Raw genomic sequence first — 212,951 nt, 5'->3', positions numbered from 1 at the left:
TATTTTCATAGATTCCCCCAAGTGGGAAGAGTTTTACTTACTTCGTTCTGAGTGTGGGAAATATAAAAAAAAAACGACACGGGGTCCCCCCTCCCAGACCTCTTTAACCCCTTGTCCCCCATGCAGACTGGGATAGCCAGAATGCGGAGCACCGGCCGCGTGGGGCTCCGCACCCTGACTATACCAGCCCGCATGGTCCATGGATTGGGGGGTCTCGGAAGGGGAGGGGCAGCCAAGCTTTCCCCTCCCCCTCCGAGCCCTTGTCCAATCCAAGGACAAGGGGCTCTTCTCCACCTCCGATGGGCGGTGGAGGTGGAGGCCGCGATTTCCTGGGGGGGGGTTCATGGTGGCATCTGGGAGTCCCCTTTAAAAAGGGGTCCCCCAGATGCCCACCCCCCCTCCCAGGAGAAATGAGTATAGAGGTACTTGTACCCCCTACCCATTTCCTTTAAGAGTTAAAAGTAAATAAACACACAAACACATAGAAAAAGTATTTTAATTGAACAAAAAACATAACCACGAAAAAAGTCCTTTAATATTCTTAATTAACCATTAATACTTACCTGTCCCTTTAAAAGCCAGTTCCCACGCAATATCCTCGGAAATATACTAATCAGTTACAATGTAACAAAGTTATTACAATGTAACAACTTTGTTACTTTGTAACACCACCGCACCCGACGTCACTCGCCGCTCACCCGCCGGCCGCCGCATACACGCTAAGTCTCAGCCGGCTCCCGCCGTCCACTCCGCCCACACCTGTCACCCATATACATGCTGGCACCTATGGGTGCCAGCATGTATATAGGTGACATGTGGGAGAGGCGGGGAGTGCAGCGGAGCCGGCGGGGACTTAGCGTCCCTTCACCCGACAGAGCTCTGAGCTATATAGCTCAGAGCTCTCGAAAGCATCTTTGTATTTGGGCTCCAAGGAGCCCCATTGGTCCTTAGCAGACCAATGGGGTTCCTTCTGATTTGAAGGAACCCCATTGGTCTGCTAAGGACCAATGGGGCTCCTTGGAGCCCAAATACAAAGATGCTTTAGAGAGCTCTGAGCTATATAGCGGCGGCAGGCGAATGAGCGGCGAGTGACGTCGGGTGCGGTGGTGTTACAAAGTAACAAAGTTGTTACATTGTAATAACTTTGTTATCCTGGGAGGGGGGGGGGTGGGCATCTGGGGGACCCCTTTTTAAAGGGGACTCCCAGATGCCACCATGAACCCCCCCCCCCAGGAAATCGCGGCCTCCACCTCCACCGCCCATCGGAGGTGGAGAAGAGCCCCTTGTCCTTGGATTGGACAAGGGCTCGAAGGGGGAGGGGAAAGCTTGGCTGCCCCTCCCCTTCCGAGACCCCCCAATCCATGGACCATGCGGGCTGGTATAGTCAGGGTGCGGAGCCCCACGCGGCTGGTGCTCCGCATTCTGGCTATCCCAGTCTGCATGGGGGACAAGGGGTTAAAGAGGTCTGGGAGGGGGGACCCCACGTCGTTTTTTTTTTATATTTCCCACACTCAGAACGAAGTAAGTAAAACTCTTCCCACTTGGGGGAATCTATGAAAATAAAACACTATTGTTACCTGTGCAAAAAAACCTGACATTTTCCGCATTTAAAAGACATTTTTGCCCTTGAAACTTAAAAATCGATTTTCTCAAAAACTATAAGGTCTTTTTGAAAAAAAAATGTTTCCTCTTATTCCCACCGATCCCCTTAATATACCCTGTGAATTTGGTGTTCCTAAATTTTAAGCAGGCTTTGCTATTAACCGTTAAAGTCGGCGGGTTTTTAAATGTATATATTTTTCCTTTGAAACTTTAACATCGATTTTCTCAAAAACTATAAGGTCTTTTTGAAAAAAAAATGTTTCCTCTTATTCCTTCTGATCTCCTTAATATATTCTCCAAATTTGAGGCTCTTAGCACTTAAGGGGGCTTTGCTATTAACCCTTAAAGTCGGCAGCTTTTTTATATTATACGGGAGCGTAATATTACGCGATTACGGCAGACTGTGTAATTTCAATGGGAGTTTACTGTCTTACGCGTAATTTGTTACGCGTAAAACGTAACCCACGGTCTACGCGTAATTAATTACGTTTAATACCGTAACCTTACACGTAACGCTTACGGTGCATTTGTAGTGAATTACGATGCGTAATTACGCTAATGCGTAATTTCGGCCCAGCACTGAGGGAGACGCGCCGCCGTATGAGGCAACACACAGAGCCTGGTCGCCAGGCAACAACCCCAGCAGCCAGCAAATACTGTGCGTGCCTCCGGACTGACAACGTAAGTAGGCACGGCCACCCCGCAGCACTATCGCACATTTACACACACATCCATAACTATATATTGATAGCCTTAATAGAAAGGCAAACAAAACAAAAATAGAAATTAGAAAAGAACTTGCAGATATAACTAATCAAAACAGAAATTGTAAACACTTACAGGCTGCCACAGGAAGAAAAATCTGTATAATGCAGCCACTCAGTCCAAGCTGATCAGGGCTTAAAATTATATATAAACTTTCATAAAGTCTCTCAGTGGCACCAGGGGAACACAAAACGGCGAGAGCCCAGGATACCCAGGCGAGACTAGAGACAGCACACCAGACCCAGGGGACAGGGACACTCGCCAAGGGAAATGGGAAAAGGAGGGGGGGGGAAAGGGGGGAGGAAAAAAGGGGGGGGGAAAGGGGGGAGGAAAAAAGGGGGGGGGAAGGGGGGAGAGGAACGGGGCTAATGGTTGAGTTAAACTTCAAATATGATTAAACTTTTCTGCTATTACATTTACATAAAGAATATTTAGCTAATCAAACTTTTGTTGAAAGTGTAGTTTTCACTATCTTCTAGCATGACATCCAATCCCTTTCCCTTCTTATCTCAGTCAAGCAGATTTGAAAGGTCGAATATTTGTAGCCCAAACGTAAAAGGTTTAATTTATCCCAGTGGACTGACTGAACACAGAATTAAGCATCATCTACATAAACACTAATTATGTGTACTCTGATGTTTAGTCTCTGTACCCAGACATTTTAAATGGTGCTGTAACTGAAAGAACACCACACAATATCCATGTTAATGACTACATTAGGCAAAGCATAAGGCGACTGTGGATTTTGGGGCTTTTGCTGAATCCCACAATTAATACAGCGCAGAGGGCATCAGAGCAAGACAATAATGTGAATATGTTCAGAAAGAAAGTAATTGTCAGTGGGCCATGGTAGTGCCAGCTGGTATTCAGGGATTGTGAGCACTTGTAATTGCAGGACTAGGATTGGTGGTAACATCTGATTCGTTCAGAGAATAAAAGCAACAACTGGCCATATTGTATACATCAGAACGGGATAAGATGGCTCAGTACCTTAAAAAGGAAGCACAGAGACAACAGGAGCACAAATAGCACCAAATACAACTGAATGGGAGAGGAATGAGTAAAGGGATTGGTACTCAGAAGACTGGGTTGGGACAAGGTAAACCAACCAAACAGTCACCTGAAGATTCGCAAACCCATTTTCACTCAGGTGTTTCCAACCGTCCGGGTGCGTTCACTCTGTATAAAAAAGTCAGGTACCAGCAGCAGCTAAACCACAGGGGACCAGGGTCCCTCAAATAAGGATGATAAGATACACAAAGTCAAGACACAGAACATTTATATCATGCTTTTCTCCTGGCAGACTCAAAGTGCCAGAGTTGCAGCCACTAGGGTGCGCTCTATAGATAGTAGCAGTGTTAGGGAGTCTAGCCCAATGACTCCTCACTGAATAGGTGCTGGCTTACTGAACAGGAAGAGCCAACATTCGAACCTTGATCTCCTGTGTCAGAGGCAGAGCCCTTAACCAGTGCACAATCCAGCCACTGCAAGAGGCACCCAATTCAATATAAAACTGTGTCAAAAAATGATAAAAAATGAATTAAAGTCGTGGCTTACCTCAATGATGACACTAGAGTAATATAAAAAAGTGTTATTATGTACTGGCAACACGTTTTGTGGGTCTCTGCCAAATTCCTCAGGCCAATAACTGTGCCAACTATAATCAACTATAATAAGAGCCAACTCTGAGCGCCCCTCCAGGACATTCAATTTTACATTGCTCTGATAGTGACTTACGCAAATATCATACGCATTATATGCACCCAATGAATACCAATGAATATGTTGCTCAGTAACAGTACTCAGTTTATGTTACTGTTTGGTAAATGTTCAAGTGCTATCAGCGTAATGTAAACATTGAGGGAACCATGGCAGTTTCAGTTTCTCGTTTTTAATATTACTGTTATGCTTTACTCTGGGTCTTAAGATTTTATTGTGGGAAAGAGCTGTATATGTTTGTTAATACACCGACTATATGGTATTGATTTCTACCAAACCATGTTTTTTGAATTAATTACTATACACGGTCAGTGTTTTTTTTAATTAATCTTTATTTACATTTTTACAACACTATGGCCTCAATTGCATACATTTGAAATCGGCGCCGGGAGACTTGGGTGCAGGATACAGCAGGTATATGGATTATCCTGCTGCTGCACAAGTCCCGGCCGTGTTAAATACTATTCCCCCTCCAGGCCGCCATGGATAGTGGGGGAATGATATAATTCGGCTTCCAGCCAGGGGAGGACTGGCCAGGGGGGAAGGGGGGAGTTTTCCCCCCAGGCCTCCTCTCGTTTAATGATTTAGGGCTGGTGCAGGGCCTGCTGCATTTGGGTTTTTGTATAGGGCAATGTGAAACACTGTGCTGGCTGAGGGAAATAAACACATGATTGCAGAGCAATTAGAGGATGGGCAAGTTGGTAAACATACACAGCATGATGTAGAGCAGAGGCCTGCCTGGAGTGTCCATAGAAAAAAAAACTGTCTTCTCTCTCACCATCATAGCTACCAACTGTCCCTTTTGAAGGGAGTCCTTCTTTCGACATAAGTGTGTGTGTGGGGGGGAGCCTTGGGGAAATAGGGTGGCCATACATTTGTTGACTCGGCAATCAATCTACTGTTTTGATAATAACTATCGAATTGGATGAAAATCGGTGCTACCACAAGGCGCCTCAAATGACTACCGGGCCGGCATATAATATGTGGGGCACGTATGCGATGTCATTTAGGCTGAGGCTGCCATGAACAGCATGAAACTGGGCTTCTAGTTTGTGTTTTCCCCCCAGACCGAAAGGTCCCAGTCCTCCCCTGCTTCCAGCTATTGCTGGAGGCCAAATGATTGTGTTTTAAAAGCACTGAGCGCCGCTACAGCTGTAATTCCTATTACAGTCTATGGTGGTGCCGCCGGCTCCCAAATCTTCCTGCGCTGAAAAGCACTGCTCCGCCTCAATTCACTAAGCTTATCTCCTGTCTTTAATAAAGTTTCTAGAGTTATCACCATGGTGATAAGGTATGTAGTTTTCAGGAAACATTTTACCAAAGTTAACTCTTTTGTCTTCAACTACTTAAGGACCGCATGAATTGTGTATGCGCTGTGCTGGGTGGGCTCTTCAGCCCCCAGCACAGATCGTGTGGCAGGCAGGGCGATCAGACTTCCCCCCTTTTTTCCCCACTAGGGGGATGTCCTGCTGCGGGGTCTGATCGCCGCCGCTCACTTTCACCTAGTGGGAAGGGGGGCTCCGCAAAGCCCCCCTCCGTACCGTTCTTCCCCTCTCCCTCTCCTTCCCTCCTTCTCCTTCTAAAGATAGGCGGTACAGGACAGCGATCCGTCTTGTACCGCCTCTGATAGGCTTCAGCCTATCAGATGCCGGCGATCCCCGGCCAATCAGAGAACCGATCTCCTTTATTTCACACCCGGGGATTTCTTCCCCGGGTGTTTACATTTCACCTGTGAGCCGTGATTGGAGGCTCGCAGGCTGTTCATGGAGACTCCCTTCGTGAACTGACATGGAACGGCCGCTCGAACGAGCGGCCGTTTCCATGGAAACACCACTGTGACCAGCCGCCGCCTATCGGCGTAGGCTGGTGGTTAAGTGGTTAACCACTTGAGGACCGCAGTGTTAAACCCCCCTAAAGACCAGGCCATTTTTTTATTATATTGGCCACTGTAGCTTTAAAGAGGAGCTGTTAGGTATAGGGTCTCAGGGGAAAAAAAACACATATATCAGTAGCTAAATATTGGCTGTACTTACATTACATATGCATTTCCCTGTCCACTTTTGAATTTCACAGAATTTGTATATAGTATTTGCAGAGATTGATGCTCCTGACAGCTCATGGCAGGTTCCATGTTTGACTGTCTTGTATGAAGCCAATTGTGATGTAATATCCTCCCTTACTCTGCTTCCTGATGATTCGACTCACAAAAAAGATCAGGATCAAAGATCCTAATGGTTCATGATCCGGACAACACTACTGTGCAATGAATATTAATTAGCCATGTGGCTAGGAACAGTAGCTGACTCATGCAGTATACTTTAACAGAACATGTGCCCTGTGAACAGCACATTGATTTTTCAGTGCTGTGAGTTGGGCTGCATTAGAAGCTGCTGTAACATGAGCCTGTAACTTGCCACTGTGAAAGCAGCCTTAGGGCGGGATAGGGAAATGAAGGGGAGGACCAAGGGAGTGCAGTGGGGAGAAGAAGCAGCCCCAGCATGCTTTGCAGTATCTGTTATGCGGCCCGCCGGCCTCCCTAGGAGCTTGGGAATAAAGAGGCTTGCTGTTCAGCAAACATAAAAGTAAGAGAGATTTTTAACTTCAGTATTGCCTTTTTGGCTTCCTTCTAAACTGTTTAACACAGGAGAATAGAGGTTTAAATTAGCTTTTGCAGCCTGACTGTTACTCTTTAAGGCCAAGCTGCAGGGCCACACGACACAGCACACAAGTGATTCCCCCCCCCCCTTTTCTCCCCACCAACAGAGCTCTCTGTTGGTGGGGTCTGATTGCCCCCCAGATGTTTGTTCATTTATTTTTGTTTATTTGTATATATTTTTTTTTTAAATAAAAAAGTGCTTTTTTTACTATTGTCACACAGCTGTCCCCAGTACAGCGCTGCTGCAGATCGCAGCGCTATACCGGTAATTAGCTCGGAGACTGAAGGCGGAGCTCTGCTCTGCCCACCAAGCAGGAGATGCGCGCGCAGCTTGCGCGCACGATCTCCTGCAAAACAGAGCCCCAGGACTTTACGACAATCAGTGTTAGGCGGTCATGGGGCTGCCGCCACGGCCACGCCCATCGGCGTGATGTGGTCGGCTAGTAGTTAATTAACTGCATGTGCAAATAACTACAGAGGAGGTAACTTAACTACAGAGGAGGTAACTTAAGGACTGAAGAGATAAGATAGCTCTCTCACTGTGAAAACTTATCTCTACACCTTAATAAGGCAAGATCGGTGTGTGCAGGTAAGTTTTCTCTTGCCTTATTATCTCCAGCATGATCTTAGTGAATTGAGGCCAAAGTATTTGGGGGATGTGTGAAACTAGGTGAGGAATCATGTGAGGAATCATCCCTCCCTTTGAAGAGCATAAACAGTGATGTAAGCCTGTTATCTAGGTGATGTTTGCAGTGGGAAGGACAGGAATCTGTAATAAGATGAAAATTAACACTGAGCTGAGAAAAAAACGTTCCAATTTGTCACTTTTGGCATCACAAAGAAACAGTAAAAATGGAAACCAGCAGACATATTATTTTCTCTTTACATTTCACATTTCTCTTAAATCTGACATTGAACACTAAAAACGACAGGATAGGTAAGCTAAATAATTTCTGATTGGATAATTTCTTCAATTACAGGAAGTGAGACAGACTCTCCCTAATCAGATTAAAGTGATACTGAAGCAAAAAAAGAAGAAACAAGAAAATGATTGCTGTTTATGTGCTGCAACCATACATTGCATCCGTCGTACTATGAAGTACTGAATATATTCCTGTAGGCTTAATGGCACGCAGTGTAAGCTGTCTAAGAACACAGATAGGAAAGCAGGCAGCATTATGGTAATGTGAAGATCGGATCAGTAGATCCTGAACAGCGGCCAAAATTTCAGAAATGTTTCCTGGGATATAGTCATCAGGGTGGAGGGAGGTTGGTGCGTCACTCAGGCTCATAAGTTGTGCATGACACGCAGCTGGAGCAGCACAAGCAAATCACATCTACTGCGGCAATTAAAACGTATGGAAGAACCCACAACGTTGTGTCACATAATGACTCCTATGCTGAGGATTCCTGCTCTTTCCACAATCTATGGCTGGCTAGACATAGGTTATCTACATCTGAAACCTGCACTCCTGCAGAAAAGTCATCATCCACTATTATCTGTGCTAATATCTTCACAATTATACTCATGGGAAAGGAGATTTTTCCTCTGAGTATTGATAGGAAATGATCTCAGGAACAGTTTCTTCATTGTGCTGTGCCAGTCAGTGCATGAGACTGGAGCAAACATTTTACAGATGAATCATACAGTGTGAATAAAAAGAGCAACAAACATACTGTAAGTGCTTTTATTGTTATAGCTCTTCTGACTGGTGATTTTCTGTAACCTAGGCTATTACCTCAGCGTAAGCTATCTGTTCCTTACAATGATCTATTGCAAACTACTACGCAGTAGGCAAAGTTCCAGTATAATCTAGGGCTCATTCACACAGGATCAGGCTGTTGACAGTGGTGGATCCACTGCCTACAGGCGGCTTCCAGCCTTTGGCATTGAAGGGGGAGTGATACTTAACTTGGCACAAACATCTAAATGGGTTAAGGTGCGTACACATGCACTACTAAATGCAACGACGGGTCCGCCGGAGTAGTGCGTGTGTACGCACCTTAACACATCCAGTGTTAAAGAGGAACTGTAACCAAGGATTAAACTTCATTCCAATCAGTAGCTGATATCCCCTTCCCAGCGGAAATGTTTACCTTTTCTGCAATAGCCCAGCAGGGGTTCTGTATGGCTGAAATTGTGGTGAAACCCCTCCCACAGTGTGATGTCAGGACATGCCAAGCAACCAGTATCTTCCTCTGTGCATATGAGCATCTATAAAACATTTTTTTTAGCCTATCTCATTGTATCGATGATTAAGTGCAGGCTCATTGTGGATCAAACAACATGAACGGATTACATGGCGAATATCCAGGCCTGTTTCTAGGGCCGTGCGGCCCGTGCGGCTTCCCTGAACGCTGAGGGAGGGGCGCTGTAATGTATATTGCCATGGAGATGCACCAGGAAAGGAAAATTACCGGTAGGTAAGTATAGAATTTTCAGTTTTTATACTCATATGCACAGAGGAAGATACTGGTTGCTTGGCAGTTGGAAAAAGGTGTTATTTCCCACAATGCAACGAGGTTCGTAGACAGGAAACTGTCAGTACCTAAGTCCTGACATCACACTGTGGGAGGGGTTTCACCACAATTTCAGCCATTCAGACCCCCTGCTGACCTATTGGAGAAAAGGTAAACATTTCCCCTGGGAAGGGGATATCAGCTACTGATTGGAATGAAGTTTAATCCTTGGTTACAGTTCCTATGCTGGGCATACACGGTTAGTTTATGCGCCGGTATCAAGCCAGCGGCTCGATGCCGCCGCGTCACCGCTCGTCCGCGCGGATCGATTCCCGCTCGTCCCTGCGGGCATGCCTTATCAGCCACTCGATTCCCCGCTATTGTCCGCCCGCAGGGATTGAGCGGGGAATCTATCCGGCGGGTCATCCGACCTGTCGGATATTATCAATCGAGCTATCAGCTGCTCGATTGATAAGGAAACAATCTAACTGTAACGATTGGTGTCAGCGACAGCTATTCTGATTACTGGTGATCTGCAGTATCACCATTAATACAGATGCTATATCTGATCATATGGTGATCTGCAGAATCACCAATAATGCTGATATAGCGCCAGCGAGATACTTGATAAGTGTAGGGTGTTTGGTGCAACAGTAATGTCAAGAGCACAGGCAATAGACCAGGATCTCCTGAGGAGCAGGAGAGTCTGACTGCATCAAAGTAATTCACAAATAATGATTCAGATACTATTGCAGCCGAAGATTGTTACTGAATACAATCTTGGCTGGAAAATAGTTACAGAAACACTGACGTGACTAGGGTGCTATTGCAGCAGTACGGGAAGGCTGAAACACAGTGAAACTGTAGTGATTCAGACCTTACTGCAGAAAAGTATTCCCGAGGAGCGGGAACACCAAGAACCCCTCAGCCTAGGCTAGACCTAGTGCTGAGGGTAGAATAGTCAGACAGGCAGATTCGGCAACACACGGACAGAGGCAGTACAGAAGCAAGAGACAAGATCAGAGTGGTGTCACAGGCAGAGTTCGGCAACAAGATCAGATAGGCAACGGCACAGAATCAGAAGACAGGAGAGTAGTCAGGCAAGCAAGAGGTCATAACAAATAATACAGTTCAATTAGTACTTTAAGCTATCAAAGAATCTGGCTCAGGTCTGAGAGCTAACACATATAGCATTCGCAACAGCAGACAAGGAGCAACTGACAGGTGAGTCCTGAAATACTGTGGAGCAGCCCATATCTCCGCCCGGAAGCCCAGCCAATCGGGGAGCAGGCTGGTGTCAGCTGACCATCCAGGTCAGCTGACACACTTCCTCAAACCATAAGTGCGGCGGCGGACCGCGCGCACGCGAGCCCGATGCTCGCCTACGTCACCCATTTGACCGGACCTCCCAGATGCCGATGGGAGGCCTGAAGACACCACGGCGGGAGACGCCGTGCTACCTGCTGCGGAAGCGGCGGCTGCGCCGCTATCCGCAATAACCTGCGGCATGACACTAACCCCGTAAAATGTTTGCTCCAGTCTCATGCACTGACTGGCACAGCACAATGAAGAAGTTGTTCCTGAGATCATTTCCTATCAATACTCAGAGGAAATATCTCCTTTTCCATGAGTATAATTGTGAAGATGTTCAGGGTCCCTTTAACTTATTAACTTATTATTATTATTCAGTATTTATATAGCGCCAACATCTTCTGCAGCACTGTACAGAGTATATTGTCTTGTCACTAACTGTCCCCCAGAGTGGCTCACAATCTAATCCCTACCATAGTCCTATGTCTATGTATGTATTGTGTAGTGTATGTATCGTAGTCTAAGTCTAGGGCCAATTTAGGGGGAAGCAAATTAACCTATCTGTATGTTTTGGAGATGTGGGTGGAAACTTTAGTGCCCGGAGGAAACCCACGCAGACACTGGGAGAACATACAAACTCCTTGCAGATGTTGCCCTGGCTGGGATTTTAACCGGGAATGCTGTGCTGCATGGCGACAGCGATAACCATACGCCCCCAGGCTGCCCCTTCTCACTTTGCAGTGTATTGATTCTTTTTTTTTTTACCTTTTCGCTGACGTTCCTTTTTAAATACTGATACATGTGTGGTTACAAATGCCTTGAAGTGCAGTCTGTCCCCATGCCATGTGACTGCACTCCTGCCACTCCTGCCTTCCCAGAAGTGATGGAATAGAGCACCAAGAACAAGTAAGAACATCAAGTGTGTTACTTAAGCCTGGCCATATTAACAACATGGTTCTTTCAGGTGTGTGATTCAGACACTACTGTAACCAAAGAGATCAGCTCAACTGCCAGGCAACTGCTATTGCTTCAAAATATGATAACTAAATGGTAGTCTTTACAAACATTCAGGCCTGGAACCCACTAGAGCGTTTTGTTCTGAGTGTTTAGGGATCGCTTTCAATCGCTAGCACTTTCCCTATACGCTCTGCCAATGTAAATGGCTGGGGCAGATTCCACTAGAGCGATTGCAATTAAGGAAATCGCAATCACAGGACATTTTTGGAGCGTTTCCATTCCAATGAATTGTATAGAAGCAGGGAAAGCACTCCCAAAATCATTTGCAAAATGCTATCACAAATCGCTAGCGATTGCGATAGCGATAGCGTTTTGCACTTTATAGTGGGATCCAGGCCTAAATTATGAAATATGCTTGAAAGACAAGAAAAAGAACCGAGAGCCAAATCTGGTGTAGTATGTTCAGCCAATATGGGAAAAAAATGTAAATGAGAATATACTCACAAATGTGGGTCACCACGTAGGCGACCACTGTAACAGCAGGTGGGGAGAATTATGACCTGACCCCACTCAGGTATAAAAAGTCGCTCTCTATAGAAGGAAAATGGGGATACACCCCTCCACCTAGGGTGGACAAGATATGAGTAAATTTGGTAAATAGAGGCGCCAAAATAGGATAAGATAGGTTAAAAACCGTTTAAAAGGAGGGGGTTGGTGGAACCACTACCCTCACTAAAAATGACCAGGCTAAATTCAAGCCGTAGATGATACAAAAATATTTATTAGTCTCCAAATACAGTGCAACGCGTTTCACGGGCACACATCCCGCTTCATCAGGCAATTGTGGTAGGAGAAACACTAGAAGGGGGAAGAAAAAACAAAGGAAAAACAATGCTAGGAGGTACTCAAACATTTTCGCAACAATTTATCATATTCCTCTTATAGGGTTCATAACAAATTCTGTTTGGTAACGTGATATATGGGTAAACTGTTCCAGTATCAATGGAAGTGCCCCTGTAGAATTGTAAATGAATATAATCCTTATCTATTGCAATATGCCATGCTCATCAAACCCTATGATGGATCATGTTTGTATAGATCTATAGCAGATGTAAATAAGGTACAGTATTGCTCATGCACAGCGGCATGTAAAAATAAAAATAAAACAACCAGTGACACTTACCAGATATTGGTCATATGTGAGCTAGAGCGCCTCTGTAGAACGAGTCCGCTCTTCTCCAGTTGCTTATATTGAATGAATAGCTGCTGAATCTACCGCCGAGCGGATCAAGGGACCGGAAGCGGACATGACGCATGGGTCGCACCACGCGTCATGTATAACCCCGGCCATAACAAAAGATAGGGCTGCAAAATGTGTCAGTTGCGTCACATGTAACAGACGCATTACGCATAGGGTGCATGCGTCATGACACTGGTGTCTGAATAGAGGGAAATGTCAGAGGGTGGCGGCGTATGCGTGTATGCGGGAGGAAGCGCCGTCACCACCATATTCGATGAGGGCAAGTTGCCCTATTTGTTAAAAGGCATGATGAACAAATAAATAGACACAGTGTCTCTGTTGAAAGCCCCGTTCTGAACGGAAAACTGTTACTTACTAACTGGGGCTGGGTCAACAATCATGTACTGTTGACATATAAAGTCTATATCACTGTGGAGGGACTGTGTGGTTATATAAATGTATTCTACTGCCACCCGGTGATTCGGGACAACCTATCTTTGAACAATATTTAAGTGTGGAGTACAATGCTTACTTTGGGTAAATTTATAGGGTAATTTTTGTCCACCAATCTTATCTGTAAAAATATACATCGGCTTTATAATAACCATTGATATAATCTATACGGGTCAGATGTTAAAAAGTTGATGGGGTAAACATTTGTTGATCTTCATATGTGCCACATTTGGTGCAGTCATGATGCCTGTATAATGTATATAAGGAGAGATATACTCGAATAAGATACATTAAAACCTAGAATAAAAGGACAAACCATGAAATAAAAATAATAAAAACAAAGGTATGAATAAAAGATGTGAATAAAAGAGAGGACTAAAATAAAAACGTCTGTGCAAAATTGCTTAATATAATTTTTCCAGCACTTCATTGAGCCCTTCTGGGACGAGGGTTCTTAGTGTCTGGATCCAGTACATTTCTTTTGTCCGTATCGCCTCAGAAATATTCGTGGTTTGTATAAGCTCTATGAGCGTGACCCTGAGGAATTTGGGATCTGCATTGTGATGGGTGCTGAAGTGTTTGGACACACTATGTGATTGGTATTTTTTGAGGATGTTCCTTTTGTGTTGTCCGATCCTATCCCTGACCAATTGTGTAGTACGTCCCACGTACTGTAATCTGCAAGGGCAAGATATGAGGTATATGACGTTTTTTGAAATACAAGTCAAGTTGTGTTTGATGTGAAAGGATGTATTTGTAGTGGTGGAACCAAAACTTTCCGTAGTGTCCACAAACTGACAAGCTGTACAACGTGGATGATTGCATGGAGAGGAACCTGGGGTAGCGGAGTCTATGTGGGGTGTGTTGTGGGTGGAAGCGGATCTAAGTTTACTGGGGGCCAAAAGTCCGCGTAAGTTCGGGGCCCTCCTGAACGTCAGCAGGGGATCTTTAGGTAATGTGGATCTCAGGTGTGGGTCTTGTAAAAGTATTTCCCATCTGTTTTTTAGGATGGAACGAATTTGTGTGTGTTGAGTACTATAACCTGTAATGAATCGTGGGAAGACCGGGTTATTCTGAGGTTTACGGGTGGACCCATCGGTAACTGGTGTGGCCCTGGCTTTATGTTTGGCGTCTTGGATGAGTTGCGAAAATGTTTGAGTACCTCCTAGCATTGTTTTTCCTTTGTTTTTTCTTCCCCCTTCTAGTGTTTCTCCTACCACAATTGCCTGATGAAGCGGGATGTGTGCCCGTGAAACGCGTTGCACTGTATTTGGAGACTAATAAATATTTTTGTATCATCTACGGCTTGAATTTAGCCTGGTCATTTTTAGTGAGGGTAGTGGTTCCACCAACCCCCTCCTTTTAAACGGTTTTTAACCTATCTTATCCTATTTTGGCGCCTCTATTTACCAAATTTACTCTTAAATTATGAAATAACTTTTGTTGCATTCATATGCGTATATCATTTTTAAAGCAAATGGAGTCTTAAGTTCTACCGTATGTTTCTGCCCCAGATTTTTTTTATTATTATTATTATTATTATTATTATTATAATAGTATTAGTATTATTATTGAAATTAAGTGATGCAACAAAACCACTACAGGATCCTGTCTGTATTGGAATTTAGATTCCAAAGGCTGCATGAGTTGGGCCTCAATTTACTGTAAGTAGAGGGCTGCTTCTACCACCCACTTCTGACTCACAAATGCTGGATGTACTCTGTAACTGTACATTGCTATAGCTTATTTCCCTTCAGTCTTTGTCAGAAATTCTCTTGCCTAGGATCTACTCCCTGAAATCTCCTGGTTATTTCTACCTGAGCTTTCCCACAACAGACTTGTGATGTATTAGGGCCCAATCATAGATCTTTAGTTCATTCCTAGATCTTTACAGGTGGAATGTCATTCAACAGGTTCCCATTAGCTGTAAATGGAATGTCCAGGCTAAAAAAAAAAAAAAAGATCTACTTACCCGGGGCTTCCTCCAGCCCCTGGAGGCCACTATGTCCCTCGCCGCAGCTCTGCTCTCAGACGTTGGCTCCTTTTTTTTTTTAATTTAGCCTGGACATTCCCTTTAAGCCAGACTTAGTACCAACCATACCAGTGTGTCATGGAGTGTGTGTGTGTATATGTATGTATACACCTCCACTGGCATCCATAGTTCACTTCAAATTGTGGTTTTGAGGTCAGCATTTCACATTAAAAATAAATAAATGTTGTTTCTCTCTATACATAGCCTCTTCCAACAATTCTACAAGCACGGTAAATGGCTGCATAATCGAATGGAAAAAAGATATTGGATTTGTGATGCACATGTGATGTGATGTGATGAACTCTATGCTTTTGTTTGAACACTGGGGCTATGCTTTTGGGGAGGACTGCTGCAGGAGCCAGACAGGATATACTCTTTTTTATCTTGGCTCCTGGCGATCCACGAGGGTAAGTGCTATTATATGTGTTATATGGGAATATGTGACAATAGGTATTCTGCTAACACTGTTTTCCCATGGCCATCATAGCCCTGAGGCTGCCAGGCAGCAGTCATACTGAAACAATGTTCTTCAACAAGCTCTCTGGACGCTGCAGCTATATAGACAGGTAGCATGTAATGAAGATGTCAAAAAGGAATACCTCAGTTAATGTAGTTAACGTGGTAGCATACTGTTTTGCTTCACTAGCAGGTGTAGTTTGCTAGTCTATAATGAAAAACTAAGGGTTATTTATAACTCCTCCACTCCTTCTCCACAGCTGATTAGGTCTTAACCGGGATTAAAGCTCAACTTCCAAGTTACAGTAAAGCATTCAGTACAATGTTATGTGTCAATTAGCACAATTTAGTGGAAAAAATACACAAAGGGTCAGATTTATTCAACCCGTGTTAAGTGGTGATATCGGGAAACAATCCTCATTGTGGGTTTAAAGTGGCCCTATGGTGAAAAACTATAAGACTTAAAATACAAATGTATACATAGACATAACATGTACATTTGCACATACTGAACACACTGTAAAGGGTTTACTTCCTATGTAGCTGTCACTTACAGCAGGTATGAGAATCTGACACCTCTGAGCCTCTTACTGACAGGTTTTGGATAAATTCATCTCCTTATGGGGGATTCTCAACATCTCTTTGAACAATTTCAAAAAGGACTTTTCTGACAGTTGGACTGAGCCACTTTGATGGAATGCAATACAAAATAAAAGAAATCCTGAAAATCCCTCATGAATAGATGGGCTAGTCCAAATGCTACTGTAAAAAAAAATACAGTCCATTTACCCTGAAACAAATGTACATCTTGAATATATGTGTAGATAAGTGACATTTTACAGTTTTTTGCCATGTGCCCGTTTAAAGGGGAACTGAAGTAAGAGGTATACGTAGACTGCCATATTTATTTCCTTTTAATCAATACCAGTTGCCTGACAGCCCTGCTGGTCTATTTCTCTGCAGTAGTATCTGAATAACACCACAAACAAGCATGCAGCTATTCTTGTCAGATTAGACTTTAAAGTCTGAAACACCTGATCTGCGGCATGCTTGTTCAGGGCCCATGGCTAATAGTATTAGAGGCAGAGGATCAGCAGGGCTGCCAGGCAACTGGTATTGCTTAAAAGGAAATAAACATGGCAGCCTCCACATACCTCTCTCTTCAGCTCCCCTTTAAGAAAAAAGAATGGTGCCACATGTGTATTAGCTATGGTGGGTATCCATGGGGTTCTAGCAGCCACCTGTAGTGATTGCCAGCAAGGCTGCAGTGATTCCCAGCATATAGCTGGTGATGCTGCCTCTCAGGCCCGGATCACATTAGCGTTGAATGTAACGGAAGCGGAACGTATACTGTACAAATGGTCCGGTATGCGAACGGATTCTATGTTAACCCATGGATTGGTTTATATCCATCCACTTGTATGGATCCGTTGTCCGTTCCTCTCAACGGACAAAAGACTGCTGCAGGACCTATTTTTCCGGACCGTTGTGCCCAGCGGAACAGAAACGGAAGGTTTTGCAGCTGCATAGGAACAAATAGAAAACTGACAGTTTACAGCACACTGGCTGTAAAAACTGACAGTTTTTACCTGATCCTGATGGCCGAATCTGTACGTCCGGCTCCGCAAAAAAACACTAATGTGAACAGGGCCTTAAACATGGATTTTTGTCAGGGACAATGCTTATGCTTCTCTACATCTACAAAGTTAATGGGGATGTTGGAAGGCCAACTTGTAAGGCAAACTAAAAAAACCTTCTCCCTAGCAGACACCTGCAGACACCTGCATCTTTGCCACCAACTGACTGGCAGTCCCAGCATGGGCATATTTGCAATTCAAACTTTGCTCCAGGAATAATTTGAATTTGCCACTGCCACCAAGAGTTCCCATTGGTCAGTGGCATAACTAAGAAGCTGTGGGCCCCGGTGCTAGTTTTACATTGGGGCCCGCCAAGCACTCTGTACAACTGATACAACCTGCCAAGGACAAGCACAGTGTCAGAGGAGCAAGGAGGGGATGGGAAACAGTTTGTTAATGATTACTACTATTCAAAGCATCTACAGAAGTGAATATTATCAGCACAGGACCAATACAGAGCAAATACTGTGGTTTAAGGTGGGTCCCTCTGGGCCCCTTTGGTCCAAGGGCCCTGATGCAGCTGCAACCTCTACAACCTCGACACCCCTCTATTGCTACTCCACTACCATTCATCTGGCCCAACTGAAATTTAAATATGCTCATGCAAGAATCAGAGGCGAGGAGAGAACAGACAGCAAGTTAGTGGTTTTTCAATAAAGCAAGAAGAAGAACGCAAAGGAAGAGCAGAAGAAAAGAATCTTGGAAAATAGACATAGCATATAATGCTGAATTTAATAGAATACTTTTAAAAGGAAGTATTTGTGTTTTATTTCAGTAACACATTCTTCATGGCGTGACCCCTTTTACCTATTTATCTGGGCAGAGACAGCTATTTGTTTGCCACCATCTTATTAATCACCTGTCATATTGCCTCCACTGTCTGATACCGAATGCGGTATTTTCTCTCCCAGATTTTTTTTACCGCAAAGCCTTTTATGAATTGAGGCCATTGAGTCTCTTGTTCCTCAACATGGGGACGAGGGGGCTTTTACGGGTGGAGAGATTTTACCCCTCTTCCCCACCACCACCTGCCTTAAAAGGTACCTAATATTTCAAGTTGTGCAAGTTGGTCAGATTGTGCTGCTCCAACCTTTCAGCCACTCCTCCTGCATGGTTGGTTAAGGGATTATGGAAGCTTTGTTGGGACTATGCTGTTTTTTTTCCACCATCATTCCACTTGTGACACGTTGTAATATAAGTGCATTTAAAAAAACCATCATGGCTCAGTAAGGTGTGTTCACTTATCTCCTGACTGACAATTAGAGCTGCAGTGGTGTACTAAGCAATCTTTCAGCTCTTTCACTGTAAGAAAAGAAGATGTAAATTATAAGGGCTCATTCACACAATGGCCTCAATTCTGGTAGCTATGTGAGGTATTCTCATGGATATTAGGGGGCATGTTAGCACATAATTTCCCGATCAGTTTAGGACCTGGCTGTACCTGGAGGTAAAGTCAATTTGTATGAATTTTGCAGTTTATAGTGGAGTTCCTATTGCTGTTTTAGTGTCATTCCTATTCAGGCTGTGTAATAGAAAAGAATAGTAGAAATAAAACTCCAAATATTTACTGGATTTTTTTTTTATAAGGGCTGCCTATAAATATACTTTTCATAGGTTGCTACATAATCAAATACACCTTCCCCCCCTCAAAAAAAAAAACATCTTCCAAATACTATTCTATCTTATGGAAGACAATTAAAGACTACTATTATTTATTACTGCATGCTTAATGCTGAAATACCTCATCTTCTACCTCATTTTATGCATTTACCTCATGTTTTACCTCATGTTCGGAAATGGAGAAAAATCTTTCAGAATTGCTAAAAAAGAGGAAAATAGCTCATGAGGTATTTTAGCTACAAAAAAATATTTACCTCACATAGCTACCAGAGTTGAGGCCATTGACACTAGTAAATGCATTACAAATGCATAAAAAAATGCATGCATTTGTCGCGTGTTTTTGTGCATTTCATCATACATTTCCACGCCTTTTACTGCTTTGTCAAACCACTGTGGTTTCTTGTTGTTCCAGGGGAAGTGATGTAGAGGAAAAGGAAACCAGCTGATTCATAGGATTATCTGCATGACCCATGCGCTAAACTCACGAAGCATGCATTACTATGAGCTGCCCATAAACTATTATTAATGTGCTCAGCGCATGCATAGTGCATTTAATCACTCCCCTCACGTTAATATGCAATGGTCAGCAACGCACTTCTGTACAGTGAGTGTTAAAATGAAAGCCTATGGACTTTCATGGCACCATATTTAATGCACACTATGTGCAACATGTCATAACTGACTGCAACTCTGCACCCCAAGGCATATGCTTCTAATTTAAACCAACATAGACTTTTTCTTTAAATTGCCAATTTTTTTAACAATTAATGCACACTTGATTTTAATCATTTTATAGTACTTCTCTGCCATAGAAGATGCTGTTGAGGATAGTTCACTGTAAGTGTGGTACTAACTGCTTATGGTACTGACTAGCCTTTTCATCTCCATAGGAGTCAATAACTAATGCCTAACAGCACAGGGGAATGGGGCTCAACAAGGTGCTAGTTATTCCAGATTGAGTGCAAGTTTAATGCAAAGTATATGCAGCTTAAAACTGGGCCCATCCAAACTGAAAGGAAATGCATCTGATTGGCCTAATTCCATGATGCATACAATTTGCAATACATCTGCATGCAAGTTGGAATCATTAGTATCTTAACAACCATCTCTAATCAGTACCTGTTATACTCACCAGTCCCAGGGTCCACTGCTTGTTGAGCCTAGGGCACTAAATAGTTTAGAAAAAGCCCCAGTTAAATCAGCAATGTATTCCAAATGGTTTTGCTGAAAAGCACTGCAATACAATGGTGAGTATGTCAAATTCCTTAGAGTGATACACAGCTGGATCTAGTAATACCAGCTGCAGTATGCGGACAGCTGTCTCTAATGTTTATGGTGAGAAAAAAAACGTCAAGAAACTCAGTATAGAATAAGACAATTAAAATGAAGAAAATTGCATCAATACTGTACTTTCATAAAGGAGGGAACTTCAAAGATGATGTTAAGAAAGCCTCAGGAATGCAGTGTCTGAGTGAAGAAAGCAGTGCACTCTCACAGTGTTTACCTCTAACTGCCAATCATCCTCTTCCTTTCCTGTTGCAACCTGTACTATGGGCAATGAAGGGGAGCAGCTGACTCATGGCTAGAAGAAAAACAAAAAAGATTGTTTGCTCAGGTTGAGGGTGAGCACAAGGTATGACTAACCAATATCAAGCAGCTGGCTGATGATAAATAATGTAATTGTATTTACTGTACTTCTATAAATGTACAAAAACAAACACTCCACTTCAGTTATCCTAAGATGTTTTAAAGTGAGCTGATCTTTACAGTTATCAAAGCAAATAGCTACTATATATACAGTATGTGCCTCATGACTGTTGCATCTCCGCAGCTGAGAAAATGCCGCTTATAGATTTATTCAAATTCCTTTTTTGCAAGAATAAATGTTCCTGACCACAGCCTCTTCTAGGCCTTGTGACGGGTCTATGATGGCATAAATATAAAAGTGCCGCATGTAGAAATGGGCGTGAAATAATTTTACTAGAATAGAATATTGGTAATTATACTGATATTCTATTATCCACTATAGTAGAATAGCTGTAATTTTACCAATATTTTACTATGTCCTAACCTAACCCTATTCTCACACAGAACCCTCCCTCTTGATGCCTTAGGCTGGTTTCACACCAGGACGTTGCGTTAGAGGGGACTTTAAGGTCGCATAACGTGCCCCTAACGCAACGCCTGGTGGTGTTGGAGCAGGACGCTACCAAGAGCCGCGTCACAAGCAGCTCTTGGTGCGCCTGCTCTGTCGGAGGCACTGCGGAGACCACGTGAGCGGAGCTCTCCGCATCACGCGGTCCCGCCAGCCAATCAGCGGCCGCTCCAAGAAGAAAACACTGCAAGTGCAGTGAATATTAAGTAGCCATGTGCCTGGCTACGTAGCAGCCTCTTCCCGCCTCCTCTCCACCCCCAAAATAAAAAAACCCACCCGTACTGAGCATGTGCAAACAGTCTACTGCATGCAGTACGTTATCTGGACGTGCTGCGTTACAATGTAACGCAACGTGGGCACTGTGAACAGCCCATTGATTTTACATTACTGTACGTTGGGGTGCGTTACAGGCTGCTCTAGCGTGCGCCTGTAACATCCCACTGTGAAACCAGTCTAACACTAAGCGATACTCCTAGGGGGTGCCTAAAACTAAAACTCCCCTGGTGGTTGGCTAACCTTAACCATCCCCTAACGCCCAGCTCCTAAGACTTCCCCTATGCCAAACCCTTAACCTCCTTCATGCCTAGCCCGCAAACCCCCCGGGTACCACCATGGATGCCCATTAAAGGATCGTGTAAATTTGGGCATAATTTGTAGTGCGGGTGACCCCAGGTGCCCCGATACTTTATTGGGCGAATCCCACTCCCAAATTAACACTGACAGACGATCTATTAATGGGCACATATGCTGGCTCCCAAATGTGCCGGCGCGCATTGCGCACAAATGTACATGATTCCTATGATGGATCTTAATACAGTGATGCAGGAGCAGAGTTATACTTACCTGGGGCTTCTACCAGCCTCCTGCAGCTGCCCTGCGCTTGCGGAGTCCATCAACGATCCTCTGGTTCCCTGTCCCGGTTGAGTTTAGTTTTCCCCGACTTGCCAGTTGATGTCCACTGTGCCGCGCACATGCTCGTTCACTCTCCTTTCGCCGGGAGCGTCCTGCACAGGCGCAGTAGGAGATTTCCTCCTACTGTTCAGGTAGGACGCACGCAGCCGGGGACGCGCAGGCGCAGCGGACATCGACTGGCCAGACTAGGGAAAACGAAACTTTGCCGTGGCGGTGGACCGGAGGATCATTGATGGACTTTGCGTGCACAGGGCGGATTGTGGGGCTGGTAGAAGCTCCAGGTAAGTGAAACTCCTTTTTCCCCCTTTGGTTTAGGGTCACATTAAATCTGATGCTGAAGTTGAGGAAGTGATTACATTATGTTGTTTGTTTTCTTATCAGCCACTATTAGTAAACATAGCTAGCAGTGTTTAAGCTGAACAAAATAAAAGGGTACACAGAAGATACATTCTCACTGGAAACATTATAATATACAGTATAAATACAGCAGCTATGCAATAAATTACATTGGCAACTTTAAGAGCAGATAAACTGCACTTTGGGAACTTGTAATTTGTAAGTGGACAATAATACTTGTGCACAAAAGATAACTGTATTGGTAAAAAAAAAAAAAAAATAGGGAAACATGTTTTATTGAATGTTATGTCAGAGTTTAATCAAGCTTTAAATAGCACACTATTAAATCACCTAAAGTAGTAAAGTTCAAGCTGTGTCCTGCATGATGGAAAACAGGGCAGCAGCCCAAGCTGCTGTTAATTCATTTGACCAGTCGCTTGTACAGGATTTAAAAAAAAAAGTGTTTTGTGTCAGATTTTTCTTTCAGAAAATTTGCATTGATTTGGCAACTAATGGTAGTGAATGGGGCTGTTTCCATTCAATGCGAATTTGCGTATGAGTTTGTACGAAATCATTTTTTCGGGCATCACGTACGATTCGCGTACAATGCTTTGTATAGACCAGGGGTGCCCACACTTTTTCGGCTCGCGAGCTACTTTTAAATTTGCCGAGGCCAGGAGATTTACCAACATCTCAAATGCTAAGCACCCCCGCCTGCCCCGCGTAGCTTTGCCAGGTATATGTGCCTGCAGCATAGGTTACGTGCCCTCAGTATAGGTTGGCCAGGTATATGGGCCCTCAGTGCAGATTAGCCAGGTATATGGGCCCTCAGTGCAGGTTAGCCAGGTATATGGGCCCTCAGTGCAGGTTAGCCAGGTATATGGGCCCTCAGTGTAGGTTAGCCAGGTATATGGGCCCTCAGTGTAGTTAGCCAGGTATATGGGCCCTCAGTGTAGGTTAGCCAGGTATATGGGCCATCAGTGTAGGTTAGCCAGGCATATGGGCCCTCAGTGTAGGTTAGCCAGGTATATGGGCCCTCAGTGTAGGTTAGCCAGGTATATGGGCCCTCTGTGTAGGTTAGCCAGGTATATGGGCCCTCAGTGTAGGTTAGCCAGGCATATGGGCCCTCAGTGTAGGTTAGCCAGGCATATGGGCCCTCAGTGTAGGTTAGCCAGGCATATGGGCCCTCAGTGTAGGTTAGCCAGGTATATGGGCCCTCAGTGTAGGTTAGCCAGGTATATGGGCCCTCAGTGTAGGTTAGCCAGGTATATGGGCCCTCAGTGTAGGTTAGCCAGGCATATGGGCCCTCAGTGTAGGTTAGCCAGGTATATGGGCCCTCAGTGTAGGTTAGCCAGGTATATGTACCTGCAGCGTAGGTTAGCCAGGTCCTCTGGACTCCTGGAACTGGCAGGCAGTCCGCTGGCCAATAAGGATGCAGGGGAGAAGAGGCAGCGAAGAGAGAGGGGGCGCGGCCGCTACATCATAGCTGGGGGCGGCGCCAGGCACGTCACAAGCACGCACGTTGCAGGCTGCCCGCCGCCACCCCCAGCCATGATGTAGCGGCCGCGCCGGCTCTCTCCTCCCTCTCTCCTTGCCGCCTCTCCTCCCTTGCATCCTTATTGGCCAGCGGCCGGCAGCTAAACATAATGAGCTGCTGGTCGCAACATTTAACGAGATGCGGCTAAGAGGCCGCGATCTACCGAAAAGGCGGTCGCGATCTACCGGTAGATCACGATTGACCTATTGGGCAGCCCTGGTATAGACAATGCACAGCAATGCAAATTCTGCATTATTTGCGCGAAAATTCGCATTAGATCCATGGTTACAGGAAGTTGTCAGTAGTAAGGACTAAGCTGTTACTAGGCAGATTATGTTATATTTAACTAATTTTCGCGTACGGAAAAACGATTTTTTGCAGGCGAAAAAGTCATGCTACAGTGGAAATGTAGCCTCACTCTTCCCCAAGTGCTGGTATTTCCTGATCATGTAATTATCTGTGACTGGCACTAGGGGAAGTGTGAGGGAGAAGAGAAGCTGCTAATAGCCACAGGCGCCCTTGGATCAGGTGAGACATGCCTGAAATCATTTGAATCATCGATTGGGCATGTTTGTTGTGTCACCAATCTTCATCTGATTCAATAATTTTAATCTGATTTTCGATCGGGCTCTAAATCGATCAAGCAAGCTGGAAAATCTCATGATGTGTGCTATCCGGAGGAGCAACGAACGTCATGGAACCCTCAACCGCTGTCCTCCCAAATATTACTGCCCCCCGGTGTCCGTGCATTAAAATCTATCACCTGTCTGGCTGCTGCAAGTGTCCAGCTGCTCCAGCTTCCTACATTTACGCCCCATGTGGCTGCAACGTATGGCACTGGTGCACATGTGACGTCACACACCGCCACGTGCTATTTGCGGCAGCCATGTGGCTTGCAAATGGGGAAGAAGGAGGAGTCGAACACTCACTCCGGCCAGGCAGGTAAGAGATTTTAATGCACAGGCACCAGGGGGAACCACATTTACACTTGGGCGTCACAAGGCTGATCACAAGGGACTTAAATAGAACCCGTACTGAGTAAAAATATTTAAAATAAACACATGAGGTAACTTTAAATGAACATTACATAGTTACCTTGCCATCAGTTCCTCTCAGAAGCTCACCATTTTCTTCTGACAATGATCTGACAATATTTTGTCAGATCTGAAATATATCAGTTGCTGTCAGTAAAATATCAGTTGCTGTCAGTTATAGCTGAGAGGAAAACTGATGTACCAGGTAATGTCCATGTTTCCCCATGGCTCAAGTGGGCGATGTTACAGTTTAACTGTGTGCTGACCAGAAAGCTGTTATGGGTAATGGCCATTTTCAAAATGGGGGACGGAAAACTCCCTTGATCACAGTGAACAAACAGGACGCGGGACAGGAGAAAGACACTGAGGAGTAGACTACATGGAAGGTAAGTATGACTTGTGTATGTGTAATGATCTGCGCTGCTGTCTGCACTGGCAGACAGCTGTTTTGACCATTTTTTAGGTCTGAGTGCTGCAGGTCTCTGGAAAAGAGACCTGTCTTCACTCTGCAAGTTTCAGAGCTGCTGTTCTGGGGAGGAATTTGCATACACTTGTCATGCAAATTGCTTAGCTGCTTCCTTTGATGGAGTGTCAGCCTTTGCACATCGTTGGCTAAGATTATCTTAGAGTAATTCCTTGGGAGTGCACTAGGCATTCTTTCCAGCGTAGTCAGATTGTATTATCTGTTTTGCTTTGTACTGTCTATCTGTTGCGATTGTCTTGTCGCCAGCGGCGGTCGACAGGAAATCGTACTGTCTGTTGGGATCGCATTCTCCCTAGCGGTAGTGGCGGTGGTTCCTTCTGTCTGGGAGTGTAGGCCAGGGCTGCGGTTGCTACTGGCTACTCCTTCTGTCTGTCTTGTCTGGAGCGAACGCTTGCTGTAGGCTCGGTGAGGCAACCATTTAGCAAGCGTTCACGTTCTCTTTTCGTTTTTGTGTTACATCGGTTAGTTAGGGTTGGCGTGCTTCGTCTCTGTTTCGCTTTTCGTGCGGAGACCGCGCAATTAGCGTGCTTTGCCGCTGTTACGCTTTTCGCGCGGCTACCACACTTAGCAAGTGCGTTTGTTATTTTCCTTGGCGTTCTGATCATTGTTATTTGCTGTGTCTTTCCTGCTACATTTGTGCTCTGTCTTACTCGGTCTTGTGTCACTATTGGCAATCGCCACTCTTGCGATTGCATTCCCACTGCGTTTCCGCTGTTGTGTGTTCGCCGTCGCCGGGTGGCGACTAAATTGGTGGACACACATACATTCTGTCTCTGTGCTCACTTTCTCTCTACAGGTGCATAGCACCAAAGCTGGGTTTTGTCGTTTTATACGCTTGTGGAGGACTTCCGCAGTGTCAGCGCACATCTTGTGCGCTGACCACGGAGATAATTCCGCAATCGTTACAGTATGCTTATTTTGACTTTTAATTTTCAGTTCAGGTTTTCTTTAAGCTGAAATCGTTCAGAAATCAGCCTGTGGTGTATGGGAAGCCAAAAGATCTCTCTCTTATCACTTTCAATCAGAGAGATCTGTCTTTTGGTCAATCGGCCCATTCATCGCTAGATGTATGGGAACCTTTATTCCAGGTCACATAGTAGTGATATTGCACAAAGAATAGAGAATCCAGGAGCACTCGTCATAAAACTAACACTTTTTAATGATTTTTCATTTAAAGTGCTTGTAGCAATCAAACAGTGATAAAAAGGTACACAACACTTATTGTACACAGGCAGCAGTATGGAGGTGCGGAGGATGGTCGACAATCGTTTCACCTAGCAGGATTTCTCAAGACCGTGCATCAACCCCAGCTACCTGCCCACTTTTATACCTGATTGGGAACACTCCCATCCTATCACCACTCATAGATCTAGCTAGAACACGGAAGTGCCATTTTTGAGTGGAGTGCGTTCCAGCACAGCTTTTTCCAATTTGTTTTTTTTATGAGTGGGGGCCATTCCTGCGCCCTCCCACCCAGACACCTGGGGGACACCCCCTATACTCCACTAGGTGAGTTATGTATGGTTAAGGTTGAAAGTATATCCATTGGAACTTGGTCCTGCTGTTAATTGATCGATGAGTGATGACAGGATGGGAGTGTCCCCAGTCAGGTATAAAAGTGGACAGGTAGCTGGGATTGATGCACGGTCTTGAGAAAGCCCGCAGAGTGAAACGATTGTCTACCATCCTCCGTACCTCCATACTGCTGCCTGTGTCTGATAAGCAGGGGTGAGCCTGGGGTGCCTGGCACCTGGGTGCAAGATTTTCTCTGGCGCCTATGGGAGTGGTTAAATTAACCACGCCCAACCACATAACCACACCCATGTCCTGCCTAATCACACCCACACCTTCCACCTCTTTACGCATGCATGTGATACCCCATTTCTACCCCTCTTCCATGCATAGCAATGACTCAAACGGAGATATTTAGGACGTTTTACGTGGCTGCACAATTTAATGGGAAGCAGGCTCCTACTGCGCATGCTGGGCTGCACAATGTGCGGGGCTGCAATAGCTGACATTATGCAATCTTAACGGCAGCCAGATTTCCCCACACAAATGCAATCTTAACGGCAGCCAGATTTCCCCACACAAATGCAATCTTTCCGGCAGCGAGATTTCCCTACACATATGCAATCTTTCCGGCAGCCAGATTTCCCCACAAATGCAAGCTTTCCGGCAGCCAGATTTCCCCACAAATGCAATCTTTCCGGCAGCCAGATTTCCCCACAAATGCAATCTTTCCGGCAGCCAGATTTCCCCACAAATGCAATCTTGACGGCAGCCAGATGTCCCCACAAATGCAATCTTGACGGCAGCCAGATGTCCCCACAAATGCTATCTTGACGGCAGCCAGATGTCCCCACAAATGCAATCTTGACGGCAGCCAGATGTCCCCACAAATGCAATCTTGACGGCAGCCAGATGTCCCCACAAATGCAATCTTGACGACAGCCAGATTTCCCCACACAAATGCAATCTTAACGGCAGCGAGATTTCCCCACACAAATGCAATCTTTCCGGCAGCCAGATTTCCCCACAAATGCAAGCTTTCCGGCAGCCAGATTTCCCCACAAATGCAATCTTTCCGGCAGCCAGATTTCCCCACAAATGCAATCTTTCCGGCAGCCAGATTTCCCCACAAATGCAATCTTGACGGCAGCCAGATGTCCCCACAAATGCTATCTTGACGGCAGCCAGATGTCCCCACAAATGCTATCTTGACGGCAGCCAGATGTCCCCACAAATGCAATCTTGACGGCAGCCAGATTTCCCCACACAAATGCAATCTTAACGGCAGCCAGATTTCCCCACACAAATGCAATCTTAACGGCAGCCAGATTACCCCACACAAATGCAATCTTAATGGCAGCCAGATTTCCCCACACAAATGCAATCTTAACGGCAGCCAGATTTCCCCACACAAATGCAATCTTTCCGGCAGCCAGATTTCCCCACAAATGCAAGCTTTCCGGCAGCCAGATTTCCCCACAAATGCAATCTTAACCGCAGCCAGATTTAACCACACAAATGCAATCTTAATCGCAGCATATTTCCCCACACAAATGCAATCTTAATGGCAGCCAGATTTCATTTCCCCCACCACAAATGCAATCTTATTGGCAGCAATTCACTCACCTCTGGCTGAGTCTGGGTGGAGGAGCATATAGGCAGGCAGACAGGCAGTGGCTCTGCGGGCGGCTGCAGCTGACTGTGACCACGGACGGACGGACGGTGGCACTAGGAGGCGCAGGCCGGGCTGCGGGCAGTCATTGCGTGATTTGTGTCTGTGCTGGCGACTGTGACCACGGCGGACAGTGGCGGGCGGCACTTGGAGGCGCAGGCCGGGCTGCGGGGCGGGCAGTCACTGCGTCTGTGCTGGCGGCCTGGCGTCGCTGCTAGCCTAGTAGCTCTCTGGAGCGCTCTCCCCACGCAGGCTGCACGCACCACGGGTCGGGTCGGGCGGGAAGTCTCACACAGACAGCGGTGACTGTGACCACGGACGGTGGCGGGCGCCGGGCGGGCGGCACTAGGAGGCGCAGGCCGGGCAGTTACTGCGTCTGTGCTGTGCTGGCTGGCGCCGCTGCTAGTAGCTCTCTGGACTGGAGCGCTCTCCCCACGCAGGCTGCACCTGCACGCACGTCGGGTCGGGAAGTCTCACACAGTGGAGACTGCTGTGACTACGGACGGTGGCGCGGCGGGTGGCGGGCGCCGGGGCGGGCGGCACTAGGAGGCGCAGGCCGGGCTGCGGAGCGGGCAGTTACTGCGTCTGTGCTGTGCTGGCTGGCGCCGCTGCTAGCAGCTCTCTGGCGCGCTCTCAGTCTCCACGCAGGCTGCACGGGTCGGGTCGGGCGGGAAGCCGAGGCAGTCTCACTCGTTGAGGCTCCTCCCCCCGTCAAGCGCGACATTAGGTCAGGTGGGTGGGCTGGTGGTATGCCTGCCTCCTGTTTCCCCATTGGGCTGCGCCGACGTCTACATGTGACGTCAGGCGCAGCCGCCCGCACAGTGTGTTCAGCGAGCTCAGCTGGGAGATGGTATATAGGAGGAGGACGACCTGCCGCCGCCGGCGCCTGTCACAGGCCGGCGCCTGGGTGCAATGCACCCGCCGCACCCGCCCAGGCGCGGCCCTGCTGATAAGTATTGTGTACATTTTTATCACTGTTTGATTACTACAAGCATTTTAAATGAAGGATCATTAAAAAGTGTTGGAGTTTTACGATGAGTGCTCCTGGATTCTCTATTCTTCATGCAATATTATACTAAGCTAAGCTTATTTTTCATCTGGAAGTTGCACTGTCTGATGTTTAAAGGGACTCAGAGTTGAAAGATGAAAAAGATTTTATACATACCTGGGGCTTCCTCCAACCTCATCCGCCTGGATCGCTCTCGCAAACACAGGACATGCAGCATTTTGTTAGCGTTTGTGCTTCAATGTAAAGTATATAATCGCTGGAGTAATCGCTCATCAAAACCTGCACAGATCGCTTTTGCTAGCATTTTGAAGTTACTGCACACTGTAACAAAATTAAAATTAATTGAAAGGACCAGTCAGGCTTTAAACCGCTAAACGCTACACAACCGCTGGCAAATTGATACACTTTTTAAAATCGCTCCCTAAAACGCTCAGGAAATCGCTTACAAACTGCTCATACAAAACGCTAGCGATTGAGATTATCTATACCGTTTTATAGTGGGTTCCAGGCCTCAGCCATATACTGAAGAAAATAACAAACAACTTTTGTTATCAAGGCCTTCAGAACAAAAGCTTAGTCTCCTAACAAACAAAAAAGAGTACCAATTGCTCTACCTGAATCCAGTAAACTGCAATCAATGGGAACATTCAACTCATTCAACTTGGCGGCCCAACTTACATGAATGAAAGTGATAGTGCACCTGCATGCAGCTCTGCAGTGGAATGCAAAACATACTTAATCACGGGCAGCACGGTGGCGTAGTGGTTAGCTCTCTTGCCTTGCAGCGCTGGGTCCCTGGTTCGAATCCCAGCCAGGGCACTATCTGCAAAGAGTTTGTATGTTCTCTCCGTGTCTGCGTGGGTTTCCTCCGGGCACTCCGGTTTCCTCCCACATTCCAAAAACATACAGATAAGTTAATTGGCTCCCTCTAAAAAAAATTGGCCCTAGACTACAGTGCTTACACTACATAATATAGACATATGGCAATGGTAGGGATTAGATTGTGAGCCCCTCTGAGGGACAGTTAGTGACAAGATATATATATATATATACACTGTACAGCGCTGCGTAATATGTCGACGCTATATAAACAATAATAATAATAATTATTAAAGTATTCTGTGGGGAATGTATGGCCAGCCTGCAATGTGACATTCTGCTTGCAAATTGATCTTGATATTCAAGCTTTTTCATACTGATCAGGACCCCTTTACCTGCATTGTTAGGCACCTTTTACATACTGTACTACAAACCTGCTCGGTTCATGTACCATATGATCTTGCTGCAGGCTGACCAGCCCAACACCTTTATCCTAAGTTTCTTTAGTAAAGCAGTGGTCATCTTGGAGGTGTGTATGGGTTTGTCATCATGTTGGAATATTGCCCTGCGGCACAGTTTCGTTCCAGGGAAGGGATCATGCTCTGCTTCAGGATATCACAGTAAATGTTGACATTCATTGATCCCTCAATGAACTGTAGCTCCTCAGTGCTGGCAGTACTCATGCAGCCCCACACCATGACACCCCCGCCACCATGCTTGACTATAGGTAAGTACACTTGGCTTTGTACTGCACCTGGTTGCCACCATACACATAATTGAACCAAATAAGTTCTTGGTCTCATCATCATTCCAGTATTCCATGTCCTTAGTGCTTGTGTTCAGCAAACTGTTTGTGAGTTTTCTTGTGCATCATCTTTAGAAGAGGCTTCCTTCTGGGATGACATCCATGCAGACCAATTAGATACAGTGTGCGACATATGGTCTGAGTACTGACAGACTGACCCCCTCACCCCTTCGACCTCTACAGCAATGCTGCCAGCACTCATACACCTATCGGCTCTATTTGCAAAAGACAACCCCTCGATAGGAGCATCTGCACTCAACTTCCTTGGTCAACCATGGCGAGGCCTGCCCTGTTAAACTGCTGTATGGTCTTGGCTACTGTGCTGCAGCTTAGTTTCAAGGTGTTGGCAATATTCTTATAGCCTAAGCCATCTTTATGTAAAGCAACATTTATTTTTTTAACATACTCAGCAAGTTCTCTGCCATGAATACCATGTTGAACTTCCAGTGACCAGTATGAGAGAGTGTACCAACACACCTGCTGCAAACCCATTCACATCCAAGACTTTGTTACAGTAATAAGTAATATGAGCCTGGGGAAAGAACATTTCAAATTGGGCATTTTGACATACTTCATTTAGGTGTGTATTCACTTTTGTTGCCAACAGTTTAAACATGGCTGTGCTTTGATGGGACAGCAAATTTACATGAGTTATACAAGCTTTACACTGACTACTTTACACTGTATCAAAGTGTCATAGTTGTCTCATGTGAACATATACTAAAATATTTACAAAAATGTGAGAGGTGAACTTCCTTGTGAGATAGTTTAGTCACATACTACACAAGCAGTAAGGGTTTGTGCATCGGGACATATGTATACTGTATATCTGAATAGACAAAAACCTGAAAGTGAATCTACCTGAGGTTAGCACTGGGTCACTGGGCCAGAACCCCTAAACTTTTCAGTATGCCGATAATAGCAGAGGGGAATCCTGTAGTGTTATTGCATATACCAAGTCAAACAGAAAGTGGTGGCTCACTCATCAAGCTAATAACCAACCTGTCGGGAGAGCATAGGGCAGAGCAACCACACAGCAAAATATAAAGAGAAGCTTGGCTGACGGTACATACAATTTGGCTGTATTTAGTGTAAAAAGAACATCACATATAGATAGTCCCTACTTACAAGCACTTCAGATGCAAGCATCTCATATGTACATGCAAAGCTGTCCTCATGTACAAAATGTCCTGTACTGTTTTAGTTATTACATATTTTTGTTATCATGTGAAACAGTATTGTATAAACTGTTGTAAGTTGTCTAAAGTACATTAAAGGGAAGGTGAGACGAGAAGCATCTTAGGTTCCATATTTACCTGCATTACTGCTGGACTTGCGGAAGTAAACACCACCGTGAAAAAAATAGTGCTCCAATCGTGTACCACACACAGTGCAATTTATCCACACGATCCCATTTAAGATTAAAGGCTCACCAGATGCAATCCACCTCAGTTTTCAGGTGGGTCTCTCATGTAAATCAATCAGTCATAGATCTAGCAGCATTACGTTTCCAACGATTTTAATCCAAAGTATCACTGGACAGTTGACTTCATCGCTCTCATCCTCACAGGTTGGCCACCCATCACACTGCCAATTCAAGGGAATGCACTGGATGGCACCGCTGTGGCAAGCAAACTGCACAGGAGTACAGCGCAGTTCTGATTGCAGTCTTGCGAGAACTACTTGGGGACCTGGCCGCAGCGGCTCGGTCAGGGTCAACACCAGGTGTTGACCCTGACCGAGCCGCTGCGGCCAGGTCCCCGAGTAGTTCTCGCAAGACTGCAATCAGAACTGCGCTGTACTCCTGTGCAGTTTGCTTGCCACAGCGGTGCCATCCAGTGCATTCCCTTGAATTGGCAGTGTGATGGGTGGCCAACCTGTGAGGATGAGAGCGATGAAGTCAACTGTCCAGTGATACTTTGGATTAAAATCGTTGGAAACGTAATGCTGCTAGATCTATGACTGATTGATTTACATGAGAGACCCACCTGAAAACTGAGGTGGATTGCATCTGGTGAGCCTTTAATCTTAAATGGGATCGTGTGGATAAATTGCACTGTGTGTGGTACACGATTGGAGCACTATTTTTTTCACGGTGGTGTTTACTTCCGCAAGTCCAGCAGTAATGCACTATGTTGAGATTTGTCTGATTTTACAGGCTGTATTCTAAAGAAGAGGAGCGCTGTCTTCATATTGATAACAAGACACCATTGTGGATTAACTGATAGCGAACACTCTGAACTCTGGGTTTTGGTTTTTGATTTATATGTTTTCTACTGGGCTGGTGGGCGCATTCTGTACTAGTAAAAAAAAATCCATATTTACCTGGGGCATCCTTAAGCCCCCTTAGGGCCGCTTGTTCCTCACATTCTCTGCGGGTGGCTCCGGTAATTCAGCCTGAAAGCCTGGCTGAGTCAAGCTTAGTTGCGCATGCATGGCCTGGCCAAGCACGTGCCCATGTCCCGCTCCCATCCCTGGGAGTATTCTGCGCTTGCCCAGTACTACTGCTCAGGTGCAGATTGCTTCCAGGGATGAAAGCGTGATGTGGGAGCACGCCTGGCCGGGCTGCGCATGCGCGATGATGCGCAACTCTGCCAGGCTTTCGGGCTGAACCAGAGCCACTCGGGGAAACAACGAGGGACGAGCGGCCCTAAAGGGCTTAAGGAAGCCCCAGGTAAGTATGGTACTTCAGATGCTTCTCGGTCTCAGGTACACTTTAAAAAGCATTTAAAACAAGCTGAAAAATATAGGAGTTGATTCACTATAAAAAATAGCGTGCCTTATCAAAGTTAACATGTCTTATCAGAGTTAGAGATAGCCCGATCCTCCGATTTTAGGTTCGCAAACCAGGTGCACTGTGAACAACAGGTAGGTAGGTATATGTAGTGATGGGTATTACAATGTGCACCTGTCACACACACAGGTAGTAGTCACTGAATGTGCTGGGCCTGGCAGTGGCACAGTAGGAATTACCAAGGCTGTCTATGCAACATAAGTGTCAGTGGGACACACACACACACAAACACACACACACACAAATAGATCACAAGAACAAGATTAGCTCTCAAAAGAGCTGTTGAGGGGTGTTTTTTTAGCAATAAGAATAAGCAAGGAGCAAGCTAAGAAGCCTACAAGAGCCAAACGAATCTGTCCCTATGAGAGTCTGCAGCAGCTTTCCCTTCTCTAATTACTGCAGGCACACGAGTGAGTCCAATGCCTGACGCTGCCTGCCTTTTATAAGGGGAAGAGGGCCTCCAGGAGGGAGTGTAGCCTGATTGGCTACAATGTGCCAGCTGAATGTGATGTAGAGGGTCAAAGTTGACCCTCATGATGCACTATGGGGGCGAATCGAACTTCCGGTAAAGTTCGCTGTTCTCCGCGATCGCGAACCCCTGAAGTTCGCCGGGGACCGTTCGCCGGCGCACCGTTCGGGCCATCTCTAATCAGAGTTAGTGTGCCTTATCAGAGTAGCATAGCGAGCGCTACAAACTTATGCTTGCTAATTGGCAATGACGAGAGCTCCACTCATCCTGTCTTGAGCCCCTGAGGGCCCAATCACTTTAAAGGACATTATCCCCGCACTTTGATTGGCCCAATAGGCTGTCTGTCACTTCACAGGAAACTTGACAGGCAGCCTATTGGGCCAATGAGAAACACTTGAATTGTTTCATGTTTATTTTAGGCTGTATAGGCTCTTTAACGTATACTGTACCTGACCCATGGCAAAGCTATCTAAGATGTGCTGGATCCACACACTTCTGTGCGTTGCCCGTTCCTCTCCTCATTCCACTGGTCCCCATAATCACTCCTTGAATTTGACTTCTGGGTAATTTTCAGACAGGAAGAGGCAAGCTTGCCACAATGTTCCATCCTATTGCCCTCCCATTCAACCACCCCCATTGCTTACACTTTATGTTTAGATTGTACTATCAATCTGATAATTAATCAAACTTTTCCTGTTTAAATTGAGCTGGACATTGGGTGCTCTTATGCTGGGAATACACAGGTTGATTCTGGCGCTCGATTCTGTGCCCAATCGTTTTGCCCGCTCGATTCTCTTATCTTTAGCTCGTTTTTCTTATCTTTTTTCATTTCACTTCAATGACAAATCGATCGGCAAATCGATTGAACGATGATCGGACATGTCGGAAATTATCCATCTAACCATCGAATTAGCTCAGAATCGAGCTGTGTATTCCCAGCATTACACATTGGTGACATCCATAAGCTGAGACCTTCACAGAGGTTGTGTGTGTGTGTGTGTGTGTGTGTGTGTGTGTGTGTGTGTGTGTGTGTGTGTGTGTGTGTGTGTGTGTGTGTGTGTGTGTATATGTGTGTGTGTGTGTGTGTGTGTGTGTGTGTGTGTGTGTGTGTGTGTGTGTGTGTATATGTGTGTGTAGTGGAGTGAAGTCAGGGCTGACACATTATAGAATGCATGAGGCCACAGCCTATCAGTAGCATACTGTGGTACCTCAGCTGTGCCATGGTGGAGCATAGACTGATAGCCATTTCACCACTGGAGCGTCTACTGAGCCAGTCATGGCAATGTATATTTCAGCACTGGCAGTTGGAGAGCATTTGGTGAGTGGAAGCACTGCTGACCGAATGCCACTTAAAGAGAAACTCCGACCAAGAATTGAACTTTATCCCAATCAGTAGCTGATACCCACTTTTACATGAAAAATATAATGATTTTCACAAACAGACCATCAGGGGGCGCTGTATGACTGATTTTGTGCTGAAACCCCTCCCACAAGAGGCTCTGGTACCGTACGGTACTCTGGGCAAACTGCCACAATGTAACAATGACACACACAGGAAATGGCTGTTTGTAGCTGACTGTTAAAGCCAGAACAGCTACATAATCTGCCCACAGTAACAATGTCACCATGTAATACATGTCAGAATGTGAATCTGGGAGAGGAAAGATTTTACAATGAGCAAACTCTGACTAAATCATGTATACATAATTATTGTAAAAATTAAGCACCTTTTTATATTAAATTATTTTCACTGGAGTTCCTCTTTAATCTTAAACTGTCCATTTAAATGAGCCCTTACCAGGGGTGTAGCAAAAGCCATAGCAGCCATAGCAGCCATAGCAGCTGCTATGAGGCCCTGGAGCAGAGGGGGCTCAATGGTAATTGATGTATTCACTACTAACTTTCTTGTTTTCATTTACCCTCTGACTTTGTCTCAGTGCCCATGGACTATATGCAGTGTAGATGGCATAAGAATGTTGATTACCCAATTAACTTAAATCCATAGGGTAGGGGCGCCGCTCAAGAGTGCCTACATCTGATGGCCCCACGAAAGTTTTGCTATGGGGCCCCATAAACTTTAGCTACACCACTGCCCTAAATCACATCAGACAGCAGCACCTATAAAAGAGTCATCAGTGAAATAAAAGCTAGCCCGAGTATAAGAGTTCTTCAAGAGCTGAAAGCTGATCTGTGATTATTTGAAGTTAATCACTAGATTGCCTTTTGAACTGCTATTAAAGAAGCCCTTCATCTCTGTTGTTGAAGGAGCAGTGACACACTGATAAGAATGCACACGTTTAATAACCCACAATCATAATTTTAGGGAGAGCATGTAAGGCCAGATTCAGGTGCACTATAAGTTACTTATCAGTTATACAGAAAAGCAGAAGAGACTAGAGGTATGCCAGGAAGTTAATAATGCTGCTGATGTAGTGTTATTAGTCCTACCACCACCCACTCCCCCTTTTCCTTGGATAACATCCACATGCTCCTTGCTGTGCGGGGTGTAAAGTTCTCCCCCCTCCCACTGAACTTTGCCTGCTCTGTCTGGGCACTCTACCCCACCTCCTCATCTGAGATAAATCACCCCCCTCCATAACTTCCAGTCTAGAGGAGTGAGTAGAGCGTGCACATAGTTTCCGAATTCCGATCACAGGTGCTATTGCAGTGCAGCACCTGCAGTGTCTGGGAAGACTACATCCTCCAGCTCTCAAAAGGTTTGTCATGCTGTGTTGGACAGGGGGATTCATAGTCTAGTGTGAGGGAAATTGTGTTCAAATAAGGATGAGTATGTAATGACAGAGATAGATTGTATGTGTTTGTATAATAGAGTACAACAGCGCAGCACATGTGTATCAGGGTAATATGATAGAACACTAGTCTCTGGCTATGGTAACAGCTGCAGGAACATGTTAACTTCAGAAACAATGAAGGAAAACAGCAAGTTAGCTGTAATGGGCTGAGAGGACTCCAGAAACAGATACATGTGATCGAATCTAGCCTGAAGAAAACTAGTTTGTGTCATTTAAGTAAAATGTATCACCAGAACATATAATTCTATAGAATGTTTCAACTATATACAAATGTGTATTCTTGAATAATAGAAAGGAAATGTTTTATAATTGTTAAAATCTTTATATGCGTCTGTGTATCATAAAAAACGAATGGATGTCATGTTACGCATTGGGCTTATCACTAAAACTGGCCACACAATACAATTTAACTGTGTAATCTTCCCATTTTCATGAAGGATCCTTATATTTATATGGATGTGGCAACTGGCAAGATTGAACAATCAGGATTGTATGTTGGTGGCCAATTTTACTAGGTACACACCATTCAATTTCTTATCAGATCAATGCGTCGAACCATTCATTGCTGACATGTCTGATATTCTGCTCCCAATTGATAACGGGATCAATTTTGTGCAGTAGTAATCTGAAAGTCAATCCTTTTCTGTCAGGAGTAGATTGGACATGATAGAAATTTGCTGGACTGCTGATTTTGTAGGATGTGGCTAGAAGAACTTTCCCAGGTTTGCTACATTTTTGCACTGTGTGCATGTGATTGCAGGTGATAATCTTATGACTATGTAACATGATTAGAAATAACCATCTACACCATAGTCTGCTTATTGTTCTCCAAACACACATGACCTGGTTATGCAAGTTGGGATTAGTTCAGTACTAAATAAAATATTTTTTTCAGTGATTTTATTGTGGGATAAACCTCTTCCTGTTGTCATTTTTTTTAGCTTTATAACTGTACCATTGCAGTGAGTTACAGATAAATGTCAACATCCCCTATTAAATAATATTTGACTTCTGGCACCATTGCATCAAGCTTTAATATATATATTTTTCAATATACTGTATAATATTGCTCACCCTGATTATAGTTTAAAAATGTTAAAAAGAAAAAACAGTGAAAGTAATAAATATGCACCATTATATAAATAGTGAATTGTTTTTTAAACAAATTCGTTTTTTCAATAGAAGTTTTATTTTCTATTCACTAACATTTTACAACTGCTTTGAAAATACCGTATTTTTCAGACTATAAGACGCTCCTAAACATAAGAGGCACCTAGGTTTAGAGGACAAAACCAGGGGAAAATTATACTAAAGCTGGTGCATTCATGTGGATTATGCCACGTTGTACCTCTTTTGTCTCCGTGTGTCCTCTGTCCCCCTTGTGTCCTCCTGTGTCCCCCTCTGTCTTTCTTGTGTCCTTTTCTATGCCTCTTTGTGTCCCCTTGTGTCCTCCTCTATTCCCCTTTGTGTTCCCCGTGTCCTCCTTTGCCTAGGCACAGTACAATGAGTCCCCAGCATTGCGGCAGGTTGGAGGTTCATATTGACAGGCGTCCACAAGTCAGGAACTCCCTGCATTTGGACTATAAGACGCAGTGACTTTTTTCCCCACTTTTGGGGGAGAAAAAGTGAGTCTTATAGTCCAAAAAAATACAGTACATGACAGTTTATAGCTCCAGCCCATTGCTGTAATGGTCCATGTGAACGTACGTATTCAATTCTCACTAGTGTCAGCTTGAATTTAATAAATCTGCCATTATCAGCAGGAAAGGTTATATAATTAAAATTTGATATACTGTCTGTCAGTCAGGTGCTGACTTCTTGCAGCTATCTTCTCCTCTGCACATTGTTGGTCCAGAGTACAATAAAACATTAACACAATGGAGAGTACCTGCACTGTTTTATTGTGCTGGTATCCCATCAGTGGAAGAAAGTATTACTTGGTACCTTCTTCTGTTATATACTACTGCTTGTTCATCCTTTCTTCATTTACAAGATAGGCTAACACAGACCCACAGGCCTCTAATCAATTAAGTTTTCCTCCTGAATTTTCTCCTAGGTGGTATTTTCACACATTGTCAATAAAATGCCTTTTAAGTCCCAGGCAAGCAAAAATTACTCAAAATAATTTTGATATTACCATTTCACCTACTTATTGGCAAGTTTTCAGCTCAAGTCCTGAAAAGTTATTTTAGAGAGAAAACTTATGACAAAAAGTTAATCAAATATGGGCCACCTAATCAATTTAGTTTGGGGTTAATTCAATAACACTGCAGATGCTGGGCAAATATTAGTGGAGGGTAGAAGAGCTTACTGGTGTGATGAACACTATATGAGATTTATCTAATGTGTAAGTCGCTGCAACATGAATTAGTACCAGTGTATTACCTGCTGCTACCTCTAAGTCTTCTGGGCTTTGGTATTGCTGTACAGGAAGCTTCCAAGGTGATAGACATGGTCATGTCTGACAAAGCAGGTAAGAAACAGTATGAGGGTTTTCTCTTGAAGCTATACTGGCAACATCTCCCTGCTATGGGAGCTAGCGGTCCACCTCTTTCTTACCAGCTCTTATGGCCCTGGGGATGTGGTGCTTTGAAAAAGGATGAAAATAATTCCTTTCATGTACAAAACACTGATTTAGGTTGGGGCTTATTTGAATTCTCCACACTGACATAGCTGCTTCACCCTATCTCTTTGCCTGAAGCTATAAATACAGGTGGGGGTGGCTACAGTAGTAGTCAGTAGAAGAGCTTGAAGAGGACAGGTCTAGGGATAGTTGCCCTGTGTTCAAAAAGAGGTCTGCAAGTAAGCAACCACTTTGTAATTTAATTACAATAGTTTGATGGCAAATTGGCAATTTACATAGAAAGAAAAGTATTGCTACTATGAAAAACACAATTAACAAGTTAAGATTAACTGTAATAGTTTTGTAGTCATTTTATAGACTGGGGGAGCATGGAAATATAGTTGAAAAAAAATTACACTTTTGTACCATTATTGTTTAACGGCTGGACCTCATATTGTGTGAAAAGCATAGCTTGCAGCAAGTTTGTCAGACTCCAATGAAAACTGATAGAGCCTCTGTATGACTCATGAGGGCTGACAACATGTTCAGCAGAGGGGTGATGCTGAGCTGCTGTCAATGACAAATACTGAAGGTCTAATTTGTGATGCTGATCTCAACAGTGCAAGGAATCAAAGGTATCAAAGGTGTAACTACAAATCATTGATAGAGATGGCCTGAACGCTTTGCTGGCGAGCACTATTAGACAAAGATCGGGTATTCGTGCTTGCAGCGAGCAGCGAGCACATGGAGATATTCGACTCTCCCCCATACATCATCATTGGGCTAAACTTTGACCCCTTACATCACAGTCAGCAGGCACATAGTAGCCAATCAACCTGCACTCCCTCACAGACCCCCTCCTCCCTATAAAAACGCACTTGCACCCACCATGTGAGAGGGAAATTCAAACTGACATATTTATTTTTCTGTTAACCTTTTAAGTACCAGCAGTCTCTGACCCCTTAAGGACCAGAGACCGCTGGTACCATAAACAGTGAAATACCGGTGAATCGCGCACATACCCGTCGTCCACGCCGCATGCCGGGAACCTCAAGCCACCCACTCTGTTGTCTCTATGATGGCAGAGTTCCTATGAGCTGGTCAGGAGCCACTATCAATGTAAGCCAATGGGAGTTGAAATTGGCTCCTGACCTGCTCACAGGGCTCTGCCATCATAGAGATGGCAGGGCGAGTGAGCTACGGTGGGCAGAGAGCATCACGATTGGCATGAGCCACAAGAGCAGCGCGGTGGCGGTGAGCTGAAATCTACGAGCTGGCAGTCACAACAGCATCAAAACAGGGCGTAGATTTCAACTAGCGTCACCCTTAACTGGTTAAACAATGCAAATTGCCATGCTGTCCTGCTGATCCTCTGCATGCAGATCAGGTAAAGCACCTGAAACAATCACCTGAAACAATCATGCAGCTAATCCAATCATGCAGCTAATCCAGTCAGACTTCAGTCAAAGCGACTGAAGCCTGACTGGATTAGCTGCATGATTGTTTCAGGTGTGTGATTCAGACATTACTGCAGCCAAAGAGATCACAGGTCTGCCAGGCAATTGGTATTGTTTAAAAGGAAGTGAATATGGCAGAATCCAAATACTTCTATCCTCAAGTTCTCTTTAAAGGACATCCGAGGTGAAAATTAACTGATGAGAAAATCAATTGTATCTATCCTCAGTCTCCTAAAAATGACTTTATTTTAGATGTCTCACAGTTTTATTTTATATTTAAATCTAGTTTTTTTAAGTTTTTACTGTTTCATTGTCTCTGCTCAATGACACCTTCATTGAAGTATGCTAGAGCTCAAATCTATGAATTATTGAACCTTTTTATCTCTTTACTGCTCTCAGAAGCCATTTACTGACAGGAAAGTGGCTGTAATTACTTATCAGTGAGGGCTATGCTATAGTCTGACCCAGTCCAACCCGGTCCTGACCCGGGCAGAAACTGTCACTTGCATACCTCATGTTTAACTTTTTCAGGCAGAGAAAGAACAAATAGGAACACAGCCTTGTTATTTGTGTGCTAGGCACTGTACATACACATGTCTATCTCATCATGTCACATGTCACCTCAGTTGTCCTTTAACCCCCTTGCCGTTCCAATTACTGCGGCAAGGGGGCAGCGCAGCACTTTTTTTTAATTTTTTTTTTTAAGATCATGTAGCTAGCCTAGCGCTAGCTACATGAAAGCCGCTGACAAGCGGCATCCCCCTATCTACTTTGATCGCCTCCGGCGATCTGCGCAAGCAGGAAATCCCGTTGAGAACGAGATTTCCTGCAGGGCTTCCCCCGTCGCCATGGCGACGGGGCGGGATGACGTCACCGATGTCATGGACGTCGGGACGTCACAGGGAATCCCGATCCACCCCTCAGCGCTGCCTGGCACTGATTGGCCAGGCTGCGCAAGGGGTCTGGGGGGGGGGGGCGGCGCGGTGCGACGGGTAGCGGCGAATCGGCGGCAAGCGGCAGCGATCGACTTATGCACGCAGCTAGCAAAGTGCTAGCTGCGTGTAATAAAGAAAAAATTGTGAAAATCGGCCCAGCGGGGCCTGAGCAATCCTCCTGTGCAGGTTACCCCGAGCTCAGCTCGGGATAACTGGCGAGGAGGTTAAATGGAGTATACATTGCTTTGGTTAAAGGAGAACTGTAGTGAGAGGTATATGGAGGCTGCTATATTTATTTCCTTTTAAGCAATACCAGTTGCCTGGCTATTCAGCTAATCCTCTGCCTCTAATACTTTCAGCCATAGGCCCTGAACAAGCATGCAGCAGATCAGGTGTTTCTGACAAATTTAGACAGATATGACAAGATTAGCTGCATGCTTGTTTCTGGTGTGATTCAGACACTTCTTTAGGCAAATAGACCATCAGGGCTGCCAGGCAACTGGTATTGCTTAAAAGGAAATAAATATGGCAGCCTCCATATCCCTCTCACTACAGTTCTCCTTTAACTTGTCTTATGCAAAATTGTAAACTAAGTTTCTCAATTTTGTATCTCAATATTTTTATTAAACATTTTCATAAATATAAACAATATAACGGGAAACCACATATAGCAAGGCAGGATTACTACTTTTTGCAATAGTACAAAGCATTTCTTGTACAAGGCATTTCTTGTACATTAGACTAACAGATTCCAGTGTACTAGCTTCTCATACCATAGGAGGTGATATAACCTTGCAATGTAAGCAAACACACATAAACATAAGGTACAATGAGCCAGAGGGAAATACGCCCCTAGTGGTGTTGACTAATGATCTGCGTGTATAAATAGTGGAATAAAATTCCAGGCAGAAGAGGGATAAGGGAATTATTGCTTCCCTATCTTTCCAACCACTCCAGATGCCAAGAATGAGAGAGAGAAAGAGAGAATCCGAGAAGAAGAATAAGTTAGAAGAGAAAGGAGATGAGAGGAGAAAAGATCCAGGGGGACTGGATGATATACTAGCACGTAGAGTACGTGTCGCTATCCAGGCCAGGTAAAAGCTGTATCCAGGGTCACCATACTCTTAAAAAATTTTAATGGGTGTCTTTTAGGACGCTTGTTAATTCTCATTGACCATAAAATCTGTCATCCTAGCCTTGACCTCAAAGTTTGAGGGGTCTTTCCAATGTTTTGAAATAGTCATTTTAAGAGACAAAAAAAGAAAGGAGGCCAGACTATGTTGGTCCTCCATGAGGCAATCTATGTTACCATGAAAGAGAAATATCCATGGGTCCTTGTGGATGACCACATGAAAGAAGGACTGCAGAAGGACAAATTCTCTACTTCAAATCCTAATGGGATGGGGACATGCCCACCAGATATGGTGCATTGTGCCCTTAGTTTCACAGCCTCTGAAACATCTAGAATCTACCGAAGGTATTGATTTAGATAACTGAGCTGAGACTAGGTACCATCTGGTCATCAATTTATAAGCCAATTATAATGCATAGAGTTAGGAGAAGCTCCTGGATATTCTCACCCAACTCTCAATACAGTTGTCCCTGTCTTTATGAAATCCCATCGCGGTCTCCCAATTTTGAATGCAGGTATGTTAAAAAGAAGAGGCAGCCTGCAAGAGATGAGCATAAAAACTACGTTTCTCAATTTTAAACATTAGCAGACCTTTTATTGCTGTCTGAAAAAGCTGTTCTGTGTATGATCTCAAGTTCAGAAGGTTAATAATTAGAAGATGCTATTTGACTGAGCCATGCTGTTTTAGCACCTCTCCTAATCCAGCCTATTTCAGTATATGAAGAGTAAGTATATGTCTTTTTTTGTTTGTTCTATTTTATTGGTATTTGGTGGTTTCAAAATGTAATCAGTTTAAAGAACGAGGACAGCTTTGCATGTACATATGAAATGTTTGCAACTGAAGTGTTTGTAAGTAGGGAACTATCTATATTTGATGTTCTTTTTACAGTACATACAGCCAAAGTGTATGTACTGTCAGCCAAGCTTCTCTTTATATTTTGCTGTGTGGTTGCTCTGCCCTATGTTCTCCTGACAGGTTGGTTATTAGCTCGTTGAGTGAGCCATCACTTTCTGTTTGACTGTGGTGTATGCAGTAACACCACAGGATTCCCCTCTGCTATTATCTGCATACTGAAAAGTTTAGGGCTTCCTGCCCAGTGAATTGGTGCCAACCTCAGGTAGATCCACTTTCAAGTTTTTGTCCATTCAAATATTTTTGTCCCAATACATGTGCTCTGTGCATGTATAATATGTGACTATGTGTAGGGACCCAAGAATGAGATTCGCCTTGTCAATGGTTGTGAAGATATCCTCATAATGACAGATAAGTGGAATCAGCTACCTGTACTTTATTGGAGATGTCATGTGTGCAGGGCCAGCGCTTGCATGGAGGCCTCCAGGTCTCCCCCTGAAGTAAATAGTGAACCCTGCGAGCCCCTGCAGAGTGTTTGCGATGGAGCAAACTCACCTGTCCAGCTGGTACACTCCTACTGTTGTCTGCATGCTTCCATCGTCATACTCCCAGAGGCACCTCTGCTCCCTCAGTGACCTGGTGACATGTTAAATGAGTATGTACATAACTCCAGGTCACGGAGGGAAAAGAGTTGCCTCCAAGGATGAAGACTGAAACACACAGACTAAAGGAGAAGCGTGTAGGGCGCACAGTTGAGTTTGCTCCACTGCAAACACTCTGCAGTGGCCCCAGTACCATTATTCAGTTAGGGGAGGAGACCTGGTCATCAGCCAGCTCTGGACAGATGTCTACCTATACTGGGTTGGGGAGAGGGGGCGGGGGAAAGAACATATGACTACCTATACTGGGCTGATAGGGTGGGGAGGACATCTGACTATCTATACTTAGCTGGGGGGAGGTACATATGACTACCTATACTGGGCTGGGGGGTGAGGACATCTGACTATCTATAATGGGCTGGGGGGGAGTGTAGGACATATGACTACCTATACTGGAAAAGATCCACCCACATCGTGTCTTGGCCATGCCTACTTTTGGGGGGCACAAATTATGTGGGCCACAAAAACCTTAGCAGCACCCCTGAACAAGTTGTACAGGTAATACAACCAAAGTGTACAGTGTACTGTGACAGCAATAAAAAAGTGAAGTGTAATGTTACAGTTGTTCTGTGTCGAATTTTACAAGTGTTAGTTTTAGCCACTGTATTTTGCAGATTGTACTTCCTAGTTAAACTGCTGTGATGCCACAGATAAGTGAAACAACAGTGAGAAAACAGGTTAAAGCGGATCCGAGATGAAAAAATAACTATAACAAGTAACTTGTCGATATATCTTATCTAAAGTTTAGATGGTTTACACAGCAAATCTAGCTGCAACCAGTTTTAATAGAATATGATTATTTATTCATGTGATACAATGACAGCAGCCATGTTGTTTGCAAACATTACACAAAGGCAGGCTTATCTGTATCTTGAGCCATCAGCCTAATCCCCTCTCCTCCTCCCTCCTCCCCTCTGCCTCTGAAATCAATGGCTAGTAACACCTCCCTCTCCTCCTGCCCAGACTGAGCTCCTATGAGCCCTTGCTACTGCCAAGGCTCTCTGAAAACCTGTGGGCGTGGCTTTTTAGTTTATAGGGAATTTGGATTAAGGAATGCCCTATAAACAATAGGAAAGGAACACAATTATGCAATGTGTAAAAGTTCACCTCGGATCCACTTTAACAAGACACACTGAAAGTGGTCACACAAGTGAGGTACATACAAGAAGGCCGTCAGGAACTTTGGGCTCTACGTTTTATCAACAGTAGAATAACAGTAATATTACCAATGTTCTTCCTATAGTAAAATATTAGTAATGTTATCAATATTCTACTATCGCCTTCTCTAACCTGCCTCTCATGCTATCCCTCTGCTATGTACATCTAACAATATCACCCCCACCTACTCCTAATACGAACCCTGCTGATATAGGGCTCAGCTTCGTAATAGCTAAACCCCAGATTGCCAATTATTACCCCCAGTGCTGCCTCCACTGAACCTTACTAGCCAAACTCCGGTGCCTCCAGTGCCCAAATTGTGCAGTTTGCGCCACGATAGCCGTAATTTACATTGTGGCCTATGGCGACGCCCAAGTTTCCAGGTGTGCTGTGCGCTCATCATATTGCCTTCTTCCATACAAGGGAATCTAAAGGTAGCCTCACACTAGAAGACTGCCATTGGATTTGGCAAAAAGACAGATCCTTTTCTGATTGAAACTTGATTAGAGAGGTTTCTATTCCACACTGCACACATATTTTGTGTAGGTTTCAGCATGAAATCTATTGAAAATAAAGCAAACCATAGCACTGCTCGATGCAGTGTGACGCTATAGTCTGTTGATATATCCCGCCACTGCCTTCCCACCCTCGATCAATCAAAATTGCTAGTCAGGTTGATAATTTTGATCGATTACTGCTGAAAACCAAAAATACGTTTTGGTGGGCATGTTGGGGATAGGTTTCTAGCAGATGCAAACAAAGTGATTGAATCTACCAGGAAAATCTACAAGTGTGTGGTTACCTTAACTGTTCGTTTACATAGGATTAGACACTTAGCACACCTCCTAATGCTGGATACACACCATGCGTTTTCCCGCTCGATCTGGGGGTCGATCGGGATTAATTCGACTATTTCTGATGTGCTCGATTCGAGCTTCGTCGTTCCTGCCGTCGATTTGCATGTTAAGTATGCAAACTCGACAGCAGGAACGATCAAAGCCCGAATCGAGCACGTCGGAAATAGTCAAATTGATCCTGATCGACCCGCGGATCGAGCGGGAAACCGCATGGTTTGTACCCAGCATCAGAGCCAAAGGTGGAAAAGGATGTACGTTTTTGCTTCCCTAACACCAAAGAACAGCAAACAAGCCATAAAAGTTCTCTGATATCAGGACACAAAGACCTGTTATTGAGACTATTTGTACTTTAGATAAGCTAATAGCCCTATATTTGCTTAAAAGTTGTGCATACTGATACACTGATACAATCTCTCCCCCTCTGTGTGTGTGCATGCAATATATATATATATATATATATATATATATATATATATATATATATATATATATATATATATATATATATACACACACACACAGTGGTTTGCAAAAGTATTTGGCCCCCTTGAAGTTTTCCACATTTTGTCATATTACTGCCACAAGCGTGAATCAATTGTATTGGTGTTAAGCTTGGAGGTGTAATCTCCACAGTCAGCATACAACACATAAGCTGACGTGAAGGAGGTACACACACCAGCACAAGGGATCAGGATATCCCCAGTTTAGTGGAGGAGAGGACTGACTCCAATAGGAGATTGTGGTGCACAGAGCCGGTGCAGATCCGAACAGCCACAAACAACACTTTCGTAATAACGTCTCAGCGCAAAGTAGCGCTGAGCGCATAAACCAGGACTGAGGAGATCAGAACAAGTAGACAGAATGAACGCTTGCTAGCTAGCGGCTACTTAGCGACAGCAAGCGTCCAAAACCAGACAGACTGGAATGAGGCAGCCAATGCGTTGCGGCGATGGCGTGCCTCACAAAGACAGGACAGGATAGTCAGAAAATAGCAGGATCAAGATAGATGAACGTAACACAGATAAATATACAATAAGTATGATTTCCTAGCGTATTACAATTACAGCTATCAATGAAACTATTCGTAACGTCTGACTAACATATGTATATATCGGCAATGAACCGATATATGACATAAGCAGGAACTCTGACTAAGACTGGAGTAATACAGGGAACAGGACTCAGAAGGATTCGCTATCTCTTCGCAGAGATGAACGCAATCCACAAACAGGACCAGGAACAGGATAACTAGCTCAGCGTGCTGGAACGCTGACTAACGGAACACAGAATATAAACAGTTCGTGTACGTATATATCAGCGACACTGATGTATCAACGTAACACGAATACAAGGAAAATAACAAAATGCGCAAGTATGCGTATATATTGGCGATGAACCAATATATGACACAAGACAAGCAAGTAACAACTTCTAGAACAAGAGCAGAACTAGGAGGACTCGCTGACCCCTTCGCAGGAGTCAGCGCAGTCCACACGGACCAGGAACGAGGTGGGGCACGAGCAGAGTAACAGATAGAATCTGAGACTATGGTAGCCCATGAGACATTGCAGGAAGCAGTTCTTTATACAGAGGTCATCCAATGGGAGCAGACCTGCAGATTCCCACACAAGTGAATGGTAATTAATCACAGGCTGATAGCAGGAAAAGGCAGACAATGATATGCAGCCTGCAGGAAAGGGACTGCCCCTCCACTGCAGCAGACAATGTTTGTTTACACAAGAGCATGTTAAACTGTCATTAATTTCAGAGTGACTGCAGATGGAATCAGCAACTAGTTTAAGTGCAAACCAAACTATGCAAGAAAATGCATGAAATGACATCAGAACTGCTTGGGTTACAATACCACTGCAGCCAGCAGTAAACGCTGCAGACATGATCATAACATTACCCCCCCCCCCCCCCCCCTTAAAAGCGGATACCAGACGCTTTTCGAAACTGAAATTCCCAACAAAACAATCTGACTGATAATTCATGATGACCGGGACAGCCCGGCAAGACCAAATTCCAGAATCAGTCCCCACAAGACTGGACCCATCAGAACCAGAACCTACAGAACCATGCCCGTCAGCACCACAAGCCTCAGTGTGATACCCATCAGAACCACGACTTCCAGAGAAAAGCCCCCAGAAACTCTCTGAGCGATACCCACCGCCTTCCCGGGACTGTCCAAAAACGCCAAAGCCTTTGCAATGCCCACCGGAACTGTCCCCACCAACACAAAACCCACCGTTGAACCAGTCCAAGGTACCAGGACAAGTTTCCTCAGAGATCTCCCAGAACACTTGGAAGCTCCAAAGAGATCCCCACAGGTCAGAACGCCCCTTAGGCTCACATGGAGAACCATCAAGAACCTCTATGGAACCCAGGGCAACTCTAGAGTCAGGGTCACAAGGACAAACATCAAGATCAGGGTTTTTAGGGACCAGAACCATCTCCGGGCATGCAGGCCAACCGGCAACATCAGAACATGTCTCCACTAGGGAAGCGTGTGAGCACGCCAACACAGACACACTTGGGCACTCTGGCATACGAAGCACATCTGGGCACACCGGCACAAGAGAGACTTCTGGGCATGTCAAGGAACTGCAAACCTCAAAGTCAGTCAAGGTAGGACCGAAACCAGGACTGGGCAAAAAAAAATCATCATGACTAGACCTCACAGTTACTGGATTCTCACTAAAAAATGCAGGATCAGACTTAGATGTCTCTGATTCCAGCAAAGTTATTAACAAATCATGTTCAGGGGCATTTACAAGACAGGACAAATCTTCTGATGTATGCACCGAACTAGACAGGGTTCCCATAACTTCTTCTGGACTAGACAGAGACTCATCAAATACACTGGATTGGAGCTCATGAAGGGCTGCAAAACAAGTCAGTAGTGCAGCAATCCCCACTGAACTAGGCAACACTAAGTAACTCACTGGACAGGAAGGGGACTCAGGAACTTCTGCCACACCGGCCAGAGAACCAGAATTTTCCAGGATACAGGGCTGGGTTTCAGAAACACTCATTAACCCGGACTGAAATTCTGAGATTTCTATTATTTTTTCCAGCGAGTCAGAATTATCCATGTTACAGGGCAAGACTTTTGAAACATTCAGAGGACAGGGCTGGAGTTCCTCGGCTGTTACAACACTGGAGAGGGACTCAACAACATTGGTTAAATCAGACTGTGTACAGGGCAAGGTATCTAACACACTTGCTGACGAGGACAATATTTCAATGGCTTCTGCTTCGCTGGGCAGAAATTCATCAAGTTTTATTAGAGCAGACTGTAATTCCAAAACAGCTGCTAGACAAGTGAATATTACTGCAACACCAACTGAGGTAAGCAGTGCCTCAGACTGTTCTGCTAGAGGGTTTGAAGTATCCAACGTACTGGGTGAAGCATAAGACTCTGTGACCACAGCTTCACTGGACAGGATCACCGAACAGTCCACACTGCAGGGCAAAACCATGGAAGCACCTGCTGGACAGCATAATGATTCTGTGACCTGAGTTTCATTGGAGAGATCTACTGCACAATTCATGGTACAGGGCAAGTTCACTGGAACATTTTCTGAACACGGTAATAATTCTGCGATTTCGGACTCACATAGCAGACGCTCTGAGTTATTCATAAAACTAGAGTGAGGTGTAGAAACAGGGAGATCAAAACACAATGTTTGCGCATCTAAATCACCATTCAATTGTGAAATTGGAAAATTCAGATGCTGGGGTTCTGAGATTTCTGGACAGGATTGCTGGGACTCAGAAACTGATGTAGTGCATCTATTGGCATCTGCTGGATCAGACAGGAGTTGAACTTTATTAACACAGGTAATTTCTGCAGAAGTGTTTGCAGAGACAGGCAAGATTTTTCTGGTGTCTGTTTCACTGAACAAAGACTCATGAGTACTGGCTAGGCTGGACTCAGAAGTCAGCAGGACCTCTGGGTCCTCTGCTGAGAAATTTGTGCAGGGCAAGATTAAGGAAGTATTAGTAATTTCTGTCTTACTGGGAAGTAACACTGAGTTATCCATGGTACAGGGTGGAATTACAGGAACTTCAATTTCACACAAAAGGAGCTCTGAATCACTCGCTGAATCAGCCAAAGGTGCTGAAGCAGGCGAGTCCTCAGGAACTGAGGAAGTGGAACAATCTCCACTTGACAGTGTGTCTTCCCTGGTATCAACTGATTGAATCGCATAAAAATCGTCCAGAATCATTCTCCACACATCGATCAATGGAGCCACAAAGTCATACCCACACACACCAGTTTTTATTAGGTTATAGGCAGACTTAATGCATGCATTCAATACTAATTCACTTTTTGCACTGTAAAACTGACAAAATGAACTTGCATCTTTCTTCCATTCATAGACCAGGGCTTCCATCTCTCCTTTCTCAAATGGAGGATCCCATGCATATTTAACAGCTGAGCATTCCGGCTGATCATAGTTTGCAAATGTGTTAGTGGCAGAAACATACATTGGGTTATTTAGCAGGTGATTGGCCGATTTCTTATTCCTAAGGATCTCCAATACCTGTAGCAAGTGTTGAACTGTAGTGTATGCAAATTTCCCTTGCTGCACGAATAAATTGATCTGTTCAATACTCTGTAATATATCTTCATAATCATATTCAGATAATTCATTTAAACAAGAACTTTTATTTTCCCTGGCTAGCAATGAAAGTTCATTAGTAGTTTCATAGGTCCATTTGACTCCCCTGAATGGTGACTGAATTTCATTATCTGCTACTGGCGGAGTCTCATTACAGATCTGATGCGCAGTCGCCAAGGGCAACGACTCCGCTGATTGTAACGCTTTTCTTTTGGAGCGTTTACGTTTGGCTTTAGACCCTGCTGCCTTAGCAGAAGAAAAGTTATCAGAACAATTATCTGCTTGCTGATTATTTTTGTAGGCAGTAGAAGGAGCAGCTGATTGACAAGCTGCCAGGAGCTTATCAAAAGGGCTAGGCAAATCGGTTTTGCGCAGCCAGTTATGGATCACAAACGCTAGAAATTCCAGTGGTCTCTCTTTTAAATTGGTATGATCCAAGACATCGTAGGCCCACTGAAACAATCTTCCCTTAAATAAAACATAAACTAGCTGGGGGGCCCACGTTGAAACAGGAGTAGCCTGGAGCTCGGGATTGGCCAGGAACCTGGTACATTCAGAAAAAAACTCATTTTCTGTTTCAGAATTGAGCTTCTCAAATTTCTTAAAGGAACAGGAACCATAACAAACAGTGTCATTTTTGCTGGGAACCCCCCCCACAATGGGGATTGGTAATGGGGCTACCATAATGTTAAGCTTGGAGGTGTAATCTCCACAGTCAGCATACAACACATAAGCTGACGTGAAGGAGGTACACACACCAGCACAAGGGATCAGGATATCCCCAGTTTAGTGGAGGAGAGGACTGACTCCAATAGAAGATTGTGGTGCACAGAGCCGGTGCAGATCCGAACAGCCACAAACAACACTTTCGTAATAACGTCTCAGCGCAAAGTAGCGCTGAGCGCATAAACCAGGACTGAGGAGATCAGAACAAGTAGACAGAATGAACGCTTGCTAGCTAGCGGCTACTTAGCGACAGCAAGCGTCCAAAACCAGACAGACTGGAATGAGGCAGCCAATGCGTTGCGGCGATGGCGTGCCTCACAAAGACAGGACAGGATAGTCAGAAAATAGCAGGATCAAGATAGATGAACGTAACACAGATAAATATACAATAAGTATGATTTCCTAGCGTATTACAATTACAGCTATCAATGAAACTATTCGTAACGTCTGACTAACATATGTATATATCGGCAATGAACCGATATATGACATAAGCAGGAACTCTGACTAAGACTGGAGTAATACAGGGAACAGGACTCAGAAGGATTCGCTATCTCTTCGCAGAGATGAACGCAATCCACAAACAGGACCAGGAACAGGATAACTAGCTCAGCGTGCTGGAACGCTGACTAACGGAACACAGGATATAAACAGTTCGTGTACGTATATATCAGTGACACTGATGTATCAACGTAACACGAATACAAGGAAAATAACAAAATGCGCAAGTATGCGTATATATTGGCGATGAACCAATATATGACACAAGACAAGCAAGTAACAACTTCTAGAACAAGAGCAGAACTAGGAGGACTCGCTGACCCCTTCGCAGGAGTCAGCGCAGTCCACACGGACCAGGAACGAGGTGGGGCACGAGCAGAGTAACAGATAGAATCTGAGACTATGGTAGCCCATGAGACATTGCAGGAAGCAGTTCTTTATACAGAGGTCATTCAATGGGAGCAGACCTGCAGATTCCCACACAAGTGAATGGTAATTAATCACAGGCTGATAGCAGGAAAAGGCAGACAATGATATGCAGCCTGCAGGAAAGGGACTGCCCCTCCACTGCAGCAGACAATGTTTGTTTACACAAGAGCATGTTAAACTGTCATTAATTTCAGAGTGACTGCAGATGGAATCAGCAACTAGTTTAAGTGCAAACCAAACTATGCAAGAAAATGCATGAAATGACATCAGAACTGCTTGGGTTACAATACCACTGCAGCCAGCAGTAAACGCTGCAGACTGATCATAACAATTGAAATTCCACGTGAAAGACTATTACAAAGTGGTGTACACGTGAGAAGTGGAATGAAAATCATACATGATTCCAAACATTAAAAAAAAAAAAATAACAACTGCAAAGTGGGGTGTGCGTAATTATTCAGCCTCCTGAGTCAATACTTTGTAGTTGTAGAACCACCTTTTGCTGCAATTACAGCTGCCAGTCTTTTAGGGTATGTCTCTACCAGCTTTGCACATCTAGAGACTGAAATCCTTGCCCATTCTTCTTTGTAAAAACGCTTCAGTTCAGTCAGATTAGATGGACAGCTTTTGTGAACAGCAGTTTTTAGATCTTGCCACAGATTCTTACATAGTTACATAGTTATTTTGGTTGAAAAAAGACATACGTCCATCGAGTTCAACCAGAGAACAAAGTACAACACCAGCCTACTCCCTCACATATCCCTGTTGATCCAGAGGAAGGCGAAAAAACCCTTACAAGGCATGGTCCATTTAGCCCCAAAAGGGAAAAAAATTCCTTCCCGACTCCAGATGGCAATCAGATAAAATCCATGGATCAACATCATTACGCATTACCTAGTAATTGTAGCCATGGATGTCTTTCAACGCAAGGAACGCATCTAAGCCCCCTTTAAATGCAGGTATAGAGTTTGCCATAATGACTTCCTGTGGTAATGCATTCCACATCTTAATCACTCTTACTGTAAAGAACCCTTTCCTAAATAAATGGCTAAAATGTTTTTCCTCCATGCGCAGATCATGTCCTTTAGTCCTTTGAGAAGGCCTAGGGACAAAAAGATTCTTGATTGGATTTAGATCTGGACTTTCACTGGGCCATTCTAACACATGGATATGTTTTGTTTTAAACCATTCCATTGTTGCCCTGGCTTTATGTTTAGGGTCGTTGTCCTGTTGGAAGGTGAACCTCCGCCCCAGTCTCAAGTCTTTTGCAGACTCCAAGAGGTTTTCTTCCGAGATTGCCCTGTATTTGGCTCCATCCATCTTCCCATCAACTTTGACCAGCTTCCCTGTCCCTGCTGAATTGAAGCACCCCCAAAGCATGATGCTGCCACCACCAAATTTGACAGTGGGGATGGTGTGTTCAGAATGATGTTGTTAAGCTTGGGGGTGTAATCTCCACAGTCAGCATACAACACATAAGCTGACGTGAAGGAGGTACACACACCAGCACAAGGGATCAGGATATCCCCAGTTTAGTGGAGGAGAGGACTGACTCCAATAGGAGATTGTGGTGCACAGAGCCGGTGCAGATCTGAACAGCCACAAACACTTTCGTAATAACGTCTCAGCGCAAAGTAGCGCTGAGCGCATAAACCAGGACTGAGGAGATCAGGACAGGTAGACAGAATGAACGCTTGCTAGCTAGCGATTACTTAGCGACAGCAAGCGTCCAAAACCAGACAGACTGGAATGAGGCAGCCAATGCGTTGCGGCGATGGCGTGCCTCACAAAGACAGGACAGGAGAGACAGGAAATAGCAGGATCGAGATAGATGAACGTAACACAGATAAATATACAATAAGTATGTTTTCCTAGCGTATTACAATTACAGCTATCAATGAAACTATTCGTAACGTCTGACTAACATATGTATATATTGGCAATGAACCGATATATGACATAAGCAGGAACTCTGACTAAGACTGAAGTAATACAGGGAACAGGACTCAGAAGGATTCGCTATCTCTTCGCAGAGATGAACGCAATCCACAAACAGGACCAGGAACAGGATTCAGAAGGATTCGTTATCTCTTCGCAGAGATGAACGCAATCCACAAACAGGACCAGGAACAGGATAACTAGCTCAGCACGGGTGTTCACGATACGCGCAAACTACCAAAACGTGCTGGAAAACTGACTAACTGAACACAGGAAATAAACAGTTCGTGTACGTATATATCAGCGACACTGATATATTAACGTAACACGAATACAAGGAAAATAACAAAATGCGCAAGTATGCGTATATATTGGCGATGAACCAATATATGACACAAGACAAGCAAGTAGCAACTTCTAGAACAAGAGCAGAACTAGGAGGACTCGCTGACCCCTTCGCAGGAGTCAGCGCAGTCCACACGGACCAGGAACGAGGTGGGGCACGAGCAGAGTAACAGATAGAGTCTGAAACTATGATAGCCCATGAGACATTGCAGGAAGCAGTTCTTTATACTGAGGTCATCCAATGGGAGCAGACCTGCAGATTCCCACACAAGTGAATGGTAATTAATCACAGGCTGATAGCAGGAAAAGGCAGACAATGATATGCAGCCTGCAGGAAAGGGACCGCCCCTCCACTGCAGCAGACAATGTTTGTTTACACAAAAGCATATTAAACTGTCATTAACTTCAGAGCGACTGCAGATGGAATCAGCAACTAGTTTAAGTGCAAACCAAACTATGCAAGCAAATGCATGTAATGACATGTTTGGTTTGCAATACCACTGCAGTCAGCAGTAAACGCTGCAGAAGCGATCATAACAGTACCCCCTCCCTTAAACGCGGCCTCTGGACGCCTATGAAAACTGACATATTTCTCCTGAACCACCCAAACCAAAAAATCAGAAGTGGGAAATCCAGCAAACTGATCTGACTGAAAATTCATGAAGGTCGGATCCGTCCGACAAAACCAAATTCCCAAATCAGTCTCACCAAAACTAGACCAATTGGAACCAGAACCTACCGAACCATGCCCGTCAGCACTACAAGCCTCAGTGTGACACCCATCAGAACCACGACTTCCAGAGAAAAGCCCCCAGAAACTCTCTGAGCGATACCCACCGCCTTCCCGGGACTGTCCAAAAACGCCAAAGCCTTTGCAATGCCCACCGGAACTGTCCCCACCAACACAAAACCCACCGTTGAACCAGTCCAAGGTACCAGGACAAGTTTCCTCAGAGATCTCCCAGAACACTTGGAAGCTCCAAAGAGATCCCCACAGGTCAGAACGCCCCTTAGGCTCACATGGAGAACCATCAAGAACCCCCATGGAACCCAGGGCAACTCTAGAGTCAGGGTCACAAGGACAAACATCAAGATCAGGGTTTTTAGGGACCAGAACCATCTCCGGGCATGCAGGCCAACCGGCAACATCAGAACATGTCTCCACTAGGGAAGCGTGTGAGCACGCCAACACAGACACACTTGGGCATTCTGGCATACGAAGCACATCTGGGCACACTGGCACAAGAGAGACTTCTGGGCATGTCAAGGAACTGCAAACCTCAAAGTCAGTCAAGGTAGGACCGAAACCAGGACTGGGCAAAAAAAATCATCATGACTAGACTTCACAGTTACTGGATTGTCACTAAAAAATGCAGGATTAGACTTAGATGTCTCTGATTCCAGCAAAGTTATTAACAAATCATGTTCAGGGGCATTTACAAGACAGGACAAATCTTCTGATGTATGCACCGAACTAGACAGGGTTCCCATAACTTCTTCTGGACTAGACAGAGACTCATCAAATACACTGGATTGGAGCTCATGAAGGGCTGCAAAACAAGTCAGTAGTGCAGCAATCCCCACTGAACTAGGCAAAACTGAGTAACTCACTGGACAGGAAGGGGACTCAGGAATTTCTGCCACACCGGCCAGAGAACCAGAATTTTCCAGGATACAGGGCTGGGTTTCAGAAACACTCATTAACCCGGACTGAAATTCTGAGATTTCTATTATTTTTTTCCAGCGAGTCAGAATTATCCATGTTACAGGGCAAGACTTTTGAAACATTCAGAGGACAGGGCTGGAGTTCCTCGGCTGTTACAACACTGGAGAGGGACTCAACAACATTGGTTAAATCAGACTGTGTACAGGGCAAGGTATCTGACACACTTGCTGACGAGGACAATATTTCAATGGCTTCTGCTTCGCTGGGCAGAAATTCATCAAGTTTTATTAGAGCAGACTGTAATTCCAAAACAGCTGCTAGACAAGTGAATATTACTGTAACACCAACTGAGGTAAGCAGTGCCTCAGACTGTTCTGCTAGAGGGTTTGAAGTATCCCAAGTACTGGGTGAAGCATAAGACTCTGTGACCACAGCTTCACTGGACAGGATCACCGAACAGTCCACATTGCAGGGCAAAACCATGGAAGCACCTGCTGGACAGCATAATGATTCTGTGACCTGAGTTTCATTGGAGAGATCTACTGCACAATTCATGGTACAGGGCAAGTTCACTGGAACATTTTCTGAACACGGTAATAATTCTGCGATTTCGGACTCACATAGCAGACGCTGTGAGTTATTCATGAGACTAGAGTGAGGTGTAGAAACAGGAAGATCAAAACACAATGTTTGCGCATCTAAATCACCATTCAATTGTGAAATTGGAAAATTCAGATGTTGGGGTTCTGAGATTTCTGGACAGGATTGCTGGGACTCAGAAACTGATGTAGTGCATCTATTGGCATCTGCTGGATCAGACAGGAGTTGAACTTTATTAACACAGGTAATTTCTGCAGAAGTATTTGCAGAGACAGGCAAGATTTTTCTGGTGTCTGTTTCACTGAACAAAGACTCATGAGTACTGGCTAAGCTGGACTCAGAAGTCAGCAGGACCTCTGGGTCCTCTGCTGAGAAATTTGTGCATGGCAAGATTAAGGAAGTATTAGTAATTTCTGTCTTACTGGGAAGTAACACTGAGTTATCCATGGTACAGGGTGGAATTACAGGAACTTCAATTTCACCCAAAAGGAGCTCTGAATCACTCGCTGAATCAGCCAAAGGTGCTGAAGCAGGCGAGTCCTCAGGAACTGAGGAAGTGGAACAATCTCCACTAGACAGTGTGTCTTCCCTGGTATCAACTGATTGAATCGCATAAAAATCGTCCAGAATCATTCTCCACACATCGATCAATGGAGCCACAAAGTCATACCCACACACACCGGTTTTTATTAGGTTATAGGCAGACTTAATGCATGCATTCAATACTAATTCACTCTTTGCACTGTAAAACTGACAAAATGAACTTGCATCTTTCTTCCATTCATAGACCAGGGCTTCCATCTCTCCTTTCTCAAATGGAGGATCCCATGCATATTTAACAGCTGAGCATTCCGGCTGATCATAGTTTGCAAATGTGTTAGTGGCAGAAACATACATTGGGTTATTTAGCAGGTAATTGGCCGATTTCTTATTCCTAAGGATTTCCAATACCTGTAGCAAGTGTTGAACTGTAGTGTATGCAAATTTCCCTTGCTGCACGAATAAATTGATCTGTTCAATACTCTGTAATATATCTTCATAATCATATTCAGATAATTCATTTAAACAAGAACTTTTATTTTCCCTGGCTAGCAATGAAAGTTCATTAGTAGTTTCATAGGTCCATTTGACTCCCCTGAATGGTGACTGAATTTCATTATCTGCTACTGGCGGAGTCTCATTACAGATCTGATGCGCAGTCGCCAAGGGCAACGACTCCGCTGATTGTAACGCTTTTCTTTTGGAGCGTTTACGTTTGGCTTTAGACCCTGCTGCCTTAGCAGAAAAAAAGTTATCAGAACAATTATCTGCTTGCTGATTATTTTTGTAGGCAGTAGAAGGAGCAGCTGATTGACAAGCTGCCAGGAGCTTATCAAAAGGGCTAGGCAAATCGGTTTTGCGCAGCCAGTTATGGATCACAAACGCTAGAAATTCCAGTGGTCTTTCTTTTAAATTGGTATGATCCAAGACATCGTAGGCCCACTGAAACAATCTTCCCTTAAATAAAACATAAACTAGCTGGGGGGCCCACGTTGAAACAGGAGTAGCCTGGAGCTCAGGATTGGCCAGGAACCTGGCACATTCAGAAAAAAACTCATTTTCTGTTTCAGAATTGAGCTTCTCAAATTTCTTAAAGGAACAGGAACCATAACAAACAGTGTCATTTTTGCTGGGAACCCCCCCCACAATGGGGATTGGTAATGGGGCTATCATAATGTTAAGCTTGGGGGTGTAATCTCCACAGTCAGCATACAACACATAAGCTGACGTGAAGGAGGTACACACACCAGCACAAGGGATCAGGATATCCCCAGTTTAGTGGAGGAGAGGACTGACTCCAATAGGAGATTGTGGTGCACAGAGCCGGTGCAGATCTGAACAGCCACAAACACTTTCGTAATAACGTCTCAGCGCAAAGTAGCGCTGAGCGCATAAACCAGGACTGAGGAGATCAGGACAGGTAGACAGAATGAACGCTTGCTAGCTAGCGATTACTTAGCGACAGCAAGCGTCCAAAACCAGACAGACTGGAATGAGGCAGCCAATGCGTTGCGGCGATGGCGTGCCTCACAAAGACAGGACAGGAGAGACAGGAAATAGCAGGATCGAGATAGATGAACGTAACACAGATAAATATACAATAAGTATGTTTTCCTAGCGTATTACAATTACAGCTATCAATGAAACTATTCGTAACGTCTGACTAACATATGTATATATTGGCAATGAACCGATATATGACATAAGCAGGAACTCTGACTAAGACTGAAGTAATACAGGGAACAGGACTCAGAAGGATTCGCTATCTCTTCGCAGAGATGAACGCAATCCACAAACAGGACCAGGAACAGGATTCAGAAGGATTCGTTATCTCTTCGCAGAGATGAACGCAATCCACAAACAGGACCAGGAACAGGATAACTAGCTCAGCACGGGTGTTCACGATACGCGCAAACTACCAAAACGTGCTGGAAAACTGACTAACTGAACACAGGAAATAAACAGTTCGTGTACGTATATATCAGCGACACTGATATATTAACGTAACACGAATACAAGGAAAATAACAAAATGCGCAAGTATGCGTATATATTGGCGATGAACCAATATATGACACAAGACAAGCAAGTAGCAACTTCTAGAACAAGAGCAGAACTAGGAGGACTCGCTGACCCCTTCGCAGGAGTCAGCGCAGTCCACACGGACCAGGAACGAGGTGGGGCACGAGCAGAGTAACAGATAGAGTCTGAAACTATGATAGCCCATGAGACATTGCAGGAAGCAGTTCTTTATACTGAGGTCATCCAATGGGAGCAGACCTGCAGATTCCCACACAAGTGAATGGTAATTAATCACAGGCTGATAGCAGGAAAAGGCAGACAATGATATGCAGCCTGCAGGAAAGGGACCGCCCCTCCACTGCAGCAGACAATGTTTGTTTACACAAAAGCATATTAATAAACTGTCATTAACTTCAGAGCGACTGCAGATGGAATCAGCAACTAGTTTAAGTGCAAACCAAACTATGCAAGCAAATGCATGTAATGACATTAGAACTGTTTGGTTTGCAATACCACTGCAGTCAGCAGTAAACGCTGCAGAAGCGATCATAACAGATGTGCAGTGTTAGTTTTCTGCCACACATAGCGTTTTGCATTTTGGCCAAAAAGTTCGATTTTGGTCTCATCTGACCAGAGCACCTTCTTCCACATGTTTGCTGTGTCCTCCACATGGCTTGTGGCAAACTGCAAACGGGACTTCTTATGCTTTTCTATTAACAATGGCTTTCTTCTTGCCACTCTTCCATAAAGGCCAACTTTGTGCAGTGAACGACTAATAGTTGTCCTATGGACAGATTTCACTACCTGAACTGTAGATCTCTGCAGCTCTTACAGAGTCACCATGGGCCTCTTGATTGCATTTCTGATCAGCGCTCTCCTTGTTCGGCCTGTGAGTTTAGGTGGATGGCCTTGTCTTGGTAGGTTTACAGTTGTGCCATACTCCTTCAATTTCTGAATATTCGCTTGAACAGTTCTCCGTGGAATGTTCAAGGCTTTGGAAATCTTTTTGTAGCTGTAGTCTGCTTTAAATTTCTCAATAAATTTTTCCCTGACCTGTCTGTTGTGTTCTTTGGACTTCATGGTGTTGTTGCTCCCAATATTCTCTTAGACAACCTCTGAGGCCGTCACAGAGCAGCTGTATTTGTACTGACATTAGATTACACACAGGTGCACTCTATTTAGTCATTAGCACTCATCAGGTAATGTCTATGGGCAACTGACTGCACTCAGACCAAAGGGGGCTGAATAATTACGCACACCCCACTTTGCAGATATTTATTTGTAAAAAAATGTATGTATGTTTTCGATCCACTTCTCACGAGTTCACCACTTTGTATTGGTCTTTCACGTGAAATTCCAATAAAATTGATTCATGTTTGTGGCAGTAATATGACAAAATATGACAAAATGTGGAAAACTTCAAGGGGGCGAATACTTTTGCAAACCACTGTAAATATATATATATATATATATATATATATATATATATATATATATATACATACACAGTGAGATGCGAAACGCATGGATTCCACTCAATATCAGCAGATTCTGGAGACCAATGTCCAGGAATCAGTGAAAAAGCTGAAGCTGCACTGGGGCTGGGTTATTCAACAAGATAATGACCCTAAACACTGCACAAAATCCACATGCAGAGGCATTCATGCAGAGGAACAAGTACAATGTTCTGGAATGGCCATCTCAGTCCCCAGACCTGAATATAATTGAAAATCAGAGGTGTTAGTTAAAGTGAGCTGTCCATGCTTGGAAGCCATCAACCTGAATGAGCTAGAGATGTTTTGTTAAGAGGAATGGTCCAAAATACCTTCAACCAGAATCTAGACTCTCATTGGAACCTACAAGAGGCGTTTAGAGGCTGTAATTTCTGCAAAAGGAGGATCTACTAAATATTGATTTCATTTATTTTTTGTGGTGCACAAATTTATGCACCTGTCTAATTTTGTTTAAACAATTATTGCGTACTTTCTGTAAATCCAATAAACGTAATTTCACTTCTCAAATATCACTGTGTATGTCTCCTATATGATATATTTAACTGACATACAGGAAAATCATGACGATTAACAAGGTTGCCCAAACTTTTGAATCCCACTGTATATATATATATATATGTATATATATATATATATATATATATATATATATATATATATATATATATATATATATATATATATATATATGCACACACACAAGATAAAACCTAGATGGGAATCTAGCATGAATTTAGAATTTTGTGTGTGTATGGCCCCCACAATGTTGCCTAAATATTGCGGCATGGCAGATTTTAAGCAATGTTTGACACCCCGATGACCCTCAAGCACAATGCTGTCTAAGCTCACCCATCCCACTAGTAACAATCAAGTCGCTAACCTGGAGGCTAGTGACACATCTGTACAGCTTTGGCCACAAACTGTCACCCGAAGGATCAATTCTGATCCCTGCCGGGCAATTGTCCTCCTGCATTTGTTAATGCTTTAAAGTGTACAAGAGACAAAAAAATAGAAAAGGTTTATACATACCTGGGACTTCCTCCAGCCCCATGTACATGGATTGCTCCCACACCGCCCTTCTCCTCTGCCTGCAGCACCAGTATTGGGTCCCATAACTTCTTCCATTCATGGCCAGTCTGCACAAGAGAAGTGTGCCCTCTACATATCTCTTGTTTCCTTTAAAGGCCCGTCGGCAATACAATATTGATTGTTTGTTGTTGCTGTGTAGTAGAACTGTGGGAATGTACTTCAAAGAGAACCCGAGGTGGATCTTCGGGGGGCAGATGGGACACAGAGCCAAGTTCTCTGTTTAATGACATAACTCTGTGTCCCCCAACCGCTGCTCTCTGCCCCCCCCCCCCCCCACCGCCGTGCTAAAGCCCGCCAAGTTTAGCGACAAGATTTGTTGCTAACTCAGAGGTAAACACGGGAGAGGAATTCTCTGTTCAAAACACCTGTCAGGGGCATTCCTGCAGGGTTTCTTGAGCTGCCATTGGGCAGCTCTCTTCCCTAGCCGCACCTGCGGCCGCTCCCCCGCACGCTATGAGAGACACACAGTCTCTCAGCGCAGCATCGTGACCTATAGGCCACCAAATTGAAAGTGGGCCATTTCAGTCCACGGAAGCGTTGTGGAGCGGCGTTTTTTTGCGGCTACCTGATCCGCTCAGCTCCATGGATCAGGTAGCCTACTTTTTTGTCATTTTTTGAGCCCACTTTAGATAGTCCTTAATATTAAATTGATGTGGAAAATGCTTACAATGAAGACTGTATTGTTGTTACCTTGAGTATCTGGATTCATGTTGCAGTATGAAAAACAAATTCTCTTGGTTGATGTAAATTCTAGAGAAGGGTGTTTCCTAGGATTCTCTGGGGAACAAAATAAAAACCAGAAGCCAGTGGTGCAGAATGTCTGATTAAGTTGACTCAAGACAGAGACAATGTGGTTTTATACAGTACTCACAAAGGTGGGTTGCAAGTCTGCAACCACCAAAAGAACCTGTGGGGAGGTACCCACACTTGATTGGGTTTCCAGGTACTGTGAAAACAGGAATTGGGTTGTCACACTCCTGGATTGATTTTTAGGGGGTACTAAAAAACAAACCTCAGTACTGAGATATAACAATGAACAGGTAGACTGGTTCGGAGCACCTAAAGTATATTGGTGCCTTTTATATAGTTATGTAATGGAGAGGGATATATACTTCCTACCTCTCCTGTAGAAAAAACAAAAATCAGTCAAGTACCTGGGCGGTTCTTGCCTTTTGCATGATCGCTCACTCAGAAAAGGACCAGCCTTTAACGCGTTGCCATCATAAATTTGGGCATAGTGGGATCTGAACCCTCTAAAATAGTAATTATGACTTAACGTTATACCTTGAAATAAATCAGAGAACTCAGTAGTATTTGATTTTATATAAAAGATTGTATTTGCCTATCATACAGCATATCATGAACAGTTCTAAGTAGTGTTTCCCTCTAACAATATTCCATCTATCAAGACTGTTTAGTCAAGCTATCACGAATCTTGTAAGTACATTTAAAAAAAGAATTATAACAGTTGTGTTATATAGAATAGGATCAAAAAATCATCTCTGCTGAATTAGTAGCTGTGTAAAAAACTTGCAATAATCTTGATAAAATAGTATAAAAAAAATAACTTGTGAGAGAACTTGTTGCTAGCATCTTAGCAGAACTTAATGCTGTAAAATTAATTAAAGTCAATCACCATAATATAAAGCATATTACCTCTTCTCTGTCATCTCTTCAGCATCTAGAACCACATGTGGGAAGGTAGCTTCAGCCACATATTGGAAGGTAGCTTCTGGCTTGCAGCTGAGGAGGAGGTGTCAGAAGAGATTCAGTCGGGTTGTGTGAGCTATGAGCTTCAGCTCCTATTTTTATAGTAATTTATTCAGTATGGCTGAATAATTTGGAATTTCCCTCAATCTCTGGTCCTGATTGGTGGAAATCTCCTCACGTCAATCTTTGTTTTATTTTGAATACCTGACATTTAATTAAGCCATAACATTTTTTGTTTAAAAATTCCATACTGACATTTGTTTATCAGGTCTGTTTGACATAGTTGATTAAAAATGAACGTCACCAGCCATCTTGACCTGCTGATTGACTGAATTGCCCCAGACATTAGGATTTTAAAATATTAAGCAATCTCCATTTTATCTGTCTATCTATCTATCTATCTATCTATCTATCTATCTATCTATCTATCTATCTATCTTTCTTTCATGACGCACTTCAGATAATATGTCTCTCTACTAATTAGTGTGGAATGTGTCTGTCCTTTTCCTGAAATGAAGTTGGCCATTTTGCTCCAGCAAAGAAAACTTGCAGCCTACAGTAAATTAATACTTATTTAACCACGTGATGACTGCAGTGTTAAACCCCCCTAAAGACCAGGCTTATTATTGCTAAATTGGCCACTGCAGCTTTAAGGCCAAGCTTCAGGGCCGTACAACACAGCACACGAGTGATTCCCTCCCCTTTTCCCTCTGTTGGTGGGGTCTGATCGCTCCAAAGTTGTTGTTTTTTTTTATATAAATATTTATTTATTTATTTTTTCAATTAAAAATGCCCTTTTTTTATTTACTTTCCCCTGCTCCCTCCCTACCTCCCCCCACCACCCAATCAGGGTGATCAGCTGTCATTGGCTTCAGCCTATGACAGCCGATCACTCCCCAGCCTCAGGAGGGGACAGCCATGTCTTTGGTGTGGGGCTGTCTTTAGGTAGTTAAACACAGAGTAACCAAGCAGCTCAGGGTGACCCAAACCACTAGGAATGTATAGGGGGATAAAAGAGACTGAAAAGCCCACCTACTAATAAGCAATGTTTGGTGAAATTTGCCTTTTTAAAACAGAAGGAAATTTGCAATAATTCAGCTATATGGCCTGGTGCACACCAAAAACCGCTAGCAGATCCGCAAAATGCTAGCAGATTTTGAAACGCTTTTTCTTCTTTTTCTGTAGCGTTTCAGCTAGCATTTTGCGGTTTTGTGAAGCGTTTTTGGTATAGTAGATTTCATGTATTGTTACAGTAAATCTGTTACTGAACAGCTTCTGTAACAAAAACGCCTGGAAAACAGCTCTGAACTGCCGTTTTTCAGAGCGATTTGCGTTTTTCCTATACTTTACATTGGAGGCAGAAACGCATCCGCAATCCAAAATCTGCAGCAGCCCGGGAGTATGAGTTTCTGCAAAACGCCTCCCGCTCTGGTGTGCACCAGCCCATTGAAATACATCAACCAAGCGTTTCCACATCCGCAAGCGGATCGAAGAACGCTGCTTAACCGCTCTGGTGTGCACTAGGCCTATGTGAACATTTACCCACAATGCACCACTACTGAATATACAAATGCTCTCTTTGCCCCTGTAAGCCAGACAAACATCCAGAAACACTGGTGTATAGCAAGCCTGTAGCTTTAAATATTACACAGCCACACCAACTTCACATGTGGACAGCCTGTTTCGGGCTTTTGTAAACTTTTGTTTGCAGAATACAGTTATAAACGAATATAAATATATATATATATATATATATATATATATATATATATATATGTGTGTGTATTTGAATTATTAATTAAATATGAACTTAATTTAAAAATCCTCATTTCTCTCTTCATAAGCTCTTTATAAGGACCTATTGATTATTTTATCTCTCTGCAATTTAAAATGGCATCAGCGATTCTTAAGACAATGGTGTTAAACTTCAATTTGTTTATGCGTGTTTCATGTTTTGAGTTTCTCTGTCTGTAAGACCTTGTAACTAAAGTACATGTAAACAATCTTGTGAATGTTCTTTAGTCTCAAATGGACATTTTTATTAGTTAAAAAGTCACAGAGTAATATTTAAAGTATTACCCTAACTTCCCAGTTTACATTGAAATTTTACATAGCACATTTAAACGTATCATGAATTAAAACAAATACATATGGCCGCTTTTCCTGCAAGAATAAACTGCTAGAATTCTGACAGAACCAGGATGGCTGGATAATACATTTATTTAGAACTAATAAGGTCTCTTACGGACCTGATGAAGTGGGCAGAGACCCGTGAAACACATTGGGCCTGATTCACAAAGCGGTGCTAACAGTTAGCACCGTGGTGAAAAGCCCTTTATCACGCCTAAACTCTGTTTAGGCATGATAAGTTTAGGTGTGATAAGTTTAGGTGTGATAAGTTTTTAGGTGTGATAAGTTTAAGCACCAACTGGGCTAGCACCGCAGTGCACAGCTGATCAAAAGTTTTGCGCTAGCAAAGTCTGATGCACTTTGCATAGAGTTTAATGGCGCTGCTTTGCGTGCGGGACTTTGCGCGCAATCTAAACTTATCTAAACTTATCATGCCTAAACTTATCATGCCTAAACTGAGTTTAGGCATGATAAAAATGGTTATCACGCCTAAAGTCTTTAACTGGGTTATCACCGCTTTGTGAATCGAGCCCATTGTCCTTATTAGTGCTAAATAAATGTATTATCCAGTCATTCAGGTTCCTTGTGTTTTCTACAGGAGAGGTAATAACTATATATATATACCTCTCCATTACATAACTGCATAAAAGTCACCCCCCCAAATAAAATCGGGCACCTTCAAACCAGTTTACCTCCTGTTCTCGGTTGATGTGTTTCCTTGCAGTGTTTAGGTAAAGAGCAGAGTTCAGTGGTCCTCTTCATAGCAGTTTCCCCTAGAGCAGGGGTGTCAAACTCAAATACAAAGTGGGCTGAAATTGTACACTGGGATCAAGTCGCGGGCCAACCTCTATGTCTACTGGCCACCTTCCTCCTTTATAAAGTTCCCAGGTGTCATATAGCCACCCTCCAACTACTATACAGTTTCTTGGTGTCTAGTGGTTCTCCTTTCCCTATACAGTTCCCTGGTGTCTAAAGGCCGCATTCTCCACTATACAGTTCCCTGGTGTTTACGGCTTTTCCCCTACCTCCCACATATGGCTTGTTCTAGGGCTTCACCTCCAATATAGCTTCCCTAGTGGTCTAGAGTGGGCCAAACATAATGCAAAGTGGGGAAACCACTTGAGGGACAAATTTAAGAGCTCTGAGGGACAGATTTTTCCCGCGTGCCAGAGTTTGACATGTATGCCCTAGAGGCAGTCACTCTGTTATGGAGGTTCTTTGTACTGTTTCCTTAATTGTACTTGCTTTGATCTGAATGCATGATTACTCATAACTCTTTTCTATAGTTGTGTAAGCAGCTTCACCACATATCACATAATGAGCAGTTCAGATTTACAGCCTTATTATTACTATTCTGTGATGTAGCCACTTTTACCTCTTTAAGAAAAAAAAACATCCTGATCTGCAGGATCGCTTGCGTTCTGCAGTGTGCTTTACTGTTATCCATATTTAAGTAAATCAGCTTTGATGTCTTCATTGTGCTTTTGTGACTATTATGATTTAATTCTCTGTCATAAATGACTGGAAATGACTGGAATCCCTTGCCATAACCCCTGCTATGTAACTATGAATGTTGTGGCTCCACATTTTGCATCTATTTACTTATTTATATCCTTTCTAAAACCAGTACAGTAACTGAGGGCACTCCAAACTTCCCCTTTCCTCTTCCCCACCAAACCCCCTCAAGCTAGCCACCCTCACCCCTACCCCAATACTCTGTGCTTCCCATGGCCTTTCACCCCATCATTCAGTGCTTGAAAGAATTATGACTCACGTTATTAAAAGCTTTGCGCTGCTTTCACCCCATTTGTGAGAGGAATCTGAATGGGTTGTAAGGGGGGGTCCTCTGCAGGTGGTGATAAATGGGGGTAATGTAAAGGTTTCTCATAAATTCCCAAATGAGCAACCAGTGACTGCCTGCTGAGCCAGAGGGAAATAAAGGATTTGTGCTGCAGAAACCTTATAGGAAACTTTATTAAAGCATACTGAAATGGGTGGTTACATCAGAACAATCACAAATCTCTATCTGGGAAAATTGCAGGATTGAAAAATAGGCCATGGACTATTATATTTATGCTGGTGAAAAAAAACAATAGATTGATCAGGCAGATGTCTGTGAGATCAGCAAAATGTACCAAAAGTGTAGGTGATCATTTGAGAAAATTTGCAGTGATGTGTCCCTGTGACATTAGAGCCATGCTGTCATGAGCTGCATACATGCTATGTCCCTTTCTCAGCACCTGACTGCATCTTTGAAATAGGCCTCATTGGTCAATTGCTTGTAAAATGTACATTCAAAACAGAATGTAATCATTTGGAAGTCATGAAAACCCTGTATTTAATTGAAAATAGTACAAAGACAAGATCAGCACTATTGTTTGGAAGGTGAGATGTTTGGTACCATCATTTCGATCCTGACTTTTCCTGTTGTCTTGTTTTTTTCCTGGCTGCAACCTGCAGCATCCAGGATCGGCAGCCATGTTTTAAACAAGACATCATGCAGCTGCAGGCTGCTGGTTCAGACACCCCACAACCAGCCCTAATGGAACTTTTTACTTCTTCTGTGATCTACATGCTTCGCAGTTGCTGATATATTTTTCCCTTTGCACTTTCTGACCCCAATAGAATGTCTGTAATCCCCACACAATAGGATGCTGTGCGGTGGTCAGCTGAGTCTGGGTATATAAGCAAGGATCTCTCTTCTTGTTGTACAGGAGCAGTGGGCACCATTATGTCAATACAAGAAACAACCCCCGAAACTGATGAGAGTGACGATTCCTGGTACATTGACCCAGACGGTCCCCCTCCTGAGTAAGTGAACACCATTTTCTTTCATTTTGAAATATATGCAAGTGAAGCATTATGGTAATTAAATGACATTGATATCAATCACATTATACATTGATTTTCTCCCAGGATTGTCATAGAGTGCGACCCAACCCTGTCAGATGAATGGTATCACCTCATCATAGCACCTGTTTCAGTGAGTTCCTATCAGCAATACCCTCCATTCTCTATGCTTCAGTCACAACCAATCAGACTAGATTACAAAAGCAGCATATAGTTTATTGTTTGGGATTTCATTGTAAAAGTTGTTACCTGTTTATGTTACTAATGATTATATTTTTGTTATTTTAACACTATAGTTGGTAGAAACCAAATGTTCTTTTTGCAGTTCATAATATTATGAATTGCGGTATAAAAATATTAGATACAATAACTTATTTAAAGGACAACTAAAGTGAATATGTTCCTTTTAATCAATACCAGTTGCCTGGCTATCTTGCTGATCCCCTGCCTCAAATACTTGTAGCCATAGACCCTGAACAAGCATATGCAGATCAGGTGTTTCTGACATTATTGTCAGATCTAACAAGCTTAGCTGTATGCTTGTTTCTGGTGTGATTTAGACACTACTGCAGCCAAACAGACCAGCAGAACTGCCAGGCAATGTGCATTGTTTAAAAGGACATACATATGGCAGCCTTCGTATACCTCTCAATTTAGTTGTCCTTTAAACTTATGATGATTGATGAATAGCCTGTTATTATCTTGAATGGGAATCTATATGGTACATGAATGATACTAATGCATGCTTATAATGGAATGTGAACTATCAAGTAGTATGGCAGTGATGTATTGTTAGAATGCCTGGCACCGATCCCCTGTTTCCCTCATAAACTCGTACTATAGCTGCCAAGATGTTATTTCCAGGGAATCTGTTACTGAAGTTGTGGAACTCAGCCAGTGACCCACAGTAGTGTTTTGGAGGAACGTCAGAAGCTACAGTGGCATAATTACTAAAATTGGACAGCAAATTACTTTTGCAGATGTTAGCAAAACTAGGATTCTCCATTGACTTTCATTAGATATGCAGTGAATGCATTTTCCCACAATCGCAAAAAGTGCACAAATTTTAATAAATTTGAACACTGCCTTAATCGGGTATAAAATTACCAGTTCCTGTGTACCTCTATGTCTTCCTAGTTAAAATTAACTATGCAAGATATTTGGTACTGTATGATGCTGATGATGACGCATTTCTTTCATTTAATCTTTGCTACCTGTAATTTTAAAACATAAGATATACTCCATGCCTCCAAAACAGAGCTGTGTGATATCACTGCTGAACAACTTAAGACAGACGACAACCTTTAAAACTGGGGCAGTCCCTGGAAATTATGGCTAACTGGCAACTGTACTGCTCTGTACTGTTTCATAAAGACTGTGCTGACTTGCTTGTAACATCTGTACTCCTTTTGCATATACCTTTTTTATAGCTGTGCACATTGCTGCTTTTATCTTTTTTGGTACGACGGCGAAAACTCTGCATTTCCTGCTGCTGGGGGGTCCCCGGTCTTCTCAGGTATTTTGTTAACACTTAAGTCAACCCCTGCTCTTATCCTGCTTCCTGTCCTGTATTACCCTGCTTCCTGCCCTACATTTCCTGCACATAACACATATCCCATGGGATTAATCCATCCCTTAACGGTTACCTCTTCCTCTATCTAATCTGTAGTCCCTTGAACCTTCTGGAGGCATCTGGGAGTAGTTGGGTGCCATGCGCAGTCTTTGGTTTACTGGTGTCTACAATCTGCCGTTTATTCCTGGACTCTTCAAGTCTCAACTTCATCTCAAACAACTGGGGATCGTATGGAGGTAAAAAGCCTTCAGGGTTGCATATGACCATAACAAGAAGTGTATACAGACAGCAGTTACTGTATTATCTTAAAGTTTCCACTTATAGGACTGATAAAAACAAAATCTTAAAATGCTAGTTAGTCCTACCCGGAAGGGGTTAGCAAAATTAGGAAATCACAACTGTGTTAGGCTAGATTTATCAGTCAGAAGTCAGACATGACAGCAATATTGCACTGACATATCTAATGCAATGGACACAATGAAACAACTCTGAAGAAGGGTTATATGATGTGGATAGTCGGTGACAGGGCATAGGGTATCTTTGATTATCCACGGCATAAACCCTTCTTCAGAGTTGTTCCGTTGTGTCCATTGCATGGCACAGACCTGTCAGAGTGAATCCAGCTTCGATTGTTCAGTGATTCACCCACCGCATCTTCCCCTGCTCAAGTGAAATAATTAAACAAAAGTGTTAACTTCCATTTTAAATTATAATTTTACTCCAACTGATTTAGCATGTACTGATGTGCTGGACGTGGCCAGTGTCTTGCCTCCTGAGCAGGTACTTTTCCAATTATTTACTTTACATCAGCTTATCAAAGAGCTTCCGCACCATCAGATACAAGCTGTGGTGTCTACACTAGGGTTTCTCAACTCAGTTCTCACATACCCTTAACAGTGCAAGTTTTGCAGAAAATCACAATCATTTACAGGTGGTGTAATTAGTGTTTCAGTAGAGCTCATTAACTACCTCTATGGATTTCCACAAAACATGCACTGTTGGGTGTACCTGAGGACTGAGTTGAGAAATCCTGGTCTACACAGATCCAGCAAACCAAAATGAAAATAAAGTGCTTTGAGTCTCCTTATCCTTAAGGAGAACCTGTACTGAGTAAAATTATTTAAAATAAACACATGAGGTAACTTCAAATGAACATTACATAGTTACCTTGCCATCAGTTCCTCTCAGAAGCTCACCATTTTCTTCTGACAATGATCCCTTCCAGTTCTGACAACATTTTGTCAGAACTGAAATATATCAGTTGCTGTCAGTTACAGCTGAGAGGAGAACTGATGTGTCCATGTTTCCCTATGGCTCAAGTGGGCGATGTTACAGTTTAACAGTGTGCTGACCAGGAAGCTGTTATGGGGTAATAGCCATTTTCAAAATGGAGGACGGAGAATTCCATTGATCACAGTGGACAAACAGGATGCAGGAGAGGAAAAATAGATTGAGGAGTAGACTACACAGGAGGTAAGTATGACTTGTGTATGTTTATTTTGACTTTTAATGTTCAGTTCAGGTTTTCTTTAAGTGAAGAAACAAACTCTACAGATTAAAACATCTAACTGCTGGTTGGTTAACCAACTGCCAGCTCACTGAATGCCAGCTGCTGGGTTAACATGCAAGTTACTTCAAAAGCCTGTTTTGACCAACTCAACATGTAGTTTTCATAGAAGACAACATGTACTATACGTATGTATGCATGGTCATATTCTGTCTCGCAGATTTCTAACAGGTTATCTTTAAACTGTTAATTAGCCAGAACACAATATGAGAACCAAATCAGGATCACTTTATTTGGCCAAATAAGTTTGCTCTTACAAAGAATTTGACTTGGCAGTTGCTTAACACAGACACAAACAAAACAATGCAAGGACAGACAGTATATATATTATTACAAGTCAAGGACAGTATGTAAGTTATAGTGGCAGAAGTGTTCATTTTCAGTTCTATGTTGTAATGCTTTCAAGTCCTAGCAGATCTAACATGGTTCTGCATTAAGCATAACTACTGCCTGAGGGAAGAAGCTGTTCCTGTGCCTGGAAGTGTTAGATGCGACTGACTGGTAGCTTACTCCAAGTGGCGTAGCTAAGGAGCTATGGGCCCCGATGCAAGTTTTACATGGGGCCCCCCAAGCACCCTATACATAATAATTGATATGGCGCACCAAAACCTGCCAAGGATAACTACAGTGTCAGAGATGCAAGAAGAGGGTGGGGAACAGTGTGCTAACTATTATTACTATTGAAAGTATCTATAGAAGTGATTATTATCAGCACAGGACCAATAGAGAGCTAATACTGTTGTTGAGGGAGGGCCCTACGGGGCCCCTCTGGCCCAAGGGCCCCGATGCGGCCGCTACCTCTGCAACCCCTATTGCTACGCCCCTACTTACTCCTGAAGGAATAGGCTGGAAGATGGAGTGAGCAGGGTGAGAGGGGTCAGAGGCAATCTTTGTTGCTCTCTTTCTGCACCTGTATTGTGTAGAACTGATATGTGGACCCTGCACTGGATTGCATTGCATAATATCATCTCCACTACGCTATTCTGTTACAGGACTCTGGAGGATCCTCGCCCTGTTCTATTACCCAGCCCTTTACTACCCTCTTTTGGCATGTAATAATCTGGCAGGTTCCAGGGCACAAAAGGCTGTAGGATACACAGTAGGCGCCATCTTGTCCTGGATGCATTGTGCAGCATTAATATGGCAGAAGGTGGACTGCCCACAAGCACAACTGGTAAGGCAAAGATAAGCGAAAACAGAAATAAGAACAAATGATGCTCCTTTTTTCTCTAAACAATTTTAGGCGATGATGTTAAAATATTTAAATGATTGGTCCACAACTCTTGTTTCTACAAGGCCTCAGGATTTACAATGCACTATATTGTATTCTTTCAATGTTGTTTCTTGTTATGAGGTAGCTGATAAAGTTTCTTCCTGATATTACTTTCACACAGGTCACACTTTTCCCAGCATCACCACACCTGTGTCAGCCAAACATGCTTGCCAGTCATCTGGAGTCATATTTGTCCTTGGACTTACTGGCAAGAATATGAGCAATTGTCTACAAAGGTTTCTTTGGTCTTTTAGATCTTTTCTTGACTCCCACAGTTTCCCTTTAAGAGTACCCAAGGCAGACTGTGTATAGACTGTGTATAGATTATAGGATGCAGAGGAATGTTCTCTGCCCAATGACATGCCTCTGTGTCCTTCTGGTGCCGCTGTCAGTCCTGGCTCTGCTGTCCCCCCTCATAGCTAGCGATAATCTAGCGACAATCTAATTTTCGCTAGCCTCCTTTTCCCCTTTCCAGCCATCAATCACCTGCTCCTCCTGCCTCTGTCAGCTCGCTCCTCAACCTCCATTTCCTCTCTCCCCCGCCTCCGTCACCTCGCTCCCCGCCTCAGCTAGCTTCCTCCAATCAGCAGCTAAGCCGTGACCCAGGAAGTACTTCTGGGTTACGGCCATCTTGAATTTCCTCCGCCGGTGATTGGATGATGAACAGTCTGTGGAGGATGAATGGGGCCACGGAGAGCGGCGTGGAGCGGCACCTCCTGACTATAGATAGCCAGAGGTGTCCTTCTTATATAGATAGTCAGAAGAGTCCCCCCAGTATAGATAGCCCTCCAGTATAAGGCAGCCAAAGGTGTGTCGCCCTCCCTCCCACATACATGCCACAGGGTCATAGAGAAGTAAGAAATTGTATTAGCACCAATGGTTCAATCGATGTGCTATGATCGCCTTTGGAGTAACAAGTAAATGTCCATACACTCCGTCAGATCAGCACCATCTAAAAGCAGCTTTATTGAGCAATCTTCAATTAAAATGTTACATCATTTAAAAACAAGCATGTGGGTATGCCTCAGATGACGCACAGGCGTTTCGGGCCATTTCCAGTCCTTTCTCAAATCATGGCAGGCCCACACTAACAAAAGGTAGCTCACAACCTATTCATAAGGTCCCCAAGAGGACCACATAGAGGACTGCTCATCAGCATATATACATATTCATCAATAACCCAAGCACCAATCACATGGCAGATTTCAAAAAACATGGTTATACCCACTAGAACCATATGGTCGCAATCTCACAATGTACTCAAATAATAATGATTCCTAAGGACACTCACCCAACGTTCCTCTTTGTGTAAAAACACCAAAGGAAACATATACATACGGATCACCGTGTCCATATGCGGAATCTCCATGCAGGCTCCACCAACCAATCAGAAAAGAGCCTACAACGTCCGCCTGTGTAGTCTCCGAGTGGGTGTCCAATCCCCAGCCACCTGATAGACTCAAAGGACACAACACGTGAATGGGCAAGGGAGGGGGTGTCGCTCCCGCAAAAGCCAGTCATGTCCTCGCCGACAGCGTCCGCCCGTACAGCAGGTACAAGGGCGGAGCGTACTTACGCAATATCCCAACCCACTTGCTCCCAACGGGCCAATGGCATGCGCATAACTAGATGCGACCGCCAATCCTATTAGCGCCGACAGCGTCCGCCTAAAGACACCCTGCAGGGCATATCACGTGGTGTAAACACCACGCGAACACTCCCCCATAGCTCACGCCGGCAAAAGAGACGTTGAAGCGTCTAAGTAAGCGGCAAAGTGCGGCCACCAGCCGGTATAACCGCCCCGTGACCACCCACCAGCCGCTCAATACGCTGTAAAACAGAAAAAACGGCGCACATCGATGCAAAAAATCCGCCCACCACCACAGGGCCAGTGGCATACGCATAAATCAATGCGGTTGCCAATCCCATAAACGCCGACGGCGTCCGATTCTCAAGCCAACCATGCAGGGAACATCATGCGGTGTAAACACAACGCGACCACTCCCCGACCAATGGTGGGCAAATGCATCAAAAAATAGCCACGTGATTGTGTCCATCAAGTCCAGGCACCAAAGATTGTCCACCCTATGCAGGATGAGATAGAAACGGGAGGCAGGAGCCAAACTAGACCAGGACAATACGTCCATATTAGACAATATACATTACACTTCAATAGTAATTAAACAAGATAACTCCATGTGTCAGGCTCCTGCCACCCACATCCCACCAACCATTACCTATAAGAGAACGACCACATTCTCAGTGAAACCAGATTTATCACTCAAATGGGCATAGTGTATTTAAATAAGCATAGCTAAGTCGTAGTCCCTATTAAGACCCTTGGGTACAAGTGTATCAAGTTTATTGATCCAATAATTCTCTCTCATAGCCAAAAGTTTGTGTCTGTCCCCCCCCCCCCTTTCGTGGGATTGGTATCCCCTCAATCACCTGGACCCTAAGCTGTGATAAGGAGTGTTGTTTAGAACAAAAATGATCAGAGACCGAGAGTTCCCGGTTTTTATTTCTAATATTGGACTTATGTGAGGCCAACCGGTCTCTAAGAGGCTGGGTAGTTTTACCGACATAATCCAGTCCGCAGGGACATTTCAACAGATACACCACAAATCTGGAGTCACAGCTAAAGCTACCTCTAATGGTGTACTTAGTCCCCCGGCTGGGGTGGGTAAAGGTGTCTCCTTTCACTACATAGCTGCACAAGTGGCAGCTTAAGCACGGGAACAGTCCATTCCTTTTAATAACCTCAACTTTCTCAGGACCCAAATCATGTTTAACAATTTTATCCCTTAATGAGGGCGCTTTTTTATAAGATATCAAAGGTAAATCATGGAATTCTCTAACCGTGGGCAACCCTTGTTTTAGCAAGGACCAATGTTTATTAATGATGTGTCCAATCCTTTCAGACAGAATATTGTAGGTAGTGACACAGGGTATTCTCTCTGACACCCCTAATCTAATGTAGCCCCCCTTACCTCCAAACGATGGCTTAGGTTTAAATCTAAAACCAGCTTGTAAACAATTAGGGGGATAACCCCTTGCCAAGAACCTATATCTCATCTCCTCCAAGCGCAAAGTCCTAACATCCGGATCTCCTACAATCCTCTCTATCCTTTTAAATTGGCCCTTGGGGATATTATATTTAGTATGTGGTGGATGGAAACTGGTGAAGTGGAGAACGGAATTTCTATCCGTCTCCTTCACATATAGATCTGTCACCAACCCCTTTCCCCTCTTGATTACCCACGTATCTAGAAAATTGACCCTCTGCTGATCAGCATGGACTGTGAGTTCAATTTCCGGGCAATTGGCATGCAGTGCAGTAACAAAGGCATCTAGGCTCGAACGTGGCCCCTCCCATATCAAAAAAATATCATCAATATAACGTTTCCACGGCAGGGCATGTTTAGTAAACAAAGGATTAGAGTAGACAAACGCCTCCTCGTATAAGCCCATAAACAGATTAGCATACATGCAGCGGAGGGGCACTGCGATGGGCTCGAACGTGGCTCCTTCCTATGCTAATCTGTTTATGGGCTTATACGAGGAGGCGTTTGTCTACTCTAATCCTTTGTTTACTAAACATGCCCTGACGTGGAAACGTTATATTGATGATATTTTTTTGATATGGGAGGGGCCACGTTCGAGCCTAGATGCCTTTGTTACTGCACTGCATGCCAATTGCCCGGCAATTGAACTCACAGTCCATGCTGATCAGCAGAGGGTCAATTTTCTAGATACGTGGGTAATCAAGAGGGGAAAGGGGTTGGTGACAGATCTATATGTGAAGGAGACGGATAGAAATTCTGTTCTCCACTTCACCAGTTTCCATCCACCACATACCAAATATAATATCCCCAAGGGCCAATTTAAAAGGATAGAGAGGATTGTAGGAGATCCGGATGTTAGGACTTTGCGCTTGGAGGAGATGAGATATAGGTTCTTGGCAGGGGGTTATCCCCCTAATTGTTTACAAGCTGGTTTTAGATTTAAACCTAAGCCATCGTTTGGAGGTAAGGGGGGCTACATTAGATTAGGGGTGTCAGAGAGAATACCCTGTGTCACTACCTACAATATTCTGTCTGAAAGGATTGGACACATCATTAATAAACATTGGTCCTTGCTAAAACAAGGGTTGCCCACGGTTAGAGAATTCCATGATTTACCTTTGATATCTTATAAAAAAGCGCCCTCATTAAGGGATAAAATTGTTAAACATGATTTGGGTCCTGAGAAAGTTGAGGTTATTAAAAGGAATGGACTGTTCCCGTGCTTAAAGAGAGTCTGAAGCGAGAATAGATCTCGCTTCAGACCTCATAGCTAGCAGGGGCATGCGTGCCCCTGCTAAAACGCCGCTATAGCGCGGCTTAACGGGGGTCCCTGTCCCCCCAAACCCCCTCCGAGCAGCGGGGGAGCGCTTCCTGGTTGGGGCAGGGCTAACCGCCGCAGCCCTGCCCCATGCGCGTCTGTCAGACGCGTACCTCCGCCTCTCCCCTGCCCCTCTCAGTCTTCCTTCACTGAGAGGGGTGGGGGAGAGGCGGCGATGCGCGTCTGATAGACGCGACTGGAGGCAGGGCTGCAGCCGTTAGCCCTGCCTCCAGGAAGATCAGCTCCAGCGACCTTTTTCCGACCCAGGTTTGCGGGGGGTGGGTTGGGGGTGAAGGGACCCCCGTTAAGCCGCGGGATAGCGGCGTTTTAGCAGGGGCACACGTGCCCCTGCTATATATAAGACCTGAAGCGAGATTTAGTCTCGCTTCAGTGTCTCTTTAAGCTGCCACTTGTGCAGCTATGTAGTGAAAGGAGACACCTTTACCCACCCCAGCCGGGGGACTAAGTACACCATTAGAGGTAGCTTTAGCTGTGACTCCAGATTTGTGGTGTATCTGTTGAAATGTCCCTGCGGACTGGGTTATGTCGGTAAAACTACCCAGCCTCTTAGAGACCGGTTGGCCTCACATAAGTCCAATATTAGAAATAAAAACCGGGAACTCTCGGTCTCTGATCATTTTTGTTCTAAACAACACTCCTTATCACAGCTTAGGGTCCAGGTGATTGAGGGGATACCAATCCCACGAAAGGGGGGGGGGGACAGACACAAACTTTTGGCTATGAGAGAGAATTATTGGATCAATAAACTTGATACACTTGTACCCAAGGGTCTTAATAGGGACTACGACTTAGCTATGCTTATTTAAATACACTATGCCCATTTGAGTGATAAATCTGGTTTCACTGAGAATGTGGTCGTTCTCTTATAGGTAATGGTTGGTGGGATGTGGGTGGCAGGAGCCTGACACATGGAGTTATCTTGTTTAATTACTATTGAAGTGTAATGTATATTGTCTAATATGGACGTATTGTCCTGGTCTAGTTTGGCTCCTGCCTCCCGTTTCTATCTCATCCTGCATAGGGTGGACAATCTTTGGTGCCTGGACTTGATGGACACAATCACGTGGCTATTTTTTGATGCATTTGCCCACCATTGGTCGGGGAGTGGTCGCGTTGTGTTTACACCGCATGATGTTCCCTGCATGGTTGGCTTGAGAATCGGACGCCGTCGGCGCTTATGGGATTGGCAACCGCATTGATTTATGCGTATGCCACTGGCCCTGTGGTGGTGGGCGGATTTTTTGCATCGATGTGCGCCGTTTTTTCTGTTTTACAGCGTATTGAGTGGCTGGTGGGTGGTCACGGGGCGGTTATACCGCCTGGTGGCCGCACTTTGCCGCTTACTTAGACGCTTCAACGTCTCTTTTGCCGGCATGAGCTATGGGGGAGTGTTCGCGTGGTGTTTACACCACGTGATATGCCCTGCAGGGTGTCTTTAGGCGGACGCTGTCGGCGCTAATAGGATTGGCGGTCGCATCTAGTTATGCGCATGCCATTGGCCCGTTGGGAGCAAGTGGGTTGGGATATTGCGTAAGTACGCTCCGCCCTTGTACCTGCTGTACTGGCGGACGCTGTCGGCGAGGACATGACTGGCTTTTGCGGGAGCGACACCCCCTCCCTTGCCCATTCATGTGTTGTGTCCTTTGAGTCTATCAGGTGGCTGGGGATTGGACACCCACTCGGAGACTACACAGGCGGACGTTGTAGGCTCTTTTCTGATTGGTTGGTGGAGCCTGCATGGAGATTCCGCATATGGACACGGTGATCCGTATGTATATGTTTCCTTTGGTGTTTTTACACAAAGAGGAACGTTGGGTGAGTGTCCTTAGGAATCATTATTATTTGAGTACATTGTGAGATTGCGACCATATGGTTCTAGTGGGTATAACCATGTTTTTTGAAATCTGCCATGTGATTGGTGCTTGGGTTATTGATGAATATGTATATATGCTGATGAGCAGTCCTCTATGTGGTCCTCTTGGGGACCTTATGAATAGGTTGTGAGCTACCTTTTGTTAGTGTGGGCCTGCCATGATTTGAGAAAGGACTGGAAATGGCCCGAAACGCCTGTGCGTCATCTGAGGCATACCCACATGCTTGTTTTTAAATGATGTAACATTTTAATTGAAGATTGCTCAATAAAACTGCTTTTAGATGGTGCTGATCTGACGGAGTGTACAGGGTCATAGAGAAGACGTAGCCAATATGGATGAGGGTGGAAGCACACAAACTGATTGAGGAGTGTGCCTGCCGACCAGACGGTTGACTTTAATCCAATGTCAATACTCTGCGCGGGGGCCCCAGGGACCACTATTCACTTGTGGGAGACTTTGCATGGGCCTATCAGCCAGCTCTGGGCAATCACCCAATTTGTCCCTATAGAAGTGGTGGCCCTGAGGAATTTTTCCCCGACTTTCACATTAACGTTCCTGACTATCATACCAATATGTTGACCCCCTGCACTTACAAATATTACATCACCCAAATCATCATAGTGAGAATTGATGGCTGTTAGCATCATAACCATTAGCCATCTGTAGTCTGTATGTAGATAAGATGGAAAGAAAGTTATTATAACAAAAAGAGACTTATCACACAAGAACATTATTTGCTATTGTGCCCAAAACAAAATGTTTTTCCGTTAAAATCTGATGTCATAAGATAACTTTTTTTGTGCAGTTTCCAGATAAAAAAGATACACCCAGTTTATGAACTGGCATGTGGCATCATTGATATTAAAAATAATAATAATGCCTTTTCCAAACTCCAATACTTTTATTTGCTTTCATTTAGTTCTACAGATATTACTCCCTGTTGTCGACCTTGCCGCAGATCTTGTGCCTTCTCCTTCTCAGCGTGATTTACCCTGTGCTACTGGTACAAGAATGTCGCCACTCTACTTCCCCGGGACAGGTAATATGCCCAACTCTTCTTACATCTAGCGAATACATAATACAAGCTTATAGTACTTACAGTGTGCCATGCTGTGATTAAGAATGACTGACAGTATGAAAAGATGGCTGGCCAGATTTGCAAGCTCTGTACATAAATAGATGTGTGCTGGCACCAACCAACTCATGTCCTGCTGTGGGTATTAATGGAGGGATTGAGCTCTGAGAGAACCAGGCATTGTAACTCCATTTGTGCTGCGTTTTCTACCGGACACAGTGGACGTGTGTATCAGTGGTTTCATAAATTGTGTTCAATATACAGTATTTAATAATTAACCGTAATATATGTTTCCGTCTTTTTTTATTATGTGAGCATTATTAGACATTGGAGGTCATGCTGTTGTATTTAAATTGATTATCAATACAAAAAAATGCCAGTTTTGAATACTGACATTACCACATTGAAGAACATGGGCAGACACCATTGTGACTTCTCTACGTATGAATGATGCTTCTAGTGGGATAGTTCTTTATTATGCATAATACTGGATATGGTTAATAAAACAATCATTTTGAGTTCATTGCTGTGTATTTGAGTCCAGTCTACATATAACAGAAAACAGCACTATCGGGCATTTCTGTCTGCACAAATAGAAGTGTCAGCATTGGTTGTGGGTATTCCTCTGGTGTGCGGTCCCCTCTCTTATAACGGAATGCTGAATAGCTCTGTTTGCATGAGGAGTAAGGCTGGCATTGTTGCAGCCCTCTTTAGATGTTACCTAAGTCCTGTCCATGTAAAGGGATTTCGAGTAGAGAGGGAAGTCTCATTCAATAGACTCATTGTCCCAAAAATCTGTCCCATGTGATTAATCAGCCTAGTTCCCATAGTAACTCGTCGTTACCCAACACAGTCTTTATCTGATTAATGCTCAGGTGATGTGACTGTGTTTTTGTCCCTGTGTATGTATTTATGTCAAGTATTAATTATGTATAAATATTTGCATGTATCTTTCTCTTGTTTGTGTGCGTGGATGTATGTGTACAATGCTAATTTGGTAATTAGCTCTTGGCTGTGCCCTAAGTACTTTTTTATTTTAATTTCTCAATTTATTGTGTTTTTATCATATTTACTTATTGTGCTTGGCACTCAGAAGCCTAAAAATGCGACAAATAAATTCTGCAGTTTTTCCGGTGCTCCATCCACACTTCCCTTGCTAATAAACAAAAGAAAATATTACTCTGTTGCACTTAACAAGTCTCTAACAAGCAATTCCCCAGATTTTGTTACTAATAACTAGATCTTTTTGTACAATATGGAGTTATCCTATCTAGGCCTTTTTCAACTTAAAAAGCTGCCCAGTTAGAGCAATAGCTGCAACTGTAAACAAATATCACCTATTTATTTATGACATTTAATATCTTCCTTATCTTACCGATTTAAAAAAAAATGATTGAAAACACATGTACTTTAGTACTAAATATGGTAAAAAATAAAAAATACGATAACCTCCTCCCAATCCGTTTTTAACCCCTTATCTTTCAAGCAAGCTGGTTGAAGGTAAAGCATGAAAACATGGGGTTCTGCCCCCTGAGCAATACCATTCCCTTGTTTATTTCTTCTCATTGGGAGGGTATCTTACAATGGGGATAGAAGATATGCCCCTCTGTCCCCACCTCACTCTTTGCTTTCATCAAGTCCATGCAGAGATTTCCAGTACAGAATATCTGTTTTCCGTGCAGTGGAACCTGAGAGTTAGAAGAACACAGACATCTAGGGCCACTTTTTCACCTGAGTTTTCTCCTAGGAGACAATTTTTCATCTTCTCTTTCAAATAATTTTTCATTGTTTTGCAATTGAAAAAGTACCCCAAAGTAGGTGAAAAAGTACCATCAAAAATATTCTGAGTATTGTCTTGCTTGCTGGTGGTTTAAAAGGCATTTTATTGATAACTTTGAAAATATCACCTAGCAGAAAATTAAGGAAAAAAAGTAAACTGCATATGGCCCCCAGTACTGGTTTTAATGATGCCTCTTGCATACACAAACTTCTCTACAATTTTGAGAATGTTTCAATGATAATAAAAACGGTAGATGATGGTATTTCAAACATTCTTTTCAGTCTTAAGTTGAGGAAAGTTGTTTTTAGTGTGTTCATTTTAACCACTTCCCGACCGCCGTATGTACAATTGGCGGCTGGGAAGTGGACCCCGCAAGGACCGCCGCATGTACAAATGGCGGCGGTCCTTGTACGGGCATGGGCGGAGCGATCGCGTCATTCATGACGTGATCCTCCGCCGGGGACTAGCTCCGCCCCCCTCGCGCTGTAACCCGCCAGCCGTTCGGAAGCGCCGGCGGGTTACTAGCACCCGGATCGCCGCATACAAAGTGTATAATACACTTTGTAATGTATACAAAGTGTATTATACAGGCTGCCTCCTGCCCTGGTGGTCCCAGTGTCCGAGGGACCACCAGGGCAGGCTGCAGCCACCCTAGTCTGCACCCAAGCACACTGATTTCCCCCCCCCTGCCCCCTGATCGCCCACAGCACCCCTCAGACCCCCCCTGCCCACCCCCCAGACCACTGTTTGCACCCAATCCCCCCCCTAATCACCCATCAATCACTCACTGTCACTATCTGTAAACGCTATTTTTTTTTATTCCCTAAACTGCCCCCTGCTCCCTCCTGATCACCCCCCATCCCTCAGATTCTCCCCAGACCCCCCCCCCCCCCTGTGTACTGTATGCATCTATCCCCCTGATCACCTGTCAATCACCTGTCAATCACCTGTCAATCATCTGTCAATCACCCATCAATCACCCATCAATCACCCCCCCGTCACTGCCACCCATCAATCACCCCCTGTCACTGCCACCCATCAATCAGCCCCTAACCTGCCCCTTGCAGGCAATCTGATCACCCACCCACACCAATAGATCGCCCGCAGATCTGACGTCAGATCACCTCCCAAGTGCAGTGTTTACATCTGTTCTCTACCCTAAACACCCACTAATTACCCATCAATCACCCATCAATCACCCCCTATCACCACCTGTCACTGTTACCCATCAGATCAGACCCTAATCTGCCCCTTGCGGGCACCCAATCACCTGCCTACACGCTCAGATTGCCCTCAGACCCCCCCCCTTATCAATTCGCCACTGCATTATTTACATCTGTTCTGACCTGTAATAACCCACTGATTACCTGTCAATCACCTGTCAATCACCCATCAATCACCCCCTGTCACTGCCACCCATCAATCACCCCCTGTCAATGCCACCCATCAATCAGCCCCTAACCTGCCCCTTGCGGGCAATCGGATCATCCACCCACACCAATAGATCGCCCGCAGATCCGACGTCAGATCACCTCCCAAGTGCAGTGTTTACATCTGTTCTCTACCCTAAACACCCACTAAATACCCATCAATCACCCATCAATCACCCCCTATCACCACCTGTCACTGTTACCCATCAGATCAGACCCTAATCTGCCCCTTGCGGGCACCCAATCACCCGCCTACACGCTCAGATTGCCCTCAGACCCCCCCTTATCAATTCGCCAGTGCATTATTTACATCTGTTCTTCCCTGTAATAACCCACTGATCACCTGTCAATCACCCATCAATCACCCCCTGTCACTGCCACCAATCAATCACCCCCTGTCACTGCCACCCATCAATCAGCCCCTAACCTGCCTCTTGCGGGCAATCTGATCACCCACCCACACCAATAGATCGCCCGCAGATTCAACGTCAGATCACCTCCCAAATGCATTGTTTACATCTGTTCTTTACCCTAAACACCCACTAATTACCCATCAATCACCCCCTGTCACTGCTACCCATCAGATTAGACCCCTATCTGCCCCTAGGGCACTCAATCACCCGCCCACACTCTCAGAATGCCCTCAGACCCCAGACCTGATCACCTCGCCAGTGCATTGCTTGCATCTATTCCCCCCTCTAATCACACCTTGAGACACCCATCAATCACCTCCTGTCACCCCCTAGCATACCTACCCATCAGATCAGGCCCTAATTTGCCCCGTGTGGGCTCCTGATCACTCGGCCAAACCCTCCGATTTCCCTAAGACCCCCTTCCGATCACCTCCCCAGTGCATTGATTGCATCTATTTTCCCCTCTAACCACCCCCTGAGACACCCATCAATAACCTCCTGTCACCCCCCTAGCACTCCTATCCATCAGATCAGGCCCAATACAACCAATACAACCTGTCATCTAAAAGGCCACCCTGCTTATGACCGGTTCCACAAAATTCGCCCCCTGTCATCAAAATTTGCAGATGCTTATACCCCTGAACAGTCATTTTGAGACATTTAGTTTTCAGACTACCCACGGTTTTGGGCCCGTAAAATGCCAGGGCGGTATAGGAACCTCACAAGTGACCCCATTTTAGAAAAAAGAAACCCCAAGGTATTCTGTTAGGTGTATGACGAGTTCATAGATTTTATTTTTTGTCAAGAGTTAGCGGAAATTGATTTCTATTGTTTTTTTTTTCACAAAGTGTCATTTTTCACTAACTTGTGACAAAAAATAAAATCTTCTATGAACTCGCCATACACCTAACGGAATACCTTGGGCTGTCTTCTTTCTAAAATGGGGTCACAAAATGACCTGTGAATAGGACGTTGGGCCCCTTAGCGCACCTAGGCTGCAAAAAGTGTCACATGTGGTATCACCGTACTCAGGAGAAGTAGTATAATGTGTTTTGGGGTGTATTTTTACACATACCCATGCTGGGTGGGAGAAATATCTCTGTAAATGACAATTGTTTGATTTTTTTTACACACAATTGTCTATTTACAGAGATATTTCTCCCACTCAGCATGGGTATGTGTAAAAATACACCCCAAAACACATTATACTACTTCTCCTGAGTACGGCGATACCACATGTGTGGCACTTTTTTACACCCTAACTGCGCTAAGGGGCCCAAAGTCCAATGAGTACCTTTAGGATTTCACAGGTCATTTTTGTTTCAAGACTACTCCTCACGATTTAGGGCCCCTAAAATGCCAGGACAGTATAGGAACCCCACTAATGACCCTATTTTAGAAAGAAGACACCCCAAGGTATTCCGTTAGGAGTATGGTGAGTTCATAGAAGATTTTATTTTTGTCACAAGTTAGCGGAAAATGACACTTTGTGAAAAAAAACATTTAAAATCAATTTCCGCTAACTTGTGACAAAAAATAAAATCTTCGCTAAGGGGCCCAAAGTCCAATGAGTACCTTTAGGATTTTACAGGTAATTTTGCGACATTTGGTTTCAAGACTACTCCTCACGGTTTAGGGCCCCTAAAATGCCAGGGCAGTATAGGAACCCCACAAATGACCCCATTCTAGAAAGAAGACACCCAAAGGTATTCCGTTAGGAGTATGGTGAGTTCATAGAATATTTTATGTTTTGTCACAAGTTAGCGGAAAATGACACTTTGTGAAAAAAAAACATTTAAAATCAATTTCCGCTAACTTGTGACAAAAAATAAAATCTTCTATGAACTCACCATACTCCTAACGGAATACCTTGGGGTGTCTTCTTTCTAAAATGGGGTCATTAGTGGGGTTCCTATACTGTAGTGTTGGGCGAACAGTGTTCGCCACTGTTCGGGATCTGCAGAACATCACCCTATTCGGGTGATGTTCGAGTTCGGCTGAACAGCTGATGGTGTTCGGCCAAACTGTTCGGCCATATGGCCGAACTAAGAGCGCATGGCCGAACGTTCCCTGAACGTTCGGCTAGCGCTGTAATTGGCCGAACGGGTCACGTGGTTCGGACCCGAACGCGCTCTGATTGGCCGAACGGGTCACGTGGTTCGGGTAAATAAATACCCGATCCACGTCATTTCTCCGCCATTTGTCTGTGGGTTTAGCTTTGGGTAGGCAGGCAGGGTAGTTCTCTCTCCAGCCAGGCTAGCCAGGGTCCCCCCAGTCATTGTGTCGCTGCTGGGAACAGTAGTACACCGCTCACCCACACTATATAGCATTGTGTTTACTGCCACTCTGTGTCTCTGCTGGGAACAGTAGTACACCGCTCACCCTGTATAGCATTGTGCTCTGTGTCGCTGCTGGGAATAGTAGTACACCGCTCACCCACCACTGTATAGCATTGTGTTTACTGCCACTCTGTGTCTCTGCTGGGAACAGTAGTACACCGCTCACCCACCACTGTATAGCATTGTGCTCTGTGTCGCTGCTGGGAACAGTAGTACACCGCTCACCCACCCACCACTGTATAGCATTGTGCTCTGTGTCGCTGCTGGGAATACTAGTACACCGCTCACCCACCACTGTATAGCATTGTGCTCTGTGTCGCTGCTGGGAATACTAGTACACCGCTCACCCACCACTGTATAGCATTGTGCTCTGTGTCGCTGCTGGGAACAGTAGTACACCGCTCACCCACCACTGTATAGCATTGTGCTCTGTGTCGCTGCTGGGAACAGTAGTACACTGCTCACCCACACTATATAGCATTGTGTTTACTGCCACTCTGTGTCTCTGCTGGGAACAGTAGTACACCGCTCACCCACCACTGTATAGCATTGTGCTCTGTGTTGCTGCTGGGAACAGTAGTACACCGCTCACCCACCCACCACTGTATAGCATTGTGCTCTGTGTCGCTGCTGGGAATACTAGTACACCGCTCACCCACCACTGTATAGCATTGTGCTCTGTGTCGCTGCTGGGAACAGTAGTACACCGCTCACCCACCACTGTATAGCATTGTGCTCTGTGTCGCTGCTGGGAACAGTAGTACACCGCTCACCCACCACTGTATAGCATTGTGCTCTGTGTTGCTGCTGGGAACAGTAGTACACCGCTCACCCACCACTGTATAGCATTGTGCTCTGTGTCGCTGCTGGGAACAGTAGTACACCGCTCCCCCACACTATATAGCATTGTGTTTACTGCCACTCTGTGTCTCTGCTGGGAACAGTAGTACACCACTCACCCGCCACTGTATAGCATTGTGCTCTGTGTCGCTGCTGGGAATAGTAGTACACCGCTCACCCACCACTGTATAGCATTGTGCTCTGTGTCGCTGCTGGGAACAGTAGTACACCGCTCACCCACACTATATAGCATTGTGTTTACTGCCACTCTGTGTCTCTGCTGGGAACAGTAGTACACCGCTCACCCACCACTGTATAGCATTGTGCTCTGTGTCGCTGCTGGGAACAGTAGTACACCGCTCACCCACACTATATAGCATTGTGTTTACTGCCACTCTGTGTCTCTGCTGGGAACAGTAGTACACCGCTCACCCGCCACTGTATAGCATTTCTGTACTGCCACTGTACTGCTGCCAGTCAGCGTGTACTTTAAGGATAAGTGAAATGAAGAAGAAATCCTGTGAAAGAGGGAGGGGCAAGGGAAGAGGTGTTTCCCCTGACGGTTCATGTACAGGCCACAGTGGAGCACCGAAGAAAACCCACTCAATACCGCCCATGTTGTCCAGGAAATCAACGCTCACAAATCCAAAAGAACAGGACCAGATAATTAATTGGATGACCTCTCAAGCGTCCAGCAGTGGGTTAAGCAGCACCAGCACATCACGCACGAGGTCCGAGTCCTCAGCCAGTTACAAGGAGCCAGTGGGCACAAAGCTGACACAACCGGCAGCGACACCATGCACACAAATGCCAAATAACCAGTCCGAAGAATTTCCTCAGGACACAATGGGGTATTCGCAGGAGCTATTCCCAGCCCAACAAACTTCCACCTTTCGAAGGTCAATGGAACAGCCAGAAATGTTGTGCCCGGATTCACAACCATTTACTGTGGGAAATGCACCGCGCACTGAAATGCAAGGCGAGTCCGAGGACTTTGAAACCCAAATCCCAGAGCAAGTTGGGCAGGAGGGGTTTCAATTGCAGGAGGTCGGCCGAGAAGATCTGGAAGACGACGTTGGAGTGAGCTGCGCAGAGGTTGTTCTGGGGAGCTCTACTCCACGGCGGCGGCCCACAATCACATATGACGAGTTTGAGGAGATGGAAGAGGAGGAGGGTATGGACAATGTGGACACAGGCCCAGATTTTGTATGTGAAGGAGAACATCGCCGTCGTAGCAGCACAGATGAGTCTGTTGAAGAACCCACTGCTGCACGAGTTCGCCTTGTGCCACAAGGTAGGCGCGCGAAATTTCAGGCACCACAAGCGTGGAAGTTCAAGTGAGACGCAAAAGAGGCGCAAACAGAAATCGCCAGCAAGGCAGGTGCTCCAAAGTCTGGCCTTTCTTTGAAGACTGCAGTGAGGATGGTACCATGGTGATTTGCAAGGTGTGCAAGACCCGCCTGAGCAGGGGGAAAAATATTAACAACCTCTCCACCACCAGCATGACCCGCCACATGGTATCCAAACATCCCACTCTGTGGGCGCCAGGACAGGGTACCAGCAACACTGCCTCCCTTGGGGTCACCAGACTCACCACCAGACCCTCCTCAGCAGCAGCAGTAGCCCAGCCATTGCGTGGTTCACAACAACATTCACAAACATCAGACGACGCTGACAATGTCACTTTTTGGAATAGTGCTCTTGAGGTCTCCCAGTCTTCATCAAACACAACAACCAACAGCCGTTCAGTGTGCAGCCCTACGGTTCAGTTGTCTGTCTCGGAGATGCTTGAGCGCAAGAGGAAATTGCCAGCAAATGACCCCCGGGCCGTGGCACTAACAGCCAGCATAGCCAAGCTTCTGGCCTGTGAAATGCTGCCATATCGAGTGGTGGAGACAAACAGCTTCAAGGGCATGATGTCAGTGGCCATCCCACGTTACGTGGTTCCCAGCCGCTACCACTTTGCGCGCTCTGCAGTGCCTGAGTTGCATGAGCACGCGGTCAGCAAAATAACCCGAAGCTTGAAGAATGCCATTGCCTGCAAGGTTCACCTCACCACTGACACCTGGACGAGTGCGTTCGGCCAGGGTCGATACATCTCCCTTACTGCGCACTGGGTGAACCTTGTGGAGCCTGGCAGTGTGTTGCCCACGCCGCAAACAGCTGCACCGCCGTCCCTCCCACTGGATAACAACAGCAGCACCTACCTCTCTGACTCCTTCTCCTCCAACGCATCTCAAAGCTGTACCTCATCCGGAAACGCTAACCCAGCAGCAGTAGGATCGTGGAAGCAGTGCAGCACAGCTGTTGGCATGCGTCAGCAAGCGTTGCTGAAGCTGATCTGCCTTGGGGAAAAGCAGCACACAGGGGAGGAAATTTGGAGGGGAATAAAGGAACAGACAGATTTGTGGCTGGCACCGCTGGACCTGAATCCGGGCATGGTTGTGTGTGATAATGGGAGTAATCTCATTCGCGCTTTAAGGTTGGCTAAGCTGACACACATCCCTTGCCTGGCGCACGTGATGAACCTAGTAGTTCAGCGGTTCCTGAGGACATACCCAGGCGTGGCCGATGTTCTGTTGAAGGTGCGACGAGTGGCCAAACATTGTAGAAATTCCAGTACTGCTTCGGGGGCACTCGCCAAGATGCAGGAGTGCTTCAATCTCCCCCACCATCGCTTGCTGTGTGATGTCCCTACGCGCTGGAATTCTACGCTGCACATGCTAGCCCGCTTTTGCGAGCAGAAGAGTGCAGTGGTCCAGTACATGACGGCGCAGTACCGAGGCGCATCCGGACAGCTGCCAAGCTTCTGTGGATCCGATTGGGCCAACATGTTGGACCTCTGCCAAGTCCTCCAAAATTTTGAGCAATCCACGTTGCTTGTGAGCAGTGACAACTCTTCAGTCAGCATTACCATACCACTGCTGTGTTTACTGAAGAAGTCAATGTTGAAAATCAAGGAAACAGCTGTCATGGTGCAACTGGGGGAATCTGAAGGAGAAAACGATCAGCGTGATGATACCAACATCAGGCCATCTGCCTCAGGAAACGCTGGCCCCAGCAGCTATGACGAAGAAGAGGAGGAGGAACAGCTGGAGTTGGAGCAGGAATTTATTGCCACCACTGACGAGCAGGGCCGGTTTAAGCAACAATGGGGCCCCAGGGCAAAATAAACCTGGGGGGCCCCCCCAACATATACCCCGGAACAAAAATCGGCATTAGGGGACCTTTTTTGCAGCTGGTATAACAGGGTGTGAAGTCCCAATCGGTCGGAGCTCCACATTCTGGCTATCCCAGCCTGCATGGGGGTCAAGGGGTTAAAAAAGTTTCAGGAGGGGGGACCCCAAATAATTTTTTTTTTTAAATTCCCACACTCTAAACATAAAAAAAAAAAATTGGGAAAATAGGAAAAAATGCCAGGGATCTTCATACAGCCATATTGCGGCTGTATAGCAATCCCTGGCCAAAGCGCTGCGGCTGCGCATAGACCCCCTGGAAACCCCTTCAGGAAATGTATTGCTCTTTCTTTTGATACATGTAAAATTACACTACCGTTAGGTTTGCTACTAAAAGTGACATTTACCGCATTTAAAAGTATACTTTTTTCCTTCAAAACTTTAAAATCGATTTTCTCAAAAACTATAAGGTCTTTTTGAAAAATTGTTTTTTGCTCTTATTCCTAATGATCTCCTTAACATATCCTGTAAATTTAGGGTTTCTAGCATTTAAGGTGGATTTGCTATTAACCATTAAAGTCGGCAGGTTTTTAAATGTGTATTTTTTTTTCCTTTGAAACTTTAAAATCGATTTTCTCAAAAACTATAAGGCCGATTTGAATTTTTTTTCCTCTTGTAGCCACTGGGGGCCCCTACAAGCTCTGGGGCCCTAGGGCAGCTGCCTCCTTTGCCTTAATGGTAGCGCCGGCCCTGCTGACGAGGGCCAGAGCGGTGCACGTTGGACTTCCACAATTCAGCGCGAATGGTCAGCAGAAGCAGACCAGGAAGAAGGTGACGACTATGATGCATCACAACAACTATCACAACGCTCACAAGAGGATGATGAGGATTCTGACAGGACTCTGGCACACATGGCTCAATTCATGCTAGACTGCATTGAACGCGACCCACGCATTGTGCGCATTCTGGACAACACCAATTACTGGGTTTATACCCTTCTGGATCCACGGTACAAACACAATGTTCCAAAACTGCTTGAAGAAAGAGTCAGACAGGTCAAAATGGAAGAATACCAGCAGGCCCTTGTGGAGACTTTAGAGAGGAGATTGACATCCTCCCCCTCCTCTAGCCAGTTGTACGCCGACAGACTGACTTCCGCAAACCCAGGACGACCAGGAGGGCAGCAAACAACACAAGCCGCAGCTAGTGCCCAAAAGGGAATGGTATCGGCAGTGTCCTTGGAGTGGGAAAATTTTCGGACACCCATGCAGCAGCCCACAGAACAGCAAGCGTGCAGATCCACCTCCAACACCGATCGCCTGGAGAAGATGGTCAAGGACTACATGTCAGATGGCGTAGCTGTGTTGAACAATCCATCTGCACCCTTCAACTATTGGGTATCGAAGCTAGACACCTGGCACGAACTGGCAATGTACGCAATAGAGGTGCTGGCTTGCCCGGCAGCCAGAGTTATGTCGGAACGCTGTTTCAGTGCTGCCGGAGGCATCGTCACAGATCAGCGTATCCGCCTCTCCACAGAAAATGCAGACTGTCTGACTCGAATTAAAATGAATCAATCCTGGATTGGAAACGACTACACAACACTCCCGGACCCCAACCAAGTAACATGAACAATGAACATCTGTGATGGGTTAGCGTTACCGGTCCCTTTTCCTGCAACCTCTCATCTGTATTACATTTATGACTGCATGCCGACAAAAAGCAAATTGCTATCCACACGCTTCTTGTCCGTATGCAAGGCCTGGGTTGTTGTGTCTCAAAGCGTGGCCTTCTCCTCCTGCGCCGCCCTCCTCCTGTTCCATCACGTGTGCTGCTGCTGGGTTAGCGTTACCGGTCCCTTTTCCTGGAACCTCTCATCTGTATTACATTTATGACTGCATGCCGACAAAAAGCAAATTGCTATCCGCACGCTTCTTGTCCGCATGCAAGGCCTGGGTTGTTGTGTCTCAAAGCGTGGCCTTCTCCTCCTGCGCCGCCCTCCTCCTGTTCCATCACGTGTGCTGCTGCTGGGTTAGCGTTACCGGTCCCTTTTCCTGGAACCTCTCATCTGTATTACATTTATGACTGCATGCCGACAAAAAGCAAATTGCTATCCGCACACTTCTTGTCCGCATGCAAGGCCTGGGTTGTTGTGTCTCAAAGCGTGGCCTTCTCCTCCTGCGCCGCCCTCCTCCTGTTCCATCATGTGTGCTGCTGCTGGGTTAGCGTTACCGGTCCCTTTTCCTGGAACCTCTCATCTGTATTACATTTATGACTGCATGCCGACAAAAAGCATGTTACCTGTACAAAGAAAACAGACATTTCCCGCATTTAAAAGACAGTTTTCCCTTTGAAACTTTAAAATCGATTTTCTCAAAAACTATAAGCTCTTTTTGCTAAATTTTTCCTCTTGTACCCACTCCCAAGGTGCACATACCCTGTAAATTTGGGGTATGTAGCATGTAAGGAGGCTTTAAAAAACACGAAAGTTCGGATCCCCATTGACTTCCATTATGTTCGGAGTTCGGCTCGAACACCCGAACATCGCGGCCATGTTCGGCCTGTTCGGCCCGAACCCGAACATCTAGATGTTCGCCCAACACTACTATACTGCATACCCAGCATGGGTATGTGTAAAAATACACCTCAAAACACATTATACTACTTCTCCTGAGTACGGCAATACCACATGTGTGGCACTTTTTTGCAGCCTAACTGCGCTAAGGGGCCCAAAGTCCAATGAGCTCCTTTAGGCTTTACAGGGGTGCTTACAAATTAGCACCCCCCAAAATGCGAGGACAGTAAACACACCCCACAAATGACACCATTTTGGAAAGTAGACACTTCAAGGTATTCAGAGAGGGGCATGGTGAGTCCGTGGCAGATTTCATTTTTTTTTTTTGTCACAAGTTAGCAGAAATGGAAACTTTTTTTTTTCTTGTCACAAACTGTCATTTTCCACTACCTTGTGACAAAAAATAATATCTTCTATGAACTCAGTACGCCTCTGAGTGAATAATTTGGGATGTCTTCTTTCCAAAATGGGGTCATTTGGGGGGTATTTATACTATCCTGGAATTCTAGCCCCTCATGAAACATGACAGGGGGTCAGAAAAGTCAGAGATGCTTGAAAATGGGAAAATTCACTTTTTGCACCATAGTTTGTAAACGCTATAACTTTTACCCAAACCAATAAATATAGGCTGAATGGTGTTTTTGTTAATCAAAAACATGTTTGTCCACATTTTTCGTGCTGCATGTATACAGAAATTTTACTTTATTTGAAAAATGTCAGCACAGAAAGTTAAAAAAATCATTTTTTTGCCAAAATTCATGTCTTTTTTGATGAATATAATAAAAAGTAAAAATCGCAGCAGCAATCAAATAGCACCAAAAGAAAGCTTTATTAGTGACAAGAAAAGGAGCCAAAATTCATTTAGGTGGTAGGTTGTATGAGCGAGCAATAAAGCTGCAGTGATCTGAATGGAAAAAAAGGGTCTGGTCCTTAAGGGGGGTAAAGCCCACGGTCCTCAAGTGGTTAAATTGTTTCACTAGTTGTCTGTGCAGTGTTTCAAAGTGGTTTACTCCACCCCAGCTGGGAGGCGAAGCCTCTATTATATCCAATCATGCCACTTCTTGGTTACCAGCCAAACTTAAAGGACATTTAAACTGAAAGGAATATGAAGGTTTCCATATTTATTTCCTTTATTTCCTTTCAAACAATACCAGTTGCCTCTCTACTCTGTCGATCCTCTGCCTCTAAAACTCCTGAAAATCAGATGTTTTTGACTGAAGTCCGACTTAATCTAGTTGGTCTTCAGCTTCAAGCTTACATGCTTCTTTCAGGTGTGTGATCCAGATCCTACTGCAGACAAAGAGATTAACATGACTGCCGAGCAACTAGTATGGCTTAAAAGGAAATAAATATGGTAGCCTCCATATACCTCTCACTACATCTGTCCTTTAAGTGGTTGCGGTATATTATTACTTTGTAGTCCAATGTTGCTCTCCAAATGTGTCTGAAACACGTTATTGGCATCAATTTAAAATTAGCTTGTTTTTGAATTAGCAGTAACATTTCTCAGCTTTTGCATTTGATATGTGGCCTATCTACTATTTTAGGGTTAATATTAAGCTGAAATGATTTGTAAATCCTCCCATTCTGTTATAATTTACATTGGGATTGCCTACCATGACTGATGTATGAAGACTGGCATGGAGGGATGTGATGCTATCTCTTACAGCAATCAGTTAGTTCCCAAGTTGTGTAATCCCATCATAGAGGGAGACCTGTATCTAAAATGGTTTGTTAGTTTTCTGATCATTTTTTTTGGTTCGTTTTTTTTAAATCATCTTCCCTACAGTTTCAAACATATACATAAGTACACAAAAGTATCATAATTGTGCATTCATTTGCTATCCTTCACGCCCTTTCTATAGACAGCTACCACAAGACATAAATAGATTGGTGCTTAGGAATGTATGCATGAGTGGCCATCGGCTGTGCAGTGCAGACCATGTGTTGCTTAGTACTTCAGTGCCTCTCTTTTGACCCATACATTTGCTAATGGGTCTTCTAGCATAATGTATGCGCCATTTGCCGCATTATACCTATCCCCAAATAATTGCAGGCTGTGACAGGCTGTGCTGCGTGAGGCATGAAAATTGCTTTGGCAGCTATTTCAAGAGTTCTAATGCTCTCTTAGTGTATAATGCACAGCTTGTGCTAAACCAACATTTACAATGTTACAATGTGCTCAGATTAATAATGTTATACCAGGCATTTTATGGGAGGCACAGGGACATGCTTTTTTTCCCTTAAGAATACAATCTGTGGATTTCTCATAGTGGGTTTTGTGACAAGAAACTATATATCATGTTACGATGGCAACTATGCAGGAATACTGAATAAATAAATGAAATACCACCCACATGTACAGCTGGAATACATTTATATAGACACTTTTACCTGCCAAGTTTTGTGCATTTCCTGGGTAGCCGTTTCTGAAATTTACACAGTTCAGTCGCACTATATAGATGGTGTATAAGGGTGACACCACTATTTGCCATGACAGCACTGTGCAGTACTAGATTGCCGTGCCACTTTCTCATCTTAAATTGTTTTATTGAATTAAATACACAAAAATATTCTGACCTTCTCTTTGAAGTTCAATCCACAAAATGTCAAGTGCCTGTAAAACAATTGTTTAGTCATTTGCAATCATAAAGCATGTCTCCACTACCGAATCAGGTCATTTGGGGGCCATAGGCGCCATGGTAGTTTGGGCACCGTCATAGGCTCCTATGATAATAGCCACGAATATGAGCTTTAACCACTTCGGGACCACAGTCTTTTCGCCCCTTAAGGACCAGAGCCTTTTTCTCCATTCAGACCACTGCAGCTTTCACGGTTTATTGCTCGGTCATAAAACCTACCACCTAAATGAATTTTACCTCCTTTTCTTGTCACTAATACAGCTTTCTTTTGATGCTATTTGATTGCTGCTGCGAGTTTTACTTTTTATTATATTCATCAAAAAAGACATGAATTTTGTCAAAAAAAATGACTTTTTTAACTTTCTGTGCTGACATTTTTCAAATAAAGTAAAATTTCCTATACATTTGAGCGCGAAAGTTATTCTGCTACATGTCTTTGATAAAAAAAAAAACATTCAGTGTATATTTATTGGATTGGGTAAAAGTTATAGCGTTTACAAACTATGGTGCCAAAAGTGAATTTTCCCATTTTCAAGCATCTCTGACTTTTCTGCGCACCTGTCATGTTTCATGAGGGGCTAAAATTCCAGGATAGTACAAATACCCCCCAAATGACCCCATTTTGGAAAGAAGACATCCCAAAGTATTCAGTGAGAGGCATGGTGAGTTCATAGAAGATTTTATTTTTTGTCACAAGTTAGCGGAAAATGACAGTTTGTGACAAAAAAAAAAAAAAAAAAAAGTTTCCATTTCTTCTAACTTGCGACAAAAAAAAATGAAATCTGCCACGGACTCACTATGCTCCTCTCTGAATACCTTGAAGTGTCTACTTTCCAGAATGGGGTCATTTGTGGGGTGTGTTTACTGTCCTGGCATTTGGGGGGTGCCTAATTGTAAGCACCCCTGTAAAGCCTAAAGATGCTCATTGGACTTTGGGCCCCTTAGCGCAGTTAGGCCGCAAAAAAGTGCCACACATGTGGTATTGCCGTACTCAGGAAAAGTAGTATAATGTGTTTTGGGGTGTATTTTTACACATACACATGCTGGGTGGGAGAAATATCTCCGTAAATGACAATTTTTTTATTTTTTTTACACACAATTGTCTATTTATAGAGATATTTCTCCCACTCAGCATGGGTATGTGGAAAAATACACCCCAAAACACATTATACTACTTCTCCTGAGTACGGCGATACCACATGTGTGGCACTTTTTTGCACCCTAACTGCGCTAAGGGGCCCAAAGTCCAATGAGTACCTTTAGGATTTCACAGGTCATTTTGAGAAATTTCGTTTCAAGACTACTCCTCACGGTTTAGGGCCCCTAAAATGCCAGGACAGTATAGGAACCCCACAAATTACCCCATTTTAGAAAGAAGACACCCCAAGGTATTCCGTTAGATGTATGGTGAGTTCATAGAAGATTTTTTTTTTTTTGTCACAAGTTAGCGGAAATTGATTGTAATTGTTTTTTTTCACAAAGTGTCATTTTCCGCTAACTTGTGACAAAAAATAAAATCTTCTATGAACTCGCCATTCTCCTAACGGAATACCTTGGGGTGTCTTCTTTCTAAAATGGAGTCATTTGTGGGGTTCCTATACTGCCCTGGCATTTTAGGGGCCCTAAACCGTGAGGAGTAGTCTTGAAACCAAATGTGGCAAAATGACCTGTGAAATCCTAAAGGTACTCATTGGACTTTGGGCCCCTTAGCGCACTTAGGGTGCAAAAAAGTGCCACACATGTGGTACCGCCGTACTCAGGAGAAGTAGTATAATGTGTTTTGGGGTGTATTTTTACACATACCCATGCTGGGTGGGAGAAATATCTCTGTAAATGACAATTATTTGATTTTTTTTACACACAATTGTCCATTTACAGAGAGATTTCTCCCACCCAGCATGGGTATGTATAAAAATACACCCCAAAACACATTATACTACTTCTTCTGAGTACGGCGATACCACATGTGTGACACTTTTTTGCAACCTAGGTGCGCTAAGGGGCCTAACGTCCTATTCACAGGTCATTTTGAGGCATTTGGATTCTAGACTACTCCTCACGGTTTAGGGCCCCTAAAATGCCAGGGCAGTATAGGAACCCCACAAGTGACCCCATTTTAGAAAGAAGACACCCCAAGGTATTCTGTTAGGAGTATGGTGAGTTCATAGAAGATTTTTTTTTTGTCACAAGTTAGCGGAAAATGACACTTTGTGAAAAAAAAAACAATACATATCAATTTCCGCTAACTTGTGACAAAAAATAAAATCTTCTATGAACTCATCATACACCTAAAAGAATACCTTGGGGTGTCTTCTTTCTAAAATGGGGTCACTTGTGGGGTTCCTATACTGCCCTGGCATTTTAGGGGCCCTAAACCGTGAGGAGTAGTCTTGAACCCAAATGTCTCAAAATGACCTGTGAAATCCTAAAGGTACTCATTGGACTTTGGGCCCCTTAGCACAGTTAGGCTGCAAAAAAGTGTCACACATGTGGTATCGCCGTACTCAGAAGAAGTAGTATAATGTGTTTTGTGGTGTATTTTTACATATAACCATGCTGGGTGGGAGAAATATCTCTGTAAATGACACATTTTTGATTTTTTTTACACACAATTGTCCATTTACAGAGAGATTTCTCCCACCCAGCATGGGTATGTGTAAAAATACACCACAAAACACATTATACTACTTCTCCTGAGTATGGCGATACCACATGTGTGACACTTTTTTGCAGCCTAGGTGCGCTAAGGGGCCCAACGTCCTATTCACAGGTCATTTTGAGGCATTTGTTTTCTAGACTACTCCTCACGGTTTAGGGCCCCTAAAATGCCAGGGCAGTATAGGAACCCCACAAGTGACCCCATTTTAGAAAGAAGACACCCCAAGGTATTCCGTTAGGGGTATGGTGAGTTCATAGAAGATTTTATTTTTTCTCACAAGTTAGTGAAAAATGACACTTTGTGAAAAAAACAATAACAATCCAATTTCCGCTAACTTTTGACAAAAAATAAAATATTCTATGAACTCATCATACACCTAACAGAATACCTTGGGGTGTCTTCTTTCTAAAATGGGGTCACTTGTGGGGTTCCTATACTGCCCTGGCATTTTACGGGCCCAAAACTGTGAGTAGTCTGGAAACCAAATTTCTCAAAATGACTGTTCAGGGGTATAAGCATCTGCAAATTTTGATGACAGGTGGTCTATGAGGGGGCAAATTTTGTGGAATCGGTCATAAGCAGGGTGGCCTCTTAGATGACAGGATGTATTGGGCCTGATCTGATGGATAGGAGTGCTAGGGGGGTGACAGGAGGTGATTGATGGGTGTCTCAGGGGGCGGTTAGAGGGGAAAATAGATGCAATCAATGCACTGGGGAGGTGATCGGAAGGGGGTCTGAGGGGGATCTGAGGGTTTGGCCGAGTGATCAGGAGCCCACACGGGGCAAATTAGGGCCTGATCTGATGGGTAGGTGTGCTAGGGGGTGACAGGAGGTGATTGATGGGTGTCTCAAGGTGTGATTAGAGGGGGGAAATAGATGCAAGCAATGCACTGGCGAGGTGATCAGGGCTGGGGTCTGAGGGCGTTCTGAGGTGTGGGCGGGTGATTGGGTGCCCGCAAGGGGCAGATTAGGGTCTAATCTGATGGGTAACAGTGACAGGTGGTGATAGGGGGTGATTGATGGGTAATTAGTGGGTGTTTAGAGGAGAGAATAGATGTAAACAATGGATTTGGGAGGTGATCTGATGTCGGATCTGCGGGCGATCTATTGGTGTGGGTGGGTGATCAGATTGCCCGCAAGGGGCAGGTTAGGGGCTGATTGATGGGTGGCAGTGACAGGGGGTGATTGATGGGTGGCAGTGACAGGGGGTGATTGATGGGTGATTGACAGGTAATCAGTGGGTTATTACAGGGGAGAACAGATGTAAATATTGCACGGGCGAATTGATAAGGGGGGGGTCTGAGGGCAATCTGAGCGTGTGGGCAGGTGATTGGGTGCCCGCAAGGGGCAGATTAGGGTCTAATCTGATGGGTAACAGTGACAGGTGGTGATAGGGGGTGATTGATGGGTAATTAGTGGGTGTTTAGAGGAGAGAATAGATGTAAACAATGGATTTGGGAGGTGATCTGATGTCGGATCTGCGGGCGATCTATTGGTGTGGGTGGGTGATCAGATTGCCCGCAAGGGGCAGGTTAGGGGCTGATTGATGGGTGGCAGTGACAGGGGGTGATTGATGGGTGGCAGTGACAGGGGGTGATTGATGGGTGATTGACAGGTAATCAGTGGGTTATTACAGGGGAGAACAGATGTAAATATTGCACGGGCGAATTGATAAGGGGGGGGTCTGAGGGCAATCTGAGCGTGTGGGCAGGTGATTGGGTGCCCGCAAGGGGCAGATTAGGGTCTAATCTGATGGGTAACAGTGACAGGTGGTGATAGGGGGTGATTGATGGGTAATTAGTGGGTGTTTAGAGGAGAGAATAGATGTAAACAATGGATTTGGGAGGTGATCTGATGTCGGATCTGCGGGCGATCTATTGGTGTGGGGGGGTGATCAGATTGCCCGCAAGGGGCAGATCAGGGGCTGATTGATGGGTGGCAGTGACAGGGGGTGATTGACGGGTGATTGACAGGTGATTGACAGGTGATTGACAGGTGATTGACAGGTGATCAGGGGGGATAGATGCATACAGTACACGGGGGGGGGGGGGTCTGGGGGGGGTCTGGGGAGAATCTGAGGGGTGGGGGGGTGATCAGGAGGGAGTAGGGGGCAGATTAGGGACTTAAAAAAAAAATAGCGTTGACAGATAGTGACAGGGAGTGATTGATGGGTGATTAGGAGGGTGACTGGGTGCAAACAGTGGTCTGGGGGGTGGGCAGGGGGGGGTCTGAGGGGTGCTGTGGGCGATCAGGGGGCAGGGGGGGGGGGAAATCAGTGTGCTTGGGTGCAGACTAGGGTGGCTGCAGCCTGCCCTGGTGGTCCCTCGGACACTGGGACCACCAGGGCAGGAGGCAGCCAGTATAATAGGCTTTGTATACATTACAAAGCCTATTATACACTGTTGCAGCGGCGATCCGGATGCCAGTAACCCGCCGGCGCTTCCGAACGGCCGGCGGGTTACGGCGAACGGGGGGCGGAGCCAGTCCCCGGCGGCTGATCGCGTCACGAATGACGCGATCGCCGCATAGCCACTCCCGCAGCCGCCCCCGCCGATGGGCGTATTGCGGTCGTTTGGGCCCAGACTTTGCCGCCGCCCATCGGCTGGGGGCGGTCGTTATGTGGTTAAGTGGTAATTTGGATGCCGGAGGCTTTGCGCCCACTTTGTGTAGCCACAGTTTGTATAGCCGGCAGCCCTAGTGCCCGCATTACTACTTACAGCCACTGATTGCAGGTATTATCATATTCAAATATCAATCATAATCATCTATTTAACGGCAATGCAGCTCAGAATTGGTGGGAAATGGGATTACCCTGGGTGGGGTGGGGCAGTTGGGGTAAGGCATCGGTTGGGGGTCAATGAGGGTTAGACATTTAGTGGCGGGGGATCGGTTAGGTTTAGGCATCGGTGGCTCTTGTGAGAACAAGGTTAGGTAAGGTGTTAATAAAATATCGGTAAAAATGTTACTGCTCATAATCATAATGTAAGCACACTGGAGTAATGCTTGCTAATTAGCCTTGCAATATAGAGAGCTGAGCTAAATACATTGCGTTTATCTCAAAAGAAGGGGGATTTAACTTAACAGGAAAGAAAACTGATGTTAAGGGGCAGATTTATCTTGAATTCATCTCTTTAGAGATTCATTATGTTATTAGTATTAACATTTTTACTGCTTCTAGTTTTTTTTAATTATTCATCATCATTTATTCATAAAACTAATCTCATAGTACATCATTTTTTATTTTTTTTATTTTTTGCGGCATTCCATTTTTTTAAAAATGGGAAGTCAATTATAATGGGATGAAGAAAACAATTATCACCTTGAAGGAAGCTTCCTGACTCTCGCAACAATGAGCTTGATGAAATGACGAGTGAAATAGGTCAGGCTGCAGCTGCTTTTGGATAATTGATATAAAAGGGAAAAGCTTTTAAAGCAAATAATTGATTTTTTGAAGGTGTCTTAATCACGGCACATATACCATCAATTATATGAAATGCCTCCATGTCAAGCCAGAATTTGGTGACCGGTTAAAAGCTATGTCCACCCTCATACCATCGCCAAAATAAATCTTTTCATGATCGCTACATCTTAATTACATAAAAAGACCTTTTCAAAACCATTACAAGAAGGTCAACAGTTTAATATAACGATGAGCGGTATTCCTGTATAGGCAGAAGGCCAATGATTGTATATTCCCTTTGTTTACTTATTTATGATAACCAGAACTAAATATTAGATATAGAATATTATTCACATTCTTTTAATCACGTAAATATGAAAATGCATATTAACAATTTGAAGACAGTAAAATCATCATTACAGTCGTCTTTGTATATAATAGCCTAACTGCGAGATAGGATTACAATGCAGAGGGACAGATTGGGCATCATTGCATTCCAGCAGTTCTGGAGGGATGACTTGTATATTCAGCAGTGATGCATTGTGGGATACCTCAAACATTACTCCAATCTGAATAATCACAAATACTTTCTGTTTTAAGAAGGCAAAATTCTGTTTTACAATGCAGATTGATCCTGATCCTTAACCCAGTGGCGTAGCAATAGGGAGTGCAGAGGTTGCGACTGCATTGGGGCCCTTGGGCCATAGGGGCCCAGAGGAGCCCTCCCTCAACCACAGTATTCTCTCTTTATTAGTCCTGTGCTGATAATATTCACTTCTATAGATGCTTTGAATAGTGGTGATCATTAACAATCTGTTCCCCATCCCCTTCTTGCACCTCTGACACTGTGGCTGTCCTTGATTGGTTTTGGTGTGCCTTATCAATTGTTATGTATATAGCACTTAAGAGAGCCCCGTGTTAAACTTGCACCGGGGCCCACAGCTTCTTAGCTACGCCACTGCCCTAACCATCAATGAATCAATGAATGGAATGCTGTTTATTGTGCCCATAACTAGGAGGTGTCTCTAGGCATGGAGCTACTGCTGCTAATTCCTATTTGAATTCTCATCAGATCTTTCAAGTTATGTACCATAGCTCTACCATGCTCTACCATGCATTAAAGCTTTTGAATACATATATAATACAGCCAATCAGGGGCTCCTCCTCCCCACCCACATGCAGAGTAGCGCAGGGAGTGGGTGTAACCTGCTCCAGGGCTACGGATCTCCTCCATGCATTACAGTTATATGCTCTCTGCTGGCGTTCACTGGCTCCTGAACACATGACCAATGTGAGTCATTTGATAGGAAGCCAGAGGATGGCAGCACAGAGTGTGCAGCTGTGATGCATGCAGGAGACCTTCAACGCTGGGGCAGGAAGGTACTCTACATGGCAGGAGGAGGTGGGGGGGTGATTTTTGTGAGAGAAAGGAAAGTTTATATACAGGTAGTTCCATACATTCTAGTTATGCCACTGCAGTCATTCCACTACTCAAAGTATAGAGCTGGAATTCACACAATGGATGTGCAGCCAACAAATCTGCAGTGATGATATCATGTCAATATAGTTCAAAATCTCTCAGGAATGTTTTCAACATCTTCTTGAATCGACTCCACAAAGCACTAAATAAGACCGTTCTGGTGGCAAAGGGGGTTTAGAACTAGTAGTATTGTTATATAGTACTGTTTTTATAGTTTACAGAGAAATAATAACATTACATATCACAGAAGAACGTGTAATACTTGTTTAAAACCCCACCTGCTGGTTTGATTGACAAACTTCATGAGGTAAAGAAAGTCCTTGTTACCCTCAGTGTAGTGAAGATATGAAAGCTCCTCAGATATAGTACCCAAAGCTTGAGGCAGGGTTTTTTAGTGCACAGGGCATGCCATGTAGCGCCTGAATTGGGTGTTGCGTCGCTATAGTCACAATGCTATATGGCGCGGCATGCATAGCCATAATTCAGGGTTCCGTCGGTCGCCAAACCTCAAATTACTTCTCCCTCTGAATTGCTACGACTCGGAGGGGAAATAGTAATTAACGACGCCGGGAATTTCACCGGCAGCAGTGCCAAAGTGACCGGGTGACAAACTGACATGTATGCCCCACCGCTTTCCTGCTTACAAAATATTACCACTTGATGATACAGATACCGAAACATCAGTTTGTAATATTTCGGATGTCTCTAATTGAAAAGAACTTTGTTACTAAAGCTATTATAATTAGGTGCTAAAGAAAAAATCCCACTCACGCAATTACCATAGAATATGACCCTAAAAATGCCCATGCATGTAAACAACATGTGACCTCTTCTGTAACTCAGTGAGTAATTCCCTGCAGCATGTTTAGAATGTAATGGTCCTGGTGATGGCTGCAGTGCCTGCAAAGGGAAAGTTCTTAGAAAACATAATTGCAAGTATAGATAATTGCAAGTATAGTTGGAAATTAGAGATAATCAATTGATCACCCAGGGTTGTAGGAAAACCACGGCAACTGATTCAATTTTGTATGCACAAAGCTTTCATCCTAGTCACGTGACTGAGGCAATTCCATATGGCCAACAATACTACCGATGCAGACTTCCATGGACAAGCAGAGGAACTCATTCGCAGATTCTGTAGGAGGGGTTACCATCCGGATCTGCTTGAGAAATCCAAACATAAAGTATTTGCACAGAATCAAAATGAATGTTAGCCCATAAATCTAAAGAGGCAGGGGCGTAACAATAAACCCTGTAAGGAATCTGAGACAGATTTGTCTTGTGGTCGATCTGCCCATACATTGTGATTTAAAGAGAACCCGAGGTGTGTTTAGTGAATGTTATCTGCATACAGAGGCTGGATCTGCCTATACAGCCCAGCCTCTGTTGCTATCCCAAACCCCACTAAGGTCCCCCTGCACTCCGCAATCCCTCATAAATCACAGCCATGCTGTGAGGCTGTGTTTACATCTGTAGTGTCAGTCTCAGATGCTCCCCCGCCTCCTGCATAGCTCTGGTCCCTGCCCCTGTCCCTTCCCTCCTTTCAGCAGGGAGGGAAGGGATGCAGGCGGGGACCGGAGTTCTGCAGGAGGCGGGGAGAGCAGCAGACTGACACTATAGAGATAAACACAGCCAGCTCTGACAAGCTGTTTGTCAGCAGCGTGGCTGTGATTTATGAGGGATTGCAGAGTGCAGGGGGACCTTAGGGGGGTTTGGGATAGCAACACAGGCTGGGCTGTATAGGCAGATCCAGCCTCTGTATGCAGATAATATTCTTCAAACCCACCTCGGGTTCTCTTTAAGGAACAATTATGTTTTTGTATCTTTTTACAGTTTGTCAGTTCTCGATAAAGTGAGTTAGCGCATCTGAAACAGCTTTCGCTAACCTTTCAGTCTCATTTGGCTTCTGTGATGATTTAAATGCAGAAAATAAAGAAGACATTTTAACATTTTATGTATTTCTATAAACTTCCTCAGTACATATCGGTATTACATTTATATTTACTATTATAAATAAAATATATATGTTCACACACAACCTTAATCGTTGTTACAAATTGCCTATTCCGAGCAACAGTCTGCTGCAAATGCTTTCTGTAGGAAGAGACAGTTGCCTGGCAATTTAGCTTCAAATCACATTTAATAGAGAGATTTCCAGATGGCTGTTACTGCCTATAGAACATTTTCAGTGGAATATCCTTGGGAATATGCGATTTGCAGCAGCAGTTTATCTCTGGTATTCTTGTTATTCATGTGACATTAGCAAAGTGTATCTTTCACAGTATGCAGTTTGCCTGGGAACTGTCTGTAGCATGTGTTGCCTGGCACATAATTGTGGCATGCGTTGCCAAGGAGAATATTACTGATAGTTAAGTAAACCCCCCAAAAATCTAAATACATCATGTTGGGCATTTCTGTAATAATGCATGGAAAACCTTTGTGCCCACAGTCACCATTTAAAATAACCTTCCCACTGCCCCTGCATATTGTACTATGCAGACAAACCTAGTACTGCATGACTAATGTGACCAAGACCTAAAGCACTAAAACAAATAAAATAAAATGAGAAATTAATTCCTCTTGTCTTCTAATTGAGAGATCCTTTGTACAGGACAAGGACACAGACTATTGAGGATTGGTTTACCCTTTTTATCCTGTTATTCTAAAAATGGCCATTCCAGTTAACCTATCCTTCTCCTTTTCATTTTTCAACAGTCTAGCATGAGTACAAGTTCTGTATGCCCAAATGTTGACGGTTTACCTTTTAGTAATAATGGATAGTGTTGGTTTTCAAATTCAGGAGAATAAATTCAGAAACCTGAATTCTCCCACACACCACACTTCAGCACCCAAAGCAGTGGACAGGGTCACGAGGAGTTTACTTTGTTGCAGTTCACGCCACCCTTTATGTGACTCGGACTTCTGGCTTGGAGATGCCTTATGGTGGCCACTAACGATCCAATCTTTTTCAACCAATCTTACCATTTTTATGTAATATAACGGACTGCCTAGTGCCTAAATTATCCATTTATTATATTCACTCATTTTACCCTTATACTACATAGATTTGGTAAAATTGGATGAAAAAGATTGGATCATTAATGGTCACCTTATGTAAAAAAAGGTTCTATTTGATTTAGCATTTCAGAAAATGTTTCCACACCCCTTCTGCTAATTAGAAATATTAATGAAACCATAAAAATATTGTTGTATTCAAATTATTGTCTTTATGTCTTTTTGTACCTTATTTTTAAAAATTTCAATGATCCCAAATACAAATCCATATTACAGGGCCCTGACGAGGTAATAGTGAAAATGCTGAAATGTCTTTACTTAATGTCTTTACTTTGTATGCAGAATTTTCAACATTATGTTGATTTCACTCTAGACATTGTGTAAAGGTTTATATTCTTCTTTATGATAGTGTGCTTCCATAGTTATAGGAAGTACTGCAACAGCCCCCCCACTTTCCGTGCTTGTTCATCAAGGTCTTAGCTATTCAGGCATTTCTATCAAGCATTCACCTTGGAAACACAGCTAGCTCTGCCTTACTAACACTAGCTCTTAGCAATTAGCTGTCTGGATAGGGCCTGCCAATGTACTGCGGCCTTGGTAAAGATCTTTTAATTATTGGGCTGAACAATCAAGCTGTATGTCACGCTGTGGCACCATGTGAAAAGGGGCTATTTTCGTCATATCATAGGAGACATAGTAAATGGAAATTTAAAAATGCTGCAATCAAATATTCCTGTACAATATAGTCTGTATAATATATTTACATGTAGACAAATAAATAATATGCACGGTAGTATAGGATATTGCCATGAAAGGCTATATATATATATATATATATATATATATATATATATATATATATATATATATATATATATATATATATATATATATATATGTGTGTGTCTTCAGGTGAATGTGTCTTCATTCAGGGTCTATGGCTAAAAGTATTAGAGGCAGAAGATCAGCCGGATAGCCAGGTTAACATGCAGTGCATGACCTGATCATTAGAAGGCTAGATCTGCACTAACCTAATCTGCCTAATAATAGTACTTTGTATATACATCCCATAACTTACAGCCCATCGTACTGGTATGCTTTTTATGGCTATATGGCCTGCTGAGGGAAAAAAAGGCCTATTTCCAAACTATACTATGATGCTTTTATTTAAATGGTGACACCCATCCTGTTCACATCCAATAGCACGTAAAATCAGTAAAATCATATGCAGTTTTGACTCTGTCTGGACTGGTTTGTTTTTCCTTCATTTTCATACATAATCATTATTCAGAAGGTAGGAGCTGTAATTGGTTCTGGAATGGGAGCCAGAAACTCAGTTACATTGTGCAGCAGAGTTTAAATAATGTGTGTTATAAGCACTTGCAGGTTTGACTGGCAGATTCTGAAGCAGTCAAATAACCTGTGCATCTAACCATGCTACATCACCAAGAACAGCACAGGAACAGCTTCCACTTGACTGTCTTGTGTTGCTGGGTAGACATCCGCTCTTCTGTAATAAGTACTGCTTTAGTATTCGAGGGGAATATACAGGTCTTCATGTCTTGCTAGAATAAGCATTGAGAGTACACTGCACCTTTACACAGGAAAGCTGACCATATCCAAGTCTTTAAAAAAACACCTTAAACCTGTTAAATCCGTCCCTTTGTTTCAGGAACGGTATGAAAAATTGTAAAATTATATATATATATATATATATATATATATATATATACACACACACACACACACACACTCTCTCTCTCTCTCTCTCTCTCTCTCTCTCTCTCTCTCTCTCTCTCTCTCTCTCTCTCTCTCTCTATATATATATATATATATATATATATATATATATATATATAATCTGTATACAAAGAAAGAGAGAACAAGAGATACTGAGTGTTATATCTGTTTTGGAATCTCAAGGTCATAGGAGCACTGGTCACATAGCTCACATCTGCGTGATTGTTTTTTCAGATCTCAAATAGAAATTATTATTTCAAATATCTGAAGAATCTATTGAGACGGAAGAAATCCAAAAAAAGGTTTGTGCAAAAGATTTTTCTAGGTTAATTTTCCGGTATGAATGTTATGGCCGTAATGACTGTTTCTGTTATAAATACCTACTTTGCGTTATATGAAAACACTAGAATATCCATTCCACTCCCTTTGTTATTCTGCAGGCATTATGTGGTCTGTTAGTGTTTAATATGCATGGTAAAAGCCATTAAAGGATATGCGAGGTGGGGAGGAGGGGGTATATTAGATGTATATACCTGGCGCTTCTTCCTAGCAATCTATTAGGTCCCTCACTGTAGTTCCACTGCCTTCCTGGAGGCTGCTGTCCCCTTCAAAAGATCCCCGAGCACAGCTGTGGCCACAAGCTTCTGCGCATGCATGGTTGCATCCGCCACCTCTCTGGATTGTAATCCTGTAGCCGGAAGCAGTCTGCGCTTGCACAGTTCAACTGCTCAGGCAGACCAAGAGAGTGTGATCCAGGGAGGCGCACATGCACAGTAGCCATGACCACAGTTGTGGTTGGGGATCAGTGGCATAATAATTAATCATTGGCAGCAGCAGCAACATGAACACATACCTCCAGTTGTTCCACCGCAGGGGTCTGTTTTCTAAGTAACAAGAAATAGCGTCAGACACTTAGAGAGAGGAACCTCCGCGCATGGAAAGCATGGAGGTATGTGTTCCTATAATAATCGGAACATTTGTATAGCGCTTTTCTCCTGTCGGACTCAAAGCGCTCAAGAGCTGCAGCCACTGGGACGCGCTCAGGAGGCCACCCTGCAGTGTTAGGGAGTCTTGCCTTGAACTCCTTACTGAATGGATACTTGACCTAGCCAGGATTTGAACCCTGGTCTCCCATGTCAAAGGCAGAGCCCTTAACCAGTACTATATCCTGCCACTGCTGCTGCCAATGATTAATGCTGGAGAGGGAGCACTGAGGGGAGAGTCCGAGGTGAGGGGGGGAGTGGCCCCCCTCCCCTCCAGTGTAGGTGGCCATGCTCTCCCCTCATGCCGCAACCACTCTTGCCCTCCAAAATGACCTTGAACAGGCCTGGGGGGGGGGGGCATTGAAATTTTCGCAGGGGCCCTGTGATTTCTAGTTACGCCCCTGTTGCGGATCTTTCAGAGAGGACTTCGAGACCATGGAGGGCAGTGGAACTACAGCAAGGGACCTGTCAGACTGCTAGGGGCTGTAGGAAGCCTCGGATATGTAAGTCTAATCCCCCCCCCCCCCCCACACACACACACACATCTCAGATATCCTCTTATGATACTGGGGGTGACTATGTGCCACAAGGCGAGATATGTTGATGCTGTAGTTACAACATCAAAATCACAAATGCCGTTGTGCTTGTCATTTACTTTGCACTGTATGAGAGCATTATAATGTTTATTTTGTTACCATTTTGATGACATTGCACTACTTGAAGATGTGCACCCTAAACTGCTTGTTAAAACTTTAATAATTAAAAAGTGAACACAAAAAATACAATCATTTTCACACATTGCTTGCATCGATGTTTATAAAAATATAACAGTAAACTTGAAGCCATGTAAAGTACGTTGGATTAATAACTAGTGGCTTGTTACATGTTAACAGAATTGTATTACATGTTGTTAACAGTAACTTGTTTTCACAGTAAGGACTCTGTCAGTATTGGATCCCAGGTGTCACTTCATCTCTGCTCCTATCTGTGCCCTCCACATAAAGGTACAGCTCTGTTCAAGCCCATTTCTCATTCCCCCTGTACACCAATTCACAGCAAAAGTAAAGTGAAATAAGGAAAGCAGCCTAGCATACAGCAAAGTCATAGAAGTATGAGCCCTACCTTTTAAAGAGACTCTGTAACAAAATGTTCAGCCTTATTTATTCTATCCTAAGTTTCTATACCTGTTATAACGTGGTCTGGATTACTGCAGCCTTTTTTAGTTGCACTGTCTCTGTAATATATCTAATCTTATTTTCTCTGTCAAGCTTTGTAGACCCAGGGAGGAATGGGCTGCCTCTGTTGTAATGAATATAAGTTATGTACGCCCCCTGCAGGCTCTGTGTGCTTTGTTTACTCCTCACAAACAGGTCCCTGCTCTCAGTTTCAGCGTGTCTGTGATGCAGTTTGTGAGGCTGAGGAGGGAGGGAGCTGCCTGTCACACGCTGAGAAACTATACACACACACAAACATCAATCCCTGGTTAGCGGCCATGTTTTTTGTTTGTAAACGTCGCCTAAAACTGGCGATTAATAGCCAGGATCGCGGCAGGGAGCGGCGGAAACAGCAAGAGGGATCCAGGAGATCACAGTGACTCAATTGGTATGTTTTTTTTATTGTACAAATCGGACAGTACATATTTTCTTTAAATTGGAACTGTTTTTAACGTATGGACCTAATTTATCAAGACCAATGTAATGAAACCTGAAACAAAAGCTGAGCCGCTGCCCAATGCAGCCAATCAGGATCCTCGTCTAATTCAACAACAACAACGAAACATTTGTAAAGCGCTTTTCTTTCGTAGCATCCAAAGTGCGTCAACAGCGAAATTATTATTATTATTACTCAATGAGGGTAGTTTGCTACAGGCCATAAACTGTAGTCTAATCTTTTATGCCTTTTTAAAAAGCAAAATGGCTGTAAATTAAAAAATACAGATTAGAGCTTTCCTGTAAGGGTTGGTTTCCAGTAAATTTGTCGTTGAATCTCATATACGTAACCACTCATGCTTAACTCCTTAAGCCCAAGACATGGACCAGGAGAAATGCAGTGCAATCATTTTAGCAATGCTAAAATAATTAATTTCATTCATTTTAACATTTGAAAATAAGAAATATATCAATTTAAATGATGAGAATAAAGTTTAGAGTCAATTAAACACTTTCTTCAGTAGAAAAAATGCATATATTTAGACAGATTTATACATCAGGTTCATCATATATATTAGGTTCTACATGGTTTGATGCACACATTTTTCAATATATATTCAACAGCTAAATCTTAACTGGTTATCATTATTAAACTATATTTTAGAGCACTAACATATTGTCTCGCTGTACAATAGGTAGGTAAGACATTACAACATTAAACAATAGTACACAGGGACATTACAGTGTTAAACTGGTTGCTCTTAAAAGCTGTTGCATGATTAATTTGATATTTTTGGAATTATTAAAATTGCTTCTTAGAAACATTTTTGCTATTTTTATTTCCTGGGATGTGGGCATTTGCCGCTGGTCAGTTAAATAAAAGGCATTGACCCATATGCAATTCATTTTTTAGTTAATCATTTTCATATTCTCTTTAGAATAACTTTTAAGTATTCTACAATTGAAAAAAGTACCCCAAAGTTGGTGAAAAATTGCTATCATAATTCTTTCAAATATTTTGTTGCTTGCTGGTGGTGTAAAGTGGAGATGTCAGCCATACTATCTCAGAAAAAAAACACATATCTAAGTAGATAAATACTTGCTTAACTTACATAACATGTATGGCACTGTCCACATTTTGATTTAAGTGATTTTTCTATAGTAAAAAAAAAAGAGAAAATCCTTCTTAGGATGTTCCATTTTGGCTGTGTCTATCTTGAAGCCAATCCTGACATAATGTCCTCCCTTACTCTGTCTGTGTATCATTGCCCATCCTCCTCCCAGTCTTCAGACACTCCCACCCAGCTCTGCAATAGAAAGTGCATTGAGAAATATTGGCCAATCAGCGAAGGAATGGTGTGTGGGAGGGGAAAACAGGAGGGAAAGAGGCTTCAGCCAATCAGGCTGCATTCGTTAAGTCAGAGGGAAAAGTAAAGAAGAAAAAAAGAAAACTCAGCATGCCCTGCAACTTCCTTTGTGCGGACGATGTACCAAATAAGAGCCAGGAAAACTGGGGAATGATATTTTATGGAGAAGAAAAACAAGAGTGATTTTTAACTTTTGGATTGCCTGGTTAGCATCCTTATTACCGTACTTGTTTACCAGATAAAAATAAAGAATAAATGTTTTATTTTATGCCCAACAGTTACTCTTTAACCCTCTGAGGACTGGCTGCCTAACCCCCCATTAAGGACCAGGCCATTTTACATGCTGGGGGTGCGGTTAAGGGGGGAGGGTTCAGGCAGCCGGATCCCCAATTTAGTTAGTTAGGCATAGTGTCCCCAGTGTAGCCAGGTGTCCCCTGTATTGCTTTTACTCACCTCCCAGGCTCCAGCGATGAGCAGCTCTAGACCCATCTGCTCTGGCCTGCATTCCCGCTCGCACTGCTGTTAAGTTCTGGGTCACGGCTGGATGACATCATCAACCTGGGACCCAAAACTTAAGGCATAGTGAGTGGGGATGCCGGCCAGAGCGGAGGAGAGTGACGATTGCCGGGGGAATGTCAAGAATGTGAATCCCCGTCCTCTTCTTCCCCTCAGACTGCTGCTGCCAATGGAGTGATCACTACGATCGGCCACTGATCGTAGTGATCACGTGATCAGGAGCCAATAACAATCGCTGTCATATGACAGCCATATGACAGCTTAATCTCCCCCGTCACACAAAAAATTGAGCAAAAAAGCCGTATAACTGAAAATATGCACCCTAGGCAAAAAATTCACATCTTGCCCTATTGAAAAGCTGCCTGATAATGGTAGAGGGTCTTTATAGCCCTTAATCCTTGTAGATATGAAAAATGATAATTCCAAACATATCTTAGAAATAATGTCAATTTATTAGGGACATATCCCTTTATAAAGTTAAAAACAAATACATTTAAAATCCCCCAACATTGCATATAAACCTCCCAACTACTAAATATTATCGTTGTTGTTAATTGAAATATGGGGGTGTCCTCAAAAGCAAAGTGCTAGTGCCAATGGTGCAAAACAATATGCCATATACTATATACCAATCCTGTGCAATACATTAAATAACTGACAAGCTACAAAACTGCAAAAAAAATTATACAATTGTCAACAGTCCATTCACAAATACTGTCAAAGTGCCTGTGCTATCTAACAGTGCAATAGTAAGTGTACAGGAGAAGGATTGGCAAAACACTGTGCAAAATAAGCATATGAAAGAGTGCTGATAAGTGGAAAGGAGGTACTTTACCCGACTACCTTTGGCGATCGTTCTCCTCCACCGAAAGTTCGCCTGGAACCGTTCGCATGCGAACCGTTCGGGCCATCTCTAATGGCATATTGTTTTGCACTATTGGAACTAGCACTTTGTTTTTGAGGACACCCCCATATCTCAATTAACAGCAACGATATTATTTAGTAGTTGGGAGGTATATTGTTTACATGCAATGTTGGGGGATTTTAAATGTATTTGTTTTTAAGGATTAAGGGTTATAAAGATCAGATCAGTGAAAAACGGTGCCTAGCGCCAATGGTATAAAAACAGCGCCTCACAGACTTTAATTATAAAACGATATTTATAGTTTTTAAGGTGAAATAATGGCGCAGGATGTTGTTACGAAATTTATCGTTTTAATCTTCATCTTTTTTTAAAAAAACGTTATTTATAGTTTCAAATTGTCATCTTTGGTTGCCATTCTAAAAGTTTAGTTTTATTTAATAACAGTGTTATTAAACGCTCTAATCTAACTAATTGCCCCCAAACTCCCCAGGGGGAAATTCGGGCTTCGTTTCCCAGTGAGGCAGGGCTCTACCATTATTAGGCAGCTTTTCTATATGGCCAGCTTAATCTCCCCTCTCACAAGTGCAGCATAGGATTTACTACCACCGGTCCCCAAAAGGTTAAAGGGCATTTTATGACAAGTTTTGAAAATATCACCTAGGAGAAAACTCAGGAGAAAAAGTGAATTGCATATGGGCCCATGTCTCACTTGTCTTCCAGTGTGTCTGTGCTTCCTCATGTCCCTCCTCGTACCGTGCTTCAGGAAAGTGAGCACTCTGAGCTATAGACTATATCATTTTAAAAGGTAGAGCTCTACTCTCATAATTACACGGACTTTGCTACTGTTGGCATGCTCCCTGTTTTAGCTTTATTTCTGCCATAAGAAAAATAGAGCATAAATATATACTGACATGTCAGAATGACGACGAGTGTTGACTTTTACTTTATCTCAGTAGTATTCTCCTCTCTTCACAGGTCTAATCTTGCCATTAAGATCCATTCTTGCAGTGACAGTGTCTGTGTTTTCTGCATATCAGGTAACAAAGGGTAAATGTGTTTGTAGAGGTATAATCATAACCCATGGCTCATGCTTCTCTATTCCCATAGGTAGCTCTCCTCCTGCTGGTCACATTTCTCCCCATAGTGCAGAAGATTCGAGGATCAATTAATCAGGAAGTTATCCTCACCTTGGCTGGCTTTGGATTGAGCATACATAAAGACAACAACAAAGCGATAGAATTTATTGTGCACTATTTGTGGACTGTGGAAGGTGAGAGAGAACATTCTGTGACACATTTACACTAATAAGGCTATTTTGAAAGCCAATTGAATTATTATCTTTACATTTCATTCTGAAATAGGGGAAAACGTATTTGCCACTTACAAAAAGTCAAATACTTCTTGAAGATCATATATGAAGATCATAATATTTTATCAATTCTATCACTAAAGTATGTTTCAAAATCTTCAGCTCATAACAGGGCGAAAGAGAAGAAGGAGCAAAAAGTGCTAAACAGGCATTTTGCATTGCGGGGCTGTAAGGATATGAGAGAAGAAAGGTAGACTTCTTTGCAAATGAGAAGGCCTTCCTGAAGGTGATGGGAGGAAGGATGAGGGGAGTCGGCACTGCTGCAAAGCTGTCTTTAATCCAAAGTGTAGCAATACATAATCATACATGTGAAAATGTAGTAGAACATACCATTCATATGCACAGATGAGCCTCATCTCAGCTTTGCAGCAGTGCCGACTCCCTTCATCCTTCCTCCCATCACCAATCTATTGTTTACCTGACATCAGAGCACGCTGGCTGTGCCAGAGGGTCTGGAGGCAGTGGGCCCTGCCACTCTCTCCCACACAGACGTCCACTGTAGTGTCGACTCTTTCCCTTCCTTCTTGCTGACCCTCTTCCTGAAGGTGTTAAGAGCATTTTTGTAGGACAGGAATCCTCATGAGTGCAGGCGCAGTGACCATCGACTGGCTCAGGAGGATCGTTGAGTACCGGCGTGGGCACAGGGCGACTGCAGGGGGACGGTAGAAGCCCCAGGTAAGTAAAACTTTTTAAATTAATTAAGTATTCATTTAAATGAATCTGGGTGGTTGTGTCACGGTTTCCACCAAAAACCTTCATGGGTCAGCACCTTTTAAGCCATTGGGCAGTTTGCTAATGAAAGATTACTTAAAGGGAACCTGAAGCGAGTAAAATTATTTAAAAAAAACATGATGTAGCTTGAAATGAATATTACATACTTACCTCACCGTCAGTTCCTCTCAGAAGCTCACCATTTTCTTCTTATGGCTCATACTCACGGGCTACTTTTTGTCCTGTCGCCAGCACACGGGAGCGTGTGCGCGACAGGTTCGGCGACAGCTCGTCGCCAGGTCCCTCCGCGTACACACGCGTGTTGCGGCGTACACGCCGCGTGTTGCGGCGACAATTGTAGCCCGTGAGTATGGGCCATTACAGTGATCCCTTCCAGTTCTGACAATATTTTGTCAGAACTGAAATATACCAGTTGCTGTCAGTTATATATCAGCAGCTATCAGTTACAACTGAATGTGCAAGGTAAAGTCCATTTTTCCCTATGGCTCAAGTGGGTGATATTACAGTTTAACAGTGTGCTGACCAGGAAGCTGTTATGGGGTAATGACCATGACCATTTTTAAAATGGAGGATGGAGAATTCCATTGATTACAATGGCCAAATGGGATGCAGGAGAGGAGAAAGAGATTGAGTACACTACACAAGAGGTAAGTATGACCTGTGTATAGTTATTTTGACTTATTATTTTCAGTTCTGGTTCTCTTTAAAAATCATTTGGGAACTATTTGTTTTGAATGACAGTTACAAGGTTTGCATTTGTGGCATTTTAACACATGCATGTTTCACACAATATCAGTTGGCCACAGTTAACAGGGACTACTTGTTGGTTGTTGTGGTTTTCATTTGGACATTTGTTTCATCAAGCAGACAGCAGGAACCTTTAGCAGCTAATGGAATTAAGTTTTCATCAGTATAACTTTGCTAGCTTGCTATGATTTACACATAAAAATAATTCTTCCCTTTTTTTATTGGGTTTATAGTTTGTTACATTGCTGCTCTGGTCCTGTCCTGCACTGTGACGGTTACAATGCTACTTAGGTCACTAGTCAAGCACAGGTAATGTAAAATGTAATGCGATAAAGGTGGGCTTGTGGGAAACTCCAAATCAACTACATTTAAAATATAACTGTCACTTTGTTATATTAAATGAAGCTGGTATCTGTCACATGCATAATGGGTGCTTAGCAAAAGCGATTAGCAAAAAAAATCTCCTAAATTTTCATTGACTCAGTAAATGAGAAGAGCCTGTCAATCTAAGCAGCTGCCTATCAATTAGCTGGCACCTGGTTAATTTACCAGGACACAGAGATTTTGATTGCCTAAATTTAATTCCCTACTTGGTTCAGCAGTCCTTCTTGCTCAGTCCACAGATCTAGAGCATTATGATCTCAACCAACTTGGCCACCCTCCCTCTCTCCAAGCCAGCCTTTGTTTGGTGAGGTCAATTTAAGTTGGCCATACATAGTTAGATAAGTGGTAGATCAGGCCATCTTCCAAATATTGATTTTCTACTTGTTTTACCACTTTGCATCTTTAGATATTAGACAGGATTTTAGCAGACATCTTGTCTAATATTGATCTCCCCGCTACAGATGCAATAAAAAGCTATGCAGGACCTGGAACGTGCGCTGCTGCTACCGGCAGTGCACCAGGCTCCAGTAGCAGCATGAACCAGCATTTCTGATCATAAAATTGATCCAAAATGCAGCTGTTTCAATGGATTTTCATTAGATACAATGGTCATACCGAATGTAATGTCTAATCTATTGAAACCGTTGAGTAGTGTATGGCCATCTTAAATGCAGCAGGTGTCGTGGGATCAGGCCTACATGAATATTATTATTCATAATCATCATTTTATTAATATTTTAATGTGATCTTGGTATGTACTGGAATACCAAGTGGGGTTAAAATCAGTGTGTGTTATATTTCGAATGTGTGACCAGGTGCCCCCCTCACAAGCTCTCACCTATCCATCGGTGCACTCCTAATCCTCTGTTCATCTTCTCCATCTGTCTCCAGCCGCTGTAATCAGAAGATGCCAGAGCTGTACAGAGCTGTGTCTTCTGTGGCCTCTGTACTTCCTGGTTCACCGATGCTCTCTAGCTAGCTAGCTAGACTGGTGAAGATCACCCTAAGGCCTCGTTCACATCTGCTGCGCTGAAAAACGTGTTAAAGCGCAGGGTAAAAAACGCATGCGCTTGTGCGCGCTTTAGTCCGCGTTTCTATGCGTTGCGCTGTGCTTCTTTAAAGCACGTTTTGCTTACTGTAGCAGCAGCAGTTGTCAATAAAACTTTATTTTTGTATGAAAATGTATTTTTTTCTCCAATTAGGGGTAAAAAACGCATGCGCTTCTATGCGCTTGTACGCGCTTCTATGCGCTAAAAAAGCGGACCCATTCACTTGCATTGCTGTGCGCTTTCCAGCTCAGCGCACAGAAATGCATGCAACACTACGTTTCTGTAACGCTGCTCAGCGCAGCGCATAGATGTGAACCAGCTACATTTAGTTACATGGAAAAATGAATACCTTGCTGATCGCACAGGGCAGTGCGCTGTGGAAAGCGCACAGAAACGGCCCTGATGTGAACGAGGCCTTAGAGCTCTCACAAATATACAACAAGTTTACTCAAATTACATCAACTAAAACAGATCATTGTACATTGTACAGAAGAGGGATGTGGGAAGGCTCACAAAAGGGGAATGGGCGGGAGCTAAAGAAAAAGTGAGCAACCAGCTTAATACTTTTAAATAGAAAACAGCCAGAGTTCATATTGTTAACAAGGTCTGAATATTTCCTGGGAGTAAGCAATAACACGATACCCAAGGAAGCACATACTGTAGACTATCTGCTAAAAAATGCAAAAAAAGTAATTGTCACCACATGGAAAAATGATACAGTACAATACCTATACAAATATACTGCATGTATGTAAGGAGAAATACTCATAAGGAGTTTAATAAAGTGTGATCCAAATGAACAGAGTAGTATATTCCGGTGTATAAGACGACTGGGCGTGTAAGACAACCCCCCAACTTTTCTACTTAAAATATAGAGTTTGGGATATACTCGCCGTATAAGACTACCCTCTTCCAATGCACGCCAAATAAACATTTTAAAAAAACATCATATACTGGTGCTATGGATGAATAGATACTGGTGCTGTACTGTATGTGGTGCCCAGTATATAACAGTATACAGGTCACTGGTTGGATTGGTGAACGCTCCCTCTCCATAAGCAGATTGATCAGCTCTCCTTGTCTACCTGTTTATCAGAGCGGTATGGAAGAATAGATTGCACTGTGCCCATAAAACACGCCTCTTTCACCCGTCTGGCCTGCCCTTGTATCCTATTTACCTCCTTCTCTGCCTCAGATCTCGCACATGCTTGCCTGTGCTGCTTCACTACAGTCCTCAGCAGCAAGATCTGAGAGGTGGTAACAGGATAGGGTGGGCCAGATGGGTGGAAGAGGCGTGTTTTATGGGCACAGCGCAATCTCTTTCTTCCATACCCTGGGTGTCCCATACCTTGCAGCGTGAGCAATGAGCTCCTCCCAGCATATACAGCGACCACAGAATCTCCAGCACCCGTTAATTAATCATCAGCATGTCACGTATGCGCATCACGTATCAGCATTGCGTAAACATCAGCATGCCCCGTATGCGCATAGCGCATCAGCATCGTGTATCACCCGGCATTAGAGACACACGACGTATAAGACGACCCCCAACTTTTCATAAGCATTTAAAGGTTTTAAAAGTAGTCTTATACACCAGAATATACATTAATTAAGTCCTCCTCATCTAATTGGAAGAGGGGGAAGGGAAGGCCAATGATGGATACCTAAGTGTTGGAGGAGACTTGTTGCACCATTTTTTCCATTATGTGTGACATTTTCGGGTAGGGGTTATCAATACATATATATATATATTTATATATATATATATATATATATATCAGGATATCTTTATTGTCTTCATATTCTCCTTGGAATTTACTGACCTCCTTGTGTCAAGAATTACCTGTTTATGTTCCTATAGCGACCAGTTACCTTGTTTCCTCCTTCTATTTATACTGTTATTGTAGAGTAGAAAAATACATTGAGACAATGACTGGCTACTATGCAAAACATGGCTCATGTGATACATTTTCATTAGGCCATATTTTTAAATTAATTGCAAACTGATTTTACTGTTGCCTCTTTATTTTCTGCATTTTTGTTTCTCAGGTGGGCACTGCAATCTCTGTTTGCTGGCCAGACCTCTCAAGTGTTTCTAGACTCTCAACCTCGTCATCCTACATCTCCTACTCTAGCCAGCTGGATAAGTCATATCAGTTACCAGGCATCAGTGACTTGTATAGGTAATTACCACTAATATTTCCACACAGCAGTTCCAGAACAGTGCAGCTCACAGAGCCATTCAGAGCATATATATATTATTTATCAACTAATATTTTTGTCTTTGTCACCTTTCATAGGCCTCATCATACAGCATTTGCTCTTGTTTCTTGTTCACTTATTTGTGGCTTTCCTTATCATATTTCCAATTGCCTTTGGAAGATTCCAAATTTTACGCACTTTCTTTGAAAACACATGGTAGGTGTAATGCAAGTATTTGTTTATACATTTTATTTATTATTTAAAAAAAAACATATGAACTACTATCCAAATGATCACCTTAAATCTTCCTAAATGTATCTGTACTAGAGAATATACAAGGGGTGATCCAAAGTCCATGGTCATACGTAAGAGAAAGAGATAGGGTCGTTTCAACATAAAATTAACCACAAAACCCCATATACACACAAAGATAATCCACAAATTTTGCAGGAAAAGATGACCTCTTAAATCAGATCTCATTTTATACCTAGTTGAGGTTTGAGTCAATTAAAAATGTGCAACAAATTGTCCTGTTATTGTTAGTCCTACAGACAGTGCCACTTCCTCTACCACGTATGTCAGAATTTAGTGAAGTGTCTTCCCTCAGTCCTGCCAGGACACCTGTGTTTTCATCCCTACAATGCATAATATGCAGCAGTGAGTGTGCTGGAAAGTGCTTACAGTAGCTGTCTACCCTGGTTCCAACAGCCTGGTCCCATAGCTATGGCTGCTGCCACCTGCTTGACATTGTGTTCCTCCTTGACCTACTGCTTTGTCTTCTGGGTCTGTCTGATACTCAACTGTAATTGAGAGCTGACCCAAAGAGAGGCTGGATGGGTAGCAGTAGCAGAGAGATTCCAAAGACACAGCAGCAGAACCCAGAGGAGACGGAGGACATGTAGGTCAGCAGCAGCCAAACTGAAAAGGTAGCTATCACAACTTTTCTTCAACACACTGACTACTGCACACTCTGCACTAAGGACGGAAGAACCAGAGTTGGCCTGGAAGGACCTGCAGGGGAGTGTGCATCAGTAGTACATTGCAGAAAAGGGGGAACAGCAATATGTGTTGATCTATGAGGATGGGGCTCCAGGATATGTAATGAGACTGACTGGAGGATGTTGCTCCAGGGAGTAGAATGTAGCTGACTGGGTAGCATGTCATGTAGCTGCAGAGGTTGCACCATGATTCAATTGAGGAGAAGAAGGGTAATGTTGCAAAATATGGGATTTGGCTAAACTGACAGTATTTATTGCACCAAGTGTGGTAGAAATGTTGAATTAGGGTGGGATAGGAGGGGATAGGGCTGAAAGTGGCGGAATGGCCTTAAAGAGGGAACTAACACCATACATGAGGGTTCAAAACTGCGTAATTTGGTACTGCCTGCCTGTGCTACCCTTCTGTCTGAAAGTGTGCTGCATTAAAAATAACTTTAGTTTACTTACTAAGTTTCCATTAAGATAGGGTATGGTCAGTCTAGCAAGTCTTATGTAGGTGTAACGTAGCTTATTGGGGATGGGAAATGAAGTATAATATGCTGTAATGCCAGTATTGGGTTTGGTCAACTGTAGAGATTATTGCAGATTTAAAGAGGACTCATGCTGGTGCTAGGGGTGAGCTAAATCATCACTGGAAGGTTAGTGAGAATCTCGCAAATCAGTTTTGCTAAACTAACATTATCATTCTGACACTACGTAGTGGAGAAATTAAGCCTAAATGAGTGCAGGTGTGGTTGTGGCATAAAAATGTTGGTGTAAATGTCGGGGTAAATAGAAACAGCATTAATTGTTAGTTTGCTGGCATCATCACTAAACATATTAAAGAATAAAAATATTGCATTCTAAAAAGAAAAGAAAAAGAATGGCTCATCAGCACCGCCTGTTGTATAAAGTAAATGTGTAACAATATTTATTAGGTCAACAAAATCAAACAAATATAAAACCACTTAAATTGATGATAAACCCTATCCTTTCCTGATATATAATCGGTTTAACTTAATAGAAACTAAGAACCTCTATATAGCAACTAAGAACCGCTATATAATTACCGTATATACGGGCATATAAGCCGACTCACGTATAAGCTGAGATACCCACTCTTTCTGCAGACACCATGAAAAAGTGATCGACTTATGTATAAGCCCCCTTCCCAGTATAGCCCCTTTCACAGTAGCCAGATGTGCCCTCACTACAAGTCAGCGGTACTCCTCATAGCCCTATGTGCCCCAAGGATGATACAGCTGTGTCTCAAGAAACCACCAGATGGCGTCATAGATATGAGTCACAGTGATTTCCACACAGAAAGAATCCTGTTCATTGCACCACTGATACGTTGCTTGCATGCTTGAGCAGCGCACTCTGCACACCATGTTGCAGGGGATGTGGGTCATGAACACAGCAGGGAGCCAGCTGGCAAGAGCAGGATCACTAGTGCATGATCCTTATGCTCCTCTGCCAGTAACAAAACCTGCTCCACCATCCGTTCTGCTCCACTGGCTTGCATATAAGCCAAGGGGGTAACTTTTCAGGACATTTTGTGTGTGAAAAAATAGGGTTATACGTGAGTATATAAGGTATGTAATTTGGATAGGCTCAATATTAAACCCCCCTAGTACTGAACCTGGGTTTAAGAAAGTGCTTGCGTTAGTGCTATAGAACATATGATCATATTATTATACATTGAATAAGTAAAGAGTAAACATTATGTTTATATTTTTCACACTTCATAAAAAGTTTAAGCTTACAGAGCGAACTTGACTGCCAGTATTGCAAGAATTTCACTAAGCGAGACTGTGGCAGATTTGCCTCAAAACCAATTTTTGCTCACCCATCCCTACTGGTGCCATTCAGCCAGGTGGATACTGATAAGTGTGGGAATGTCATGCATACTCAGTCAACAAGCAGCCATGACTGCAACCTTTAAATGACAGTCAATTCACTCTCCCCACATTACCTATTTGCAGCTTTATGTTAGTCCAAGTAATTCATTTAGTAATGACTCCCATATGAGTCTGTATATGAGACAGACCCACATGAAGTTGAAAACTGGAAGTACAGTGGAGTAAAGCAAGAATAATCCAATGGCAAGCTTGATATCATTTAAAGATCCTGGATCCAGTGATAACTGCTTGTCAGGTGAGTATGCTTCGAATACCCATACCCACACTTACCTCCACCCATGCTGCCAAATTGCAGTGGGTAGACTTTAGGCATGAGCCTCGAAATTTGTAACTGCATTATAAATTTGTTGGAACAGAGCCTTTGTACATGTGGGCCACAGCAGGAGGGTTAACCCACACCTGTCACTGCCTGTGCCCACTGTGCTTCACGACGCATTAACTCATTCTGACAATTTCTCCTTTCGGATGTGAAGGAGGAAGTATCCGAGTGATGACATGCAACGTGGAGCACAGCGGCCAGCCAGTGCTGCCCCCCTCCCATCGCCCACTTGTATCAAGGTTCTGTTCCAAAACATTTGAAACAGAGATTCTCATTCGTAAGCTCCTCCTTAGCAGACTTCTTCTTTTAAGTCAATTTTACGACGCATGGGATCAAATTAAGTAATTAATATACCACTAAATACAATAGATTGATACAATGTATAAAAATTCTGAGAGGTGTATAGAAAATATAGATTAAAAAAAGCCTTGATCCCCAACTTTCCTCCAGGAATAGCGCAAAACTGAGGTTATCATCAAAGTCTGGAGTTCTGATTCACCTACTTTTTCTCCTGAGATTTTTCACAAGATTTATTTTCACACTTTATCAATAAAATATCATTCAGCCAGCAGCAAGCAAAAGTACTTAAAATAAATTGTCCTAAATTAACTTAAGTTTGATGGTACTTTCAATACTTTTTTCACTTTTACTGATACTGATACTTATACTTTCACAATACTGAAAACTTTCCTACAATTTTGATGAAAAGTTAAAGGTCCCATAATTTTTAACCACGCTATTTTAATTTGTGTCGTAATTAGAAATATTTTGCCCAATCATAATTCTAAAACAAATTTTGATTTTTGTTAAAATCAAAAATAAAATGAGTAATGATGGCTGCCATTTACCTTTGTCAGTTTCAAGTTATTTTAGATACAGTAAAGGGGTACCAGCAAATGTTATCACAACTGTATATATTGTTTCAATGATTTAAATTACAGTATGTGAGACAAATGTCAAGTGACCACATACCATATGTTTTTTTTATATCTTGGGAATTACAATATACTGTATATATTTTTGATTGATTGTAACTTTCAAAACATCTAACCAATGTATCATTCATATGTGTAAAAGTTTTCCCAATTGTGAAAAGAAATTAATAAAACTCTGGGAAAATTGTTTGGGTCTATAAATCAAAAAATTGACAAACTATCCCACCATTAAGTTTTTTGAAAACTTGTTTAGAAATATTCACCACTCCTGAGTTATATATAAATTCACATAGGTTTATCGGTTAATTGACAAAAATACATTTTTCAGGAAAAACGTTTGGTTTTATTTAAAACCTGGAAAATGTAATCTTCTCATTGTATTGTGTGTGGCCACCTTTAGATGGATGAAAGTCTGGTAAGCTTAGCCACATTCACACATTAAATAATTGCTCAGCAGCATTGTATGCTACAGTATTTAGTGCTTTATTCATTTGGAGGGCAGAGTTCCTGATATTATTGTTTTGACTCTGGCCAGAAAATAAATGTGTGCTTATTAGTACATATGTGATAAATATTTTTTCTTCCTTTCTTTAATTCAGGCCCTTCTGGTTACTTCTGTTCCTTGTACTGGTTATTCACCAGCTCTGTACAAGATTCATCTTTCTGGAAGGAAATCCAGCCCAGATTACCAACAGGTAAAAAACATGCATACACATATTCAGATCCCACCTCCGCCAAAGGAAATTGGAAGGAATAAATAATTTTCTCACTACCACACTGAGTTTTTCATGCCTGTAGAGCAGGGGTCTCAAACTCGCGGCCCGCGGGCCATTTGCGGCCCTCGATACAATATTTTGTGGCCCTCACTTGCTAAAGCTTCCTTATAGTTCGCTTCAGTGCTCCCAAGTAATCCGCTGCATCCCCGCCGCTAAACGAGGGCTACAGAGCCCCCAAATCGCCCGGGGGGCAATCCGCCGGCATTTCCTGGAAGGGGCAGAGCTTTCAGCTTCAGCTCTGCCCCTCCTGACATCAATCGCCGCATGGATCTCCGCCTCTCCCCGCCCCTCTCTGTGAAGGAAGAGTGAGAGGGGCAGGCAGAGGCGGCGATGCGCCGCGATTGTGAAATTCCTTATGCGGCCCAGCCTCATCCTGACTTTGCCTCCTGCAGCCCCCAGGTAAATTGAGTTTGAGACCCCTGCTGTAGAGCATCATTTGTTATTCAGGATTGGCTATTTGTTATGCTGCAATAATAGTTGTCAGACTCTCAGTGGCCAGCATGTCATGCCAACCAGACTTGGTTCTTGTTCAACTAGGTAAGGACAGAAAGTCATTCCCAGTTCACTGAGGTTCTTCAGGGCTGGAGATCATTCAAAAAAAAAAAAAATAAGGGCCTGTTTCCACTAGCCGTGAATTCGCATTGCATCAAAACTGAAGCCAATGCATGTCAATTGAGTAGTTTCCATTGAATTCCAATTTTCCTTTGTAATGCGATGCGACCCAGGGACATTATGGTTGGCATGCTGCAGATATCCGCAGCATACATCTGATTCCCCTTAGCAGAAACAGACAGCCGCATCCAGACTTTCAGAAGACAACCGTAAGTCACCCGCGGCTAGATGTGGCGCGATGCGATCACATCCGGGCAGTGGAAACGGGCCTTAAGTCATTCTGCAAATTAAGTTTGATTTTGAAAAAATGTATGCCTTTCGGTGATAATAGCTTACAGCCACCACTTGGGACATATCAGACCGTAGTAAAAGTTGCTGAAACTTTAAAAAATGTGTGGTTGCGTGAATGCAGTGCATATCCACAGCAAGAACTTTTTGTCTTTATAAATCCAGGTTATGTTTGCAGAATTGCTTATATTTTCCCTTGAGCTGTATCTGTCTTGTACAGCAAACCATAACGTTGAAGTGGTCATCCACTCTTGATGCTATAAAAGCAATCTCCTCAGTTCTGATCTTTGCATCACAAGAGATTTTGCAAATACAATTTTTAAATGTGTCACCTAGTTTTATCTTCAGACGTATTCATAGCTCAGCAGTGAGTATTGGGTGCATCAGTTTTCCTATTAGCGCAGATGATGCTCCTGCAGAGCATGCTTAGCAGGAAGAAGAGCAGGACGTTACACAACACAGCGTCATTGTGTCTAGCAATTATAGTCTTGCTCAAAGGCCCCTGGAGAAGCCTGATGAATGAATGCACTATTGTACAAAAAAAGGTAAAGACCTTTCACATTAACCACTTCAGCCTTAAGTCGTTTTCACTTTACGCATCCGAGCAATTTTCACCTCCCATTCATTAGCCTATAACTTTATCACTACTTATCACAATGAACTGATCTATATCTTGTTTTTTCCGCCACTAATTAGGCTTTCTTTGGGGGGGGGGTACATTTTTCTAAGAGCCACTTTACTGTAAATGCATTTTAACAGGAAGAATAAGAAAAAAACAGAAAAAAATCATTATTTCTTAGTTTTCAGCCATTATAGTTTTAAAATAATACATGCCTCCATAATTAAAACTGACGTATTGTATTTGCCCATATGTCCCGGTTATTACACCATTAAAATTATGTCCCTATCACAATGTATGGCGACAATATTTTATTTGGAAATAAAGGTGCATTTTTTCCGTTTTGCATCTATCACTATTTACAAGTTGAAAATAAAAAAAATATAGAAATATTTCATCTTTACATTGATATTTAAAAAGTTTAGACCCTTAGGTAAATATTACATATTTTTTTTATTGTAATGTTGTTGTTTTTTTTATAACAAACATTTTATTTAGGTATTTTTGGGAGGGTGGGATGTAAACAGCACTTTTATAATGTAAATGTGTGTTGAGATTTTTTTTTCTACTTTTAGTTGTAGTTTTACTTTTTGGCCACAAGATGGCGGCCATGAGTTTGTTTACATGACATCACTCTAAGCGTAACATACGCTTAGAGGGACGCATGGGGGACGCAACAGCCAGAAAAACCGAAGCTTCTGAGAGAAGCTGTCGCTTTTTCTGCGGGGGAGAGGAATCAGTGATCGGGCACCATAGCCCGATTCACTGATTGCCTAGCTAATGAACCGCGATCGACGCGCACATGGCCTCCTGGCCGTAGCTAGTACGTCCAGGAGGCCAAAGTAGTTAAATACATTTCGATAGGATTTCAAAATTGCATACATTTTTCCAAAATGCAAGGTATGCCGTAGGAAAATAGGAATTTTGGCATCTATTTCCCAATAGTGCACTTTGACTCTGATCAAAATGTTGCCTTTTGCTGCATTATTTCACCGTTTAAGCTTGTATGGAACTGGAGAAAAAAATCGCAAGTGTAAAAAAGCATGCTAATATGGTTGAATTTGTGTTTTGGAATTGCAATTTTTTTGAGTGAAAAGATCTTAAAATTAAGTGAAATTACTCTTTACCATGGCTAAGCTGATCTAAGTTCTAGAATATTATCTGTTTACTGGTTGATATTTTTACCTGATGTTGCCCTTTAACCACTTCACCACTGAGGGGTTTTACCCCCCTGACCACCAGAGCAATTTTCACCTTTCAGCGCTCCTTTCATTCATTCATCTATAACTTTATTATTACTTATCCCAATGAAATGAACTATATCTTGTTTTTTTCACCACCAATTAGGCTTTCTTTAGGTGGGACATTATGCCAAGAATTATTTTATTCTAAATGTGTTTTAATGGGGAAATAGGAAAAAATGTGGGAAAAAATTATTATTTTTCAGTTTTCAGCCATTATAGTTTTTAAATAAAGCATGCTACTGTAATTAAAACCCATGAAATGTATTAACCCATTTGTCCCGGTTATAAAACCATTTAAATTATGTCCCTATCACAATGTTTGGCGACAATATTTCATTTGGAAATAAAGGTGCATTTTTTTCAGTTTTGCATCCATCCCTAATTACAAGCCCGCAGTTTATAAAGTAACAGTGTTATACCCTCTTGACATAAATATTTAAAAAGTTCAGTCCCTAAGGTAACTATTTATGTTTTTTTTTTATTGTATTTTTTTTTTTAATTACAAAAAAAAAATAAAAATTGGGGAGTGTGGGAGGTAATGAGTTAATTTATTGTGTAAATGCAATGTTTGTATATGTAAAATGCTTTTAGGGTGTAGTTTACTATTTGGCCACAAGATGGCCACAGAGTGTTTGTTTACATGCGACCTGTAAGCGTCCGGAAGGACGCTTACAGGAAGCAGTAGGAGGCTGGGAGACTCACAATGATCTCGCTGTTTCTGAAAGAAGCAGCAGATCATTGCGGGGGCTTAGATCAACGAACGGGAATGGATTTTCCCGTTCATTGATCTCCGGGCGAGCGGGCGGCGGCGTGCACGAGCGGCGGGTGCGCGCGCATGAGCGGCGGGAGCATGGACAGCGGCGGTAGTGCGGAAGGTACGGATTTCTCCGTCCCTGGTTTTTTAGGGGGGAAAAAAGGGACGGAGAAATCCGTACGCGTGGGGGTAAAGTGGTTAATGTCATCTTAAAGAGAAACTGTAACCAAGAATTGAACTTCATCCCAATCAGTAGCAGATACCCCCATTCCCATGAGAAATCTTTTCCTTTTAAAAATGGATCATCAGGGGGCTCTGCATGGCTGATATTGTGGTGAAACCTCGCCCACAGTGTGATGTCAGGACCATGGTTCTGACATCACACTGTGGGAGCCTTGTTGCATTGTGGGAAATAACAGCCAAAAAAGTAAGCAGCATCTCATTCCACTGACCTCACTTACCAACAGTAAAAATGTCGCCATGTGATAAATGTCAGAATGTAAATCAAGGAGAGGAAAGATTTTACAATGAGCAAACACTGACTAAATCATTTATAAATAATTATTGTAAAAATGAAGCACTTTTTTATTACATTATTTTACTGGAGCTCCTCTTTAATATTTTGCAACTCTGTAAAGGAACAAACTGTAAAAAGCCTTGAACATTAATTTGTCCCTATAGTAACTACTAATATTATTACTATCAAAAACACTTTAGGGTTTATAATCCCCCAAATATCTTCTCTAAAATTCAACATTTAACAAATATATAAATGGTCTCTCCATGGTAACGCATCAAGTAGTACTGAGCAAAACATGTCACGTTCCCTTTGCTTGCAAGCAAGATAGTGCGGCATAAAATGTATTGTTTTTTGGTCCTTCTTCTGGATTTCCCTGCTCTTGTTCGCCAAAGAAAACCTTAACAACTGGAAATATTTTTTAGAAAAGTATACAATGTGCATTAAAACAAAACATGCTTTGTTAATCAGACATAAACAGTTACTTTAAATCTATACCTTCCGCCCATTTTATTTATTGAGGAGTATTAACCATCCTGGTGTTCTATTAAATGCGCCAGGGTGGCTGCGCAGCACTATTTTAAAAAATGTTTTTTAAATCATGTAGCTAGCCAGCTAGCAAAGTGCTAGCTGCATGTTTGAAAAAAAAAATTGTGAAAATCGTCCCACTAGGGCCTGAGAAATCAAGCGCGGAAGTCGTGGACGAGCTGAGCTCATCATTACCGCTAAGCTGGTTAACAAGAAGTAAACATTAATGTGTACCTGAAGTGACATGTGTGATAAACATATACACATATAGTACTAGCCCTACTAAGAAATTATTTGAAGTCCCTTTCTGTTTTCCAGTACAGTGATAGTTAAAAAAAACAAAAAAACGAGTTGTTATCTATGCAAAAGAGCTTGTCCAACAGGTTGTATTCTGTTGGTTTTGTAAAAAGTAAACAGAAGCTGAAATGATGCTATCTGTCAGGGAGAAAACAAATTGTAAGGTTTTAGTGCAGGAAAGTTCAAAAGGTCATCACTTCTACTTCTTTTTTAGATTAAAAGGCAGACTGTTGATTCTAAACAGCAGCTGTTGCAGTCTAATGCAATGTTAAAAATAAAGCTATAAAACAGAAAATAAAAATATGAGACTCCTTTCAATACTACTAATGTGCTATTTATCATCCATACTACATATCCAATTCATTATCTCATAAGTTTAATTTCACTTCCGTGTTCACTTTAGGTAAGAATCAGCGTATCAAAACTGTAGGCCCGACCCAATTTACTTTTTCTCCAAATTTTCTCCTAGGTGATATTTTCTCATCTTATTAATAAAATGCCTTTTAAGCCGCCAGCAAGCACAGAAATATTCAGAATAATTTTGACAGTACTTTTTCACTTACGTTTTGGTACTTTTTCAATTGCAGAGTGCTGAAAAGTTATTTTAAATAGAAGATAAAAAATTATCACCCAGGAGAAAACATAGAAGAAAAAGTGAATTGGATTGGGACAACTATATGTCATAGATCAAAAGTTCAAATCTTATGATCCTTATCTGTTTAAAGGGAACGCGAGGTGGGGATTTAAATAAAAAAAAAAAAACATGCTACCTGATTCAGGGGGCTGGGTGGATCAGGTAGTAGCCGCAATCCCCGCCTGTGTGAACACTGAATCAGTGGTGGAGACAGAGAAGCAAGGCTGGATTTATAATTTTTCCACTCCTCGGCCAACTTTCTTGTGGCTCACCCAAGTACAGCAGCCCCCTCCTCTTCCATGCATAGTGCCCTCTTCCTTCAGTAACGTACTTTTAGAGCAATCTCTCTGTTTCATGTACAACTCATATGGACAGCAGCTCTCTTTTCCATGTGTTTCTCCCCATTGTACCCTTCCCACTCCATATGCATCAACCACTTTTCCATGCCTGGGCCCCCCTCTTGGGCAGCTACCACCCAAGCCCCCAACCTTTGTGGTCTTTTCCAAATATTTGGCCCGGGAGAGAGGTTTGATAAAAGGGCTCAGACTCTTATTAGGCTAGCAAAGCACCTATACAGAATTCATTGCTTCGGGGAATGAGTCCTGATCCCTGTAGGCAACAGTAACTGAGTGTGTGTACGCACCTTAACCACTTGAGGACTGCAGGGCTAAACCCTCTAGTGACCAGGCCATTTTTAGCAAAATTGGCCACTGCAGCTTTAAGGCCAAGCTGCAGGGCCGCACAACTCAGCACACAAGTGACCCCCCCCCTTTTCTCCCCACCAACAGAGCTCTCTGTTGGTGGGGTCTGATCGCTCCCCCCATGTTTATTTTTTTTTAAATAAATATTATTGTTATGAGATTTTAGGGAAAAAAAACTGTTTCTTTAAATTTATTCCCTCCCTCCCCACAGCCGGCCAATTATGGCGATCGGCTGTCATAGGCTTCTGCCTATGAGAGCCGATCGCTCTCTTGTCCCCCATGGGGACAGCCGTGTCACACGGCTGTCCCCAGTGCAGCGCTGCTGCTCATCGCAGCGCTGCACAGTGTAAATAGACGGCGTAATCGCCGTCTAACAGTCTCCTGAGCGGCAATAGCCGCTCGGAGACTGAAGGCGGGGCGGAGCTCCGCCCTCCGAGCATGAGATGCGCGCGCACCATGCGCGCGATCTCATGCTAAACAGAGCCCCAGGACTTTACGCCAATTGGCGTTAGGCGGTCCTGGGGCTGCCGCCGCGGCCACGCCTGCTGGCGTGACGCGGGCGGCAGGAGGTTAAATCTCCACATGAAGCCCCAACATGGATGACAAATACAGAATAATCCAACATCAGAGGCAATTAATCAAACAACAAACAAATAACAAAAACTGAGAGCACTGCTTTGCACCCCTCACCAGATAATACAGTCTCAACTCCCATAAAAAGAAAAGAAAAACAATTAAAAATGACTAATTAGACACAGTGAAGTATTGGAATGTAAATTGAGAGAAAATATGTTCACACACAGATAAATAAGCTGGCAGAAACAGGATTTAATGAGCAGAAACCATCCAAACTAAAACCAGAAAATACACAAATAGCAGACAATATGAGGAGAGATAGAGAGAGAGAGAGAAAGAGAGAGAGAGAGAGTGGGCCTGATGCAATTCACTTTTTCACCTGAGTTTTCTCCTAGGTGATATTTTTAAACTTGTCAATAAAATACATGTTAAGCCCCCAGAAGGCAAGAATATGCTCAAAATAATTTTAGTAGTACTTTTTTACCAACTTTTTGGTACTTTTTTAGTTGATAAGTACTGGAAGGTTATTTATAATCAAAGATGAAATATTATCACCTGGGAGAAAACTCAGGTGAAAAAGAGAATTGCATATGGGCCAGTGTGTGTGTGCGTGTGTGTGTGTGTGTGTGTGTGTGTGTGTGTGCGTGCGTGCGTGCGTGCGTGCGTGCGTGTGTATCCTATATATTCATTTCCCTGTCAATGCATCCTCCTGTGTACCTCTGTCCGTGCGTCACTTTGCATGCACATGTGTGGGTTGCAACCATGCGTGAGCACAGGCCACGGCTGTGCATGCGTTGCAGGGGGTGGTCGCGGGTGTGCATGCTTAGTGCCATTTTAATGGGCGGAAAATATTGCAATCCTCACTTACTGCACCATAGCCCTGGTTGCTTAGAGAAAGTATAGTGAATTAGCATTTGTGTCAAAGGACCTGATTTCAGGGAAGGCCACAAAGACCATGAGGTAAAATAAGAAGGGCAGCAGGATTCAGTGCAGATGAGCGGTCACATGATAAAGTAAATCATCTCTCCTGGTCCACAGCTGCTATGGTTTGCTCTGCACACACTGTCTGCAGCCTGCATTTGAGAGTTCCCAGCATCTCCCTTACTTCCTGGGAGTGCTGTGTGATGACAGTCAGGCCCCATTTACACGTAATCAGTTGGTACACATTTTTTTTTCTTCTCCATAGCAGTGCATTACGAAAACTGTTTCAGTTAAAATACGTATAGTGTGAACTGAGCCATTGGGAAACATGGGCATTACTTTTGAAAATCAGTTGTCCTTTCAGTTAAAACTGAGAGCAATTGATTAAGTGTACATTAGAGATGTCACGAACCTCCGATTTTCGGTTCGCGAACCGTGTTCGCGAACCTCCGCGAAAGGTTCGGTTCACGAAAAAGTTCGCGAACCGCAATAGACTTCAATGGGTAGGCAAACTTTAAAAATTTGAAAAAATTCTACCGGCTGCCTCCTCCCTTCACCCCTTCTACCTATTCCCTCCTCCCTCCTACCGGAGGGAGGAGGGTCTCATCTGCCAGGGAATTATACTATTTCAAAAACCAGTTTACATACCATGGCTGGGAATTGAACCCAGATCTCACTGTGTGGTGGGCAAGTCACCCTAACCGCTGTACCACAACAGTACTAACTGAAGCTGGCCTAGCATTTACTATTTATGCTCAATGCAATAGAAACATTAGGTTGCTTAAAGGGAACCTTAACTGAGAGTGATATGGATGTTTCCTGTAAACAATACCAGTTGCCTGGCAGTCCAGCTGATCTCTGTGACTCCAATAGTGGCTGAAACACCCTGAAACAAGCATGCAGCTAATCCAGTCTGACTTCAGTCAGAGCACCTGATCTGCATGCTTGTTCAGGGGATGTGGCTAAAAGTATTAGAGACACAGGATCAGCAGGCAATTCAGGCAACTGGTATTATTTTAAAAGGAAAAATCCATATCCTTCTCAGTTTAGGTTCCCTTTAAGGATTTGTCGCATAAAAGCCAACTCACATTGGCTGGGAATCGAACCCAGGTCTCACTGTGTGGTGGGCAAGCACCCTAACTGCTGTACCATAACAGTACTAACTGAAGCTGGCCTAGCATTTACTATTTATGCTCAATGCAATAGAAACATTAGGTTGCTTAAAGGGAACCTTAACTGAGAGTGATATGGATGTTTCCTGTAAACAATACCAGTTGCCTGGTAATGGCCTGGTAAGTAATGTCTGGATGTTGTAATGCTTAAGTGCTCTGCCTCTGACACAGGAGACCAGGGTTCAAATCTCGGCTCTGTCTGTTCAGTAAGCCAGCACCTATTCAGTAGGAGACCTTAGGCAAGTCTTCCTAACACTGCTACTGCCTGTAGAGCATGCCCTAGTGGCTGCAGCTCTGGTGCTTTGAGTCCGCCAGGAGAAAAGCGTGATATAAATGTTATTTGTCTTGTCTACTTTTTCTCTTGTATTGAGCATAAATGGTAAATGCTAGGCCAGCTTCAGTTAGTACTGTTGTGGTACAGCGGTTAGGGTGCTTGCCCACCATACAGTGAGATCTGGGTTCGATTCCCAGCCATGGTATGTAAACTGGTTTTTGAAATAGTATAATTCCCTGGCAGATGAGACCCTCCTCCCTCTGGTAGGAGGGTGGAGGGAGGAGGGAGGAGGTTGGAGGGAGGAGGGAGCAGGGTGGAGAGAGGAGGGGGTGGGCCTCGAGCAGTGTGTTTGGCAATAATGTGACTGTTGACTGTGATGTAGAGGGTCAAAGTTTTGCTCAATACAGCATTATGGGACGAATCGAACTTCTGCAAAAGTTCGCCTGCTGCAGGTGAACGCGAACCCCCAAACTTCGCCTGGAACCGTTCACCGGCGAACAGTTCGCTACATCTCTAGTGTACATGTGGCCTCACAGTGTCCTTTGCTGAATCTGCTGTCACCTGATGATCTTGTCAAGCTGCTGTGAGAAGTGTCAGGGGTTGTACAGTAGATAGCAGAACTCCTGAGTTCAGTGAGTTTTCATGCACACATTCACAGACAGGGAATATCAGCTCTGCTAGTTCCCTCTCCCCCCTCACCTTCAGCTGTCAGTTTATTGCTGGTCAGTCACTGTTAATGACCTGTGCCCTGCATTTTTTCTTATCTAACCCTAATCCTATCTTTCTCTCATAAATTTACAGCTGGCTTTTTTTTCCCTAGGGATGTTTATGGCAGCAGCAGTCCCAGCACCCCCGAAATGCAAAATTGTCACAGTTTAAAGGACACCTGAGCTGACACTACGGCCGGATTTACTATAAGGCACTGTAGGCACATGCCTACAGGCACCTGATGATGGAAAGGCGGCTCCCTGCCCTCCCTTAGCGCCTCCCTCCCTCCTTTCCTATGCAGAGGTTAATGAGAGGTTACTCATGCAGCTCTCGGCATTCCACTGACAAGATCTCCCTTAAGTAGGGATCAGCACTAGCTACTTAATACTGAGGGTACCTCTGGCTACCTAATGCTAAGGGACACCTGCAGCTATGATGGGCAAGGGAAGTAAGGAAGTAGTGACAGCTGGGCCAGCCAGCCTACTTGTGGTGCAGCTCGGTGGGGGGTTGTAGGTTCGTGGACCACAAAGTCTAGGGTGCCAGAACATCTGTGCCTATAGGCTCCTGTGATGTAAATCCGGCCATGCCACCATATTTAAGCCAGCGTTTGTAGTATGGAATCCTTCTACTTACCTGTTCTTTGTTTTGGATGAACTTCTCTGCATTGTGCTGCCCTGTCATCCGTTTATGGCTCTGACTGCAGCCAGTCGCACAGAATACAAAGAAGCAGTGCATGCTCTGTCCACTTGTGCTCCCTGTAATTTCTCACTCCTGCCCGGATGTGCACAGCAGCTGAGGCCGGAGTGTTATGGGTATGCGTACTTGACAAGCGCTGCTCATACACTAGCACCATTTCTCAAGTATGCAAAGTACAAATGGGGCTCCTTTTGTGTGATTACAGTGCTGGGCACACACCTTCAGAAATAGTTTTTTTTTAATAAATCCAATCTGTCTTGGATTCATCGAAAAAAGAGATCTCACTGAAGACTGTCTACATGAAACTGAATCTGAATGAATTCAGTTACTCAGTTTCAGCAGCCCTCAGAGTAACCTAGTATAACCCCGGTTGAGGGTTGCAATTTTGAACAAGAACAGCCTAATGGCAGATAATTTTTAATAAATGAAGACCAGGTTTGTAGGATTAATCTTATTCTCCAGCCCAAACAACATCTGACTCAATAAGACGTGAAGTCCTGTGCATGCTTCATGTAACCTAATGCCTCTTGCTTGGCAGTACATACATACAACAATACTGGAAACAGAGATAACATGATTAACATATTTAAAAAAGCATAGTATAGCACAAAGGGACATTTTGACTGTTTTTAAGGTTTACTGATACCCAACCAAATGATGTCATTTTCTACCTCTATATTGACATCTGCCTACTGAAAACTAGTACCATGGAAACTGTCCCTTGGCAGCTCTCTATTCTATATGCCTGTGCATCAGAAAATGCCATTAAAGTCACACTGAACATTTGTAAGGCGCAATGAATGATAACATTTATATTGTTTAACATGTTAAAGTAGCTGTGAAATTTGTGCTTGATTTTCACAAGGTGTGCTGTTCTTTTACAGGATAGAATGTCTCTGGTATTTTATCCTTTGCCTTGCATTCTTTGGTAAATAGTGCTGGGATACAATTACACCAGATACTATAACTACAGTGTTTACTATTCATTGTAATGTAAACATCTTTGGGTTTTATTGCACGTTAACCAATATGCTGTTCTTCTTTTGTTTGTCTAAAAGTATGATAACAATTTGAGCTTTAGTGAAGAACAAATCATAAAAGATGTTTTAATTTTTGAAATGCTTGTTACTTTTTCTGGCTTGGATTAAAAAACATGCTAGAAAGACATAATTGTACATGACATTCTTGAATATTCATGCAAATCTGTAGTGAAGAAAAAATAATCAGATACTTACCTATGGAGAGGGAAGGCTCTGAATCCTATTGAGCCTTCCCTGTCCCCTCTCGATGTTCTCATTACCTGCTGTCCTGTAATTTCTGCGGTAGTAGAAATCTGACATTACGGACAGGTTTTGAGCTAGTCCATCTCTTCATGGGGGATTCCCAGCATGGCCTTTATTCTTTATAAAGACATTCTCTGAAAATTATTAATACAAAGATGCTGGCCAGCCTCCCTGCTCGCTGCACACTATTTTGGCAGTTGGACGGAGCAACTGCCATTCACCAAGTGTTTTTAAAAATAAAGAAAACCCTGAGAACCCCCCTATGAGAAAATGGGCTAGTCCAAAATTTGTCGGTAATGTCAGATTTCTACTACCTACTGTAAGTGACAGCAACATAGTAGAAAAGTAATTTATGGCTCATTTTACTCTGGGAGAAATGTACTTCTTATTTGTATGTGTTTTAAATGTTAAGATTTTCGCGACAGTTCCTCTTTAAACAAATGACAGAGTCTATGAGGTGGCTGAATGTAGACTAATAATAATAATTATTATCATAATAGCCCTTTCCTCTCTGATATTTTACACTGTAAGTCCAATAATGCAGGGCTCCCCCCTCATAAGTATTAGAGGATGGTTTGGGGGAGTCATTGTTCCACTTCCTTTTCCCCACCTCACATTTATCCAAAAGTATGTTACCTATTGTCCTAGTAGGCAGAAAGCCAGGTGAAATACTAATTTCATTTAAAATTAAGGGGCAATAAATGTAAGTATAATATAACCCTTACTTTTGCTGACCACAGAATTTTGCTGCAAAAAATTCTGCAGAGGCCCATTCTATAGTCTGCATGTGTTAAGTGCAGATGTTTGTAATCTACACCCCATGCTGTTTACTATTTTGTGCAGCACAGCACCTTATAAATAACGGAAAGTAATAATAATAATCTGTGCCCTTGATATGGCCATTTATTAGTATACAGAAAGAACTGGAAGCAATAGGAAACCTTCCCCACAGAGATGCAGATAGCAATACAATTCTGAAACAGGTAGCAACTCCACAATACTCTAGAGAAAAAGAAAATTTTGGTTGGAGTTAGACTTAAAGAGGAACTCCAGTGAAAATAATGTAATAAAAAAGTGCTTCATTTTTACAATAATTCTGTATAAATGATTTAGTCAGTGTTTGCCCATTGTAAAATCTTTTAAATCCCTGATTTACATTCTGAGATTTATTACATGGTGTCATTTTTACTGATGGCAGGTGATGTAGCTGCTGCATGCTTTTTTGGCAGTTGGAAATAGCTGTAAACAGCTATTTCCCACAATGCAACAAGGTTCACAGACAGGAAACTGCCAGGAGTACCATGGTCCTCAGAGTTTCTTGTGGGAGGGGTTTCACCACAATATCAGTCATACAGCGCCCCCTGATGGTCTGTTTGTGAAAAGGAATAGATTTCTCATGTAAAAGGGGGTATCAGCTACTGATAAAGTTCAATTCTTGGTCAGAGTTTCTCTTTAAAGATATAAACTTTGATTCACTATGATTGTGTTCAATGTTTTCTTTCTTAGGCGAAGCCTCTTCATGTTTACATACCTCATGTTCCCAGTGAATATTTTGCGGGGAGTGCTGCTTTTTATTGCCCGACTTGTGGTATCTGTTATCTTTAATGTTATCCACTTGTGCCGCCTAGACCTAAGCCTACTACAACACAGTGTGCAAGGCTGGGACCCAGGTAAGTTCAAAATACCAGTATGTGGCCCTATCTCACTATAATGCAAGAAGCTAACCTTATTAGAACCCTCAGAGCATGCAACCTTTCATCTCAAACTGTGACCAATGGCAAGAAAAAGCAACTTAGTATAGAAATATGTTATTATTATGATAATCAAATACACATATGGTAAAAACACTGCATTAAAAACACTGCATTAAAATCTTCCCTGGTAACAAAGTTCAATAAAACTATGTAAAAAAAAAGTCTTCCCTGGTAGAACACTTGACAAAAACTCCTGCCATACCTGTACCACATAAACAAAAATGGTACCTGAGGGTGTTGTTATTTTTAGGTTTGCCTACTCATTTTGTTATGTGCACCTTTCATACATTGTCCTTCAATGCTTAAAGTGTACCTGAGCTAAGTAGATACTTACCTAAAGAGAGGGAAGCCTCAGGATCCTTTCGCGGATTCCGTCTCTGTTCTCTCCCTTCGCTGAACGTAGCCCCCTGGAGTTTGGCGACATTGCTGGCAACATAGCAATGTCGCCAAAACCTATCAGGGCCACACGCGCTGTAGACGCACAAGCCCGCCCGCCCATGTGCAGTAGCATGGGGGCGGCATCCTCACAAGTTTACCTCAGATGGCAAAAAGTCTAGAACCGGCCCTGTAACCCACTATAATCTGACTGACATGTAGGGTGACCATTGAGATGCTAATTATCTGAGTTTGTTACAAATAAAATACACCTTGAAAATGGGCCAAACAAAGTCAATAGCTGTTGAGTTTGACTGACTCGGGTTGCATGTTTGCAACATATATGCAATGTACTCAGAAAATTAACCTCTCATTGATCATCTCAGCTGAAAGCAGAATCGATATACAGACAATTTACTCATGACTGTTTCTACTTCACATGATTGTTAAGAATAACAATTGGTTAATTTCAGAGTGTGCTGATTATTTTATGTTAATGACTACTCACGGTTGTCAGCTGGTTTCAACTAAGAGGTGTGAATCATGTTTTTGCTGTAGTGTTAATTTCCTTCTACAAATGTACAACTTTTAGTTAAACTTGTTTTGCTTTATACTGTAGTTATGTATCTTCAGCAATACATATTGTCCAAAGTTTTGGGGGGTTTCTTTTATACATATTTTGTAAATATTATCTATTATTTTTATGACTTCATGCATACTTCTATGTATTCATTGTAGGATACAGAAATTATTGTAATTTCTTAATTGTTGAGGCCATGGAGTGTCATCCAGTTGTTAGGGCATTCTGCATACTCCTCAAACCTCCAAGATGGAAAAAGCCTGACTTTGAAGAAGGTAAGATGAACAGAACCATTGTAATATATATTTTAATATTATATGCCTATATAGCGCTAGATTCTATCTGCAATGGAATAGGCAATACATTGCAAATGTGTGCTATTTAAGAGCATTGGAGCCTGGAACCATCTGTATGTCTAACAGTGGGCTTACATAGGAGTTGGTGAATCCATGCAGTTTGCTCGGTTGACTCCTGGCTAACAGAAATATGGTAATTGGTTCACCATGGATTTCAATGATTAAGGTTTCTGAAATACCACTAGATGGGTTCCTGTCCTAGCATGCCTAGGCAAATGGATTATTTTGTATATCTGTGTTAAATATAATTTTAAAAAATGTTATATCAGGGGTGTAACCAAACATTCAGGGGCCCCATATCAAAAATGTAATAACATAGCCACGCATTAATGCCAGCCATATCTATGCCCTCCCCTCACAAAAAAACTGTAGCAATGAGCCTAAAACAGTCCTAGCATACACTGACCCTGATGGTATTTGTATCCTACAACATAATCTAGATACTGATATTAGCCTTTTCAATGAAATAATGCTGAAACCCTTTTGCATGCTTGTACCCTGTTACACTATACTTGTCCCAGCACTAAGTTTTATGCATTGAATATAAACCATTTTTGCATTAATATTTTTTCAATTTTGACTTGATGGATTGGTTTGCAATGCAGATTTCCTATGCTAATGGCAGATACACCTTGGAAGAACTAAACATTAATCTATGAGCTGTCCAAACTCTTCTCCCAATATCATCACTAGTCACAAGAGGTATTCAGGGAGTAGCTGGGAGGGGACCTCTGCCCAACTCCTCTTTGTAGCGCTGGGGTGTCAAACTCACAGGGCCGTTTCTAGGGCCGTGCGGCCCGTGCCGCTGCCCTGGGCGCAGAAGAAGGGGGGCGCTGTGATAACGGGGGGAGCCAGAGCCGCGGTGAGGGCAGCCCGACCTCTCCCTCCCTCTCCCCGGGCCGCCCTCCATGCTCCCCCCTCGGACTGCAGGCAGCAGAGTTAGCGCGCAGGGAAGCGCTGCTGTACACAGTTGTTACTCACCTCCCTGGATCCGATTGCCGCTCCCGCCCTGCTGGTCTCCTCTCTGCCTAGCCGCTGATACACACGCGGCTGCTTCCTGTGTAAACAGGACGCAGCGTGTGTAATGTATCAGCGGCTACATTGCCGCTCCCGCCCTGCTGGTCTCCTCTCTGCCTAGCCGCTGATACACACGCGGCTGCTTCCTGTGTAAACAGGACGCAGCGTGTGTAATGTATCAGCGGCTACATTGCAGAGAGGAGACCAGTAGGGCGGGAGCGGCGATCGGATCCAGGGAGGTGAGTAACAACTGTGTACAGCAGCGCTTTCCTGCGCGCTAACTCTGCTGCCTGCAGTCCGAGGGGGGAGCATGGAGGGCGGCCCGGGGAGAGGGAGGGAGAAATCGGGCTGCCCTCCCCACAGCTCCGGCTCCCCCCTCCGCCATTATGAGGGGGCACCTACCTACTTAACCTATACTGGGCAAGCTACCTATCTATCCTATACTGGGGGGCACCTACCTAATCTAACCTGTTTTGGGGGCAGCTACCTATCTATCCTATACTGGGGGGCACCTACCTAATCTAACCTGTACTGGGGGCAGCTACCTATCTATCCTATACTGGGGGGCACCTACCTAATCTAACCTATACTGGGGGGCAGCTACCTATCTATCCTATACTGGGGGGCAGCTACCTATCTAACCAATACTGGGGGGCAGCTACCTATCTAACCTATACTGGGGGGCAGCTACGTATCTAACCTATACTGGGGGCAGCTACCTATCTAACCTATGCTGGGGGGCAGCTATCTATCTATCCTATACTGGGGGGCAGCTACCTATCTAACCTATACTGGGGACAGCTACCTATCTAACCTATATTGGGGGCAGCTACCTATCTATCCTATACTGAGGGGCACCTACCTAATCTAACCTGTACTGGGGGCAGCTACCTATCTATCCTATACTGGGGGCACCTACCTAATCTAACCTGTACTGGGGGGCAGCTACCTATCTAGCCTATACTGGGGGGGCAGCTACCTATCTAACCTATACTGGGGGGCAGCTACCTATCTAACCTATGCTGGGGGGCAGCTACCTGTATAACCTATGCTGGGGGACAGCTACCTATCTAATCTATACTGGGGGCACCTACCTAATCTAGCCTATACTGGGGGCACCTACCTAATCTAACCTATACTGAGGGGCAACGACCTAATCTAACCTATACTGGGGGGAAGCTACCTATCTAACCTATACTGGGGGCACTTATCTAACCTGTATTGGGGGCACCTACCTACCTAGCTAGCCTATACAGGTGGCAACTATACTGGCTACCTATACTGGGGGCACCTACCTAACTAACCTATACTGGGGGTACCTACCTATCTAACCTATGCTGGGGGCAACTATACTGGCTACCTATATTGGAGGCACCTACCTAGCTAACCTGTACTGGGGGCACCTACTTATCTAACTTATACCGGGGGGGGGGGTGCCTGGGTGCCTGCCTATCTAACATATACTGGGGGCAACTATACTGGCTAGTGGCTACCTATACTGGAGGCAACTACCTGGCTAACCTATACTGGGGGCAACTTTACTGGCTCACCTATGCCTGGCCACCTATACTCGGGGGGACCTATAGCTGGCTACCTATACCGGGGGGGGGGGGGGCGCAATTTTTACACCCTCGCCCTGGGTGCATTTTAGCCTAGAAACTGCACTGCAAACTCAAATACAATGTGGGCTGAAAGTGAACACTGGGACAGAGTCATGGGCCAACCTCAATGTCTAGTTGCCACCTCCTTCCCCTAAATAGTTCCCTGTTGTCTAGTGCCCCACACCTTCCCCCATATGGCTTCCCTGGTGATCAAGGGTTTCCCTTAAATATAGCTTCTCTAGTAGTCTGGAGTGGGCCAAATATAATGCAAAGTAGGGGAAACTACTTGCGGGCCAAAGTTGATGGCTATGTGGGCCAAATTTGGCTCGCAGGAAAGAGTTTGACATGTATGCAGTAGAAGGAGGAGGTAAGTGTGGTCAGGGGATGGCTCTGCTCTTTGCTGGCAGCATTATACATTGTGCACTTTATCCATAATATACCAAGATATAATAAAAATTTGAACCTTTGTAACTGTGTTTATATTTTCCATCTTATAAACTGCCCATTTACTGATAAGACTTTCACAGCATGATAAATGCAGCCACTGTCACAGTAGGCTGGACAAACAAAGCACTCCGTAGTATAGCTTACTTAGCAGAAGAGTATAAATAAAATCAGCGTTATTCTACCTCTTCCCAGTGCTGATGTTATGTCTTTATAATCTGATTCAGAAAATTGATGGACCATTTAGAAAACATTAAGATGCAAAGAAACTCCGGACTGTGCCTTTGTCTGTCTCCACAGTCAGGGCGAGCACACACAGCAATTCTTAATACAAATGCTATTTTCAATAAATATTAATTGGTGTAAAACCTATATGTTAACATAGATAATGGCAATGTAGGCAGGATTATCAACAAATTCAAATCATGTAGTGACAAACCATTTATATGTTAGCCAATACAAAAAATGAAATGTGCAATGTAATTGAATTCTTGCTGCAGCTTTGTGCCATCAGTCATTTTCTTTACATATATGATGCCTTCTTCCACTAATAGCACTCTGTATTACCTTATTTGTTGTGCACCATTCATAAAGCTTATGCCTACAAATCACCTATTTTTTCACTAATAATTTGTGAGCATGAGTCTATCTAATAAAGGCAGGGGGACACATTGCATTCGTCAATTTAATTATGTATGACATAAACGATTTGTACCTCATTTACACTATACGCTAAAAATGTGATGCCCATAGCATTGCATTGTGAAAAAGCTTTCAGTTAAAATATGTATAATGTGAACTGAGCCATAAAGAAACATGGATATTACCTTGCACATACAATACAATACAATACAATAACATTTCTATAGCGCTTTTCTCCAATAGAACTCAGTAATTCGTAGTAGGATGAAGTATTCACACAACAAAAGTTATATTTCTGCAAATGCCAAACTGAACAGGTGGGTTTTCAGTCTAGATTTAAACACCTCTAGAGATGGAGCTGTCCTGATCTTTTGAGGTAAGGAGTTCCAAAACGTAGGGGCAGCATGACAGAAGGCTCTGGGACCAAGAGTTTCCAAGTGGACTCTGGGTATGACTTGATTATTAGAACCTGTGGATCTGAGAATGCGGGGATTGCTACGCAGCTGCAACATTTCTTTCATGTATCCAGGGCCCAGATTATTCAGTGATTTAAAGAAAACCTGAACTGAACATTTAAAGTCAAAATAAGCATACACAAGTCATACTTACCTTCCATGTAGTCTACTCCTCAGTGTCTTTCTCCTGTCCCGCGTCCTGTTCGTTCACTGTGATCAAGGGAATTTTCCGTCCTCCATTTTGAAAATGGCCATTACCCCATAACAGCTTTCTGGTCAGCACACAGTTAAACTGTAACATCGCCCACTTGAGCCATAGGGAAACATGAACATTACCTAATACATCAGTTTTCCTCTCAGCTATAACTGACAGCAACTGATATTTTACTGACAGCAACTGATATATTTCAGATCTGACAAAATATTGTCAGAACAGGAAGGGATTATTGTCAGAAGAAAATGGTGAGTTTCTGAGAGGAACTGATGGCAAGGTAACTATGTAATAATCATTTGAAGTTACCTCATATGTTTATTTTAAATATTTTTACTCAGTACAGGTTCTCTTTAAATGTCAGTAGGCCGCTATACCTGACTAATATAGCTAATATAATGTAAAAGAATACTAAATCAGTTGCTGTCAGTTATAACTGAACAAACAACTGATGTGCAGCTCAGGTGAAGCTAAAGTCCATGTTTCCCTGTGGCTCAGTTCACATTATGCACATTGTAACTGAATGCTTTTTCTCAATGCACAGCTATGTAAAGTTAAAATGCATTCGTTTGTGCGCACATAGTGTATACGAGGCCTGAATCAGATTGGTTGCTCTATGGTTGTGGTCATGGGGTGTGTCAGGCAGTAAGCCAATGATATCTGCAATAGCTAACTGTATGCTGCTATTAGCATAGACCTGCTGTATCACTTTTATTTGTCTCTTACTGACCCTGTACATATGTTGCTTCTACCTAGGCATTCACCTGATGCCGGAGGATGGACGACTGATGAAGGGTGGGCGCTCTCAACTTGCTCGAGCTCGCTGGGCTCTGGCATACACTCTGATTCATAATCCAAGTCTCCTTTGCCACCGGGGATCTAAAAGTATCAATGGAGGACCCCCTATGTGTTCTACGTAGCACCTGGCACTAGCCAGGGACATTCCAGTAACATAGTCTACCTCCCACCTCCTTTCCTATCTCTTACCCCTAGAGGCTCTGCTGGGCAGGGTGGGCTTTTTAGGGTAATGGTGGTGACCCCTTCACTTTGCAGTTTAGTACAATGTTTCTTCATTAGACTGTTCTTTATAATTTAATTACTTATAATGTGTACTTTATTGTTACTTTCCGATGTGTCTCCTTTATAAAATATTTAGGATCTCACACTTCCTTTCTCCAATGTATTTTACATATTGAAATGAGCCTTTGCACAAACAGCAACCTGTAATTCTTTCCATACTTACAGCATTACCATAATTATCATTCCAGTGGACTTAATATAAGCCACGTGTGATATACTTACAGTGCTCTACGGTCCTTTATGTGTATGTAGTGCAGAATACATCTTTCTGTGTGATTTATAATACTGAAATTATTACACAAACAGCGTTTAAAGTACCACTGTCACGAAAATCTTAAAATGTAAAATACATGTGAATATACAGATAAGAAGTGTATTTCTCCCAGAGTAAAATAAGTCATACATTACGTTTCTTCTATGTTGCTTTCACTTACTATAAGTATCAGAAATCTGATAGATCTGATAGATAGTGATGGGCCGAACAGTTCACCTGGCGAACCTCTCTGGGCCTCTTACTACTTCCGGGTCGCAATGACCCGGAGTAGTACGCCTGCGCTGCCCGGCGGAGCGCGTCCTAGATCGCGCTCCTGTTGCCGGGCACTCTCTGCGCATGAGCGTCACTCATGACGTCACGCACATGCGCAGAGAGTGCCCGGCAACAGGAGCGCGATCTAGGAAGCACTCCGCCGGGCAGCGCAGGCGTACTACTCCGGGTCATTGCGACCCGGAAGTAGTAAAAGGCCCATGGATTTAGAGATGTTCGCCGGTGAACGGTTCGGGAACCGTTCGCCACATCTCTACTGATAGACTAGCCTATCTCCTCATGGGGGTTTCTCAGGGATTTCTTAATTTTCAAAAGCACTTAGTTAATGGCAGTTGCTCCATCCAACTGCCAAAAAAGTGTATGGTAAACAGGGAGGCTGGACAGCATCTTAGTATAAATCTTTTCTAGGGAGTGTCTTTATAAAGAATGAAGGCCATGTTCAGAATCCCCTATGGAGAGATGGACTAGCTCAAAATCTGTTAGTAATGTCAGATTTTTTTTTCTACTTGCTTTAAGTTATAGGAGAAAAGTAATTTATGGCTCATTTTACTGTGGAAAAAACATACTTCTTATGTGTATGTATTTATATATAGTTTAAATTTTAAGAATTTCACGACAGAGGTCCTTTAGAGATAGACTTCATTTGCAGTTATGAAATGGTGTACCACAACAGCCCAAGTAATAACAGCGAATGCATTCTGCCTATTGGCGATACACATGAACCTGCATCCACCTCTGAACTCAGCTTGTCAGACACAAGAAGGAGTAGTAGCTTCTGGCCTGGTTCATTTGGCCATCCGGAAATTTCATAACGGGCAATAGACATGGAGATCTTATCAGTATTTCCTGCTGTGTGATTGGACACATGGCATAAGTAGAGAGCACCTTTTTTATCAGGGCTTAATGTGATGCTTCCATTGGCAAATATTTTAGTGGATACTTTAATATTTTTGTAGCTATTGTCTTCATTATCTAGTTTGTGTGTCAACAAATATGGAACACCAACCTCTCTGCACAGCAACAGAGTATTGGCCAGTGAAGGGTTATCACCCATTACCTCCAGAGGCTTCCTGCAGTACATATCAGGTACCTTTTCTAATGAGGTTCCCTTGAGGTCATTGGGAGTTAAGCAGATGACATCACCTTTCTTGTCAATAGTTTTTACTTTTTTAATCCAGTCCATTAGCCATAACAAGGAACAGGAGCAGTGGAAGGCGTTATCATGCAGCTGGAGATGTGACAAGGCAGTCAATGGATCAAAGATTCCTTCAGGCAGGGAATACAAGTGATTGCTACTCAGCTGCAGGGACCTTAGACTTCTAGAATTGTTAAATGTACCAGGTGAAATAGCAACTAGGTGATTGTTATTAAGATTTAGTAATTGGAGATCTCCAAGTGTCAATAAATCTCCCCATGGAAAATTCGAGAGCTTGTTATGACTTAGGTCTAAGTTCATCAGATGCGTCAGGCTATGAAATGTGCCGGCTTGTATCGTGGTTATCTTGTTATAAGACAGCCACAGGGACTTGACTTCCACAGTATTGGCAAAAGAGGTTGCACTGAGGTCACTGATTTGGTTGACAGAGAGGGTAAGCTGCCTAAGTCTATCAGGAAGGTTTGTTGGCACATATATGAGGTCCCGGTAAGAGCAATCAACAGAAGGCCTGGTGGCATTAGTGCACCGACACTCAACAGGACAAGAGGCGCTTGGCACCAGGAACAGGTAGCATACAATGCCAAAGAATTCAAAGTAGAAATCCATGACGCATGTTAACCATAAACTAGATGTGATTATACGGAATAATTGTACAGTTATTTCCTTCCTGTGAATTAGATTCCAGCAGGAATCGTCTTTATATTGTTGGTTTTAAAATCAAAGGTTCCTTTACAAGCATTGCCTTTCAGCTTTGTCATACCTGTGGGAAGATAGAATTATTAGTGCGGCGTTCTGTAAAGTTCTTACAGCAAAGGAAGAATTCTTGTCTGATGACAAATGGGGAATTACATCTGTCTTTTGTTCTGAACTTTTTTTTGTACAAACTCCTGTCTCCCTCTCTCATTGCTATTCTTGCTTTGTCTCACATCACTAGCCCCCCCTCCACCTCATGTCTCTGGCAATGGAGAGATAGAATTTCTGCCAGGCCCTGTTCACACGCTTCCGTCTCACATGACACAGCCGAATGTTCTGCATGTAAAAGCTGGGAAAATCCTTCCTTCTGCCTTTCTAGCAGTCACCCCATCACACTTAGGTTCTGAGACATTTTTTCAGTCATGATTTTAGGTAAACACGTTTGATGCTCTCTACCGATGTTTCGTTTTACACTTTTACTTATAACGCCCACTGTACTATTTTCCAGTCACGTCCTGTGATCTTATCCATGAGATGAACTCCTACATATGTAATCAGATATCCCTTTTTGCCCTTTTCAGCTTTCAGAAATCTTATTCCCCAGATTTTTCTAGCAGACTCTCCTTACCTGATTTACTTTTCCTGAGCCGTTATCCAGATGAATTAAATAAACATTTTTTTTCTTTTTCTCTTCCTTCCCTAAGATTCTGGGCACAACCCCATAAACAGCATAATGAGCCAAACTTCTTCCCTCTGCCAGAATGAGAGCTCTAGCAATCAGTCCCTCCTCCCCGTCTGGTATCTGTCAGAATTTGTAACATAGAATGAGGCAATCAGCAGAAGCTTTTGTGGGATATTGCTTTTAGTGTAGGAAATAAGAGGTCTGTCTCAGCGTGTGGCTTCATACGGCAATGTCACAGTGCTACATACTTGTCACACACAGGGCTAAAGCACCATGTTGTGTTTTTTTGATTTAAAGGCAGACTTCCATTTACCAGTTCAGTGCTTGATAAACATATTTCAGTCCATTGTATCTTCCCTATGCAATATGCAGCCATCACGTGTAAGTTCATAACAGATTTTGATTTTATTTGATTAATCATGTAGCAGCATAAATTAGAAAGCTTTATGTCAGAGGCTAGGTTCACAGTGGTCAGTTGCATAACTCACTTGTTATAATGACTGTGAACTGCAATGGAGACTGGCCATAGATTTTAATACAACAAAGCCTGCATGTAGTGAGTTAGAAAAATACGATTGTTACTGTGAACAGGCCCATAAAATAGTATGGGCAGTGAGTTGACATGCAGAATTATTCTGCAACGCAACTGACCACTGTGAACAGGGCCTTAAAGGAAAATTGCACATTCATTATAAAAGTTCTATTAACAATGACGGGCGCTACTTAAAGGGAACTCAAAGTGAGAGTGATATGGTGGCTGCCATATTTCTTTTCCTCTTAAAGAGAACCAGAAATAGAGCACCCTCTTGTGTTTTACCGTATAAATCAGTGGGAACATGACAGTAAACACCTAATCTACTCTTTGTTTCATTGTTCTCTGTTTAAGCTGACTGTTATCACCTCTGATAAGAATCCCCGACTGAGCATTCAGTCTGGCTTTACTATGGAATGATTATAGCTGAGTGTGTTCTCTGGTGTCTTTTCAAGCCCAAGCCTGCCCCCTTGTGGCTCTGCTATAATGACTCAGCTATAATCATTCCCAGCAAAGCCAGACTGAATGCTCAGTCCGGGATTCTTTTTTTTTGTAATAAAACTTTTTTATTGAATAAAGTGGTAAAAAGTTTCAAAACACAGTGCAAAATTACACAGTTGCAACAGGGCTAACATAGCCGTAAAGCAAGAGGACGTGAACAAGGATAATTTACAATTTACAATTGTACAGGTAAGACAGTCCTTGGTCAATATGATATAATCACATTGCTGTAGAAGTTGAGTCCTCATAACAGTTGAATATGCCAGTATTTGGCTATTGCCTATTTTCTTGTGTAAAGAAAGAGAGCTTTAAAACATGTTGTAAGGAAGGAGTAATAGGAGGAAGGAGTGGAGGGATTAGGGGAGAGAGGGGGGAAAAGGAAAGGGGAGACAGAAGGGAAGAAAGGGAAGGGAGAAAAAAGAGAGCAAAGCACCATCTCCCTGGGTAGTTAATAAACAGGGTGAGGGTAGCCAGCTTTCCCAGGCTATGTCGTCCAATCAGTGTCATCTCAGGTTTGCGTAGAGGAGTAAAGGATTAAAGAGGGGAGGTGCATTTTACTGAGTTACAAGAATCTTAGCCTCCTCTGACTCCCTGTAGTCAAACCATACAGCCCATTTCCTTGTGTAGGCCTCATTTCGGTCATGAGCGCTATAATAAAGATCATCCAATCTGCAAATATTATTAATTTCGGAGAAGACCTGGGACATGGATGGTATCAAATTACTTTTCCAGTTACGGGCAATTAGTAGTTTGGCCACGATGAACAGGATACCAGTGATGTTTTTCTTGGCCTGAGAGATCTTGCCAGGTAAAAAGTTGAGTAAGGCTGTCTCAGGGTTGAAGGGGAGGTTCTCTAGATATAATGAGTGATTTAGATCAAAAATGCTTTTCCAGAACGGCTGTACTAGGGGGCAAAACGACCAAATATGGATATAGGAACCCTTTTCAAGTTGGCATCTCCAACATAAGTCAGAGTTTTGAGGATTAAATTTGGCCGTCTGAGAGGGGCATCTGTACTATCTAGCAAAGATTCTATAGTTGCATTCTTGAAAGGATGTGGAGATTGTAGTTTTATGAGTTAAGGTGAAGATTTTTTCCCATTTCTCCCCTTCTAATTCATGTCCCAGGTCTATTTCCCATTTATTGGTCAAAGATGGTAATTGTGTTGTGCTATTGGCACATATCAATTCAGTATATAACAGGGAGATCTTGTGTTCTGTAGAAGCTGTAGGAGAGCAAAGCTTTTCAAAAAAAGTAAGGCCTCTAAGGATATCTGATTTGGGTTTGAGGGAGTTATAGAATGATGTAATTTGAGTCCACATAAACCAGCGTATTCCCTGGGGTGCTGTTTTGTTCCCTATGTCTTCTCTATTTCTTAGACCAGAAGAGCATGTAATGTGTCTAACCTGGGGCCAGAAGTCTCGGTCCCATCCCAAGATAGACTGTGCGTTCATGCCTAAGGCAAAGGTTGGGTTATCCAGGAGTGGGGTAAGAGGGCTCTGTACCGAGGAGATTTTATGGGATTTCCTAATATTATCCCATCCTTGCAGGAGATAATGTGGAGCTAGGGCTAAGTCTTCTTTTTTGGGTCTAAGAGAGGAGGGAATCCACAGCAAGGCTCTGGGGTCACTAGCGGAAAAGGCAGTGTCTATCATAACCCATTGTTTGGAGTTTCTACTTTGAAACCAATCCAAGATCTGTGTCAATATGACTGCGTAATAATATGTGCGTATGTCAGGTACTCCCATACCGCCTCCCTGTTTAGGGCGACTTAAGAGTTTAAAGTTAATTCTATGGGGTTTCTTGTCCCATATAAACTGCATAAAAGTGGAGTGGAGCTTTTTAAGGAAAAATCCTGGGAGATGGACTGGGAGGGCCTGCATGACATAGAGCAATTTGGGCATAGTATCCATTTTAATTACAGATATTCTACCTGACCAGGATAATTGTAAGAGTCTCCATCTAGCAAGGTCAGAGCGTATTTTGGTGACCAGAGGTGGAAAGTTCAATTGGAATAATTTGTGTGGATTGTTTGAGATGTAGACCCCCAAGTACTTGATTTTTCTAGTTTGCCACTTGAAAGGGAAGGACTCGGACAGGTTCCGTACCATTTGTTCAGGTAGGTTAATGTTGAGAATTTCAGTTTTAGAAAGATTGATTTTGAAGTTACTTGAGTTCCCATATTCTGTTAATTCCTTGAGAATATTTGGGAATGCAATTAGTGGATTAGATACAAATAAGAGAATATCATCAGCGAAGAGAGCTAGTTTAACTGGGTTCACCCCTGCTGTTATACCTTGAATAGAGGAGTTGTTGCGGAGGGCCACAGCCAGATGTTCCATGCATATTACATATAAGAGAGGTGACAGGGGGCATCCCTGTCTGGTTCCGTTACGAATTTGGAAGGCATCCGACAGGGTCCCATTCACTTTGATATTTGCGGATGGGTTACTATAGAGAGACATTGTGCGGTCAATGAATTTAGGCCCCAGTCCTAGCTGGTTCAGTGAGCCCTCCAAGAATTGCCAATGAACCCTGTCGAATGCCTTCTCCGCGTCAACAGACATGATGCATAAGGGGACTCTCGTTTTCTGAGCTCTATGTATAATAGATACTGTTTTAAGGGTATTGTCCCTGGCTTCTCTCTTCATCACGAATCCAGTTTGGTCGTTATGGATAATATTTGGGAGGATTGGCTTGAGCCTTTCTGCCAGGATTTTAGAGAAAAATTTTAGGTCTAAATTGATGAGGGAGATCGGGCGGTAGTTGGCACATAATGTGGCGTCTTTATCTGGTTTTGGTATAACCGTGATGTGGGCATTAAGGGCCTGTGGGGGGAATGGTTGATCTGGGGATATGTGATTAAAGGCTGTCAGCATGGTAGAGGCCAAGAGGTGGCCAAATTTCTTATAGAAGGCTCCAGTGAAGCCGTCTGGACCAGGACTTTTGCCTGACTTAGCTGATTTTATGCTCTCTAGCAGTTCCTGAAGGGAGAAATCTTGCTCTAATTCTTTGACTAGATCAGGGGATATGGTTGGTAATTTAGTCTTATTAAGATATGACCTAATTTTCTGTTGAAGATTGTCTCTGCCCATTTCACAATACCTTCCCTTCAGGTTGTATAAGGTTTCATAGTATTTCCTAAACGTTTCGGCTATTTCTGAAGTTTTGTAGACCTTGGTGCCATCCTGTTGAAGTAAAGATAGAGGAGTTTGTTAGTTTGGGGTGAAGATATCTAGCTAGGAGTCTGCCACATTTCCCCCCTTGTTCATATAATTTACCTTTCAGTCGCATACGATCAGCTAATGAGCGTTCGTCTAGGAGTGAGAGGAGTTTATGACGAGTGTTGGAGAGGTCTGTTTCTGTTAAAGGATTTGGGGATTGTTTGAGCTTATCCTCCAGAGCCGCTATTTTTGTAATGAGGTCTGATATTTGGATTCCCTTTTCTTTTTTGAGCCTGGTGCCATGTGATATCAAGACCCCCCTTAGAGTGCATTTGAGTGCTTCCCATTTAAAAGTGGGGGCTGTCTCATCTTCTTTGTAATCATGGGTGAAGTGTGTAATGGTATTTTGAATATCTTTTATACATGTGGGATCTTTAAGGAGGTTGTCATTCAGCCTCCAAGATGGGGGTGATTGGTATTTGCTATCGACGTGGAAAGAGAAGTGTACCGGGGCGTGGTCCGACCAAAGTCTGTTTCCTATAGTAGAATGGATATTTTTATCTAAGAGGGATTGGGAGACCAAGATGTAGTCAATACGGCTGTGAGATTTATGGACATGAGAATAGTGTGTGTAATCGTGTTCATTAGGGTGTAGGATTCTCCATACATCTACTAAGGAGCAGGATTTCAGTTTATTTTTAATATTGGATAGCAGGGTACTAGAAATCGTGGATTTTTTGGAGGAGGAGTCATATTGTGGGGTCATACAAAAGTTAAGATCTCCGCATAGTATGATCTGTCCTTTGGCAAAGGATAATAGTTTATTAAGGTAGGCAGAGAGTTTCTGGGTTTGGTTTTGATTGGGGAGGTAAATGTTGGCAATGGTATATTTAGCTTTGCCGATCTGGAGATTAAGAAACAGGTATCTGCCTTGGGGGTCTTTAAGTTCGTCTATGAGTAGTGAGTTACAGTTCTTATGGATACCGATAGAAACTCCTTTAGATCTACCTTCTGGGTTCGTAGAATGGAACCATTTATTGAACCAATTTGACTTAATGTATGGTATTGTATCCGATCTAAAATGTGTCTCCTGGATGGCCAGTATAGAAACCTTCTGTTTATGGAAATGGTACAGAACCTGGGTACGTTTTTGTGGCGTGTTAAATCCATTTACATTAAAAGAGGCAATTGTACATTCAGCCATGGTAATCTATATACCTAACGGTCATTAGGTAGCAATTACTGGGAAAGCTATAAACCTCATTATGAGTATTCGTGGAAGATGGTGCTTGAGGGGAAGGGAAGGGATTAATTTCAGGAATTGCCTGAAAAAATGATAAGATGAAGAATGGGGGGATGTATAATAACAGTAAACCTTTACCTAAGTTCCATTCTCCATGGGGAGTGAGAGTTCCTGGGGCCCCAGGCTGGCTTGTGCAACATTATTGTTTTTAATTTTATTGTAGATTCCCATGCAGTTTAGTTAGGAGGGGGGCAGATGAGAGGGTATATCCTGCACGCTGGTGCCCCCTGCTGGCCATATAGCCATTGTCTATATGCAACTGAAACCCTCTCCAATTACTAGCTGAGTAGCTCAGCTTCTGTTTGAATTAATCACTGCAGACTAGGTGTCATGTGTATGTGCACTTCTTGATTGGCTTACAAGCAGCCTGCAGGCTTTATATAAGCAGCAGAAAACTGTCTGGGAAGTGAGTATCTCCTGTGTGTTTGGTAAGTCTTAGAGCAGTTGGGGACAAGCTCCTGGGTGTGGCAGATCCAGGGCTTGGCTGCGCTCACATATGGTGTTGCATGCTGGTTCTGGGGCCCCGGGCAGTGAGAGTTCCTGGGGCCCCAGGCTGGCTTGTGCACCATTATTGTTTTTAATTTTAAGTTCCATTCTCCATGTCGCTGATCAGAATTGTTTCTTGCTGCGAAACGAGCGACATATATGACGCCCGTTGTCACGGCTCTGATCATCGAGTCGTGGAGACGCATGTCCGGTGGCTTCCGCTGTCCACCGGCAAGATAGAGATGGTATGTGGGTATCTTTATAGCAAACCCATAGCAGGACAATAATGAGTGTAGACCATAGGTCAAGGGTAATCACGAAGATCTATAGGTCTTGAATCAGACAGCTTTATAGCTCGTACTGGGTCGCCTGTCTCCAGATAGATATAGCTCGTGGAAGCAGACGACCCAGCCCGGACCAAAGTAAGTCTCAGATCTTGTAGTGTTATGGGAGTAACCATTGCATAGGTTGACTTAATATGAACAACTAAATATTAGTAATAACAGATTGATATATGAACAATTCGCTCATTATGGGTAAGAAGAGGATTAACATGGTCAAATATAATACTAGAACATCTTGTTATAAACCAGAACATAGCACGCACTTCATGTCTTAGTCTGGAAAGGTAAAAAAAAAAAAAAAAAAAAAGAGTAAATAATGGAGAGCATGTCACTATTGCACGGAAGTAGATGTAAATGTCCCCTCTGTGTTAGGGATATGTAAAAAGGGGGTCGGGGGTTTGTTCGTAACCCCCTAGTTTGCCAAGGATGAGAGTAATGTTTCCTTATTCTATGTCCATTGATATGTCCCTGTAACACATGACGTCATAGATATTGATTATAGCAGAGCTATTCAGTATGTGTGTTCTCCGATACAGGATCAACTGTTTTCCGTAAGAAACGAACAGCCATAGTATGTAGCGTGGAGGAGTCTGGGCTTTCCAGCGGAGAATACCCTATGTATCAAGTTGGATGTCCGTTGATATTGTGGACGTTGTAAGCCCTGATGTCTTTATATGTCTCTTGGCGATTTAGAGAAGTGTTGGCACAGAGTGGTGAGGGCGGAAAGCAGTCCACACAGAGGGGAGGAATTTACGTGATTGCTAGTCCAGCATAGTTAGATAAGGCTTTCCATCAGAAAGTACCTTGCCATGGAGGTTAAGATGTGGTGCAGGCAAATGTACAGTCCTAAAAGTTGCCATGAGACTATGAGTGTGCTGTAGAAAACAGTAAAGAGTAAACATAAACTGATGTAAGTTTGTCCTTCATATACTCACTGCCGTTGGCGACGGTTGTTACGCCTTCGTACGGTTTCCCATTTTTCTGTCTGCGGCTTTGAGGTTTGTGATTGCGACAGCGGCCATTCAGTAATAGCTACTGATGAGAGATCAAATGTGTCGCATATTGTAGATAGGTCACTTGGCGAACGGAATGTTGCCGACTTCCCCTCGTGGTTAACTATCAGGGAGAAGGGGTAACCCCATCTGTAAGGGATCTATTTTTCTCGCAGAACATCCAGGAGAGGACGAGTAGCTTTCCGTAGCTGTAAGGTAAGGCTCGAGAGGTCGGAGAGGAGATGGATTTTTGCACCGTCATAGGTGATTTCGCCTTGTGTGCGGGCAGCCGCCATGATGGCTTCTTTTTCTTTGTAGTAATGAACCCTACATATGATATCTCGTGTTCTAGCAGGGTCCGCATTCATCGGGCCTAAGGATCTGTGGGCTCTGTCTATTTCAATAGACCGATCCTGCGGGGCCTCTAGTAGTTGTTTAAATATTCCCTCTACTGTAGCCATGATGTCGGGAGGTTTTACAGACTCAGGGACTCCTCGCACTCGAATGTTGTTCCTTCGTGTCTGTTTTCCATATCATCCATTTTGAGGAATATGGCGGTGATGTTCTTAGTGTTGCCCTCTATGGATTCTTGTTGTTTATCGAGCCGTGTGTCAAACTCCTCTTGTCTCTTTTCTACCTCTTCTACTCTGGAGACTATTTGGTTTACCTCTTGCTTGAAATCTGTCATCTCTTTCTTATATGAGGCTTCCATTCTGATTATGAGCCGTTCAAAGTCGTCCTTTGTTGGGAGAGATCGTACGTAGTCATGTAAGTCTACTTCCAGGTAGGACTCTGCTCCTTCCGAGGCCGCCGGAGATGAAGGGCCCGAGTTAGGGCGTTTGTTCGCTTTGCTGTTTTGAGGTGATTTGGGAGAAGATCCCTTTTGTTGCTGCGTAGGAGGCGATGCGGCCTGTGTCTGGCCGCGTGGCGACGCCATATTGGAATCCTCCGCCTCTGCCAGTCTTCTCTCCAAAGGTCTCAGGAAGCGAAGAATATGAGCAGAACTGTGACGGGCTGGGGTCGTCCTGTTCCCTTTACGTTTGGAGGGTCCCATGAAGGGTTACATCTGCTTCTGGGTCTGCTAGAAGATGTATTTAGCCGGTATCACAGCGGGAGCTCCGCAAGTCTGCTTCCTCACTCGGCCATGCGCAAGCCACGCCCCCCCCAGTCCGGGATTCTTATCACAGCTGATAACAGAGACTTTTAGCAGTGAAGAATGAAGCAGAGAGCAGGGTAGGTGTTTTCTCTAATGTTCCCACTGATATATATGGTAAAATACATGAGGGTGCTTTGTCTCTGGTTCCCTTTAAACAATGCAAGTTGTCTGGCTGACCCCCTGATCTCTAATCCCCCTGGTCTCTAATACTTTTAGCCATAGAAACTGAACAAGCATGCAGATCAGGGGCTCTGACTCAAGTCTGACTGGATTAGCCACAGGCTTGTTTTAGGATTGTGACTCAGTCACTACTGATGCCAGAAGGACAGCAGGTCTACCAGGCAACAAAAAGGAAATAAATATGGCTGCCTCCATATCACTCTCACCACAGGTTCACTTTAAGGTACTGTTTACACTTATCAATGCAAATTCTGCAAGCAATTTCCTGAAATGTTTGGTCAGGTATTTTTGAATGAACTCATGGTTTTTTTGTATTTTTTGTGCATTTGTATGCGATTTTATGGATGGATATGGATATCCATTATGGATAGCAATTTTTCCAGGCAAATCAATATAGCTAATTTACATGAAAATGTTTCTGTTCAACTTCAAAATAGTATGCAATTTTTTGCACAAAATGTGATTTGTCTGTGATTTTTGGCATTGACTTGCATTAAATGAAAATTGAACGTAGCACGTGACAAAAAACCAAACAGCTGGGCGATTTTAAAACGCAGAAAAATCTTAAAACGCAGAACGGCCCCTCAGTCTTTCTATAATTTTTTTTAAACAAAACAAGGCTTTATTGAGTGCATATAAAATACAAGTTTGTACAACAGGTAGCAAGGAAAGGACGTAAATGTATACAGCGATGTTTTAAGCTTTTACATTTGAATACAGTGGTAAAAATAATTGCAGATATTGCAGTGTACTTAGACTTAAGGATAAATATACAATAGGAGAAAAAACATTAGTTTATAATGTATAATACCACTGATACAGACTTTTACGGTAAGGTGCTGTCTGAGGGATGGGGCATATCTACACAGGGAGTAGTGTGATCAATAGGTGTCTTGTAGATCCTGCTTGAAGTTACAGGTAATACCTTTTATAACAACTTAGGGGCCTAGAAAGGCACGGGTACATTGAGAGTCTTTCTATAATTTAATGTTAAAATTATATTTCCTTTTCAATTTGCAGAATTTGTATGTACGGTATGTTTTAAAAATATTGAGGTCAAAGGCAGGATTTATGAAGGGGATCACATCAACTGTAAATATAAACCAGTCTATGGTCTCCTTTAAAGTTATAACTTATCTCCACTCATATATGTTTCTCTAATCCCTTGTGTGTAGGGGTAGAACTCATCTAAGGTCCTTGATCATTTGACATTAAGTAAATCATTAGTGCCATGAAAGAAGGCCCTACATCATGCATTTCCTGTAGCACAGACGCCTACGTCAAAAGAGGCGCAGGGGGAAAAATGGCGCACCCTGCTGCTGTTAATGTTTTATCTGATAATGTTATTTATCATTACCATTAGAATGGTAAATGCCGTTATCAAATACATTTTATACTGCTAATTCAGTTTTGAAAGATGGCCGCTGACTTTAGCATTTAATAGCAAAGCCCCTGTACATGATAGAAACACCAAATTTTCAGGGTATATTAAGTGGGATAGTGGGAACAAGAGGAAATGATTCCTGGTTAATTAACCACTTAATCCTATCTGGACAAATATATCCATCCAGATAGGCTACACTGCTGCTGATGCCTGGTGCATGCTTTCCCGTCGCCTTCCGTTAGCCCGGAGATCAATGAATGGTTCCCATTCATTGATCTAAGTCCCTGTATGAAAGACGGACACTGTCAATGAGACGGCCCTGTCTTTCACAAATCCCCTTCTGTCCCATCCACTCATTACTTCCGCTTTGCAGAGGAACTTTCCACATGCAAAAGTGAGCTGCGAGGGCATCTTTTGGCCAAATAGTAAAATTACATCTGGAAATAAAAAAAAAATTACTTTTAAAATTAGCCCCTTACCTCCCACGCTCCCCAATAGGTACACATAATATTTTTTGTAAAACAAAAATAAATAAATACAAAATATACAATAAAAGAATTACATAAATAGTTACCTTAGGGACTGAACTTTTTAAATATGTATGTAGTAAATTATATTACTGTTATGTTTTAAATTATGGGCTTGTAATAAGTGATGGACACAAAACTGAAAAAATGCACCTTTATTTCCAAATAAAATATCGGCGCCATACATTGTGATAGGGACAAAATTTAAATGGTGTAATAACCGGGACAAATGGGAAAATAAAATACATGGGTTTTAATTATGGTAGCATGTATTATTTAAAAACTATAATGGCTGAAACCTGAGAAATAATGAATTTTTTCAATTTTTTTCTTAATCTTCCTTTCAAAATGGATTTATAGTAAAGTCATTCTTAGCAAAATGTACCACCTAAAGAAAGCCTAAATGGTGGTGGAAAAAACAAAATGTAGATAATTTCATTGTGATAAGTAGTGATAAAGTTATTGGTGAATGAATGGGAGGTGAAAGTTGCTCGGATGCATAAGGTGAAACGACACTGAAAGCTGAAGTGGTTAAGAAAAAGAAAGGACTTGTTGAATTTTTATTTCATGTAACCCTTTGTGGAAATGGGTAAGGGGGTACTTTGTACTCGTATACTCATTTCTCCTGGGGAGGGGACTGGCATCTGGGGGTCCTCTACTCTCAATTGCCACCATGAACCTCCCCCAGGGCATTGTTGGCTCCCACCTCCTCCTGAATTGTCCATGGATTGGACAAGCACTCTGGGGGAGAGAGGGAGGCTTGGCCGCTATTAACTGCTAAAGTCGGTGACCATCTTTCACTTCACATCAAAATTGAATTAGCGGTATAAAATGTATTTGATAACAGTATTTACCATTTGAATGGTAATGATAAATAACGTTATGGCTGTGCGCCATAAAATAATCATTGAAGCAGGTAAAACATTGTTTACCATACACTTGAATGGTGGCACCATAATGTAGCGGTGGAGCTGTGTGCCATTTTTCCCTGCTCCCGCACAGACTCCCTGAGCTGTAGGTAACTTTCTTCTCAAACATCTCTGTCAGTACCCAAAATCAGTCTTAACGCATGCCAAGCAGCAGACCTGCCCATTGTAGATGCAAAACCTTCATCTGACACAGGAAGAAATTATTTGGGCACTCTGTTTATTAAATTGTAATAATACTGTAGTTTTTAGATCTGTATCTGGGATGCAAATTGCCTACTTCTTTTTATGCTCCATTGAATGGCTACTGAATGGTGAATGAAATTCTCCAAATATGGGTAGTTTTAATAGAACTGTTCATTTACTCTAAATCTTGATATCCCTTTACAGAAGCCACAAGTGCATGCTGTCATATCTACTGCAGTATATTATATGGAAGGAACAGCACCCACCGCAGCTTGCCCGGGACAATACATGGGCAGATAAGCTCAGCAGAGTTCAGCATCATTTATCTGATTTAAAAAAATGCCCTACTGCCCTGTACTGAATTACTAACCAATAGAACAACGAAAAAGCTCTAAAGATGATTTTATCTGTGGCCATAGTTACACCTCTTCCCTCTAATTCTTGCCATATTCACGGTTTTATCTATGTATTCCATTTATTTTTTTTCTTTCCCAGTCTGCTGTGACAGTGTCGTGTTTAACCCCTCCCTGGTTCCAGGCATTACCCCCCTCCTCACTACATCACACTACCCTGTGCAGCTGTCAGATTGAGGTCAGATAATAATCACACCTCTGATAAAAGCTTTTCCAAGTATTGCAGCCTGGGGGATTCTGGAAGAGCGGTGGGGAGTGCATGATATGTAATGAGAGAGAGAGAGAGATGTGTGCAGTGACATGAAGAGGACGCTTCACTTCCCAGGAACTCAGACAAGGCATGGATGGACAGCAGCAGCACATACCGGAAGACCATGACTAAGATGTTTCCCTGAATCATAAATGCAATGTGATTCACACTGCCCAGTACCCCAGTAAAGACTACAAGTTTTGGGAGGGACAGTAATAACAGCTAAAGTGTGAAAGTAGTTTACAGACGTACAAGAACAAAAGTGTGGAGTAAAAACACGGAAAGGATAACCCCGATCATTCAGGGTCATTCTGGTATAAGCACTGTTCATATTTTTATTTTGTATGTAGGCTGAGAGAGAACCCTGATAAGGATACAGTTTTGCAGGATAACCAGAAGAGTCTGACAAGCACAGATGTAAAATACAGCCAATGCTTTATTAACAAAGGCTCTAACAGATCCAACTAAAAACAATTTCAAGAAACTTTTATTTGAGTATGATACAGTCAGCGCTGGCCTTAGGTTTCACAGTGCCCGGAGCGTAACCAGATTTTGGTGCCCCCCCCATTCATTCTCTTCGCGCACGCATGCACACCCATGTGCGAGATCCCCTTAAAGAGAACCCGAGGTGGGATTAAACTATGCTAATGGGGCACAGAGGCTGGTTGTGCACACTAAGACCAGCCTCTGTTGCCCCATGGTGTGCCTCCATGTCCCCCCTGCATGCCGCTATACCCCCGCAGTGCTGGCGACACACAGCGTGTCGCCAGCACAATGTTTACCGAAGCACTGTCTGTCAGCGCTGCTCCCCCGCCTCCTCCGCATCGGCGCACCCGCCCGTGTCTCTTCCCTCCCGCTGATAGGAGGGAAGTGACGCGGGCGGGTAGCGGCGATACGGAGGAGGCGGGGGAGCGGCGCTGACTGACAGCGCTTAGGTAAACACTGTGCTGGCGACGCGCTGCGTGTCGCCAGCACTGCGGGGGCTATAGCGGCGCGCAGGGGGGACATGGAGGCACACCATGGGGCAACAGAGGCTGGTGTTAGTGTGCACAACCAGCCTCTGTGCCCCACTAGCATAGTTTAATCCCACCTCGGATTCTCTTTCAGTCAATATAGGCAGACTCCCCCCCTTTAGTGTATATAGGCAGATCCCCCCTTTAGTGTATATAGGCAGATCCCCTCCCCTTTTAGTGTATATAGGCAGATCCTACCCATCAGTGTATATAGGCAGATTACCCCCCCATTAGAGTATGTAGGCAGATCCCCCCTTTAGTGTATATAGGCAGATCCCCTCCCCTTTTAGTGTATATAGGCAGATCCTACCCATCAGTGTATATAGGCAGATTACCCCCCCCCCCCAATTAGTGTATGTAGGTAGATTCCCCTTTAGTATATATAGGCAGACCCCCCCCCTTTAGTGTATATAGGCAGACCCCCCCCCCTTTAGTGTATATAGGCAGATCACCTCCCTTTTTAGTGTATACAGGCAGATCCCCCCTTTAATATATATATAGGCCGATCCCATTTTAGTGTATATGTAGGCAGATCCTACCCACTAGTGTATATAGGCAGATTACCCCCCCCCCCATTAGTGTATGTAGGTAGATCCCCCCTTTAGTATATATAGGCAGATCCCCCCTTTAGTATATATAGGCAGATCCCTTTTGGTGTATATAGGCAGATCCCTTTTGGTGTATATAGGCAGATCCCCCCCCCCCTTTAGTATATATAAACAGATCCCCTTTTACTTTATATAGCTAGGCAGATAAATAGTGTATAGTGTACACGCAGATTCCCCTTTAGCGTATACAGCCCCCCCCACTTCCCCAACTGGGAGGCAGTTGGGAAATCTTATTTTTCTGCTTGTAGCTGGGGACAGAAGGTGACCAGGAGTCAGGAGTGACAAGCAGGTCTGTCTCTGATTAGTGTGCAGCGCAGACATCGCCTGTGAGCGAGGGGTGGCACTACTGCCATGCACGGCTCACACAGACTTAGCAAGAGGCAGCAGCAGGTTCCTGGAATCTTTTTCCCCATCACCCCCATTGGCACCAGGAGGCAGAGCTACCACTCGCAGCAACCACAGGCGGACCCGGAGCCTGCAGTCAATAGGTAGAAATGCAGCCAGGGCCAGTTGAATGCACATCATGTGCACCCCCTCCCCCCGAGCGACCGATCCAGTCAATCAGGTCAAAGGCCGACCACGGATACAGTTAACTGATGACATATATATGGTAGGGCTGTAGAACTAGGCCAAACCACCAGGCACACACTGATAAATTACAATGGTAAACACACAGGCTGGGAGCACACCAGGCAGTGCAGAAAAACGTTTTTTCATGCGTTTTTGTGCATTTCACATTTGTGTTTTTATTGATTTACCTAATCAATGGAGTAAAATACAGTAACATATTTAAAAAAGAAATTGCATCAAAAATGAATTCCTCTGCATCTCTATTGCGATACATTATATGTATTTTACATGCGTTTTTGAAAACTTTGCAGCAAATTGTGCGTTTTCAAAAATACACAGTGTAAAACGTACATATATGCATTTTAACATGCAGCCCATAGACTTTCATTAGCTGCAAAAACGCTTGCGTGTTCCTAGCCTCAAGCTTCTGCTCACCTGGGTATGTGACTAGGAAACTTGTTTGTGAGACGACAGCAATAAACTTGGTTTCAAAAGGGCCAGAGCCCATTATGTGATGATCAATTATATGAGATGGCAGCAATAAGAACTCGGTTTTAAATGGCCAGAGCCCATTATGCGATGATCAAGGTGCTTGGCATATAGATTCCTGCTGACGTTGATTGGGGTATTGGAACCTGCCAGTGTGAATTCTTTCCATGGCTCTGGCCAGTTAACACAAGGCTTTGGCTGCCATGGTCTCACATAAGTTCACATTGTTAATGAAGCTTTAATAATAGTTCTTCCATAGTTTTTTCTGTTTTTGATGTATTCTCATTCAATTCTGCCTGCTGTAGTCTCAAGTAAAAGAAACAGAAATTCCACCTGGGCAGTCTGATCCCCTCAGCTTGCTGAGCAGAACTTAAGGGTTCTGAACTTAAGGGAGAATAACAGTGTTGACTTAGTGCTGTATCTACCATGGAACACTTGAAGGCCATTGTCTTGGGTAGTGCATCAATGGAGTCACCACCTTCCACACATTATGTTTCTACTATTTTAAATGCATTGTTTTGTTTTTTACAATGTTTTTGTGCAAATTTCTATGCAAGTCAGAATTATTTGCATCACACCTGACCCTGACCATATCTACACACTAGCTACCTCGTCCTTTGCTCTATCTCTGGTAGATCTTGTGCTAAAACTGAACTAGGTGGCTGCAATGGCCTGGCACTGGTTTTCCTAAATTCATTCCCTGCAGATGTTAGAAGGAGCACATTGTCCTGCATGAATGAAGTCATAACCAAAAGGAGAAATAAGGAGCAAAAGGTAAAAAGAGGAGCGGCTATGTCCACAAACAGTGGACTGTTACCATGGCTGCATGGGAGCTTGATTTAGCAAGTCTCAAAAAATCCTATCTGGCTGCAGACTGAGCTAAGGTATTTATTATGCAATAGGCAATAACATTTCTAATGGAAGAGGAGGTACACTTTAAAGACCAACTTCAGGATTTTTTTAATCTTAATTTTGAACAGGGTGTGAAAGAGTTAGAAACCTTTGGTGGTTATTATTTTTTGTGTCTCCATTACCATTTTTTACCCCACTGCCTGTCCCTGGCATTGTGGTTTTAAGATAAAGATTGGCAGTTCCAGGAACAGGAAATGAAGAACGGCAAACAAAACTTGAGATTACAACTGCCTGCTAATAATATTTCATTTGTTAATGTCATTCGTGGAGGGGTATGTTAATTCTTATAAATGGGGGCACAGAATTAAAAGAAAAGCACAGAACATTCTAACTCCGTTCCACATTGTTCAACACATAAATATTCTTTTCCTGAAGTTGAGCTGTGAGCAATCAGTCACCAGCAGAAGAGCACTTCTGCACACAGCAATTTTCTGATTACGTAATGTAATATACTCCTGCGGAGTCTATCAGTGTTCAGCTTAATATTATGCAGTAAAAATGAGTTCACTCTGGGCGTGGCCAGTCTGAAGTATTCTCTGCAGTGTGAATAGATCTGATTTCATGCAGTCTCTATGAAACACTGGGCTGTTCCCTGTAAGAGAGGAAAGTTTACAGTTAAAGTAAACTCCAGGAACATATTAAAATCAGCATCATCATTAAGTTTAATTATGTTTTCTGATTAGAAAAAAACATATTTGAATGTATACACCCCCAGTCTCTCATTATGTAAAGTTCATGTGACTTCTGAACACTGGATACTCACACGGTACAAGGGAAGGGCGGTTAGGGTATTGTCTCCTGTCCTGGGCTTTGACAAAGGGGGCCCTTGGTGACCCTGAAAGGACTGTTGGTGATCGGTCAGATTCATGTATATAATGTGATGGAGCAATACATTGACGGTCCCTGGCCGACAGTGCGTGGACCTTCATGCATTTTTGCATAATTTGCATCTGTGAATTATGAGGTGTGTGATCTTACAAGTGAAGGTGTCAGGAAGGGATTTACCATGAAGGGAGATTCGTTTTAGTCATTAAGAAGAGTTATACTTAGGAAAGAAGTTAGGGCTAGGACACCAGGGGTACATTCACAAAACTGAATAATGCATGTAAAGTCTTGCCACAGTTGAGCATAATGCAATACATTGCATGCAATGCATTACGCTCTCCTCAACCTGCGTAAGGCTCTATGTACGTTATTCTGCTTGCTGCAGTTAAGTCAATATACTCATGTGTGAATAGGTTTGTACATTACCCTCATGAAATAAGATTTCTTTATTCCAGTACCTTAAATTGTCACAGTTAACGAAGTCACGCCTGGTAATATCCTGCTGTGTGCGAAGCATCTATGGGTGACGTGCTGGCACTCAGTTTCTGTATAAGGATAAGGGAGATATAGGGGGTGCTAATAATCTTGAGAAAGCCCTTATCAAAGGGCAAAATGATCGTCGACCTCTTCCACACCTCTTGTTTGGTAACACCTTCTGCAAGTTGCATTCAATCTCATGTACAATTTGTGTGAACGTTAACTATGACATTCTGGAGTATTGGAATAAAGATGCCTTTTAGCCTGCTAGCAATGTGAGGCACCTGAATTCCCTATGAGAACTATGCATTGGATGCTGCATCTTTTTGTTTGGTAGCGGCTCCATTGGTAGGTGTTGGAGATTCAAGTTTTATCACACACAGATGGGAGTAGTGCTGTGATATATTTCTTTGTGGATGCTATCTAAATAGATTTTAGTGCCTCTGCTAGTATCCCAATATCCTCAAGTCTAGTATCCATTAGGTAGTGCCCGCACGTAACACATTTTAGAGAGGGGCGAATAGAGGAATCAAGCCTAATTACACGGAAATGTAATCAAGCCTGAATGCACTCAAGTTGACCTGAACTTGGTGAGTAGAAACAAAACCTACATGACACCCACAACTTTACTACACCATAAAATGTCCATCCTATTTTTTGGCAAACATTTTTCATCTACCCAAGTTTCTGTTCTATCCCGTCCATTCAAGCATTCTCGGTACACATGCATGTTTCTTTCAAAACTTTAGTAATTTAACAAATTAGCTGCCTTGTGAGTTATATTTAACGCATGCTAGTTTCGAGCCTGGAACTCTTTTGATGCTTACATATTGCACACATTTCTTCACTTTGGCAGCAGCATGATGCATAGGCAACTCATTTGTAATTTAGAGGTTGCCATATCAGACCTCCCATCAAGGGAGGTTCCCCATATCTCCTCCTCCTCACACACCCCATCTTCCCCTCCCTAGATGTGTGGTGCCACTTCACTCACCTGCTCTCAGTGTTCCAGTGATGGGATCTCCATCTGCCCATCCAGCATGTTGTATCCATGGCTACAGTAGTGTCTCATGAGACCTGTTTCATGCTGCCGGGTCACATGAGGTGCCGCCGTAGTCAGAGAGCCAGCAGCACGTGTGGCTGCTGATCACATTGCTTATCTGCGGGTAAGTGATGCGGCACCAGTGCAGCACATACCTGGCAACCTGTGAATTAGAGCGGGGATTTTGTGGGCCAGCAGGGAGGAGACGCTGTCTTGGAGGAAGCAAATGGAGGTAAGTGTAATGCCAGTGCCTTCAATGCACAGCCTGAGGTGTCTCTCCTCTCCAGTCTGACTTTGCACACAAACATCGGGGTCCTCTCCAGACACAACTAAATACTTAAATTCTACTTTCTGAGACATAAATCCAATAAGTATGTCATGAGCCACATATAGCTCTTGGCACGCAGTGTAAAAATGGTGGATTCTAGTGACACGTCAGTTGCATATAACTTATGCAATGAATATCATCATTAAATATCTTCTCATGAATTAAAAATGATCATTTTGTTTTTGAAGTTGATATTCTATTTGTATAATCAAAAGCTATAGGCCCAAGACTTTTTTTCAGTATGGCAGTCAATATAATAAACAAAATGGCTGCTCTGTCACATTGAGTTGCTTCAAGTACGTGCAAATTAAACACATGTAAAATGAGAAGCCCCTTTATTTACTTGACTGCCTGGAATTTAGCTGCGAACAAAAGCAAACAAAACTACTGGTTCTCCGCTGCCAACTTAATAATGGCACCATGAGGTGAAACAGTAAAAGTAATCTCTGCAGTGTTTCAGCCTGCTCTGCATTCTTAAAACACAAGTGGCAAATCACATAAATCTTGTAGAGCCGCTGTAGTATTGTTCGCTGTAGTTCTGTTCGCTGTGGTACTGTTGAAGCATGCATACATCCCAGTGTAAAGAGCAACAAATGTGATCTTTCCATGACATGTGACCCAGTCATCTGTCTTCCAGCACTTTCTGTTCTGTGAGTTTCCTTTGTATTAATTCTTGCTGCCTTCTGTCAAATGCATTGTCAGTGATTGTTCGCCTGTCACACTTTTTTTTCTCACATGTAGGCTTTGTACAGTCTATTAGGTGTTCTGGAGCTTGACAGAATAATTGAGCTATCAAGAGAAAGCAAAATGGGAGAAATGTGTGGAGATGCAGGAAAAGGTTACCTCAAAAGAATTAAGTAGAGCGCCAGCTCTTTTGCACAGCAGCTGTGCCCCTGTAATACGGATACCTCCAAGGAAATAATATACTGTAAACGAAGTGTTGACAGGCATCAACCTCTTTGCATGTGGCTGGAAGAAATTCTATGTGTGAGACTGAGACCTGGAGGAAAAAACCTGCACATCGAATTCATATCACACTCCATGTGCTAAGAGAATAAACAGCAAGGGAGCGAGAAAGGGGGTGTACGGGGAGACGCCTGGGTTACAATAGAAAAATAAATTGTACAAGAGAAATATTAGAAGAGCATGGGCAAGCTATTTGTCACCCTGGGGAATGCAGATAAGGAAACAAAGAAAAGAAGAAATAAGAGAAAGAAAACAATACACAGCTACCAGCACACCAATAGATATCTACAATAAAAAAACAAAGACAAACAATAATGAATTCATGCTTAAAGAGCTAAACATTTTATCAATATGATTTTTGTTTGTTTATACTTGTTTTCAAACTGCATTTAGGCTCCTTCTCTAAAAACCGGTAGACTAATGGACAAAAAGAACAAAAACCTTGCAACATAAGAAAAAGTACACAATGCAACATTATTGCATTTTTACTTTGGCCACATACACCTCTTCCGTTTCCATCTATGTGCTTCTGTCCGCTTTTTCAGCAACATGTATCAATCTGTAACATTGATGTGCTGATAAAATGGCCTCATGCGCTTCTGTCCGTTTTTTATCAGCACATTATTATTAACACTGATGTGCTCATAAAAAGCGGACTAATAAATAATCAATCTGTAACATAATAAAATCTGTAATTAATTAACTACTTTCGCCTCTTGGACGTAGAAGCTATGTCCAGGAGGCCATGTGCGCTCCCGCGGCCGATCGCGCACGTGCGCTCTTGCTCCCGGCCCGCGGTTCGTTAGCCAGGGAATCAGTGAATCGGGCCATGGTGCCCGATCACTGATTCCTCTCCCACGCAGAAAAAGCAACAGCTTCTCTCGGAAGCCTAGCTTTTTCTGCCTCCTACGTCTCCCCTACGTCCCTCTAACAGTACGTTACGCTTAGAATGACGTCATGTAAACAAACCTAAGGTTGCCATCTTGTGGCCAAAAAGTAAAACTACATCTACATAAAAAAAAAAAAAAATAAACATATATTTACTTTACAAAAATTACTATTTACATCCCACCCTCCCAAAAATACCCAAATAAAATGTTTAATAATAAAAAAAACAAAATACATTACAATTAAAAAAACAACACATAAATATTTACCTAGGGGTCTAAACTTTTTAAATATCTATGTAAAGATGAAATATTTCAATTTTTTTTTTATTATAAGCTTGTAAATAGTGATGGATGCAAAACGGAAACAAATGCACTTTTATTTCCAAATAAAATATTGTCACCAAACATTGTGATAGGGACAAAATTTAACCGGTGTAATAACCGGGGCAAATACAATACGTGGGTTGTAATTATGGAGGCATGTATTATTTTAAAACTATAATGGCCGAAAACTGAGAAATAATGCATTTTTTTCCGTTTTTTTCTTATTCTTACTGTTAAAATGCATTTACGGTAAGGTAGCTCTTAGCAAAATGTACCCCCCAAAGAAAGCCTAATTGGTGGTGGAAAAAACAAGATATAGATCAGTTTGTTGTGATAAGTGATAAAGTTATAGGCTAATGAATGGGAGGTGAACATTGCTCGGATGCATAAAGTGAAAACGACTGAGGGCTGAAGTAGTTAATGTATATTGATACATATAATTAATACGTAACATGAATATATTTAATTTAATAATAAACATTAATAAAGCAGATTCCCTCTATTCAATGGCTGAGGGATGAAGAGGGTTAAACTTGGCTGCAGGGATAACAGGCAAAGATAGAATACCTAACATAACAATATCATGAGAGATTTCACGAGGTCCACGTTGATGCTATAGGCAGTGGGATTTAGAGGAGCAAAAACCTTTGAGAGTGAAGTTGGGTTTTAAGTATATGCTGCAAAACTGGTTACTAGCTCTGCTGCCACATAATCTTACAAAATTAGAAGGAGGCAGAGCCCTGAAATGGATAATGGTACAGCTGGAGTTGGAGTTGGCACACAAGCTTTCAGCATGTGTCTTGTGTGGTTACAAGTGAAGTCATTGTGGATGCTGCAACAGAAGCCCAGGACACTAGAGGGCATTACCACTTTCAGTGAGTGCTTTGTTCAGGTCCATCAGTCTCTGACGCCTTATTTGCACGCTGGATTTGCTCTGTAAGTGTAAGGGCCCAGTATCAAGTTTGTCAATGAATTCAAAATGTAACTGAAAAAGATCACACAATTTAATAATGGTCAACAAGATCTTTTTTCAATACTTAGGAAGCACTGGTAGAATCTGTCCAATGACCCTAAAATTTCACCTCATCTGCCAACTTGTAAGGTGTTGTGGGGAAGTACACCAGCACTGGTTAATTGACTGACCTGCAGCCACCACTGAAGATGGCAGAGAGATGGAAGCAGTGATACTTGTAACACTCAGGGCACCATTAAATCTTTTAATTGCTGGAAATAATGGAAGATACTGTCTTCCACTACCCCTTTTCCACCACCAAGTGGCGTTGCAAGCTGACATCATCCTCTGGGACCCGATCACAGGCTATAAAATCAGGGCCCGGAAGAGTATGTCGGCATTGCAATGCCGCTTGGTGGATGAAGAGGAGAGCCGATCCCCCGGGCTGGAGGAGGCACATTGGAATATGGAGAAAAAAGCGGTGCCACAGCGCACACAACAAGACTTTAATTTGACACAAAAAGGGTTAAATGTGACAAATGTGCAAAAAAAAAATCAGTAAGGGGGCAAATACTTTTTCATAACAGTGTAGCTTACTTGTTTTGATGTAATTTGGTTATTTTGAAAAGGATGGCATACTGCTCTTACCTTACAACTGATTCATGAATAGCAGTGCTCCACCTGACTTACTAACAACTGTTGGGTTCCTCCTATGTTTTGGGGCTCCTACATGTGTAGCACCTTGCCTCTGGATCTCTAGCTGATGGCTGGTTGGATATGCAAGCATATTTGTGGCCATTATGCCTGATAAGCATACACTTGGCTGGCATGCATATGTCTATGGGGTACTAGAACAATGCAATTTACAGCATGATATGCAGAGCATGGCCATTGCATGTAGCCGTTAGTGTAGGCATACATCAGAATCTGAATCATTTATTGCACCAAGTAGAAACGTGGGGGTTTTACCCGGAATTGGTTTTGGCTCATACAGGTTCTGGAAGGATGGGGGAGATAATGTCCGAAAGTCAAAAGCTGAGGCTACCATACTACGGCGGCACCAGTGGCACTTGGCAATCATCTTTCATCCCTAAGGAGACATGGGGGGAGGGGGGCAGAGGGAAGCGAAGGTTCAACAGTGATGACCCAGTATCAGGCAGACAATATACTGAACACTCATGCACACTGCTTTTTTCCTAACTGATAAATGATAAGCAAAACTGGTCTGTATTCATCCGCCGGATATCACTTGCAGCTTCCCATATGACCTCTCACAGTCCTCCAGGTGGGTAAATATATTTTATCTCATACAAACTGCTTGCACTTGTCTTGGCATCTTGCAAAAGAAAAATCCTCTGATATGTGAGTCATTAGTACTGTGACATATGCATATGGGAAATCTTTTTGCCTTGAGACCTCTCTGAAAATTATCATCTATCGCCTCTATATGAAGTAAAGCACCTTGGGCTACTTAAAGCATACTTGGTAAAATACACAGAGGATTTATCTAATATTGCTGCATATCATATGCAGGGTCCTGCTGCTTTCTATCTATAGATAAACTATATTTGGCAGCATTGGCTAGAGGCTGGGAACCTGCTTTTTGCTTTGAGGACCTGTTAAAGATTGTCAATTGTTGCCTCTTATCATTATAGAACTTACAAAGTTAAAACACATGGGTTCTGCTGGCTCTGTGAATATTTACTCAGTATCAACTCTGATATCCATATGCTTTATTATATCTGCAGTTCTTTCCCTTCACCGAGTATATTGAGCATTTCCCATATGGGACAGGAAAGGACGTATTGCACAACAAATTGCTGAATACTTGGATACATTTGTTACTCTTGATAATTATGGTGCGTACTGGGCTATCATGACTCTGAGTGGACTTCATATAAAACTCATTGCAATGAATTCCTATCTTCATAACACCTCTGAAAGTTGTACACTCCGCTATAGGAGCAAGGTTGTCTTAAAGGACCACAGTCACAGTTAAACATTTTAATTGCATTTGTATGCATGCTATACCTATAACTAGAACTATACAATGTACCTTAGCCCCAGAGCAAAATGTACTATAAAGTATTATTTTTCCCATATGTCACAGTCCCTTACAGTAGGTAGTAAACATATGACAGCTCTTACATGTTTTGAACTAGTCTGTCTCCACATGGGGGATCCTCAGTATTTTCCCTATTCTTTGATGCCAGGCAGGAGGTCTATTCACTTGATCCTACTCTGGCAGTTGGATTGCACCCACTGCTGTTCAGGGGGTGCTTTTGAAAATAAATCATTCCTGAGAATCCTCCTTGAGGAGGAGGACCAAAGTAAAAGGTGAATTTCGCATGTGTGAAAAAAACGACAGCATGCAGCAATTTTCCGGATGCATTTGCGTTTCGTGTACGATTCACATATAGAAATTGCATAAGTAGCTAGGTGTATGGTTTTTTTTTTTACCTGCATTAAAAAAACAATATCCTGACATGAATACTACCCTGTGTAGAATCTTATAGTTGGAAAAAACGCAATGCATGTAAAAACGCACAACAATCGCATGGAACAGTCAAACATTCAAATAACATGCAATTTAACACATACGATTAAACATTTCATAGAGGAAACAGGCCCCAAGCAAATATATGGGCATTAAGAGAGCCATGCTTTACTTACCAACCTGAAATGCAAAACTGTCATTTTGAATTGAGATAAAATATTCATGTGAACATTTTCCAGAATGTCTCCTTTAAATAATTATTTGTCTTTAGAGGACAACCGAGGTGACATGTGACATGATGAGATAGACATGTGTATATACAGTGCCAAGCACACAAATAACTAGGCTGTGCTCCTTTTTTACTCTCTCTGCCTGAAAGAGTAAAAAATGAGGTATGCAAGTGACAGTTTCTGTCTGGGTCGGGACAGGGTTGGACTATAGTCTAACACTCACTGATTAGGAATTACAGTCATAAAATATGTATGTAACACATTTCTGGCAGAAAATGGCTTCTGAGAGAAGAAAAGAGATAAAAAGGGCAATAGCTCATAGATTTTAGCTCTGGTATACTTCAATGAATGTGTCATTGAGAAGAGGCCATGAAACAGTAAAAACTTAAAAATTAGATTTAAATATAAAATAAAACTATGGGATAGATAAAAAAAGTCATTTTAAGGAGAAGGAGGATAGATACAATTGTTTATCTCATATATTTTTTTTCACCTCGGATGTCCTTTAGTAATACTTCATGAGATGTGGGATAGAAGCTTGTAATGGAATATTTTGTGAAAGGAAGATGATGAGTAAGGGCCAGTGCACACCAAAAACCGCTAGTGGCTCCCCAAACGCTAGCGGTTTTTGAAGCTGTTTTTCAGAGCGATTCTAGGCATGTTTAGAGTGGTTTTCTAAACATGCCTAGCAGAATCTCCTCAGAAATCAGCAAAAATCCTGCAGGACCCGAGCTTGCGTTTGGGGAAGAAACGAACCGCTCTGGTGTGCACCATCCGTTTGTAATACATTAGCCAAGCGGTTTTCAGCCCACAAACGTTTTAAAAAACACACAGAACCGCTCCTGGTGTGCACCAGCCCTTACAGAAATAAAGCAGGAAGAACACAGTATACAGGTATTGCCTGGCAGACAACCATATGAATGACATAGACTCCCAGTCTTCCTTTTAATACAGTATTTATTGAATTTTCACAAATCATGTCTCATTGTTTTTGTTTACCGACTGAACATTTCACAATGAGAAACATCTTATTTATAACAACATTTAACTAGGAAATAATATAAGGTAATCTAATTAGTGACAGGTATCCAATGATAACGCAGAGCTTTTATTTGAAAATGGAACAGTTTCAAGTCATATAGTCTTTTTAATGTTTTTATATACTCCGTGGAAACAGATCCCAGTCATGGAAACCCGAAGCAAGAGGAGTGTGGACGGCACCATTGCTGTTTTCCTTTTTTAAGAAAATATATTTGCTGGACTCTAGTGCAGTTTCTCTGCTTTTTATACTTTTTTTTTTTATTCACTGCAGATCAGGTGCTCTGATTGCACTGCTGCAGGCTTCTTGTGGGTGACACAATGGATTTGGCACAATTCCTTTGGGCACCAGTGCTATCACAAAGATGATGGCATGCTCAATATGGTACTGTTAATTTGGGTACTGTCATTTGGTTAATACATATCTGAGATTTCTGCCTCTGTGTTTGTCCTCTCTGGGGGAGAAGATAACAAATGTTGACTATTGGTAGGATTATCAGCTAGGGATATCAGTTGAGGGTAGGTGTCATGATTAAAAGTTAGAGTTTAGGCATCAGGAAGAGGTTGACAATAAAAGAAGGTTAGGATTAGGCTAGGCTACAGGAAAGATTAAAGATAAGGAGGAGTTAGGGTAAAGGTCCGTACACACGCCGGACTGGAGGCAACGACGGGTCCGTCGTCACCTCCCGCTGGGTGGGCGTTCCAACGACAGTCCGGCGTGTGTATGCACTGTCGGCGGACTGATACGGCTGCCGGGCGGATCGCTCAGAAGCAGCCGTATCAGTCTGCCGACAGTGCGTACACACGCCGGACTGTCGTTGGAACGCCCACCCAGCGGGAGGTGACGACAGACCCGTCGTTGCCTCCAGTCCGGTGTGTGTACGGACCTTTAGTCATCAAGAAGGGGTTATCATTAAGGGGACAGACGTTAGACTGATGTGTCAGTAAGAGGTTAACATTAAAGAGGGATTATGCTTAACCACTTGAGGACCTAGGGCTTTCTACCCCTTAAGGACCGACCACTTTTTTTCCATTCAGACCACTGCAGCTTTCACGGTTTATTGCTCGCTCATACAACCTACCACCTAAATGAATTTTGGCTCCTTTTCTTGTCACTAATAAAGCTTTCTTTTGGTGCTATTTGATTGCTCCTGCGATTTTTACTTTTTATTATATTCATCAAAAAAGACATGAATTTTGGCAAAAAAATGATTTTTTTAACTTTCTGTGCTGACATTTTTCAAATAAAGTAACATTTCTGTATACATGCAGCGCGAAAAATGTGGACAAACATGTTTTTGATAAAAAAAACCCATTCAGTGTATATTTATTGGTTTGGGTAAAAGTTATAGCGTTTACAAACTATGGTGCAAAAAGTGAATTTTCTCATTTTCAAGCATCTATGACTTTTCTGACCCCCTGTCATGTTTCATGAGGGGCTAGAATTCCAGGATAGTATAAATACCCCCCAAATGACCCCATTTTGGAAAGAAGACATCCCAAAGTATTCACTGAGAGGCATAGTGAGTTCATAGAAGATATTATTTTTTGTCACAAGTAAGCGGAAAATTTGTGAGAAAAAAAAAAAAAAAGTTTCCATTTCTTCTAACTTGCGACAAAAAAAAATGAAATCTGCCACGGACTCACCATGCCCCTCTCTGAATACCTTGAAGGGTCTACTTTCCAAAATGGGGTCATTTGTGGGGTGTGTTTACTGTCCTGACATTTTGGGGGGTGCTAAATTGTAAGCACCCCTGTAAAGCCTAAAGGTGCTCATTGGACTTTGGACCCCTTAGCGCAGTTAGGCTGCAAAAAAGTGCCACACATGTGGTATTGCCGTACTCAGGAGAAGTAGTATAATGTGTTTTGGGGTGTATTTTTACACATACCCATGCTGGGTGGGAGAAATATCTCTGTAAATGACAATTTGTTAATTTTTTTTACACACAATTGTCCATTTACAGAGATCTTTCTCCCACTCAGCATGGGTATGTGTAAAAATACACCCCAAAACACATTATACTACTTCTCCTGAGTACGGCGATACCACATGTGTGGCACTTTTTTGCACCCTAACTGCGCTAAAGGGCCCAAAGTCTAATGAGTACCTTTAGGATTTCACAGGTCATTTTGAGAAATTTCGTTTCAAGACTACTCCTCACGGTTTAGGGCCCCTAAAATGCCAGGGCAGTATAGGAACCCCACAAATGACCCCATTTTAGAAAGAAGACACCCCAAGGTATTCCGTTAGGAGTATGGTGAGTTCATAGAAGATTTTATTTTTTGTCAAAAGTTAGCGGAAAATGACACTTTGTGAAAAAACACAATTAAAATCAATTTCCGCTAACTTGTGACAAAAAATAAAATCTTCTATGAACTCGCCATACTCCTAACGGAATACCTTGGGGTGTCTTCGTTCTAAAATGGGGTCATTTGTGGGGTTCCTATACTGCCCTGGCATTTTAGGGGCCCTAAACCGTGAGGAATAGTCTTGAAACGAAATTTCTCAAAATGACCTGTGAAATCCTAAAGGTACTCATTGGACTTTGGGCCCTTTAGCGCAGTTAGGGTGCAAAAAAGTGCCACACATGTGGTATCGCCATACTCGGGAGAAGTAGTACAACGTGTTTTGGGGTGTATTTTTACACATACCCATGCTGGGTGGGAGAAATACCTCTGTAAATGACAATCTTTTGATTTTTTTACACACAATTGTCCATTTACAGCGGTATTTCTCCCACCCAGCATGGGTATGTGTAAAAATACACCCCAAAACACATTGTACTACTTCTCCCGAGTACGGCGATACCACATGTGTGGCACTTTTTTGCACCCTAACTGCGCTAAGGGGCCCAAAGTCCAATGAGTACCTTTAGGATTTCACAGGTCATTTTTGTTTCAAGACTACTCCTCACGGTTTAAGGTCCCTAAAATGCCAGGGCAGTATAGGAACCCCACTAATGACCCCATTTTAGAAATAAGACACCCCAAGGTATTCCGTTAGGAGTATGGTGAGTTCATAGAAGTTTTTATTTTTTTGTCACAAGTTAGCGGAAATTGATATTAATTGTTTTTTTTCACAAAGTGTCATTTTCCGCTAACTTGGGACAAAAAATAAAATCTTCTATGAACTCACCATACTCCTAACGGAATACCTTTGGGTGTCTTCTTTCTAGAATGGGGTCATTTGTGGGGTTCCTATACTGCCCTGGCATTTTAGGGGCCCTAAACCGTGAGGAGTAGTCTTGAAACCAAATGTTGCAAAATGACCTGTGAAATCCTAAAGGTACTCATTGGACTTTGGGCCCCTTAGCGTACTTAGGGTGTAAAAAAGTGCCACACATGTGGTACCGCCGTACTCAGGAGAAGTAGTATAATGTGTTTTGGGGTGTATTTTTACACATACCCATGCTAAGTGGGAGAAATATCTCTGTAAATGACAATTGTTTGATGTTTTTTACACACAATTGTCCATTTACAGAGAAATTTCTCCCACCCAGCATGGGTATGTGTAAAAATACACCCCAAAACACATTATACTACTTTTCCTGAGTACGGCGGTACCACATGTGTGACACTTTTTTGCAGCCTAGGTGCGCTAAGGGGCCCAACGTCCTTTTCACAGGTCATTTTGAGGCATTTGTTTTCTAGACTACTCCTCGCGGTTTAGGGCCCCTAAAATGCCAGGGCAGTATAGGAACCCCACAAGTGACCCCATTTTAGAAAGAAGACACCCCAAGGTATTCCGTTAGGTGTATGGCGAGTTCATAGAAGATTTTATTTTTTGTCACAAGTTAGTGAAAAATGACACTTTGTGAAAAAAAACCAATAATCAATTTCCGCTAACTTTTGACAAAAAATAAAATCTTCTATGAACTCGTCATACACCTAACAGAATACCTTGGGGTGTCTTTTTTCTAAAATGGGGTCACTTGTGGGGTTCCTATACCGCCCTGGCATTTTACGGGCCCAAAACCGTGAGTAGTCTGGAAACCAAACGTCTCAAAATGACTGTTCAGGGGTATAAATGCATCTGCAAATTTTGATGACAGGTGGTCTATGAGGGGGCGAATTTTGTGGAACCGGTCATAAGCAGGGTGGCCTTTTAGATGACAGGTTGTATTGGGCCTGATCTGATGGATAGGAGTGCTAGGGGGGTGACAGGAGGTGATTGATGGGTGTCTCAGGGGGTGGTTAGAGGGGAAAATAGATGCAATCAATGCACTGGGGAGGTGATCGGAAGGGGGTCTGAGGGGGATCTGAGGGTTTGGCCGAGTGATCAGGAGCCCACACTGGGCAAATTAGGGCCTGATCTGATGAGTAGGTGTGTTAGGGGGTGACAGGAGGTGATTGATGGGTGTCTCAAGGTGTGATTAGAGGGGGGAATAGATGCAAGCAATGCACTGGCGAGGTGATCAGGGCTGGGGTCTGAGAGCATTCTGAGGGTGTGGGCGGGTGATTGAGTGCCCTAGGAGGTCTAATCTGATAGGTAGCAGTGACAGGGGGTGATTGATGGGTAATTAGTGGGTGTTTAAGGTAGAGAACAGATGTAAACACTGCACTTGGGAGGTGATCGGACGTCGGATCTGCGGGCGATCTATTGGTGTGGGTGGGTGATCAGATTGCCCGCAAGGGGCAGGTTAGGGGCTGATTGATGGGTGGCAGTGACAGGGGGTGATTGATGGGTGGCAGTGACAGGGGGTGATTGATGGGTGGCAGTGACAGGGGGTGATTGATGGGTGGCAGTGACAGGGGGTGATTGATGGGTGATTGACAGGTGATTGACAGGTAATCAGTGGGTTATTACAGGGGAGAACAGATGTAAATATTGCACTGGCGAATTGATAAGGGGGGGTCTGAGGGCAATCTGAGCGTGTAGGCGGGTGATTGGGTGCCCGCAAGGGGCAGATTAGGGTCTGATCTGATGGGTAACAGTGACAGGTGGTGATAGGGGGTGATTGATGGGTGATTGATGGGTAATTAGTGGGTGTTTAGAGGAGAGAATAGATGTAAACGCTGCGCTTGGGTGGTGATCTGATGTCGGATCTGCGGGCGATCTATTGGTGTGGGGGGGTGATCAGATTGCCCGCAAGGGGCAGGTTAGGGGCTGATTGATGGGTGGCAGTGACAGGGGGTGATTGATGGGTGGCAGTGACAGGGGGTGATTGATGGGTGGCAGTGACAGGGGGTGATTGATGGGTGATTGACAGGTGATCAGTGGGTTATTACAGGGAAGGACAGATGTAAATAATGCCCTGGCGAATTGATAAGGGGGGGTCTGAGGGCAATCTGAGCGTGTAGGCGGGTGATTGGGTGCCCGCAAGGGGCAGATTAGGGTCTGATCTGATGGGTAACAGTGACAGGTGGTGATAGGGGGTGATTGATGGGTGATTGATGGGTAATTAGTGGGTGTTTAGAGGAGAGAATAGATGTAAACGCTGCGCTTGGGTGGTGATCTGATGTCGGATCTGCGGGCGATCTATTGGTGTGGGTGGGTGATCAGATTGCCCGCAAGGGGCAGGTTAGGGGCTGATTGATGGGTGGCAGTGACAGGGGGTGATTGATGGGTGATTGATGGGTGATTGACAGGTGATTGACAGGTGATTGACAGGTGATTGACAGGTGATCAGGGGGGATAGATGCATACAGTACATGGGGTGGGGGGTCTGGGGGGGGGTCTGGGGAGAATCTGAGGGGTGGGGGGGGTGATCAGGAGGGAGCAGGGGGCAGGGGGGGGGATAAAAAAAAATAGCGTTGACAGATAGTGACAGGGAGTGATTGACGGGTGATTAGGGGGGTGATTGGGTGCAAACAGGGGTCTGGGGGGTGGGCAGGGGGGGGTCTGATGGGTGCTGTGGGCGATGTGGGGCAGGGGGGGGGGAAATCAGTGTGCTTGGTGCAGACTAGGGTGGCTGCAGCCTGCCCTGGTGGTCCCTCGGACACTGGGACCACCAGGGCAGGAGGCAGCCTGTATAATACACTTTGTAAACATTACAAAGTGTATTATACACTTTGTATGCGGCGATCGTCGGGTTAACATCCCGCCGACGCTTCCGTATGGCCGGCGGGATGTTGCGGCGGATGAGCGGCGCCAGGCGGAGGCGGAGGATCGCGTCACTGATGACGCGATCGCTCCGCCCATGCCCCTACAAGGACCGCCGCCATTTGTCAATACGGCGGTCCTTGCGGGGTCCACTTCCCGGCCGCCAATTGTATATACGGCGGTCGGGAAGTGGTTAAGAACCAGGAAGAGGGCTAATATTAAGAAAAAAGTTACGGTTAGGCATCAGAAACCGGGAAACTTTCCCTGAGTGCACAGAAATGTAACTGAGGACCACTTCAAGAAAATCCATTCATGGCTAGAGAGCTAGTTCCATGAGTTTATTGATGGAAAAAAGTCTGTGTTGCAAAGATTAGATCAAAGTGTCTAATTAGTTCTTATCAGCAACTGTGAATAGACTGCAGGAGAGCTCTGCCAAGGCAGCTCTGGCATACACCAATCACTGAGGCTTAACCCTTTCAGTGCTACCTGCAAAAGTGAAACCTAGAAAAACTTCAGGGTTTTATAGGATTTCCATAAACTGTAATGAAGAAATTGTTTTCCACACCAAATCAGTTGCATTGCCATAACATTGCAATGCAACGTAGCTGAAAAGACGCTGCAGAGGGTACAGCACAATAAATCTATGCCTCACTGCCACTGTAAATGCATGCATTACTCAGTTAGCACATGGCATGTTATGCATCAGTGCGTTGGAACCTTTTGCACCGCACTTGATGTGAAATGTCCCATAGGAATATTATTGCATTGCAATGCAGTGATATTGTCTATTGCGACTCAATGGTATCGGTGTGGAAGGGCCCTTAATGATATTATGCTGTGGCTAAGTTCTGAGTTTTATTTATATTTTAACTATGAAACAGTAAGGAGAAGAGATATAGCAGTAGTACACTGGGAGGAAAGGCTAATAGGGTATCTGAACCTGTTTATAGAGGCAATTTGGCTCCAACATTCATCTGAAAAGCAAAAAGCAATGAATATAGTCCTGTATAGTGATGTTCCCATAGGATTCCTATTATGGTACCTGTATTCAAAATCGATTAGAAAAGACTATATTGCTTATGAAACTTGGCTAAAACATGCCATGTTGGGAATGCTCTATAAACACTGTTACTTGCCACATCATATATAATATATATTATCCCCCTACTATAAAAAGCAAATCACCACTATAAAATAACACAAAACTTTTCAAAATCAGCTCACAACAAAAACAGGACAGTACAAAGATAAAAAATTGTAGAAATGTTAAACAACAAACATGTTTCAGGCACAGAAATAGATACATCTGACAATAAGTGCATGTGTGTGCACAGTAGAAATGTATACACTGTCATGCAGCTGTATATTTATACTGTAGGAGTCATACCTCACTGTCAATACTCTTACTGGTGAAATAGTCAATCAAAGTTCCAGCGCTGGCTCCCCAGGAGCAGTAGTCGACCAAGTTGGTCAAATACTACTCTAATTCCCCGCTGAGGGGGACTTTGGAAGTCTTCGGGAGATCTAGTGCTCTCGAAGACAGGCCGCTCTGTCTCGTACTCGTGCTTGCGCAGTATGGAGCCACCTGTCTTCGGGAGGATTCTGCTCCTGAACACTTCCGAAGTCCCCTGTGGCAAGGGATTCAAACCGGGGAGCTGCCGCTGCAACAAGGGGGCCAGGAGAGGAGAGGGAAGGCTTGATAGGCTCTATAGGACCCAGAGCCTTCCCTCTCCTTAGGTAAGTATCTGGCTTTTTTTTTTTAGGTTTGATTCCCTTTGACTTTAATGCTAGTGGGAAATCACCAGAATTTGCAATTAGATAGTATGATATTTATAGAGACTGTGGGACTGAGGGTCAGGGGCGTTCCAGCTCTCCTGGCTTACTAAGGTCCTCCAAGACTGAAGAACACTTAAAGGACCACTAACATAAAAAACTGCAACATTTAAAATACGTGTGTACTTATAAATTATACATTTGTTGCAGAGTAAAATGCACTATAAATGGCAAAATTATAGCAAAATTATGACAGATCTGATCCTCTGTCGTGTCATGTTTACAGAACCTTAACACAAATGAAGCTAGAAGCTATATGTAGAGCCTCAGAAAATTCGATCAACCAAAGCGCTCATGCAATGGCAAGGATGAATGGAAGGGTTCATCTAAATGCGGGACGCAGCGGATCGTGGGGTTAATTCACAAAGGTTACTTATTTTTCACCTTAAAGGACTTACAAGGTGACATTTGTAAGAAAAGTTCAGTACCTGTCTTTATTCTGTATGCATGAAGGACGCCATCCGCTCCCTCCGTTTACTTCCGCCGGGTCCCCTGCTCTTTACCAGACCCTCGGTCGGCTCCCCACCGCCTGGTTCGGGCTCTCATGCCACAGGTAAAATGGCCGGCGGAGCTTGCCGCGGCTGTGCAGTCCGCATAGACGCGAGAGCAGCTGCGCAGTCCGCATAGACACGTGTGCGGCTGCGCAGCTCTAGGTCTTCCCCCTCCGAACCATGCACAGGAGACAGCCTGTAGCGAGGATGCGGCAGGAGGAGCCCTCGAGCTGCACAGCCGCACTCGCGTCTATGTGGACTGCGCAGCCGTGGCAAGCTCCAGTGGCCATTTTATCTTTGGCATGAGACCCCGACCCGGGCGGTGGGGTCGGGAGCCGACTGGGGGTCTGGCAAACAGCGGGGGACCTGGCGGAAGTAAACGGAAGGCGCAGATGGCGTCCTCCGTACATACAGAATATAGACAGGTATGGAACTTTTTTATACAAATGTCACCTTGTAAGTCCTTTAACTGTAAGAAGTGCTAATGCATGAGATAAAATAATAAGGGGAGATAATTCATGAGATAAATAAAGAGAGCTAAACCATGAGTTATATCAAATAAAGAGCGCTAAACCATGAGTTATGTCAAATAAGGAGAGCTAGACCATGATTTAAGTTAGTTAAGGAGAGCTAAACCATGAGTTAAGTTAGATAAGGAGAGGTGAACCATGAGTTAAGTCATTTAAGGAGAGATAAACTGTGAGTTAATAAATAAGGTGAGATAATTTAACAGAAAAGCATTGTGAATCAGACCCCTTGATGCTAAACAATGGGGAAAATCATGGGCTGCCGTCCATTTGAACTGGCCCTTAAAGTGATTTGGCAAACCTGAACTGCATTTCTTGAATGCCTGCTATGAATTAATAGTGGTTAGGAACATATTAAACTGTGCAAATGCAATTTCATGCATGCACCTACTCTGAGAAACATTTGTAATGAATCCAATGTTGCCTGATAGTGTTTGCATCACCAGTAAAAGAATTGACAGGAAGCGCTGTTTAGGACTTAATATGTACATGCCCTAATTAACAACTTAAAGGCATGTGTCCATGGCTATTTGCATTGGAGCAGAACTTCATTTGCTTCTATTAAGTACTCTTCAAATAGTGTTTTATTTGTGTATTAATAGCATTTAAACTAAGAGCAGGTCAATAGAGATGGCTGTGTCTGGAAAAAATTGTCTCAAAGCAAACACAAATAAAATAGAAGTCAGTCCATAGTTCTCTTTAAGATTTCTGTCAAAATCAAACTTGACATTGAAGATCTATTGAAATAGGCTTTAGAAACTCAGATCAAATGCAAAAAGTGAATACCCATGTACACAGCCCTGAAGTTTAGGTTTTGAGTCATTGGTACCCCAATGAGAACCTAAATAGTGGTACTATTATAAAATAATCTTTAAAAAAGATAAGGGCCCTTTTACGCTTAGTCAGTTGCTCTCAGTTATAACTGAAAGAAAACTGATTTTCGAAGTAATGCCCATGTTTTCCTATGGCACCTTTCACACTTAACGCGTTTTAACTGAAATCTTTTTTACAATGCACTGCTATGGAAAAAATGTGCACCAACGCGTACTAACGCACACTAATGCGTACCAACTGATTAAGTGTAAACGGGCCCTAAGGGTTTTAGTGTAAAAAAACTAATTAACATTAATTAGAAAAAGGAACAGCTGACAGAGATAGTGATTGCCTTGCAGGGGCTGCATAGCTGAAGATTGTGTGTTGTGAGTGCCTGCCAGGTAGACACAATGCCATTTCTCATCAGGCTAATTCTAAGTACACACGATACAATTTTCTGGCAGATTTACCTGCCAGATTGATTTTTCCAACATGTCCGATCTGAATTTCGATCGATTTTCTGATCGATTTCCATAGAAGTAAATGGAAATTGATCGGAAAAACCAACGGATAATTCAGATCGAACATGTTGGAAAAAATTGATCTGGCAGGAAAATCTGCCAGAAGATTGTATCGTGTGTACCTAGTATAACAGGTTGAATCAACGATTTCCAGCGTGTCGATCTGCTCCCGATCGAAATCAGTACCGACTTTATGCAGTGCTGATCTGACCCTCGATCCCGTACTCGACTGGGTGCAGATCAGATATGTGGAAAATTATCAAAATAGCATCATGTGTATCATGTGTTATACCTACATATACACATTCACCATTGTTAATTAATCAGGTGTGTAAAATATGATAGGGCAAAGAGCACATATGTATACCAGTCATGTGTGCTTTTAGGAGTTTAAGATGTTAGGATTTTAGTTCTTGTTTTTTATTGATTATTTTTGCATTACATTTCTTTGCACCATGTTTTTCAATAAAGCCCTTGATGGAACACATAAAATACACATAGCACTCTGATAAAATACAAACAATATATTTTTTAATGATGTTATACTTTGTAAGTGGTTTGTTCTTCTGTCTAGGTTCTTACTGTATTGTGAAGTATTTTCTGCAGAGTACTCTGTAACTTTTGTATGGCTTTGCACATAATCATTATGATGATAGCATAGGGATGAAATGTATTGTCACAGGTTTGGACACAGCCTTGTATTTTTGTCATGTACACAATGTAAATTATAACAACATTTTTCACATCAGCTTGTTGTATAATATTGACCATTATGTGAGTACTTATGCTGTGTAAGGTTTTCTTTGTAGGCAAGAGCTTTGAAGGAGGTTTAACAGGTCAGTGTGCTCAGTCAGCATAAGGAATAAATCCATCCTTTGTTAAATGCCGTGCACTAACAGGTAATACATTTAGATGTTAACAGTTGCTTGTCAAATAGTGTGTGCTATAAATATATCATACTTGAGCTGTATCTTCCTAGGTAACTACATCTCCAGTGTAAATATAGCTTCCTCTCTCTCTCACTGAGCGCATACATGATTAATTATCATGTGATCATAAAGAATGAATAAAATATAAATATTGTGCTCTTTCCTCATCATGTAGGATTGACTTTGTGTCCAACTGGTTCTAATTCTGTGAAAGGAGGGGAGGGATGCTGATAAAATCCCTGGAGGCCTACAATGGAGCTTTTATAGGTATTGCAGCTTCCAGAAGACACAGAGCAGATACATGCTCACTACTACTTCCCCATAATCCTTTTGTTTTAATGTAATTAGATCTCCCAGGGATTTAAACATATCTTGTTTAGTTATTGGTAATGATGACTCAGGAAGCCTATAATAACCAAGGGATTAACATATGATCCTATACTGTACTATACAGTTCTGATTAAATAGAAGTGTATTAACAGTAATGTCGGTGTAATTTACGACATAAACTTGGAACTGCAAGACTGTAAGCCTGCCAAGCGAAATGCCAATCTGCTGATAGAGCCGAAATGCAATACAAAAACATTCAATTAATTTACAAGATATGCATTTGTTTTTTGTTCTTAAGGATTGGCTAATTGACAGTTACAATGTATATGCACACTTAACCCTTGGAACACTGAGACAAATCACTCTGTACACAATGCAAATGCAATACAATAACCTGCATTGTCAATATGTCACTTTGTTTGAAGGTACAATTCAATCTACATGGTGCACATTTTCTGTAGAAACACTTTTCCTGTATACAGACTGAGGTAAATAGGAGCTGTGCACTCACTTACATTTACGTTTTATTATAGACTAGCCTACATACACATTTTAGCATTTGTGGCCTACACATACACATTGCTACACAAACACTTTGATGTGCAGAGATATGCACAATACACAGCATGCATACACATGTGCAGTGTTATGGCACCTTCACAATATATAGAGTTTTTGTTTTTCATAGACTTTTTGTAGCTCAAACGCTCAGTCTTGTTGGTGAACAATAGCTGTAGTAACACCTGTAAGAGGTTTTAAAACTGGCATAAAGTATATACGCATTTCATCCCTTTTGTCTACCGGTGCATTCTTCATAAGGAACTAAAAATAGTAAGGAGACTGGTACGTTTATTCCAGGCTACTTCTTGACACTGTTGACTTTCTGGTGGGCTTGATTTTTAGACATCTGTTTGAAATAAATGTTAGGGTTTAGATGAGAATTTATTCAATTAGACTTTTGATGTGAAATCAGCGTGCAGGTTGTTTGTAGTTACCATTTATCTCCTCGGAGATGGTGACAGCTTCAGCACCTAAAGGAAGCTTATCACTGTACTCTGATCCAACCTCAAACTCATCCTGGTTGGTTTTGGACTGGGAGTTTGGAAGGCTCTCTTCTAATGTACTTCCCTCGTCCTCTTTCTCAACTTCTTCTTCCAGTACTGGTGCTGGTGCTGTTGGCTCTGTTTCTCCTTCATCTCCACCAGCTTCACTAGGATCACAATTCTTTTCTGACTCCGCAAATGAAGCTCTGGGATCAAAATCAGCAGCCATTTGTTTTTCCTCAATATCTGGTTTGTGTGTCTTCATTATTAGTTTATAGTTCTTGCCATGGTATTTAGTAATTAAATGGCAGCAAGTGGCACCCAGTAGAGGTATAGTGGCCAAACCAAGAAGGAAAATGCTTACTATAATAATAATGATCAAAGAGGGCACTTCTTTCTTAGTGGTGAAAACCACTTGTACTTGGCAGTCTTCACCTTTGTATGTTAAGCACACTGAATAGTTAGTGCCAGGAGTTAGCCCTTGAAACCAGTAAGAGTTAACACGATCCTCAATTTCTGACCATTGAACCAAAGAGAAGCCTTTGGGGCTTTCCTGGCACAGGTATAACATTTTGAGCTGCTGTTTTCCAGGACGTGTATTATATGGTGTAATCTGCACCTTAGCCTCTTTCTCAGATACATCCAGAGCTATGACACCCAAGTCAAATACATGAGGTTTTAGATTGGTGCTCTCATTGAATGCATGGTTGGAAACATGCAGCCCTCCCACGTTTGGTCCACACTTCTTCTCATCTGAATGTGGCTGCTCTGCAGTATCCTCCATACTAGTCTTACCACCAGCTGTCTGCTCAGTGGGAATGGCATTCTTACCTTTTTCCTCAGTTTTATCTGGATTGAGCACATTGTTTCCAGAGTCCTTTGTCACTGGTTTTCCCCCTTTGATCTGTGTTTTTCCTGAAACTGGATCCTCAGACTTGGTTGGATATTTTTGGTTCCCTGCCACAGAGATATTTACAGAACTCTCAGTACTTCCCATCTCATTGGTGGCTATACAAGTGTAGGTACCTTCCAATTTTTTGCTAAGGTGAGGAATAACCAGGGTTCCATTCTGATAAGCTTCAAAGTGTCTAGACACCTCAGCTTTAGATGTGTCAGAGGGTACTTTAACCTCAGCTTCTTGGGTTGCATTACGTACTTTCCACTGGATAGCTGGTTTGGGGCTACCACTAGCCAGGCAATGAAGCGTGAGAGTGAATCCATCATATAACTCTGTGCTGTCAAGATTAGGATAGTAGCTTAGCGTCACAGAGGGAAGACTACATAGTAAATCTGGAATTTTAGAAAGTGCCTTCCCTTGGAGTTCTTGTGGTGAAGCACAAACTATTAGCTCCTTCTCTGCCACAGTAAACTGTGCGTCTGCAGTCCACTTCTTAAGCCACATGACTGAACAAGTGCAGTGGAAGGGATTGTTGTAGATTTGGATATGGAGAAGGGAAACAAGAGGTTTAAAGGTTCCCTCCCGAATGACAGAAAAATTATTATTATTGATCCTTAAAGACCTCAGGTCTTTTAAGTTGTCAAAAGCATTTACTGGCAGGTTGACCATGTGATTGTTATTCATTTTTAGTAGCTGAAGGGCAGGCAGGCTGGCCAGGTCTTCCCAAGGGAAATCCACAAGCTGGTTGTGACTAATATCCAGATTTTTAAGAAGCACCAGAGTGGCCAAAGTCCCCTTTTCCACTGTACTAATGTCATTGTGAGCAAGCCACAATGATGTCACTTGAAGCACCCCCACAAAATTAGACTTCCTTAAGGAGCCTATTTTGTTGGCTGAAAGACTAAGAGTGGTAACATTAGAAGGAAACCCTATTGGAACTTTTTGCAATTTTTTGTAGGTGCAGTCAGCAAACTGTTGATTGTATTTGTCCACACAAGAGCACGGGTCAGGACAGCTGTGCGTTGTTTGCAGGAGTGCCACCGCAGCACAGAGGAAGAGGAGAGTACCCATTATTCCACCTAAAAGAAACACAACCATTATAGACCAAGGAAAATATGGAGAAACCTATATCACAAAATCTAGTTAGTACAACACAGTTTTATGCTGCAGAAGAGAAATTGGGTTCAATATATACACCCTTGAGATAGAGTCCATGTCAATCATTTTAAAGTGACTGCATTGTCTCACACATAAATAAGTAAATTCAGACTTTTGAAACAAGACATTCGATTTCCGACTATTTTCCAAATCAAACCTTCCAGACCTTTCCCAGAATCAAAGATAAGCAGTTCCTGCAGTACCACAAGAATCTTATTACCCATTAATTTTGTTAACATGCATTTATTTTTGATAATGCTTTTCCACGTAAAGTCTGATAAAGCGTGGCCATACATTTATCAAACTTTTCCATCAATATCTGTCCACCTCAATCATTTGATCGAATCTGCTAGAGATCTATGCCCCAACAGCCGGACTGAGCGATCATTAGATCGATTTTGTCCAAAACTGATCAATCGTACCGAATGGAAGATTTTGATCAGTGGCGAGTCAGGAGTGGTCGGTCACAGATCGATGACCCATAGTGTTGCACTGCATCGAACAGTGCAAGGCTGATATCTGAGATGGCTCTATCTTTTGGCCACATCGGCCAATATATGGCCAGCTTAACATATCTGTATTTCTATCTCCCTTCCTACTTTTCTCAGTTTATCAGTAATTCCTCATATCCAAGCAATTACACTTTTCTGCTAAATGATAAGTGCAATCAAGCTAAGTTAAAATATGTAACATTGCAAAACTGGAATAATTGTAATACATGTGGAAAACTGACATGGTCCTTGGCAGTGGAATGCAGTTAATAGGAACCCAAGGTAAGAGACATATGGAGGCTGACATATTTATTTCCTTTTAAACAATACCAGTTTCCTGGCGGTCTTACTAATCTTATTTGTAGTATTGTCCTCGCATACACTAAAGTATCAAACCCTTTGTCTATAAGGGGAGTACAACAGCTGGAAAAGAGGGATAGTGCCCTCTATGCAGTATTCAATAGAAGAAAGGGCAGGCACATCCAAAGTAAATCTTTATTGGTTCCATGTAAAAGCATATGGCCAATGTTTCTGAGCTATGTAGGGCCCCTTTGTCAAGGCAATGTTAACTCAGGGGCAAAAATCTGTCTGCTGCTATGTAGAAGTTCCTGTAGAGGAAGTTGGAGTTAGGCAGCACCTGTTGCTGATCCCAGATGAGTACACATCGCTGCGTACGAGTGTTTAGAGGAGCCTGACTCCCACTTCCTCAGCAGGAATTTCTACACAGTGGCAGACAGATTTTGCCTCCAAGCAAACATTGCCTTGATAAAGGGGCCCTACGTGGCTCTAAAACGTTGACCATATGCTTTTACATGGAACTAATAAAGATTTACTTGGGATGTGCCAGCTCTTTCTTCTATTGGTCTTACTAATCTTTCTGATCAGTAGTGTCTGCATCACACACTCCTGAAGCATGCAGCTAGTCCTGTCAGATTTTTGTCAGTAACATCTGATTTGCATGATTATTCAGGGTCTATGGCTTCGGCCCTTTTTACACTTACCCCGATGATTCAGGTAGCAGTACACTCCCCCGCCGTAGCGTCAATCAGTCATGACACACTAATGCAAACTAAGTGTTCCGGGTACCGCAGAAGTAATGCAAAAGCTGCAGAGCTTTACTTTGTGACTTCTGTGGTAATCCTGGAAGTGCACCTGAGGTCACAGGTTATTTGTTTTTTCTTCAGTCACACTGTGGCTATAACAGGCGGTGCGACTTTTCAGCTGCAGTGCGATTGTTCCAAATTGCACCGCAACCGCCCCACTACAGTGTAAAATGACCCTAAAAGTATTAGAAGCAGTGGATCAGCAGAACAGCCAAGCAATGTGCATTAAGGAAATAAACATGGCAAGCAGCCTCCATAAACGGTATCATTCACCTAAGGCTCCCTTTAAGACTAAGTGCATTCTGCGTTTCATAACCCCCACTCTACAACGCCAAAATAACACAGCACACCCTCCATAAGTTAAAAGAGTATGTATTATTGCATAGCATGCATTACATAGCATAGTCAGTTGCTCTGTAACGTGTATATCTTTGCCCACTGTTCCAGAAACACATTCTCTAGAGTGCGTTAGGATAATGTGATCCGTCACAGTGCAGAGATGTGAAGATGTCCTTACAACAGATTTTTATGGTCTCGTCTCTAGCCACCCGGTAACCCTTGCACATGTATTGCTAGCTTATGCTAGGGGAGTAGTACAAGACACATCATAGTACTGTATCCCAGCTTTGTAACATGAATTTCCAGTCTAAACAAAAGGAAAATCCTTAAAGTTCTTAATAGTAGAGTTCTCAATATAGCTTATAATTAACAATTTGTGCTCCGTTTCTGAAGCTAGGAGGGTGGCTAATCTGATTGGCTAAACCTGACACCCAGAATAATGTGCTGACTGGGCTTACTTCTCTTCAAGATCCTTGGGTCTCTGCAACAGACATGATGTCTCTGTATGCCACCACTGCTGACACCCAGGACATACTAAGAAGAAGGTGTGACTATAAAGAGTTTCTTGCATTTTAACTCCTCCACAGGGCCGGATTTTAAATTTTACCCGCCCAAGGCCCACTATCACCAGCTGCTCCCGGACCGACAGCATCCTAAACTTACCCACAACAAGGCAGGGATTAGATTTTAGGCTCCTCTGAGGACAGTTCATGATTAGTGAATGCAGGGATTAGAGTGTAAGCTCCTTGGTGAGGGGCACATTCGGTAACTAACAGGCAGCTCAGAGATCACTGTAAGTGTGCGTTCGCTGCCCCTTCATCCTCCGGTGCTAGATCCAGCTGTTTGCAGCTGCCCACTGCTATGTGCAAACCCTGTATAGCAGGACAAAAGTTCCTCAGACTAACTGCTACTGCTGCCCACAGCCCGCCCCTTGCTTTCCTGGTGCCCTAGGCCATGGCCTTTGTGGCCTTGCCTGAAATCCAGCCATGTATGTATAACTGATTAAAACATGAAAACTATACAAAGTAATTGGGGAGTTCAATGAGATGTTATAAACATCTTATAATAAGGACATTAAAATGCAGTTTAGATTTACATCAGAGAATTATCTTAAAATTCTGCTTACTCTGTATCATCTGTGTGTCTGATAACATGCACACAATCAATGGGGTTCACTGGTGAGGACTCAGTACTCTCACACACAGATGTTTAGCTAAGCTTTACTCAGATCATGAAGTGGCGGAATGTTTATTACATTTTTCAACCTCTTGCCGACCGCGTCACGCCGATGGACGTGGCCGCGGCGGCAGCCCCAGGACTGCCTAACGCCAATTGGCGTAAAGTCCTGGGGCTCTGTTTTGAATGAGATCGCGCGCACGCTGCGTGCGCATCTCATTCTCGGAGGGCTGAGCTCCGCCTCCTCTTCAGTCTCCGAGCGGCTATTGCCGCTCGGGAGACTGTTAGACGGCGTGATCGCCGTCTATTTACCCGTACAGCGCTGCGATCGGCAGCAGCGCTGTACTGGGGATAGCCATGTGACACCGCTGTCCCACTGGGACAATGGAGAGTGATCGTCTCTCATAGGCAGAAGCCTATGACAGCCGATCGCCACAATTGGCTGGCTGTGGGGAAGGAGGGAGGGAGGGAATATACTTAAAGGAACACACTTTTTTTAAATAAATAAAAGAGGAACAAAAATATTTGCACAAAAAAAATAAACAATCTGTGGGCGATCAGACCCCACCAACAGAGAGCTCTGTTGGTGGGGAGAAAAGGGGGGGGGGGATCACTTGTGTGCTGTGTTGTGCGGATCTGCAGCTTAGTCTTAAAGCTGCAGTGGCACATTTTGCAAAAAATGGCCTGGTCACTAGGGGGGTTTAGCACTGCAGTCCTCAAGAGGTTAAATCTCAGATATCCTCTGCTTACTTATACACAAAGTACTGTAGTTAACAAAGGCAGAAACACTGTAAAACTATCCATACATTTTAAAACTAAGGCTACGATCACAGTGGTGAGCTGTGGTGTGGAGCGGAGTAACAGCTGCATTTTAACGTAGCTTTTCACACTGCAATGCACCACCTATGTGATGTTTACAGTGCCTCTGGTGCGGTATAATGGCGTGTGGCATGCAGAGGGTTACCACAAAACACGCATTAGCAGCGACTGTGAAGCATACTTTTCAGTGACTATATGCTTCACTGTACACAACGTGCGGATAACATGCGGCGCCACTTTCCCGTTCCATTGCATTGCATTCCTGCTGTTACAGGAAATGTAACGCAACTCCCACTGTGAGCCTACCCTCAGGGCTGTTCAACAGCAGACCACAATGGAGCTACAGACATGTCCCAAATCCTTTGTTAAACATAGTTTTCATTCAGACAAGTGCCGACATATCCATTACGTATGGTATCCATTCCAATTACAGCAGAGCCAGAGTGCAAACTCATTGTATGCACGACATTTCCAGGCACGGTATATGCTTAGATGCCAATGGAAAGGACCAAAGCTACTACCTTGCATATGGCCCCATTTCATCTTCATCTCTTATTGGAGGGCAGTCAAATGATTGTTCTGACTATTGACTCATCTGTACTTCATCCCATACTGTCAGCCAAGGGATTAAGTCTCGATCCCCATAGCTAGGCGACAATCCTCGTATGTTTAGTGCAGTGTAAAGACTAACCAGGAGATAGCTGTAACCAATCAAAAAAACACAATGGCTGCGACTGAATTCAGCGGTAATATGAAGACTTTGATAAATGCAGGTGTGAATGTTTTAGTACTGCAATGACCCTTTCTTTATTATGTAAACATTTACATGTATTAAGCATTAGTCCCATCCAGGGGCGGACATACGGCCGTGCAGGCCGTGCCGCCGCACGAGGGCCCCTGAAGTTCCGTTTTCTTCAGGGGCCCATGGCATTAAGTACTTTTTTTTTTTTTTTTAATATTTTTTTTTTTTATTATTATTTTATTCCCGGGGGCCCCCCGACTCCTATCCTCCCTCCCTCCCTCACCTCGGGGGCCCCCTCCCGATATGCGCGGCGGGAGAGCGAGCGAGCGGCAAATGCAGGAAGGGCTCTCCAGGCATCCGCTAGAGGCCCAGCCGCTTGGTCTCCAATATGTCTCCAGTTGGAGACATATTGGAGACTCAGCGGCTGGGCCTCTAGCGGATGCCTGGAGAGCCCTGAAGACTTCCTGCATTTGCCGCTCACTCTCCCGCCGCGCATATCGGGAGGGGGCCCCCCGAGGTGAGGAAGGAAGGGAGGGAGGGAGGATAGGAGTCGGGCCCCCCACCCGGCTACCTACCCACCCGGCTACCTACCCACCCGACTACCTAACCACCCACCCGACTACCTAACCACCCACCCGGCTACCTACCCACCCACCAGGCTTCCTACCTAACCACCCACCCAACTACCTAACCACCCACCCGGCTACCTACCCACCCACCAGGCTTCCTACCTAACCACCCACTCAACTACCTAACCACCCACCCGGCTACCTACCCACCCGGCTACCTACCCACCCGGCTACCTACCTACCTACCCGGCTACCTACCTAACCACCCACCCGGCTACCTACCTAACCACCCACCCGGCTACCTACCGGGCTAGTTACCAACCCACCCACCAGGCTACCTACCCACCCACCCGGCTACCCGGCTACCTACCTAACCACCCACCCGGCTACCTACCTAACCACCCACCTGGCTACCTACCTAACCACCCACCCGGCTACCTACCGGGCTAGTTACCAACCCACCCACCAGGTTACCTACCCACCCACCAGGCTACCTACCTACCCACCCACCAGGCTACCTACCCACCCACCAGGCTTCCTACCTACCCACCCGGCTACCTACCTACCCACCAGGCTACCTACCCACCCACCAGGCTACCTACCTACCCACCCACCAGGCTACCTACCCACCCACCAGGCTTCCTACCTACCCACCCGGCTACCTACCTACCCACCCGGCTACCTACCCACCCACCAGGCTTCCTACCTACCCACCCGGCTACCTACCTAACCACCCACCCGGCTACCTACCTACCCACCCACCCGGCTACCCACCCACCAGGCTTCCTACCTAACCACCCACCCGGCTACCTACCTAACCACCCACCCGGCTACCTACCGGGCTAGTTACCAGCCCACCCACCAGGCTACCTACCCACCCACCCACCCGGCTACCCACGCACCCACCAGGCTACCTACCTACCCACCCACCGGGCTACCTACCTACCTACCGGGCTAGTTACCCACCCACCCACCAGGCTACCTACCCACCCGGCTACCTACCCACCCACCCACCAGGCTACCTACCCACCCACCCACCAGGCTACCAACCCACCCACTCAACCAGGCTACCAACCCACCCACCCACTCACCCACCCACTAGGCTACCTATCCACCCAACCACCCATGGGAGCTGCGCGCCGGATGGAGGCTGGGACAGGAGGTCTGCTGCTGCAGGTGAGTAAATGTTTTTGTTTTATTTATATTAGCAGGTGTATGTTCTGGGCAGGTCTGCCACATGATTGCATGTATTTTCTTCGCAAATCTGCCGACATGATTGCATGTATTTTCTGGGCATATCTGCCGACATGATTGCACGTATTTTCTGGGCATATCTGCCGACTTGTTTGCACGTATTTTCTGGGCATATCTGCCGACTTGATTGCATGTATTTTCTGGGCATATCTGCCGACTTGTTTGCACGTATTTTCTGGGCATATCTGCCGACTTGTTTGCACGTATTTTCTGGGCATATCTGCCGACTTGATTGCACGTATTTTCTGGGCATATCTGCCGACTTGATTGCACGTATTTTCTGGGCATATCTGCCGACTTGATTGCACATATTTTCTGGGCATATCTGCCGACATGATTGCACGTATTTTCTGGGCATATCTGCCGACATGATTGCACGTATTTTCTGGGCATATATGTGTATTTTCTTGAGAAAACCTGCACAATTATGTGAATTTTCTGGGGAAAGGGTCACCAAAACTTGGGCCCACTGTCTTTGCGTTGCACTTTTCAAGGGAACCTGAGGTGAGAATAATATTGAGGCTGCCATATTTCTCTCCTTTTAAGCAATACCAGTTGCCTGGCTGCCGTGCTGGTCCTCTGCCTCTTATTCTTTCAACCATAGACCCTGAACAAGCATGCAGCAGGTCAGGGGTTTCTGACAATATTGTCAGAACTGAGAAGATTAGCTGCATGCTTGTTGCTGGTGTAATTCAGTTTATTACTGCAGCCAAATAGATCAGCAGGGCCGCCAGGCAACTAGTATTGTTTAAAAGGAAATAAACCCTCACCCCGGGTTCGCTTTAAGTTACAGTTAGCTCCGCCCTCATCCGGTCATTGCCACGCCCATTTTTTTGCCGCGGCGCTACGCGCCGCAGGTTCTGTCCACTAATTTTTGCCGCGGCGCGCTTCGCGCGCCGCAGGTTGTAGCCACGCCCATACGCGCGCCGCAGGTCATAGGGGGCCCACAATTACAATTTTGCACAGGGGCCCACTGCTGGCTGTGTCCGCCACTGGTCCCATCCCTAATTCACACTATTAAATGTTATGTGTCAGTTTAATGAGTGAGAGATTATAATAAGTACAGTGTCTATTTTCATATGGCACATAGCTGTTCCTTTATATATTCTGACATAGATGGCTCCCTGGCAGCAAAGCAAAGCTATTATAGAGTAAGGGGGAGAGAGAATTGTGGAGGCGGATGAAGTAGACCACTATGTGCTGAATACTGATGTTTTTTGAAGTATGTAATGGAAAACTTACGTATGAAACAAGACAATGGAATCATAGCTAATGCTTATCTAACATGGTTTCCTGAAATGATTCAGTTTCTCAGGAATAATTGTGTCATATTAAAACTATTGATGTGTTGCAATTCTCATAATAAAACACAATCCTCTAGTATGTATAAATGTTTGAGCCTATAGATGTATTTTAAGGACAATTGAAGTGATAAGAATATAAAGGCTGCCATATTTATTTCCTGTTAAACAATACCAGTTGGCTGGCAGCTCTGCTGATCTATGTGGCTGCAGAAGTGTCTGAAACACACCAGACACAAGCATGCAGCTAATCTAGTCAGATCTGACAATAATGTCAGAAACACCTGATCTGCTTGTACAGTGTTGGGGGTGATGGAAAACACCCTAAAAATCACAATGGTTGAAGGAAATGGTAGAGGCGCCCTAATTGCAGCTACTAGCATCTGTTGGCACTTTTATTTGGCCTGAGGAAGTGGGCATGTACCCACGAAACGCATTGCCAGTGCTTTATACTAATAAAAATTCATCTCATACATGAATTTGTCTTCATTGAGGTACGCCACCTCAATTTTTTTTAATTTTATTTGGTTTTAACGTATTTTATCTTTTTTTGGGTGCCTCATTCCCTTGTACCTGATCTTCTTCTGCTTGTTCAGGGTCTATGGCTAAAAGAATTAGAGGCAGAGGATCAGCAAGATGGCCGGGAAACTGGTATTGCTTAAAGGACCACTGTTGTGAAAATCGTAACATTTAAAATACATATAAACACATACAAATAAGAAGTATGTTCATTCCAGAGTAAAATGAGTAAAATGAGCCATAAATTACTTATCTCCCATGTTGCTGTCACTTACTGTAGGTAGTATAAATCTGACAGAACAGAAAGGTTTTGGACTAGTCCATCTCCTCATGGGGGGTTTTCAGGGTTTTCTTATTTTCAAAAGCAGTTAGTTAATGGCAGTTGCTCTTTCCAGCTTCCAAAGTGTGCAGCGAGCAGGGAGGCTGCCTGGCATCTTTGTATAAATCTTTTTCAGGGAGTGTCCTTGCCAACAATAAAGGCTATGATGGAAATCCACCGTGAAAAGATGGAGTAGTTCAAAACCTGTCGGTTCTGTTAGTTTTTCACTACCTACTGTAAGTAACAGCGACATAGGAGAAAGGTCATTTATGGCTCATTTTACTCTGGAAGAAACTTACTTCTTATTCCTATGTGTTTAAATGTATTTTAAATGTTGCCATTTTTTGTGATAGTGGTCATTTAAAAGAAAATAAATAGGGCAGCCTCACTTCAGTTGTCCTTTAAGCTGAATTCTGGGCACTAATGAAAGAACACTCCACTGACCTCCACCTGCTAGTCAAAGGATAAAAGTGTTGCTGAAATAATCTTTTTTAACTTTAGAAATATCACTTATGTTATCATCAGTGAGTTTTCCTTTCCTGGCGTGCCAGGTAATTACTTGCCAGGGCAGGACACACCCCTTTCTCTACTTCTCCTGAGTCATTATAGGCTATTGTGTTTGGAATCTATTCTACACCTCTCCTACTTCTCAGGAAATAAACACAAGCAGTCACATCAATGGTATTCTGATAGAAAATGGAATCTAAAAATCATATTTGCCTTTTCCCTGGTGGTGGGATGTCCTATAGATGGTGGGGTTTGTCTGGGCATTTTAATACAGACATAGCGTTTAAAGGTTTTTAGGCACACTAAAACAAGCTCAGCCAAGGTGACTGTCTTGTGAGGGCTTGGCTGAGAAATTAGCATGTATACAGCTATTCCATGATGTTATGGTAGCATTAGAATCAGTTAATTAGTTAAAATTTGATAATGGTTTAATATACAATGCAATGGAATAGACAATGAACAATAAAACTAGCTCTCATTATACACTGTAAGCATATCAACTAGTCACACCATCACACACACTTATTGAAACATATCGGCAGGTTAACGCTATTCACCAACAATTATAATAAGAAGGAGATCACTTTCATTACTATATACAGCTCCCAATCATACCTCCTGAGGAGTACTGTGAGTAAATATTGGTAATTTCTTTAAGAGGATAAAGTGTTATCAGGAATTATCCCCTTCATCCAAAATTTGTTTTTCAAAGGAAAATAAATCTAGGCCTGCTGTTAGCTGGGGATGAGTAAGACCAGTTTTGTAAAATGCAAGAGGGTAAACTTACCTGTGTTACTGCCACTCACCAATGTGCTGCATTCTGCTCTCCATCTCTCCTACGTTCCCGTCTTCACAACAGGAAGTTTGATTGTGAAGGAGGAAGTGTAGGGAAGAGGGAGAGAATCAAGCAGTGAAGCCTAGAGAGGCAGTAGCTCCAGTGAGTTACCCCTCTCACACACAGCCCAGGCCCCCATACATGCCGGGACAGTTTCATATTTTGGTAAACTGGTCTCGCCCATCCTTACTGTTAGCCCCTTTCAGTGCATCTGCCTAGACACAATCCAGTGGCGGGAAGCCTCAGCGAAATAAAATTTATGAATAAGCTGTGTGGGATTCTTTAAGGATAAAATATTGCTGTTGGTGTGCAAATGTAATTACCCCATCACAAACTCTAATTCTTTATCCTTTCAGCAATTATTGTGCATCTTACTTTGAAGAAAGTTGTGTTTACTTAATCTCATTCATTAAGGGGCCGTAGATATTAAATGACCCTTACCAGAAATAGAGGATCTGACAGTGAGAACAAGAATGACCTTGGCCGCCATATGTACATAGGAAATGGTGACAGACATGCTTGAAAATGTGTGATGGTTTTGTTGCTTCAAAGTGAATATATGAAATTCAAACAGAAACCGTGTGAGAACAAAGGATTTGCATGAATGTAATATACGATTAGGCAAAGTAAATGCGTGAATACTATTACTGTATGATCATGCCATCAGATACAGCTGTGTGATTTTACTGATATGTTTATGATATTGTCTGAATTTGTCATCTTATGATGGTCAGATCTTTTGACGATCCGTATGTCTATATCACGTCTTGCATGAAGCACCTTCAAGAATGACCTTACCATTAACAGATCAGTTTATTGGGTAGCCTTTTGTGGCAGGCATCTTATAGATGCCAATGCAAATGCTATCTAACGGGTGCACAGTCTGTGTTTTGAGTGCATAGTTTGTCCGATAGTAGATAGCCAATCGGCTGTTAGGAGCTGATGGGCTATTAGATTGGATAACATGAGGGAAATTCTATTCGTAGCCCATTGGCTACTAGTGTCTAGAGCAGGGGTGTCAAACCGGTCCTACGAGGGCCGAGCTCCTCACACATTTTTGACACAGCTCAAATAAATTGATGGGTCTGAATCAGGAAAGGTGTGGTCCATCAGGTAGAACACATTCCTCTCTTTCTCAGTGCATCCTAAACACTGGCATGGATCTGGCCCTCCAGGCCTGGAGTTCGACACCTGTGGTCCAGAGCCAAAAAGCTCCTAATAGCTGGACACCAGACACCAGAGGTTAATGTAGTGGTTTAGAAGGGGAGGTTAGTGTTAGACATCATATGCATTAGGGGTAAGGGTTAATGTGAGAATAGGGGTTGGGTAAGTCTATAGTAAAATAACAGTAATAAGACATTACCAATATTTGAACTATCGGCTGCATCCGGTGCCTAGAAGAAGCAGCTGCGGTCCAATATGTATTGACCATTAAAGGGAACCTGAAGCGAGTAAAATTATTTAAAATAAACACATGACGTAGCTGCAAATTAATATTACATACTAACCTTGCCGTCAGTTCCTCTTAGAAGCTCATCATTTTCTTCTTACAGTGATCCCTTCCAGTTCTGACAATATTTTGTCAGAACTGAAATATACCAGTTGCTGTCAGTTATATATCAGCAGCTGTCAGTTATTACTGAATGTGCAAGGTAATGTCCATGTTTCCCTATGGCTCAAGTGGGTGATATCACAGTTTAACAGTGTGCTGACCAGGAAGCTATTATGGCGTAACGGACATTTTTAAAATGAAGGACGGAGAATTCCATTGATCACAGTGGACAAATGGGACAAATGACAGGAGAAAGAGATTGAGGCGTAGACTACACAGGAGGTAAGTATGACCTGTGTATGGTTATTGTGACTTTGGCCTTTGCTCACACAAACCAACAGTCATGTCTGAGCCAACAAACAATCTGGTCAAATGATCAAAGTGTACAACAATCATATGCTAATTTTTGCCTAGACCAGTCAGAAACAACAGATAAATGATTATTGTGTAGGTGGTGGAGCAATTGAACATGCCAATAACTATTGACTGATTATGTACACATTGTGCTGTGTGAATGTGCACATGATCATCTGGTGTACATTGGTTTGGCATTCCCACCTGATTGCTCAGTGCTTATCAATCAGGACACTGAATAAATAAACTGACTCTCTGAAACGCTAACCACAGGTAGGCCTATGGCCCTAATGCTCGGTACACAACATGCAATTTCCTGTTAGATCGAAGGGTCTAACTGATAAATTCGGACATGTCCGATCTGCTTCTGATTGATAATGAGATTAATTTTGTGTAGTAGTGATCTGAAAATTGATCCCATTATCAATCGAGAGCAGATCGGACATGTCGAGAAATTATTAGTCCAACTTGTCGATCTGAAAGGAATTTGCATGGTGTGTACCTAGTATTAGATACAATCCAGCCAAAGTTTCTTCCATGGACAGTAATGAAATGGAAAGCCCAGCTGGCTGATTACCATCCAGAAGAGCAGATAGTGCTTAGGAGGGTCAGCTTTCTACTCTGCCTCTATGAGAGTTTTTATTATATTGGGAATTATTACTAGAGAAAAAACCCATTATGATAACAGATGTTGACTGACAGGTAACAGAAACCAACCCACTCCTTAAAATAGCCAGCATTTCCATCTTAACTCACTGAAAGGAGATGGTTGTTGTAAAGAATGTACCAATTGCCAGACAAGGCCAAACTCCGGGGCTGATAGTCCTGGTTTAATAGAGTTTAAAGCTCAGTCAATGTCTCAGTGCTTGCAAATGAGCACTTTGATGCTGACATCAAGGAAATTATAAACACTAATCCAGTCTGCAGAGAGTCAATCCCCACTGGGAAATGCTCAGAGGAAGGTATATGCCATGATTGTGTCATCTACTGCAAGGCAAGCATTGAATAATGAAGATGGTATCACAGTCCTCCTGGTACCAAAATCATGAGCAGCTTATTCAACAAACAGATTTATTCTCAGCATCAATACAGACAATTGTACATGCAAATGGGGTGTGACCAAATCACAGCAAAGTGATCTATCACCCTCTGCTTAGCACAGAGAGCAATGAAACCCTTGTCTTCAGCTCTGTGTATAACAGGAATATGTCATTACAAAAGTGTTAATATACAATAAAGTGGTCAACTCTGTAAAAGTGATCCTTTCTTTTGGGCAATATTTTAAAATAACATAATAATGACAAAGTTGTAGGACACACACAGGCCTGGTCACTTAACCTACTCAACAACAGCTATACAGTAAAAAGGGTACTTGTGTATTATCCCGTCTAGCAGAATGGGCTCGGCAGTTAGACTAGCTGGAAAAGTGTGCACTGTTCTTCTTGAGCAGCTGATTCACCACAGATCAGCTGCTCCGTTCCATTCAGCTTTCCTCACTGCGCAGTGTTGTAGCCCATCCCGAAGTCACAGCACTTGTCTGTGTAAGATGTGAGTAGAGGGGCTGTACAGCACACTGAATGCAGTGACCTCCGCTCCATAGACAGCAGCCGCTGATCCCCGCTTAGGTAAGCTTGGGGGGCTGGAGGGGTCGCACCATGAGGCGAAAGCTATGGCCACACTCGGTGGGGAGGGGGGAAGGGCCCCCCCTCCCTCACCTCGGGCTTTCCCCTCTGTGCGCCCCTCCAGCTTCAATAGCTATACAAGACAAGTGCAGCGGAGCGGCGGGCAGCGGCAGGCAAACATACCTTTCGTGCGTCCGGACGCTTCTCGTTCTAGTGCCTGACGCGACTTCCTGTTTTATACAGGAAGTCGCGTCAGTCACTAGAGCGAGAAGTGTCTGCGCTGGAACGCACGGAAGGTATGTTTGCCTGCCGCTGCCCCGCTGCACTTGTCTTGTATAGCTATTGAAGCTGGAGGGGAGCACAGAGGGGAAAGCCCAAAGTGGGGGAGGGGGGGCCTTCCCCCCTCCCCGCCGAGTGTGGCCATTTCCCATCATGGTGCGACCCCTCCAGCCCCCCAAATCGGCCATGAGCGGGCCCTGGGGGGGGGCCCGGTCCCCCACCGCAGGTGCATGGGCTGCATCCCCTATTGTTACGCGCATGGCTTTAATAGATTGTCATGGCCTGTATATATTCAGGATAGACTTCAAAGCACAAGGTCAAATGTTAAAAATACAGAATTCAAAGTCTGTAAAAAGTCTCACAGCATATAGCTAGAGTACATATATTGCATACACGTACCCTGCGTATGTATAGGATTAATACTCAATCAAGAGAATCCCTATTTAAAAATATAAAAAATATATAAAATCGCATACCATGTAATTCAAATGCATGTATTGCATACAGTTGTGTTATAATGGAGTCTATAGGTACGAACAGCGCAGAGAGTAGTAATTAGATAATATAAGCTTTAATAGATTGTTATGGCTTGTATACATTCAGAATACATTTCAAAGCACAAGGTCGATTGCTAAAAATACAGAATTTTAAATCTATAAAACGTTGCACCGCATGTAGCTAAATTCGTGCGAAAACGGCCGTGCTAACAGTTAGCACTCTTTTGTGAATCAAGCCCATAGTGTTGTGTGTTTCTTCCAAACAACTCAACTTTGGTTTCATCTGTCCACAGAATATTTTGCCAGTACTGTTGTGGAACATCCAGGTGCTATTTTGCAAACTTTAAATGTGCAGTAATATTTTACAGACAATTTGTCTTACCGTGGACTAATGAACAGCAAGGCTTTTGGAGAAACTTTAATAACCCTTTTCAGCTTTATGCAAGTCAACAATTCTTAATCGTAGGTCTTCTGAGAGCTCTTTTGTCTGAGGTATCATTCACATCAGGCAAGGCTTCTTGGGAAAAGCAAACCCAAAACTGGTGTGTTTTTTTTTTGGACAGGGCAGCTGTAACTAGCACCTCCAATCTCATCTCATTGATTGGGCTCCAGCTGGCTAACACCTCACTCCAATTAGCTCTTGGAGATGTCAGTCTAGGGGTTCACATACCTTTTCCACCAGCAATGTGAATGTTTACATGGTGTGTTCCATAAAAACATGGAAACATTTAATTATTTGTGTGGTATTAGTTTAACTACTTCCGTACCAGCAGTCTCTGCCCCCTTAAGGACCAGAGACTGCTGGTACAGTAGAACAGCGCTTACCGACAAATCGCCACAATAATCCACTGCTCCAGCTGGTCAGGCCGCTCTGTCCCCGCTGCAGGTTCATCTCTCTGCCGCCTCTATGATGGCAGAGCTGTGTGAGCAGGTCAGGAGCCGTTTTCATTGGCTCCTGATGCTGTCAATCATTGTAAGCCAATGGGCAGAGGCGTAGCTAGGGTTTTCAGCGCCCGGGGACAAAGACTATTAATGCGCCCCCTAAGGTGAAGTGTCGTGACCAAATGTGGGCGTGGTTATGGGTGCTCCACATTTGGTCACGCCCCTTCAAATGTACATGGAGGTTAGCAGGCTCACGCTCACCCACCCTCCCTCAGTATGTACCTTCCAGCATGTTCCAAGACAAATTCAGCAATCATGAGCCCCCACATCAAGACAAATTCCGCAATCATGAGCAAACATGAGGCCCCCAACATGACCAACTCAGCAATCATGAGGCCCCCAACAAGACAAATTTAGCAATCCTGAGGCCCCCAACAAGACAAATTCAGCAATCATGAGGCCCCTAACAAGACAAATTCAGCAATCATGAGGCCCCTAACAAGACAAATTCAGCGATCTTGAGGCCCCCAACAAATCATGAGGCCCCCAACAAGACAAATTCAGTAACCATGAGGCCCCCAACAAGACAAATTCAGCAGTCATGAGGCACATAAATAGACAGCATTTCACATAAATAGGCAGAATGCCCCCTTAATATGGTAGACACCTCTCACCTGGCAGCAGTTCCCCAAAATACACTCAATCTGACAGCAGTGCTTCCCCAAAAATAGGTAGCCCCAGGTCTATAGGTGTCTCCAGAATAGGTGGCCAGCAGTATAGATGTCCCCAGAACAGGTAGCCAGGGGTAGAGATGTCCACAGAACAGGTAGCCAGGGATATATGTGCCCAGTATATGTAGGCAGGGGTATGTGTCCCCAGTATATGTAGCCAGAGGTATATGTGCCCAGTATATGTAGCCAGGGGTATATATGCCCAGTATATGTAGCCAGGGGTATATGTACCCAGTATATGTAGTTAGGGGTATATGTGCCCAGTATATGTAGGCAGGGGTATATGTTCCCAGAGTAGGTAGCCAGGGGTATATGTGCCCAGAGTAGGTAGCCAGGGGTATATGCCCAGTATATGTAGTTAGGGGTATATGTGCCCAATATATGTAGGCAGGGGTATATGTGCCCAGAGTAGGTAGCCAGGGGTATATGTGCCCAGAGTAGGTAGCCAGGGGTATATGCCCAGTATATGTAGTTAGGAGTATATGTGCCCAGTATATGTAGGCAGGGGTATATGTGCCCAGAGTAGGTAGCCAGGGGTATATGGGCCCAGAGTAGGTAGCCAGGGGTATATGTTCCCAGAGTAGGTAGCCAGGGGTATATGTGCCCAGAGTAGGTAGCCAGGGGTATATGCCCAGTATATGTAGTTAGGGGTATATGTGCCCAATATATGTAGGCAGGGGTATATGTGCCCAGAGTAGGTAGCCAGGGGTATATGTGCCCAGAGTAGGTAGCCAGGGGTATATGCCCAGTATATGTAGTTAGGAGTATATGTGCCCAGTATATGTAGGCAGGGGTATATGTGCCCAGAGTAGGTAGCCAGGGGTATATGTGCCCAGAGTAGGTAGCCAGGGGTGTATGTGCCCAGAGTAGGTAGCCAGGGGTATATGTGCCCAGAGTAGGTAGCCAGGGGTATATGCCCAGTATATGTAGGTAGGAGTATATGTGCCCAGTATATGTAGGCAGGGGTATATGTGCCCAGAGTAGGTAGCCAGGGGTATATGTGCCCAGAGTAGGTAGCCAGGGGTATATGTGCCCAGAGTAGGTAGCCAGGGGTATATGCCCAGTATATGTAGGCAGGGGTATATGTGCCCAGAGTAGGTAGCCAGGGGTATATGTGCCCAGAGTAGGTAGCCAGGGGTATATGTGCCCAGAGTAGGTAGCCAGGGGTATATGCCCAGTATATGTAGTTAGGGGTATATGTGCCCAATATATGTAGGCAGGGGTTTATGTGCCCAGAGTAGGTAGCCAGGGGTATATGTGCCCAGAGTAGGTAGCCAGGGGTATATGTGCCCAGAGTAGGTAGCCAGGGGTATATGTGCCCAGAGTAGGTAGCCAGGGGTATATGCCCAGTATATGTAGTTAGGGGTATATGTGCCCAATATATGTAGGCAGGGGTATATGTGCCCAGAGTAGGTAGCCAGGGGTATATGTGCCCAGAGTAGGTAGCCAGGGGTATATGTGCCCAGAGTAGGTAGCCAGGGGTATATGCCCAGTATATGTAGTTAGGGGTATATGTGCCCAATATATGTAGGCAGGGGTATATGTGCCCAGAGTAGGTAGCCAGGTCAGGTGTCCCCCTCCCCAGCAGGAGGGGAGCAGCGCAGAGAAGAGGAAGAGCTGCTCTCCCTCCCTCGCTCTCCCCTCCAATGTCCGGGTGGCTGGCAGCGGCGGGCGGAACTTACCTCCGTCTCGTCGCAGCGCCGGATGGATCTGCCACTACTCTGGTCTGGTCCAGACCAGAGCAGCGGCTGCGCACCCGAACTTCCGGCCGGCGCTGGAGCGAGACGGAGGTGAGTTCCGCCCGCCGCTGCCAGCCACCCGGACATTGGAGGGGACAGCGAGGGAGGGAGAGCACCTAAGGTGAGGGAAGGAGGGGGGAGATGGCCCCCCTTCCCCACCGTCCGCACAGCTCTCCCTCTTCTCTGCGCTGCTCCCCTCACCCGCCGCTAAAAAAAAAAAAAAAAACCCAGCGGCTCAGCCAGGCGAAGGGCGCCCTTGGGGACCAGGCGCCCCGGGGCACTTGTCCTACCCCGACCCCCACTAGCTCCGCGCCTGCCAATGGGATTGGCTTACAGTGATGACAGGGTCAGGAGTCAATTAAATCATCTCCTGACCGGCTCACACAGCTCTGCCGTCATATAGACATGATCTGCCGTGGGGAGACAGTGGCACAATTGGCGTGAGTGGTGGAAATGCACGGCGACCATTGTTGAAATCTATGTCCTGTCCGATCCGCACAGCCACAAGCAGGACGTAGATTTCAACTGTGTCTGTCTGGAACCAGTTAAGCAGACTGTGATTGTCTATTGTTGTGACTTAGATGAAGATCACATTGTATGACCAATTTGCTCAGAAATCCATATAATTCCAAAGGGTTCACATACTTTTTATTGCTACTGTATTTTCAGTCATAGTGGGTTATCCCGTTATGAATTTAAAAGGAACCAGAGATGAAAAAATAAAGCTGTTATACATACCTGGGGCTTTCTCCAGCCCCATACATGCAGATAGATCCCACGCCGCCATCCTCCTCTGCTCCCGTTTGCGTATCTCTGCAGCAGTGTATGGAGATACTCACCATACACTGCTGCAGAGATACGCAAACGGCGCACTTCTGCTACGCTTAGACTGGCTCCGAATGACGGAACAGCGCGGAGCCGGTTCTCATAGCTGGGAGCAGAGGAGGATGGCGGCATGGGATCGATCTGCGTGTATGGGGCTGGAGAAAGCCCCAGGTATGTATAACAGCTTTATTTTTTCATCTCTGGTTCCGTATCGTAGAGGGCGCACTTCTCCTGCATAGCCCGGCTCCGATGACGTCAGCGACGGGAGCCGGTTCTCGTAGATGCGGGCAGCGGTGGATGGCGGCGTGGGATCGATCAGCGCGAATGGGGCTGGAGGAAGCCCCAGGTATGTATAGCAGCTTTTTCATTTTTTCAGCAATGGTACATCTCTGATTCCCTTTAAGTCATCTGAGTTGTAGTGGACAAAGAAATAGGGAGGCTGCCAAAATAGCAGCACCACAATCTAGAGCCCAGGTACCTAACATGCAGTCCTTCAGTGTACATTGTGCTATCCCTAGACTAACACAAATCCAGCACTATCCTTTCTCAGCATCATTTTTGGAATGTACAACTTGCTCTTATATACATAACAAGGGGGACCAAGGGAAAGGGAGGAGGGACAGACAATCAATTTAACCCCAATTTCACCTGGTAATTTCAACCCAACCACCACAATTGTATATCAATTAATAAGCCGTGACCTGGTAAACGTGAAAAAGGTATTAATTTATTAGTTGTATGTGACTCATCAAAGCATAAAATGGTGTACAAGACACAATTAAAACCAACAGCGCTGTTGTACACACATGCGTCAGGGCGCCCACCAGACTCACCACATAATGTGCTGACATACTCACCTGCCACCTAAGGGCATATAGAGGGCGTTAGTAATCATCCATGTTCTCCCAAATAGAATCACAATGAGATTGGGATAAATCAATGATATATAGACAAGCACATGCAGAGCAGTCCCGTCCCCTAAACTGCAATAATAGGACTCCTTGCATACTCACGACTCCATAGTCCTCATCAGATTCCTGGGGGTGATAGCATCCCATCCTTATATATGCACACAACAGGGGCCCCTGTGCAGTCTGCACACTTGGTCTCCTCTCTTCGGGCAAAAAACTCCCAGTGATTAAAGTTCCAGTCCCCGATCCATAAAGCACACCCACACTACCGGCTGCTTTGGCTGTTTAAACTTCCGGGCACAGGAGCACAGCCCGCCCCTGTACATCCATTAACCAAAGAGTTGTGGATCCGGTTCTCAGCTTCACGTCCGGCTTGTGGGTTCTTATATACAGTCTAAGGCCTGAAAGCCACTAGCAGTGTTTTTCTAAGCCTTTTCTAAGCTCCTGCTAATGTAACTGGGTGTGATCTCACTTGAGAGATGTGATTTAAAAAAAAATAAATCTATATAGCATTGCCTTAGCAAGAGCTTTTCAAATCACTGGAACTTAGAAAAGCACTGCTAGTGGGTTCCAGGCCTTACGAAGTCTTATTTTATTTCTTATTAAGGTAAACATTTTCAATGCAAATGTATTCAAGTTCCGTAATATAAATAATGGTGATTATAAGAAAAAGCTTTACCTAAAGCTGGAATTAGTATTGTCTAATTGGAGTACTAATACAAAGGATATTGGAAAACAGTGATGTACAAAAACATTAATGTTTACACTTTCACAAAATTGTTTTGTAAATTTTCACATAAGTGGATGATTAGAAATGCAAAATGAATTACCGTATTTTTGTGAAAATGCCATATACCTGTGAATTTTCACAAAAGTGTACATGAACCCTTTGCATATTCATGCAAAAAATATGAAGAATCAGGACAATTCAAATGTTTATGTGCCGAAAAAAATACAAGCTTCCAAAATAAACTGTGGGAGGAGGATACAGCCATGCAGGGGGATGGGAAAAGGAAAATGGCTGAATTCACCTCCTGGCAGATTTGGGTCACAAATCTGTGGAAATCTCACCTTACGTTTATTACCTGTCTTTCTGAAATGTGCCTGCTCAACATATAATAATTAAATCTGCATGGTTACAATGCTTTTTCTCTGTGCTTTTGGCTGGCAGTTTGCATTTTGTAGGTGTATCAAGATGGAGCGTCTACTTTAGGCCCACTAGTAGACACAGAGGAGAAGACAACTCCAGCAGAAGGATCTCCACAGCAACAATATCATAATCGGGCCACTCCCACATTTCCATGAAGTAACAGCGGTAGATATAGATTTTATATTGCCATTGCCTCTGTCTTGCACAATGCAGAATCTGACAAAGGAACTAGATGTATTCAAATGTTCTGCCTTATAATTAGCCATCCAGCAAACCAATAATAAAAAAATACTTTGCTCTGCTGATATCACAGCTTTCTCAGACTCATCTTTTCTACATCAGGTATATCAACAACCACAGTTGTGTACATTTAGGAACAGCAAGATATTTTTATCTACATTTTTTTAGCTGAGCCAGATACAGGAATATACACTCACCTAAAGGATTATTAGGAACACCATTCTAATACGGTGTTTAACCCCCTTTCATCTTCAGAACTGCGTTAATTCTATGTGGCATTGATTCCACAAGGTGCTGAAAGCATTCTTTATAAATGTTGGCCCATATTGATAGGATAGCATTTTACAGTTGATGGAGATTTGTGAGATGCGCATCCAGGGCACGAAGCTCCTGTTCCATCACATCCCAAAGATGCTCTATTGGGTTGAGATCTGGTGACTGTGGGGGCCATTTTAGTACAGTAAACTCCTTGTCATGTTCAAGAAACCAATTTGAAATGATTTGAGCTTTGTGACATGGTGCATTATCCTGCTGGAAGTAGCCATCAGAGGATGGGTACATGGTGGTCATGAAGGGATGGACATGGTCAGAAACAATGCTCAGGGAGCCCGTGGCATTTAAATGATGCCCAATTGGCACTAAGGGGCCTAAAGTGTGCCAAAAAAAAATCCCCCACACCATTACACCACCAGCCTGCACAGTGGTAACAAGGCATGATGGATCCATGTTCCCATTCTGTTTACGCCAAATTCTGACTCTATCGAGACTCATCAGACCAGGCAATATTTTTCCAGTCTTCAACTGTCCAGTTTTGTTGAGCTCGTGCAAATTGTAGCCTCTTTTTCCTATTTGTAGTGGAGATGAGTAGTACCCGGTGAGGTAATTCTGCTGTTGTAGCCCATCCACCTCAAGGTTGTGCGTGTTGTGGCTTCACAAATGCTTTACTGCATACCTCGGTTGTAACGAGTGGTTATTTCAGTCAACGTTGCTCTTCTATCAGCTTGAATCAGTCGGCCCATTCTCCTCTGACCTCTAGCATCAACAAAGCATTTTCGCCCACGGGACTGCCGCATACTGTATGTTTTTCCCTTTTCACACAATTCTTTGTAAGCCTTAAAAATGGTTGTGCGTGGAAATCCCAGCAACTGAGCAGAATGTGAAATACTCAGACCAGCCCATGTGGCACCAACCACCATGCCACGCTCAAAATTGCTTAAATCACCTTTCTTTACCATTCTTACATTCAGTTTGGAGGTCAGGACATTGTCTTGACCAGGACCACACCCCTAAATGCATTGAAGCAATTGCCATGTGATTGGTCGATTAGATAATAGCATTAATGAGAAATTGAACAGGTGTACCTAATGATCTTTTAGGTGAGTGTAGAAAGGTGCAGCACAAAACACAGAGATTTTGGTTAAATAACATTTTAAAGGTATCCTTATCCTTTAAAGGGAAGGTTCAAGCAAAATAAAAATATGTGTTTCACTTACCTGGGGCTTCTGCCAGCCCCATGCAGCCATCCTGTGCCCTCGTAGTCTCTCACTGCTGCTCCAGTCCCCCGCTGGCAGCTTTCTGACCTCGGAGGTCGGCGGGATGCATTGCGTACATTTTTACGCATTCCCGCTAGTGCAGGAACATTAACACATACATTTTTACGCATTACTGGTTTAATGCGTACATTTTTACGCATTAAACCAGTAATGCATAAAAATGTATGTGTTAATGTTCCTGTATTAGCGGGAATGCGTAAAAATGTACGCAATGCGTCCCGCCGACCTCCGAGGTCAGAAAGCTGCCAGCGGGGGACTGGAGCAGCAGTGAGAGACTACGAGGGCACAGGATGGCTGCATGGGGCTGGCAGAAGCCCCAGGTAAGTGAAACTCATTTTTTTTATTTTGCTTGGACATTCCCTTTAAGTGCAAACACTTGTCCGCCCAAACGAATGTTACAAAGCAGAAATGGATTAAGATGAAATGGGGCCCTGTAACGATCTGCTCAGCTGTCTGCACGGGCAGACAGCTGTTTGTCCATTCTTTAGGTCTGAATGCTACAGGTCTCTGGAAAAGAGACCTGTCTTCGCTTTGCAAGTTTCAGAGTTGCTCTGCTGAGGAATTTGCATACACTTGTCATGCAAATTGCCTAGCTGCCTCCTCTGATGGCTTGCAGTATAAATACCATTTTCCCCCAGAATCCCTTGCTGGTCATGATGGTTTGTTTCTGCAAACTCTCCTGGAGTGTCAGCCTTGCTGTCGTTTGCTAAGATTATTTTAGAGTAATTCTTGGGGACTGCACTAGGCATCCCTTCTAGTGCAGTCAGGTTGTATTATCTGTATTGCCTTGTTCTGTCTCTTTGTCTCGATTGTCTTGTCGCCAGCAGCGGTCGACAGGAAATCGTTCTGTCCGTCTGGGAGTGTAGGCCAGAGCTGCGGTTGCTACTGGCTGCTCCATCTGTCTGGATTGCATTCGCCCTAGTGGTAGTGGCAGTGCTTCCTTCTGTATTCTGCCTTAGGGGTGCTAACCAGAGCAGCGGTTGCTACTGGTAGCCCCATCTGTTTGTCTGTTTGGATCGTATTCGCTCTAGCGGTGGCAGCGGTGGTTCCTGCTGTATTCTGCCTTAGGGGTGCTAACCAGAGCGGCGGTTGCTACTGGTAGCCCCAGCTGTCTGTCTTGTCTGGTACAAACGCTTGCTGTAGGCTCGGTGAGGTAACCGTTTAGCAAGCGTTCGCGTTCTCTATTTCATGTTTGTGTTTCATTGGTTAGTTAGGGTGGCAGGCTTATCACTGGGTGCCTAACGCGCAGTGATCGTGTCGTAAACGTGTTCGCTGTTGCGAATGAGTGCAGTGTTCGTGTTTAGCTAGCGTTTGTTATTTTCCTTGATGTTCTGATTGTTCTTGCTTGCTGTGCCTTTTGCTACTCTTGTGTTCTGTCCTGCTCAGTCTTGTGTCTGTTGGCAATCGCCAGTCTTGCGTTCCCACTTCGTTTCCGTTGTTGTGTGTTCACCGTCGCTGGGTGGCGACTAGATTGGTGGACACACATACATTCTGTCTCTGTGCTCTTTCTCTACACTTGTGCTCCGTCTA

At 43.5% G+C, this 212,951-nt stretch overlaps 3 protein-coding genes across 4 annotated transcripts in view; 1 reads left to right on the top strand and 2 right to left on the bottom strand.

Moving 5' to 3' along the window:
• Positions 1-37,027: 37,027 nt before the first annotated feature.
• On the top strand, positions 37,028-146,029 carry STRA6 (signaling receptor and transporter of retinol STRA6). Its single transcript, XM_068275738.1, has 18 exons — positions 37,028-37,163; positions 69,425-69,521; positions 69,627-69,693; positions 70,991-71,076; positions 71,230-71,369; positions 73,693-73,874; positions 81,171-81,290; positions 109,050-109,117; positions 110,732-110,802; positions 115,171-115,232; positions 115,303-115,465; positions 117,277-117,352; positions 120,526-120,659; positions 120,777-120,894; positions 125,431-125,526; positions 138,938-139,101; positions 140,299-140,415; positions 145,623-146,029. The coding sequence occupies exons 2-18, from the start codon at positions 69,442-69,444 to the stop codon at positions 145,784-145,786; spliced, it is 1,908 nt and encodes a 635-aa protein (XP_068131839.1). The 5' UTR covers positions 37,028-37,163; positions 69,425-69,441; the 3' UTR covers positions 145,787-146,029.
• Positions 146,030-146,697: 668 nt separating this feature from the next.
• LOC137561304 (immunoglobulin superfamily containing leucine-rich repeat protein-like) lies at positions 146,698-149,105 on the bottom strand. Its single transcript, XM_068272574.1, has 2 exons — positions 148,968-149,105; positions 146,698-148,406 (listed from the first exon to the last, which is right to left on the bottom strand). Exon 2 carries the CDS (start codon positions 148,250-148,252, stop codon positions 147,140-147,142), a length of 1,113 nt encoding a protein of 370 aa, XP_068128675.1. The 5' UTR covers positions 148,253-148,406; positions 148,968-149,105; the 3' UTR covers positions 146,698-147,139.
• A 35,654-nt stretch (positions 149,106-184,759) lies between these two features.
• Positions 184,760-212,951, bottom strand: part of ISLR2 (immunoglobulin superfamily containing leucine rich repeat 2) — a 34,323-nt gene continuing 6,131 nt past the window's right edge. Inside the window, exons 2-3 of one of the 2 annotated variants that reach the window (XM_068275737.1) lie at positions 187,009-189,033; positions 184,760-186,920 (exon numbers count right to left, since the gene is read on the bottom strand). In XM_068275737.1, coding sequence (XP_068131838.1) covers positions 186,913-186,920; positions 187,009-189,025 — 2,025 coding nt within the window. In that variant the 5' untranslated portion in view covers positions 189,026-189,033 and the 3' untranslated portion in view covers positions 184,760-186,912. Of the gene's footprint in view, positions 189,034-212,951 lie in introns of both variants that reach the window. The other variant, XM_068275736.1, reaches the window with a different exon arrangement.

This window comes from Hyperolius riggenbachi, chromosome 3 (genome assembly GCF_040937935.1).
Source record: "Hyperolius riggenbachi isolate aHypRig1 chromosome 3, aHypRig1.pri, whole genome shotgun sequence".
Taxonomy (NCBI): Eukaryota; Metazoa; Chordata; class Amphibia; order Anura; family Hyperoliidae; genus Hyperolius; species Hyperolius riggenbachi.
The sequence above is the reverse complement of the archived record's forward strand: the minus strand, read 5'-3'. Positions and strand labels throughout refer to the sequence as shown.

What these genes read in the sequence shown, in the direction of transcription:
- STRA6 (XM_068275738.1), top strand. Translation starts at nt 69,442, where the DNA reads ATGTCAATACAAGAAACAACCCCCGAAACTGATGAGAGTGACGATTCC. An exon ending in TCATCATAGCACCTGTTTCA is followed by an intron (nt 69,694 to 70,990) that starts GTGAGTTCCTAT and finishes CCTTTTTTATAG; the next exon opens with CTGTGCACATTGCTGCTTTT. An exon ending in ACTTTCTTTGAAAACACATG is followed by an intron (nt 120,895 to 125,430) that starts GTAGGTGTAATG and finishes TCTTTAATTCAG; the next exon opens with GCCCTTCTGGTTACTTCTGT.
- LOC137561304 (XM_068272574.1), bottom strand. Translation starts at nt 148,252, where the DNA reads ATGGATTTCTACTTTGAATTCTTTGGCATTGTATGCTACCTGTTCCTG.